Source organism: Coenobita brevimanus, chromosome 5 (assembly GCF_032717465.1).
Source record: "Coenobita brevimanus isolate Jiangsu-jjx chromosome 5, ASM3271746v2, whole genome shotgun sequence".
Taxonomy (NCBI): domain Eukaryota; kingdom Metazoa; phylum Arthropoda; class Malacostraca; order Decapoda; family Coenobitidae; genus Coenobita; species Coenobita brevimanus.
The window spans coordinates 19,195,004-19,483,361 of record NC_136958.1 but is presented as its reverse complement, the minus strand read 5'-3'; the positions used below and the strand labels follow the sequence as shown (position 1 = coordinate 19,483,361).

Here is a 288,358-nt window from a genome sequence, read left to right as displayed (position 1 = left end):
TGTGGGCGATAAGGTAAAGACATAGGTAGAAGAAATTCATACACTAGCCAGCCATGCAAAAACAGAACCCCATGCAGCACACAGTGCATTTACCTATGGTGCAAAGCACAAGTGGACCTTCGTGATGAGGACCATACCAAACATCGAGTTGCTGCTACAACCACTGGAGGATGCAATCAGGGATTCATTCCTCCCATCTCTAACCAATGGCCACATCCCCACACCAGAAGAGAGGGACCTCCTAGCACTACTACCTAGGATGGGAGGCCTTGGCATTATAAATCCAGTAGCCATGGCAAGCTATGAACACAGAAATTCACTCAGGTTCACCGAATCCTTGTCACAGAAGATCTGCGCCCAGGTTGAGACTAGTGAAATCGACCACCAAAGGCAGAAAGACATAAAGACACAGATAAGCAAGGAGCGTGAAGCAAGACAAAAAGACCAGCTGCAGCACATAATCGAGTATCTAACACCAGACCAGTGCAGAAGAGTTGATATTGGACAGGAGGCTGGGGCATCGAACTGGCTCACAACCCTGCCTCTCAAGGCAAAAGGCTTCCACTTCAACAAACAAGAATTTATTGACGCCGTAGCCTTGAGATATGGGTGGCCAATAGAGAACCTACCTCAACACTGTGCCTGTGGCACTGCCTTTGATGCAAACCATGCAATGTTATACAAGAAGGGAGGCTTTGTTTGCATCCGACACGATGAAGTACACGACCTCACTGCCAAAATACTGCAGGAAACATGCCATGATGTCACGATTGAGCCAGCTCTGCTACCCCTGGATGGCGAGCACTTCACCCACAGAACAGCAAACACATCAAATGATGCAAGAGTGGATGTCAATGCTCGAGGTTTCTGGACACGTGGGCAGAGGGCGTTCTTCGACATCAGGATATTCGATCCCATGGCAGCATGTCATCGTGAACTGTCTCTCGAAGCTGCACGCAAAAGGAATGAGCGGGAAAAAAATAGAAATTATCAAGAAAGGATCCAACATGTTGACCACGGTCGATTCACTGCCCTTGTGCTCACGACATCACGTGGGATGGGTCCAGAGGCAGTGAGATTCTACTCAAGACTGGCAGAGGTTCTTTCTGAGAAGAAACGTCAACCGCAGAGTTCTGTTATGACCTGGATGAGATGTCGACTCTCATTCTCCCTCATGAGGTCTGCACTCCTATGTCTCAGAGGCACAAGATCATCAGCCCTCAGACCTGTGTCTCTGGCGGGTATGGATTACGAAGCTACAGTGGTCGAGAGTCGCATAGACCGGCGACTCCAATAGTTTAATGTCTTTATTTACACTGTAATATCAATAAATATAAAATAAAAATAATAACAGTAATAGTAAATGGTTGGTAACCACAGCCGTTGGCGTGCTTGGGGCCAACGGATTGTAATATGAGGGTTAGTGTTAACCTTCACATTACAACTCCAAATGGTGAACTGTATTAGGAAGGTTGGTTTTGATCTTCACAATATAATTCCCTGATGGATGGAGGTGATATATTAAAAAAAAAATAAAAGTAGTAGTAGTAGTAGTAGTAGTAGTAACAATAATAAAATAAAATAATAAAGTAATAATAATACAATAATAATAATAATAATAATAATAATAATAATAATAATAACAATAATAATAATAATAATAATAATAATAATATCAATACTACTACTACTACTACTACTACTAATAATAATAATAATAAAATGACGTTTGTGTAGCGCTACGAGTCTGAGACAAAGTTTTATTTCAGTCCGATTTCACCAAAGACTTCTTCAGAGGAATGAATTCACTGTTTTATTTACTATAATTATGGCTTAATGGCCATCGCCCATTGTGAGGCGCATTAGGCCAAATAAGATGGTGGATACCAGCACTTGATCGCAGCACCAGCACTGCACATGAACATCATTCTAAGGGGCCAGACGTGGAGGTAGCATGTTATAAAAGGCTCGAAGATCGGCTAGATGCACCTCCTCCCCCCTGGCAAACAACACTGGTCGGATTACCTCACCCTGGTTGGCAGCTCGAAGCAAATTGTAAAGGTTAGAGTAGATGGTAGCTCCGAGCTGGTACAACCGGGTGTGGGCGTTGAGGGTCAGGAAGTGTCTGTAGGAGGATACGTCTAGCTGATCTTTGTGGTCCACGATGGGAGGGCGAGAAGGGGTGCCCTCCACTGCCGGAGGAGATGACTCAATGACGTCCTCCTCGGCCGAGGAGCCGGTCGGTGCTGCCTCGGCCATGGAGATGGTGTCAGAGGACTCCTGCCTCTCCTCAGTCTCTGACGGCGGATGGTGTATGTTGGCCGTGGTCGTTGCTGTGTCCGAATTCACTAGGGCCAGCCTGACTTTATGTAGGTAATTACACCTGCTGGATCCAGTGAACACTTATGCACCTGAATTGACTAGTCTGGTAGACGCCGATTGGTCTCTTTTTTTTTTTCTTTCTTTTAGCCTTGAAGCCTGGGCTCCCATGTGTTAATAAACTAAGCATTTGTTGATGTTTTTTTGTAGATATGTAAGTGAAATCCTAAACTTTTCTGGGTTCTTTTTTTCAGGGAAGAAGGAACTAAAGCCCAGGAGCCCGCAAGACTGTTTCTTCCAAGAAAAAATAAAAACAAAATAACAAAGAGCCAATTTCATGATTCATTCATTTCGAGATGCCTGAACACATTGCGATTCAAAGACTGGAGATCATAGACAGTAGGAAAAACCGACAGAGGTAAACAGTCCCATAGCTGACCTGTTGCATACAGGAAAGGCTGGGAGAAACGGTTAACCCTTGCATTAGAGAACTGTACAGAAAAGGGATAAAAGTTTGCTGATAGACGGGTGCTACACACCCACCACAGTGATGGGGGGATGCAAGCAGACACTTCAGAGGCGCAGTCATCAATGACTTAATCAAAGGAAATAGATATAGATGCAACAGTGCTGTAAAGTGACAGAGGATGAATAAAGCTAGTTAGAGGAGCCGAGTAAATGAGATGAAAAGCCTTTGATTCCACCTTGTTGAGAAGAGCTGCGTGTGGGAAGACTGTCCCCACATGAGAGTTGTAATTTCCACAGGAACCAATAACACCCTCTGCATAAAGCCAATAACTGTGCAGTGGTAAAGAAAGCACAGAGTCAGCTTAGCACACCTAATCTCTTTGATGCAGATTTTACAAGAGAGGTAATATAAGCTTTCAAAGAAAATTTTTATGAGAAAGAAACTTCGAGTGTATTCAATGATGATGCAGAATAGAAGAGGATATTGTAATAAATTACAGTACTCCAGTGGAGATTCTGACAGGTTGAAAGATGCAATAACTGAGTTTTTGATGCATTAAAAATAACTAATTACTTGTACCCCAGTCAGAGATAGCATCCAGGCCAGACATTAGGTGTGACAGCCTCACCTCTTAATATCACCCTCCTTTAGCAGCCTCATCCCTTATTATCGCTCGCCTTTAGCAAGGCGGAACGATAATGTTTTTGCCCGTGTGTGTGTGTTGTGTGTGTGTGTGTGTGTGTGTGTGTGTGTGTGTGTGTGTGTGTGTGTGTGTGTGTGTGTGTATCTGTTACCATTCTATCTCATGAACGGCTTGAGCTATCAACATGAAATCTCCAGGGTATCAAAATATGACCAAAATCTTGGGCGAGTTTGAACATAAGCATTCTGGCTCAAGGTCAAGGTCACTGAAATTGCTGCTAAATGTCAACTTGTTTTTATTACCCATATTTAGCACCATTATATCTCATGAATGGCTTGAGTTTTCAACATGAAATTTTGGACGAGTTAGAAAATGGGCACTCGGGGTAGAGGTCAAGGTCACCAAAATGGCTGTCAAAGGTGAATTAGTTTATATTGCCGCCTTTAGCATCATTATATCTCATGAACGGATTGAGTTTTATATGAAACCTTCAGGGTATCAAGACATGGTCAAAATCCTGGACGAGTTCGAAAACTGGCACTCGGGGTCAAGGTCACCAAAATGGCTACCAAAGGTCAACTAGTTTTAATATGGACTGACCTTTTGTGAAACGCTGTGACTGAATTCTGTAGAGATTTGCGAATTTTCTTCACACTTGGTTTGTACATAACTTGGAACAGCATATTCTGGGGGGCGATCAACATTTGGCTTCCAGTGCTGCGAGATAAGAATGGAAAGGAGAAGGGTGGAGTCATCAGCATCTGAGTAGATAGGGCTAGATGTACAGTTTAGGAAGTAATTGATGAATGAAAGGAAAAGAGTTGGTGATAGGGCAGTACTCGGATGAGAGAGAAGAATTCCTGCTTCCATGCCCGAGAGAATTACCTCTGTATTGCACAACGACACTCAGCCATGAAAGCAATAATCATTTCAGGGAAAACAAAAAAACTACTGCATAACCACCTTCCAGTCAGCAACTCCTATGTGCCATAGCTGCCACTTCTTGGAAGGGTTCATAAGACTAAATGGGGCAACAGGACAGGTTGAGGTGATGAGGGTGTGATCTGAGAAATCCAATGAAAAGAAAAAATTAGAGTGTAAGCAAAAACAATTAGTTGTGAGGAAAAGGTCAAGAATGTCGGAATTCTTTCCAAGGCAGTCAGGGTAATGGGTACGGTGCTGTACAAGCTGCTCTAGGTAATTAACCGTGGAACGCTAACCCCTGGTCCGACTTATACCAACATTAACGTGGGGTTGGGTTGACTGAACCCCATTTTCAAACAATAAAAAAAAGTCAGAATTAGAATTTATTCGATTCCTTGGCATACATATGACCTTTGTACTTCAGTCTCAGTGAAAAACCAATGACTTGAAACTGAATCTTAACACTACGGTGGATAACCAAAAAAAAAAAAAAAGTGTAAAAATACTAAGATTAATTAATGACTATGCTGAAGACCAATGCTATACGGAGAAGACTGCAACTGCGGGCTTGGCTGTAGGCACACAAACACCCTGGTCATGGGAGCCTCTGCAAACATACCCACAGCCTTGAGGCAGCACTAGGAAGTGTGTGGGAGAGAGACGAAAAAGTTTTTTTTTTTTTTTTTTTTTTCAATGAACGACTACTGTGCAATGGATTTTTTTTTACCTATATTTACCCCTGTAAATGAACAACAACTACTTAATATTGATCATGAAGGCTAAAGCCATTGATTACAAAAGAATTCTTATGGATTATTATATATATATATATTTTTTTGAAAAACGAAAAATCTTCCATATCCAAAATGAAGACTATAATCTTATGTTACACCATATATCCTGCACTTGAACTAATAAGTACAAGTGTACATAGGAGTGTACAGTGTATGTACTGGTGTACAGATGTACTAATCTCAAAATAATTATATTCCTGTCAATTATTTTCTCCCAAAAACTAACACCAATAAACACTAACGTGGGGTTGAGCCAACCCCAAGCATACTCGTACTTTTCAGCATACAAAATATGAGCGAGCTGCACCACACTACCTCCTTTCAAGAGCAGTTGTAGTGGCATGAAGGAACTGGGAGACTCAGCACCCTAGGCCCTTTATCTCCCCATGATCGCATTATCACCTCCGGGAGGGGAGGTCACCTCAACCCCACAATAGTGTTCTAGGGTTAGGGATAGAAAAGATTTAGGCTTGTTCACCAGGTAGTTCAGTAAAAGGAGAAGTGAGCCAATGGTGGTGGTGAACACTGAAATCGCCTAAAATGGAGATTTCAGAAGATGGAGTGACTGACAGAATCTGTTCCATCTTATAAGTATAGATAACCAAAGATCTTTTTATAGTCCATAGAATTAGGAGTAAGTAAATACAGCACATATATATGTAAGCAGAGAACAACAGGACAGCAGAAGCCAGGGAGTAGAGAATTCAGAAAAATCAAATTCAGGAGCATGGGAACAAGACATAGTATTGTATACATATAAACAACACCCATTTGGCTTTGAGTACAGAGAAAGTACTAGGATACAGAGAAGAATTTGCTATTTGTCTTCTGAGACAGCTGAGTCTAAGTGAGGAAGAAAAGGTGATGTTGAAAAGAAGAAAGGTAGTGTTCAACAGGAAGTTAGAGGAAAGTCAATGAATGCTGCAGAAATGAACATGCATGAAGTGGTCAGACAGTGGTTCCCTGCTTCTTACTCGGCCATCATCAGAAGAGTGGAGGGCAGTGGAGACTTTCATGGTCCCCCCTACCCCCCATGGGGTTCCGAGGCTGGGTGTTGAAATGTCATTTTTTTTTTTTTTTCTGAATTTAGCATAGGCAGTGTGGTGTGTAATATGCATTTAGTTTGGTGTTGACAATTACAGCCAGAGGGATAGGAGAGTATGCTGGCCTACTCTCTGTGTTACTGAAACACCGAAAAAGTTCAGCAAAGGAGGATGGTCAGAATCTGGTCCCGAAGGCTGATGAAACGGGAGCTCCAGCTTTCACTGTCATCAGCTTTCCATCCACCTTGGGAATACCGCCCTGTTTGACTGATGCTACAGTCTACACCCCTTTCTGGCACTAATGCATCTTTCCATCTACTTTCCTGACATTTATTGTTCTTATGGTTAACCAGGGAGCCAGACGCAAATATTTTACTTTTGCACTGTGGCAGCAGATAAAGGTAATCCACCTCGATATAGGTCATCTACCGAGATGAAAATGTGCAATAGTGCTAGAAAGGGGTGCGATTAAAACACACAGAAAAGCTCTGGAGGACTTGTACACTGTCACCAAAAATTTCTTGACATTCAGGCCACAGTGGATGTGAAAATGGGTGGAATATTGTTAGTCATCTTGGAATGCTTGGTAAGCTTGATTCTGATGATGCAACTCCAAGTCATTACAGATATGTTTATTTCATTTCGATGTATTAATCACGTCTGATGAAGTAAACTGTGTTGCAATATACTTCTGAAACCCAAAGAAGTATTTCTTTGATATAGTTTACCACTGATACTCCTAATATTAATATCAGTCCTTGAAAATGAAGTGTTAGAAGTGAATGAGCTACCACAGAGAGGTGAGATGCCACATGTGGCTATCAGGTCCTCATGAAGCACTCGCCATGTATGATTCACGTTTTGCTGAGCGTTGCATCCGAGTAGATGAAGTGCTTAAAGGGGTCACGCACCACACCCATGCCATTAGCTATTCCCCTTAGTTGACGTCCTAATATAATTCAATAATTGTGTTACATAACTAACATTGCCTCGGCTAATGCCAGACTATTTTGTCCAGCTGAGGGAAAGAACGTGGTGACGTAATATATTCCCGTCAAGTACAACCAACAAGTTATGCTACAGTGGAAAGATTTGAGAATTTATTCCTTGTGACACTTCAACACTTCATTGTAATAGCTATAAATTACGACTATCTAATGACAAAGACGATTCACTGTTATGATTATACAACATGCAGTGGATATGAGCCACTGAAAACTCATTCATTCACCTAGAGAATGGCTAATCAGGGCTACAACCTGCTACAGTCATTGAGATCTGTTTCCATACAGGCTTCAATAACTTTCTGGTGAGAATGTACATAACCACAAACAAAAACACCAACAAACGCATAGGTGATGTAGTTTGGTCACATACGAGCCTAAGCTGTCAGATGAGAGAGAAAAGAAAAAAAGGAACCAATAGGCATCCATACCACTAAGCTATTCAGGCACCTAGGAATCACTAGGTCCAGCAGGTACCTATATAAGGTCAGGTAAGCCTGGGTGAATTCATTCCTCTGAAGAAGTATTTGGTTGAAACTGGTCAGGAATAAAACTTTGCCTCAGACTCGTGTTTCCCAACACCATCCTCCTACAGCTGTCCTAACAGCAACAACAAAAAGAACGACAACAAAATTAATGACAGTGAAGTAAATGTGTAGTTTCTTCCTGTGGACTCAGAGAAAGGATGGACACTGCATGCCTTACCCTGCGATATCTATGCCGGATTTATATAATTACTGTCATATAATTACTGTAATAACTGTAATTAGTAGTAGTACTGCGTTACAATAATTACTGTCATTGGTAGGTAAGGGCACCCATCATCCACCCACTTTGTGTAGCAGTACTCTATTTTAGGGTAGCTCTACATTGAATGGCAAACCAAATTATATCCTATAAACCAGGAAATAATTTACAATGCTGGGTGGTAACCTTATAACCAACACCTGTTCCCTATGGAACAGGAAGTGGATTGGCGGAAGGTTAGTGCCCCTCCAAGGAAAACACCTAAAAAAAAAAAAAGAAAAAAAAAAAAGAAGCTTGGGACCAGGACTGACCAACAAGTGATGATGACTAAGGACGGAACAAAGGACGTGGTATGGACTGCGACGTGGAATGTAGGAGATGTGAATGATTAGTTGAGAGAGAGAGAGAGAGAGAGAGAGATTGTTCAGGTGCTTGTGGATGCAAAAGGGGATTTATGTGGAATAACTGAGACAAAATGGTGGGGTGAGACTGTGAGAGAATGGGAGTACGGATGGGGTATATGCGCGGGAGTAGATGAGAATGGGTGATCAAATGAAGGAGTTCGTATTGTTGTGATCAAGAGATGGAAGAAGGATATAAGAGAGTATGGATCCGATGTCTCAAGGACTGTGTGGGTAAGATTGAAAGTTTGACTACAAATGTGGGCGATTGTGTGTGTGTGTAAAGCAACAATGCAAGACCATGCAAGTAGAGTGAAAGAAGAGTTCTGGACAAACATGAATGGATGCATGGAAATGAATGAAAGGAATGAGAGAGTGTTTCTTACTGATGATATGACTGGAAAACTAGGGAATGTGAAGATGCATGAAGTATTTGGTGAGTGGCATGTGCCTGCAAAAGTGAATGAGAATGGCAGTGCTCAGGTGGACATTTGTGAGGGGAAGGGGTTGGTGATAGCCAATACCCTCTTGAGACACCACATGATCCACAGGTTTATGTGGCGAGTGATGAGAAGGGAGGGTGGTAAATTGAATGAATGGAAGGCAACGACTGATTATATGTGTGTTGATGATAGGATGAGAAGGCATGTAATGGATGCAAGAGCATACAGAGGTTGGGGTAGTGAACTTTCTGACAACCACTTGGTGGTGGTGAAAGTTAACCCGCTGACTCCTGTTGATGTATATAAAAGTCCACACATTTTGTCACTGTGACTCCTGTTGACCTATATCAATGCGCTGCAATTGGAAAGTCCATCATTAGCACATTTTTCAAATTTCGTGCGTGATTTTTGGTACATATACACGAGGCACCTTCCTCTACAAGATGCCAGGCAGGGACAATGCCTTACCCAGCATGAACTCCCTCCCCCTGCACGCCATTGTCTCGGCAATTCACCTGTTACCAGTGACCTGGCCAGTAAAGACATGTCGTGCTACGGTATGAAATTCAAGGCAAGAGATATTCCTCAATCGATGACAATGTGGAGGACAAAGTTTACGTAGCATTAGAGGAAGAAACAGTCAGAAATTATAAGGTAATGTCGCCAAAAAAGGTCAGGTATGTTGATGTGTTTGGTGAGTGAAACAATGCTTATAATGCCTATATTATTGTGTGAAAACCAATATAATCTCATACTACATATAATTTCTTAACAAATAAATAAATAAATACCGTTTATGAGTGATGTGGAATAGTTACCCTCCCATAGAACTCGTTTTCTTAGGAGCCAGCCTGATAGAAAACACAGTAAGGTAAGGGGTACTGCTACCTGTATACAGTACTTTAAACCTCTCTATGAATTTTCGATGTTTCTCACCTGAAGTGGAGGTTTGAGCCAAAATTTTTTTTCCCCAAAATTGGTCAGGACTGGGGGGGGGGGGCAGTGGTGGAAAATCGGTTGGGACGGGGCGGGTTAAGGTTCAAATAAAATGGAGGAAAGGAGGAGGAGAAGGGAAGGACAAAAGGAAGTAGTCCATACAAAGAGGGTAGAATGGTTGCAAGAGGATGGAAAAAAGGCACAATATAAGAGAGAAGTGGAGGAGCGATTGGGTAAATGTAGGTTGGAGCAGATGGGTGATGTGGAAGGTGTGTGCAAGATATTCACAGAAGAAGTTTGTACAACATGTGAGGTGGTGTGTGGGGTGAAGAGTAGACGAAAGGGAGTGCAAGGAACAACATAGTGGAATGGAGAGGTGAGACAGGTGTTGCACAAAAGAAGATAGCATATAGTGAGTGGATGAGAGACAGGGGTGTGGAGGTTGAGAGAGAAGAGAGAGTTATATGTAGAGAGGAAGGGGGAGGTGAAAAGATTAGTAAGGGAGTAAAAAGAATGTGGATGAAGAATTTGGAAGGGACTTGAGTGTAAAGTGGAAGTAATGTAAGAAAATGTTCTAGAAAGAGGTAAAGAGAAGTAGACAAGGCGATAAAGAAGTAATTCGGGGAGTGTAAGATAAAAATGGTATACTGCTAGTGGAGAAGGGAGAAAAAGTGAACAGATGGAGAGAACACTATAAGGAATTGCTGAACATAGAGAAAGAAAGTAATGTGAGTATAAGTGGCTTAGGAAAGACTGGGAGGAGGAGGAGGGAGGTGAGAAGTGAGGAAGAAATCAGTAGGATGGAAGGAGTGGAAGCAATGAAGAAAGTCAAAATGAGGAAAGCCCCAGGAATTGATGAACTGTGTGGTAAAATACTGAAGCTTGAGGGAGAGATAGTAGTAGAATGGATATGGAAGATGTTCAGATTGGTCTGCGAGGAAGGTAGAGTCCTGGCAGATTGGAAGCCAGGTATAATTATTCGCTTGTTGAAAGGAAACGGGGAAAAAGAAGTGTGTGGTCTTCATAGGGGCGTTTGTCTTTTTACTGCAATAGGAAAAGTATATGGTAGGGTACTTTTTGACCGAGCTAGGGAAATAACAGAGGAATGAGTTGGAGAAGAAGAGGGAGATTTTAGGATGGGAAGAGGTTGTGTAGATCAGATATTCACCCTTATGTCTTTAGTGGAAAGCTTTCTAGAAAAGGGATAGAAGTTGTATGCGGCCTTCATGGATTTGGAGAAAGAATATGACAGGGTGATTAGACAAGGAATGTGGAAAGTGTTAAGGATATATGGGGTAAATGGGAAGTAACTGAATGCCGCGCAGAGTATGTATGAGGGTGCTAAGGTTGCAGAGTATGTGGAAAGTGAACTGAGTGCATTTTTCTATCTGAACGTTGGATTGAAACAGGGATGCTTCATGTCCCCAAGGTTGTTCACTCTGTATATGGATGGGGTTATAAAAGAGATACAAGGTAGGGCAATGGATATTGGAGCGACCCTAATAAGAGAGGGCGGTGTTTGAAAACTCCCTGTACTATTGTTTGCAGTTGATATTGTGTTTTTAAGTGAAGAGGAAGAGGAACTGCAAGACTTGATGAATGAGTTTGGGAGTTTGAGTAAGAAACGGAATCTAAAAGCAAATGTCGAAAAGAGTAATCTTATGGTCTTTGAGAGAGGTGATGATGCTAAATGTACAGTAAAGCTCGATGATGAGGAAATGGAAAATGTGAGTGTGTTTAAATACTTGGGTAGTGTGGTTGAGTAAGGATGGAAGTTTAGAGGTTGAAGTGCTTGAAAGTGTACAACTGGGAAGAAAGTCTGCTGATTCTTTGAAAGCAGTGATGAGAACAGGGAAGTGAGCACGGAAGTAAAAAAGCCACTGCATGACAGTATTGTGATACCATGTCTACTGTTTGGAAGTGAAGCTTGGACCTTGTTGGAAGGACACAAGTCAAGAGTGAGAGCAATGGAAATGAGTTTTTTGAAAGGAGCATGTGGAGTTACACTGACAGACAGACTGGCAAATAAGAAAGTGAAGGAGCGTTGTGGTGTGGATGTGGATGTGATAGAAAGCGTTAAGAGAAATACATTGACGTGGTTTGGCCATGTGGAAAGGATGGAGAGTGAGAGACTATCGAGGAGAATGTATGCAAATGAGGTGGAGGGGAGGAGAGGGAGGGGAGGCCGAGGATGGGATGGAGAGATGGAGTGGACAGGTATATGATTCCTGTGTAAAAAATACAGGTTCTCTCTTCATTCTGACTTGCCGTAAGTGTTTGGGATAGATTAAAAGCATCTACTTGCCCGAGTGCCAGGGGGTTAACTCATCCTCTTCAGGCCCACAGTGGGGGGCGGAGGGACGTTGGTTACAAGATTGTGACAACGTGAGTTAACTTTTACCTGGTCGTGGTGTAGTGGTATGCTGCCTGGCTCTCACCTGAGAGTCCCGGGTTCGATTCCCGGCATATTGGTAATTTCTCTGATGCTGAGGTATATGAGACATGAGGGTGTGAGCTCGGGGGAGGGCAGTGAAATGGCGGGGGACAAGGTGACATGGGGGTAATTTGTTTGTGGCCACTCATTACGGGATTGAGGCGCCTGGCAATACATAAATAGATATGTAATTACTGTGTCATAAAGGAAGCTCGTATCCCGATGAAAAGCCACATTATAGCAATGGTGGTATATGTGAATTAAATATAAAACTGAGGATATAAGAAGTGTGAAAACCCGGTGTCCACTTAGTGTCATTATTATTATTATTATTATTATTAGTAGTAGTAGTAGTAGTAGTAGCAGCAGCAGCAGTAGTAGTAGTAGTAGTAGTAGTAGTTAGTAGTAGTAGTAGTAGTAGTAGTAGTAGTAGTAGTAGTAGTAGTAGTACTGTTCTTGTTATTATTATTATTCATTCTTAGATCTTTAGTAGAAAAGTTTCTAGAGAAGGGAAAGAAGTTGTATGCGGCTTTCATGGATTTGGAGAAAGCATATGACAGGGTGGATAGACAAGGATCGTGGAAAGTGTTAAGAATATATGGAGTAGATGGGAAGTTGTTGAATGCTTTGAAGAGTATTTATGATGGTGCTAAGGCTGCAGTGCGTGTGGATGGTGAACTAAGTGAATTTTTCTCTTTGAAGGTTGGGTTGAAACAGGGATGTGTCAAGTCTCCATGGTTGTTCAATCTGTAAATGGATGGGGTAATAAAAGAGGTACAAGGTAGGGTAGTGGATGTTGGAGTGGCCCTGATGAGAAAGGATAGTGTTTGGAAACTCCCTGTACTGTTGTTTGCAGATGATACTGTGTTGTTGAATGAAGACGAAGGGGAGCTGCAAGGCTTGGTGGATGAGTTTGGGAGAGTGTGTAAGAAACGGAATCTAAAGGTGAATGTAGGGAAGAGTAGTGTGATGGTCTTTGAGAGAGGTGGAATAAGTGATGTACAGCGAGGTTGGATGGTGAGGAATTGGAAAATGTGAGTACTTTTAAGTTCTTGGGTAGTGTGATGAGTAAGGATGGAGGTTTGGAGGGTGAAGTGCTTGAAAGGGTACAGCAAGGAAGAAAGGTTACTGGTTCTTTGAAAGCAGTGATAAGAAACAGGGAAGTGAGCATGGAAGTGAAAAAGTTACTACATGACAGTGTTGTGATACCAACTCTAACGTATGGGAGTGAAGCTTGGACGTTGTTGCAATACACAAGTCAAGAGTGAGAGCAGTGGAAATGAGTTATTTAAGAGGAGCCTGTGGAGTCACATGGAGAGACAGGCTGACAAATGAGGATATAAAGGAGCGTTGTGGTGTGGATGTGGATGTAATAGGAAGCGTTATGAGGAACACACTGAGGTGGTTTGGCCATGTGGAGAGGATGGAGGGTGAGAGACTGACGAAGAGAGTGTGTGTGAGTGAGGTGGAGGGGGGAAGAGGGAGGGGGAGGCCGAGGATGAGATGGAGGGATGGGGTGGAGAGGTATATGAGAGAAGGGGGTGTGAGTTGGGAGCAGGGCAGTGAAATGGCAGGGGACAGGGCGACGAGGAGGCGATTTGTTTGTGGCCACCCCAAACGGGATTGACGCATCTGGCAATAGATAGATAGATAGATTATTATTATTAGATTGAAAGTTGGAATACAAATGTGGGCGATTGTGTGCGTGTATGCACCAACGCAAGATCGTGCAAGCAGAGTGAGAGAAGAGTTCTGGACAAATGTGGAAGTGTACATAGAAAAGTTTGGAAGGAATGAGAGAGTGTTTTTGATTGGTGATATTAATGGTAAAGTAGGGAATGTGAAGGTGGATGGAATAGTTGGTGAGTGTGGTGTGCCTGCAGAGATAGATGAGAATGGCAGTGCGTTAGTGGACATTTGTGCCGGGAGGGGGTTGGTGATAGCCAATACCCTCTTCAGCCACAGAATGATCCACAGGTATACATGGCGAGTGATGAGGAGGGTGGGCGGTGAATTGAATGAAAGGAAGGCAATGATTGATTATGTGTGTGTGGATGAAAGGATGCGAAGATGTGTAATGAATGCAAGAGCTTACAGAGGTTGGGGGAAGTGGACTTTCTGACCACTACTTGGTGGTGGCCAGACTCAAGACCCAAGTATGATGGACAAATAGAAGAAGGGCAGGGCGGGAGGAAGGAGTAGTTGCAAGGAGAGTGGAAAGGTTACAAGAGGATGAGAAAAAGGCAGAATATGAGAGAGAAGTGGATGAACGATTGGGTAAATATGAATTGGAGCAGATGGAGTCGTGAAAGTTGTGTGCAAGATAATCACAGAGGAATTGTGTGCAGCGTGTGATGTGGTGTGTGCGGTGAAAAGAAGACGGAAGGGGGTGCAAGGAACAGCATGGTGAAATGAAGAGATGAGACAGGCTGTGGCACAAAAGAAGAAAGCATACAATGAATGGATGAGAAATAGGGACGTGGAAGAAGTTGAGAGGCGGAAGAGAGAGTTATATGTAGAAAGGAAGGGAGAAGTGAAAAGATTAGTAAGTGAGAGTAAGAAGAGAGTGGATGAGGAATTTGAAAGGAATTTGAGTGTAAAGTGGAGGGACTGTAAGAAAACGTTCTGGAAAGAGGTGAAGAGAGTAAGACAGCATGGCAGTGAAGTTAGTAGAGGAGTGAAAGATAATAATGGTAGATTACTAATGGAGAAGGGAGAAACGTGAGCATATGGAGAGAACACTTCCTTGTTTCTTATCACTGCTTTCAAAGAACCAGCAGCCTTTCTTCCTTGTTGCACACCTTCAAGCACATCACCCTCCAAACTTCCAACCTTACTCATCACACTTCCCAAGTACTTAAATGCACACACATTTTCCATTTCCTTATCATCCAACCTCACTATACATTCACTGACTTCATTTCTCTCGAAGACCATAACATTACTCTTCCGTGCATTCAATTTTAGATTCCGTTTCTCACATGTTTTTCCAAACTAATTCAGCAAGCCTTGCAGTTCTCCTTCGTCTTCACTTAAAAATACATTATTATCTGCAAATAACAGTACAGGGAGTTCCCAAACATTGCCCTCTCTCATTAAAGCCGCTCCAGCATCCACTGCTCGACCTTGTATCTCTTTTATAACTCCATCCATATAAGGATTAAACAACCATGGAGACATGACATATCCCTGTTTCAATCCAACTTTCAAATAAAAAAAAATCACTCAATTCCCTATCCACACGCAGTGCAACCTTAGCCCACTTATACTTACTCCTCAAGGCATTCAACAACTTCCGATTTACTCCATATATTCTTGATATTTTCCACATTCCTTGTATATTCACCTTGTCATATGCTTTCTCCCAAACCATGAAGGCTGCATACAACTTCTTTCCCTTCTCTAGAAACTTTTTCACTAAAGACCTGTGAATGGATATTTCATATATGCAACCTCTTCCCTTCCTTAAACCTCCCAGTTCTTCACCAACTAATTCCTCTGTTAAATCCCCAACTCTGTCAATAAGTATCCTACCATACACTTTTCCTATTGCACTAAGAAGACAAATGCCATTGTGATTACCACACACTTCTTTTTCCCTTTTTCCTTTTTACTGGAGAATAATTATACCTGGCATCCAATCCTCTGGGTCTCTACCTTCCTCCCAGGCCAATCTGCAAATCTTCCATATCCATTCTACTACTATCTCTTCCCCATGCTTCATCATTTCACCACACACTCCATCAGTTCCTTGGGCTTTCCTTATTTTGGCTTTCTTCATTGCTTCCACCACTTCCATTCTACTTATTTCTTCCTCACTTCTCACAGTCCTCCTTCTCCTAGCCATTCCCCAGCCACTTATCCTTGTAACACTCATTCTCTGTGTTTAACAGTTCCTGAAAGTGTTTTCTGCATTGGATCACTTTTTCTCCCTTCTCCACTAACAATCTACCATTCTTATCTTTCACTCCCCGACAAACTTCTTGATCACCTTGTCTTACTCTTCTTACCTTTTTCCAGAACGTTTTCTTACATTCCCTCCACTTTACACTAAAATTCCTTTCAAATTCCTTATCCACTCTCTTCTTTCTCTCTCTCACTAATCTTTTCACCCCTCCCTTCCTCTCAACATATAAACCTCTGTTCTGTCTCTCAGCTTTCTCCACGCCCCTACTTCCCATTCACTCACGATATCCTTTCTTCTTTTGCGCCACAGCTTGTCTCACCTCTTCATTCTACCATGCTGTTCCTTGCACCTCCTTTTGTCTTCTCTTTACCCGGCACACATGCTGCATAGATTTCTTCTATGAATATCTTGCACACATCTTCCACCTCCCCCATTTGGCCCAAATCATATTTACCCAATCGTTCCTCCACTTCTCACTAGTCTTATATTCTGTCATTTTTTCATCCTCTTGCAACCTTTCTACCCTCCTTGTATACACTATTTCTTCCTGTCCTTCCCTCCTTCTATTCCTCGATTGCATTTGAATCCTGACTTTCAGCACCACCACATTGTGGTCAGGAAGTCTACTCCTCCAACCTCTGAATGCTCTTGCTTCCATTACACACCTCATTTTGTCATCCGCACACATATAATCAATCATTACCTTCCATTCGTTCAGTTCACCACCCACCCTTCTCATTCCCTAACACAAATACCTATGGATCATTTTGTGTCTAAAGAGGGTGTCGGCTATCACCAACCCCCTTCCTGCACAAACGTCCACCAGAGCACTGCCATTCTCATCCACTTCTGGCGGCCCACCCCACTCGCCAAGTATTCCATCCACCTTTACATTCCCTACTTTCCCATTCATATCTCCTGTCAAAAACATTCATTCCTTTCAAACTTTTCCATGCATGCTTCCACATGTTCCCAGAACTCTTCTTTCACTCTACTTGCATGACTTTGTGGTGGTGCATACATACACACAATCGCCCAATTTTGTAGTCCAACTTTCAATCTTTCCAAAGCAATCCTTGAGCCAACTGATCCATACTTTCTTATATTCTCCTTCCATTTCTTGCAGACAACAATGCTTAATCCATCTTTTGTCCTCTCATTCTCACCTACTCCCATGCATATACCCCATCCACACTCCCAGTCTCTCACAATGTCGCCTCAAAATTTATTGTTATTCCACATATGTCCACTTTTGCACCCTCAAGCACGTGGTCAATCTCTCTCTTTCATCTCAACATTCGCACTCCTTAAATCTGTATCATGTTCTTTGTTCAGCCCTTAGTTGTCACCTGTTGATCAGTCCTGTTCCGATGATTCTTGTTTGTATTTTTAATTTTACGTAAAGAGGCACTAACCCACTTGTCACTTAGGGAACAGTGTTCCTTGGTTATAAGGTTACCAGCTTTGTAAATGATTTCACAGTTTACAGGAAATCATTTTGCTTCCCACTCATTGTGGAGCTACCCTAAAACAGAGTCGCCACACTGCCACACGAAGTGGGTGGATGATGGGTACCCCCACCTAATGCATAAATAATCAACGTTCAATATCCATCTCCGGATGGGATTGAACTCTGATCAAGGAGCTTGGTTAACAGACGGCCTACCGACCCTACTGCTGGATACACTGTTACTTATTATACATTACAGCAAACACTGTTTTCAGTATTTTGATAATTTGACTGTAATTGCTGAGCAGTAATGGAACAAAGCAGTGGCTGAGGGAGGGAGGGCGGGGAAGATGACAGTGATGAACACCAATATGAGGACAGGGAGAAAGTTAAAAGTCTACCACAAGAGAGCATGTTAGTCTCACACGTCCAACACCCAACTCTCCCTCCTTACTCCCACCAAACCACTAATTTGTTAGGTAGATAGATCTGAGATATGAAGCTTCGCTCACTTTCACTTCTTGCCGTATGTAATTTTACTTTAATTCATCCTACTGTTAGGGATATTATTATGAGCGCTGTTCCACCTTCAGTTCCACCATAAGTAGTTATACTGAAGTGTAAGCATATTTCAGAAGAAACACTCCAATATATAGAGTTAGGTATCTAAATATTTACCCAACGTCTTCCAAACGAAATTCTAAAATCCAAGTAACAAAGGTAAGTTAGATATTTTCTAGTTATATAAGCCCCTCTCCTGCCTTGTCATATGAGGAGCCACATATCCAGTCACTCACTCATCCACCTACCCACTCAGCCCATCCAATACAACCCACCGACCCCATCCTGACCACTCACCATGCCTAGCCGCCTGCTCGACCCACCAAACCACCGATCCCGGCCATCCACCTAGCTCATCCACGAATGCCACCCACGAAGCTCACCTAACAATGTCACCCAGTACATCCACCTACTCAACCACGCACTCTGAACCCATCCAGCAACCTAACCCACCAACCCAACCACTCACCCAGAGTATCCCGACCACGCAATCTTCTTAGACAACCTGACGCCCAACTGTGGCCATTCACCCTGGCGACCCATTCTGCCCACACATTCCGACGACCCATTTAAACTCTCGACCCATGATACCCTCCCTCGCCACCCACAAATGACATCCACCCTGGTCAACCAACAGTGCCACCCATCACATCCAACCACCCAATCCTCCCTACGTACCCACCTACCCTCCTTGGAATATACAGCCACCCTGACCACCCACCCCACCCTGGGAACCCATCTATCCCATTCACACACTCTTCCCACCGATCCATCAGCCAATTCACATCCCTAACCACCTTATCCAACTCCATTCACCTCCCAGGTGAACCAGGCTCAACCATAAAGCTCATCCCATTCAAACCCAACATACCGACCCCAACTCGACCACCCACCTATCCTGCCACTCATTTACCCAGCCCACGGCATGCATCCTCTCACCAACCCATCTACCCCTAAGCCCCACCCCAAGCTACTCCACACACATCACTCAGCCAACCCACCGCACATGTACCAACAATTCTGCCCATGTACCCTGGCGTTGCACCGAACCACCACACTCAACAATCCAATCTCATCCGCCCCATCCATCCAACCAACTGAATCCAACACACACACACACACACACACACACACACACACACACACACACACACACACACACACACACACACACACACACACACACACACACACACACACAGAGTAACTGACACAGTAAGACGCAGAGACAGCACTGTGCAAATATGAAGAAACACAAATACACAGACATTCACATGCATACACACACACACACACACACACACACGCAAAAGGCATAAAAGGGACAAAGGTAGAAAGCAGGATGATGATTTCTACCAGGAACTGGTGGAAATGGAGACGCATAATAAGCTGGAAGAACGAGTGTACAGATTAGAGAAGGCATTTTAGAGGGAAATAGATGATATTAAAAGCAGTTGCACATGCAGAAGGAAGAAAATGAAAATTTAGTAAAGGAGATTAGTAAGAAACACACAATAATGGATGAATTATCAGTTGAGGTGTGTACACTTAGAAGGAAGATTAGTGAAATGGCAAGCACAATTGTCAACCATGACAGTACTATGGAAGGGTTCAGAAATGATACAGAGACAATAAGGCAGGCAAGCACTCTGATAGATCATAGCAGTGATATTTAGGAGAAGATAACCCAGGTAAATGAAGCGATGCAAAGCTACAAAAATAATGTGGAAACCGCATATGCTGAAATGGTGAAAGTAAAGAAAGACTTAGAAACAAGAGTTGAAGAAAAGAACATTAAAAGGGAAATGAAGAAATTAATCCAAAACAATCCAAAATTAGTCAGGGATTCAGGAGACATCAGCAAATGTAAAGTAATCACTGGTGCAGAGGAGGAAGAAAAAAAAAAATTTGAGAGACAAAAAGGAGATGGCAAATGTAATTAACATACTGAAGGAAGTGTCAGAGGATGTCTGTAGTAAAGACATAGAGGAACACAAAAGGCTAGGGAAATATGTGAGAAATAAATCATGGCTTCTGAAAGTAACCTTCCAGAGTGTAAACACTGTGGAGGAAATACTTAAAAATACAAACTTATGGAAAAAGACGACTTCAAAAATGAATGGATAAGAAGATGCCTAACTCAAGAGGAACTTGGATTACTAAAAGAGAAGAGGGAGGAGGCAAAAACAAAGAATGAGGGAAGATCAGAGGAAGAGAAGAACATTTTTTTTACAAATTAATTGGATTGCACGTTCGAAAGTGGTAAGTAAACAGGAGGGAATATAAGGTAGTAGACTCAAGTCGTGACAAGTATGTAAACAAGATGATTACGTTGATGTACTCCAATGTAGATGGAATTGTAGTGCCCAGAAGTGATAATGAGTTTTATCTAGTCCATTTTACGACCAAAAGTTCGGTTTAGTGAGAGTGTGGCCAGAGTATAGCCGCTGCCATACAAACGTGATCAGAATGTAGATTAAGTTACCTAGATGCTAAGTCATTTTGTTTCCTACTGTAATTTATTAATATTAAGTCTCTTTATAATATAAAATTCGAGCCGGAAGGAATATGTGCCTATGGTCACGTAATCCAGCATAATGTACGCATGCACAAAGTGATTTAAGGCACGATGATTTTTATTGTTCTTTGATGTAAGGGTATAGAGAGAGATTGTTGTAGAGTAATTATTGTTAGTATGGAATGTAATTTTTTACGGGTAATCGATTGTAAGGGGAAAGGCATCACACTGAGTCTATCACGAGTCTGTAGTAATGAAAATTCTAAATTGTGTAAGCCATCATCCTTCCCCCTCGCTTTTTCCACCACGCTAGACTGGCGTGTTACTCACTCACCGACCGTGAAATGAGGCAGATGGTCGGTGCTGTTACCATCCTCTCCCCCTCTCCCTCCAAGGAATTTTGTAAGTAATCTGATAATATTGATGTTTGGTAGGTTAAGGCACGAAGAAGTGATACCCACGAGTAATAACAGTGACAAAAATAGAGAAATAGACTCGGGTTAGTATCAAGTGTTGTCGTCCCCCCCAGGAAGTGTTGTGTAACGATCATGCAAGGTGACGCCAATTGCTTCATTGGAAGAGTGAGTCTTGAGTCCCGTTCACCACTCCTGTATTCTGTGAGCTGGATAGTAAGTGGGTCCCAGGGGGGGAGTCAAGGTTTGGCCCAGCAAGGGAGTCAGAGTCCAGGTGTGGAAGTCAAGGTCCCAGTGAGTGAGTCAAGGTCCCAGTGTGGAAGTCAAGGTCAATAATATCAGAGGATCGGACCAGTGAACTATGAGCTCAGAGGGACGGTTATGAAGAACTACATTGGACTGAACTCTGGACAAAGGAGCTAAGTTTTGTGGAATTTGATATTAGGGCCATATATTTCTTGAATAATGTGCCAACTGATTCAGGATTATTCTGTAAGGCTAGTTGATGGAAAGATTTTTATTATTTTGTGGTCTTGTTAATACACATTTCCTCCCACTCGAACTTTATTCTTTGTAAAACCCTTGAGAACTGGTGGTATAGAGCTGACCTAGTAGCTTGTTAATGTGTAACCCAGGAGCATTCTGGGACATTGCGAAGGTCGGGCTTGGGTTTGATGAGTTGGAGACTGACCCCGTAATTCTGGCATGCTACCACTCTTAACTTGGCCACTTGGAAAGTAATAAATGCTACCGAAGAGGCCGCTAATGGGAGAGAGTCTCCATCAGTCTGAGTTCCCGACCATTGCAGTATGCAGTGGTCATCACTAGTAACTTGACTTTTGCCCCCTTTTGCCATGCAAAAGTCTGGATCGCAGAGCGTACTAGTACAAGTGGTGTTGCAGTGTTGGAATTACCTATTAATGTGAGGGTAAACTGGTAAGCAGTAACTGAGAGGTCACTTGGCTTGTCATTAAATCTAATTAATGTAATAGCTCATCCCACAATTTTCAAAGGTACCTGTACTTGACATTATATGTAGAATTATAGGGTACATGTAATTGTAGTGTGTACTATTTTGGTGTTGCAGTTGGGCATTTTTTTAATAGTTGAGCTTCACCTCCTTGGGTTGCTCATGTTTGTATAATTCATGATGGAGTCCCGTGTTGAAAAATTAATTGACCTTGAGACTGAAATGCTTGAGGAAGTAGGTGTCAAACAGGAACCATCCACAACTGATGAGTGTTTTGAGTGTGTAAGAGCTCTGGAGGAAATGTTAAGTCCACCTGGACTCACCCCGACCAAAATTGGAGGCCCATCACCGTATAACACCATAAAGTCTTGAAATTCATTTAGGCAGTCAACCCCACTGTGGTTAAATTTGCCTGTAGAAGGTATGCAGAGCTGTCAGGGAAATTCGGTAGTACTAGAGTGCAAGGATATTGATGTTCTAAGGATGAGTGAAATGCATGGTCTACATACTGGGATCCTGGTGGATCACTTTCTTATGCAGGTGGAGTCAGTGACTGCTAACTTAGAACAGCAGAAGGCGGTAGAGCCCACCGGTATGGACAAAGAGCTGCGTACATATGTCCTGGAAGAGTTAAGTTTATGTGAGGTAGGTGGTACTTATGGGGACATCAACACATTGTTGCAACAAGAGTTCAGAGGTCCCACAGGGATTGCTGATGCATTCCGTGAGCTTGCGCAAATGGAGTATGACTTTGAGAATCCACCTAAGAAGTTTGTTAGACAATTGAAGAGTAACTTTAGGGCAATTTATAGAGAACATCCCCATATTAACCCTCCCAATGTGGAACAGATGTGGAAGAAAGCTGTGCTACGTAATGTACCCCAGGAAGTTAGGGAACAATTAGAGATGTTTAAAGATCTGGGAATGGAGGAGACCTTTATATTAGAATTAGAGAGAGAAAGAGATTATAGACAGTGGCATAGAGTGGCAAAAGTTGTGGATGAACAAGGGTCTGGTGTTATGTTCCAACCCCTACTAGAATCACACCTCCAGTTGTTAGTGACAACGCTCGTCCATTGACTCAAGTACCCGTACGTCAGGTATCCTTTAAACCCAGACCTACAAATATGGCCTTGTGGGAGGTGGTCAAATGGCAGTAAACATGACAGGGCGAGTTGCCCAAGGAAACCAGAACCAGGAAGTTGTTTTGATTGCTTGAAAGCTAACTCTAGAAGGCGACATGAGGGATGCCCTGGTAGACTTAACCTGAGTAGGAAACCAGAGAGAAGCGTGCCAAGTATACCTCTCGCAACAGCTAATCCCCTCCCTTAGCAGGATTCTCGATTACATCCAGACTCCCAACCACCTAGGGAATGACTAGAGGACCCTGAGGTAATGCAGGCTGCCAGTTATGTCGTGTGTAGCATACAGGATGAAGAACAGAATAAGAGTCATCAGAACCTTTCAGATGCTGAAGTGGAGGAAGTCTGAAAAGTTCGAGGCGAAATAGACAGTCCGGTGATACACTTGATTCTGAGACAGTATCAGATTTCAGCTTTTGTAGATACAGGTAGTGTAGCAACACTGACGAAAGAAAGTACAGCAAATAGATTAAAATTAAAAATTAGCAAGTGCCGACGTCCATTGCAGTCAGTATCCAACCTTAAGTTAATTGTTGTTGGCCAGGTTCATTGGTAGTGCATATCGCCCCTGAGACAAGCATAGTGCAGCAATTTGAAGTCGTCCCAGAGTATTATTTGTCAACAGAAGTATTCAGGGGTGCAGACTTAACTGGTAGGGCGATTTTCACTTGGGACAGAGAAAGTCAGGTGATGCATTGGGGTGGTCAGCTGTACGAGGTCCAAAATAAGCTTTGCCAGACAATGAATAGAATAAGGTTCCGGTCTAACCTAGCGAGCAAGGCAGAAGGAGAGCGAGTACAAGTGAAGTGTAGGACCGTGGTACCTGCACAGACATTGATGTCAGTACCCATTGCACTAAAAGACAGATAATCTGGAGATGTCTTACATGTTAGTAAATTTCAGAAGGCCAGGGGCTAAAGCTTCATTAGCACTCAATTGCTGCATGAGAGTTAGTGAGAATGGGACATGCAATTTACCCATTACCAACGTAACCAAGGGGTCAGTGAAGTTAAACCCAGGACAAGTGTTGGGGACGTACCATGTTGTCGACGAGTCGAGTATTACTTTTATCAGCCCCAAGGAACTGGACAGAAGTCCACCTGAATTAGTGCAACCAGTAGGAAAGGCAGAAGGTGACCTTGTGGCACCAGTAGTTTGGGCTGATAATGCTTTGTTACCCCACATGGTTCAGGCACAGGATGGGAGTGAGTGACGTGCTGTGCTTAACTCAATTCTTAGAGGGCTGAAGTGGACACATTTGTCTCAATCAGAGGGACAAATTGAGAGAGATGATATTGGATAATCATGCACTGTTCATTCTTGGTCCAAAGGAAATTGGCACCCTTAAAGTACCCGAAGCCCACATTGATACTATCGACTCTGAACCAGTGCATATGCCCTTGTATCAGCATCCTGAGCAAGCAAGGAAGATAATTTCCAAAATGATCGATGAGATGATTGATAAGGATGTGATTAAGGAATTGACTGCTGCATAGTTAGCCCCCATAGTCTTAGTCAGCAAACTGGACGGCAGTAAAAGGATGTGTATTGATTATCGGGCTCTTAATAAAAAGGTCAAGATAGATATCCAACCCCTATCCCGATTAGACGAATTAGTAGAGGAAAGTGCTAGGAAAAAGTTTTACTGCACCCTTGATATGAAAGACGCCTACCTCCAAGTCCGGTTGGATGAAAGTTCGTGAGACTTGACAACTTTTTCTGATGGGGTTAATTTGTTTAGATACAGGGTGACCCAGAAAAACCTCCTAAATTTCAAAGGTAAATGAAAAAAATGGTTAAAGATAATCAAAATATTATTTGCACACATGAAACTTCATTCAATACAGTTTTTATTCATCATGTTTTAAAGATGACACCCTCCAAATGGTAGCCGTCATTGTCTATACACGCTTGGAGTCGATTTCTGAAGGCTGCCATGGCTTGATGGGTCATGTCGGGTGGAACAGAAGCTATCTCCTGCTGAATAGTAACCTTAAGGGCTTCAAGAGTTTGGGGGGATGAGTACACACTCGTGATTTATGGTAGCCCCACAGAAAAAAATCACAAGGGGTGAGGTCAGGGGAATGGGCAGGCCACCCAACATCGTCATGCAACGAGATCACCCAATCCGGAAACACTTCCATCAGCACTTCCAATGATCTTCGAGCTGTGTGTGCCGTAGCTCCATCTTGCTAAAACCACACATCGAGTTCTTCAAGCTCAAGGTTGCTATTCAGCAGGAGATAGCCGTTGTTCCACCCAACATGACCCGTCGAGCCATGGCAGCCTTCAGAAATCGCCTGCAAGTGTGTATAGACAATGATGGCCACCATTTGGAGGATGTCATCTTTAAAACATGATGAATAAAAACTGTATTGAATGAAGTTTCATCTGTGCAAAAAATATTTGGAATATCTTTAACCCCTTAACCACGGGGGATCACTTTCGTGATGCTCGGGCGCAATGGATCATACCGCAGGGAGTCACTTTTGTGATTCTGTGTTATTTTGAATTATCCCGGGCTTTCAAGTGGTGGCTTGTATCATCTATCAGTACTGCCAATGTTCAACACTAGTCAGCACTCCAAATCTCATCTGTACTCCCATCCATTGTTGACATTTTAGCCATTTTCCCCCGTTCCTGACTTCCCTCCCTACCTCCCCTCCATTACCCTGTCCTCTCACCTCCCCGGCCGCGCTGTGCTAAGCAAATCTCTCCTGGATTTTTCCACAGATTTCATCTATTGAAATAAGCCCTATGCCCTATATTTATACAAAATAATATACACCAAAAAAAAACAAGGTAAGTGATAGTGGTATACACCAGGAATTGGCTAATGATCACCTGATAACACCTCACATGCATTCATTCGCTACATTACCACGGTAATTTCCCCTATGAATTATGCCTTGTAATCTATTTCTGTAATTAAAATATATATCAGAAAGGAAGGGAGAAGCCTAAGTGACATTTACATTCACCTGGAACTACCTATTTCTTTATGTATTGCCGAGATTTTCTACCAATAATTTATTAGCATGTAAGTTAGCAGCTGTCAGCCCCATTGTCACTATCAACCCTTGCCTTCTCGGATAAGCCACGCCATTTAGTTCCTTGTCTTCCTCTGTGGTCAAAGCATGTCGCACTCGCGCCCCGCCATTTCTGCCACTTCTGCGCCCATTGCAAAGGGCCCCATGACCTCTACACCCAGAAAAACTCATGGGGGAAGCAGGAAAGGACTAAGTGACTCTGCAGTGGAACGTGAACTAGCCAAATTATCAATGGTGATGATGGATAGTGACTTTGACCCTTCGGGGGATTCGTGTGATGAGCCGGGTGAGGAAATCGTGCCAGAAACTACTAGTGCGAGTGCTTCAGTGTCCCAAGTTATCCCTAGCTCCAAGGGAAAGGAGCCGTTGGTGCAGCAAGGGAAAGAATTTGGGAAGGGAATGAAAAGGCAGCGGGTTAGCCTCGGAACAATGGCCCCATGTGACCCAGCCTCCCATGAGTCCCGAGTTGATTCACCTCCCCATTCCCCAAGCCCCACTTCACTCATTTCTTCCTCTTCTTCTGCTGAATTTTCTCCGGAGTCTTCGTCGTTGGAGTCACCACAAGCATCAACAGTGAAGGCAGGCCGTAGAGGAAGAGGTAAATCCCTGACCCGTAAAAGTAGAGTTGCTAGTAGAGTAAGGGCTGCTAGTGCTATACGGCAACCCAGGGTCAGTGCGAGTGAACTTGAACCTGATAAATCTGCCTCACAGACACCCTCCACCCTCAACCACCCTACACCGCCACGACAGGGAAACCTGGACGCCTTTGCGTGGACGGAAGGGTCAGATTTCGTCCCTGAACATCTCCAATTTGACGAGAGTTCCTCAGGAGCACAGCCTGCCTTCACTCTTGGCGAGGATGCTGAGTGTGTGCACTTCCTTTTGGTCTTCCTCGATGATGAAGGCATGCAGCACATATGTGATGAGACCAACAGGTATGAATCACAATGTGCTGCAAGTGGTACAGGTGCAGCCAAGATGCAACAGTGGTCCATGCTGAGAGTGCAGGAGATTGTATGTGTTCTTCGCCCTCATGCTTCTCATGCCACACTCAAAGAAGCATGAGTTGGAAGAATACTGGTCCATGGACCCCTTACTACCCTCACCCACCTTCAATAAGTACATGGCCAGAGATCGCTTCCAGAACATCATGGGAAACCTGCACTTTGCCGACAACGATGTACCTTCCCAAACCGACCCACTCTGGAAGATCCGGGAGATTCTAGGCAGAAAGAAGGATAAGTTTATGACATTCTTCCACCCCTTTCAGAAGGTTGTCATTGACGAATCCTTGGTTTTGTTCAGAGGATGTCTTAGGTTTGTGCAGTACATTCCAAGCAAACGCCATCGCTTTGGAATCAAGTTCTTTGTACTGTGCGACTGTAAGACGGGGTACATCCTTGACTTCGTCATTTATTCAGCCAGCACTGTCGATCTTGATAAAACACACCCCCTTGGCTTCTCAGGCTTTGTAATGAAAGTGCTCCTTGAAAGGTATTTTGGTGGGAATCATGTGCTGTATACAGACAACTATTATACAGCACCGAAACTTGCCAAATACCTTTCAGAGCACGGCATCGGCTCCTGCAGCACTGTGAAGAGTAATCGTGCCCACTTCCCTAAATTCCCAGAGGCAGGAACCTCACAGCGAGGAGACGTACACCTACGCAAGTCTGAGAAGATGCTGGCAATATGGTGGCATGACAAGAGGGTCGTGCACATGCTCACCACCGTACAGAAGGGGAAAATGACAGACAGTGGGAAGGTCGACCGTAGGACAGGCGAACCTGTGAGGAAACCTGATGCTGTCTTAGGCTACAATATCAACATGCAGCTGGTGGACAAGTCCGACATGATGATTGGAGAGATCGACTGCCTCAGGAAGAATACTAGGTGGTACAGGAAAGTTTTTCTGCATCTCATAGACATGACGATGCTGAACGCCTTCATCCTGTACAAGATGAAGGTCAAGCCACCCAAGTCCTTCTCCCTGACGTTGTTCGCCAGGACTTGTGTTCAGCAGCTGCTTGAAATTTATGGTAGGGTGACAGCAGCAACTCCAAGGCGCCATCCAGTAACACTTCCTGACAGACTTGAGCAGAAGGCATACATGGATCGGCACAGACTGGTGCAAATGCCTGCCACAGGCAAGAGGAAGGCTGCGATCCGCAGGTGCCAGGTGTGTGCACATACCACCCGACGCACACCTGAGCACAAATGCACCTCTTGGCAGTGCGCTGAGTGCCAGGTTCCCCTCTGTGTTACCTGCTTCTTTGATTACCACAGCCAGAAGCAGTTCTAAAAGTGCATGTGGGAAAGGAAAATAATGTGAAAATAATGTGTAAATTATGTGTAAATAGCAAGTGAAAGCAATGGATGTACAGTACATATGATTGAACAGTGTAATATAGTTTTATGTTACTGAAAGTGACAGTGAATAACATAGTGTAAGTAAAATAGAAGTGTAAATATTGAAAATACAATAGAAAATGTAAATAGAAATGTAAGTAATTAGTAATATAAGAATATGAGTACAAATACTTGATGTTATAACAATGAAAGTGAATCCGTGGCTCTCTACGTATTTTACTGAATGAAAAATTGAATGATTTCAGTGACAAGAAACTAATACTACTGAAGGAAACTTATGGATAAAGACTCCAGATATATATATAAGTGTTATATAGTAATAGAAATATAAGGTGTGAGGGGTTTTATGAATAATAAATGACAGAATACCAACAGCGAACTAGCGCAAGTGGGAAGGTCATACGCGCTTGTAATTTTCATTGCTTTCACAGTGGGTTTTTTTTGGAATATGGATCCCAAACTACCTGATAATCATAGAGTAGTGTTTATAGTGTTAATATCTGGCTGTGGAAATCATATTGCGGGTTGTCGGGAAGTGTAAAGTGGAGACTTCGTTACCCAACTTCAGAGGTCTCCACAAGTTCTACGGTAACGACGAAGGCTCAACAAACATCCCAGGAGAAAGCTGAAGGTATGTGCCATAGGCATATGTAATTTTAATATTCTAGGATTAATAACTGATTTTTGGCAAATATTCATTGAGAGTCTGTCGGAGCTCGAATATGCCCGCGAGACACGCAAGTCAAGCAAAAACAACCCTGCGGTTTAGGGGTTAATACACATTTCCTCCCACTCGAACTTTATTGTTTGTATAACCCTTGAGAACTAGTGTTATAAAGTTGACCTAGTAGCTTGTTAATGTGTAACCCAGGAGCATTTGGGGAAATTGCGAAGGTCGAGCTTGGGTCGGCCGAGTTGGAGACTGACCCCATCATTTTGGCATGCTACCACTCTTAACTTGGCCACTTGAAAAGTAATGAACGCAACCGAAGAGGCCGCTAATGGGAGAAAGCCTCCATCAGTCTGAGTTCACGACCATTCCAGTATGCAGTGGTCATCACTAGTAAATTGATTTTGCCCCTTTTGACCATGCAAAAATCTGGATCGCAGAGCATACTACTACAGAATGGTATCTATATTACTAGAGATGAATGATTATATCAAAGAAAAGGAACCACATATTGTCTGCCTAACTGAAACAAAATTAACACCAAGGATATCAATCGATGCACTATACTTAGAGGAATACAATATATGGAGAAGGGATAGAAACTTAAAAAAAGGAGGAGGAATTATATTATTTACAAAGAAAAATTTGTTAGTCAAGGAAGTAGAACTAGATGTACCCTCACATGTAGAACTGATTGCAGTAGAGATTACTACGTCTGAAGGTAAAGTAATTGTGGCAAATTGATACATGCCACCCAGATCAAACATTAAGGAAAAAGGCGAATATGAAGACCTGGCAGAGAAATCAATTCAAAGTTTAAGAGCATTACTACATACAATGGCGTAGAAATCTGAAAAAAATTATACTAACTGGAGATTTCAATACAAATATAAATTGGAATACACTAGATATAAAAAGCCAGGAAAGCTGTTGCGACCAAAAGCTCCTGGACCTTGTGTAGGAGTTTTTCCTAACACAATATGTAAAAGAAAGCACCAGAAAAAGAGGACTTGACATACCATCAGTACTAGATCTTATATTTACTAGGCAAGAAAATGATACTGACAATATAATGTATCACCCTCCATTCGACAAAAGTGACCACGCAGTATTAAATTTAAAAAACAACTTCAGGATTTCATATGACAGTTAATAGTAAAGGAATTTACAAAAAGAGCCTTAACTACAAAAAGGACAACTATCATGACCAAAAGAAATACGTCTTAGAAATAGATTGGGAAAAAGAGCTTAGAGGACAAGATTTAAATATTATATATAGAAAATTCTGTGAACTTTATGAAATAGGAGTCCAGAAATACATCCCACAGCACAAAGAAGCAGAAAAGAAAAAAAAGAAATGGTTTAATACAGAATGTAAAAAAATCAAAAGAAAATAGATATTTGTTGTGGAACAGATACAGAAGATACAATAGTGAAAGGGCATGTAACAACTATAAACAGGCAAGAAACGATTATACAAGAATAAGGAGGGAAGCCCAAAAACAGTTTGAGGAGGACATCGTAAATAAAAGTAGTGATGAACCGAAGCTATTTTACTGGTACATCCGAAGCAGAACCAAAATAAAAGATTAAATATAATCCATTACGGATGAGGGGATCACCTACAGACAGGAGAAGGATATTTGTGAAGTACTAAATAAGAATTTCCAATCAGTTTTTTTTAGAAGAAAATAATTTTGAGAGGGATTATATGGAACATGCATGCCCACACATACTACCAGATACACAAATATCAGGAAAAGAAATACAGGGAGAGTTAAGTAAATTAGACAAAGGAAAAGCAAATGGTCCTGATGAAATTTCATGTTGGGTGCTACATGAATGTGCAAAGGAGTTAGTAAACCATTATTTTTAATTTTCAAGGAATTCATGGGACAAGGTAAACTACCTGATATTTGGAAGAAAGCAAACATTGTTCTTTTATTCAAGAAAGGGAATAGACAAAATCCACACAACCACCGACCAGTGTTGTAAGCAAGGTATTAGAAAAGCTGATAAGAAAAGTTTGGGTAAATCATCTAGAAGAACACATATGATAACAAAAAGACAATTTGGTTTCAGAAAGGGAAAATCATGTGTTACTAATCTGTTGAGCTACTATGATACAGTAACAGAAATAATACAGAACAGAGAAGGATGGGTGGACATATTTAGATTTCTAGAAAGCATTTGACAGAGTACCGCACCAAAGACTTTTATGGAAACTGTACCATCAAGGAACAATCCAAGGGAAACTGTATTGTTGGATGTAAGATTTTCTCAAAAAAAGAGAAATGAGAACAGTACTAAGGGGAAATTACTCTTCATGGAGGGAAGGGACTAGCGGAGTTCCACAGGGCTCAGTGCTGGCACCAATTATGCTTTTAGTGTATATAAATTATATAGGCAGTAAAAATGGAAATGAAAGCTATCTAAATATGTTTGCTGATGATACACAAAGGAGAATTACCAACACAGACTCTTGTAAAGGGTTACAAGAAGAATTAAATAAACTTTATGAATGGAGCAATACATGACAAATGGAATTCAATGTGGACAAGTGTCATGTAATCAAGTTTGGTAAAAGTGGAAAAAGACCTGATTGGGATTATAAGTTAGGAAGTAAACCCCTACACACACCAGAAAAAGGGAAGGACTAGCTAGGTGTGGTTATCAATAAAAGACTATCTCCGGCTGGCCACATCAGTGAGAAGGTAGGGAACATGCATACTATCTATCTATCTATCTATAGCCCGACGCCCTAATCCCGGAAAGGGTGGCCGCAGACAAAATGCCTCCAAGTCGCTCTGTCACCCACCATTTGACTACCCTCCCCCCAACTCGCCCCCCCCCTCCCTCATATACCTCTCAACTCCATCCCTCCACCTCATCCTCGGTCTACCTCTCCCTCTCCCTCCCTCCACCTCACCTACATACACCCTCTTAGTCAGTCTCTCATTCTCCATTCTCTTCACATGTCCAAACCACCTCAGTGTATTTCTCCTAATCTTCTCAGCCACATCCACATCCACCCCACAGCGTTCCTTCACTTCTTCATTCGTCAACCTGTCCCTCCACGTCACTCCACATGCTCCTCTCAAGTAACTCATTTCGGTTAACTCATGTATACACTGCTTGCAAATATGAGAATAGCATTCACATACATAAATGAAGACATGCTAAGAATGATAATAACATCATTCATCAGACCAACCCAGGAATATGCGTCAGTAGTCTGGAGTCCTCATCTCCAAAAACACATAGATAATATTGAACAAAGTTCAAAGGGCCGCTACAAGATGGGTACCAAGCTTAAGTACTCTTAGCTACGAAGAACGACTAGAAAAAACGAAACTACCTAAACTACAGGAGCAAAGGAAAAGAGGAGACATGATTATGCTATACAAATGCATATCAGGGAAGGAGAAAACAGACATTAATCATTACATAACCTATGCGTCAGCAAGAGGACACCGCAAAAATTGCATAAAAAAGAGAGGCGATAAAGACGTAAGGAAATTTAGTTTCCCAAATAGGGCAACTGATCAGTGGCATGCACTACCGAATGAAACAGTGTGTGCCAAAACAATTCATAAATTTAAGGATTTGTACGATAAAAATGGTTTAAGACACGGGACAGTACGAGTTTGACTGATTCCTGTAAAGATATAATTAGGTAAGAACAATTAGGTAAGAGCACACACACACACAAACAGACATATGCACGCGTCAAGTAGATTAATATTTCGCTCGCGCATTCTTGTGTGTATGGGAGTATACCGTAAAGAGCAACCAGGAAAATGTAATTAGTGGTGGGGAGTTGTGTTCAGCACCTTAGTGTTGGGGAAATAGAAAACAGCGTGTGTGGTCAGTGTTACAGGTTATACTCAAGTGTATGCTTAATTGCAACCATTTTGAACTATATTTTGGAGATGCTTTTAATTTCTGCTGACATGCCATCTCTTATACCATGCAGGGATAGCCTCACACACCGATGAGTCAACAGACAGATTATATAAACTTACCAGAATTTATGCCAATATATGATTTAACATACATAATGTGACCATACCAGTAACATTAAAATCCTATGTCGTAAGGGGTGATCGGTTTGTCACACTTGAGACTGCTGGTCCCCAGGCAAGGGCTTGTTTGGTCCATGCCCAAAGTCGGACACAAAATAAAACCACTTTTAAATTAAGGATTTTGTAAAACATACAGGAAAGTTTATAAATCAACATAATTATATGCGACTGATTGCATACAACACTACTGCCTCCTAGTGTAAAGCAGGATTAGAAACTTGAGAGCATATAAAGCATGTGAATACATTATGTAGGAAAGGCTGAGACAGATGAAACAGGCAAGACTAGGTGGAGGAATGGAAAAGGAGGAAGGGAGACGAGGGGGAAGAATTTGGGGATACTGAAGGGGAGAATGAGGTGTGGAAGTGTCAAGTATTGTTCTAGTAGCAGCTTGCACGGTATAATGACTCTCGTATCTTCAGCAAACACCCTTTACGGTAGCTGTGTTATGGACATATTTCCATTAAGATTCAATATGCTCTCCAATAGGCAACAATATTGATGAACCATTAATTCGATAAATATTAAATAACTATGCTACTTTCATTATCACTTGCTGTTCACACTGTTGAATGATTATACAGTCAACCATCAAACGGTAATTTGTAAGACTCAGGACTAATCTTCCTCAAGGATAAACAAGCATAGAGGATAAATAGTAGGTGAAGTCTTTGTGAAATAATCTCTCTCTCTCTCTCTCTCTCTCTCTCTCTCTCTCTCTCTCTCTCTGTATGATTAAGTGTGTGTGTGTGTGTGTGTGTGTGTGTGTGTGTGTGTGTGTGTGTGTGTGTGCATATGCGGAACAGTCCTGGTTCTTCCTGGTGATGCTGCTCCTGGGATGTGTGGCTTGATGTGTGGTATTGTACGGAGATATCAGGTTCACTGGTGAATAGGCCCACTAAGAATATTCAGTAGCTCCTTGGTGGGAATAAGAAGGCCATCATTTGGAAAGGAAGTAGGTCCATCAGTGCCACATTCAAATCATACTGTACTAGGAACATAGCTCCACAGAGAAGAGGCAAGGCCCCTGAAGGGGTAGTACTTCCATGGGGGAATAAGTTTGTTCGTCATGAGAGATAGGTGTTGGAGGATTATGTATATCCTCCTCCCACCAGAACAGCTAAATAGATCCATCGGGAAACAGATCTCTTTCATAAGAGAGAGTACATCCATGAGGACAAGGTTAGTTCCCCGCATATGGGGAAACAGGGCAACGAATTATACAGAAGAGGCCCCCTAGTAATTAAATAATATATCCACAGGGAATGGGTAAGCCCGACTATGTGGGTAAAATAAGCTCACTGGGTATTATGGAGGCCTTGTTTAGGTTTTGTGTGGCCCAAAACGTTGGAGAAAATACAAAAGCCAAACTCTAGCCTATGTCTCTCACCCACCCAGCTTATTAAGTATAACCTGCCTATCAACTCGTGGGGATAGGGAAAAATTCCTGCATGGTATCAGAAACACCACTTCAGCAGAAATTCAAACGATCTCTGAAGCTAATTGCTCCAAAATACAGTTCATTATGGTTATAGTCAAGCACACACTGACTATAAGCTGTAGCATTCACCACACACGCTGTTTTCATTCCTCTGCATTAAGGTGCTGAACATAACTCCCCACCTCAAATCCTAAACTCGCGACTTTACGGCATACACACATATAAACACACACACACACACACACACACACACACACACACACACACACACACACACACACACACACACACAGTAGACAGTAGCACCAGTCGAGCAGGGCAGTACTCCCAAGGTGGATGGAAAGCTGATGACAGGGAGAGCTGGAGCTCCCGTTTCATCAGCCCTTGGGACTAGTTCCTGACCATCCCCCTTTGCTGAATTTTTTCAGTGTCTCACTAACACAGAGAGTAGGCCAGCATGCTCTCCAGTACAAGTTTCTCTAACTATTAACACCAAACTACATGCACAGATCACACTGCACTTCCTTTTCCAAAATACAAAACATATCATAGCTTCTCAATATGTAGCCTCGAGGCCCCAGGGGAAGAGGGGAGCATAAATGGTCCCACCATCCGCCCCTCTCCCGGTGACGACTCGAGCTGCCTGGAACCACTGTCTGATTCACTTCTTCATTTTTGCAACATTCGCGGCATTTCCTCTAACTTTTGCTCTGTTCAGCACCACCTCTCCTCCTCTAAACCTCACCTTCTTTTCCTAAAGGTGACTCAGCTGTCTGAGGCAGCTGACAGCAAACCCTTTTCTGTATCCTTCTACTATCTCTATACTCATTTCAAAGCCAAAAATGGCTGTTGTGTATATACACGCAACAATATATCTTGCTCTCGTGTTCCTGAACTTGATTCTTCTGAACTCTCTACACTCTGGCTTCGGGTTTCCTGTCATTTTCTGATTAAATTCATCTGCGCAATTTATTTATCCCCTAATTCTACTGACTATAAAAAAATTCTCCTACTATCTTATTTCTATGATGGAACACATTCTATCCATTTCTCCTTTCTTTGAAATCACCATTCTAGGAGATTTCAATGTTCACCACAACCTTTGGCTCTCCTCTCCTTTCACTGATCCACCTGGTGAACAAGCCTACATCTTTTCTATCCTAAATGACCTAGAACTACTTGTACAACACCCTACCTGTATCCCTGACCGACTTGGAGAGAGCTCCAACATACTTGACCTCTTGCTTACAACTAATCCTTCTGGTTACACTGTTAATCCTTCCTCTCTGTTGGGTTCCTCCAATCACAACCTTATTACCTTAACCTGTCCTATCACTCTGGTACGGCCTGTGGACCCTCCAAAGAAACGTTGACTGTGGCACTTTGGAGCTGCTGATTGGGAGGCCGTCAGGCAGTACTTCATTGATTTTCCATGGAATGATTATTGCTTCCCTGGCCGGGAGCCATCTGAGTGTGCCTAGCACGTTATGTGAGTTTTTCTCTTCGCCATAGAAGCATACATTCCCTTCTCATATCCTTTGTCTAATGCAAGAAAGCCTTGGTTTAACTGTGCTTGTTCTAATGCTGTCCACAACAAGGAGAGGGCCTATAAAAGGTACCAGAGCCAAAGCACCCCTGAACTACATCATTTTTATATTTCAGCACGGAATCGTGCTAAGTCTGTTCTTCGCTCTGCTAAAAAAAAAAAAAATCATCCATACTAAATGCTCTCAACTCTCCAACTCAAATTCTTCCCGCTCCTTCTGGCGCCTTGCCAAAAACCTTTCTAACAACTTTACTCCATCATCCTTCCCTCCTCTTTTCTACTCCGATGGTTCTGTAGCTAATTCTTCTACTGATAAAGCAGATCTCTTCGCTCAGACTTTCTCCTCCAATTTCACCTTAGACGATTCTTGAGCTGTTTCCACATCACTTTCCCCCTCTGACTTCCTCATGGCTGACATAAAAATTTCTTCAGCTGATGTATTTTCTGCCATCACAGGCCTCACTACTAACAAGGCATATGGTCCTGATGGAGTCCCTCCTGTTGTCCTGAAGAACTGTGCTTCTGTGCTTACACCCCTCCTATGTAAACTCTTTCGCCTTTGTCTGTCAACTTGTACCTTTCCTTCTTGCTGGAAGTTTGCTCTCATTCAGCAAGTCCCAAAGAAGGATGACCATCCCCAACCCTCTAACTATCGTCCAATTGCTTTAACATCTTGTGTCTCAAAATTTTTTGAGTCAGTTCTTAACAGAAAAATTTTAAAGCATCTTTCCTATCACAACCTTCATTCTGATCGTCAGTATGGGTTCCGTCAGGGACGCTCCACTGGTGATATTCTCACCTACCTTTCAGACGCCTGGTTATCCTCCTTTTGGGACTTTGGGGAAAGCTTTGCCATTGCATTTGACGTATCAAAAGCTTTCGATCGAGTCTGGCATAAATCTTTGATTTCCAAACTGCCCTCTTTACGGTTTCTATCCTTCTATCTTTGCCTTCATCTATAGCTTCCTTTCTTATCATTCTATAGCCGCTGTCGTAGACGGCCATTGCTCTTCTCCTACCTCTATCAACAGTGGTGTTTCTCAGGGCTCTGTCCTGTCCTATCATCAACTCTCTTGCTTTTATTCATCAATGATTTTCAAAGCTGTACATCTAACCCTATCCACACATACAATGATGACTCCACCCTTCACCTTTCCATTCAGTTCCTGCAACGTGATCTCAGCAGTTACTTCCACAAACAAGGGATGAGGGTATGGCACACCTAATGTCTGACTTGGCTTATATCTCTGACTGGGGTAAAAATAATCTTGTTTATAATGCATCAGAGACTCAGTTCTTACACCTATCAACCCGATAAAATCTTGCACAGGAGTACCCACTAATGTTTAATAATATTCAGCTTAATCCTGCATCATCCTTGAACATGCTTGGGGTTTCATTCACTCGGGACTTATTTTGGAAAGATCATATTACATCCCTTGAAAAATCTGCTTCCAAGAGATTAGGAGTGCTAAGCCGACTCCGTTCCTTCTTTACCCCTGCATAGTTGTTGACTTTATTCACGGGTTTTATCCGACCCTGTGTAGAGCACAACTCTCATGTGCGGGGAGGCTCCCCACATACAGCTCTTCTCAGTAGGGTGGAGTGACTAGTCAAAGGCTTTTTGTCTCATTAACTCTCCTCCTGTTACTGGCTTCCTTCAACCTCTGTCTATGCGCCAAACTGTTGCATCTTTGTCTCTTTTCTGTTGATACTTCAATGGTCATTACTCCTCTGCACTGTCTCCTTGCATCACTCCACCGCTATGACGAGCGCGTAGCACCCGTCTAGCACCAAACTCTAATCCCTTCTCTGTCCAGCTCTCTAATGCAAGAGTTAACCATTACTCCCAGTCCTTCATTTATGCAACAGGTCAACTCTGGACCTGTCTCCCTCTTTCTGTATTTCCTGCTAGCTCTGATCTCCAGTCTTTCAAACGAAGTGTGTCCAGGCATTTCGAAATGATCGGATCTTGAATTTGGCTCTCACTTGTATTTTGTTTTTCTCATGGAAGAAACAGTTTGCAGGCTCGTGGCCTTTGATTCCTTCTTCCTAGCATATATATATATATATATATATATATATATATATATATGGTGTTTTAAAAATAAGGTCAAAGTTTCAGTTTTATTTTTTCATGCAAGTACATCACGCCCTTGTTTCAAATCTCATATTGATCATTGAAGCCAATTTTGGAGAAAATACAAGTATTTCTAGAGGTCGCTCATAATGATGACTTTTCTCAATGTAGTGGAAAATAATGTTTGATTATTATTTTTGTTTAATTCAAAGTATAAAGTACCATGCAGAAACTAACACACTAACTAAAAGCCACTATCGCTCGCTCCCTCTTCATTTTCTTGGGAACTGCCCATGCATGCTCAAAAGCCACCTTCAGCAGGAACTGTTTCTGGTCCTACGTCATTGTGATCGACGAGATGAAGTGCCTGACTAAGGTAATGCCACACGCAGCAATGTCATTGACCAAGTTCAAGGACTTCATTTGTTTTAGGGCAAATTGTTAGTTTCCATCATCCTCCCACTCTTCTGGATGCTTGTTCAAGAACGTTGCCTCCAAGCCAGAATCCATCAGGTACTTGATCAGATTGGCCGATTTTTTGGAAATGAAGTCCTCCAAGGGCTTATTCAACCGGACCCTCTTGTCCTCAAGCCCTTTCAAGCCTTTGCTGCAACTGTACATTATCAAGTTCTTCACCATGTCCTGCTTTACTGAAACTTCCAGAAGCTCGTCAAAGAAGGCAAGGCCCACAAGCTCCTCCATCAGATACCACAAGTGATGGCTTGCTGCCTTTTCAGCAGCATCGACAACTCCCCTATCGGTGTAGCTCTCCAAAACAGAAAAAAAAAAAAAAAAAACGGAGATTATTTCGAGATACCCATTGAGGTATAATCACTTCATTCCATGCTTCAACATAAATTAAGGAGACGAAGAGTGCAATTTAGTGCATGCCTCGTGACTCTTGCGTCATTGTTGGGAACTGGCTGCCAAACATCACAATCTTAATCATATAAATCCCTTTTGTCGTCCATATTGCTTGATGCATGCTCCTGGTGGGCGGAAAGCTGACTGGCCAAGCTGACCCCCCAGAAGATGTACGCCAACTGAAGTAGTTCCTTGTAGTCTTCACGAGGATGGCTTCAGCTCACAAGGGGTGAATTCAAGAATGTCCGTATGCACTTCTTCCTTATCTGAAGGGTGATGTTGATGGCGAAGAGTTCCACAAAATCTTTATCGGTATCCACAGTCTTGTACAAGGACTGACTGATAAGGGGCCAGTGTATCTGTAATGGGTTCAATAATCCCATTTTTGGTCCAGAGGAAGATTCGTGGCAAACTTCGAACACGATTTTCAGGATGACTTCATGAACATGATTTCTGCAAACCAGCCACACAACTGATCTTCCGAGTTCTTACTCAATTAGCGTGCAAGAAACCTGATATATTCCAGTATTTGCTGCAGCAGAATCGAAACTCAGTGCAACAATTTTGACTTGAGGATTGGCCTTTTGAACCTCTTTGAGCACAACACGAGCGAGTTCTTCTCCAGTTCCATTCAGTGCTACTGGAACACCTAGAAACTTTTCAGCCTCTTTCCCAGAAACAAATACAGCAATCTGGTTTTGCAAACTCTTGCCTTGACAGATATTTAGAAGTACTTTTCATCTCAGTGAAGTGTCAGGGGGATATTCTTTGTCCGGAATGATGCAGAGATTCCAGGTGTTATCTCTTCTCTATTCTTGCATCGGGCTCTATAGACTGTAGCAGGAGAAATCACAAACTCCCAGAGATTATGACCAAAGCTTTGGGCAGCAGCAGAATATGAATCTGTTGCTTGGCACACCGAAAGATTGTCCCAGTCCCAAGCAACAGTCAAGTTTTTGTCCCAGACAGCTTTCCGATTCATGCTTGTTGCAGCATGACGACAGCAGGGAGAATTGACTGTAGCTGGACTGACAAATTCATCATCGTCTGTGGAGGTCGCTGACGTAGATCTGAATTCCTCCAAAATGACTGTCTTCTCCAACCTCCTCCTTTCCTTTAAGTCTTTCTGTTTTCGCTGCAGGGCGTCTGAATCGCGTTTCCTCTTTTCTCTCCTTGACCTTGGCCATTACAACGTCGATATCAGCCATTGAGCACGAGGCTTTGTCCTTGCGCTGACTAATGAGATATCGTCTATCTTCATTTGGAATGTTCATGCTCAGTCCCTTTGAGTGTGCCGCGTCGAATATCTCTTCCAGATCCGCTTTGAAGAGATCCCGCTTCATCTCCTCTCTGTTTCTGCCCTCAATCTTCTTCAACTTCACTTACTCCTCATACAGTTTTTTGAGCTTCTTGATTTTCCAAGCTTCCTCAAATTGTGGAAGGCTGGTTCTTTTCCAGATTTCCCTCACCTTCAAGATGGTTTCTTTTGCAGCTTTGAAAATTGCTTTTTCTCTTCCACATGATGGAACACTTTTAGTACTTGTTCCACAGAGGGTAACCGGCTCCCAGTTATATTCGGCTGTGGCTTTTCGATCAACCAGACCGATGATGCACTTCTGATTACCATGCTCTCTCTGCGAGAAGAAAATAAGAAAAGAGAATGTAATTAACGAGGGAAAATAAATTGCTACAAGTTAGTTTCAGAAGAATTATACTGAAAAACACAAAACATTTCTGTCAGAGTGCACAGAGACATGACATTAGAATAATAGTGTATTTTTCCAAGATATTTTAAAAAGTTTCACTTTGAGCAACCCCTAAATATACCCCAAATTCAGGGAGACTTGGCAAAAAGTGTTTTCCCATAAAGTGGAACTAGGGCGAGGAGAACTTTTTCAAGATTTCGAAAATTAATTTTGTATTGAGAATCTCTCTCTCTCTCTCTCTCTCTCTCTCTCTCTCTCTCTCTCTCTCTCTCTATCGTTTACAACACATCTCACCCCAATCGTATCATGACCCGAACAAAATATAATCTTGAATCCAATAACATTCTTTATTGCATTCTTCTGTCCACAACTGATTTAATTCATCGTATGTGAGACCTTTTGAACAGGAGGGGTTTGGTATAGCCTTTATTTACCTTTCCACTACCAGGAAATTCAATTCGCGGATTAAAGCCGTCAGGAGGTAAAAAAAAAAAAAAGAAAAAAAAAAAAGAAATCCCGTCCATTTTTTTCTGGTTGGAGTAGCACACAAGATTTCAAGTGTGGGCGCCTCGTGCGTCACTGACTGAAATGAAAAAGTGCCGTTGTCAAGTGGTGGAAACTGTGATAACTGAGAGAGAGAGAGAGAGAGAGAGAGAGAGAGAGACAGAGACAGAGAGAGAGAGAGAGACAGACAGACAGACAGACAGACAGACAAAAAACAGACAGAGACTGTTGCGACAAACGATGACAAGAAAGTGTGTGTATGTTTCTGTCTAATAAATATCGTTTTTGTCAGTACAGCTCCGAGATATCGTCCCCGAGCAACAGAGCTCCTCCCGCTGTTATTATGAACAAATTGTCCTCACTCGTATTAACTTCCTTCAAAGTACTCTTTATTTTTGCATTCGTGGCACCAGGCTCAACTGAAACCTGAACCCGATGAACTGCTGTCTGAAACTGCATGCCTATCTTAAATAATATTAATCGCTTTTCCAAAATGATGTTTTTGCTTTATTTTTCCTGTCATCAAACGATTTAATTTAGCTAAGGTGACTGACAGGTTTAAAACTGGTGTTAGATAAAGCCTTCATCAACCTTTTTCGCAATTACAGCTTCTCTTTGAAGTGACTGAAATATTCTAGTGGTGGCTTGATTAGCCTGAAACTACGTCATCGTGTTTCTGTTAAATGGAGAGAGGTTGTTGTCATCATTTAATTTATTCATGTGTCTACCAGAGGACTTACTGTAATTCATCGTTAGAGACCACCTTCGTAATGGGAGGTGGAGGCTATATCCAGTCCCTCAATTTCTTTTAGTTTATCCTTAGAGGAAGAAAATAATCAATGGACAGCAATAATAGGGCAGAATATGACATTGTAAGTATGTGGTTAACCCCCTTCAGGCGCCTACAATCATAGATACTATCTTTTTTGGATATAGCTACTGTTGACCTTGTTGATGCGGATGTGCCAGAAAGCTTGAGGAGAAAAACTTTAAGATGTCTGGTCATGTGGAGGGAGAGGATGGAAAGCAAGAAACTGACAAGGGGGAGTGTGTGTGAGTGAGGAGGAAGGGGGAGACGTTTGGCCACGGGAAGGGATAGGGTGGAAAGTGAGAAACTAACAAGAAGAGTGTACTTTAGTAAGGTGGAGGGAGAAGGGGAAGAGGGAGATCGAGGATGGTATACATGGATGTGTTGGAGAGGTATCTGAGAGAGGGGAATGTGAGTTGGCGAGAGCAGAAGGCAGGGTGGCATGGAGGCAGGGGCCTACCTAGAGATTTGGGGGCCCGGGGGGCTAGGTTTTTTGCGGGGCCCCCCTGCGGGAGGGGGGCCCCGCAAAGAACCTAGCCCCCCTCATTCTCAAAACTTATCTAATATCTCAGCCGGGTTTGTCGGGATGATAATTATATTTATATTTAAATATTAATAAAAAAGCTTATAAATTTTAAGGCTTTTGGGGCCCCCCTCAATTAGGGGCCCGGGGGGCAGTTTCAAACCCCCCCCCCGCCTCCCCCTCAGGTACGCCACTGCATGGAGGATATTATTTTGTGGCCATCCTTTACGGGATTCAGGTGTCTAGCGATAGATAGTCGGACAGGATGTTATTGGAGCAGAAAAAAGGATTGTATTAACACAAACTTCCTCACACTTACATCATCTCCTGTCATACCACAAAACACGCCATTAAAAACTTAGCTAATGATGACAGATGAACTATATATTACCACATTCACAGCTAACAGTAACACCACTAGTGATCAATGATTATACTGCATATAATGGTCTTGATGCCACTAAGAACAAATGATAACATCAGTAATACAACAAAGAAAAACGCCGCATATAATATCACTAAAACACGAGTAAAACACCACTGATAACGGATGATAAAATTACTTGCAACACCAGTACTAACACCATATATAACACTAAAAATCTCGCCAAGAATAGTACCAATGATTACACCACTGATAACACCACTGACAGCGCCACGAAGAACTGGTAGGCTAAAACATCATATTAGTTTGTACCCTGGTACAAATCCGATATATGTGCCTGTATACCGTCTACCATACAGCCAAAGGAAAGCAGTTGAAGAGGAAGTTGAAAAAATGCTTCATGATGAAGTCATCCAGCCTTATTCCTCACCTTGGAATGCACCACTCTTTCTGGTGCCTAAAAACGACGGTGGTATGAGATCTGCTGTGGATTTCCGGCAAGAGAACAGGGTACCTGTACCGGATCATTTTCCGATTCCGCATCTCAGAGACTTACTACAGTCCCTGGATAAGGGAAATACCGTTTTCACCTGCCTGGATCTAGCATCAGGGTATTGGCAGGTGGAACTGACCAAAGAGTATCTTCCCATCACTGCCTTTAGCATCACCATGGGCACTTTGAATTTCTCCGGATGCCTTTTGGATTGAGTAATGCTCCTTTGGCATTTCAGAGGATGATAAATCAGTTTGGTGGCACGTTAGGACAGGACATCTTGGCTTATCTGGACGACTTGATAATTGTGAGCAAGGACATGGAGACTCACTTTAATAGGCTAAAACGAATGTTAAAAACCCTAAGGCCCACGAGTCTGAAAATCAAGCTGTTGAAGTGTGATTTCCTGAAGTCCTGTGTTAGATTTCTAGGGCACTTAATCGACGATGATAGCATTAAAGCTCTTCCGGGTAAAGTTACTGCCATGATAAATTTCCTTACACCCAAGTCCAAGGATGATGTTTCTCATTTCTTGGGCTCACTGGCTTCTATAGGAGCTTTGTCCACACATATGTTGCTATCGCATTGCCGTTAATGGCGCTGCTCAAGAAGGATGCAGCGTGGAAATGGGGATCATCAGAAGAGTAAAGCTTCAACGACCTCAGGAAAGCCATTCATGTGTCAGCGTTCCCTGACTATACTCAGCCTTTTTACCTGTGCACGGACGCCTCAGGTTTGGGTCTTGGAGTGGTGTTACCGCAGAAGGATAAGCAAGGCAAAGAGCACACCATTGCTTGTGCCAGTAGGGCTTAAGACCACCAAAAAGGAATTACTAGGCGACACACTTAGAGACATTAGCAGTCATGGGGGCATTAGGGCATTTCCGGGATATCATCTTCGGTTACCGGATAATTGTTTTAACTGACCATGCACCCTTACGCAACTTGTTCAAAGGGAAGAACCTGCACGGTAAGGTCGTGCGTTGGTACAGCAAGGTGATGGAGTTTGACCCAGAAGTCAGATATTTACCGGGCCGTCAAAACGTTGTTGCTGACGTGCTGAGTAGAAACACTGCTGCTGCTATGTCTGAGGATATCCCTCTCACTGGGTATTCCCTGGACACGGTAAAAGTGGAACAACGTAAGGATGCAACGTGGTCTCAAGTCATCTATGCCTTGGAGTCTGGCGATGAGACTTGTCTACCTGAACTCCCAGTACTGATGACTCACATCCACCTTCAACAAGGTCTCTTATATGAGAAACCACCGGGAAAGTGCACTGCGTATTAGTTGGTAGTTCCTGCTACTCTACAGCAAACCGTGTTACAGTTGGTTCATGACGTACCTCAAGCGGGTAATTCCGGACGTGACAGATGCATACGTGAGGCAAGAAAGAAGTATTATTGGCCGACCATGAGGAAGGACATAGAAGCCCACGTTAGTCACTGTGTCAAGTACGTGGAAATAAGAGGAACGACTGGACCTCCAACTCCCATCTTGGAGTATCCCCTGCCAAAGAAACCTTGGGATACAGTCCCCATTGATCTATTGTCGATGCCAAGAAGTCATCAAGGCTCACTCAATGTGTAAGTGGCAGTGGACCATTTTTCACGATTCACTGTTTTAATACCCTAACAGACGAAAACTGCAGAGGAGGTGGCACACGCTTTTGTAACCTCAGTGATTTGTCCATATTCTACACCCAAGGTATTGCTCAGTGATAATGGCAGTGAGTTTCGTAACCAGGTGTTACAGGAAATCTGTCATATGTATGGGGTAAAGCAAGTCTTGGTTAAGCCTTACAGTCCCAAGAGCAATGGCCTTGTAGAGGGGACAAACAGGAAGATAGTGGAAGTCCTGAAACCAGCAATCAACTCGATGGAGGATGCCTGGCAGGACTGGTTACCACATGTAGCGGTTACCGTAAACTCCTCAGAATATTTGTCAACTGGGAAATCTTCTCATTATATCCTTTACGGAGAAGAGAAAGTGTTGCCCTACAATTTGCTAGCTGGACCTTCTACTCCGGTGTACAGTCCAGAGGATTATAACAAGGTCCAATTGGCAAGATTTCAATGCATACTTAGTGAAGTACAGAAAAGATTAAAAGCCTCAAGATCGGTGATGATGACAAAACAACACAAAGGTAGTCAAGCAGTTTTGTTAGTCTATCATTTATCTCATCAATGTCACACTCAGCTTATCTTAGAGCCTGAAATCTGTTCGATATTCCTAAATGAAAGGCTGCATGTGTTCGCTAACTTGTTGGGCATATCTTTTTATTTTTAATCACCTTCTTCCTTTCACTTCTAAAACCGAATCTGGCTGTGCAACCCACCATTCTATGGTCACTTACTATATTTACTTCTTTGATAATGTATTTATGATCGTGATATTCTAATTTGCTATAATGAAATCGATTTCTTTCTTTGTTTCTGCATTTGAACTTCCCCAGCTTCATTTTCTCCCTCTTCTTTTCTGAAGGAATGTGTTCATTATTCTCTTGTTATTTTAGCAAAATTCATCACCACATCACCTCTGTCACTCCTTTCTCTCACCCCTACTTTTCCCATGCATGCTTCTCCATTTTTCGATTTGCCAACTTTTGCATTGAAGTCTCCCATAAGTATTGTCTATCTGGTCTTTTCTTCTTCCATAAGCTGGGAAATGTCGTCAATAGAATGGTTCTACTTCTTCAACTGAGTTTTGAGAATTTGTTGCATATACTTGTATTATTTTTAGGGTGTATTTTTTGCTTTGTCTAATTACAATATGTTCTATTCTGTAAGGTACACCTCTGAACTTAACCATGTTTTCTGGAAGATTTCTGTTAATTGGAAATCTTACACCACTAATTTTAACCTTCCTCTTTAGTAAAATAAGTGGTGCTGTATTAATTTTTTTCTTCTCTGTAGATCTTACTGAGACCTACAATATCCCAACTAATGTTTCTAATTCTGTTATTAAGGTATCAAGTTTTGTAATCTTCCGTGAGCCTTCATACATTGTACTTGTAGATCTTCATGAATTACAATTTGCTTAATGCTTCGGTCTCCAATTTACCAAGATGGTGCCTACTCACTTTTGGTGGCACACTGCCTGAAAGAACAAGAGCTAGTGCGGTTGGACCTACAGTAGACGATGATCCAACATGAACACCCCTGAAATCATTAACAGCAGAACTCATGTTTGGTTGAGGGTACTGTGGCAATAATCTCACCTCCCTGTCACATTCTCTGGTGAGATGTAATTTTTGTGTCACTTTATTCAGAACATTCAATGGAACTTTATATACCTTCAGGGGGTCCCGTGGTCAGCGCTGTCTAAGACGGTACCTCGTATATCCACAAGGCCTTCTATCCGCCACCCGAGGACTGGCCAGATTGCAGTGGAATCCTGACCCTGGAAGTTAATAACTGCTGAAATTTTAAAGAAATGACTAAATATACTTATTATAAAGGGGAGGGGGGATGTGATTTCCAAACGTACCTGCGATTGAATGCCTGTCGTAACTTGTGTGTCTGGTTTTGCAGGAAACACGAGACGGAAGAAATCCTGCATCCACTTATCTTTTCCTTCTTTTAAAACCATTTTTTTTTTTTTTTTGCTTATGTTGTAACTAATATTTAGGTTAGTGGAGACAAAAGAAATGAGACGATTCTGAAGTTTCCTTGTTCCCTTTACGAAAATAGATCACTGCTACGGCTCGTCACTGTTACAGATTTACGTATCTGAACTGTGGTTTTTATTTATGGAAGTACTGTAATAATCACGCCATTCACCTCAGTAGCATGGTAGTAGAGGTCTCAGATCGCAGGTAGACTGTACATTCATCTGAAATTGTTCGAATTCAAGAAGTGACTGGAGGATTTTCTATTATATAACGCTGAGAGGGGTAGGCTATATGGTGGCCCCCTGGTGCTAAATCGTCTGGGGTCCTGCAACCTACCCTTGGGCCCTCTTACACTCCAAAATTTACAGGAATGATGGGATGTCCCCGTTTTGTAATCATGTAGAGAAATGACCAAAGAAAGGGAATAGGTCAGTAGTCAGAAATTAGTTGGAATATTTACTTGTCGCATAATTATTCTTCCTTTGGTGCCAGAGACGGATGCCTTCACTCAGTGGCACTGATATAACTTATAAACAAGTCCCTCACCTCCCTACTCTTCTCCGAAAGGAAAATAGTGCGCTGCAGGTTGGAAACAACTTCAGCCTGCATTGTATCGGACCCACGCTCTGGCAAGCCTGGGATGACGACAACAACAAAACATATACATCCATTCCACATTTCGGTCCCTTTCTTAGACAACATCATCATCCTCTCTCCATCGGTATATTATCACTAAGACACCAGGAACTAAATTCATACACCTTCTTGAGCTTTGGCTTTGTAGGTTTCGTATCACCTCTTGTTTGTTTATCATTTCTACACATTACAGCATCATATCCTCTTTTATGTTATTACTGCAAACCACGGAAACTACGATGATTATAAGATTATATTGATGGCTTGCAAGAGGAAAAGATATTGCAAAACCTCCCATTACGGTTACGAAAATGCCTTTAGGCTATGAGGTAGTGATTCCATCCATTGGTATATCTAACCCTTATCTGCTGACTTGCTGACTGCGCAGAAGGAGGAGGAGGAGGAACAGGGCTGACTGATCAAAGAGCCATTGAAACTGACAGTCGACGTAAAATATTTCACTGGAAAATCAGTGCATGTGTTTGAAGTCACCATACTTATTTTCGAGCAGGAAGTAAAGTACAGTAAAATGTAGAAGAAAAATGCGCTTTTTTTTTTTTTTACTTCTGCTTCTCACAATCTTCTTGGTAATTTGTGAGCAGGGAGTGGCTTGGTGTGTTCATCTAATGATAGTCTAATACTTTACTTCTTCATGTCTCTGCTGTATGTACTTTGCTGGCTACTTAAGCTAAGAGAGCCTTTGTCTGTTTCTCTAAATTTCACCTCACATTTTGCTCTCTTTACTTCTGATTTTCCTCTGATGGTTAATTGTTAAGCTGAGAGAGGCATGACATGTTGTCGTTCATAGATTTATTTTTTAAATGTAATGTGTCAGTAAGAACATGTTTAGAGTCAAGAGTAAATGCAGCTGAACAGTAAGTGAACATTTGTCCCTAACTGTAGTACTGGCTTGGGAGGCGTGCTCTCTCTCTCTCTCTCTCTGTAATGCTAAGCTGAATGACTTTCAAGCATATGATGCCACTAAGACAGTCTATCATTTTATGCTGTACTAGTTTTCCCATTGAATATCACTTTCATCAGACAGTGCTATATTCAGGCCCCTGAATTGACGTGTGGGTGAACAAGGACGAGGGAAGAACATTCATCTTCCTACAGGGACACTGCTGCACGGTTTCAAAACATCCGGATGACCAAATTAAACCAAAGAATTCCATGACTCATAAGCTAAATTGTACTTGTTTCCTACAAGCTAGTTGATGCACTTCAGAAAAGATTTTTGCATTTATTTGAACCAGTTTATTTGCTTGCAAGGCCTAAACAAAGAAAAATAGGGTTGATTGAGAGGGGGACCCTTGATAAGGTTACACCGAGATAACTGGGCTACTGAACTGTCTTTTTTTCTCAGACGTCCCACGACTACTTCCACCTTCCCCCGAAAGGGTGATATAGACAGAAGTATTGGGGCAGCTTAAGCCTTCAGTCAGTTTGGTTTCCATTTCGGTTGACCTCAGGGCCACGCCAACAACTACAATAAAATAAGAATGGAGGACATCGTAGTAAAAGTTGGGCATACTTAAAAGGAAACCAACATTCATACTGAATTTTGGAGTAGGGTAATAGTAATTGTTACCACATTAGTAATTTTAAAAGTCTTGTCAACACCATAGGATTTTATCGCACTCAGGAACACCAGTTTGGACTGAAGGGTTTAGAAATAATTTCAATGAACCCCTATAGTCCAGGAAAGATATTTATGTATCTCAATTTGGCAGATGCTAATCGACTTTACTGATATCGAGAATCCTTTGAGTGAATGGTTAAGTCGAATCGCTGACATGGGAACACAGAAGTATTCCATACAGGTTAACATGAGATGAGTTTGTTCAAAGGAAGAAATTCCTATCGTTGAAAGGGTTACAAAGTATTTCAGAAAACCATTGTGCTCATTTGGACGCATGAAAACTTTTAAAAAGGTAACCCCAGGGGATATTGTTCAGCTGAAGGAAATCTTAGCAGGAATGTTATGGTAAACTAGTGTGGTAGGTGGGGGCACTCACCATCCACTCACTCGATGTAGTGCTGCTCTCGGGTGTTTGCCCTTTCCTCTCCTCCATCCTTCTTTCCTTCCATCCTCTTCTGTCATTCTTTCCTTCATTCTTTCCTCGTCCTTCTGCCTACGGGTGACTTTACACTCCCTCTTCTGTCTTTCTTTCCTTCATTCTTTCCTCTTCCTTCTGCCTGTGGGTGACTCTACACTGAGTGACAAGCCAAATGGTTTCCTGTACACCAGAAAACCATTTACGACGCTGGGTGGTAACCATATAACCAAATTTTGGCGCCTGGTGGTTTAGTGGGTAATTAAGGAGCTCCAGTCGGATTGAGCTGGTGAAGGTTTATATCCAAGGGGTGGTTGGGGTTTCTTGTTCACGTAATGCCACTCAGGGATGAGTGAGGCTCGTCACTGTCATCTTAAATGGCAGGAGCAACTTGCTTAGCCCCGGGCTCCTACGCTCCTTATGGGGCAATGTAGGATTGGATGATGAATGAATGAATGAATGAATGGTAAACTAGACGATTTCTTTAAATAAGCGATGTCCTAGCAAGCAAAATTAAAATGCAATTGGAGTGCGACAGAACTGCAAGAATATTGTAGGGGACTGGTAAAAATTCCAGAAAATTGTCGTTAAGCACAAATAAATGACTGCTGACATATGTACAAAATCGTTCGTTTGGAAACACGATTTTTGCGGCCTTACCCTCAAATTCTCCTATAGCCTGCCCTGCTTCAGACCTAACCATCTCATAACCCCCCATCCCAACCCCCATCATCCTTCCACGCACACGCGCCCTGAGCACGGTAAACTAGCCGTACATGCAAGCACAATATGTGCTGACAAACACCACGTAAACACTAATCTGTACAGTACACGGCAACACCCGCAGGTCAGACATAAACCTTGCCCTGTAACCTTGACCTTCGACAAATTGTTCTCTGAATCCATACCCTCCACGTTCATCTTACCCTCAGTCTTTAAATCAAGCTTCATCAATCGCAAAAATAGCTGTTCACATTGACTTTCTAATGTGATCTTAACCTTTCGTCTCTACAAAGAGAAAAAAAAACTAGATCATTCCTCTGGTTGCCCCTCAACCTGTTCACCAAGTTTGATTACAGTCAGTTTAGGGCTGTTTAAGATTACCAGTACAGTACAACTTGGTTGCAAGCTCGGTAGCAGACTCTGATCTTTAGTTACTTGCAAACATACTGTACTGACATACAGAGTAAGGAGGTACGATGTTCAGATGTTTGTCACCATCTAAATCGGAATCATACGGATTATCATTACAATCACACGGACGTATTACACATGTTGGCTTAGTAGTTTTGTAGGGACTGTATTAAGCATTACGAAAGGCATCCAAACAATAGGGAACGAATGCTACTTTCTTTTGTATCACACACACACACACACACACACACACACACACACACACACACACACACACACACACACACACACACACACACACACACACACACACACACACACACACACGCACAGACACACACACACACAACACAGAAACACACACACACACACACACACACACACACACGCACAGACACACACACACACAACACAGAAACACACACACACACACACACACACACACACACACACACACACACCTGACATTTCTGTTTCCCCCTCCGCACAATATCGCGGGAACGTACTCACTCACATATGTTGCACCCTTCAAAGTTTTACATCCCTCCCACTCACTCACAGCCTCTCCCCACCAAACGCCTCCTCCCTTCCCCTCCCTCTCACCCCCTAACCCCTCACTGACGTGATGCCTTGGGCACCCGTTCCCCTCCCAGTGCCTCGGCAGTTTTCCATAACATAAGAACATAAGAAGAGAGGACAACTGCAATAGGCTAGTTGGCCCATGCCATGCAACTCCTACAAGAGTAACTAAACTAGTAGAATGAAATAAGGATAATAAAGGAGAAGGCTCTCCCCCGCCCATCAAACCCCCCAGCTGAAGCCGGCAAAAAAAAGTAACGAAGTAAAGAAAAACTGGAGTGGACATTTTACAGGAAAGTGCAAAACGAGAAAAGAGACTATTACAGTGTAACCTGAAAAGGATAAAAAGATTACTACTGGTTATTTGAAGATTTTTTTTCTTTTTTTATCCAGCCCTTACTTGTAATATACATTATGCTTATCTTGCCTACGCTTCAAACTTACTTGAAGGGACAGCAAAACTCTCACAAGGAAGCTTATTCCATTCGTCCACTACTCTATTTCCAAACCAATTTCTACCTATTTCCCTACTAAAACTGAATCTACCTAGTTTGAAACCATAACTCTAGTTCTCTCCTGTTCGCTTACACTTCATCCTCTTAAACGCTTTAAGTCCCCTCTTACTCTACGCCTTTGTAGTGAGTGCGAATTTAGTTATTTTTTTATTTTTTTATGTCTTCATATAAAAGGTTCCGAAATCATATATCATTTCTGTCATTCTTCTCTGACCAGCCAAGAAGCAAAAAGGCTTAAAAAAAAATTACCTGATTGGACTATTGATAGCCGGCACCCATGCTAAGTCAATCAGTCATAAGTTAGACAGAAATAAAAATTTTGAACTGAATGGTCATTTCAAGATCATTTTGTGGCCCAAAAACATCAATTTTCAAAGTCATCCAAAAATAGTAAAAGAAAGGTATGGAGGAGACAAACAGTTTGGTCAGAAGTAGGTCATGTGGGTCAAAGTCCACCCTAGTATTTCTGTACCGTGTAGCAGCTCTTTACGTATGATACTGTTGATGTTCTGTATCGATGATCCTGGGTCGTTCGGTATCGATGATTCTGGATCGATGGATTCCAGATTTCTCAATGATGCATGATCGACAATCATGGCGCAGGATTAGCGTGTTTGATCTGGGAGAGAGTGGTATACGTTGAGGTAAAAAAAAGGTGACTTTTTACCATATTCCTGCTTATGTGGTGTGTCGAACCGCGTGATGTAGTGTAGATTGACGTGCACACATATCACGAACACCACATTTCTGTCTGATTTATGACTGATTGATTTAGCATGGGTGCCGGCTATTAACATTTCATGCAGGTAAAAGATTTTTTGAAGCCTTTTTGCTTCTTGCTGGTCTACTTTAGTATTAGAACAAATGAATATATTTTTGAATAAAAATTCTATGTGTATGCAATATGTATTAGACAGAAATAGTGTTCAATCTGATGGAGTACAACAGTCAATGAATTCGCAGCCACAGGCACTTGTACATTTCATATTGTTTTTGAAGCAGTTGCATCTAGCAGTCTTGCACTTCGTTTTGCAAGGTCACAAATTCGAGGCAGGACAATGGTACAGGAGGTAGCCTGGTCCATCGAGGTTTCAGAAAACCTGACTCCTTCTTCCAAGCATCTGGGGACAATGTCGCAACAACAGCTTCCATCTCTGCCTGAAACCAGATCTTGGCCTGGTAGGTGGCGCACTGCACATAAAGCTCCAAAGCATCACGTGTTGGAGGAAGCAGTTCCAGGCCTGTCTTGGCCATGCTGAATTTTCAAACTACCTTTGTAGACTGTATACACTGTATACCTTATTACAATGTATAACCTGTATACATTGTATAACCCTAAAGCAAGTGAAGTCTGGATGACCTCTGGGACTGCAAAGAAGCAGAAGTGCATTCCCAGTCATCAAGTAGCAAAAAATGTTCCTGATGCAGCGAAGATTAAACTCTTGAGTTTCCACGCACTCACAGGTTGCGACACAATCTCTTCATTCGGTAGATATGAAAAAAAAAAAAAAAAAGACCTGCTGGAAAAATTTATTGAAAAACCCACGACAGGTAGAAGGGATTGGCAGTGATGGTGAACTTGGGCCGGTTGAACAGTTTGTTTGCAACTCTGTGGAAGTCCAGGGCTGGAAACAGTTGCGAGAATGAACATGTTTAGCAAGGCCAAGACAGGCCTGGAACTGCTTCCTCCAACACGTGATGCTTTGGAACTTTATGTGCAATGCGGCAACTACCAGACCAAGATTTGGCTTCAGGTAGAAATGGAAGCTGTTGTTGTGACATTGCCCCCAGATGCTTGGAAGAAGGAGTCAGGTGGTCTGAAACCTCAATGGACCAGGCTACCTCTTGTACCATTGTCCTGCCTCGAACTTGTGACCTGCTCTTGCAAAACGAAGTGCAAGACTGCTAGATGCAACTGCTTCAAAGCAATCTGAAATGTACAAGTGTCCGTGGCTGCGAATCCATTGACTGTTGTAATCCATCAGACTAAACACTATTTCTGTCGAATACATATTGCATACATATAATATTTTTGTTCAAAAATATATTCATTTGTTCTAATGCTAAAATAGACCAGCCAAGAAGCATAATGGCTTCAAAAAAACTTTTACCTGCATGGAATGTTAATAGCCGGCAGCCATGCTAAATCAATCAGTCGTAGGTCAGACAGAAATACTAGCGTGGACCTACTTCTGAGATCAACATTCTGACCTAAAAAGAGTACCAAACTGTTTGTCTCTTCCATATCTTTCTTTTGATATATTACATGACTATATTTGGATTACTTTGAAATTTGACCTTTTGGGGCCAAAAAATGACTTTGAAATGAACTTTAGGTTAAAATTTTTAGTGGCATCCACCCTAGAATTTCTGACTGACCTATGACTGACTGATTTAGCATGGATGCCTGCTATTAACATTCCATGCAGGTAAAAGTCACAATTTTGGTCCTTGGCTGGTCTTCTAGTACATTTTCTAACAGACTGATTTCTACTCTATAGTACTGCCACCAAATTTGCACGACACAGTTTAGGTGTGGCCTGACTAATGCTAGATAAAGTTGTATTATTACTTTAGATGTCATATTGCTCACGCTTCGCGAAATGAGCCCTAGGACCCTATTTGCTTCATTTCTCACATTCATTAACTCTTGCCTTAATTTAAGTTCTCCACTAACCCTGACTCCTAGATCTCTCTCGCATTCCAATATACTAATTTCTTCATTGTCTGAGTTATATTAAGTATCTCCGATGGTCTTGCCTGCATTCAGTACTTTACATTTTTCCAAGGTAATTCTATTTGCCAATTTTAAACCATTTGGACAATATATCGAGGTCATTTTTGAAGGGTAAGACAGTCGTCAAATAAGTTAATGATACATCTTATTTTTGTGTCATCAGCAAATTAGCTAATACTGTTAGTGATTCCTAAGTCTAGGTAATATATATACTGAATATGTATATATATAAGGTGTAAGTACTGACCCCTGTGGTATACCGTTAGCTACTAATCCCCAACCCGATTTAGCACCATTTATTAAAATCTCGTTCCTTCCCTTCGGCCAGGATTCATTGAGGTATCGGTCTATCCCGTGTGCTTGAACAATCCCTTATTCTCCCCCCCCCCTCCTTTACTTACATCTCTCTCTCTCTCTCTCTCTCTCTCTCTCTCTCTCTCTCTCTCTCTCTCTCTCTCTCTCTCTCTCGTCATACATGTAATTTCAGGCCCACATAATCTACTGCAGGACTGTTCATCTCCTTTACGGAGTGTCACAGCTAAGAAACTTTCCCACGATAGATGAGGTCCAGTTAGGAACAGGCGTGTGGGGAAAAAGAATGATGCATGTAATAATGATGGTGTATTTGATGTGTGCGACAGGAGCATGTATTTTCTTCCCCCAGAACATGATTCGTCTAGTCGATCTGCCAGCAGGTCCCTGTTTTATTTCGAGGACCGAACAGACTGAGGCAATACTGACCCTGTTTAAGAGCCCCTTGATCGACCCGGCAATTGAACCCGTGGTCCTTCGGTTGCGGGACATATATGCTTCCGGTTGCGCCACCGTCTCCTACAGTATAGGGTACATTTTTTAAATTTTTATTTTACCTAGATTACGTTATTTATATCTTGTCTTGCTACCATGAGACGTACTTCATTATCCATAGAACAAGCTTTCCAAACTGGAAGTATTAGAATAATCTTAGTCTGACCCCATTGCTATTGAAAATGTTCTAACCCGATTAAAACCATCAGCAGTAACAAAATAACATTTCGTCATGGGAGTCTGAGGGAATTGTGCTAAGCAGACTCGTACGGCTAACAGCACACAGGCTTGACTAGAGATCGATGACGTATGGAACCGAGGAGAGAAGGTGCGATGTGAAAAGGAGGGGAGAGAGGATATTGGTGATTGAGAATGAGGGGAGACTGATGGATGAGAGAGAGAGAGAGAGAGAGAGAGAGAGAGAGAGAGAGAGAGAGAGAGAGAGATGTAGAACAGGTGTTATTCAGTTTTCTAAGCCGATGAGATTAGTGTCATTACAATTAACAAGTTTGTTTTTCTCTATCTCTCTAAGCCTTCCACTCATTCACTCCATTCCCCTCTCATCCCATCTCTTCTCTCCCCCTCCTGTTTCCGTCTTTACCTCGCCATTTTTCCTGTCACTTCCCCATGCCCTCATTACTTTCTCGCTTTGTTCTCTATTGCCACGTCCTCATCTCTTCTCACTCCCTTCTTGCCCTCATTACTTTCTCGCTTTGTCTCTATTCCCACGTCCTCATCTCTTCTCACTCTCTTCTTTCTCCCGGTCTCTCTTCTATCCTCCCTCTACTATCACTCTCTCCTTTCCCCTCCCTTTCTTCCACCCATTTTCTTCATACCCATTTCCCTATACTATCATCCTTTTCCTACTTTCCCCTCTGTACCCTTCCTTCATGTTTTATTCCCTCCTCTTTCCTCTCTCCCCCCTTTCCTCTTCCGTTCACCGTTTCCTATCTCTTCCTCTCTCCTCTCCTTCCTTCCCCTCTCCTCACTCACCCCTCTCATCGCCTTTCACTGCTTCCCTATTCCTCGTCTCCTCTTCCCCTCCTTTCCCTTCTCCTGACATCCTTTCCAATCTCTCCCCTCATTCCTATTACGTGCTCAGGTCTCGTTGAAATATCCAATTATGACCACCTTATCTTCTTTGTTCATAACACTGATATGACTCTTATTGCCACTGCTCGTATAGCATTTGGATTTTTTTCTTTCAGCAATGACCCATGCCAGAACACATAACCTGGGCCCTTCAGATTCTTTCCATGGCCTTCGGTTCTCCTACAATCGTCGCGAGACTCTGAGTCCGGAATGATAATAATACCAGCGAAAACAATAGTCTCCACCTATGTAATAGGCGGGAACTAATAATAATAATAATTTCATTTAAAGTGTGAATGCTTGAGGCTAAGCAAATGAAGCCCAGAAAGATTAAAGGTAGAAGACGTACTATGGATCACAAAATTATCGGTGCACAGGGGGTGCGATGCCTACCGAAAAGGTTCGAACAACTGCTGACATTACCAACGTCTCATTGTGTATCATCAGTATCTGTCTATATAAACATTACATTAGCTCTATGTTTGCAAGAGGATATTGCTTGTTGGCGATATATAACACGTCCCGACGTCAGGGCTATCAACGTGTGGTAAGTCGGATACTAATATTTTAGTGACCTTCGTTCTGTGGTCCCAAATGTTGACCTTCGTTCTGTGGTCCCAAATGTTTCACGCATGCTGTGCACCGCTACTTTTGTGACCCAGTGTACCTGCTCCGTCTGATGAAGTCGCACTACAGCTTGACCTGAACCCATTCAGTATAAGAACTCTTTTCTTAGCTGAATGAAATCGTTTAGAGGTGGCAAAAATAAAACAAGAAGGATCATCCTGAGAGTACGATACCTGCCTCCAAGAATTCGTTGTAGCGCTGCGCATTACACTTTGCAATGTGATCTTGACTTAGAGCAGTTCTTCTCTAAATTAAACTATTTATTCTTGCCTGAGCCTCACTCACTATATAGTACCCCTGCAATGGTTCGGTGTGTGTGTGTGTGTGTGTGTGTGTGTGTGTGTGTGTGTGTGTGTGTGTGTGTGTGTGTGTGTGTGTGTGTGTGTGTGTGTGTGTAGTCATAAAAGGACGTCAACATGCCAAGAAAAGTTAATGATACATAGCAATGCAGTGTCCGCTGGTTGCAAGAAAAAGTTTAAAGAGAGCCTTTCCGAAGTGGAAAAATACAGTACTATTTTTTTTAAGTCATCTGTAAGAATAACACAAAATATTTCATCGTACGGTGGAAATTAACAGAGATGGACGTGTAATAACATCTACGAGTATACTTAGTAGAGCCTGGTTGTTATGAGATGGCTCTGGTTGTGGGAACCGTGGTGGTAGTTGGAATTTTGATGGTAGTGGTGGTGGCAGTAGTAGGAGTTGGAGTGCTAAAGTCGGTAGCAGTGATGGTGGTAACATTAGTAGCGGATGTTAAAGTACAGGTAGGAGTAGGTATGGTAGTATTTGTGGTGATGGTACTAGAAGTGGTGGAGTTGGTGGTAACAGTAATGGCACAAACAGTGGTAGTGATGGTGGTACTATTGGTGGTGGCATGATTGTGGTTGATGTAAGGGTAGAAAACATACCTATCCCGTCTGATGAAGTCGCACTACAGCTTGACCTCAACCCATTCAGTATGAGAACTCCTTTCTTACCTGAATGAAATCGTTTAGAGGTGGCAAAAATAAAACAAGAAGGATTATCCTGAGAGTACCATACCTCCCTCCAAGAATTTGTTGCAGTGCTGTGCATTATACTTTGCAAAGTGATCTTTACTTGACCAGTTCTTCTTGGGTTGCGTTTGTTCTTTAAACCTCGGTCTGTTTAGCCGAGCAGACACGTTGACCACAGGAATGCGACTACTTATTAGGGGCTGTCTTGCAGGTACATTGTATTCCATACACCATACAGTGATCAGGCTGTGGTACAAGCGCCTCGGCATGGTGGGATCAGGGTCTTCCCCACGGCGAGGTGCAGGAAAATAGAATGAGTTTGGAAATGGAATGGACGCCCAGCTGCATCTCTTCGATCAAGGTGCGCAGCTCCAACACGTGTTGGCTCCTCGACAGAGCCAGTGTTAGCAGTGAGGAGTGGTAGTGGTGGTAATAGTATTGTATTGGCTTTGGTGGCGGTGGTGATAATGGTGTTCATAACAGCTAGCTTTGCAAAATTATAAAAGAGTTCACAAACTTTATTTATTTAACAAGAATAGAATTGCTCTGGGACCTGTGGCGAGGCTTTTCTTTCAAACGGTTTGCTGTAAAATGTAACTAGCCTTAACAGAAAGATACACTACCCACTATCCACTTGTATGTCTCTGTGGGCTTCAATGAAGAATTTTTACTAAAGTTGTTGCTATATGGCACCAAAACAGGTGTTAGCTGACAGCAAATTTAAATTCGCTATGACAGATAACCTTGCATGGGCCACTTCTATGTCTCAATGGGCTTAAATGAAGAACTTTTACTAAAGTTGCTGGTAGATGGCGGCACCACAGGTGTCAGCTAAGAGCAAATTTGGATTCTCCATGTCAAATTACCTCATCTGGGACCACTTTTATGTCTCAGTAGACTTAAATTAAACACTGTTACTGAAGTTGTCGCCAGATGACGCCATCTCAGGTGTCAGCTGATGACAGTTTTGTATTCTCCATGTCAAATTACCTGATATGGTACCACTTTGATGTCTCCAAAGGCCTGCTTTTATCAAATCCGCCGGAAGCAGAAGAAGAACCCTGGCCACTCATTACCCTGCTGGCTATCGCCGCAGGTATAAATACATTTTTTTTTTAATTAAACGGAGTGGTTGTATTAATGGTCGTTATAATAATTACATCAGTGGTAGGCGTTGATATGATGTCATTAGTAGTGGTAGTGCTGGTGCAATTAGTAGTAGTAGTAGTAGTAGTAGTGTGAGAAGCAAGTTTATAGTTTCAGAGGAATTGCTTTGTGATACCTGTTGTAGTGATAATACTGACGAAAGGAGGAAATTAAACTGCATACCGAAGTTGACTTAATATCAATATACAACAACTCCGGCAAGACCTGCACCGTCTTCAAGTACAATATCACTAGAATAACAACAGTAGTGTTATTAGTAACGGTGCCAGTAGCAGGATGTGGTAGTTATTAATGAAACAGCGGTGAAAGTACAGTAATATTTGGTGAAACAGCAGAGACAGATGTCACTCTAATTAGGCCTGAAAGCAATTAGTTCAGCAGGTGATGTTATGTTGATGGTATTAGAGTAGTACCGGTGGTTATATGATAGTACAGGTAGTGTTATAGTGGTATGGTAGTGATTTGGTGTTACTGGTGAATGATGGCACTGTTATTATTATAGTGGCAGTGGTAGTGTTATAATGCTACTGGTAGTGTTATGGTGGTGTTGGTTGTGTTACAGTGATGATAACAGTGATATGATGGTACAAGTATGATGTAATTGTAGAGGTACTGGTATTGTTATAATGGTAGTGGTAGTTTTACGGCGGCAATGGTAGTGTTATAGTGGTAATAGCAGTGTTATAGTGGTATTGGTAGTGATATGTTGGTAATGATAGTTTTATAGAGGTAGTGGTAGTCTTTCAGTGGCACCGATGGTGATATGGTGGCACTGGTTGTTACAGTCGCATTGGTGTACTGATTTTTCTCTAACCTGGCCTAAAATTGCCATCTCTCCTCTTTGAATGCTGAGCTGTAGCAGTAAAGTAACACTGAATTATGGTGCTTATCAGAAATAAGTGCCATGAAAAGGATGTAGCATTGTCTTTAACTAACACTGTCCTACGTGATACAAGTTGCAATGGTTGAAAGTCTTTGCCTGTTTAGGATAAAAATAAACTGTAGTGTTATGGAGTTGTTGTTGTTACTGAGTAACCCCGGTCTGTCTGGCCGAGTAGACCCCTTAACCACAGACAAGCAACCGCCCGTCTAGGGCCATCCAGTGCAGTAAACTGATGTCCCCTTGCAGTAGACTGAGCTTCCCCATAGCAAGGCACGAGGAAGCGTGGGCTGGTTTGATTCCTGGATGGTTGCTGCATTTGCGTCTCTCCACCCAGTTAACAGGGGCTCCATAATAGGCTACAAACCACTCCGTTATTTGGTTAAATGCTTGCCACCCAGCCTTGTAAACTATTACAAGAAACCATTAAGCTAGTCATTCAGTGCAGAGCCACCTGAAATGGTGGCTCTTGACCTACGCATTCATCTGTTTGATGATTTTTTGACGCAGCACAGCGAAAAAAAAAAATAATAATACATTACATCCCTCTCATATGCCTTCTTCGTGACTAGAAGCAGATTTTAGTACTAATCCCTTGTTATAGCTGAGGTTTCCAGATGGAAGGCTGACAATTTTTATTCCAAGTGATTAAGAAATGTATGGTGGTAGTGGTAGTACCGTAGCAGTACTGGTAGCAGTATTGGCGCCTGACGAAATGTCAGGACGGGTCGATGGCTGTGAACACGTCATGGGAGCCACTCACTTCCCCACACCACACCCCCGTTCGCCTGTCTCGCATTCCACTCAGTGCCCTTCAGCCCGCCACGCCTTCCCCTACGCTCCGTCCTCGCCGTTCTAGCACTGTGTACGCCAAAGAGCCGTAATCTAGGTGACAAAAGGAGGCTTCGTAGTAACTCTTCTTAACGATTTTGTTTATCTTACAACAAAAATGTAAAACAGGATATTCAAGAGTATTAAGAAGAAAATCTCGCTTAAAGAAAAGGTGTTACGAAATCTCCCAAATCGTTTTGAATACGGCCTTGGTTTTCGTTGCTCATTTTCTTCCTCTTCCCACACCTCGTTCTGCATTTCTTATTCTCTCTGTAACTTCCCTCACTCCTCACTTCCAAACAGGTACAACCGCTTTTATATTTCGATTAATGTTTTCTCTTTTCTTATGTTCTTAACTCCTCACTCTTCACACGCCTGAAGACGCCACGGCAACATTTTTCTCACTCTGCACTTTGTACTTTCTCACACATTAGTATCTTCTCGTTTTGACCTCACTCTTCTTATCCAAACGACTCTCTCTCTCTCTCTCTCTCTCTCTCTCTCTCTCTCTCTCTCTCTCTCTCTCTCTCTCTCTCAACTTTGACAGTATCTCGATCTGTTTATGTTTTAACCCAAGCCTTGCGTTCTCTCTCTTCCATTCTCGCGCTTGTTCCCCTGCCGCAACTTAACAATATCTTGCCAACCCAACGCCTTGCCAACGCCTACCTCTCTCCTCGAATTGTTGTCTACCTTCTTACATCCTTTTCTACCTCAGTATTCCCTACCTCTGCTCTCCTAATCCATACCATTGCCTTGTCAATATCTAGCTTTCATTTCTCATCTAGGTCTCTTTGGTGAATATCTTGCTGTTACTATACTTTGCCTTTCAACATCTCGTTCTTTAGATCCTATGTCGTCTTTCCCTCCACATCTCGCTCTTTCCTTGCTAAGTATTCTCTCTCTCTCTCTCTCTCTCTCTCTCTCTCTCTCTCTCTCTCTCTCTCTCTCCACACTTTGCTCCCCCTGCTGTCTCTTCTTTTCTCTTATTCCATCTCCGGCTCTGGTCTCTCCAACACTGTCACAACTCCCTCAGCCCAAATTGGTTCCAGCTCCCACTTGCACCCCACTCAAATATTCTTCTCTCTCTCTCTCTCTCTCCTTTTCATTTTTGCCGTGTCTGTGTGTTTATATATCTATCTATCTCTTTTTACTTATCATTAAACCATCGTGAACTGCATCTTACAAGTTCTTCATCTCAGCGTTCTTCTGTCCAGGGATTTATTACAACTCAAGTCAGCTCATTGAAGAAGTAAACAATGTGAGTATATTGTGAATGATTGGGATCTGCAGTGCCATGAATTTGTCAGAAGCTGTGTGATAAACAGTTGTATATGGAAATGATGCTTACTGAGAAGATACAACTTCATATGTGCATATGTGACTTCTTTCAATATAAGCATGTATATAATTTTACAAGAATAACTGTTTAATGTGCTACAGCCAGGACGTATTTTGTATTTTATTCTTACTCCCACCAGATCAGTGTAATCACCACGGTATTACTCAAAGTAGCCTACACTGAAAGAGAAATAAGGGAGGGGGATAGGACTTTTCGGCCGATGTACTGCAGGATTTAATAAACATCCACCTTACAAGCAGGAAAATAAGAGAATTTGATATAGAAAAGAAAATGAGAAAATGACTTTTTGATTGATTAATTTATCACTGGCAGATAGGCTGTTTTTACACTCTGGTGCAAAATGGGTCAGACGCAATCCCCATTAACCACTACAGTACTATAGTCGCGGCGCACGACTCTGAGGTTGTCATTATCGTACCCTGCCAACATACCATTCAAAAGTGCGTCCGATTTCGTATCATATTATACCCGAATCATGTTATTATGCACGATTATATTTTACACGAATATTATAATACACAAACATACACGAATCACATGCGTCTCATACACGAAATCGGATGCACTGTTGAGGGGCAGGTTGTCAGGGCACGATAATAACAACCTCTGAGTCGCGCGCCGCTACCATAATACGGATTGTAATTTTTCTCTTACAGAATTTTTCTTCAGTTATGAGAGATATGTGATAGTGAAGTGGTTAAAAATGATCTTCATTATATGCTCGACTGAGACGCCCTTTGTTTTGTGCTATTACTACCATAAACGAGTTTCTCCATTCCAGAATAATTCTCAGTAGAGGATGCTATGTATAGGCTACTGTTAACACAGTTACTTTAATGAGGGGTTTTAATATTTTATATCTGCTAACTTCAGACAACTTTATTATTGCTTACGAAAAATATTCAGAAGTGTCGGGACATAGTGGCTTCATCACACACCCCAGACTGCAGAATTCTCATCTAAATGCAGTAAAATCGTTTGCAGACTGAATGATTATATAGAACATGATGTCTTTTTGTAGCCATTAGCAGATTTATGTTGCTGAACAGCTCACTTCGTTGTTGAAGAAGACGAAGAAGAGGAGAAGGATGATGTGGAGGTGGACGAGGAGGATGAGGATGAGGAGGAAGGTGGACTAGAATTTTGTTTATCTACTCCATGTCGAGTCACTAACTTTTGCGAAGTCCTAATCCTCCCCTAGACAGTATTTGTTTTATATCCAGGTCCCAACTTTTCCGGCTGAGTGAACGCGTTTACACTGGAAACAAACTGAGCCCAAAAGTCTTACCTGCCAAGAACAACGTGCATGGCACAGAAAGTACCTATCATACATTCTTGGTCTACCAAGAAGGAATTATTTTGAAAGCATGTGTTATTGAACTACAGTATATCCCCAAGTTATGGACTCCAGTTTCAACAGCCAATTTGGTAGGGGTGTGTTGAGTGTTCTTTTACTCCATAACCTATATGTTGATGCCAAAAATAGGAAGCGGTGACGGCGGAAAGAGGGCGGTGGTGGTAGTGGCGGTGTGTGTGTGTGTGTGTGTACAGGGAGGCGGAAGGAACAGAGCCGTGTCATTAAGGCTCGTGTTCTAACTGGCTTTGGAGATTTCGTAACACGTCTTCTCTGGCAATTTATTATGCACTTTAGACTTCAGTAACTTCTTGCATGCTGTTTATGCAGACTATGTTAACACTTATATAAATATCAGACAAGACAATGTTAAGGAATAACAAGCACAATAAACTGGTAAGGAGGAGGTGTTACGAAGCCTCCTATGCCATGTTCCGATGCCTCCTATGCCACTTAGAAGAGCCTGATTCCAAGCTAGTGAGGACGGACACAGACCCACAATTTTTATTTAACTATGAAATGTGACTGAAAATATGAACAGTTTGACCTTTCTATCTCGTTGCTGTTACTTTATTCACAACATAACGCAACCTTATTAATTTCGCGTTCTCACTTGCGATGTAAAGATTACAGTCATATACTATGGGTTTGTTTATACCTTCACGTACGGTTTTATATATATATATATATATATAGTAATCCCTCCAATATCTGACGTAATAGAGCCATAGGCAGGTCTGGATAGCGGTCCTGTCCGGATATTGGGCCCCAGCTTATGGACTTGTACTTATGGACCCTAACTCAGAGAAACACCTATACAACTCCCTCTGGACATGCATAGCACCTATTTAAGACCCAAATCACACCAATAAGGCACATAAATGACTGAAATAAATGCAAAAGAAGCATAAAATGAGGGTTTAGAAGTAGGTTCATACAATATTAAACATTCTGGTGACTGGCTCCTGGACTGGTACTTATGGACCCTAACCTACCCTAACTCAGAAAAACACCTTCCTACTGCACATGCATAGCTCCTAACACCCTATTCACACCAATAAAGGACATTAAAGAGTGAAATGAGGTGTTTGAGGTAAGTATAGTATGGAAAAAAGTACAGTATGAAACATTCTGCCTACTTACAGCAAGTCCATGGCCACCTCGATGAATAACCGCCTCCTCTCGGACTCTGACAGTAAGAAGGATTTCCTGAAGCACTTCCAGTACACTGTTCATGAAGTCTTGCAAAGAACTTAGTCAATCGCACACAGAAATCCGTTCTCTTCACAGTGCGCACTCTTGTCTAACTAATGCTCCATTGTAACTTACTAAGTCTTGCACTCTGCACTTTAACTTTTCCCATTCTTCTAATAATTTTCTAAAGCGAAAACAAACAAGTCTATTTACGTTAAATTTTGTTCCAAAGTAGTCTTTTCACTCACAACTGTAAATCCTCAACACAACACACTGTTTTTTTCACTGCACAACACTGTAAATTCCCGTGTGGTCTAGTGGAGAAGTTCTTGCTGTTTATTCACTGTCAGAGTCCGAGGGTATCACTGGCAGATGACCTAGGGGTGCGTCGCTGGGTTGTGGTGATGGCGTACCCACTGCAGACGACTTTGAAGACAGCCGCAAACTCACGTCGAGCGGTGACTCCACCTTGGCTGATGTGCTGGGCTGTGGCTCGGAGCATGAGGGCCTGTCTTGGGGAGGGAATGGAGTGGAGCCAGGGCTGGGCACAGCCGGGGTCACGGGCCTGAAAAAACTGTCCATGGTTGATTGACGCAATGACCGACGATTCTGACGATTGATGATGTGCTGCCTGAAAACACACACTTCCTCCACAAGTCCCAAGGGCCCCATCTCCCTGTCGCAGTCCGGGTGTTCCAGGTAGTCTAGGACGAACTCTAGATGTTCCCGGAGTGCTCTCAGCTTGGGGATGGCTGGAGTAGTGTCATGCTGAGAGGAGTCCGCATCACCGTCGCCTTCCTCGTCGGAATCTTCAAGCTCGGTACTGACACCTGCAACTGAAGACGCGATCTCGATATCAGACAATGTCTGATACCCAGGATCGCCCTCATTGTCATCCAACCACTCACGAACATCGTCCACATCAACATTGTCACCGTGCGTAAGTAGCCGTGCATGGACGTCATCCACGTCAAACCCTAGAAAATTGTACTCCACATCCGTTCCGAGAAGCAGACGAGACCAACCATTTTCCAGAGTCTTCACAGGGACTTCCTTCCATGCACTAGCCCAGTTGTACAGTGCAGACTTGATGTTGTAGCAGCGAAGGTTTTCCAAAGTCTGCTGGCCTCGTGTGTCCCGTCCCTCCCTGCGCTCGTCCTCGACCTCGAGAACAACCATCACCTTGTCCAGGAACTTCCATCAGTATAGGCGCTTTGTTGCCACGATCACTCCTTGGTCCATTGGTTGGATGAGAGTAGTCGTATTAGGTGGCAGAAACATGCACCTAATCAGGCCATTCTCAGCCACCAAGTCCTTGTCGCACGGGTGGGCAGGTGCATTGTCGAGGAGAAGGAGGGCCTTTACCTGGTCACGCGGGATTCCCAGTATCTTCGTCTGGTAATTGATGACCTCCTTGACGAAGTGGTGGTGGAACCAGTCTTTGAAGATCACAGCTGTAAACCATGCCTTCAAATAATGGTACCAGACGACAGGAAGGACATCCATCACCCCACGAAGACACCGAGGCTGCTTTGCACAGCCAACAACAACGGGCTTAAGCCGGTTCATGCCGTTAGCACTGGCACAACACAAAGCAGATATCCGTTCCTTGGAGAGCTTGCGGCCAGGTACACGCTTCTCCGTCTCCTTGGCTAGAGTGTTCGTTGGCAAAGAGCAATAGAATAGAACAGTTTCGTCTGCGTTGTAGACTTGACCGAGAGTGAGGCCCTCCCTGTCGATCAAGCCCTTCACCTTGTGCCGAAACTCGTCAACTCCATCCTCGTTAGCGTCCAAAGCTTCCCCATGAGCTTTACGGTTGGTAAGGCCATGCCGTAACTTGAACGCAAAGAGCCAACCCTCGGATGCCTTGAAGTCTAGGACGTCGTGAAGCCTGGCGAACTTCTCAGCAGCAGCCTTCAGCTCCGTTCCACGTACCAACACACCAGCAGCACGTTGCTGTCGATACCAAATCAACATGGAGCGGTCGATTTCAGCAAACTTGGGAGTAAACATCACCTTCCTCTCCACGTTGCGTTTGCTTCTCGACGAGAAGTCAGCCGTGTACTGCATGAGTTTGTCTCGGGATCTCTTAATATCGAACAAAGTAGATCGGGCCAGGTTGAACTCGCGGAGGATGCGGGAAGAAGACCACCCCGCATCTACTTTCTCCAATATCTCCCGTTTCTTCTCCAGAGTCAACACCACTCTCTTCCTTTTCTCAGGTGGCGGGGCCATCATCACACACACTAAGAGGAGGCCCGAGAGGAGCAGGAGTGCCGGCAGCAGGTAATGCACCACCACAAAAGTGAGCACGTGGGCAGCCATAACGATGAGCGTGCACTCGCGGCGAGAGGTGGGCGGAAAGTGGGGAGGATGCAGCAGCGCTCTATCGGACGTCGGAGGAATGACGCACCACAACAATGCTCTCCCGCGCCGCGCGTGGCAAGTTCAAATTACGGGCGGGAAAAATTCGTTTTTTTTTTTTTTTTTGCGGTTTTCGGACCATTTTGGGAATACTGGATCCCGGGACGATTATGTCCGGTTAGTGGGGATGTTCGGATATTGGGCGTCTGGATATTAGAGTGATTACTGAATATATATATATATATATATACTGTACGTAATCTCATCAGCCGCTTGTGTGTCCACTGCAGGACCAGCCTATCCCGACCGATGTGGGGATGATACAGCCAATGTATCTACCAAGTGGCTTAGGCTGTCTGGTAGAGATTGTATGTACAGTAGGGTGAGAAGTGCTTGTAAGTGTAATTGTAGTGTTGGAGTGGCTTTGGATGTGTGTGTAGTCTATGAACCAAGTGTAATCGACCCACACAAGCCGACTGGGTGCAAGCATACTTTATAGAATGCGACACTGCTTCAACCACAGCACCATTTATGTCCGCCAAGCAGTACGTGGCCAGAAGAACGCTCCCAAAGTTTATTACCCTGGTGGGGTGCGAACCCTAGTTCTTCAGTGTACGAAAACGCACACTTTACCACTGTACCACGGAGGCTCCATATATACTGTGGATATATATATATATATATATATATATATATATAAGCAGAGAGAGAGAGAGAGAGAGAGAGAGAGTGGCGGGGCTCAACAGGTTCAGGAACAAGTATTCCCTATCTCCCAGAGCCAAGTCCCATGCGGTATAGTGGGAGATAGGAAGCGATGCCACCTTGTCTGCCATTACCACGCTAACAGACTACAAGTGCCTCCTATTACCACAGATGTCTATTGGAAAATTTTCAAAAAAATAGCACAAAATGGTGCTTTCAAAAGCAAATTTTCAATGCTTAAATTAAAATCTCCACCATATCATTTTTCTGACTATTCTAACATAAGACCACGACTTGAGGGCATGCAAAGCAAAATGACCCTTATGCTTGACCATGTCTTCAAGTTGTTTTAATAGTTTCTAGTTCAAGTTATTTCTCGCTTCGTTCAAGATAACTGTCTATCCATAGCAGGTGAGGTCAAGGTGCTTTATAGGGTCTTCTAACGATGACTGGACATAATGTTGATAAATGAACTTGATTATGATCTGCAGATTTACACATTGTGCAGTTACTGGTGTGTATATATATATATATATATATATATATATATATATATATATATATATATATATATATAAGAAATCTCAGGAAACTTATGATCAGAGACGAGATAACAATTCCAATAACCTGTAATTCCAACGAACAAATGCCTTACAAACATGATGACAGACTTGAACTTGGTGAAGAGGGCATGAAAATCGTCGAGCTGGAAGATAATGTCAAAGAAAAATATTTTGTATCCCAGCGATGCAGCAGATTTAAAAAACAGCATCCATTTATCTTTTTTTTTTTTTTTTTTTCATCAGGACGATGTAAACTCGAACTCTGTATCACTTTATCTCTGCATATATACAAACAAACATACACACACACACACACACACACATATATATATATATATATATATATATATATATATATATATATATATATATAAAAGAGGTACAAAGTAGGGTAGTGGATGTTGGAGTGGCCCTGGTGAGAGAGGATAGTGTTTGGAAACTCCTTGTACTGATGTTTGCAGATGATACTGTGTTGTTGAGTGAAGACGAAGGGGAGCTGCAAGGCTTGGTGGATGAGTTTGGGAGAGTGTGTAAGAAACGGAATCTAAAGGTGAATGTAGGGAAGAGTAAAGTGATGATCTTTGAGAGGGGTGAAGTCAGTGAATGTACAGCGAGGTTGGATGGTAAGGAATTGGAAAATGTGAGTACGTTTAAGTACTTGGGTAGTGTGATGAGTAAGGATGGAGGTTTGGAGGGTGAAGTGTTTGAAAGGGTACAGCAGGGAAGAAAGGTTGCTGGTTCTTTGAAAGCAGTAATAAGAAACAGGGAAGTGAGCATGGAAGTGAAAAAGTTACTACATGACAGTATTGTGATACCAACTCTAACGTATGGAAGTGAAGCTTGGACGTTGTTGGAAAGACACAAGTCAAGAGTGAGAGCCGTGGAAATGAGTTATTTAAGAGGAGCCTGTGGAGTCACATGGAGAGACAGGTTGACGAATGAGGATATAAAGAAGCGTTGTGGTGTGGATGTGGATGTGATAGGAAGCGTTATGAGGAACACACTGAGGTGGTTTGGCCATGTGGAGAGAATGAAGGGTGAAAGACTGACGAAGAGAGTGTATGTGAGTGAGGTGGAGGGGGGAAGAGGGAGGGGGAGGCCAAGGATGAGATGGAGGGACGGGGTGGAGAGGTATATGAGAGAGGGGGGTGTGAGTTGGGAGCAGGGCAGTGAAATGGCGGGGGACAGGGCGACTTAGAGGCGATTTGTTTGTGGCCACCCCAAACGGGATTGAGGCGTCTGGCAATAGATAGATAGATATTTATTTACATATTTATATATCCCACAGTTACGTTCATTTAGTGTGGCCACACTTGCACGAAAGATTTTATTACTGTTCTAGATGTTACATCTGCTTAAATTTACTTCCTTGTTATATTTAATGTCTGGCTCGCAGAATTTTATTAGGGGACTTTTTCCATCATAGTTCTCTCTCATCAAATAAGTCACTCAGGTTGTGTGATCAAGTTTTTTTTTTTTTTTTTTTTTTTTTACCGTCCTGAAAACTTTGTAGACCATAGGGGATCTTGATTATACTGTTTAGTTATGTGACACTTCCTGGATTATACTGTTAATACATCTGGATGATTTCATTTATTTCAAGAGAGGCCTTTGGAACTAGGGGGTTTGATAGAGACTTCATTAACCCTTCAGTACTAGAAACCTTCCTATATTGGGTACAAATCGTCTGGTGGTAGTAAGAATGTGGCAGGAATATTTCACAGCAGAACCAGACCTAATAATGTCAATTAATACAAAACACTTTGAATTTGGCGTTTTAAACTCAGGACTCAAGAATGTACAGGATGTCCAAACTTAAAACGATATAATTTAATCATTAGCAACACAGAAGGTTAGAATCGTCCTTCGCAGTAGCCGTTTTGTTTTCATCTGACATACGTGGGCCATTCTCATATGTAAACACTATGTTGTGGTTGCGTGAAATTTGATGAGTTTATGTTACGAGTCTCCCCTGTACCTAGTAATATTGATACTCAACTCTAACCCTTGATAAGACACCACTAACCCTAGTTCTTCGTCCTGAACCATGGTCGAAAGCACAAAGCCAGCAACCCTCTCTCTCTCTCTCTCTCTCTCTACTCAGTTTAACTGAAAAGTGTTAGGTATATGTGTCAGATTAGAGTAAATGCGCTAAAGATGACATCTAGCTGAAAAGCATTAGGGATCTTTGACGGATTATAATAAATGTGCTACAGCTGGAATCTGGTTAAAAAATATAGGAACCTTTGTTAGATTAGAGGAAACGTGTAATTAATGGTATCTAGCTTAAAAGTGTCAGGAATCTTTGACAGATCAGAGCTAACGCGCTATAGATGACCTCTCCAAACCTGTAAAAAAATTAATGATCACCGGTGGGAGGAACTAAATATTTTTACAATCAGTTTCCTGCCGTAACTTAGATCCTTTTGCAGGAAGAACTAGATAAATGGCAGATCACTATCCTTCCCACGATCATCCTGTAGAAAAGAGGTATAATCTTACTGTAAAAAAGTAAGGGTTACAGTCAGAAACTGACTGTAATTTTGTTCGTGAATGCATACGTGTCATTATTGGGGAAGCGTTAATTGGTCTTTTACACTGCCTAGATGCTGGGGAGGAACACTTTCATATGGTATTACTGATATAACTTGACAATTTCACTGCCCGGTTATGCAAACATCCCTCAGCTCTCCCCTTATACCACAAATGGAGGACGGTGGAATGCGTGAGAGGGTCAACTTCAACCTGCAGTGCACTGACTTTACGCTCCACATAAACTTGGGCTACAACTACTGGCACCACAATTTGTGTTGAACTAATGGATGGCTGATAAAGAAGCAGATTGGAGTTTGCTTCATTAGTCCTTACGATAACTATACATGGATATTTATTATCTAAAATTATCTTCGTCAGTCTATCTATCTCTGCCAATATGTCTATATTCATCTATTTACTTACCTATCTACGTACATATTTATCCATCAATCCGCCTACCGACTGTTAATATCTAAAATCAAGTTACCAAGGTTGTAATCTGGAGTAATTAGTTGGGAATCTATTAATGAAACTGTCCTGTACATTGCTAGACCAGCAGTTATTGCCACCCAGCCACGCTACCACTAAGATCACTGATGTCAGAAGAGTTAGACTGATGATGTTCTGCTGGCATATATATATATATATATATATATATATATATATATATATATATATATATATACTGTATATATATAGGCACAAACACATATAATTGTGCTGCACACATTACGGTCCTGTCTAGTCCTGTGAAAATACTATTAAGGGAGAAAACAGTAACATAACCTCATAAGCTCAAACAGACAAGCACATTCAAACGCAAAACAGCCAAACAACCAAACACACAAAAACGCTCAAATAAGTACAGTAGTTACGAAAAAGTATCAGAGAAGATGCCATTGTCGTGACGGGAATAATGGATTTCCTCACTTGTCAGCAGGCAGATTTATGCAGCGGAATGATTGGAGGGATTATCTGAGCTTGTTCTGTCTGTTACTAGCCGCTATAATTTCATCTGGGGGAGACCATTCATACTGGAAAAAATCATTCAAGAGCGAATCTAAAACGTCCACTGCAAGAGATATACCCATAGTTGACTGTAAGGAACAAAAATTAAGTATAAGAAGTATCACTGAAAGCGACAATATATTGAAACGAAGGAGGTGTGCCATTCCATGTTCTATCTATCGCTTTTCCTAAAATGTTGGAAGGTGTTAATGACGTAGCTTGATTGTTGTTGTTGGTGGTGATGGTGTGGTGGAGGTGGTGACAAGGATGGTGGTGGTGTTCACATTGTTGTTGCTGCTGTTGTTGATACTTTTGTTTTTGTTACTGTCGCTGCTACTGTTGATGTTTTTTTTTTTTTTTTTATGTCGGTGCCGCTTCTGTTTATGTTTTGTACTGTTATATTGCGGCTTTTTTTTATTTCATGTTTTCTATTATCAATGCTGTTCAACATTCTACGGATCCGAGGTGCAGTACCAGTTCTTTAGCGTTGTACCAGACAATTTGTAGAATGATTGTGTCTGTGAACTATCTGTGTCTGTGTCTGTATCAGTACGTGTTTGCGTCTGTGTCCGAATGTGTGTGTAAGTGTGTGTGGTGTTTTGTGTTTGCATGTGTATACTACATGTGCCGGTACGCTTACACGTGCAGTCGTAAATCTCTGTATTTGTATGTGGTGTGGTGTAGTGCAGTATGTGTTATATGGGTATACGTGCTCGGTGTGTGTGTGTGTGTGTGTGTGTGTGTTTATGGATGCCAGCTACATCCTTCCCCCAGTGACATGACTTAAGAGCGCCCATTACCACACTTCCTCCGAGGCCCTCCCGTTGGACCCGTCACACACTCCAGTGTCCGAGCCTCTTGTGTCTTCCAAGACGATAAAGTCTAGCAATCTGCTTATCTATCTGTTTATCTGTGTACAGATCTCTCTCTGTCTCTCTGTCCATCTATCTGTCTATCTGTCTGTCTGTATCTTTCCATCTATAGCTAAATGTCATAATTACAGAAGGAATGACCGCAGATTAAATGACTTCATGTAATTCCTTCCTTTGCTATCAGGTTGCCCTCCCTTGCACTCACATCTCCCCCCCCCCTCATTTATATATCTCTCCACCCCATCTCCATCTCATCCTCGCTATACTGCTTCCTCTCCTCCAGCATCTCACTCATAAATTCCTCAAGTCATTCTCTCATTCCCAGTCCTCTCCGTTTACTCATGGTGTGGCAAAACCTAAAACAGTATATTATCGTAGTTTAGGAGATATCAAGTTACTTTACATGCCGACAGTGACTGATGAGCACTTGGGATGCGTCAAACAACATAGGTCACTGTACTGTCTACAACATGTTTGATGAGGAATTGGTTTTCTCCATATATAATATCTGTTTCTACGCCGTGTTTGATAAAGAATGATGACCTCATATGTGTATAATACCATTCTGGCTGGCATGGTCAAATATTCAGGTGATGAAAATTGAATTTAATATATAATGGCACTTGCTGTGTGTGTGTGTGTGTGTGTGTGTGTGTGTGTGTGTGTGTGTGTGTGTGTGTGTGTGTGTTTTGGGCAGCCGATACTAAACATTCAAATCGCAACAGAAATGGCACAAAAATAGCAAAAAATTCGCTGATGTTAAAAAACTTGGTCCCATCACGATTGAAAAACTATTACTATATTTAATGAGCGATCACAATTTGACCAAAAAAACGCTGCTCCCTGCGCCCAGCATAGGATCTCCGTAGAATTTTTTGGCCATAGGTAGGACTAAGATATACTATAGGCCTAGCAGTAGCCGTGTGTCTGTGTGTGTATTTCGGACTTGCGTTCGGACAACTTGGGTTCCATTCCCGAAGCTGCAAATAACACGATCAATTGGTTAGCTGCAAAAAATCCAAGTGACAACGTTACACTAGAACAGCACATAAACGGACCATCATGGGACCTTCTATGTCGCCTTGACGGCCGATAGTGACAACATTACACTAGAACAGCACATAAGCGCGAGAGCCCTCCCCAGGAGCAAGTGCGAGGGGCTCGAAGGGTCCACGAGCACTTGTCATTACTAAAGATAATCGAACAGCTTTTGAACCGTGTTACATACATTTGCCCTCAACTGAAAAAATAAAATGTATTATGATAACCTTAGCAAAATACTGAGTCCAAAAAACGAGAGATTCATAAGTTTCCAGCTTTTGACGAAACTTTCTGAAACATTTGGTGATGGTAAACTCAATCTGACCTTTCTGAATTATTGCTTACAACACTTTATGATGCGGGATGCGGTGGAATCATAACTAACATCTAGAGGCGCTCCATAACTACACTTAAAAAAAAAAAAAATGAGGGTTAGCTTAAATGTTCGCGCAACCAGTTGTATTCCGGCTGACTGCCTTTTACCAGGGTGGAAGAGTATTGAACGACCCTTTTTTCTACATATTTTTCAAGGTTCCTATATTCATTTTATATTTCTTTATGGCCCTTCATTATTCGTTCTTCCGTTGACTCCACCTTAGCCCTCTTTCGATTTCATCTTCTCTGGTATTCCATTTCCTCTAACGCCAGATGGTTTTTATTAACATAAATACAAGGTCTGTACACTCACTGATGGGAGTGATTTTCCCCTGTAGCAGGATACACACCACAGTGTGAATTACGTGTGCCAGAGTTAGGATGTTTATATGTATTAGCTCCTGTTAAATTTTCCAAAAGTAAAATTTCATTTTGATAGGATGAAATGTCGTAAATTTGCGACTTTGCACTGTTATGGAAGTTTATGAATGCCACTGAAAATCCCATCAAACTTCGCTCAGTTCAGTTAACCATCCAGCATTTGCACTCCAATTGGAACGAATTTTCGAAACATTTATCTCTGTTTCAGGAGTGGCTCTTTATGCACAGACATTAGTGTATCACTGAGTGAAGTTAGTATGAGTATAACCATTCGCCCGTCCCTGTAACTGCCGGGAGAGGAAGCTCCGCCCTCTTCGGGCGAACATGCCTTGCATCGCATCATTTTCGCATATGAACATGGCAGTTAGAAGCCACCATCTATGAGAGATTGGCATGCTTCCTAGAGCAGTGTAAGGTAGCAGTGATCTCCGAAGACCACCCCTGGTATCTTAGCGGCAGATTGCCATGTCTTCATGCAGCTCTGTGACTTCTTGTCGCTCCACTGAGTCTGAAACTGACCCCGAGAGACGGACGTCATCAAGAGCAGTGTGAAAAGCGATGACCAGTGAGCAGCAGATCACCTAGTCTCCGTGCAGTTCTGTGACTCTGTATCTCTCCATTTACCAGTATTTTCTTCCTGTTTTACAGATTAAAGAGTGTTAGACAGTTTGAGTGCGTGAGTGAGTGAATTTACTTCCTTAAGTTTCTTTGTAACATAAGCATTCATTTTGTAACTTAAACATTCATTTTGTTGTAAGTAATAATTTGCAGCTTTCCTTTGAGCTCGATTAAATGTAAAATCGCATTTCATTCTTCCAAGTTGTTCTTAATTTACTTTCCTTCCAGCTTGCACAAACTTTTCTTGATACTAATCACGACTGGTAGTTAATTCTTACGTATTAATTCGTAATAAAATCGTTGTGCAAACTAGGAGAGGGGAAAGCAAGAGCCAGGTTTAGTATTACTAAGTTCCAGGATAAATTTGTAATTGTCAGGGGGCAGGTTTTCTCTAGAGGCCAACAGTATTTATTAATTCAGCATCGTTGAGTGATTCGCTCGTGCTGAGTACTATTAAAAAAGGAAGTTTACAAAAATATCGTTCCCTAAGGATTGGTGACGTAATTCAGAGCAAAGTAAAATTTAATACTTGAAACTCATTAAGTCAAAAACTTGTAAAAAACACCCCATTTCCTTTTGACAAGAAGATCCACACTGTTGTAACAATCATAAAGTGTAAACTAGGTCATCTAGTTGAAGGACTTAATAATTTCTTGAGTGTGAAGTTGCTATAAAACCTGCATTGCACCTCCCTCCATCCTTTCCCCCCATTCCCTTTCTGTGTGTGTGTGTGTGTGTGTGTGTGTGTGTGTGTGTGCTGAGTCATCAGACTGTTGTTGTTGCTCACGGAAGTGGCTGGATGGGTGTGTCGATCGGTGGGTGAGTGGACTAGAGGAAATTAGATCGACAGTGGGAATTATTAAGTCATCCTATGAAGGTTATAAATAGTTCACCAAGGAAAAGGGAAAATCATCCGAACAGATCTGGGGAGGGGAACAGGTGTATGGAGGAAAGTGGTTAATGCAGGAACAAGTCCATTGAAGATATTAGATTGGATGAGGGTACTGACCTTAAAAGGATGTAACCGGAGATGGTGTAATTTCATAAAATACAATATGTCAGTGCATGTGATGCAAAGTATATCGGTTAGGAAGAAATGTTGCAAATGTTACTAAAGTAAATAAATTGATGACCGTATTATAAAAGCGGAGAGTGCAAAGGTTTTAACAGGAACCACCTTTTTAAACGTACCCGGTAACTTTTGATGACTATAGTGATAATTCCTGGCCTTCCTATAGCGTTGCTAGCTACACTTTACAATGGGGAATGGAAGCTAATCACAGGCATTGTGGCCAGGAAATGTGAGAAACTTCGCTTGTTTATTCGTGGGCTAATTTTGAGTAAGTAATGATACGTCAAAATGGAAAAAGTTCTCGATCCTCTTGTTCTGATGGCATGGGTGAAACGGTCTCCTTCATACTTAGGCCATAAGTCATCAGTAAGTGTAGCCCCTTCAAGGCTGAGAATTGCACTTATGTATTAATTAAAAATCGACCCCAAATACGATCTTGAAATTCATTTCACACCAGCCGGGTGTTCCATAACTGATCTTAAAAAATAATAGACTTACAACTACGCACACTCAGTTTTAGTAATATGGCGTAAGATCTGTCTCACCGTTCCTTCCATTCATCTGCGTATTGTAGTGGGGAGAGTTATGCAAAACCTGGATGTTTTCCTCCTTACGATAAATATTGCGACCTTTTACCATGAAGCTTAATTAAGTCCAACCAAAACAGGAGGAATTTCGTTTTGATCATCGTGGTTTCCTAAAGGAGATTATTACTCATGTAGAAAAGAAAGCTATGAGTAAGCGAGGACTGGAAATTAAGTCTGGTTCGGGACAACATTAATATTCTATTCCAGTTAGCACAAGATGATTTTACCCAGTTAACAGTGAGTCATAGGAGATAAAATGTTAGTATTGATACCATTTACACTTTCATGGTGGGGACAAATAAATCTATCCTATTTTTTGTAAGACAAAGTTGTTCATCTGGGAGTGAATCAAAGGGATTTCGTGTTAATTCAGGTACCAGTAACATTCCTAAGATTGCCACCGCTCTGGTAGTCTTTATATGATAACGCATGCAACTCTCCTCAGCTGACAGTGAGTATAGGGGCCTAAAAGTATTACAGTAGTACCAGTAACACTCTTACGTTCGGGACAACGCCAGACGATTTTCAAGCACAAGTGAGTTAATACTGCACCATTAACAGTGATGAGGTCGGGGTAGCTCTGCTGCTATATTCAGCTGAAGTCAGACGATTTTATTCAACAAAGAATGGGTCGTGCGAGCCTTAGCATAAAACCCCTTCAATCCGGTGACGCGTTTTTCCACTTTATTTTTGCCGTTTTCGGATGATTTTATTCAATTAAGGAAAGGTCCCTTGAAATGAAGAATCTGAATATGGCCTTCAGTGACTCTTACACTGCCTTGGTTCTATTTCATTACTAAATATATTCTTTAGGAGGCCCTTGGGTGGGAAAGGAGGTCCGGATGATGATGCTGATGATATATATATATATATATATATATATATATATATATATATATATATATATATATATATATATATATATATATATATATATTGTTACGGAACAGAGAAAGATAATGTACACTTTAAGTGAGAATACGAAGAGTCACTACTGTCCCGTAAAGTTCCAGGTTCAAAACAAAAGAGTTAGGTAAAATTACAAGTTAAAGTTTAATGCTTAAATTAACAACAAAACATTCAGGACTCATAAGGATAATGTAATGGCAAAAACAGGTTAAATATATAGTTAACTGCAATAGCCTCTATTAACACGAAATTAGCAAGAATAAATTTATCTAAGTCAGCCCTGATAAAATGAGATACCAGATAATACTCAGTGAATGCCAGATAAATAATTACAGATACAAACTATTATCAAAAATGACTGACATAAAGAACCCCACACCAATTACAAAAACTTCACTAGGCCTACAAATTAAACTTATGCTATACAGCACAAGAAAAAAATACAACAACAGTTATACTCAAATTACACACAGCTGCTAGATGGTTGGAGACTTCTTGAGCACTCACAATAATAATATCTGTACAGGGGAGGACAGAGATGTGAACAAAATGAGGAGCAGATCTAAGTGGCAATGATGCAGAGACTGAGCTCATTATATAGGGGCCAGCAGAGCCCGACACAACTTGTAATAAGGACGCGCAAATGAAGCGATGGGGACAAACGGTCGACAATCCCGCACTGAATAACAGAAAGGACGACTTACTCTACTATAACGGTAGAAGGGGGGGACTGAGGCAGAACACGCTCGTGATCAAACATGCAGCAACTGTGCGTTAAAAATCACAAAGGATGATGAAATCATAGGCTATGTAACACCTCCCCACAAAGAAAAAGAAATTTACAAAGGAAATTTCTTATTACTCTAAACAATCTGTCTAAAGTCTAGATAAGCAATCTGCAATAACATTTTCTTTCCCCTTGACATGTTGTATGTCTAATGAATACTCCTGAAGAAGTAGACTCCATCTTGTCAATCTCTGATTTTTATCTTTAAACTTACTAAGGAATTTCAGTGGGTTATGATCGGTATAAATGACTATGGGGTCAAAACCAGAACACAAATAAAATGAAAAATGCTGTAAACCCAAAATCAAGGCCAAAAGCTCTTTCTCAATAGTTGAGTAGTTCTTTTGAGGTGGAGTGAACTTCTTACTGTAATAAGATACAGGATGTTCAATACCCTGATCATCCTCTTGCAGCAAAACAGCCCCAGCTCCTGTATCACTTGCATCAACAGCCATCTTAAAAGGCTTAGCAAAATTTGGAGTAGCGAGCACTGGCTGACTTAATAGAATAGCTTTAAGTTTGTTGAAAGAGGATTCACAGTTATCGGTCCAGACAAATTCAACTCCCTTTTTCAGTAGGTCTGTAAGTGGTGATACAAGAATTGAAAAGTTAAGAACAAATCTCCTGTAATAACCTACCATTCCCAAAAATCTTTGTAGCTCTTTCCTAGTTTTAGGTCTGGGAAGATCACTTATAACCTGAACCCTAGCTCCTGGTGGTGCAACATGTCCATCACCAATTACATACCCAAGGTACTGAACTTTAGCTTGACCAAACTCACACTTTGATAAATTAGCTACAAGATTAGCATGAACCAAACGGTCAAGAAATTTACTGACATGGCATAGGTGATCTTTCCAGTTGTCACTGAAGATTAATACATCATCAATATAAACAACACACCCTGCCAAACCCTCTGTTACAACATTCATGAGCTTCTGAAATGTGGCTGGTGCATTCTTCATACCATACGGCATTACAGAACATGCAAAAGCCTTTCCTAGTGTTACAAAACATGAGATCTCCCTAGCACGTTCAGTCATAGGTACTTGCCAGTATCCCTTTAACAAATCAAACTTACTTATGTACCTAGCCTTTCCGATCTTGTCTATGCAATCTTCTACACGAGGGAGAGGGTAAGTGTCTGTTTTAGTTATCTGATTAACACGTCTGTAGTCGATGCAAAGCCTATGTGACCCACCTGGCTTAGGGACTAGAGTGACAGGAGAACTCCACTCGCTCTGACAGGGCTCAATCATCTTGTGGTCCAACAGGTAGCCAAGCTCCTTCTGGATGAGAGGAACTTTCACTGGGTTCACACGGTAAGGAGGCAATTTAATTGGCTTTGCGTCTCCAACATCGACATCATGCATCAACACAGTAGTTCTTCCTGGAGTGGCACGGAACACTTGCGGGTACTCCTGCAGTAATGCCGAAAACTCCTGCCTTTCCTTGGGAGGTAGATGAGAAAGCTTAGTCTGGAGATCATTCATGATATCAGGATTCTTCCCCAAACTATCACTCAGGCTCATGCTGCATGGGAGAACTTCACTTGTAGACTCGGGTGGAACAGCTACAGTGCAGACTGGATTATTTTCGTCCCGCCTGTGATATAACTTTAGCATGTTGATGTGACATAGTTGCTTGCTCTTTCTACGATCTGGTGTGGCGATGACATAGTTGACATCACTGAGTTTCTTCTCCACGAAATAAGGGCCACTAAACTTGGCTTGAAGAGGTTGCCCATGAACTGGTAGCAGAATCAAAACCTGATCTCCTGGCTGAAAGTGGCGTAACCTGGACTTCTTGTCATACCAAGTCTTCATCTTCTCCTGAGCAGCTCCTAAATTCTCTCTCGCCAGCTGTAAAGCAGTGGACAGCCGTTCTTTGAACTTCATCACATACTCCAGCAGGTTGACGTCATCTTCCTCCGACAGCCAGCATTCCTTGAGTAACTTAAGGGGTCCTCTTACTTCATGGCCAAACAGTAGTTCAAAAGGTGAGAAGCCCAGTGATTCATTTGGAGATTCTCTTGCGGCAAACACAACGAATGGAAGACCTTTATCCCAGTATTTCTGATGTTCCAAACAGTATTTCTTGAGCATTGATTTGAGTGTTTGATGATATCTCTCCAACGCTCCTTGGGTCTGGGGATGGTAAGCTGAAGACGTGATCTGGGTGATGCCCAACTCTTTCAGAGACTGCTTGAAAACGTTTGACATGAAATTACTTCCCCGGTCGGACTGTACCGCCTTGGGCAGACCAAACTTTGTGAAGAACCCTAGCATTTCCTTAACCACGTTCTTTGCTGAGATGTTTCTAAGTGGAATGGCTTCAGGATAACGAGTAGCCATATCAATCATGGTCAACACATAAGAAAATCCTGAAGAAGTCTTAGGAAGAGGGCCCACAATATCCACCAACACACGGGTGAATGGCGCCTCAAAAGGAGGAATGGGAACTAGAGGTGCAACCTTTTCGGTCTGATTACACTTTCCCACAACTTGACAGGTGTGACAAGACTTACAATACCAGGAAACATCCCTGAAGATACCTGGCCAGTAGAAGTGTTTCAAAATGCGTGCCACAGTCTTCCTCACTCCAAGGTGTCCTGCCAAACTGGAATCATGAGCCACTCTAATGATATCCTGCCTACAAACACGAGGGATGACAACTTGATGTACAACCTCCCATTCACAGTCGGCTGTTGCTGTTGGGGGTCTCCACTTCCTCATAAGTACTCCTGACTTTACATAATAACAAGTAGAAGCACCGGCTGACTCTTCTTCACTGTAAGCAGAGTTAGCTAGACCTTTCAACTCAGGGTCAGCAACCTGCAGCTCAACCAACTCTTGACGAGACAAATTATCAACACTACGGGGTACTGCCTCATCTGGTGAGTGGTCCAAATTAGCAAGAAAAGTGTCAGCTAGGATAACATCATCATCATCATTATCCTCTAAATCACCAGTAACTTTAGACTTAGCCCTAGTGACAGCACATGCAGGGAACACATCAGGGACATCACAATCCTGGGACGCAGCCACTGGCTCACTAGACAACTGAGGAGCTGGACACACTTGACTTCCACCAATATCATTTCCAAGTAAGAAAGTTACACCTGACATTGGGAGTGTCTCAACCAACCCAACCATAACAGAACCATTAACAAAACCAGACTCTAAATTCACTCTGCACAGAGGAACAGAGAAGTAATTATTCCCTACACCTTGTAAGATTACAGTTTCATCAGAGGAATTAAAATTAGAGCCTAGAACACTGGTCAGCATAAGGGATTGGCAAGCACCTGTATCACGATATATTTTAACTGATTTCCTGTCATTACTGTCCAGAGGACTGACAAAACCATCAGACAGGAAATTAGCACATGAACTCTTGAGAGTGTCACCCACGTTACTGCTCAAAAGAGGAGCTCCATCATGAGAATTTAAGTTACCCCTCAAAGCAGGTTCAGTTAACTCAGTTAAAGAATTCTGGGAACTCTCAAGAGTGGACACTAGACCAATTGACTGAATATTTAAAGACTCCTTTTTGTTCACATCACGCTGTCTCCTGAAACATCTCTCCGTAGTATGACCAAGCTTACTACAATAAGTACATTTACTTTTCTGAAATCTAGAGGTGAAGCTGGTATTTACTTCCTGAGAAACATCATCTTTATTCTCTTTCCTGTTACCTGTACTCTGAGTAGAGGCAACGTACTTACTCTCAGCTTTCCCTTTTTCTTTAGAATATCTCTTGTGAGTGAGAACATACTCATCAGCTAAAACTGCAGCATCAGACAAATTATCTATTCTTTTCTCATCAAGATATAGGCTTACATCTTTATAAATACACCTTTTGAAGTCCTCCAGCAAAATCATCTGCTTAAATTTACCAAAATCAGAATCCACATTCTTAGAATTTAACCACTGCTCTAACAGATCTTCTTTGATTTTTGCATACTCAACATGGGATTGCTTATCTTGCTTGTAAGTTGTCCTAAATTTTACTCTATAGGCTTCAGGAACAAGCTCATAGGCCTTAAGAATCAAGCTCTTAACTACATCATAATTATCAGATTGATCCTGAGGCAAAGATGCATAAGTTACTTGAGCTTTACCGGTGAGAACAGTTTGAAGGAGTACTGGCCAATACTCCTTAGGCCAATTAAAACCTGTAGCTACCCTCTCAAACAACTGAAAATACTTTGTTAAATCAGATTCATTAAAAGGAGGGACAAGTTTAACATTTTTAGCCACATCAAAATCATCAGAGCTAGATGATCCAGTTCCACCTTGTTTCATGCGATACTCATGGTCTGCCTGAATCCTAGCAAGTTCAACTTGTGCCTGTATCTGTGCCTCCTGAATCCGAGCCTGAGATTTCGCCTCCTTAGCATTTGCCTGAAATTCAGCTTCTTTAGCACGAGCCTCCTGCAGAGCTAGCTGTAACTTAGCTAATTCAATCTGCGTTTGCTCATTTGGAGGAGTTACATTAAACAAGCTTTTATTAATCATGCCAACAATTTGATCTTTAGAATGATGAGAGTGAACTGCAATTCCCAATTGTTGAGCAACAAGCTTAAGTTCATTCTTTGTTCTGTTTTCTATATCACACACTGTTTGCACATTTGACAAAAAATCTTTGGCTTCATCAAGTGTAGAAATAGTAGCCATCATGAATATATCACAGTCACAAAATATCAAACAATATCCTTATGATAATATCCTGAATATCCTGATATGAGGTCGCCAAATTTATGTTACGGAACAGAGAAAGATAATGTACACTTTAAGTGAGAATACGAAGAGTCACTACTGTCCCGTAAAGTTCCAGGTTCAAAACAAAAGAGTTAGGTAAAATTACAAGTTAAAGTTTAATGCTTAAATTAACAACAAAACATTCAGGACTCATAAGAATAATGTAATGGCAAAAACAGGTTAAATATATAGTTAACTGCAATAGCCTCTATTAACACGAAATTAGCAAGAATAAATTTATCTAAGTCAGCCCTGATAAAATGAGATACCAGATAATACTCAGTGAATGCCAGATAAATAATTACAGATACAAACTATTATCAAAAATGACTGACATAAAGAACCCCACACCAATTACAAAAACTTCACTAGGCCTACAAATTAAACTTATGCTATACAGTACAAGAAAAAAATACAACAACAGTTATACTCAAATTACACACAGCTGCTAGATGGTTGGAGACTTCTTGAGCACTCACAATAATAATATCTGTACAGGGGAGGACAGAGATGTGAACAAAATGAGGAGCAGATCTAAGTGGCAATGATGCAGAGACTGAGCTCATTATATAGGGGCCAGCAGAGCCCGACACAACTTGTAATAAGGACGCGCAAATGAAGCGATGGGGACAAACGGTCGACAATCCCGCACTGAATAACAGAAAGGACGACTTACTCTACTATAACGGTAGAAGGGGGGGACTGAGGCAGAACACGCTCGTGATCAAACATGCAGCAACTGTGCGTTAAAAATCACAAAGGATGATGAAATCATAGGCTATGTAACAATATAAATAACGTAATCGGTCTGAAGGGGGTTAATTTCCCCGTAAACATAAGCCTGGTTCTGGGTGCGTTGGCGTGCCAGGGTTTGTAATAACATCTGCGCCGCCTAAAGCCACGTGGGTTGATGTTAATTAGATACTAATTACATTTCTCGTGGATTTAATTAAGGAACATAATCAGTCAAGGCCAAAAATTTATATAATTACCAAACTCTCTCGGAAGGTGTTTGGTCTTTGATGTAAACTACAAATACGAATATTAATAATGCACTTCACTTCGATGACGTAGTTAATATTCTCTTACTGCAATTATCGGACGGTTATAATCACCACTGGAGGGGATTTTCGAACTGGAGGACATACATATAGCCTATACCTTGACTCCTAGGGGTCTAAGTTGATTGTAATAATCTGGTGGTAGGAAGAATGACTTAATAAAATACATCCTCTGATTGCAGAGGATAATCTCCTATATATGTTTCTTTCTCACTCATTACCCACAGCTTTATAATTCGCTTACTTTGTTTTGGGGAGCTATTCGTACTGCTGCAGCTGATGCTTTTTGAATCAAAGACGAGATACGATAATCTACGGTTCTGTATCCTCTGTAACATCTCTTCGTGATTAGCATCATTGTCTAGCGTTGATCTTTTAAAATTCAGCATTCAAACTTGAGATACCAAATTTAGACCAGGTAACCATGAGGAGGGTAAAACACCAACATAATTCTTGCACCTTACTTGGCCAAACCTTTCGTTTTTCTGCACACTTTTCAACGTAGCTCATTAACAAAATTACAAAGCTCTGTACCAGTTCCATAGCACGCATTCATGACTGGGATCAGATTCTGTTGTTAACCTCTTGTTACAGCCGAATAAAAGAGTAAGATAATGCTACGGCTCTTCATCCTTTCCGTTACACTTTGTAGCATGCGTCATAATGAAATCTCATGCTAACGCTCAGCATTTAAGATGGAGAGATAGCAAAAGTTAGGCTAGTTACCGTGAAGAGAATATGACGTTTCTGTACTTTTCACTTTAAATTGACCTATAATTGTTATACTTCCATCCAGAGTGCTGAGACCGAACAACAGAAAAGCACAATAATATTTTGCTAGTCACGAAAAGGTGTTATGGAGAAGATGTAACAGCAACGTTGTATTCTCTCTTCCACTGATACTGAAAAGAAGATGCGAAAATATGAAAATCCCCACCAAGCTAAGGTGAAAGAACTATATTACTACAAACATTCAGCCTTCTTTCACTTGCAGGACTGACCGAGAGTACTGTCTGCTGAAGAGGTGTGGCTGCTTCAGTCTGCGAACAGGCGCTCTCGTCGTCGCTGTGCTCTACCTGGTTAGTGCAATTTGTTTGGGTAGCACGAAATTTAGATTTCAAGTATGCACTAAACTCCGACTTGATCAAATACATTCTTCCTGCTTTTGCTACTACTCCTCCTCTTTCGTCTTTTTCTTCCTTTTTCCCCTCCTCCTCCTCCTCCTCCTCCTCCTTCTTCTTTTTCTTTTTTCTTCTTCCTCTTCTTTTCTTCTTCTTCCTCCTCCTCCTGCTCCTCCTCCTCCTCCTCCTCTTCTTCTTCTTCTTCTTAATACTAGTAGTAGTAGTAGTAGTAATTATAATAATAAAAAAATAATAGTAGTAGTAGTCCTCCTCCTCCCTAACTTGTGGTGTAGGCCTACATGTGGCTCACCGTGAATGTTATCTTCTGAAGTGCTCCTGAATGCCATAGTTTTCTGGCTGGTGCTCTAAATATTGCCTTTAGTTACCTGTCCTTGATCTTCAAATTCTCCTTCTCCTCTTCCTTTTTCTTCTTATCTTTGTTCATTGCACTTTTTCTTCTTTATCGTCCGCCTAGCGAGGCGATAATGTAATTGCTTGCGTCTGTGTGTGTGTGTGTGTGTGTGTGTGTGTGTGTGTGTGTGTGTGTGTGTGTGTGTGTTACCAAAATATCCCAAAAAATCAAGTGCACAAATTGTAACCAAGCATTGTGTGCAATGATTTAGACTTTGGTGAACCTGAGATAAAATGCCTCCGATAGCCAGAAGACCTAGGCAAGAACTTATTCTGCCATATCCAACATTTTATGTCTCAAGGCTATAAAAACACATTTGTTTTGCACATCTGAGGAGCAGATTGAGATATTAAGTTGAAACTTAGTTTTTACTTAGACACCACCCCTGTTAATAAGGTCTCATAATTAAACTGCAACCACTTTATATTAGCAAAGATTGCTGATCTAGTTTTTAATGAAGACGGCCGACAACTATTCGTAGGCGAATGTTTTGGCTGTCATTTCTTTCTGTTTTTGTTATATTTATTGCTGCTTCTGCTGCTACTCCTGCTGCAGCTCCTGCGTCTGCTTCTACTTCAGCCCCTTCTCCTCCTCCTCCTCCTCCTGCTTTTATACTTATTTACTTGCTACAACAGGAGCTTTATTTGAAATAAAAGTGTCTTTAATCCAGTCCTTCTATTTCATACTCACTTTTTTTCGTTTATTCTTTCTTCTGTTTTTCATATCTTTTTGTACTACATGTGGGTGACTAACCGACTCTCTTCCCTCAGCCCCGACTATGTTATATTCTCCTTTCCGGTTTTCTTACTTTCACTTCGAGGTTCCTAGACATTTTTTTCCTTGGAATTTCCCTTTCCTTCTCAGTATTTATAAAATGTGTTATGATGACATCTTTTTACTGTGTTGTAAAGTGAAATTAAGGAGGTATATAAATTGGAAAGAATTAAGTAAGACCATGAAAAGTTAAGTTTTTTAGTATTTTCAACTACCTGTTTGTGTTTCTCTGCACTTGCTTAAGCCCCTGAATCATGTAACGTATTTCTAGGCCGTTCATGCAACTGTTAACCCTCCCCATCCCGTCGACGTATGGGTACGTTGCAACGATTTGCATTTGCCAGTCCCGGCGACGTACCAGTACGTCGTGCAATTGCAAGGTCCCTAATTTGCACAATTTTCAATTTTCGAACTTGATTTTTCGTATGTATACACGGGACACCATCCTCTATTCCTGTACAAGATACCAAGCAGGGACAATGCCTTACACTGCATAACCTCCCCCCTCCCCCCCTCACGACATTGTCTTGGCAAAGGACCTGTTACCAGTGACCTGGCTAGTAAAGTTATTCAGGGCCAGAGTGATTCCCCAATCGATGACAATGTGGAGGACAATGTTTACATAGCATTAGAAGAAGAAACAGCCAGAAATAATGATCAGGTAGTGTGGCAAAAATAGGTCAGTTATGGTGATTAGTTAGTGAGTGAAACAGTGCTTATAATGCCTTTATTACTGCTTGAAAACCAATATACTGTCATGCTACATATACATTCGTACCAAGTAAATAAATAAATACCGTTTATGAGTGGATAAAATAGTTACCCTTCCATAGAACTCGTTTTCTTTGGTGCCAGCATGTTCGAAAACCCACTCAGGTAAGGAGGAACTCCTACCTGGATTGGGCACTTTAAACCTCAGGTGAGCGATTTCTCTATGAATTTTCGATGTTTCTCACCAAAAGCGAAGGTTTTAGCCAAAAAAAAAAAATTCGAAAATACCTCGGGGACTGGGGGATGTCGGAGGTGCGGAAAACCTCGGGACGTGATGGGTTAAACGATTATAAAGAGCTCAGGACAAACCTCTCCAACTGGGTGGATTAGATACAGCTTTTAGTTTTCCGTCACCACTAAATGGGCTTTTTTTATCTATAAACAGCAAGAATGAACAAAAAAAAAAAAAAGTATCGTATTGTTTGCTACCTCAGGTCTGGCTCAGTCTGCGTTAGTGAAGCGCTGACATTTCTCTGAGGCACAATTTTCATATCCATGCAATTTGCTGGTACGGGGATTAATAGAGCTACTAACATATAGCTAACCTACAAAAGAAAAAAAGGTTTAAATTGTTATTCAGAAAGAGTAGATATTGTGAATCACTTGAAACAACAAACAACTGCCTCCATAGAAACCAGTGCAAAAAGATGGTGATCCGTGATTGATTGGATATTGATATTTGGTGGGATTTCTGCTTCACGTCAGCTGGAACTCGTGTAATTTAGAAGTAAAATTGTCAACAACATTAAATTTATAGAGTTGTTCATTCCAATATCGGTATATTGCACAGCCATAGCAAGATAATCCCATGAGATGTCAATCACTGACTGAGGTCGTGTCCACACCAAATGCTTGCTGAAGCCGGCAGTTGTGGGTGGGACATCTTACTGTAATTACTGCAGTTCATAGAAATTATCGCCTGCAGCCAACGGCGTCCATTACGGCTTCTTGCATTGATTACAGTGATGCAACCCCCAGTTTCCAGTGCCAGCAAGCATTTGGTGTGGACGCGATCTAACTCTGTGCACGCCATCCCGGAGGTTGTTTAATGTGCTAAAAAAGTAGAAAGTGGGTGGCATAGGGATACAAGTGGTGGGTGCTCTGTGATCATGATAAGGTAAATGAGATATAAGTGTGGCAGCTGCAAGTGAATTCCACGAAATTTTGGATTCCATGAAGTTTTAGTGCCCATATTAACATCCACGAAGTTTTAGTACTCATAATAACTTACAGGTGTGGTACTATGGTGTGACATGAAGATGAAAAACCAAGAGTTAGAGCAATAAGTATGGGGTGACTGAGAAACGCGTGCGGGATGTGGAGAGTGGATAGAATAAAATGTAATAATGAATCGTGAAACATGTGGAGTTAGGAAGTCAGTGGAGAACAGAGTTCTACAGAGCGTGCATAGACATTATGGTGACATGGTTACGATGGGTAAAGATAAGATGATGAAATGGGTATATGTAAGCAAGTTCCATTGTGGGAGGAGGCGTTGCAGACCAAGATAAAGATGGATAATTATGGTGAATGACTGCTTGAGAAAGAGAGAAATGAAGGTTGATGAGGGTAGAGAACTGACAATGCATGTGGTTGGTTGGTTGAAAATTGTATGGAGGAGTGCATGGCAAGAGTTTGACATCCCTTTAACTTGAAAGTCATCAGACTGACTATCTCATGTGTAATAATTATGTTGTGCATAGGTGTTGACAGTTCTGGCTGTATGGTAGTCATAATTCCTGACCCTGAATGGTAAATGGTGTGTTCTTTTATCATCATACTTTTTTACTGTGTGGACCCCGATCACACACTGTCGGAGGGAAAACGAGGCGGGATGTTTATGATGATGGTGAGGAGGAGGAGGAGGAGGAGGAGGATAGCAACAAGTATCCATCAAGAAAACAGAAAAAGATAATGCATAGTAATATACAGAATAATTCTCTAAGCAAGATATGTTAAGAAGGCCACATTGAATATCACCAATGAGTAGAACTATGATTAATTATTATTTTTTATTTTTATGTTGCCCATTCCTAAGTACTGCTTCCATTCTAATGTCCGTAACCACTTGATTGCTGGGATTACTCCCAACTAAACCAAAACGTCTCTGGATGGTACCCACAGTAACGTCCCTGTCTACATCTTGTTGCATGCTTGAGCATCTGGAAGAGCGAGTCTGTCCGTCTGTCTCTCACTAACATATTTGAAAAGGGTGTGCTTCACGCCCATAGATTTCAGAGACTTTAGTGAAGCCCCAAATTAGGAACCTGAAGTTCAGCTTCAAGCTCTTATATTTTATCGACTCCAGCCCTGAAGCTCCGCATCTATCTAGCACTCTTATACTTGATTTACTTTACTACTGCTACTTTCAGATTATTGCGAGCAAGCTTAGCGAAGCGATGTTTACTGTCAGCTGAGAAATGAGTGACCCGACACGACAAGGCCCGACCGCAATGATATTCTGAGACTAATAACTTTTCTACTATGTGAAATAGAGAAGAGATTCTTTCAGCAGATAGTAAATATAATCAAATAATTTTGTTTTCAGTCATATGTTTACTCATGAGACCAAAGAAACCCATTGGAATCCCAGCTTTCCTAGGGAATGTACCGAGGGCTTCAATTAACATGCTCCACTATGAAATCGAATTAAAAATTATTTCCTGATGTAACATTGTTTTCTTGCATGAATTATAACAATGAAATATCGGGTATTATGCTTCTATTTTTATATGAACCTCTTTTCCATGTTTAGGGGGTTAAATCAGCAAGGGTAATCGCCCCATTCCTGGATTTTATCATTTGATCAATAGTCAAGCGTTTACCGATGTATTTCGTTGACACGGCAAGTCGGGAGCACAGAACTGAAGATTGCGCGTGTGATGAATGCTACGGCGACTCACTATATGTAAATCCAGAAAGCAAACATGAAAAAGTAAATATTGTAATTCTTCCGTTACTGTTCAACTAGATCACCAGTAATGTTGAAAGTTTACACCAAGATGAAATTATGATGATAGGCGTATGTACAAACACTCGCTCGCTCGTGACGCGCTCACAAAGCCCATTTTACTGGTTACAGTAAATGAACTCTCTCTCTCTCTCTCTCTCTCTCTCTCTCTCTCTCTCTTCCGCGCTTACAAAGCGCACTTTACTGGTCATATTCAACTTCTGAAAACCCTCTCAGGCTGAAGACGTATATGAAGGCTATGTCTAACTTCTTCAGGTTGCAAAGTCTCTCTTAAGGTGATTAAAAGCATTTGACAAGAGAGAATGATAATGCACATTATCGTTGCGAAGTGATCTGCATTTTTTTCTTATTGATACTGCTAAGAGATGGAATTCTTCAGTGTAGGTGAGACCAGCCGTAGTGAAAGGAAACTTAAAACGGACAACCAACACGGTTAACTTTGCCCCATTTCCCTCCCTACCTTGTCACAGGCACTTCCCCCACCCAGTCTCTCTTCGCTCTTACCACTCCATTTAACTTTTTCCTCTCCTTCCCCATGCCGACACCCACATTCCTCCTCGCTCTTTGTTCTTTACAACTTCATTATCCGTCCTTTGTCTGTTCAACTTTTCTCCCGCCGATTCTCTTATCCTCTTAACCCGTTTAATCCGATAAGGTTGTGCTTCAGTCTACAGTATTTTTTCTGCCTCCATTTGTCGTGGCCGGACTAGAAACAGGCCCAGGTAACCGCATGATAAACTAATTTCTCACCTAAAACACAGTAAAATCGTCTAAATATAGCGAGAGTTAAACGAAAATACGTCACCGATGTGTAGAGGTTAACGTTTTTGTGTTCATCATTCTTTCTACTCCTTATCAGACTTCTACTTTCCTTTTCCCCCACCTCCCTCCCTTCACCGTTTACCACCCCATATTCTTTGTTCTTAACCCCTTTGTAACGGTGACGGTTTTGAAATATACTGACAAACGTCAGACGATTTTATAGAGCATAGAGAAGGCGTCCCTGGCTGAACGGATCGGTACCCCTCTTCAAGAAATATTTCTTCTTTAATTTCGTATCCCTCTCCCTTAACCATACCATTAGCCTTTCAACTCCCCCCATTTCCTACCCCCCTACCCCCTCCCCCCTCCATCTAACCTACATTCTAGTCAGTCGTCACCCCCAACCCTCCATCTCCCTTTTCACCATATCCCCACCCCATTCCCCTGTAGGTCCTATGTCCTTCCCACGCACCCTTCTTCCCCTCCTCCTTCCACTCAATATCCTCACACCTTCCACAGCTCTCTTACCACTCTACTTTCTTCCCATTCTACTTTCTTCCCACTTCACCCCTCATACTATACCCATTTCCCACTCTTCCTTTTGTCACTCTGCATCCCTGCATCTCCCTCTCCTCCACTTTCTTTCATTCTACCCCCTCCTACCCCTCCCCTGCTTACATTTTACCGCTTTCCCACCCCACCCCTCTTGCTATACCCGTGAACACCCCATCCTGTCACTCTTCCTTTGTACTTCCTCTCTGTCCTCTCAAATTAACCACTGCACTCATGCTTCTACCCTACCCCTCTCATACCCCAACTTAGTTCATCACTCAGCCTCCTCATCCCTTGAACTTCCAGCTTTGGCCACCTCACTCTCCCTCCCACTCTACCCTCTCAAGCCATTCCTTGCTACATCATCGACAGGTGGGGTTCGATACCTGAATTTATCGTGCCAGTAAAACACTTCACTGGGCCCAGGTCTAACCCACACCCACGCACAGATTCAGCCCCACACTCTCAAGCCACTGAACCCGCAGATGTGTTTTATACACACACACACACACACACACACACACACACACACACACATATATATATATATATATATGTATATATATATATATATATATATATATATATATATATGTATATATATATATATATATGTAAATCTATCTATCTATCTATCTATCTATCTATCTCTCTCTCTCTCTCTCTCTCTCTCTCTCTCTCTCTATATATATATATATATATATATATATATAGTAAAACCTCTACAATTCGGCATAATACATGTGCAAGCCTTGCCGAGTAAGCCTATTTGCCGAGTTGTAGGGATGAACTTTAAGTTCCCCCCCAGCACAGACAAACACAAAAAAGGAAAAAATTGAAAAAAATGAAAAAAAAAAAAAGTTTTTACAATAAACAGTAAAAGCTGCCTTACCATGATTCCACGCAGTTGTTGGGTGTATTGAGGCATGGAGGAGGACTTTTGGTAGTTTTTGGAGGTGTTAGGGGGTCTCAAGATCACTTCTGGGGGCACATCCTTACTGGACTGTACTTGACACTGTACACTATGTAAAGCACAATTAACACTATAAAGGTTATACTGTAATGTATTTATGACTTGTACTATACTAGGGAACTAAAGACTAAACATCTAAACATTACTGTACAGAACGTATTCACTAAACACTTGGGTAGCACTGGGAGACGCCATGGTTAGCTTCTGCGGGTACAATCCACTCAAGAGTGCGTAACACTTAGTCACAAGCAGGGTGAGTGAGGAGAGAATGCAACAAGGCCGGCGGACGAAGGCAAACTGACCCACATGTGGCGAACAACAGTGATTACACCCCCATGCACACGTGATGCCGGGTTACTCTTGCTGAATGTCGGTGCAACTCGGCATCTTACCGAGTTGGGAGGATTTTTGCCGATTCTCTTCCTCTCACGTGTGCATTTTGGGGAATTTATGAATTTTGATTTTTTAAATTAATATTTTGGAGCCTTCTCGAGTTGTAGAAGTTTCCGACTTGGGGGATGCCTAATTGCAGAGGTTTTACTGTATATATATATATATATATATATATATATATATATATATATATATATATATATATATATATATATATATATATATATATATATATATGTGTGTGTGTGTGTGTTATTTGCAAGATGTTTCCGTAAGGAGGGGGGGCAGATATAGGTGGTGATCATCAACTTGTTGTGTCAAAGATTAAAATAAAACTTATGAGAAACGTTAATGGTAAGTGTACAGGAGGTAATAATTATGATTTTGATGAGCTGAAAAGTGATCAGAACATGAAGGAAAAGTTTCGGTGGGAATGTAGGAACAGGTTTCTAGTCCTGCAGACTTTGATGGAATCTGAAGACAATGATATTAATCAAATGTGGAGAGAGGTAAATGAGGTTTTGCATGAGAGTGCTAAGGTTACTATTAAGAAAAAGGGAAAAGCGAGAAGGAAAAAGTGGATGTCAGATGAAATATGGAATACAAATCAGAAAAAGAAAAGAGGCGAAGTTAAGAAGTGAAGAACAACATGTTGATGGTCAGGTAGTTGAAGTACTTAGAGCAAAGTACTGGAGTTTACATTCTGAAGTTAAAAGACTCGTTAGACGTGATAAGAGGAGGCTATATGATGAAAGGGCAACAGAGACAGAAATTAAATTAAGTAAAAATGACGGTTAGAGCACAAGAGCAGCGTATCAGGCCATAAAGGAGTTAACTGGGACTGAAAAGAGAAAGAAGGAAATACCTGTACAAGATAGAATTGGTAATTTGATGACTAAAGATTTGGATATATGAGGAAGGTGGAAAGAGCATTTTGAAACTGTTCTAAATAGACCAATCCCAGCTGAAGAGGACATTTTGCCAGCCGAGAGAGATTTGCAGATAGAAACAGGGGATATAACATTGGAAGAGGTAGCAAAATCTATAAAGGAGTTAAAGAATTTTAAGGCCTTAGGAGAGGATGGAATATTTCCTGAAATGATTAAGATGGAAACTGATGAGTTGATGAATGCACTTTTGAAACTTTTTAATGTGGCTTGGGATAATGGTGGAATTCCAGAAGAGAGCAAAAATGGAGTGATTATAAAAATACCAAAAAAGGGAGATTTAAGTGTGTGTGGCAATTGGAGGGGGATAACTTTGACACCTGTAGTTGCAAAAATCTTTTCCAAAATCTTGTTGAACAGAATAGAGCCAGAAACTGAAAAAAAAAATTAAGAGAAGAACAAGCGGGATATAGAAAGGGTCGAGGTTGTAATGATTTGATTTTTATTGTAAGACATCTAATGCAACAAAGTAATGAGATGACAATGCCAATTAGTATGTGTTTTGTGGATTCTGAAAAGGTGTTTGATAGTGTTTCACGTGGAGCTATGTTGAAAATTATGAGATTCTATGGTATACCAGAAAAGTTTGTAAATATTATTAGAAGCCTGCATGAAGGTACTTTTTGTTAGGTAATGGTGGGTGATTCTTTGAGTGATCCATTTTAAGTTAGGTCAGGCGTGATTCAAGGAGGAGTTCTTTCGCCATTGCTGTTTGTTTTGCTTATGGGTTATGTTATGAGAAAGGTTGTAAGGAGAACAGGTGCAGGAATTAACTCGAAAGAAAAAAAGAAGCTGATGGATTTGGACTATGCTGATGATATTGCACTGATTTGTGGAAGTATTTACGAGATGCAGAGGGTGCTTGATTGTCTGGTGGAGGAAGGAGAAAAAGTGGGATTGGTAATAAATTGTGGAAAGACTGAAATTATTAATATGAACGTGGAGAACCAAATCGATTGTGTAATTGGGAATAATGTGGTGAAGAATGTAGAAAACTTTAAATATCTGGGAACGATTGTATCATCTAATGGATCATTAAACAATGAAATTGAGGAGACGATCAGACGGGCTTGGCGGGCTGTTGGAATGTTGAAATCTGTTTGGAATAATATTATGCTTTCGGTACATACTAAAGTGAAAATTTACAAGGCCATGGTTAAGCCAATTATAATTTATGGGCATGAGTCATGGTACAGTACAATTGCAACAGATCAGAAAGTATTAGGATTTGAGAATAAAATACTGAGAAGGATTCTCGGGGTAAAGTGGCAAGACGGAGTTACAAATGAAAGAGTAAGGGATATTACGAGAGTGGAACCAGTTAATGAATATATGAGACTGTCTCGCTGGAAGTGGCTGTTGCACATATACAGAAAAGAAGGCAGTTTAATACAGGATGTGCCAGAGTGGACTGCTAGAGGAAGAAGAGGTAGAGGTAGGCCGAGGGAAACATGGTTGAGGACAATGAAGAGAGAAGCAGGAGAGGAGTGTTGATGGGACCTGAAGGAGATGGCACGAGACAAATACTGGTTAAGAGAGTTCATCGAGGCCCTATGCATCCCGTGGGGTGCCACAGGAAATGACTGAATGATATATATATATATATATATATATATATATATATATATATATATATATATATATATATATATATATATATATATATATATATATATATATTGTTACGGAGCAGAGAGAGATAATGAACACTTCAAGTGAGAATACTAAAAATCACTACTGTCCCGCAAAGTTCCAGGTTCAAAACAAAAGACCTAGGTAAAATTACAAGTTAAAGTTTAATGCTCAAACTAACAACTAAACATTCAGGACTCATAAGGATAATGTAATGGCAAAAACAGGTTAAATATATGGTTAACTGCAATAGCCTCTATTAACACGAAATTAGCAAGAGTAAATTTATCTAAGTCAGCCCTGATAAAATGAGAAAAACGGATAATGCTCAGTTAATAGAAGATATATTATTACAGATACAAAATATTATTAATAATGGCAGACATAAAAACTCCACATGAATTACAAAAACCTTACCAGGCCTACGAATTAACACCTTATGCTATACAGTACAAGAAAAAAATGTAATAACACTTATACTCAAATTACACAGTAGCTAGATTGTTGGAGACTTCCTGAGCACTCACAAAAATAATAACATCTGTACAGGGGAGGACAGAGATGTAAACAAAATAAGGAGTAGATCTAAGTGACAATTAATGCAGAGACTGAGCTCATTATATAGGGGCCGGCAGAGCTTGATACAACTTGTAAGAAGGACGCGCAAATGAAGCCATAGGGGACAAAGAGTTGACACTCCTGCTCTGAACAACAGAAAGAACGACTTACTCTACTATAAGGGAGGAGAAGGGGGGAGTGAGGTAGAACACGGAAGCTTGGTCACTATGGAAGCCACGAGGCGAATCGTGATCAAACATGCAGCATACTATACGTTAGAATTATACAAAGGATGATGAAATCATAGGCTATGTAACACCTCCCCACAAGAAAAAAAAGAAATTTACAAAGGAAATTTCTTATTACCGGTACCCTAAAACAATCTGTCTAAAGTCTAGATAAGCAATCTGCAATAACATTTTCTGTCCCCTTGACATGTTGTATGTCTAATGAATACTCCTGAAGAAGTAGACTCCATCTTGTCAATCTCTGATTTTTATCTTTAAACTTACTAAGGAATTTCAGTGGGTTATGATCGGTATAAATGACTATGGGGTTAAAACCAGAACACAAATAAAATGAAAAAGGCTGTAAACCCAAAAACAAGGCCAAAAGCTCTTTCTCAATAGTTGAGTAGCTCTTTTGAGGTAGAGTGAACTTCTTACTGTAATAAGATACAGGGTGTTCAATACCCTGATCATCCTCTTGCAGCAAAACAGCCCCAGCTCCTGTATCACTTGCATCAACAGCCATCTTAAAAGGCTTAGCAAAATTTGGAGTAGCGAGCACTGGCTGACTTAATAGGATAGCTTTAAGTTTACTGAAAGAGGATTCACAGTTACCGGTCCAGACAAATTTAACTCCCTTTTTCAGAAGGTCTGTAAGTGGCGATACAAGAATTGAAAAGTTAAGAACAAATCTCCTGTAATAACCTACCATTCCCAAAAATCTTTGTAGCTCTTTCCTACTTTTAGGTCTGGGAAGATCACTTATAACCTGAACCTTAGCTCCTGGTGGTGCAACATGTCCATCACCAATTACGTACCCAAGGTATTGAACTTTAGCTTGACCAAACTCACATTATGATAAATTAGCTACAAGATTAGCCTGAACCAAACGCTCAAGAAATTTGCTGACATGGCATAGGTGATCTTTCCAGTTGTCACTGAAGATTAATACATCATCAATATAAACAACACACCCTGCCAAACCCTCTGTTACAACATTCATGAGCTTCTGAAATGTGGCTGGTGCATTCTTCATACCATATGGCATTACAGAACATGCAAAAGTCTTTCCTAGTGTTACAAAACATGAGATCTCCCTAGCACATTCAGTCATAGGTACTTGCCAGTATCCCTTTAACAAATCAAACTTACTTATGTACCTAGCCTTTCCGATCATGTCTATGCAATCTTCCACGCGAGGGAGAGGGTAAGTGTCTATTTTGGTTATCTGATTAACACGTCTGTAGTCGATGCAAAGCCGCTGTGACCCCCGTAGCTTAGGGACTAGAGTGACAGGAGAACTCCACTCGCTCTGACAGGGCTCAATCATCTTGTGGTCCAACAGGTAGCCAAGCTCCTTCTGGATGAGAGGAACTTTCACTGGGTTCACACGGTAAGGAGGCAGTTTAATTGGCTTTGAGTCTCCAACATCGACATCATGCATCAACACAGTGGTTCTTCCTGGAGTGGCACGGAACACTTGCGGGTACTCCTGCAGTAATGCCGAAAACTCCTGCCTTTCCTCGGGAGCTAGATGAGGAAGCTTAGTCTGGAGATCATTCATGATATCAGGATTCTTCCCCAAACTATCACTCAGGCTCATACTGCATAGGAGAACTTCACTTGCAGACTCGGGTGGAACAGCTACAGTGCAGTCTGGGTTATTTTCGTCCCGCCTGTGATATAACTTTAGCATGTTGATGTGACAAAGTTGCTTGTTCTTTCTACGATCTGGTGTGGCGATGACATAGTGGACATCACTGAGTTTCTTCTCCACGAAGTAAGGACCACTAAACTTGGCTTGAAGAGGTTGTCCATGCACCGGTAGCAGAATCAAAACCTGATCTCCTGGCTGAAAGTGGCGTAACCTGGACTTCTTATCATACCAAGTCTTCATCTTCTCCTGAGCAGCTCCTGAATTCTCTCTCGCCAGCTGTAAAGCAGTGGACAGCCGTTCTTTGAACTTCATCACATACTCCAGCAGGTTGACGTCATCTTCCTCCGACAGCCAGCATTCCTTGAGTAGCTTAAGGGGTCCTCTTACTTCATGGCCAAACAGTAGTTCAAAAGGTGAGAAGCCCAGTGATTCATTTGGAGATTCTCTTGCGTCAAAGACAACGAATGGAAGACCTTTAACCCAGTCTTTCTGATGTTCCAAACAGTATTTCTTGAGCATCGATTTGAGTGTTTGATGATATCTCTCCAACGCTCCTTGGGTCTGGGGATGGTAAGCTGAAGACGTGATCTGGGTGATGCCCAACTCTTTCAGAGACTGCTTGAAAACATTTGACATGAAATTACTTCCGCAGTCTGACTGTACCTCCTTGGGGAGACCAAACTTGGTGAAGAACCCTAGCATTTCCTTAACCACGTTCTTTGCTGAGATATTTCTAAGTGGAATGGCTTCAGGATAACGAGTAGCCATATCAATCAGGGTCAACACATAAGAAAATCCTGAAGAAGTCTTAGGAGGAGGGCCCACAATATCCACCAACACACGGGTGAATGGCGCCTCAAAAGGAGGAATGGGAACTAAAGGTGCAACCTTTTCGGTCTGATTACACTTCCCCACAACTTGACAGATGTGACAAGACTTACAATACCAAGAAACATCTCTGAAGATACCTGGCCAGTAGAAGTGTTTCAAAATGCGTGCCACAGTCTTCCTCACTCCAAGGTGTCCTGCCAAACTGGAATCATGAGCCACTCTAATGATATCCTGCCTACAAACACGAGGGATGACAACTTGATGTACAACCTCCCATTCACAGTCGGCTGATGCTGTTGGGGGTCTTCACTTTCTCATAAGTACTCCTGACTTTATATAATAACAAGTAGAAGCACCAGCTGACTCTTCCTCACTGCAAGCAGAGTTAGCTAGACCTTTCAACTCAGGGTCAGCAACCTGCAACTCAACCAACTCTTGACGAGACAAATTATCAACACTATGGGGTACTGCCTCATCTGGTGAGTGGTCCAAATTAGCAAGAAAAGTGTCAGCTAGGATAACATTATCATCATCATTATCCTCTAAGTCACCAGTAAATTTAGACTTAGCCCTAGTGACAGCACATGCAGAGAACACATCAGGGATATCACAATCCTGGGTCGCAGTCACTGGTTCACTAGACAACTGAGGAGCTGGACACACTTGACTTCCACCAATTTCATTTCCAAGTAAGAAAGTTACACCTGACATTGGGAGTGTCTCAACCAACCCAACCATAACGGAACCATTAACAAAACCGGACTCTAAATTCACTCTGCACAGAGGGACAGAGAAGTAATTATTCCCTACACCTTGTAAGATTACAGTTTCATCAGAGGAATTTACATTAGAGCCTAGAACACTGGTCAGCATAAGGGATTGGCAAGCACCTGTATCACGATATATTTTAACTGATTTCCTGTTATTACTGTCCAGAGGACTGACAAAACCATCAGACAGGAAATTAGCACATGAACTCTTGAGAGTGTCACCCACGTTACTGCTCAAAAGAGGAGCTTCATCATGAGAATTTAATTTACCCCTCAAAGCAGGTTCAGTTAACTCAGTTAAAGAATTCTGGGAACTCTCAAGGGTGGACACTAGACCAATTGACTGAATATTTAAAGACTCCTTTTTGTTCACATCACGCTGTCTCCTGAAACATTTCTCCGTAGTATGACCAAGCTTACTACAATAAGTACATTTACTTTTCTGAAATCTAGAGGTGGAGCTGGTATTTACTTCCTGAGAAACATCATCTTTATTCTCTTTCCTGTTACCTGTACTCTGAGTAGAGGCAACGTACTTACTCTCAGCTTTCCTTTTTTCTTTAGAATATCTCTTGTGAGTGAGAACATATTCATCAGCAAAAACTGCAGCATCAGACAAATTATCTATTCTTCTCTCATCAAGATATAGGCTTACATCTTTATTAATACACCTTTTGAAGTCCTCCAGCAAAATCATCTGCTTAAATTTATCAAAATCAGAATTTACATTCTTAGAATTTAACCACTGCTCTAACAGATCTTCTTTGATTTTTGCATACTCAACATGGGATTGCTTATCTTGCTTATAAGTTGTCCTAAATTTTACTCTATAGGCTTCAGGAACAAGCTCATAGGCCTTAAGAATCAAGCTCTTAACTACATCATAATTATCAGATTGATCCTGAGGCAAAGATGCATAAGTTACTTGTGCTTTACCGGTGAGATCAGTTTGAAGGAGTACTGGCCAATACTTCTGGGGCCAATTAAAACCTGTAGCTACCCTCTCAAACAACTGAAAATACTTTGTTATATCAGATTCATTAAAAGGAGGGACAAGTTCAACATTTTTAGCCACATCAAAATCATCAGAGCTAGATGATCCAGTTCCACCTTGTTTCATGCGATACTCATGGTCTGCCTGAATCCTAGCAAGTTCAACTTGTGCCTGAAACTCAGCCTCCTTAGCACGAGCCTCCTGCAGGGCTAGCTGTAACTTAGCTATTTCAATCTGTGTTTGCTCATCTGGAGGAGTTACATTAAATAAGCTTTTATTAATCATGCCAGCAATTTGATCTTTAGAATGATGAGAGTGAACAGCAATTCCCAATTGTTGAGCAACAAGCTTAAGTTCATTCTTTGTTCTGTTTTCTGTATCACACACTGTTTGCACATTTGACAAAAAATCTTTGGCTTCATCAAGCGTAGTAACAGTAGACATCATGAATAAATCACAGTCACAAAATATCAAGCAACATCCTTATGATAATATGCTGAATATCCTGATAAGAGGTCGCTAAATTTATGTTACGGAACAGAGAGAGAGATAATGAACACTTCAAGTGAGAATACTAACAATCACTACTGTCCCGCAAAGTTCCAGGTTGAAAACAAAAGAGTTAGGTAAAATTACAAGTTAAAGTTTAATGCTCAAACTAACAACTAAACATTCAGGACTCATAAGGATAATGTAATGGCAAAAACTGGATAATGCTCAGTTAATACAAGATATATCATTACAGATACAAAATATTATTAATAATGGCAGACATCAAAAACTCCACATGAATTACAAAAACCTTACCAGGCCTACGAATTAACACCTTATGCTATACAGTACAAGAAAAAAATGTAATAACACTTATACTTAAATTACACAGCAGCTAGATGGTTGGAGACTTCCTGAGCACTCACAAAAATAATAACAACTGTACAGGGGAGGACAGAGATGTGAACAAAATGAGGAGTAGATCTAAGTGACAATTAATGCGGAGACTGAGCTCATTATATAGGGGCCGGCAGAGCTTTTATACAACTTGTAAGAAGGACGCGCAAATGAAGCCATAGAGAACAAATAGTTGACACTCCTGCTCTGAACAACAGAAAGAACGACTTACTCTACTATAAGGGAGAAGGGGAGAGTGAGGTAGAACACGGAAGCTTGGTCACTATGGAAGCCACGAGGCGAATCGTGATCAAACATGCAGCATACTGTACGTTAGAATTATACAAAGGATGATGAAATCATAGGCTATGTAACAATATATATATATATATATATATATATATATATATATATATATATATATATATATATATATATATATATATATATATATCAGACCTCCTTTCCCATCCAAGGGGGGGAATCTATCTATCTATCTATCTATTGCTAGACGCCTCAATCCCGTACGGGGTGGCCACAAACAAATCGCCTCCACGTCGCCTCGTCCCCCGCCATTGCACTGCCCTGCTCCCAACTCACACACCCCTCCCTCATATACCTCTCCACTACATCCGTCCATCTCATCCTCGGCCTCCCACAGGCGCCAAAATTTTGTTATAAGGTTACCACCCAGAGTAGTAAATGGTTTCCTGGTGTTTAGGAAACCATTTGGCTTGTCAGTCAGTGTAGAGTCACCCACAGTCAGAAGAGGAAAGAATGAAGGAAAGAAAGACAGAAGAGGGAGTGTAAAGTCACCCGTAGGCAGAAGGACAAGGAAAGAATGAAAGAAAGAAAGACGGAAGAGGATGGAAGGAAAGAAGGATGGAGGAGAGGAAAGGGCAGACACCCGACAGCAGCACTACATCGAGTGAGTGGATGGTGAGCACCCCCACCTACGACTAATATATATATATATATATATATATATATATATATATATATATATATATATATATATATATATATATATATATATATATATATATATATATATATATATATGCCATTTCCTGATGATTATATTCAACTTAGAGTACACTCTCCCAGCTACAGGGGTTGAATGTAGCCTTTATAATCCCCTCAGTATGCCAGGCCTTTACCAGGGTGATTAGGTTTCCCATGTTGTAGCAAGAATTCACTAAAGAGGACGCTAGCCGGATTCTAGGAAATTAAAAGTCTCTCTCTCTCTCTCTCTCTCTCTCTCTCTCTCTCTCTCTCTCTCTCTCTCTCTCTCTCTCTCTCTCTCTCTCTCTCTCTCTCTCGAGTAACCCATGACACCTATTATTCATAAATCTTATTCGTGCTGTTATCAGACATTTTTATACAGCTTGGAAGAATGAAATGTTAAGTTACAAATTGTGACCACATTGAAGACTTCTTTCTTTCTTGTCAAAGTTATAATCCCATTAAAACCAACTGTTCTATCATAGTGAGTATCCTTCATACACTTTAGTTACCAACCTCTCTGTGGTAACATCATTCTTTGGGCTGAATTCTGAGTGGTATAGGAGGTATCGTGGTAATAGTCCTTAGCGATTGACTTTGCATATTACACCTTAATATTCCCTTACACGCTTCTTATATGGTGTGTTGATTTCGATATAACTTGCATAGGTAACAAACAATAAGATACTGAGGTACAATGTGTGGATAAAATCGGTATTGAAGAGGAGTTGCGAAACCCCCACACCCATTTCCGCACACCCTTAAACACAGTTTCCCCGTAACACAGGCTCCACCCCTGACAGGGACGTGATACCTCCTAAGCCGCCCCAGTCTTCCCATCTGATACAGTTCACTACCGGACCACCAGTTTATCCCCACCCGCCAGGACAGCTGGAAACCTGGCTAGAATATCCACGTTTCGAGTCGTAATATATGAGAAATTTGGCACTCAGCACAAGTTAATTGTCTGCCTTAATAACCCGTATGTAGGTGTTAACTTTATCCCACTCAGCACAAGTTAATTGTCTGCCTTAATAATCCGTATGTAGGTGTTAACTTTATCCCACTTAGCAAAAGTTAATTGTCTGCCTTAATAATCCGTATGTAGGTGTTAACTTTATCCCACTTAGCAAAAGTTAATTGTCTGCCTTAATAATCCGTATGTAGGTGTTAACTTTATCCCTTGTCTTATCTTTTCCACGGAGTTCTGATATATATTTTTTTCCTCGATACAATTATTCGACCAGGAACATCTTCCTCTCTTCACGCGAGTCATCACTGCAGGTCCACGTCATATTCTGTTATACGAGGCATGGCAGCTCCTCTTTCACGTAATTAAATTTGGCTTATTCCAACTTCTTACTATCATATTCATTACCGAGGCATACTGTGCGGATAATAAATTGCATAAATGATATACAAGAGAATGTGAAGGTGTAATATTCAGAGCAAATAGCCAAGAAGAATTCCTACGAAGTCTCCAACACCAGTTTAATTACGGCTCTCACTTACCACATTTGTATCGCTAATTTTCTCTGGCCTAGTTTCCTTTCGTCGCAGACTAATTTCACCCTTTGGCACACTTAGGCCGACACAAAGGAGAAGACTAGCATTTCATACCTGACTTCTATCTATCTATCTATCTATTGCCAGACGCCTCAATCCCGTTTGGGGTGGCCACAAACAAATCGCCTCCAAGTCGCCCTGTCCCCCGCCATTTCACTGTCCTGCTCCCAACTCACACCCCCCTCTCTCATATACCTCTCCACCCCATCTCTCCATCTCATCCTCGGCCTCCCCCTCCCTCTTCCCCCCTCCACCTCACTCACATACACTCTCTTCGTCAGTCTTTCACCCTCCATACCTGACTTCACTGGTGCATATTAAATTTTGTTGTAGCTCCCTTCAAATGATTTTATTCTGCTTAAGAGAGAATTTTCGAATTCGAGGGATAGGGTACAATCGTCATCAATTCCTTCACTACTTCAAATTCATCCAAACTGAAAAGAAGCAGACTCAGAGTGCAACATCCGTGGCTGCTAATTGTACGTGCCAATCATTAGACCATTGCCGGTGACTTTGACCGTCCAGCGACTGCTCAAAGCAAACTACCTAATTCTTTTTGACCGTTAACACATTGGTCAAAATCGAATTTAAACTGCTTGAGCTGACTCTTTCACCTGAACCAGTTAATGACAGTTTTCATACTCGAGTCTCTTCATCACTGGCTGACGCAGCCCTTCCATGTATGGTCCTGATCAGGTCAAATTATGTCAGTCATAGACTCGAACATTCGAACATGCTTTATGACCTTAAAATTTAATGGGTTGTCCTCAGAAGAGCATTCCCTCATCCTTGCCTTACCCTGAGCCCCACTGCACAGTTTGTTTTAAGTCCAATTAAAACTAAGTTCATCTTGCTATGTGACATTGACTAGGGACCTGCCGTCTCAAAAACAAAAAACAAAAAACATTACAACCTCATGGCTGACCCTGGACTTACTGCCAAAACTGCAGTTATTTTGCTCACACAGGCTAATGGGTCAAAGTTTTATCTCATCACCTTGATCCTTGAGTTTTCCCATAATCGAATAACGTAAATTTTCCTATGCTCTCAGTTCTTATATCAAGTGGGGTTTAAATTGAATAAAAAATGCTTGAATTGACCGTCTAAGATCGGAATCTGAGCAAGTCTTGTGATGTTAACCTTTTACCTATTGTTCTCAAAAACAATAGGTCAACTCTTTGACTGATAATCACCCATTCCACCAAGTTTGGTTAAAATCTAATGTGTGTCTGTGTGGGGGGGGGGGATGAAGAGAAGACGAAAGGGAGTGCAAGGAACAGCATGATGAAATGAAGGGTGAGAGAGACTGTGGTGCAAAGAAGAAATCATTTAATGAGTGGATGAGAAATAGGCGCGTGGAGGAAATGGAGAGACAGAAGAGAGAGTTATATGTAGTGACGAAGAGAGAGGTGAAATGATTAGTAAGAGAGAATAAGAAGAGAGTGGACGAGGAGTTTTGAAGGAATTACAGTGTAAAGTGGAGGGATTATAAGAAAATGTTCTGGAAAGAGGTAAAGAGAGTTAGGGTGATAAAGAAGTAAGTCGGAGAATGAGAGATAAAAATGGTAGATTGCTAGTGGAGTAGGAAGAAAAGGTGAGCAGATGGAGAGAACATTTTCAGGAACTGTTGAACATACAGACTGAAAGTAATGCGAGTATAAGTGGCTGGGGAATGGCTGGGAGGAGGAGAGAGGTGAGAAGACAGGAAAGAATTAGTAGGATGGTAGTAGTGGAAGCACTGAAGAAAGTCAAAATGGGGAAAGTCCTAAGAAATGTTGGAGTGTATGATGACATGCTGAAGCATGGGGGAGAGACTGTAGTAGAATGAATATGGAAGATGTGCAGATTGGCCTGGGAGAAAGGTAGAGTCCCAGAGGACTGGGAGTCAGATAAAATTCTTCCCCTGTAAAGGACAAGGGGAAAAAGAAGTGTGTAGGTATCATAGGGGCATTTGTCTTCTTAAAGTAATTGGAAAAGTATATGGTTGGATACTTATTGACAGAGTTAGGGAAATAACAGAGGAATCAGTTGGAGAAGAACAGGAAGGTTTTAGGAAGGGAAAGGGTTGTGTAGATCAGATATTCTTAGGTCTGTAGTGGAAAAGTTTCTAGAGAAGGGAAAGAAGTTCTATGCGGCCTTCAAGGATTTGGAGAAAGCATATGCCAGGGTGGATAGACAAGGAATGTGGAAAATATTAAGGATATATGGAGTAAATGGGAAGTTGCTGAATGCTGCGAAGAGTTTGTATGACGGTGCTAAGGCTGCAGTGCGTGTGGATAGTGAACTGAGTGAATTTTTCTATCTGAATGTTGGACTGAAACAGGGATGTGTCATGTCCCCATGGCTGTTCAACCTGTATATGGATGGGGTTATAAATGAGATTCTTGCTAGGGCAGTAAATGTTGGAGCGACTCTAATAAGAGAGGGGAGTGTTTGGAAACTCTTTGTACTGCTGTTTGCAGATGATACTGTGTTGTTAAGTGATGACAGAGGGGAGCTGCAAGACTTGGTGAGTGAGTTTGGGAGTCTGTAAGAAATTGACTCTAAAGGTGAATGTACTGTAGGGCAGGGTAAAGTTATGATCTTTGAGAGACGTGTAGTCACTGAATGTACAGTGAGGCTGGATGAGGAGGAAATGGAAAATGTAAATGCGTTTTAGTACTTGGGTAGTGTGATGAGTACGGATGGAAGTTCAGAGAGTGAAGTGCTTGAAAGGGCACAACAGGGAAGAAAGGTTGTTGGTTCTTTGAATGCAGTGATAAGGAACAGGGCAGTGAGCATGGAAGTAAAAAAGTCACTGCATGACAGTATTGTGATACCATCTCTAACGTAAGGAAGCAAAGCTTGGACCCTGTTGGCAGGACACAAGTCAAGCGTGAGAGTAGTGGAAATGAGTTATGAGAGAGGAGCATGTGAAGTTACACTGAGAGACAGACTGACAAATGAGGAAGTGAAGGAGCGCTGTGATGTGGAGGTGGGTGTGATACAAAGTGTTAGGAGAAATACAATGAGGTGGTTTGGCCATGTGGAGAGGATGGAGAGCGAGAGGGTAACGAGGAGAATGTATGTGAGTGAGGTGGAGGAGGGGAGAGGGATGGGGAGGCTGAGGATGAGACGTAGGGATGCAGTGGAGAGCTATATGAGAGAGGGGGTGTAAGCTGGGAGCAAGACAGTGAAGTGGCATTGGACAGGGTGACATGGAGGCGATTTGTTTGTGGTCACCCCTTGCGGGATTAAGACGTCTTTGCAATATATATATATATATATATATATATATATATATATATATATATATATATATATATATATATATATATGCTCTCCATCGCGAGTGAGGGTATGATAAAATCGGCTGCAGACAGAGAGAATGAGATCATACCTCATCAGATCGAAAGCGCTTTTAATTGAATCCCTGTTATCAATCACCTTTTGCCATTTTAATGTGGTAAATTTGCATCCCACAGTTTGGGACTTTTTAAGCAGGACGATAAAGGAGGCAGACTAACCTCTCTCCTGTCACGTGTTTTAACCCACTGTATGCAGATGCTGGCCAACGTTTCGTGTCGTTTCGTTTCGTTTTTAAAGGCTCCAACATGCTTGCATGCGTCGGCCTTGGTCACCTAATGGCGGCTCTCCATGCTGCACGATCCATTGCAGCCTCCCTGTTCAGTCCCTTAACCTTGAAGTCGCACTTAATAACCTCGTCCCATGTCTTTCTCGGTCTACCCCTCGTAACCCCATCTCCCAGTATTAACACTTCTCACCTTCCTCACCCAATTATCATCCCCCATCCTCTCCACATGTCCAAACCATCTCAATCTACCCCTCCTCATCACAACACGTAGGTAAAAATCTTCCTTCTTTCAGACGACTTTATTGAACTTAGGAAAGCTGTTTTGTACAGAAGGAGTTTGTTAAGGCTGTGCCAAACCGCTCCTTTGGGGAAAAGATTTTCCAAAGCAGAATTCAAACATCCAATAATAGCAAGGATTCAGTTAGAGAAAAGACCCCAAGCTGAGTGGGTTGAACAAATCCACCTGACAACCAACCTCTTTTCTCTACCACGATCTCACTTTTCACAGATTATGTTGGCATCAAAATGACATATTCTACGCCCTTCAGCTCTTAGGATTCCATTGAGTTGAATTTCTTCATTCCAATGACTCTGATCATTGACAAAATTCTCTCGTAACAGAGATTTTTCGAATTGAAGAATTTAGGTAAAGGTCCAGTTAAACCCTCCAGTATTGAAGATCCTTCTTACGCTGAAAAATGTCTTCTCTTGTTGGATTGATGAAAATGAAAATATATCACCAGACTGAAAGGGTTACCTAAATCGTCTGGTGGGTATCCTAATAATATCCCGAGTTGTATCAGTATAAAGGTGTACTCGAAATGGTTCCTTTTATTCTCTGATTGTTAGGTTTTCTCTCCATTAAAAAAAAAAGAAAATAGTCTGCAGTTTGCTTGAATGAATTCCCCGTCAGTACCAGTCACAGGAAATGTTAACCCACTGGATTTGGATGACATCAGTTTATGTTTATTTTTCTTGCTAACAGATAATTTTTTTTTAGCATGTGAAGGATCCGAAATATTGAAGTGGTTGATTAAAGCTACTGTATATGTAACAACCTTAAGTAAAAATAAAACCTCGCACAACCTAATGAAAACTGCCCAGATAACAAGAATAAACTTTTAAAAGTCACCGAATGGAAGGGATTTATTAGAGGTCGGAAACCTTGACGTGGAGGAATCGATAATACCTGGCGGCAGGGATGGCCTGACCAGTGGGGGGGATGGGGGGTTTCCCCCCAGTGTTTGTTCCTGATCTGGTAAAAAAATCACTGAGTTGGTAAAAAATGGAGAATAGAGACCATTTTTTTTTTCTTTTTACATAAAAGGAGAGGTCTCCGAGAGGACAAAATATTTTTTTACATGTTTTTCTTTTTACATCAATATATTTAGAGGACAGAATACAAAACACTCTAGTTTCACTCCTGTCAGGAGAATAGTCTAAGACAAGATTAAGTACCATAGAAATCAAGGTCCGTGGAACTGGACCTCCTTCACCCATGGAACGATGGTAAGGTGGTGGGGGTGGGGGAGTTGGGACAAATTTGTATGCGCTCCTGCTGGTGGTCTGATCATAAATAACTCCAAATGTCATGATTGGGTCAATTAGTTTAATTAGACCATTAAATAATTTACATGGTGTCTACTTTCTTGTCAACAATAATTCAGGCTTGGGTCCAAGTTCAGGTGGCTTTAAGTACAAGTACAAGCAAGAATGGTCAGACCGAGGGGAGGAGAGTCATCCCCCAATACTTGGCACAGAGTTCACCCAGTTGTCAAATAAATAGTGAGGCTGCTTCTCCAACAAATGGAGTAGGGTATATTGTGAAATCCAATGAATAATCACAGTTAAATTATCAGGGTGCATATACAGTGTGTGTGTGTGCATGTAAAAATATATATATATATATATATATATATATATATATATATATATATATATATATATATATTATCCTCTTTCTAACTTTTATGCTGTATCTATTTTGTTAAGTCAAATATCTTCTTGTTGGTCAAATAAGGGGCGAGTTGCTCAAATATGTGACGAGTTGGTCACAACTAAGGTCACCCCTCCCAATTCACAAGCTCCTCAGGCCATTCCTGCCTGGCGGTGAAGCTGCCTGGTAATAAAAATGTCAGATTCCTCTCCATCCCACAAATGGAGCATGTTGGACTGCAGGCAAGAAGTAACTTCGGCATGCAGCCCACCAGGCTCATGTCGAGATAATCTTTGGAGCACAACAATAACAATTATGTATCAAACAGGTTAATCCCATCAACCCGAAGGCGCCATACTTACTTTACTCTTACACTTATTGGTAAGGGAATCGTGCTTAAGAATAGTACCCTAGTAAAAATGTGGCAAAAGGGTCGATGGTCCGAACAGTCTCTCCTAAACTAAAGAAAATCGTCTTGCGGTTACAAGAATGGAAAAAAAAAATAGCATCCTATTGACAGTCCTAATTTTGCCTGTCTATAGCCAGACCCCTTAATTGTAGAAGGGATGGCCACAAACGAATCTCATCCATGTCACCTGACTCTGTCATCAGGCTACCTTATCTTCATCTCACACCAAAGTCAGTCATTTACTTCTCCACACCGTCCCTTCATCCCATCCTCGGCCTATGGCCCGTAATCTTATAGGCATAAAAGATTTTCTATATCATTTTGCTTAGCGACTTATCTGGCATTGTACACACTAACATTCTCTTGTATTTCATCTGCATCGCAAGAATATTTAAATAGAAGAAAGAGAGAACCTGTATTTTTTTCACAGGAAAAATCATCAGAGAAATTACCAATATGCCAGGAATCGAACCCGGGACTCTCAGGTGAGAGCCAGGCAGCATACCACTACACCACGACCAGGTAAAAGTTAACTTACGTTGTCACAATCTTGTAACCAACGTCCCTCCGCCCCCACTGTGGGCATCAAGAGGATGAGTTAACCCCCTGGCACTCGGGCAAGTAGATGCTTTTAATCTATCCCAAACACTTACGGCAAGTCAGAATGAAGAGAGAACCTTTATTTTTTTCGCAGGAAAAATCATCAGTGAAATTACCAATATGCCGGGAATCTACTTGCCCGAGTGCCAGGGGGTTAACTCATCCTCTTGATGCCCACAGTGGGGGCGGAGGGACGTTGGTTACAAGATTGTGACAACGTGAGCTAACATTTACTTGGTCGTGGTGTAGTGGTATGCTGCCTGGCTCTCACCTGGGAGTCCCGGATTCGATTCCCGGCATATTGGTAATTTCTCTGATGATTTTTCCTGTGAAAAAAATACAGGTTCTCTCTTCATTCTGACTTGCCGTAAGTGTTTGGGATAGATTAAAAGCATCTACTTGCCCGAGTGCCAGGGGGTTAACTCATCCTCTTGATGCCCACAGTGGGGGCGGAGGGACGTTAGTTACAAGACTGTGACAACGTGAGTTAACTTTTACCTGGTCGTGGTGTAGTGGTATGCTGCCTGGCTCTCACCTGAGAGTCCCGGGTTCGATTCCCGGCATATTGGTAATTTCTCTGATGAATATTTAAATAGCTTGAATCGAAAACAGTCAAGACGATACTGAGATGCAATAAACAGTACAAATCGCCAGAGGAGTGGTGTTCCGAAATATCACAAGTCCATCAGAATACGACCCTACGTAAACGACAACATTCAGTTCCATATGACAGTATACAATGTGTAGGGGCTCAAGGCTAAGTTACTACAGAGCTGAAAATTTGGGGGAGATGAACGCCAGCGCTACAATACGTCACCGTATTATGAATCCATGGTCATATTATGAAAACAGAGAAGACAAAAGTGTAGCCAAATCATAGATTTTTTACGACAACTTCTTCAGCAAAAAGACGACAGAAAGAAAATATCCAACCTTTCTGGATTGCCGCAGACTACACTTCGTAATGTGGGATTCACCCTGCATATACATAGTAATTATAGTTGTTACAAAAATAACTGCCAAAATTAGGGTTGCCTGCACCTTCATTCAATCAGTTCTAACCCACTGGCGTCCAGTGTCCTCAATATGGGACGGAACTGGGCATTTTCAAATTTTAATAAAGAAGGGAACCCCAGGGTGGGGACCTATGAGCTTCGCGACTATGAGCCGACAGGCGGAGGGCAGTACACCTAGCACCCTTCCAGCAAAATCCCTTACACAGGAGATCTGGGAGCCAATGGGTTAATAATACGGGCGTCAGAAAGAGGGGGAATTAACATTTTTTGCACTTTCAGTATTCAGAACATGACATTCATTTTCTTCCCTAGTAGCTCCTTAATATATTCCCGTGACCCACATTACTCCGCCTCTCTCTCTCTCTCTCTCTCTCTCTCTCAGTATGTATAATAAAAGTATGTATGTATGTATAGATAGATAGATAGTGAGATAGATAGACAGTTAACAGATATATAGATGTATACAGATACATGTATACCGAACATATATATATATATATATATATATATATATATATATATATATATATATATATATATATATATATATATATATATATATATATATATATATATATATTGTTACGGAACAGAGAAAGATAATGTACACTTTAAGTGAGAATACGAAGAGTCACTACTGTCCCGTAAAGTTCCAGGTCCAAAACAAAAGTGTTAGGTAAAATTACAAGTTAAAGTTTAATGCTTAAACTAACAACAAAACATTCAGGACTCATAAGGATAATGTAATGGCAAAAAACAGGTTAAATATATGGTTAACTGCAATAGCCTCTATTAACACGAAATTAGCAAGAATAAATTTATCTAAGTCAGCCCTGATAAAATGAGATACCAGATAATACTCAGTGAATGCCAGATAAATAATTACAGATACAAACTATTATCAAAAATGACTGACAAAGAACCCCACACGAATTACAAAAACTTCACCAGGCCTACAAATTAAACTTATGCTATACAGTACAAGAAAAAATGCAATAACAGTAATACTCAAATTACACACAGCTGCTAGATGTTTGGAGATTTCTTGAGCACTCAATAATAATATCTGTACAGGGGAGGACAGAGATGTGAACAAAATGAGGAGCAGATCTAAGTGGCAATGATACAGAGATTGAGCTCATTATATAGGGGCCAGCAGAGCCTGATACAACTTGTAAGAGGACGCGCAAATGAAACGATGGGGACAAACGGTCGACAATCCCGCACTGAATAACAGAAAGGACGACTTACTCTACTATAACGGTAGAAGGGGGGGACTGAGGCAGAACACGCTCGTGATCAAACATGCAGCAACTGTGCGTTAAAATTACACAAAGGATGATGAAATCATAGGCTATGTAACACCTCCCCAAAAAGAAAAAAGAAATTTACAAAGGAAATTTCTTATTACTCTAAAACAATCTGCATATGGCACTACAGACCATGCAAAAGTCTTTCCTAATAGTACAAAACATGAGATCTCCCTAGCACGCTCAGTCATAGGTACTTGCCAGTATCCCTTTAACAAATCAAACTTACTTATGTACCTAGCCTTTCCGATCTTGTCTATGCAATCTTCCACAAGAGGGAGAGGGTAAGTGTCTGTTTTAGTTATCTGATTAACACGTCTGTAGTCAATGCAAAGCCTCTGTGACCCACCTGGCTTAGGGACTAGAGTGACAGGAGAACTCCACTCGCTCTGACAGGGCTCAATCATCTTGTGGTCCAACAGGTAGCCAAGCTCCTTCTGGATGAGAGGAACTTTCACTGGGTTCACACGGTAAGGAGGCAATTTAATTGGCTTGGCGTCTTCAACATCGACATCATGCATCAACACAGTGGTTCTTCCTGGAGTAGCACGGAACACTTGCAGGTACTCCTGCAGTAATGCCGAAAACTCCTGCCTTTCCTTGGGAGGTAGATGAGAAAGCTTAGTCTGGAGATCATTCATGATATCAGGATTCTTCCCCAAACTATCACTCAGGCTCATACTGCATGGGAGAGCTTCACTTGCAGACTCGGGTGGAACAGCTACAGTGCAGACTGGATTATTTTCGTCCCGCCTGTGATATAACTTTAGCATGTTGATGTGACATAGTTGCTTGCTCTTTCTACGATCTGGTGTGGCGATGACATAGCTGACATCACTGAGTTTCTTCTCCACGAAATAAGGGCCACTAAACTTGGCTTGAAGAGGTTGCCCATGAACTGGTAGCAGAATCAAAACCTGATCTCCTGGCTGAAAGTGGCGTAACCTGGACTTCTTGTCATACCAAGTCTTCATCTTCTCCTGAGCAGCTCCTAAATTCTCTCTCGCCAGCTGTAAAGCAGTGGACAGCCGTTCTTTGAAATTCATCACATACTCCAGCAGGTTGACGTCATCTTCCTCCGACAGCCAGCATTCCTTGAAGTAGCTTAAGGGGTCCTCTTACTTCATGGCCAAACAGTAGTTCAAAAGGTGAGAAGCCCAGTGATTCATTTGGAGATTCTCTTGCGGCAAACACAACGAATGGAAGACCTTTATCCCAGTCTTTCTGATGTTCCAAACAGTATTTCTTGAGCATCGATTTGAGTGTTTGATGATATCTCTCCAACGCTCCTTGGGTCTGGGGATGGTAAGCTGAAGACGTGATCTGGGTGATGCCCAACTCTTTCAGAGACTGCTTGAAAACGTTTGACATGAAATTACTTCCCCGGTCTGACTGTACCTCCTTGGGCAGACCAAACTTTGTGAAGAACCCTAGCATTTCCTTAACCACGTTCTTTGCTGAGATGTTTCTAAGTGGAATGGCTTCAGGATAACGAGTAGCCATATCAATCATGGTCAACACATAAGAAAATCCTGAAGAAGTCTTAGGAAGAGGGCCCACAATATCCACCAACACACGGGTGAAAGGCGCCTCAAAAGGAGGAATGGGAACTAGAGGTGCAACCTTTTCGGTCTGATTACACTTTCCCACAACTTGACAGGTGTGACAAGACTTACAATACCAGGAAACATCCCTGAAGATACCTGGCCAGTAGAAGTGTTTCAAAATGCGTGCCACAGTCTTCCTCACTCCAAGGTGTCCTGCCAAACTGGAATCATGAGCCACTCGAATGATATCCTGCCTACAAACACGAGGGATGACAACTTGATGTACAACCTCCCATTCACAGTCGGCTGATGCTGTTGGGGGTCTCCACTTCCTCATAAGTACTCCTGACTTTACATAATAACAAGTAGAAGCACCGGCTGACTCTTCTTCACTGTAAGCAGAGTTAGCTAGACCTTTCAACTCAGGGTCAGCAACCTGCAACTCAACCAACTCTTGACGAGACAAATTATCAACACTACGGGGTACTGCCTCATCTGGTGAGTGGTCCAAATTAGCAAGAAAAGTGTCAGCTAGGATAACATCATCATCATCATCATTATCCTCTAAATCACCAGTAACTTTAGACTTAGCCCTAGTGACAGCACATGCAGGGAACACATCAGGGACATCACAATCCTGGGACGCAGCCACTGGCTCACTAGACAACTGAGGAGCTGGACACACTTGACTTCCACCAATATCATTTCCAAGTAAGAAAGTTACACCCGACATTGGGAGTGTCTCAACCAACCCAACCATAACGGAACCATTAACAAAACCAGACTCTAAATTCACTCTGCACAGAGGGACAGAGAAGTAATTATTCCCTACACCTTGTAAGATTACAGTTTCATCAGAGGAATTAACATTAGAGCCTAGAACACTGGTCAGCATAAGGGATTGGCAAGCACCTGTATCACGATATATTTGAACTGATTTCCTGTCATTACTGTCCAGAGGACTGACAAAACCATCAGACAGGAAATTAGCACATGAACTCTTGAGAGTGTCATCCACGTTACTGCTCAAAAGAGGAGCTCCAGCATGAGAATTTAAGTTACCCCTCAAAGCAGGTTCAGTTAACTCAGTTAAAGAATTCTGGGAACTCTCAAGAGTGGACACTAGACCAATTGACTGAATATTTAAAGACTCCTTTTTGTTCACATCACGCTGTCTCCTGAAACATCTCTCCGTAGTATGACCAAGCTTACTACAATAAGTACATTTACTTTTCTGAAATCTAGAGGTGAAGCTGGTATTTACTTCCTGAGAAACATCATCTTTATTCTCTTTCCTGTTACCTGTACTCTGAGTAGAGGCAACGTACTTACTCTCAGCTTTCCCTTTTTCTCTAGAATATCTCTTGTGAGTGAGAACATACTCATCAGCTAAAACTGCAGCATCAGACAAATTATCTATTCTTTTCTCATCAAGATATAGGCTTACATCTTTATAAATACACCTTTTGAAGTCCTCCAGCAAGATCATCTGCTTAAATTTGTCAAAATCAGAATCCACATTCTTAGAATTTAACCACTGCTCTAACAAATCTTCTTTGATTTTTGCATACTCAACATGGGATTGCTTATCTTGCTTGTAAGTTGTCCTAAATTTTACTCTATAGGCTTCAGGAACAAACTCATAGGCCTTAAGAATCAAGCTCTTAACTACATCATAATTATCAGACTGATCCTGAGGCAAAGATGCATAAGTCACTTGAGCTTTACCGGTGAGAACAGTTTGAAGGAGTACTGGCCAATACTCCTTAGGCCAATTAAAACCTGTAGCTACCCTCTCAAACAACTGAAAATACTTTGTTAAATCAGATTCATTAAAAGGAGGGACAAGTTTAACATTTTTAGCCACATCAAAATCATCAGAGCTAGATGATCCAGTTCCACCTTGTTTCATGCGATAATCATGGTCTGCCTGAATCCTGGCAAGTTCAACTTGTGCCTGTATCTGTGCCTCCTGAATCCGAGCCTGAGATTCCGCCTCCTTAGCATTTGCCTGAAATTCAGCTTCTTTAGCACGAGCCTCCTGCAGAGCTAGCTGTAACTTAGCTAATTCAATCTGCGTTTGCTCATTTGGAGGAGTTACATTAAACAAGCTTTTATTAATCATGCCAACAATTTGATCTTTAGAATGATGAGAGTGAACTGCAATTCCCAATTGTTGAGCAACAATCTTAAGTTCATTCTTTGTTCTGTTTTCTATATCACACACTGTTTGCACATTTGACAAAAAATCTTTGGCTTCATCAAGTGTAGAAATAGTAGCCATCATGAATATATCACAGTCACAAAATATCAAACAATATCCTTATGATAATATCCTGAATATCCTGATATGAGGTCGCCAAATTTATGTTACGGAACAGAGAAAGATAATGTACACTTTAAGTGAGAATACGAAGAGTCACTACTGTCCCGTAAAGTTCCAGGTCCAAAACAAAAGTGTTAGGTAAAATTACAAGTTAAAGTTTAATGCTTAAACTAACAACAAAACATTCAGGACTCATAAGGATAATGTAATGGCAAAAAACAGGTTAAATATATGGTTAACTGCAATAGCCTCTATTAACACGAAATTAGCAAGAATAAATTTATCTAAGTCAGCCCTGATAAAATGAGATACCAGATAATACTCAGTGAATGCCAGATAAATAATTACAGATACAAACTCTTATCAAAAATGACTGACAAAGAACCCCACACGAATTACAAAAACTTCACCAGGCCTACAAATTAAACTTATGCTATACAGTACAAGAAAAAATGCAATAACAGTAATACTCAAATTACACACAGCTGCTAGATGTTTGGAGATTTCTTGAGCACTCAATAATAATATCTGTACAGGGGAGGACAGAGATGTGAACAAAATGAGGAGCAGATCTAAGTGGCAATGATGCAGAGATTGAGCTCATTATATAGGGGCCAGCAGAGCCTGATACAACTTGTAAGAGGACGCGCAAATGAAACGATGGGGACAAACGGTCGACAATCCCGCACTGAATAACAGAAAGGACGACTTACTCTACTATAACGGTAGAAGGGGGGGACTGAGGCAGAACACGCTCGTGATCAAACATGCAGCAACTGTGCGTTAAAATTACACAAAGGATGATGAAATCATAGGCTATGTAACAATATATATATATATAAATGCCACTATAAACAGACTCCATTTCGCCCGGTCCTCTTCCACCAGGCTGTCTCCTCATCGTGTCTGACACATCCTTTCACTGATATACCTCTCCACGCTACCCCTCAGTCTCACTCTCGGTCTCCCATTCCACCCACCCCCTCCACCTCTCTCACATACATTTTCTCATTCAAGATTTCTTTTTTGTCATCACATACCATACAGTACATATACTGTAAACTTAATAAGTCAATCACATCTAGAAACCGTATCCTTGTGAGCTTAATTTCTCTAATGCAGGAATGGGTGTTAATGTATAAATATTCCTACGGACAGAATACTTTAATTCACCTTTGAATAAACCTATTGTAATGAAGGGTTAAGTGACAGATGTTTCTAACCTCTCCGTCTCGAAGAGCACCCCTACAGCTAAATAGTACCTGGAAGCTGCAAGAATGAAATAACAAATTATCTTAGTGAAGGTTGATTTTTTAAAAATTCATCAGATATCTATTTTTCATGTTATGCCATACCTTCTTCAATATGACTTTGTCCTTTTTTTTCTTATTCTCTCTATCTCCACAAAATCTGATTCAATCCAGTCGAGACATTCTGAACTCGAGGATTTAGATACAGCCATCGTAAACCCCTTCATCACTGTGGACATTTTTTTCTTATAACTAGATCTGAAATTGCCAGCTCACCGTCTTGTTACCTGACTCGTAACAATAGATACCACTAGATTATGATGCTGGTCAAGAAGATGTGCTAGGGGAAAGAATTAGAGTCGTAGCTTTGTCATTTTCTTCCAGTAAGTTACGTGAAATAAGGTGAAAAAAAAATTCTGAGCCAAGTTTTAATGGAAGATCAATTGGGTGTTCTAATCTGTTAAGTGTTGCATTTCTCCCCAGGTGCTGAGTGTTCTGCTGACCATTTTCACCATCACCGTCCTCGCCTTAGGTCAGTATTGCATTCACCTGCTCCCCCACCTTATCCGATGCCCTACCATATCTTACCCTCCCCTCTTACCACTCTTTCCTTCACCCTCCCTTTCCCACTCACCCCCCACCCCCACCCGTCTTCTGGGCCGAGAACAGCTCAATGGTAGCACTCGCGCTTCACGACCGTAGTGCTGGCAGTTCGAGCTCTCACCAGGATAGCGCATTTCTGTTGAGAGTTGTAACGGTCTCTCAAAGGATCTCTTCTTATCCTGCAGAGCTATATGGTCCATTAGTCCAAACTCGGGGGATTCACCCGCTTCCATCTTCCCACTCCCTAACCTATCTTACCCTCCCCTTTTACAACTCTTCCTTCACCCTCCCCTTTCCAACAGTTTCATTCACGCTCCCCTCTCCCATCCCGTTTCCTCACTTTTCCCTCTATCACTTCCTTCCCCCACGCATCCCATTCCCATCCATTTCTCGTATACTTTCCTCCCCCTCCTATTTCCCTCTTCCTCCACTTTCACATCCCTTTTCCCATCACTCGCTCTCCCATCCCGTTTCCTCACCCTCCTCTCTCCCATCCCTCTTGCACATCTTTCCCCATTCCCATTCCTTGTCCCATCCTTCTCTCTCTCATCCCTTTCCCCATGCTCTCCTTTCCCATCGCTGTCTCCCATCCTCCCCTCTCCGATCCGTTTTCCCTATCCTCCCCTATTCCATCTCCACCTTGGCCTCACATTCATCTCTCACTCTTTTGAAATTTTCTATCAGTCTGGAACAGCATCAGAATAGCAACAAGAGATGACTAGATTTGCATACCAGAAACTCAAAGGTTTATTGTCATGTAGCAATCTTTATGCTTCAATATATGGCGACGTACTTTTGTATTATCTTTGTTGCTACTGGGCTTTTGTAAGTCTTAGAAAGGTGTTCCAGTAAATAATGGATTACGGAGGCTATACTTAAAACCGTCTGTTCAAAAAGTAACTCCTTAGTTAAGCTGACGTCTGAGAAAAGGGTAAGAATATCTAAGACACTATCTGAGTGAAATTATTTAATCCTCGAAGATCACTGTCGCAAGTTTTGTCAAAAATATCTTTGACGCCTCAGGAGGACTATAGAATTAGGTTCGTTTTTTTTTTTTCCTTGCAACGACAATGCATTCTATTCTTTTTTTCTTTTTTTTAACTTTGGATACATTTCAGAAAAGAGAGAATAGTTATAGTCATTATGTCCTTCTCTGCCACAGAGCTCTCCTGAGCATAGTAAAATTGTCTATAATTACCATGAATGTGTGAAAAGACGCTATCAGAAGGAATGGTTAAAGAGACTACCCAGCACCTCTTCTTTACCACCCTGTCTCTGTACCATTTGCATCAGTGTACAGTTGCATGCTAGTTTTTTGCAATGAAATATGATATAAGAAAGAAATAAGTATCAATGAATAGAAAAATAAGCTACAATGTGTGAGATAAATCGCCAAAGAAGAGTTGCAAAGAAGCCTTCTAAGTTGTGTCTGGGAACTCTGGACGTTTCTACTTTTTATTTTTAATCGTATCCATCAAGGATACCATTTAAATTTCATTCTGACTACCATTATCCCGCCACTTTCTTTGGAGAGAGTTGCCACAACCCTGCCATGTTGTGCACCTGACGTAAGATAGGAAAATGTTCAAGAGATTGTACATAAGAATATTAATTTAAAATAGAATTCTGAAATTACTGAAGCAATATTCAAAGAACTACACATTCCAGAAGCAAATATTTTTGTTATCAGTACTGACCTACTATTAAGGGACTTTTGGTATAACTTAGAAATTTTTACGGATTTTGATTCGTAACCTTGAGATTAAGGTCAAGGTCAGTCATTCTAAGCAGATCATGGTCACTCATGAGTCATGACCCACTACATTTCCACCGAGTTTGGTCAAAATCGGCCAAATACTTTCCGATTTAGCACATTCAGGCATGAGGCGGCCATTTGATTTTCCTCAATATCTCAAAAGGTATTTGTTGCATCTCAGTATCAGTGCACATGTGCTCTAGTATATGTCGTCGATTACATACAGGAACATTTGCAAAACAGGCGATTCAGTAGTTTTTGCTGCGCAGGAGAGCAAAAATTTAAAAAATAACACAGAGGCTGCTAGTGAGGCGTTTTTGCTAGGAAAAATATTTTTGTGCCAGAAGACGCTTGTAACCAAGATACACCACTCCTGAAAACTTCAAGTCTATATAGAACTGTCTTGGAATGGCAGCCTTCTAGATCCCCCCCCCCTTAAAAAAAAAATATCTACAATATCAGTAAGAACTCCAAAGTGTGGAGTTCTTCGGTACAAATATGCACCATTACCTAATGGAAATTGAATAATCCAAATTAAAAATGGAAAACGTTCAGAATATTCATCTATTCCCTTCCTACTAACAACACAGCAGGTAAACAACATTGCTACAATTCGAACAAAGATGTCGCCACTCTTTCCACCGAAGGCCCTGCTTCAATCTACTTAACCTATTCGATGAGGTGCGTTGTATTTTATTCTTACTACCCTGAAACGCTGGTATTCAGACTGAAAAACTTTTCTAACAAATGAGATTAGATGCAGCCTTCATAAATCCCCGCATTATTGTCACTTCCCTAGAGTAAGTATAATGCTTAATAGAACAAAGACAAATGAAAAAAAAAAAACGCCCTGAGGCTAAAGGGGAATTTTCTTAAGGGAATACCCTTTCAGCGATGAAAACAGAAAGACTCCATCTAACTCCTAATTAATGTGTCCTCAAAACTCAGTAAAGCAGTCAGGTGCTGAAACGAACAGAACTATACATACGCACTCCAAATAAAAGGACTGAGAGATGTACCCTCGGTGACACAGTAGGCTTCACGGTACCCCTTCCTTGGCGATTAATTTTGCATATAATGCCTTAGCAATTTTTGCATACTCTTATTATCATCTTCATATCGACAAAGAGTCCATCATTAACATGCAAGAGGATGTTAAGGTCAATATGAAAAATAAGTTGGGAAGAACGAAGTGCTACGAAATCTCCAATGCCAGTTGAAATGACCGTGAAGCCTCGTCTGGGATAACGTAACTCGCTCTAAGGAACCTCTCAGTGACGAGAGAACTACAGTATGCTATTCCAGCTAACTTCAGGCGATTTTGTTCAGCTGAGATTTATCACTGGCGACCGAGTGTTGATAGTGATACCATTAACCCTTTCTTGATCAGGACAACTCTAGTATTCTATTGAGAACAGAGTCACATGACTTGGTTGAGATGCGAATGAGTCGTAGGAGGCTGTAAATGTTAACACCTGAAATGACTAGAGAGCTGAAGAGGAACCAAGCGTGTTTACAGAGTGTTTATGGTCAGTCTGATAGGCAATAGCCTTGTTTAACCGGCTGCTCCAGTTATCTTATCGGAGTTACTGAACATTCCCCTGCCGGCTTAAGTCCCCATTATCTGTCTATAGACCGTATAGCCAGACGTCTTAATCCTATAGAGGGTGGCCATAGAAAAATCGTCTGCATGTCACCCTGTTCTCCATTATCAGGCTGCACTCCTTCCAGTTCATACCACCCCCATTCATATACCTCTCCATCCCATCCTTCCACTTCATCCCCGGTCTCCCTCCTACCCCATTCCTACTCCCTATTTATGTAGATAAAGTAAATGTAGGATAAGGATTCTCTACGATTTCACCAGAGTAAATGTATCTGATCTTTATTTTTCAATCGGGAATTCCCCATTTCGGACACAGTCAAGAGACAAATCAATTTCTTTGCAGTCATTTCCCATCCCATCTATTTGTCACTCTAAACTTTGTTCTTCCGCCCATGTATCTTAACTCTTGCATCCTAATCGTTATTCCTTCACCCTAATATCTTCGTATCATCGTCTATTGTTTATCTTTCACCCTGACATCCTAACCCTGGTATTTTCTTCTTTTCTCCGTCACTCTAATCTCTTCTCCCTTCCATCCACACACGACCGTTTATTTTATCTCTTTCACCCCAATTTCACACTGGCACCCTAATCGTTGCCTTTTCCCATTTCCCATCCCCTTCGAAGTCAGTAATGTTCTTGAGCCGAATGTATTTTAAGTATACACTGAAGCTTCCTGAACCATTCTTCTCTAGCAACATAATTTCCACCTTGCACCTCCGAACCCTATTGTTTTTTAGTAAAGCAAACAATACCGCCTTCATTAACCGTTTAAATAGCAAATAATGTTGCCTTCAATAACGATGTAAAGAGCAATCAGTAGAACGTTAAGATGTAACTGGAAAATAATTCACTAAAGATGATGTGCCAACAAGGCCCCAGTGTTACTGGGATTAAGGCCTGAAGTCGTGTGCTTGTCCATACTACTGTTTCGACGCATAAAGCTACCAGACACGACATACCTGACCTAGAGTTAACTTTGTAGGGGAAAATGCGCCCAGACAGTATAATTTCTGATAACAATTGTCTGTTACTGGAACGTTTACCATATAATCTGGGTAACCCTCTCACAGCCAGGACAATCCATTTTCATTTTTTTCCAGCGTATGCCAGATTATTATATTTAGAGGTGAGTGAGTCATCTATCTATCTATCTATCTATATACCTAGGCTGCTTCCCCCAAGGAAAGGGAGGTAGCCGAGACAGGACGACACACTCCCTATTTACTCATCCATTCAAACACATTCATTCGCATCTTAGCCCCAAAGGGGAGAACGGACAGTTCCTCACCGCACCACACCGCACAAGGGTCAACTGCGCAATGCAATCAGTGACATCCGCAGCAGGGCCCGACAGCAGAACTGGTTTACCCCTGCCACATCATAACAGACCCATCCCCTTACCCGCACCTGACCTGACTAGCTGATCAGACCAAATGCGGGAGAATATCCCCTCAGGGCTGCGTCATCACTTATTCATTCACAATTCTCTCCACTTATTTCTGTCACGCACAGCCACTCTTCCTTGCTCAACAGACATCCCTCTCGCATCCAGCGCTCTCTTCAAACTGTCCATCCATCCTATTCGTGGTCTTCCTCTCAGCCTTACACCTCTCACATGAGATCTAGTTATCTTTTTCACCAATCGCTCATTATCCATTCTCTCCATATGACCAAACCATCGCAACACCCTCTGCTCAACTCTACCAGCCATCTCCCGAACAACTCCAGTTCTCCTTCGCAATTCATCATTTCGCACCCGATCCATACGCGTCTATCCACACATACTCCTCAGACACCTCATCTCTATTACATTCAAACTTTTCCTCTCTGCTACACCCATATTCCATGTTTCAGCCCCATATAATGCAGTCGGTACCACAACACCCTCATACAGCCTCTCTTTACATCCATTCTAAGCGAACGACATTTAAACACTTTTTTCATTCCTCCCAGCACCTTTCCTACTTCATTTATTCTAAACTTCAATTCTGCATCTATTCTTCCATCCACAGCAACATGTGACCCTAGATGTTTAAAACAATCTACCTCCTCAAGCAACTCACCATTCAAAACTATATTCATCCCCCTACCATCTATCAACCTCGTACACTTCATCACTTTACTCTTATTCTCATTTACTTTCAATTTTCTCCTTTCACACACCCTTCCAAACTCCTCTACCAACTGTCTCAATCTCTCCTCTGAATTAGTCACCAGGGCAGTATCATCTGCAAACAGCAGCTGCTTCAGATTCCACTCTCCACCCTCAACATTCACCAGACTCAGACCTCCACCTAAAACTCTTGCATTCACCTCCCTTACAACACCATAGGAGCCTGAATTGTCAGCGTTAGCCCTGTCATGGATGGGACAACTCTGGTCATATTCTTGCTAACGCCAGGCTTTTTTTATTTAGCTGAGCGTGAGTCATATAAACCTGAGCGTTGGCTCCTTGAGTCTGATGGCGTAAATACGTTTTTAAGTTCATTTGTGAATCTTCCATACGATTATATCAATCTTCGGAAATATCTCAAGTATTTGGGAGGTTTATGAAGACTATAGGCTGTTATTTTAACCTCTCTAGTGAGAAAAGTTTCTGCCAGGGTAAAAACACCGCCTGATAAAACCAAGAATAAAGTACGAGTCAGACGTGTATCATCGGATGGAAGTAGTTAAGATCCTGCATAATTACGGTAGCAGAGCACTGGACTCGTGACAGAGGAAAGTTGAGTGGGACTGGTGAGGAATGTGTGGAACGTTTATTACCGCCAGCTGCTAGTGAGGCAGGTATTGCCCCATCCCACCAGTAACATGTTATTGTAAAGTCAATAATTTAGTTACAGTCTCGAAGCTGTCAAAACCTAGCTGTAGGGTACAGTAGAGGCCAAAAAAGTTCATCACGCTATCGAAAATGTCGAAATCCATGGAAAAGGAGTGGTAGGCAACATTTAGGTCACTATTGCGAGTTGTTCTAACTTGACCAACATAAAAGCGCCTTTCATCTGTCGTCAGTTGTAGTCAGAATGAAGGATAGATCGGACTAATGGCCAAGGAGACTCATTCTTATCGTGTAACTAAGGTTCATCGCATTTCAGGCAATCGCATATCAGTTTTCAAGTTCTGGGACTCAGTTCCATCAGGTAAACACAAACAAGCTCAAATCAAATATAAACGAGATAGGGGTAAACTCAATGTGCCTCTCCTGTTCTAACCTGTTGATAGGAAACTGGATTCCAAGAAAACCTCTAGAACGAAAATAGGAGTGCTGAGAGAGAACTGAGAAAAATTATGTTGGGTGTTACATGGCAAGAATATGTGATTCTGGTTTAAGGGATGAGGCGACAGTTGAAGATATAGCATATGGTTTGGGTAGACCACGTCCCTCGTGGAACAGCTTACACATGGATATGGTAATAGGGTGGCCAGCCAGAGATGGAGTGAGAGGAAGAGGAAGAAAGAGAACAAGACTGCGAGAGAAGGTTTACTGATCTGTTGGGATAATTGAATGCAAAAGGATTACTTCAACATGTTAGTGAAAAAGATGGGAGAGGCCTTTGCTCTGCTGTGGACCGAGCCAGGCTGTTGATGATGATGATAATTATTATGGTATAGGATAGGAACATGCCTCATTACTTCGGAGCTTCGGTAGTGTAGAAGAACAGCTGGTCGGTGATATAAGGATGTTCACAATCTAGCATAGCCTTCTCTGCCTGGACCTTATTGCAGTGGCTCCCTGTGCTTCTCCGTTGCCTGTTTACGTGTGCAAATGGCACGAATACTCTCTTTCGTTGTACTTAGTCACGCAGTTTATGTCGGCATAAAACCTTTGAAATTCGGAGGATGACTTCTCTCATTTACTTTGACCTACTCCAGACGAGTTTATTCAGTATTGGGAAACCTCCCCAAGCCTTATGAATAATAGCTACAAATTATATAAAAATGATTATCAACCTGTTTTATCCATATAGGCTAAATAGCTATGGAAGAGGTCCCAGCAAGCTCCTGGGATTGTGTTCTTTTAATTTTGGAAGAGTTTCTAATACCTCTTCGTAAGCATTATCCTGTGCATACTGCATCATTCTGTTATCTTGTAAGTTACTTATGTCTTATAAATAATGATGTTTATCCTATAACAGATTAGTGAGTACCATATCAAGAATTAAACGAGTAAGGAAGGGGTGCTAAGGAGCCTCTTCAACGGACCGGATTACCTTCTTAACCGACGAGAGACTACCTCCATTCTCCAAGTCTAAGCAAACTAACGCCATCCCACCCCTCATTTAATTTCAGACTTTGCACACTCTCCTTCACTCTCCATTGCCTAAAGTCTCCCAAACTTCGTAAGTTCCAAGAACAAACTAAAATAGTAAGAAGGCTAAACTATTTGTCTTGAAACCACCACACAACATTATTCAGCTTTTAAGAAAAACACTCGTAAGTATTGGATTTATATTGACCCTCATCACTATTCTTTTTCCTTTCTATCTTCTTGTATCTATTGTGTCCATCTCCGAATCATTTTCTCTTTTGTCCATATCTGTATCTATTTCTTTTCCTGTCACCATAATCTGAATTGATTATGTCCATTTCTTCAACTTTACTCCGTTCCTCTCAATATCTTCAAGCCGTCTATCCCTCTTCCATAATTCTCCCCATCCCCTATCTTCATTATCTCTAGCCTACACTCTCTGTTTCTTTTTTTCTGTTCATCACTTGGTGTTTTATTCTGACAGTTTCTCTGTTTTTTCCGGCTCTCTTTCTGTTCATTCTTCTATCTGTAAGCTCCCCATCCCTCTATCTTTATTCTCTTCATGCTTCTGTGTTTATTCTCTCCAAACCCCCACTTATCCATCCAGCTCTTTCACTAACACTGTGTTTCTCCATCCTTCTGTCAGTCCGTCCCTCCATCTCTCAATACCACATTATATCCCCCTCTTTTTAATTTCTCTCCATCTCTCTGTCTTCATTCTGTCCATCCAGCGTACTGCACTAACAGTTCCATCACTCACACCAGGATCATTTGTCTTCCGGACCATCACTCATAATCTCTCTCTCTCTCTCTCTCTCTCTCTCTCATATTAACCCTCCATTTCATACTGCTCATACTCACACTAATCATCACAGTCACACTCACGCTCACACCATCCCACTCCGACTGCCACACACATTCACTCTCCCTCACACTCACTTGCACTCACTCTTACTCATACGCTTACTTTTATTCTTACACCCACACTTACAGTCTCTCTCTCTCTCTCTCTCTCTCTCTCTCTCTCTCTCTCTCTCTCATATCACACCTCTTCTTCCTCCACACCTCACATTCCCTCCCCCCTTCGATATAACGCACTCTTCCTCTCCCTGCCCCTCATCTTACGACCCACGCTTCTACTTCATTCCTGTTTAATCTTTTCACACCATCACCATCACACCACCATCCTTCTTCACTTATCATCATCTCTCTCCCTCTCCCCATATCCTTAATCTCTCCTCTCCTCCATCTCTTCTCTTATCTCTCTTCACCACCGTCTTCCTCTCCCCCTACATCTCTCTCTGCCTCACCTCCTTATTACCCTCGTCACCTAACCCTATGTCCTTCCTTCCCTCCCTTCACTCATTTCTATCTTACTTCTTTCCACCAACACTCATCTTTTCTTTTTTCGTCTCATTTTCCCTTCTCTTTTCCGTCCCCATCACCTCATGTCCCCTATCCCTACTTCCCTCATCATGCACACTCGCTACCCACCTCCATCACTTTTATTCTCTCTTCACCCCGCCTCTCCTCCCCCTTCCCCTTCCCATTTCCCCCTCTCCCTCCCCTCTCCCCATCTCCCCTCTCCCTTCCCCCTCCCCATTTTCCTTCCCCTCCTCGTCCATAATCACCCTAGCTCCAGGTAAACAGGTAATTACATGCTCGACGAGCAGTGGATGTGAATGCCTTTCAATTAGAATTTTTTTTGTCATCCTTTTCCCGGTAATGTCTTGTGCAACGATATAATTAGCATCACGCGCGTTTCTTTATCTTCCTAATGACTGACTAAGTGCATGGTGGAATAACTGGCATATGAGTAAAAGTGATGGTGTTTTTATGATTGACTTTATGGACGTGAGAATTGTTGACGTGGTCTTGTTAATGAAAAGTCATTTATACGTTATGTCCTCATTGTTTTAGCGCTCACACCTGAACACAGTTATTCACCTCACGCATCTTACATTCACAACACACTCTGTTTTCACACCACAATACCTGTACACTCATTTACCGCATGTATCTCACTATCATAACACACTCTGTCCTCACACCACAACGGACTCAATCACCTGATGCACCTCACTTTCACAACACGTTCTGCCATTACACCGCGACATAAATTCACTCATCTCATGCACATTACTCTCTAACACACTCTGCTCTCACACCACTAAAGGGTCAATTTACCAATGCACCTTACTCTCACAACACACTCTGCCCTAACACCACAAGACTCAAACACCTCATGCACCTCAATCTTACAACTGCCTTCACCGTAATGCTGCCCCTCACAGCATAGAACTGTTACTGACCTTATCCACCTCTCTCTCACAACAGAAGCTACCCACACACCACAGCATGCTTGCTCACCTTATCCACCTCACTCTCACAACAGATTCCGGCCAGGTTCCACAACACACTTACCTCATCCACCGCACTCGCGTAACACAATCTTCTTTCATCATACACTATGAAGGCACATTTCACATCTCACCTTTTGCACCTCATTCGTACAACGTGCACTTCCCCCATACTGCAACACTCGCTCGCCTCCTGCACCTCACACTGCCATCTCTTCACAACAAACTTGTCCGTTTTAAGCACCTTCCTCTCACAAAACCGCTTTTAATGTCAAATTATAGGCGACCACGCTTGAAACTATGGATCGTGTTCGAGCGGGCACGCCATTTATGTCATTATTTTAGCTTTCCCACAATGCATGTACGTCCGCTGTTGCTTTAATAAGTTTTGCAATAACACAGTTTTGGTGCTCAGCGTCGCCTTCTGTTTAAGCAACATACTGGTTAATTTTGAGACAAGCCATTTACATTACTTTTTTTTTTTTTTTTCATAAGCTTTCCAACGATATGCGTAGGTCGAGAGCAGTTTAAAAAGTTTCCGAGGTAACCCAATGTTTGGTCTTCAATATTTCTGTTTTCTTTTCAGTTTCGTTGCGAGTTTTTAGAAAAGCAACTCAGATTCCTACTACTTTTCCATAAGCTTTCCAGCGATGTGCGTAGATCCGCTGTGACTTTGATAATCTACGAAATAACCTACTTTCGTTGTTGTGCTATGCAAACCAACCCTAAATGACTATAATGTTCTCGCTTGGTTCGCACGCTCCAATATTCTCAAAAAAAAAAAAAAAAAAAAAAATCGTCGGGTACGCTCTACTAAAGTGGCTAGTGTGCTACAGAACCTATAGCTGTTGTGCTGCATCTTCGTTTAAATCTTAAAACTCCTTTAAGGTGTTGTTGTTGTTTTGGTTCTCTCCTCATTAGAGGAGACCGGGCCTTGCTGTAGCCCGGTTGGTGGTGGTTGGCTTCAGTAGAGTAAGGGGGAAGACAGGGCCTCGGGAATGCCCAGCACACACAAAATTTGTCTCCTGGCTGAGTTTGTGGTGTGTGAGAATGTAATTCTTGTTATATTGTGACCCCTGGGTAATTGTAGTCACTTTAGGAGTGCTCGCTGTTATGAAAATTGGTAATCGCTACATCTAACTCCTCCTTTTGAAAAATCTACCCTAACGTGAATGATACCGTCCGGGCACAGCTTGAATACGATTAACCAGTGTGATCGGATTGAAAGGGTTGAATGCAATGGTGTAGCTGAGCTGCAAATCATGAGAACAGAATGTGATAAGTTGATTGTTAAGATGCAGAGAGCACGGGGTCCCCATACGGTTGAGCCAGGGGTCCCATCAACAAGAACAACAGTATCGACGACGGAAAAAAACATTATAATAATACCAATAACAAAGACAAACAAATACTTGGTACATTATTACCACCAACAGCAACTAAACAAAACCCTCATCATGAACAACAACAACAACTATAAAAATAACATCAGCAGTCATGGCCAGAAAAAAGCAATATCATTATTAATAACCATAAAAACAACAATAACGACGTCAACAACAAGAACACCATCACTACAACAAAACCACCACCAACAACAAGAAGAGCAGCAATAACAACAGCAAGAACAATAACTACAGCCACAGCACTCAACGACAACACAGTTGATGTTAATGCCGTAATCAAAAGTGATATTATTAAACCACGACTATTACATACCGCTGCTCTCTCTCTCTCTCTCTCTCTCTCTCTCTCTCTCTCTCTCTCTTATCAGCACCCCCACACGGTCATTTTCCTTCGCGTGGTCATATCAATTATAACTATGAGTATTATAAATTTTTTTACGAGAGGGTAATATGAGATGATTTTTACTGAGCTAAAAGTGAGGTACAGGAGTCATATATATATATATATATATATATATATATATATATATATATATATATATATATATATATATATATATATATACTGCAGGTGATGATAGCAGCCTGAGTGTTAATGTCCTGATCTGGCAACCTACAAACCCCATGGCAACTAGGGAGTCATTTAGAGAGAGAGAGAGATTTACTGCAAATGATAACAGCAGCTTGAGAGTGTTAATGTCCTGATCAGGCAACCTATCGATCCCATAGCAACTAGGGCGTCATATATATATATATATATATATATATATATATATATATATATATATATATATATATATATATATATATATATATATATATATATATATATATATATATCTATATATATATATATATATATATATATATATACTAGGAGCCTCTGTGGTACAGTGGTAGAGTGTGCGTTTCGTACAAGGGTGGACCAGGATTCGCGCCCCGTCAGGGTAATAAACTTTGGGAGTGTTCACCCGGCCACGTACTGCATTGGCGGACATCAGGGGTGCTGTGGTTGGACCAGTGTCGCTTACTTTACTGTAAAGTATGCTTGCACCCAGTCGGCTTGCGCGGGCCGATTACACTTGGTTCACAGACTACACACACATCCAAAGCCACTCCAACACTACAATTACACTTACAAGCACTTCTCACACTACATACAATCTCTACTAGACAGCCTAAGCCACTTGATAGAGATACTTTGGCTGTGGGACGACTTCAGTCGGGATAGGCCGGTCCTGCAGTGGATACTCAAACGGCTGATGATGATGATGATATATATATATATATATATGGCTTCATCCAGAGCTAGATATTACAGTTAGTAATATCATCATCAGCCATTATAAGTCCACTGCTGAACAAAGGCCTCCCCCAACCTTTTCCACGAATTCCTTGACTGAGCCAATCTTTGCCACGTTTTCCCTGCAAATTTCTCAACCTCATCTCTCCACCTCCTGTCTGGCCTTTTTCTGCTACGCTTACCATCTCTTGGTGTCCAGTCAGTCAACCTCTTGCCCCATCGATTATCCATTGTTCTTGCTACATGGCCTGCCCACTTCCATTGCTGTTCTTTTATATCTTCTATAACATCTTTGACTTTAGTCTGCTCCGGCACCCAAGTTGATCTTTTCCTGTCTCTTAAAGATATTCCCAACATTGACCTTTCCATTGCTCTCTGAGAACGAATTAATTTACTTTCCATTGATTTTGTCAGTTTCCAAGTCTCACAACCATACGTCATAGTTGGAATTATACATTCATTATACAGTATACTTTTCGTTTCATGCAAACTGGCAAGCTACTTTTCATAATGTCTCTATGTTTTCTGAAAGCTTTCCATCCAATTGTAATGCGTCTTTTTATTTCGCTATCATTATCTTTCGTTAATTTTAGTATTTGACCCAGGTAATTGTACTCCTCAACTTCTTCAAGAATTTCTCCACTTATTCTTATGACGCTCTTTGGTGTTTGAGGATTAAACATTACTTTAGTTTTACTCCGGTTCATCTTTAGCCCTACTTTGAGACTTTCTCTGTTCAGGTCATTTAACATTTCTTGCAACGCCTCTGCTTTTTCTGAGATTAGGACAATGTCATCTGCAAATCTTAAATGGTTCAGCTTTTCTCCATCTATGTTTACTCCTTTGTTTTCCCAGTCTAGCTTTCTGAAAATACTTTCTAGGCATGCTGTAAAAATTTTTGGTGAAATTGTATCTCCCTGACGCACGCCATTCTCAGTCTTAATTTTCTCTGAGTCCTTATATAATTTAACTGTAGCAGTTCCCTCTTTATATATGTTTTCGAGCAGTTTTACAATGTTCTCATTCACTCCTTGTTCTCGCAATGAATTTATAAATGCTATGTGTTCCACTGAGTCGAAAGCCTTTTCGTAATCTACAAAACCTAAGCACAGTGGTTTATTATATTCTGTAGTTTTCTCAATTAGCTGATTCATTGTGTGCAGATGATCAGTGGTCGAATAACCGCATCGGAATCCTGCCCGTTCACGAGGTTGTTCTTCCTCCAAATTTGTAGCTATTCTGTTTGTAAGGACTTTAATGAAAAGTTGTAAATGACTGATAGCAAGCTAATGGGTCGATAGTTACTAAGGTCTTTTGAGTCGCCTTTTTTATAAAGTAGAATAACAATTGCATTACACCATGTTTTGGGAATTTTCTTCTGTTTTATACATTGGGTAAATAAGTGAGCAAGCCTATTTTGTACCTCTGCTCCTGCATGCAACAGTAAATCTGCTACTATTCCATCTTCTCCCGGAGCCTTCCCTCTTTTCATATCTTTAAGAGAAATATTTACTTCGTCTGGTGTTATCTCAAGTATTTCACTTGTGTCAACAGAAAAGTTAGCTATTGGTACTACTGTCTTTGATGCATACAGTTCTTTGTAAAATTCTTCAACTCGCTTCAGCATCATATCTCTGCATTTAATGGCTTCACCGTTTTTGTCTTTTAGTGATGTAATTTGTTGCTTTCCAAGTGCCATTTTATTTCGGACCTGTTTCAGACTTTTTCCTTTTTTGATGGTTTCTTTGATTTGATCCATGTTTCTCTTTCTTTTTTCTTCTCTTTGTCTTTTGTTGATAAGCTTATTTAATTCCGCTCGTTCTATTTCATCTTTCTTTGTTTTTACTTTCATTACCTTTCTTTTTTTCATAAGCTCAAGTGTCTTCTCTGAATACTTCCCGGCTTTGGTTGTATTAGGTTTTCCTACTACCTCCGCTGATTCTTTTAGCACTTTTGTTAGTCTGTCATTCAACTCATCAATGTCACATTCAGCATAACTGAGAGCCTGAAATCTGTTCCTTATTTCCAACTGAAAAGCTGCTTTGTTTTCGCTGACTTTTATTGGGCATATTTTTTTGTCTTTAATCAACTTCTTTCTTTCACTTTTGAAATTGAATCTTGCTGTGCAACGCACCATTCTCTGGTCACTTCCAATATTTACCTTGTTGATAACTGTGACGTTAGTAATATATATATATATATATATATATATATATATATATATATATATATATATATATGACAATGTGATATCTAGCTTTGGCTGAAGCCATTGAAGTATAGGGGTCAGATATAGCCTGTTTATTCTCTCACTATAAATTACAGTACGATGTCTACTCATGTTATGTAAAATGGTCTGGGATAGTGAGGATGAAATTAAATATATATAAGGCAACATTTTGCGAGCAAATGCATAACGTTTTAAAAAAATTGTTGTTATTCTGTGCTCTTAGAGGCTGAACACAGGTTGAACATGAAGTTCGCTTTCTCTCTTATTTGTATTGCACGAGAGAGAGAGCGCTTGAATCGGACTCGTTCCGTAGTGCAACTGTGTTCAAAGGCGTATAGAGCAAGCAGTGTCTGGTGGATCCACGCCCGTCTTATAACACTTTGGTGGCTATAAAATTCATTTAAGGGACTTATTCGACAACATGAGACAGGTGTTTTGAGGTAATAGGCCTTTTCGTAGTTCCACGCACATTTTTATACTTTTTTTTTGAAGGAGGGGGGGGGATGGTACTATTATCAGTGCCAAAATTGAAAATATGAGAAACAAATCTCCTCACACCAGGCCCAGGGTATATGCATCATATATTTTAAAGCCATTCTGGCCAGAATTAAAGTTGTGAGATCGTAGCAACGAGCGTTTTTAATAGTAATAGTCAACCTAGCACCAACACCTAGCTGAAACAGAGATAAAGATCTTTTTGTAAAATGTAAATACGTTAGGCAGTGGAAGGAAATAACCCAACCTAGGTCGGCGACGATTTAGAAATTTGACCCGGCTAGTTTCAAGCAGTTATAATCTGAGAGCGAATATAGGACAATGAAAGCCATAGTACCGTCACCATTAATGCTTTCATGGTCGGGACGACTACAGTATTCTATTCCAACAACTGCAGTTGATTTTACTAGGCTATGGGTGAGCCATGGGAGATTGAACGTTATTTTTTTTTTTGTAAAATAGAAAGAGAAAAAGGCTGAGAGCCAGAAAAAAAATAAAAATCTTCCCCAGATAATTTGAGCAAATGAGAGCCAAAATAAAATGTGCTCATTTCGAAATGCCGGGGCACTTTGAACTGAAATTTCGAGGACTTGTATATGTGAATGACTGAGAGTACTGGCTACCTCCTGGATAAGAGTAATGGACAGAAAGGGAGTGTGACTACGTTGCTAGACGTTTGTTACAAACCCAGTGTAATCCGGGAGGGATTCAACCAGATAGTTCAAAAATAGTTCAGAAGAGCAGTGATCACTGAAATAGCGCCAATAGGAGGAAAGATAGGTACGGTAACACTGAGTCATTTAGAGGAAGGTTGAAAGTAGTAAGAGTTAGGTAGCCTAGTAGATAAGGCGAAAAGCTTTTGCCCCCACCCTATTTAATGGAGCTGTATGAGGTGAGTCCCCCCCTCCCCTCCACACACACACACACAAGAAGAGCATTCAACATAGGGCGTATATGACCCCTGTACAATTTCGGCTGCAAGCCCTTGACGAGATAACCAGTGCACCAGCAGCTCCCCCTTATCCTGCAAATTGGTTAAGAACATTTATAAATACGATGTTACTTTAGAGAGTCTGCTTTTGTTTAAACTCATCTGCCGCCAATGTTTACCGAGGACAGTGGTTTTATTTTCAGTAGCTTGAGTAGGTCCTCCCGCCTGCTTCTTTGTCTGGTACCCTTACCTACTTTCTAGAATCTAGACAGAGCAAACAATGATTGTCTCTCCTAATGGGCCTAAGCATAACTATATATCTATCTATTGCCGAACGCCTCAATCCCATAAGGGATGACCACAGACAAATCGCCTCCATGTCGCCCTTTCCAACGCCATTTCATTGCCCTGCTCCCAGCTCACACACCCCTCTCTCATATACCTCTCCGCTCCATCCTTCCATCTCATTCTTGTCCTTCCCGGCCCTCTCTACCCTCCACCTCACTCGCCTGCACTCTTCTCGTTTGTCTTTCGCTCTCCATCCTCTCCACATGGCCAAACCACCACAATGTATTTTACGTAACACATTCTATCACATCCACATCCACACCACGACGCTCCTTCACTTTCTCATTTGTCAGTCTGTCTCTCCATGTAACTCCACATGCTTCACTCACCTCATATCCACTGCTTTCACTCTTGGCTTGTGTCCATCCAACAAGATCCAAGCTTTATTTCCATACGTTAAGGTTGGTAACACAATACTATCATGCGGCGACCTTTTTTACTTCCATGCTCACTGCCCTGTTCCTTATCACTGCTTTCAAAGAACAAGCAGCCATTCTTCTCTGTTGTACCCATTCAAGCACTTCACCCTCAAAACTTCCATCCTTACTCATCAGACTACCCAAATACTTAAATGCACTCACATTTTCCATTTCCTCCTTATCCAGCCTCATTTCACATTTAGTGGCTTCATTTTTCTCGAAGACCGTGATTTTATTCTTCCCTACATTCACTTTTAGATTCCGTTTCTTAAACACTCTTCCATGCTCATTCCCCAGACCTTGCAGTTTCCCTTCGTTTTCACTTAACAATTCAGTATCATCTGCAAACAACAGTATACGGAGTTTCCAAACACTGCCCTCTCTCATTAGGGTCGCTCCAACATCCACTGCCCTACCTTGTACCTCTTTTATAACCCCATCCATATACAGATTGAACAAACATGGGAACATGACACATCCTTGTTTCAATCCAACCATCAAATAGAAAAATTCACTCAGTTCACTATCCACACGCACTCCAGCCTTATCCCCCCCATAAATACTCTTCACGGCATTCAGCAACTCCCAAGTTACTCCATATATTCTTAATACTTTCTGCATTCCTTGTCTTTCCACCCTGTCATATGCTTTCTCTAAATCCTTCAAGGCCGTATACAACTTCTTTCCTTTCTTTAGAAACTTTTCCACTACAGACCTAAGAATGAATATCTGATCTAAACAACCTCCTCCCTTCCTAAATCCTCCATTTTCTTCTCCAACTAATTCCTCTGTTATTTCCCTAACTCTGTCAATAAATATCCAACCATACAATTTCCTGTTACACTAAGAAGACAAATGCCACTATGATTACCACACACTGCTTTTATTTCCCATTGACCTTTCTATAGGGGACTCTGCCTTTCTCCCAGGCCAGTCTGCACATCCTCCATATCCATTCTAGTAATGTCTCTCCCCTATGTTTCAGCATTTCACCACACACTCCATGAATTCCTTGGGCTATCCCCATTTTAACTGTCTGCATTACTTCCAGTACTTCCATCCTGCTGGTTTCTACCTCACTTCTCATCTCCCTGCTTCTCCCTGCCATTCCTCAGCCACTTATATACTTGCATTATTTTCACTCGCGATGTTCAGTAATTCCTTAAATTGTTCTCTCCATCTGCATACTTTTTCTCCCTTCTCCACTAGCAATCTACCATTTTGTATCTTTCACTCCCTGACTTACTTCTTTATCACTCTGTCTAACTCTCTGTACTCTTTCCAAAACATTTTCTTACATTCAGTCCACTTTCCACTCAGATTACTTCCAAATTCCTCATCTCTTTTAACCCTTTCTTACTAATTTTTTCATCTCTCTTCCTCCCTACATATAGCTCCCACTTCCGTCAATCAACTTCCTCCTTGTCTCTGCTTCTCATCCACTCACTATATACTTACTTCTTGTGCGCCACAGCTTGTCTCACCTCGCCATTCTATCATGCTGTTCCTTGCACCACTTTCTGTCATCTCTTCACCTCGCACACCATCTCACATGCTGCATAACACGAGAATTGAATTTAGACTTCTTCATCACCAGAACTCGAATAGATGATGTAAAATGTTCATTACGTATGCTAACCTAATTTGTAATCGTATAGTCGCTGCAAGATTTCAGTTTTGTACGTATTAGGTGTTCGGAGGCCTCTTTGTCGTGAGTTAGCGAATCCTCTGTGAGTCACTGAGTTTGTGAAGTGATTTCTCAAATATAAATCCATCTAGATTCCACAATAGTCATACCTAACCTACACTATATCACTGCCTTTGACTACAATCTTCTGTTTCACCGTCCGTATCCTGTTCTGTCCTACCCTCCAACCCCCCCCCCCCTCAAAGCCCACCCACTCATGGGTTCAACTCGTGTTTAAGCTTGTATTCGAAGTGGATTTAGATAATTTCTAGCTTTTTAGGCGATTTATTATGCACGTTACACATCAGTGTCCACATGTACGTCGTCGGTGCAAAACTATGTCGATATTAAAACGGTGCAAAACAACATATAAGGGATCCTAAGGCATAATATGCCAAATAAATTACTGAGGAAGAAATGCTCTGGTTCTTATACCACCAATAATATGACCATTAACTCTTCATCAACCAAGCACAATCTTCGGATTTTGTTTTGGCTTATGATATATGATGTTCTTGTTGCATAAGGAATCTAAAATAATAATGATACGATTAACGTTTTGGCCGAGACGCACGAAGTTATCTTTTATTTCTAGCTTGTTGGAGACGATTTTAATCATGTCACAGAACCTTACTTCAGCCAAAGTGCTCAGTAGGAAGAAGGTTGTGTCAGTAATAGAGGGTCCCAATCATTCAAACCGATTATGCAATTTTCCATTATCTTCATGTTATTTACGGATGATTATATTTAGCTCACGGGTGATCTCTTTTAGTGGAAGCGGTGATGAGGTCTATATCTAATCTCTTTAATTCAAATGATTCTTCGAAAATTAACATAATAACCTGGAGTTAGTGAAAACCTGATTCAGAAAATAAGACGTCATCGTAGTGAATGAGTTGACATTCCATTCCTTAATATTTGGTCACGCTGGCAAATCATATACATCATGTGTACTGTCCTGGTTTACATACATTTCTACATTTCCTTGTATCTGTCTATCAGTATCTATCTTTATTTGTCTCTATCTGTCTCGATTGATATAGCTGATTATACCTGTATATAACAGTATACATATACCAAATGTAGGATATCCAACAGAGGAATGCATGTTTCTTCCAAAATTTTTGGATACATTGATTACAAATGTCAGTCTGATAGTTCTTGTAAAGTTATGAGATACCTGGGATTCTAAAATCCAAATCATTTTATGAACATAGACCTATGCTGTGCATAAGATTCTTTGTACTTAAGCCAATCTTCACTCATACACATATCAAGTATTCTACAACTGAACCAGAGAGATAGAATGGTAAAAATTTTAGCAAAATAAAAATGTGCCTGATGGTGAACAAAATATAAGGGAAATTTCTTTTTTTTCTTCATAATATTCGGAAAACTTGTTAAGATTATTTATGATTACACTAAAAGCTGGAGAGGGAGACCTTCATGTGGTGGCACCGACATAACCAGGTGTTCCACTGCTCAGTTATATAAACGTAACTCAATTCCCTCCCTTTTTCCCGAAAGAAAGATGGTGGACTGCATAAGAAGGTTTTTGCCTGCAATCCACAGGGTTCGGTTTCCATAATTATGTGTGTGGGGCTACAGGAACATGACTACGACCTGTGGCTAGCAGAATAGGGAGTAAGATAATAAACACTGTCACAGTGGTGGTTTCAGTTTAGGTACACATATGACTGGGCAGACCCATCTAGGCAGGGCCGGATTTACCTACTGTACTTGTGGGCCCCAGGCCAAACTCATCAGTGGGCCCCCAAATGTACAAAAATGTTTGGATGCTTCAGTAATCAATAGTTTCAGTGGGTCCCCAGATACCGGTGGGCTCTAGTCCAATGGCCTACTTGGCCTATTGGTAAATCCGGCCCTACAACCAAACTCCTTTGCTTGCTCTTAGCTGAAGAAAATCGTCTGGCGGAAACTTGATTAGTCCTTGAGGTGTCTCGTATACAACATGGAAAACAGTACCAATATTAATATTCTCAGGCTCGTATGAATTGCCTTCGGGAATAAAATAATCTGACGTAAGCTGGAATAGAATACAACGGTTGTTCATATCGTGAGAGGGTCATTGGGGTGCCATGTAATATACTGTAATAGTTGTGTATATTGATATACTTTTTCCCTTTTAAATACATATGACACAGATGTAAATGGTAAATACAGTGCAGAGAGGTTCGGCTACATGACATTAGGTACATTCTAGGAATTTATTAGAATGTAAAATTTCATCTAACTGCATACTCTTTTACCAGTTATAGCAGAACCTTCATTATGTATATGACAACAATTTCTCGACGACAAATGTGTATTGTTGAACACAGCATATATAATAATTTTAAGGTGTAGTCTCTCCTCCCTCCCTCAGATCTGCCACTATAGTTGAGCTGTTTTCGCCTGACGGAAATGAACCACTAACACACGTTGAAAATTAAGTCGTGGTTGCAAGAAATGCGACAGGTCTTATTTACGAGTTAGGAATACGTCTTCTTGGTTACTTATCAAACTAATCCTCTTATCTGGCTATACATGGCTATCAACAGAGCTCAAAGAGGATAGCTAAATCAAACATATTGAAAGATGGCAGGAATCTCTGTCTGGAGAACAAACACACTATATTGTACCATTGAATTTTCACGAAAGCTAATGTACAGCATGTCAGTTTTAATTGTATACTGAAGCCATTCATAAAGTCCCAAAATTGTTTAATTAGAAACAGCACAATTCTGCTTAATCAGAATCATAGTTATATCATTCCACCATAATCCATAAGCTTTCATTTAATTAAAATCCCACTAATTTTCACTCCATCAAAATCCACAGATTTGCATTTCATCAGAATCGTTGTTTTTCCTTTTCTGTAAAATATGTACATTTTCGTTATACCAGAATAAACATTTTCGTTTAATTAATATCCGTAATTTCTCGTCAAAACCTTCCATGAAATTTCTGGGATATATCTCTGATATATAATTAAGAGCGCTCCAGCATCCGGCTGAATGATTTTTCCTCATAAATTACTTTTTTTTTTTTGGGGGGGATATGAAAATATTAAGGTGATGAAACAGGTAAAATGTTATATTGCTTTTCTCTGAAGAGAATGTTGGCGACAGCGGTGGAATGTTCATCTATTACAGTGGTTCTTAACCTTTTTTGAGTCACGGACCCCTTTGAGAATCTGGTGAAAGCTATGAACCCTTTCCCTACAAAAATGCACATAAGCACATACACACAGCAATTTGCATGCAATGAATATACTTTATTTTAATGAAAACTACCTCACGCAGTGTATGACATGCACAAAGTATAAAAGTCTTTACAAAGAATTTTTTTCTTACTCTTTTTCATGCAAAAAAAAAAAAAAAAAAAATGGCCACTAGATTTACAAATGAAATACATCCAACTTAAGGAAATTAAACAAAACTAAACTTTAATTCTGCTCAAAAGTTCATTTCAAGAGAGGGTTGTTGTTGTTGTTTGCCTTGAACAAGAAGATGAAATTGTGGAGTGGTCTTTGACAAGGAAACACTTATGTCATCGCTGACATCCAGTTGATTTCGACTTTTCGTTTTGATAGAAACACGCGCTGAAAACCCTGACTCACAAAGGTATGTAGTAGGAAACTGAATCAGAGCACTCATAGCTCGCGTTGCCAGACGAGGGTAGGCCTGTGTCAAGGGACACCAGAACTTAAGACTCTTCTTTTTTTCTTTTTTTTCTTTTCAGATAATGATGCCAAACGGCATCACTCAATATCGCTAAATTGTCCTCAATTATTCTGACCCCCTGAAGCCCATCCATGGACCCCAGGTTAAGAATCCCTGATCTATTAGTATGACAAATTACGAGTATGTTCTGTTCTTTATAGCTTTACTTTAAATTTACATTCCTCCATAGTGAATGCTGAGGTGTAACAAAATACTAACATCAGAATATGTGTGTCACGAAAAATTTGTTATACAAACGACGTTTATTATCTTATTTTGCCCTTTAGGAACGAGGAAAATGAGCCAAGGAACGATACTTCCTGCCAAAAGAAAACCAACGAACTTTAGTCTTGCCTGTAATAAAGGCAGTCATAAATATTTGAAAAATATTTGTTGATGAGGCTTTGCTATATAGTACTGAAAAGCTAGTATACTATATTGAGAAACCATCAACTTCGGTGACTTTTTTTTTTTTAAGCTTTATGATACATTTAACCAAATCTGTTTCCACTACCAGATCAAAACTAATGCAGTTTCGGTAATGAGTATCGATATATTGCACACTAACTTTCGAAACGCAGTGATGTGATCTTCGGAGCCAAATGAATTTTTCGGAATATTGTGTATGAGTGTGATAATTATTACAGTAAACTGTTGAACATTTTCAGGAACTGTATGATGGAACATACATACGTCCTCTACTTTGAACATAAGTAGAAGCCATCTGATATTTTCTCCAACATTTGTTACCAACATCTTCCTCACAGCTGCTAGTGTCATTTGTGTTTTATCAAAATATACAAGTGCTTCTGAGACAGCACTCCTACGAGTATCACCACTTGTAACGACAGACATCTAAGGAGACTCAATCCTACTTTCTCATCATGCAACCTCCAAAATTTAAGTTGTGGAAGTAACCCAGTTCCGTCAGATATTAACAAACCAAATATAGGACATTCATGTCTTTTGTCATTACCACGGACACCATTATCATGCACCACTACTAACGGAAGTACCACTACCACAGTCACCACTATCATAATTTCACTACCACAACTACCACTACCTCATCCACCACAATCACAAATATCACTGCCACAAGTACCACTACCTTATCCACCACTGTCACAAGTATCATTACCACAACTACCAAATCCACAGCCACTACTGTCACAAGTAACACTCCCACAGCTACTACTTCCCTACCATAGCCACCAGAACCAGAACTACCACAACCAAAACTACCTACTGCAACAACAACTACCACTACGGTGATTCCCATCTATGACAGTTACCACTACGACAAGTACCTCTACAATTCTTTTCAGGCTGGAGTGGGTACTGGCCAATACTCGGAGCTGGACTGGGTACACTGGTCCTCAACTTACTTTTGCTACTGGGGATACTAAAGGTAGGTACTAACTGTGTTGGGTAAGTGTTGGCAAGAATAAACATTTCTCCATACGAGCAAAATACGAATGAAGGAGGGGTAGCAACAGAGACAACAGTGATGCAGACGGTGAGTATTGATGTGATGCTGCCAGTGGGCATTGGTGCTGGGATGCTGAGAATGGGTATTGGTGCTTTGATGATGACAGTGGGTATTGGTGGTGTGATACTGACAGTGGGTATTGGTGATGTGTACTGACAGTGAGCATTGGCGCTGTGATACTGACAGTGGGTATTGGTGGTGAGATATTGACAGTGGTTATTGGTACTGTGACACTGACAGTTGTTTTTGGTGCTATGATACTGACATGTGGTACTGAAGTTGGGACACTGAAAGTAGGTCTTGTTGTTGTGACACTGATAGTGAGGAAATGGTGTTGTGACTTTGACAGTGTGCAAATGGTGCTGGGAGAATGACAGTGGGGTCATTGTGCTGAGAAAGCGACAGCCAGAAATAACCCTTCTCTATGCTAGTGGAGGAAAGGGTGTCTGTAGTGAATGCATTGATTATACTGGCGTGGGGATAGTGTTAAGTGGGAAAAAGAGATCGGAATGATGATGATGATGATGACAATGATGATGGTGGTGATGATGATATTAAACAGTGAATCAGAACTCTTTTCCGAAATATTTCAGCTACGACGACGCTTTTCTTGTTACATCTTCATAAGGATTGTACTGAATTTACCAAGAAAGAGTACTCGATTGTTCCACAAGGTAAACTGACATTACAGCTTGGAATAAAAAAAAAAAAAAAAACTATTATTACAACCATATTTATGGATATCACACACACACACACACACACACACACACACACACACACACACACACATATATATATATATATATATATATATATATATATATATATATATATATATATATATATATATATATATAATAGGGTGTTCAGAAAAATCGAACCTTCAGGAACTTGAAGGGCAAAGTGCTTATTCAGTTCCACTAATGGAGGGAACTACACCATATTTTGTCATTTTTCTTTGGCCTTCTCAGACCCATGCCTCATGGCACCAGTGTATTTTGGTTTCTTGGTGATTGAGGTGAGTCATGCTTTCTCCCACAACTCCATGTTGTTTCTTTTCAGATGGCTAGTACAAGGTCCAAAACCATTGTATTCCTACCCTGTGTTGCTCGAAAAGACAGTTGGTTGAATTTGAGTCAGTTGCCAACGATTGGAAACGTCCTACAATGACTTTTCTACTTCCTGAAGGTGGGAAAGAAAGACCTGCCAACATTGTTGTCACTGGTTGTTGAAGAAGCAACGGCAGTATGGGTCAAAGAATCCATTCCCATGGCTGAAAAGCGGCGCGCTGTGCAAAAGCTGAGAAAAGGAGTACGAAAAATACAGTAACGTGGTACGGAATACAGCTTGAGGTGGGAAGACTCAAAAACAAAAAGAAGCCCGCTACAGGGATGTCCATTTGAAAGGTCTATTTGACTTGGCCAAAGGTGACGTATTGGCAGTGCTGAAGATGCAGGAGGACAAGGAGTTCCTGATCGACCAGTGTACCAGTAGGAAAATGTACATTGGCACTGAAGACAAAATGCACAAGACCAGAATGAAGCCCAAGGACAAAAGAAAGAAGGAAGAAGACAAGAGACGTCTGAAGTCCGAGGAGGAAATAAAGAAAATGCAGGAGAAGGGAGGAATACGAGAGATAGAAACGTCCACATCAAGTAATTCTGAGGATGAAGGTGGCAATGAAGAAGTTCCAGGGCTGTCTACTTCATCCACTCCAAAAGTTCCATGTTTGGGTCCAAGGCGAAGGTGGGTTGTTGATGACCCTGTATTTCTTGGCGCACGTGATTGGACAGGGATTTCAACGTGAGCTGCAGTGCAAATGGTAACTCCCGCCTTGACTGCAGCAGGGATTGATGCGGGGGATCTCACGTTGTCTGTCTGATCTCTGCACTCTGTTCGGAAGGAATCAAGGGCTGAGATCGCTGAAAAGATCCAAATGGAATTCCAGCCACAAACACCTTTGATTCTCCATTTTGATGGGAAGCTCTTGCCCATCAGAGATGGTAGCGGCCACAGTGATCATCTGCTGATTGTTGTTACAAAGATTGGTACAGAGAAGATCCTGGCGATCCCTAAGATCCCTGCTGGAATGGGCGAAGCAATGGGAGTGGCAGTACTAAGGACTCTAGATGAATGACTTGAAGTGAAGGCCTGGATTGCATGGCTCTGTTGTGATATATATAACACTGGAGTTCAAGAGGTCTCCAAGTCCCGCTGTTGTTCTTGGCATGCAGGCACCATATATGTGAACTCATAGTGGCAGTGATCTTTGACGTCTTTTTCTCTTCTTCTAGTCTTGAAATTCCTCTCTTCGGTCGATTCAAAGAGTTCTGGAACAAAACTGACACAGATTCTTTCGATCCCTACGATGATGTCCTAGATGAAACATCTCAGTTGTGGATTGCCAACAGAGCCGAGGACATTGAACACTTCATACTCAGCCACATGGATCGTGCGCAACCCCGTGATGACTACCTTGAGCTCTTCCAGCTGTCTTTGGCTTTCATCAGCATAAAGCCAGCACGGATGACGTTTTACCTTCCAGATGCCTATCACAGAGTACGTTGGATGGCCAAAGGTCTTTACTGCCTCAAGATCTTCCTTTTTTAGAAATCAACTGAAGGATGCAGCCTCCTTCCCCTTCACATGGCACAAAAGGCGGCCATCAAACGCATCTATGTCATCCTTATCACCATCTATGTGATGCACTGGTTTGAAGCCCCAAATGCTGTCGACGCTCCAATCAATGACCTTAATCTCCCGAAGAAGATTGAAGAATTCAAAGAGGTGGATCCCCTTGTGGCAAAGACGGTACTGGACAAAGTCAAAAGCCACCTCTGGTACCTCAATGAGGACGTGGCTCCACTAGCCATGTATTCTGACAAAGTCTCTGCTGAGGAAAAGCACGAAATGCTGAAAAATGTGACTACAGCACTGCAGAGGAAGAAGGGTCTATGCCGTTTGAACATGACGATTGGTAAGGCATCAGATCTCTGAATCTCTAAGTTTGTCACCCAGAAGTCGAAAAACCTCTTCCAGTGTCTGAGGCTGGATAATCCGATAAGCATCAATGACCTCTGCCTCATTCCTGATTTAATGGCCCACCTCAAAGTGGTCAATGACGCTGCTGAGCGGGCAGTCAAACTGGCAAGGGTCTACAACAGTGGTCTGACGAAGACTGATGAAAAACGACAGCTGATCTTCCATGTTGTGCAGGACCACAGAGCCCTCTACGACTAGACCAAAAAAATCCCATATATAATAAACTGATTTTGCTTGTTGTATAGCTTAAGAATATTGTTTCTTTTTGTACCACACTGTTTATTTTTACCTTTCTTCACCATACCCTTCACGTACTCAGATCATTTAGATTTACAGATCGCAGGGGTATTGAGGTACGACTTTGCATTGATAAAAAAACATAAATTTTTGCTTGAATGCCTTGTTTGTAAAGTGGAATCGATTGCATACTTTAGCCACCTAATTATCCCCAAAAAAATTTCCCCTATAAATCCTGAACACCCTAAAATATATATATATATATATATATATATATATATATATATATATATATATATATATACTAACAGTAAAAGTCACTTTCTCTCTTTCTTTTCCATGATTAGGGGTGAAAGTGTATGCCTTTTATAAGGTCCGATTATTTTGGGTCTGTGTGATGCCCATAAATATTTAAACTAGATAAATATCTAATAGATACTTCACATTTATAATAATACATGTAGTCAGTTCAGTCACAAAAATAGTTAAATCCTAATACTCTAATTTAGTGTTTAATGTAACATTTTATAATCCGGCAAAAATAGCTGCATCATTTTCTTCAACTACTGACCAGACTGTAGTAAACAATGACCTCAGTCTATTATCATACTGACAGATTTACTATATAGCCATTAGTAAGATTTCTAAAATTCTTATTCATCCTCAAACGTCAGACAGTATGTTTCCTTCTCATGCTATTTTATTGTATGTTTCATGTTGTAATCACATAACAATAGTTCACATAACACCTTCCACGCCGCAGTCGGCAGAGAAGTTTTCGTCAAGGTTTTGTTTTGCTTGTGGCTGTAAATTTCTACGAACGTTTGGAGCTTACTAAAAGTCTTGTACCGAAATGAGAATAGTTTCGTGATTTGATTTGGTAAATTATAATGAAATTGTGAAATCCTCTGACACTCCATCTAGCTTCGGAGTGAATCTTGTAACTGGCTGACGAAGACGTACGAATATTTGATCAATTGCGCTGGTATAAGCTCCGGCATAACAGGTGTTTAATTCTGTTTTATTCATGCTACTCCATAGGATTTCATCAGGTTAAGGAAAAAACTCTTTTATTAAGGAGAACCAAGGTGTTTAAAGGAAGGCTAACAGCAACAGGCCTTCTGGTTCTTTTGAGGCTGTATATTATAAGGTAGATTATACTATTCAACAAGCCACCCAAAGGCAAGGATAACAAGGCAGTAGAGGAGTTTTGCAGGCTCTTATCTGATACCCCTCCTTCCCTCGTAAGAAAAAATCATAGGCGGACTTTTTCCCTCTTCTGTTGGTGCGTATCCGTCTCAGATCATAAATCACATCACAGATCCACAGTCACACCGTGTTTTATTTGGGCGATTGAATCCATATTCTCGGACGTGTTGGCCATGACTTAGCAAAAAGCAGATTCCGTTATCTGCTTCGGTCTTCCTCATGAGAAGGGTTGGGTTGGATCTTGAACGATCATTCTCCTAGTTCTTCCATATATATATATATATATATATATATATATATATATATATATATATATATATATATATATATATATATATATATATATATTTTATTTATTGGCGTCACATGAAGAAGGTTCTTAACAAGCACTCAGATGTAAATTAAATAGAACTGAAATAGATTAATGGTAGTCGGATAAAATTATGGAGACCCTGAAACATATTCATGCTACTGGGGCAACACTCCCATGCGGGAAAACTATTCAATAAATGCTGAATTTTCGGAACTGTACCCGACTAACGGACACTGGAATCAGTTTGCATATTACTTAGCATAGTAACTGTAGACACTTTCTTTTCAGCATTAAGCATCCGTCAGAAACGTTTTTTAACGCGCCTCGTAAATAAGGTGTGCTGGGGAGGGGGGAGTTCTCCAACTCCTGTATCCTCCTTTTATTGTATCTACGTTAAACCATCCTAAACTGACCTATTTGAAGAGTTGTCATTGAAAACATATAAATTAAAGCTATGCATAGCCGTTTCCCTCAGGTAGTATACTTCATTGAGGTTTGGGACCACTTCTTCTTTACAGGGAAAAAAAAAAAAAAAACTACTTTTACGTTGATTCAGGGATTTTGTATAGGTGTACCGAAGTGCGTTTTCGAGTATGAAGAAGTTCTGTCAGCAAAAAAGGGGAAATGAGTTTCATATAATGGATAAACAGACGGACTACCACGCTCTATTATGATGGCGTCATAATTTTATAAGTGACAAAAGCAGCAAGTTAGGGTAAAATTAGACTAGCTCAGGGCAAACATAGTTAGGCTATGATAAGTTTGGTTAGATTAGGTTAGATTCAAATAGGTTAGGTTAGGTAAGGTTTGGAGAGATTGGGTTAGATAAGTTTATGCTGGGATAAATTAGGTTGTCAGGTTACTAGGATTTGGGTTTCGTTAGGGTAAAATAGTTTAGACATGAGTATGCCTGAGGAATGAGGTTGTTACAGTAGTTTGCGTTTTGTTTAGATAAAGTAACACTAATGATGGTAGATCAGTGCCGAAACGGTGTTCTAAGATGACGTCCGTCTGTCATATGACGTCTGTCAAAACCTGAAAACGCACCCAGGAAAAGAATAAAAATCACATTAAAGAAATTGCTAAGAAAGAAAGAAAAAATGCATAATAAAGTGATCATATGTATCCATAGAAGGTTATCCCACCGGCATTCCACATAGGCATTCGTAGGCTATATGGGTATTATCTCATATCTGCTATAAAGTTAACTGCAACATCAATAAACGGAGGAAAGTCGGGATGTAAATTCAAACCAGATCATGATCAGCTCCGTGATCTGTGAGTACAAACAGAAAACCCTTTTATTTCATGTGGAGGCAAAGAAATGACAGTTACTTCCTCAGACTGAAAGAGTTACTGTAAGCACAAATTCTGCATGTCAGTCAATCATACCAGAGTCGTATACATGGCCTAGAAAAAATGTTTTTTACATAGGAGACTGCTGGACGATACTGAGCGCTGTTGCTGTTTGCTTTGTTTTTAGCAAGTCAGATATTTCTGACTATCCAGCTCTTTTAAATTCCATATAAAGTTCCATCCATGTACAGTGTTAGTAAAAATAGAAGGAACACAAATAAATAAGGCGGTAGTGGAATTTTTTCAATTATTGTTCTAGAATGTGCAGAGGAGATTTTTTGGGGTGTGTCCTCGGGTTTACTTGGATGTGAACTTGGTGGACTGCAGGCTGAAGCAGCCCTATCATGCGTTAGCCACCCTTTTTCCGGGGATAGCAAAGAGACTGGGGTACTTTTTATAACCGGGCAGCAACGCCTCCAGGCTTCATCAGTGCAAGCACCTGTGGACGTCACTAGCCTGTACCGACGGAAAATGGAAGAATATGCCAGCACTACGCCTCGCGGCTGGTGTGATTCCCCCTTTTGGGGGGAGGGGGGGGCTCTAATTATTATTTTATTTTAAGTTTGCAAATACAGAACACTTCGCAACGAAGATAGAGTGAATAAAAACGGGATAAATATGACTTCAAGATATTCATCATTATCTAGCACTGGTATGGAGACCTGCTTTTCGGAAGAAATGAATAAGCTCTTTCATGTATTCGTCCTTTAGTCCTGCATTCACGAAAAACTTTTCGATGGATTCCCTGTTCTGCTTCAGATACGAGTATGCTTTTGTAGGAAGAACACCAGCCATGAGAAGATTTTGCCATCTCCCTTTTCTCTCCTTTCTGCAAAACAAATGTGGTTTAAGAGGGAAAACTATAATTATGACAAGCTTTTGCTTTCCTTGTGTGTGTTCATCCTGCAGAAATAAATCATACTTACAACAGAGAGCTTGATTGTACTTGGGTACGCTTGGGTTTGATGATGAAGATGTATCAGGACTATGACGTGGGTATGATGGTACAGGTGGCGCTAGGTCGTGTAGGAGATCTGTGGATGGCGATGATGACATCATGATGATATTTTAGGACAGCTATGTTGATGTGATGCAATGGGTGCCGATGCGTGGTGACGATGATGATACTGATTGATAAGAGAGCTGCTTGGGTGTGATGTTGTGGATGCTGGTGGGTGTGGTGTGTGGTGTGTGATGATGATGATGATGATTCAGAGAGGCTACTTGAGTGTGATGTTATGGATGCTGGTGGGTGTAGTGTGTGATGGGTGATGTTGATGATGATTCAGGAGCGCTACGTGGGTGTGATGCTGTGGGTGTTAATGGATCTGATGGGTCTGTAGGTGTGGTGGGTAATGATAATGTTGACAATGTTTCAGGAGAGCTACGTGGGTGTGATGTTGTGGGTGTTGGCGGCTCTGGTTGGTGTGGTGGGTAACGGCATTCACCTGACCCACGACCTGCTCACGCCCCACGACCGTCCCTTTTACGTGCCCGTCGTCCGTCTGCTGTTAGGAGCATTACACATCGCAGCCATAGTCGTCGTCCGCTCATACGCATACACGGTTGGTAATTGACCACTTGTGAGTTTTGGGCTACAAGGAAGTTTAAAATATCGACATTGGTAATGATCGTAGTGTAAATCGCGTTTTCAATAGAAAAATGTCGTGTGAACATGGCTTTGACATAACATCAAGTACTTTCTGAATAATATTTTGGTTCAACTTACTGCATCGAAAACCGTCCATCCTTTCACAGATTCGGGGTATCGCATAATAATTTCCTTTATTAATATTTACATCAAAGCATAACATTGTCAAGTGAGTAAGCATTTACAGTTTGTCAAAGCTGACCTTTGATCTGCTCAGGATATGAAGTGCTCTCAGAGCTCTTTCCAAGAATCACTTTAGATGGCGCCTGCCCAACGATTCTCCTGCTGCTTGTGTTTTAAGCAGTTCATTGGAAAACTCATTGTGAAAAAGAGGAAAGTCGGTATACTCGCATGGGTTGTTTCTCTTGCGTGTTAGCGAGTAGGTTTAGTTTAAAAACTAGGAGAAAAACAGAGACAGTAAATTTGGAAAGCAGTGAACCACAGGACGTGTTAAGTGACAAGTTAAAACGATGGAAGAGTTATTGGAATGGTAAGTATCAAGGCAGCGTATGTAGAGGAAGTGGAAGCAAATGTGTCTGCCAAGATAGATAAGTCTGAAACAAGGCTAGCTCAGGCCGAGATCAGACTACATTAAAGTCATAGTTTTCAGCCAGTCAAAGGAGGATGCAAGCCCAAGGTAAGTAACACTGATAGAAGTGTATCTATCAATTTATCAGGAATCGGTTTCAGATTGTAGGAGATGAAATGAAAGATGAGTCTAGCTTCATACTTGACAGGGATTCGTTGATTGGGCATCGGAAGAAAGAGTTCTGTGCTCAAAGTTCAACGAGGAAGAGTTTTTGCTTTTCTGGGTTTATGATACCAAGATCTAGGACGTGCCTGAGAGAGATGGTGACTTAGCAATACCATTCAGGATTGTCTTTGCTACTGTGATGGAAAATAATAATGTAACTTTCAGAAGAGATACTTAGGAAGTATAGGGATCTTATTAGGAGGTTCGAGGAAATCCCTAGGAAGTTAGTTATCTGTGGTCTGTTATCAAGATTTGAAGTTCGTTCTGTGATCCTCAAAGAATGATAAGAGTCAAAAGTACGTTTGAAGGTCTGTGTAGAAAGTAAGTTGTGTGTGTTTGTTGATGCTTGGGACATTTTTTTTTTTTTTTTCATACCAGGAATACCAATACACCAGTCCTGTATGAGACAGCCCTAGCATGTATTCAATATGGACGGTGGGTGTTAGCGCCGAAGTGGTGACATGTAGAGGTGTATGGTATGTAGGAGGACTGCTGGGCCTTGATAGCAGGCTGTGAAGCCTATGCCCAGAGTCGGTCACATAAAAAAAAAAAAAAAAGGAGCCTATATGGTAGAAGTGGCCATCACCTCAATAGGCCAGGAAAAGCTATGTTTAGCAGGGTTCTATATGACAATGTTAGGAATGCCTTGGCTAGTAACAGAGAAATGGAAATAATGACATTAAATTTCGTAGCTGTTAACAACCCAATCCATGTGGCCAATGATGATAGGGTAGTGAAGTGAGACCAGATCACCAGGCGATTCAGAGTTCTGACCTCACTTCAGGTGCAAGTGAACAATCAAGGATTTCTGAGGAGGGTAGGGGTGTCTTTTCGGAGGCTTGTAGGATAGTTTCAGTCTTGAGTGGGAATTTAAACAAATAAACTGGGCTAATTTCAGTGTGTCTCAAAACCCTACTAGATCCAGCAGTACTATGAATATTACGTATAAGAATATGAGAAATAATATTTCAAAGAGAGAAATATCAATTAGGCCTAGGCTATTTATGCAACAACATAAATTCCCAACATAATTATGAATTATGACTGCAGAATCATGGATAACCCTCATGATCAGCACCTTACTGAAGAAGAATCGCCACAAAACTATACCATATTTGAAATACTGTGACTGCATAAAACTTGTGGGGGAGTTCTAATATAGTAAAAACCACACAGATTCAATGCAGATCTATGTACTGAATATTTAAATGTACGATTCTTTGTACGTCGTAAATTTCAACGTGAGTAATAAACCCATTATTTTTCGTATACTACAAAAGAAGTCAAAGTTTGATGAAAAAGATGAACTACTTCACAAATGAAAAAAAAAAAAAAAATCAAGGACGGAGGTATTTTGGAGGACTTCAGTGATACTGCTACGTCGCTGCCCCACAGTGCCACAGTAGCTCCAAACAGCATTAGTTCAGTATAGGAAGGACGTTGCCAAGTGAGCTGTGCTTCCTATGGTCAGCCTTTTGGGTTACAGCACACAAGATCAGCTGAGGTGAAAATAAACACTGGCTTCCAAAGTTTGTCTTTATTTTCCAAATAATTACACTTACTGCTTTCCAACATCACTGCACTATTTTCACAAGCAGTGGAGCTGTACAAACTATAACTGCAATGACACTTCACCGTCTGCCAAAAACACTTCACTATTTTCACAAGTACCAATAATATACAAACTGCACTGCAATGACACTGAACAACACTCAAACTACACTGAAAACTGACTGATTCCTCTAGTCTCTTCTCTATCTTTATATAAGCTTGCATTGTTCTAGAATGATCTACATTCTAGGAGAAGCAACAGTTGCTAACTCGGAGGTATCCAAAACATGCCAGAGTTTTCTTACATTCCTTAACACTGTAAATTATTTAGCAATGACAATCAATCAATCAATCAATCATTTCCTGTGGCACCCTCGGGGATGCATAGGGCCTCGATGAACTCACACCACCACATCCTATCTTGTGCTAGCTCCTCAAGATCTCCCCAACACTCATCTCCAGCTTCCCGTCTCATTGTCCTCACCCGCGTCTCTTTAGGCCTTCCTCTACCTCTCCTACCAAGTGCCACCCACCCTGGTGTACCTCGTACTATTCCCTGTCTCCTATACACATGTCCTAGCCACTTCCATCGTGAGAATCTAACATATTCATCGATCGGCTGCACTCCCGTTATTTCTCTAATTCTACTATTTGGTATCCTTTCCCACCACTTAACTCCTAATATTCTTCTAAGTGCTTTATTTTCAAACACAAAGAATTTTTTTTCCATAGTCACTGTGCTGTACCAAGACTCGTGTCCATAAATTAAGATACTCCTAACCATTACCTTATAAAGTTTGATTTTTGTATGCACAGAAAAATTGCTATTATTCCAAATATTTTTAAGCATTCCCATTGCCTGATTAGCCTTCTTTAACCTTTCCTCGAATTCAAAGTTCAAAGAACCATCCTTGGCTAAATAAGTACCTAAATATTTAAACCTATCAACTTGCTTTACAACCATACCTCCAATTACACATTCCTGCGCATTTTCCATATTCATATTGATTATTTCAGTTTTTCCACAATTAATAACCAAACCCACCTTGCGACCTTCACTCACCAAACAGTCCAACACTCTCTGCATCTCTTCTGGCCCATCACAAATCAAAACTATATCATCTGCATAATCTAAATCCAAAAGTTTCCTGTTCTCTCCCCAAAATATACCTGCACCGGTTTCTGTTCCAACGCGTTTCATAATGTAATCAATGACCAATATAAATAGTAAAGGCGATAGAACACCACCTTGAGTTACTCCGGACTTGACTTCAAACGAATCACTCAGACAACCATCAACCATCACTTTACAAAATGTGTCCTCATGCATGTTCATAATGACCCTCACAAACTCCTCTGTTATTCCATAATGTCTCATGATCTTCCCCATAGTCTCTCTCGAAACACTATCAAAAGCCTTTTCAAAATCAACAAAACAAAGACTTAACGGTACTCTCATTTCATTAACTTGCTGCATCAAATGCCTAACTATAAAGATCTGACCATTGCAACCACGTCCCTTTCTAAAACCAGCCTGTTCATCCCTCAGAATACCCTCAACCACCGGCTCCAACCTATTTAACAACACTCTACTGAAAACTTTCAAAACTATCGGTGACAAAGAGATTCCCCTCCAATTGCCACATTCACTCAGGTCTCCCTTCTTCGGAACTTTAACAATTACACCATTCTTCCAAACTGATAGTAGTAACCCCGTCACCCATATCTTATTGAATAGCTTGGTCAAGATCATTATTAATCTATCCCCCTCCACTTTAAACATTTCCGGAAATAAACCATCCTCCCCTGGTGCCTTATTATTCTTTAACTGTTTTACTGCTTTCTCCACTTCTGCAAGCCTCAACTCTCCTGTTTCTATATTTAAATCTTCCTGAGCAGACGGTATATCCTCTTCTGGTGGTATTGGTCTATTAAGAACTGTCTCAAAATTCTCTTTCCATCTATTTTTAATATCTCCATCTTTGGTCAATAAATTTCCTTCCCTGTCTCTAACTGGTATTTCCTTGCGTTTACCTGCATTACCACTCAGTTCTCTAATCGATTCATATGCTATTCTTTGACTCTGTCCATCATTTTTGTTTATTAAGATTTCAGTCTCTGCAACCTTTTCATCCACACATCTTCTTTTATCTCTCCTAGCTAACCTTCTTACTTCTGAATTCAAACTCCAGTACGCAGCTCTTGCTAATTCAATCTCTCGTTCATCAACGCATTGCATCTCACTCCTCAATTTAGCCTCACCTCTCTTTTTTATCATATCCCACGTTTCCTCTGATATCCATTTCTTTCTCCTGAATCTATGTCTCCTTCCAATCGTACATTCAGCAGTCTCATGCAAAACTTTGTTCACATCCTCCCACATCTCATCTACACTTCTCTCCCCCTCTTCCAACGTTTCCTCTTGCATTAAATTACATAATTTAACACGCAATCACTTAAATAAAATATTATTGAGAAAAAGAGCATAAAAATTACTGTACAACTTACAAAACAGCATGCTAACTGGCAATTCTGACTCGTACTGAAACTGCGGCAAACATCGAGAATTCTCCAGAACAATCTAGATAGCAATCCAGCTTCACAACACTACCCTCTCCCTAATCCTTTTGTTGTCTCGACAAAACTACACACTATATACAAACATAAACCCTAATCCTAATGAAACATCTAACTATAGGCAAAATAATCCTTCAACTTATCAAGTCTTCTCCTATGCTGCTTCTGACAAGGTCCTTTCTCCTCCACACAGTCCACTCCTCCTGGAATGTCTTTGTCCGCTTCCTGATGCACTTCTCTTGTGAAACTGTCACCATCCTCTTGTACTTCAGTTCGTTGGTCCTCCTCAAAATCCGCGGCTGTGGAAGAGCACGATTCCCTGGAGACATCCCAGCTGTAATGCAATGGCCCATCACATGCGATTCACATGTACCACATTTGGGCGAGATTTCCTGTCCAGAATGTTACATCTGATAGGCAGTCCAGCACAGTGTACGGCCCATCCCATGGGCTTTGCATCTTCGGTGAATGTCCCTTCTTTCGATGAGGATTGTATAACCAAACTTGGTCACCATTCTTGAAGCTCACCTCACTTGCCTTGGCACCGTACTTACACTTCATTACCTCTCCTGAAATCTTAAGGACTCCTCGCACTTAGTGATGTACTTAGCCAGCCATTCCTGAAGATGCTTCGCATAGCTGGAGGTGTCTGAAGGAGGCTCTTCACCAGATGGTCTTCCCATTAACAAGTCAATGGGTAAACATAACTTGTGGCTCAGCATCAGTTTTGCAGGGGTGTAGCCAGTAGACTCATGGGATACAGACCGATATGCCATTAGCAACACAGGTAATTTCTGTTCTCACTCCATTTGTCCATCTACGCAGTACTTGACTAGTTCTGGTCCCAGGGTCCAGTTGAATTTCTCCACCATCCCATCTGACTGTGGCCTTTGTGGGGTCATCCTGGTCTTCTTGATCCCCAGTAACTTGCACCACTCATGGAATACAGCAGACTCAAAGTTTATACCCTGGTCTGAATGTAGCTCGCCTGGCATCCCAAAACGACAGAAAAACTGGTCAAGCAACACCTGAGCAATAGTTGCAGCCTCTTGATCGGGGATAGCATGGGCTTCTGGCCACTTTGTGAAGTAGTCCATGGCAACACATATATACCAGTTTCCTCTTTCAGTTAGTGGCAAAGGTCCAGCAATGTCCACTGCAACTCTTTCCATCAGTGCACCCACTTGGCACAGCTGAAGAAGGGCTCAACCACGTTTCTTGGACCCCTTTTTGGCACAGCATACATCACAGACCTGACATCACTTTTCAGCATCCTGCCGCATGCCAGTCCAATAGAACCTCTGTTGCAGCTGGCTTAGAGTTTTCTTTGCTCCCAGTACCCACTAGTGATCTGGTTATGAGACTCATCCAAGCTCCCAGACCTCATTTTCTTGGAACCACCAGTTGGCAGTACTTGCCGAGGCCATCGGGTGTCTCTCACTGATGCTACAGAAGCCCTTTATTCAAATGAAGAAGGTCCCACTGACTCCAGTAGCGCTTGGTCGCAGGGCTGAATCTAGAAACCTCTTCCCAAGATGGTCGCATTGTACTCCGCTGCAGCCACTCTAGCACTGGTTGTAAATCTGCATCCTTAATCTGCATCTTCTTCATGTCTTCTACATTACACATCTGGCCCTGTCACTACAGTATGGCAGCATTTCTTGCTAAGATTCCCATTCCTATACACTGCTTGCTGTCTGTCCTTCCATCTTCTGCGGCCTTCTTTTTGCAGTCCTTCTCACTTGGACGCTCGTAGCTGAAGTGTCCTACCTCACAACATGTCCAAAATCTGTTCATATCAGTCATGGGTTTCCTTGCACTGTTCCATTCTTGTTCCTTTTTCCATTTGTAAGGATCCACCTTCTTGCGTTCGAGCTTCCTGCAGAACCAGCAACCTCCTCCAGTCTTCTCCTGTTCTTTCTTCCACATGCAGAGTTGCCAACTGAAAGTCACAAAATAGCGCTAGACTATTACCTAAAATGCACTAAAAAGTGCCAAATTTCCATGGAAAGCACCAAAAGAAGCACCAGAAATTATTTGTGAATATGGTAAATTCATTCTGGTCTACACACAATTAAATGCATTTTCTCACCCACCAGTATAGCACCTGTAGGTCTGCTAATTCTCACTCTGTTATCTCTCTGGGGTCTCCCTCGATGTACATCGCCATTCCCTCCTCCGATTGATGCAAGGTCAGTGGTTCAGATGAAGTCTGGTATGTATCCGAAGATCAACACCCTCAGGTAGTTTGTAATCATACCAACATTTTCCGTGCCTTCTTAGCCCATACTTGATAGTCAAAACAGCGTTTAAACTCTTGATACTTAGCTGGCTATGGAGTTTTGACTTAACAATGCCCATTTGGCCGAAAACTTGTTCCACATCAGCATTGGAATGAGGTAAAGAAAGTATTGTTAGGGCCTGATTCAACAGTTCTTGGAAAGAATTTTCTTCAGTCGCATCCCTGTATGAAGTTATTTCTGCCGAAATGCAAGTGGTAGAGGGATATCTTTGTGAAGAGAATAGTTCCTCAGCCTTCTTATGCTTGATTGTATTTCTATGCCTTTCTAAGTCACTCAACTTGGCTGTCACCGAACACTTTCAGTATCTGCAGAAACATTTTATGTCGTCTCCATCTTCTCTCATTGCCAGTTTTAAAATCTGGAGTCAGTTAGCCACTGAGCTCTGAAGTGTTGAGTGTATTTTTTGCTCATCATAAAAAGGCAACCAAAAATAATGTCCAAACAGAAACAACTCAGTTCTGTAGGTGACTCACCACAGATGAGGATTAAGGCTCTACTGGACATAGTGGACAGCCGTCCATCATGGACACGTCCACTCTCCAGACCAGACGGCGCTGGCGGCCAGGATGGAATGGAACGATTCCTCATTTAGCAAAAACAGTTTTTAAATTTCTATCAGAAGGCTTATTTTCAAAAATTACTGATACTTTTACATATTCCTTGCTAACCCAACTATTATAAATCGTACTGTTGCTAAAAGCACTAAATCCGGAGCTAAATTAGATAATCTAGCTATCTATCTATATACCAAGGCTGCTTCCCCAAGGAAAGAGAGGTAGCCGAGACAGGACGACACACTCCCAATTTACTCATCCACTCAAACACATTCATTCACATCTTAGCCCCAAAGGGGAGAAGGGGCAGATCCTCACCGCACCACACCACACGATGGTCAACTGTGCAGTGCAATCAGTGACATCCACAGCAGCACTAAACAGTGCCATGGTACTATATAAAAAAACATGACGCTATACATATCCAGAATGTGCCAAATCTTGCACAAAAAGCACTAAATTGGCAACACTATCCATTTGTTGCAATCCACTTTCCGATGTCCTGGCTCTCACAGTACCAGCACCTTCCTTCAAATTTTTCTACTTCACGTACCTGCCCCTTCTTGCCAAGAATCCCGCACTATGACCTGCTTGAGAAGTAGACGTACTAGATCTGACGTATGACTCAAATTCTAGAGCCCTGGCTAGTGCTTCTTGCATGCATCTGGGTTGTACCTACTTCATTTGCACTTTCAGTTCTGCACTATCAAAATCATCGATGAACTGGTCCCCCAGAAGAATAGCCAACAGGTTAGGTGCTGCTACAGGGTATGCCTTGTGTGCCATACTCTCCAGGTCATGAGCAAGCTGCTGTAGGACTTTTTCTTGCGCCTGTTAATGGCTCCGGAATATTGCTCTGTAAACCTCAGTCTGGTACATGGTTCCATGTCTGTGCTCTAGCACTTCAATCCGGGACTGACAACTGTTTCTCTGCATCACTGACATCTGGCCCAGAATTTCCAATGCAGCACCCTTCAGGCTAGTATCAAGCTGAACTACCCTCTACCTATCATCCCAACTATTCTGATCAGCAAGTACAGTAACTCAAACTGCACACAGTAAGCTTCCCAAAATACTATCTATCTATCTATTGCCAGACGCCTCAATCCCGTTTGTGGTGGCCACAAACAAATCGCCTCCAAGTCGCCCTGTCCCCCGCCATTTTTTTTTTTTTTTTTAAATAACAGAACGGAGGAAGGAAAAACAAATGGGGAAAAAAAATAATCCATACACCAGATTACTGGTGTCCTCTGTTCATAAAATATCTGTAACAGTTAGACTTGAACAGTTGTAGGTTGAAATTTGGAGGAAAACAACTCTGGGGAAGTGAGTTCCAGAGAGATGCAGTTCGGGGAATGAAAGAATTCTGATAGGCAGAAGTTCTGCAATATGGTTGAGTGACATTCCAGTCATGAGCGCTACCAGATGCCCGTGTAGCACGAGGGAAGGCATGGAGAGGTGGCACCATGGACGCAACTTCGTCTGAGCATTTGCCAAAAAAATATCTGTTAAATAATGCAAGGGAGGCAACATTCCTTCTTACTTGCAGGGGAGGTAGTTTATATGTAATGGCAGGGTTGTTAATGATTCTAACAGCTTTATTTTGAATTTTGTCTAGTTGTCTTAATGCAACCTCTCCACAACCATCCCACAAGGGTGAGCAATATTCAAGCTGAGAGCGCACATGACTCTTATAAATTATAGCCAACTGCTCATCGGCGAAGAAGTTACGGACTCTGTACAATAATCCAAGTTTCTTTGAGGCGGTTTTAGCAAGTGATCTGACATGAGAGGTCCAGCTGAGGGCACTGTTAAGTGAGACACCAAGAATTTCAATACTTTTGGAGATGGGAATATTAGTAGCACTGATGGTAATGTACGAATCTGGCAATATCTGTCTAATAGTAAACTGTATATATTTAGTTTTACTAGCATTAAAAGAGACAAGGTTGTTTTGTCCCCATTCACTGATTGTAGATAGATCTTGATTTATGGAGATGGCTGTACTGAGTTGAGAGGTAGAGATATTAGACTTTGTAATTGGATGTCTGAGTGTGAATGAACTATGTAGTGTTGAGTCATCTGCATATGAGTGAATGGGATTGTGAGTGACAGATAAGAGATCATTAATGTGAACCAGAAATAGGGTTGGCGCCAGAACTGATCCCTGCGGCACGCCGGCGTTAATTGAGTGGAAATTTGAATATACATCATCTACTTTTACTCTTATTTTCCTGTCACTAAGATAAGAAGAAATCAAAGGAACAAAAGACGTTAGTCCATAGCAAGGGAGTTTGGACAGCAGGGAACGGTGCCATACTCTGTCGAAAGCTTTAGAGATATCAAGAGCTACTGCATGAGTTTCTCCAAAAAGATCAATTGACTGATGGATCGTATGAGTTAAGAGATTGAGTATGTCAATGGTGGATCTTTCGCCGTGAAAACCGTATTGTCTATCACTAATTAAGTTGTTGGATTCAAGATGTTTAACAATATGCTTATTCGAGAAATTACCAATATGCCGGGAATCGAACCCGGGACTCTCAGGTGAGAGCCAGGCAGCATACCACTACACCACAACCAGGTAAAAGTTAACTCACGTTGTCACAATCTTGTAACCAACGTCCCTCCGCCCCCACTGTGGGCATCAAGAGGATGAGTTAACCCCCTGGCACTCGGGCATATTGGTAATTGGTAATTTCTCTGATGATTTTTCCTGTGAAAAAAATAAAGGTTCTCTCTTCATTCTGACTTGCCGTAAGTGTTTGGGATAGATTAAAAGCATCTACTTGCCCGAGTGCCAGGGGGTTAACTCATCCTCTTGATGCCCACAGTGGGGGCGGAGGGACGTTGGTTACAAGATTGTGACAACGTGAGTTAACTTTTACCTGGTCGTGGTGTAGTGGTATGCTGCCTGGCTCTCACCTGAGAGTCCCGGGTTCGATTCCCGGCATATTGGTAATTTCTCTGATGATTTTTCCTGTGAAAAAATACAGGTTCTCTCTTCAATATGCTTATTAATTAAAGTTTCAAATACCTTACCAAGAGAAGATATGACAGCTATTGGTCTAATTGGAGGGGTCAGACGAACTTCCTTTCTTCGGAACTGGGTGGATATTGGCTTCTTTCCATGAATTTGGGAATAAAGAAGTACGTATGCATAGTCTGAATAATTTAGCTAGGACAGAGGCAAGTTCATGGGATCACTTTTTCAAAACAATTGGCGGAATTCCATCTGGGCCTGGAGCTTTGTTGGTAGGTAAATTGTCTAGGATGGATATTACGAATCTTGTCTGTATTTTAAGTGGGGCAATTTCGGGAGAATCAAGTTCCAGTACTGAGACATTCTGGCTGGTATCATCTATGGTAGAGTTTCTTGCAAAGGTACTAGCAAAGATATCTGCTTTCCCATATGGGTCATTTGTAATATTGCCATCTGAAGATTTCACTGCCCTGCTCCCAACTCACACCCCCCTCTCTCATATACCTCTCCACCCCATCCCTCCATCTCATCCTCGGCCTCCCCCTCCCTCTTCCCCCCTCCACCTCACTCACATACACTCTCTTCGTCAGTCTTTCACCCTCCATCCTCTCCACATGGCCAAACCAACTCAGTGTGTTTCTCATAACGCTTCCTATCACATCCACATCAACACCACAACGCTCCTTTATATCCTCATTCGTCAGCCTGTCTCTCCATGTGACTCCACAGGCTCCTCATAAATAACTCATTTCCACTGCTCTCACTCTTGACTTGTGTTCTTCCAGCAATGTCCAAGCTTCACTTCCGTACGTTAGAGTTGGTATCACAATACTGTCATGTAGTAACTTTTTCACTTCCATGCTCACTTCCCTGTTTCTTATCACTGCTTTCAAAGAACCAGCAACCTTTCTTCCCTGCTGTACCCTTTCAAGCACTTCACCCTCCAAACCTCCATCCTTACTCATCACACTACCCAAGTACTTAACGAACTCACATTTTCCAATTCCTCACCATTCAACCTCGCTGTACATTCACTAACTTCACCTCTCTCAAAGACCATCACTTTACTCTTCCCTACATTCACCTTTAGATTCCGTTTCTTACACACTCTCTCAAACTCATCCACCAAGCCTTGCAGCTCCCCTTCGTCTTCACTCAACAACACAGTATCATCTGCAAACAACAGTACAGGGAGTTTCCAAACACTATCCTCTCTCACCAGGGCCACTCCAACATCCACTACCCTTCCTTGTACCTCTTTTATTACCCCATCCATGTACAGATTGAACAACCATGGAGACATGACACATCCCTGTTTCAAACCAACTTTCAAAGAGAAAAATTCACTTAGTTCACCATCCACACGCACTGCAGCCTTCGCACCATCGTACATACTCTTCACAGCATTCAACAACTTCCCCTCTACTCCATATATTCTTAACGCTTTCCACAATCCTTGTCTATCCACCCTGTCATATGCTTTCTCCAAATCCATGAAAGCCGCATACAACTTCTTTCCCTTCTCTAGAAACTTTTCCACTAAAGATCTAAGAATGAATATCTGATCTACACAACCTCTCCCCTTCCTAAAGCCTCCCTGTTCTTCTCCAACTAATTTCTCTGTTCTTTCTCTAACTCTGTCTATAAGTATCCTACCACACACTTTTCCTATTATACTAAGAAGACAAATGCCCCTATGATTACCACACACTTCTTTTTCCCCTTTTCCTTTGTACAAGGGAATAATTATACCTGACTTCCAATCCTCCGGGACTCTACCTTCCTCCCAGGCCAATCTGCACATCTTCCACACCCATTCTACTACTATCTCTCTCCCATGCTTCAGCATTTCACCACACACTCCATCAATTCCTGGGGCTTTCCCTTATTTAACTTTCTTCATTGCTTCCACAACTTCTATCCTACTGATTTCTTCCTGTCTTCTCACCTCCCTCCTTCTCCCAGCCATTCCCCAGCCACTTATACTCGCATTACTTCCATCCTCTATGTTCAACAATTCCCAAAATACTCTGCCATGAAATTACTGAGATTTCGTTTTAATTCGACTCCCATTACAGTCATGCATTTCGCCAGTCTGGGGCCTAAAAACTGGGGCATCGTAATTAAAGTCCAGGACTTCAAAATTCTGCACTCTGATTATTCAGCCCTGTAATGCTACCTTTAGATGGTTGGGATCCATTAAGATTCACCATACACTGTCCATTCTTTTCATATGCTCCCTGTACTTTAACCTGAGGCTCAGCAGTGCATTATTTCTCTACAACCTCCATTTTCTCACTAATTATCTTTACATGGTCGACTACATGCTTCAACTGGTTATCTACATGCTGTCTCCACTCGACTACAATTCCCTTAATAACTGTCTTCAACTGGTTGTCTACATGCTGTTTGCACTCCGTCACATTATCGCATATCTCATACTACTGCTGTCGTAGCTCAGCATATATTTCCTCCTTCATTTGTTCCTGTTCTTCCTTTATTTCTCCCATGAAAGCATCTAGCTGTCCTTGCATCCTCAGTTGTGATTCCCTCTGTTGCTCTTGTAATGCCTCTTGAAGCTGTTCCCCGTGCTTGAAACTGTTGTTCGATTTCTTCATAATGTGCCTGTAATTATCCTTTGAGTTCATTCTGTCCTTCATTCTGTGCCTGTAGTCCTTCATGTTGTGCTTGCAGTTGTATACTTTGTGCTTGTAATTGTTCTTTGAGTTCTTTCCATCCTTTATTCTGTGCTTGTAATTGTTCTTTCTGTCCTTCATTCTCTGCCTGTAAATGTTCTTTGAGTACTTTCTGTCCTTCATTCTGTACTTGTAGTACCCTCATGATTGCCATTAGGGACTCCTGCTCTTCCTACCCAGCTCAGGGCCTTGTCTGCACACCCACGTGCTCCATGTCGAAGATTTGACTCACTGCAGCACCTTATCCACACTCCTTACACCATTGTTATGTCCCCACCCCACACTGCCACACTCAGTCACAGGAACCAAACAGCAGTAGTTTATTTTAGGAAGGACGTTGCCCAGTGAGTTGTTCTTCCTAAGGTCAGCCTTTCGGTGTACAACACACAATATCAGCTGAGACGAAAGTAAACATTGCCTTCTAAAGTTCACTGTCTTTATTTTCCAAATAATTATTACACTTAATGCTTTCCAACTTCACTTCACTATTTTCACAAGCATTGGAGCTATACAAACTTTACTAACTGCTATAACACTTCACTGTTTGCCAGCAACAATTCACTATTTTCACAAGTACCGAAAATACACAAACTGCACTGCAGTGACACTGAACAACACTCAAATTGCACTGAAAACTGACTGACTCCTCTAGTCTCTTCTCTATCCTTATAATTATGAGCATGCATAATTCTAGAATGATCTACATTCTAGGAGAAGCAACAGTTGCCAACTCAGAGATATCCAGACCATGCCAGAGTTTTCTTACATTACATAACACTGTAAATTATTTAGCATACAAACTTAAATTAAATTACATAATTTAACAAGCTATCACATAAATAAAACATTACTGAGAAAAAGAGCATAACAAATTAAATCATAACTTAGAAAATAACCACGCTCACAAACAACAGGGTAACTGGCAACTCTGACTCGTACCGAAGCTACGGTAAACATCGGGAATTCTCCAGAACAACCTAACTAGCAATCCAGCTTCTCAACAATATAAAGACTGACTGGAAAAATTCTTGTGCAGACAAAAGGAGAACAGGTTGCTAGAACTTGTAGATGATACATATTTAAAGGAGGCAGCGAATGCACTGAAGCGTGGTAATAATAGTCAAACATGTCCTAGCAACATAGAACAATAAAAAAAAAAAAATGTGTGTGATGTTGATGAAAATTTTAGTAACAGAGATCATAATATAATCATATATGAAGTTAATGTCAAGTGTAAGACTAGTATAAATAGATTTTTAGTTCCTAGCTTTAACTCGAAAGATAGGTAACCTGGGGTGTTTTTTACCCCTGGAAATAATTTTTTCGCTTGCCGTACCGACACCACGTCTTACTCAGGCCTGGGCCTCTCCGTAGCTTCATTGTTAATCGAGACATAACTGAGGGGGATGGGCTCAAGTTGCGCCCTCCATAGGTTCCCTAGATGTGAGGCCCCAAAGGAGGTTTTGGGTTAGAAACTACCCCAGGTCACCTACAAAGTGACTTTTTACACTTTTGACATACTTTGATTTGTGATTTTTTTTTTTTTTTTTTGTGAACACAAAGTGAAAGTGACGATTGATTAGATTGATTATTGCTTCAGAGATGTTTAGACCCCTGCACAGTGAACCACTAGTGGATGTAGGTAACGTTCTGGCCGCAGTAACCCATCAGGTAACCTGGGGTGTAAGGAACCCCACAAAGGAAAAAAAATAATGTGGAAAAATAGTTCATGCACATTTCTTATTGTATAATAATACAGGAATAAACTTTTACCATTATACTATTTTTTACTCCCAAAAACTTTATAATTGAGTTATGAAAATATTTTATGAGTATATCATCATCATCATCATCAACAGCCGTCTGAGTATCCACTGCAGGACCGGCCTATCCCGACTGATGTCGGGATGATACAGCCAAAGTATCTCTACGAAGTGGCTTAGGCTGTCTGGTAGAGACTGTATGTAGGGTGAGAAGTGCTTGTTAGTGTACTTGTAGTGTTGTAGTGGCTTTGGATGTGTGTGTAGTCTGTGAACCAAGTGTACTAGGCCCATGCAAGCCGACTGGGTGTAGGCATACTTTATAGTAAGCGACACTGGTTCAACCGCAGCACACCTTGTGTCTGCCAAAGTAGTAAGTGGCTAGGTGAACACTCCCAAAGTTTATTATCCTGGCAGGGCGCGAACCCTGGCTCACCTGAGTACGAAAACGCACACTCTGCCACTAAACCACAGAGGCTCCTGCTCGTATATCTATCTATCTATTGCCAGACGCCTCAATCCTGATCGGGGTGGCCACAAACAAATCGCCTCCACGTCTCCCGATCCGCCGCCATTTCACTGCCCTGCTCCCAACTCACACCCCCCTCTCCTATATACCTCTCCACCCGATCCCTCCATCTCATCCTCGGCCTCCCCCTTCCTCTCCCCCCTCCACCTCACTCATATACACTCTCTTCGTCAGTCTTTCACCTTCCATCCTCTCCACATGGCCAAACCAACTCAGTGTGTTCCTCCTAATGCTTCCTATCACATCCACCTCCACACCACAACCCTCCTTTATATCCTCATTTGTCAGCCTGTCTCTACATGTGACTCCACAGGCTCCTCTTAAATAACTCATTTCCACTGCTCTCACTCTTGCCTTTGTCCTTCCAACAACGTCCATGCTTCACTTCCATACGTTAGAGTTGGTATCACAGTACTGTCATGTAGTAACTTTTTCACTTCCATGCTCACTTCCCTGTTTCTTATCACTTTTTTCAAGGAACCAGCAACCTTTCTTCCCTGCTGTACCCTTTCAAGCACTTCACCCTCCAACCCTCCATCCTTATTCATCACACTACCCAAGTACTTAAACGTACTCACATATTCCAATTCCTCACCATCCACCCACACTGTACATTCACTGACTTCACCTCTCTCAAAGACCATCACTTTACTCTTCCCTACATTCACCTTTAGATTCCGTTTCTTACTCACTCTCCCAAACTCATCCACCAAGCCTTGCAGCTCCCCTTTGTCTTCACTCAACAACACAGAATCATCTGCAAATAACAATACAGGGAGTTTCCAAACACTGCCCTCTCTCACCAGGGCCACTCCAACATCCACTACCCTACCTTATACCTCTTTTATTACCCTATCTATGTACAGATTGAACAACCAAGGAGACATTACACATCCCTGTTTCAACCCAACCTTCAGAGAGAAAAATTCACTCAGTTCACCATCCACACACACTGCAGCCTTAACACCATCATACATACTCTTCACACCATTCAACAACTTCCCATGTACTCCATATATTTTTAATACTTTCCACAATCCTTGTCTATCGACCCTGTCATATGCTTACTCCAAATCCATGAAAGCCGCATACAATTTCTTTCCCTTCTCTAGAAACTTCTCCACTAAAGATCTAAGAATGAATATCTGATTTACACAACCTCTTCCCTTCACAAAGCCTCCCTGTTCTTCTCCAAGTAATCCCTCGGTTCTTTCTCTAACTCTGTCAATAAGTATCCTACCATACACTTTTCCTATTATACTAAGAAGAGAAATGCCCCTATGATTACCACACACTTCTTTTTCATCTTTTCCTTTGTACATGGGAATAATTATACCTGACTTCCAATCCTTCAGGACTCTACCTTCCTCCGAAGCCAATCTGCATATCTTCCACATCCATTCTACTACTATCTTTCCCCCATGCTTCAGCGTTTCACCACACACTCGATCAATTCCTGGGGCTTTCCCCAATTTAACTTCATTGCTTCCACAACTTCTATCCTACTGATTTCTTCCTGTCTTCTCACCTCCCTCCTTCTCCCAGGCATTCCCCAGCCACTTATATTCGCATTACTTCCATCCACTATGTTCAACATTTCCTTAAAGTGTTCTCTCCATCTGCTCACTTTTTCTCCTTCTCCACTAGTAATCTACCATTTTTATCTTTCACTCCCCTGCTAACTTCACATCCACCCTGTCTTACTCTCTTCACCTCTTTCAAGAACATTTTTTTACAGTCCCTCCACTTTACACTCAAATTCCTTCCAAATTCCTCATCCACTCTCTTCTTACTCTCTCTTACTAATCTTTTCACTTCTCTCTTCCTATCTACATATAACTCTCTCTTCCACCTCTCAACTTCTTCCATGCCCCTATTTCTCATTCATTCATTGTATGCATTCTTCTTTTGTGCCGCAGCCTGTCTCACCTCGTCACTCCACCACGCTGTTCCTTTCACACCCCTCTGTCTTCTCTTCATCCCACACACCACATCACATGCTGCACATATTTCTTCCGTGAAAATCCTGCACACACACCTTCCATGTCCCCCATCTGCTCCAATTCATATTTGCCCCATCGTTCCTCCACTTTTCTCTTATATTCTGCCTTTTTCTCATCCTCTTGTAACCTTTCCACTCTCCTTGCAAATACTTCTTCTTCCCGTCCTTCTCTTCTTCTATTTTTCCATCTTATTTGGATCTTGATTCTGGCCACCACCAAGTAGGGGTCAGAAAGTCCACTCCCCCAACCTCTATAAGCTCTTGCATCCATTACACATCTTTGCATCCTTTCATCCACACACACATAATCAATCATTGCCTTCCTTTCATTCAGTTCACCACCCACTCTTCTCATCACTCGCCATGTATACCTGTGGATCATTTTGTGCCTGAAGAGGGTATTGGCTATCACCAACCCCCTCCCAGCATAAATGTCCACTAACGCACTGCCATTCTCATCTATCTCAGCAGGCACACCCCACTCACCAACTATTCCATCCACCTTCACATTCCCTACTTTACCATTCATATCACCGATCAAAAACACTCATTCCTTCCAAATTTTTCCATGCACACTTCCACATTTGTCCAGAACTCTTCTCTCACTCTGCTTGCATGATCTTGCATTGGTGCATACACGCACACAATCTCCCACATTTGTATCCCAACTTTCAATCTTATATATATATATATATATATATATATATATATATATATATATATATATATATATATATATATATATATATATATATATATATATATATATATATAGTAATCCCCGTACTATCCGGACGCCCACTTTCCAGACATCCCCACTTACTGGACATTATCGTCCCGGGATCCAATATTCTCAAAAAGGTCCGAAAACCGCAAAAAAATCGAAAAAATCCGACTTTTTCCCTCCCGAAATTTGAACTTTTCGCGCGCTGTGCGGGACAGCTTTGTTTTGGTGCATCATTCCTCCAACGTCTGCTAGAGCGCCCCTGCATCCTCCCCACTTACCGCTCGTCTCTTGTCGTGAGTGCACGCTCGTCGTCATGGCTGCCCACTTGCTCGCTTTTGTGGTGGTGCCTTACCTGCTGCAGGCTCTCCTGCTGCTCTCATGCCTCTTCTTCGTGTGTGTGATGATGGCCCCGCCGCCTGAGAAGAGGAAGAGAGTGGTTTTGACTCTGGAGAAGAGGGAGATATTTGACAAAGTGGATGCAGGATGGTCTTCGTCATACATCCTTCATGAGTTCAACCTGGCCCGATATAATTTGTTTGATATCAAGAGATCCCAAGACAAACTCATGCAGCACACAGCTGGCTTCTCGTCGAAAATCAAACACAACGTGGAGAGGAAGATGATGTTTACTCCTAAGTATGCTGAAGTCAACCGTTCCATGTTGATTTGGTATCGACAGCAACGTGCTGCTGGTGTGATGGTGCGTGGCACGGAGCTGAAGGCTGCTACTGAGAAGTTTGCAAGGCTTCATGACTCCCTAGACTTCAAGGCATTTGAGGGTTGGCTCTTCGCATTCAAGTTATGACATGGCCTTACCAACTGTAAGTCTCATGGCGAAGCTTTGGATGCTAACGAGGATGGAGTAGAGGAGTCTCGGCACAAGGTGAAGGGCTTGATCGACAGGGAGGGCCTCACTCTCGGTCAAGTCTACAATGTTGACAAAATTGATTTATTCTATTGCTCTTTGCCTACGAACACTCTAGCCGAGGAGATGGAGAAGCATGTAGCTGGCCGCAAGCTCTCCAAGCAAAGGATATCTGCTTTGTGTTTTGCTAATGCTAACGGCATGCACCGGCTTAAGCCCGTTATTGTTGGTCGTGCAAAGGAGCCTCGGTGTCATCGTGGGGTGATGGATGTCCTTCCTGTCGTTTGGTACCATTCCTTGAAGGCATTGTTCACAGCCCACATCTTGAAAGACTGGTCAGCCATTTACAACTGGGCCAGTGCATGGAAGGAAGTCCCTGTCAAGACTCTAGAAAACGGTTGGTCTCGTCTGCTTCTCGGAACGGATGTGGAGCACAATTTCCTAGGTTTCGACGTAGATGACTTCCATGCATGTCTACGTGCGCATGGGGACGATTTTGATGTGGACGAAGTGCGTGAGTGGTTGAATGATGATGAGGGCGATCCTTGGTATCAGACCCTTTCTGATATCGAGATCGCATCTTCAGTTGCAGGTGTCAGTACCCAGCTTGAAGATTCCGACGAGGACGGCGATGATGATGCGGACTCCTCTCAGCATGACACTCTTCCAGTCATCCCCAAGCTGAGCACACTCCGGGAACACCTAGAGTTCGTTCTGGACTACCTGGAACACCTGGACTGCAACAGGGATATGGGGCCTTGGGACTTGTGGAGGAAGTGTGTGCTTTCAGGCAGCGCATCATTAATCATCAGAATCGTCGATCCTTGCGTCAATCAACGATTGACAGCTTTTTCAGGACCGTGACCCCCGCTGTGCCCAGCCTTGGCTCCACTCCGTTGCCTCCCCAAGACAGGCCCTCATGCTCCGAGCCACAGCCCAGCACATCAGCCACGGTGGAGTCACCGCTCGACGTGAGTTTGCGCCTATCTTCAGAGTCATCTGCAGTGGGTACGCCATCACCACGACCCAGCGACGCACCCCTAGGTCACCTCCATGTGCTACTCTCAGACTCTGACAGTGATTAAACGGCAAGAACTTCTCCACAAGACCACACAGGAATTTAGTGTTGTGCAGTGGAAGAAAAACAATGCATATTGTTAAGAAATTAGAATTCTGAGTGAAAAGATACTGATTTAATAGACTTTCAATGTAGCTAAAATTAACTAGAGTGTGTTATGTTTAGAAAATGGATTTATGAGTGCAAAGACTTTAAGTACAGAGTGCAATACTTTTTTCATAAAGTTACAATGGAGCATAAGTAAGACAAGAGTGCTCAGTGTTAAGAGAATGGACTTCTGAGTGCGAATGACTAAGTTCAGTGCAAGACTTCATGAACAGTATACTGCAAGTGCTTCAGGAAATCCTTCTTACTGTCAGAGTCTGAGAGGAGGCGGTTATTCATCGAGATGGCCAGGGACTTGCTGTAAGTACCCAGAATGTTTCATATTGTACTCTACTGTATTTCCCATACTGTACTTACCTCTAATACCTCATTTCACTCTTTTATGTCCCTTATTGGTGTGAATAGGGTATTAGGTGCTATGCATGTTGTTACATAGCCTATGATTTCATCATCCTTTGTGTAATTTTAACGCACAGTATGCTGCATGTTTGATCACGAGCGTGTTCTGCCTCAGTCCCCCCCTTCTACCGTTATAGTAGAGTAAGTCGACATTTCTGTTATTCAGTGCGGGATTGTCATCTTTTTGTCCCCATGGCTTCATTTGCGCGTCCTTATTACAAGTTGTATCAGGCTCTGCTGGCCCCTATATAATGAGCTCAGTCTCTGCATCGTTGCCACTTAGATCTGCTCCTCATTTTGTTCACATCTCTGTCCTCCCCTGTACAGATATTATTATTGTGAGTGCTCAAGAAGTCTCCAACCATCTAGCAGCTGTGTGTAATTTGAGTATAACTGTTGTTGCATTTTTTCTTGTACAGTATAGCATAAGTTTAATTTGTAGGCCTAGTGAAGTTTTTGTAATTCGTGTGGGGTTCTTTACGTCAGTCATTTTTGATAATAGTTTGTATCTGTAATTATTTATCTGGCATTCACTGAGTATTATCTGGTATCTCATTTTATCAGGGCTGACTTAGATAAATTTACTCTTGCTAATTTCGTGTTAATAGAGGCTATTGCAGTTAACCATATATTTAACCTGTTTATTTGCCATTACATTATCCTTATGAGTTCTGAATGTTTTGTTGTTAGTTTGAGCATTAAACTTTAACTTGTAATTTTACCTAACTCTTTTGTTTTGAACCTGGAACTTTACGGGACAGTAGTGACTCTTCGTATTCTCACTTAAAGTGTACATTATCTTTCTCTGTTTCGTAACAATATATATATATATATATATATATATATATATATATATATATATATATATATATATATATATATATATATATATATATCATCAGCATCATCATCCTCCTAAGACTTCTTCAGGATTTTCTTATGTGTTGACCATGATTGATATGGCTACTCGTTATCCTGAAGCCATTCCACTTAGAAACATCTCAGCAAAGAACGTGGTTAAGGAAATGCTAGGGTTCTTCACAAAGTTTGGTCTGCCCAAGGAGGTACAGTCAGACCGAGGAAGTAACTTCATGTCAAATGTTTTCAAGCAGTCTCTGAAAGAGTTGGGCATCACCCATATCACGTCTTCAGCTTACCATCCCCAGACCCAAGGAGCGTTGGAGAGATATCATCAAACACTCAAATCGATGCTCAAGAAATACTGTTTGGAACATCAGAAAGACTGGGATAAAGGTCTTCCATTCGTTGTGTTTGCTGCAAGAGAATCTCCAAATGAATCACTGGGCTTCTCACCTTTTGAACTACTGTTTGGCCATGAAGTAAGAGGACCCCTTAAGTTACTCAAGGAATGCTGGCTGTCGGAGGAAGATGACGTCAACCTGCTGGAGTATGTGATGAAGTTCAAAGAACGGCTGTCCACTGCTTTACAGCTGGCGAGAGAGAATTTAGGAGCTGCTCAGGAGAAGATGAAGACTTGGTATGATAAGAAGTCCAGGTTACGCCACTTTCAGCCAGGAGATCAGGTTTTGATTCTGCTACCAGTTCATGGGCAACCTCTTCAAGCCAAGTTTAGTGGTCCTTATTTCGTGGAGAAGAAACTCAGTGATGTCAACTATGTCATCGCCACACCAGATCGTAGAAAGAGCAAGCAACTATGTCACATCAACATGCTAAAGTTATATCACAGGCGGGACGAAAATAATCCAGTCTGCACTGTAGCTGTTCCACCCGAGTCTGCAAGTGAAGCTCTCCCATGCAGTATGAGCCTGAGTGATAGTTTGGGGAAGAATCCTGATATCATGAATGATCTCCAGACTAAGCTTTCTCATCTACCACCCAAGGAAAGGCAGGAGTTTTCGGCATTACTGCAGGAGTACCCGCAAGTGTTCCGTGCCACTCCAGGAAGAACCACTGTGTTGATGCATGATGTCGATGTTGGAGACGCAAAGCCAATTAAATTGCCTCCTTACCGTGTGAACCCAGTGAAAGTTCCTCTCATCCAGAAGGAGCTTGGCTACCTGTTGGACCACAAGATGATTGAGCCCTGTCAGAGCGAGTGGAGTTCTCCTGTCACTCTAGTCCCTAAGCCAGGTGGGTCACAGAGGCTTTGCATCGACTACAGACGTGTTAATCAGATAACCAAAACAGACACTTACCCTCTCCCTCGTGTGGAAGATTGCATAGACAAGATCGGAAAGGCTAGGTACATAAGTAAGTTTGATTTGTTAAAGGGATACTGGCAAGTACCTATGACTGAACGTGCTAGGGAGATCTCATGTTTTGTAACACTAGGAAAGGCTTTTGCATGTTCGGTAATGCCATATGGTATGAAAAATGCACCAGCCACATTTCAGAAGCTCATGAATGTTGTAACAGAGGGTTTGGCAGGGTGTGTTGTTTATATTGATGATGTATTAATCTTCAGTGACAACTGGAAAGATCACCTATGCCATGTCAGTAAATTTCTTGACCGTTTTAGTTCATGCTAATCTTGTAGCTAATTTATCAAAGTGTGAGTTTGGTCAAGCTAAAGTTCAGTACCTTGGGTATGTAATTGGTGATGGACATGTTGCACCACCAGGAGCTAAGGTTCAGGTTATAAGTGATCTTCCCAGACCTAAAAGTAGGAAAGAGCTACAAAGATTTTTGGGAATGGTAGGTTATTACAGGAGATTTGTTCTTAACTTTTCTATTCTTGTATCACCACTTACAGACCTACTGAAAAAGGGAGTTAAATTTGTCTGGACCGATAACTGTGAATCCTCTTTCAACAAACTTAAAGCTATTTTATTAAGTCAGCCAGTGCTCGCTACTCCAAATTTTGCTAAGCCTTTTAAGATGGCTGTTGATGCAAGTGATACAGGAGCTGGGGCTGTTTTGCTGCAAGAGGATGATCAGGGTATTGAACATCCTGTATCTTATTACAGTAAGAAGTTCACTCCACCTCAAAAGAACTACTCAGCTATTGAGAAAGAGCTTTTGGCCTTGATTTTGGGTTTACAGCATTTTTCATTTTATTTGTGTTCTGGTTTTGACCCCATAGTCATTTATACCGATCACAACCCACTGAAATTCCTTAGTAAGTTTAAAGATAAAAATCAGAGATTGACAAGATGGAGTCTACTTCTTCAGGAGTATTCATTAGACATACAACATGTCAAGGGGAAAGAGAATGTTATTGCAGATTGCTTATCTAGACTTTAGACAGATTGTTTTAGAGTAATAAGAAATTTCCTTTGTAAATTTCTTTTTTCTTTGTGGGGAGGTGTTACATAGCCTATGATTTCATCATCCTTTGTGTAATTTTAACGCACAGTATGCTGCATGTTTGATCACGAGCGTGTTCTGCCTCAGTCCCCCCCTTCTACCGTTATAGTAGAGTAAGTCGTCCTTTCTGTTATTCAGTGTGGGATTGTCGACCGTTTGTCCCCATCGCTTCATTTGCGCGTCATTATTACAAGTTGTATCAAGCTCTGCTAGCCCCTATATAATGAGCTCAATCTCTGCATCATTGCCACTTAGATCTGCTCCTCATTTTGTTCACATCTCTGTCCTCCCCTGTACAATTATTATTATTGTGAGTGCTCAAGAAATCTCCAAACATCTAGCAGCTGTGTGTAATTTGAGTATAACTGTTGTTGTATTTTTTCTTGTACTGTGTAGCACAAGGTTAATTCTTAGGCCTAGTGAGGTTTTGATTAATGTTGGGTTGTGTCAGTTATTTTTGATAATAGTTTGTATCTGTAATTATTTATCTGGCATTCACTGAGTATTATCTGGTATCTCATTTTATCAGGGCTGACTTAGATAAATTTACTCTTGCTAATTTCGTGTTAATAGAGGCTATTGCAGTTAACCATATATTTAACCTGTTTTTTGCCATTACATTATCCTTATGAGTCCTGAATGTTTTGTTGTTAATTTAAGCATTAAACTTTAACTTGTAATTTTACCTAACTCTTTTGTTTTGAACCTGGAACTTTACGGGACAGTGGTGATTTTTAGCATTCTCACTTAAAGTGTACGTTATCTTTCTCTGTTCCGTAACAACATATATATATATCTATATATATATATATATATATATATATATATATATATATATATATATATATATATATATATGCTGTAAGCACTAATCTGAAAAACTAAGCGAACACAAATGCAAATGACATGACGTCAACAGCACACTTGGGGATAAATGGGTACTTTCTCTCAGCTTAAGCAAAAATATGTCTATCGGTACTTGACTGAATTTATATTTAAATGATTCATATGAAGTCTAACATCAGCATTTATCATTCTTAAAACTCTGACAATGCAATATTAGATAATTTGTTGGGAATACAGAATGATACTGTGGCTAGAAATGATAGAGTGAAACTTAAAAGCAAGACTTGCAGCAATAATATAGGGGGTAAATTAATTTAATGTTCGCCCAGTGAAACAATGGAACCGGCCACAAGCAAAAGTGGTTAGTGCAAAACTAATGATGCATTTTCATTTGGGCGGGACAAATATTTTGAGACTAAAGATTATACTTAACTTAGTGTTGTTTACTTCAATGTTTAAAAGTATGCTAATCATAGTGAGACGTTAGTATAATAATGAGAGCATTTGGCGACTGTGTCTGCTCTTTCTTATTCAGATTTGTAGAACTGAGATTACTTAGTGCATAGTTACTTCACTTCCGCCTTTCCTTTAAAAATTCCCATGCTTGTCCTTTCTAGAGTTTTTTTTTTTTTTTTTTTTTCCCGGTCGGTATTATTGAATAGTGTCGTGGGTGTTGGAGAACCTTCATCTTCTCTATAATTTTCTCTTACACGTTCATTAGATCTTAGTAAAATTGGCTTTTTTTTTTTTTTTTTTTCAACAGATAACCTCGTTATGGGTCACCAGTCCTGTTAACTGTACTTCCTCTGTAAGCCGATTTTCGCATGATATTTAACTATTGAAAGTGCAAGTTATGTATTCTTGCGAGACTTATCGCACTAGTGCCGCTAGTTTGAACTTCCCTGTCGCCCAATTACTTAATTGCCATTTATATATATGTGTCTATATATATTGATAGACACATTACGCGCGTGTGTAATAATTTTTTAACTCTCCTGATCGGGAATCGAACCCCAACCTTTTATTTAGAAATCAGACACTGAAGCCACTACACCACGACATATTTGAAGTGATAAAATTCTGATTTTTGATGAAACAGGTAAATCCATTATGGGGGGGATATATTTCAATCACAATATATTAGGATTATTTCTCAGCCCCATGCACCTCGGCAAGTGACAGAGCAGTTTTAATCTATCCCAGACACAACACGAACGTCCTTATATGTTGGAGAGACACATTACACAGTCAGGAGCCTAAAAAACATTTGTACACAAGCGTGTAATGTGTCTCTCCAACAAATGAGGACGCTTGTGTTATGTCTTGGAGAGATTAAAACTACTCTCACTTGCCGGGGTGCGTGGGGCTGAGAAATAATCTTAATGTGTTGTGACTGAAATATAGCCTCCCATGGTGGAATTACATGGTTCGTCAAAAAAATTCAGATTTATGAGATTTTATTACGTCGTGGCGCAGTGGCATCAGTGCCTGACTTCTATCTAGAGATCTTGGGTTCGATTCCCGGTCAACAACGTAATATATATGTATATATTTACATTTTTCACAACTGGGTTACCAGGTACGTCCTCAGTTTAGGCACTAAGTCGTAGCTGCATTAAATTCGATGATCTGTTTTTATGGGATAGGAATGAATCTCCTTGGTTAGTCCAGTAGTCAGCTCGACCCTCCAGTCTCACTTTATCTGGCTATCAACTAAACTTAAGGGTCAATATTCTTGTCATAGTTTCATATATTGTTACATTCGTTTCTAATATCGCATAAGAATGGCTGTGCTATAATATGCCTAGTTTATTTTGGCCGAAAATTGCTATCTCTATGTCGAATGAAGAGATGTAACAAACTATAAACAGTAGATTAATGTACTGAACACGAATTTGTGCCACGGGAAGGATATAGAGCCAGTCGTTCAGTAATACTGAACGACACCATTTATAACGTTTTCAAGAAAGAAAACAGTGTAAACACACACATGTAACAGTTGGTTGTCTCAGGACCATAAGATAAGTAATCAATTAATGAAATGGCAGAGCAGGATGTTTTAAATTATTTTCAGAAACTCGACCCAAGTATGCTACCTGACCCAGAACAGATATCTCATTGCATACTGCATGAGTATTATAGATAGTATTTCCTATAACTAAACTATTCATTGACTAAATAGCTGAATGTAAAGTACAGTCACCATAAAAGAAGTGATCCCTCGCTAGCCAAACCCTCCTCGTTTCGTCTAATAACACTGTAATCTTCACAACTTCAGCTGATTCGAGTTGGCCTTTGAGATAACCCCAACTCGAATTCAGTTTCACTTCCTGATGAACTAATGTAACATTGGCGTGTTCAGAAATGCTCTACATAATATTGCTTTGTATATTTAATAATCACACCATAGTCCAAGCGGCAATTCCTTTGACCTCAGATGATAATCTAATGTTGAACACTTTCATTTTGTAGCATCTATCATTCACATTAAAATATGATGAGTGGAGGCACAAAAACAATTACGGTGTCTTATCTGCCAATGATTTTCAACTATTCTCCATACTCAAACATTCCGTTGAAGTGATTATTATAACTTTCACCCCGTAACTTAACCTGTGATGTTAAGTTTAAAAATTGATTATCACATAACCGACTTGATGTGTTTATGTCGGTACACGTCCTCCAATGACCAGTAATTATTCTTGTACTAAAGCCCACATAATAAACATATTACAGCAAAAAAAAAAAAAAAAAAAAAAAAAATATTCACGTGATGCTGCTTATTTTTGAAGGCGGCATGCCTACATGGTCTGTAATTTTGAGGTAGGCTACAACACCATGATGAAATAGGAACATTTCTTTGATATAAATAAGACTGCATTGTTTTGATAAGGTTTGTAAAACAACTGTGATCTCGATGACCTCGTCAGAAGAAAAATTTTCTTTGATGCCTAACCTACATCCGATTTATGACGTATTTCTGGATAAAATACATTACCGTGGGGATGATACTATTATAACTAAAACAGCAGTTTTCTGCTAAAATAAAGATGAAAGTTATACTGCTATTAGACTAAGAGTTTCACATCACTTCTGTAGAAATACTGCATTACGTGCCTCGTGACTTTTTCGCCGAATATGAATTTCTGCATTATCGTTCGTTTATTGATTTTTTCCTCCGTTTATGGTTAGGTATTTTCTTTCTCCAGAAAAATAATGTGGCATTGAAATGTGGAACTGCACCAGTGTTACTTTTTGTGCAATAAGTCTTAGATAATGCATTCCCCTAATATCTTACACGATATTTTAGCATTTCACTGTTGGCGCCATAATGATCATGAAGTACAAGAAAAATTTTTACAGTACCTAGGTTATGTATCACTGTCCGAGTTGCATTCTGAAGCAAATATTCCCTTTATAATCTCAGTTCCGGAATTTAACAGATTACGCCTATTCTTCATGATATACTGTAATTTTAATGTCCGATAACTGTAGAGATAATATCACTGAATTCGGAGGTTGCAATCTTCGTCGTGTACTGTGATCCCAAAGCTTGACGCTCAAGAGCTGAGTTTGTATGCCAAGCTTAGATTCCATACCAGTAATTTCTCCTCTGTGGCCTATCACATACTTGTGAGTGAGGGGATGTCAGTGCCAGAGTAAACGCTAGCTTGTCCACACCTCAACAGCATATTCGTGGGTGAAGGGGAGGTGTCACTGCAGGGGCGAACGAAAGCCGGACCATATTTCTACAACATTATGTGTGGGTTGAGGAGGTGTGTCAGTGCCAATGTGAACGCTAGATTCGCCACATCTCTACCACATATGCATGGGTTGAGATGTGTCAGTGCCAATGCGTACGCTAGCCTAGCCACGTCTCTACCACAGATGCGTTGTGTTGAGGTGTGTCAGTGCCAGAGTGATCGCTAGCCTGGCCGCGTCTCACCACATGTTCATGGGTTGAGGGGATGGATCAGAGTTAAAGTGAACACTTGCCCGGCCACATCTCTAGTGCATATGCGTGGATTGAAGGGATGTCTCACAGGCAGAGCGACAGCTAACCTGATTACGTCTCAACCACATATGCATGGGTGAAGGGACGTGTCAATGTTAAATCACATGCTAATCTGGCTGTATCTCTGCCACATATGCATGGATGAGGGAAAGTGATAGTGTGCGATTACTCCTTTTCTTGATCACATCTCTGTCACATACAAGTTCATGGGTTACCGTAGTAGTACACATACGAATTTCAGAAGGCTTAAGCTCAAAAGGACGGAGGGCATATTCGTGTGCTGGTTCAGTTTGCCTAATATCCTACTTACGGTGGCAGTAGGCCCAGTAGGTTTCCCATAAGCGTGTTTACGTACGCACGCACACATACATGCACAGATACATGCGCACTCATGCACACACACACTAGCGTGCACGCACGCACGCCGACACCCACGAAAGCACACACACACACACACACACACACACACACACACACACACACACACACACACACACACACGCACACCAGGCACGGATTCCGGGTAGGGAGAGGCGTGGGAGTGTATGTCCCCGAATTTTCCCAGACCAAAGATTATTTATAAAAAATGAACTGTGACAGCAAAATAAAAGAATTAAGTATCTTACATAAATGCTTTCATGGAATCATTTCGATGTAAAGAGGGAAGTGGTGATAAATTGTGGAGGGTTTGACAATGAGTTACCAAGAATTCATATTTGTTAACCCAGAGAGAATCACGCCATCGTTTTCCAAAGTGCTGCATCCAGCTCTGACTAACCCCTTCCACATCCATTCACCCCCCTCCGACTCCAGTACATAGTCCTCCCCCCCCCCCACACACAATATCCATGCGTATGTTTCTTTGCGGCAATATGATGCCCTTCATTGCTGCTCAGTTTTCGTTGTTTTCTGCACATAAAATTCCAGCCTCTGATTGATGGAGATTGGACCCATTTGTTCCTTGCACGTGTCAAGACGCTACACCGTCAGGTACGATGGTGTCTAATTATTTTGTTTGCTCATTACTGGTACGATTTTACTTGGTTGATTTATTATTGGGTGATCGATAATAGTACTGAAAAAAAAAATGCTACCCTGAGGTAACTCAAAACTTATATAGGATTGCCTGTTGGTAGTCAAATAAGTATTATCACGTAATCATGATGAAGGGGACACTGTTATTTTATGGAAAGTTTATACCAAACGTATGATGCTGGATGTCTGTTAGGGCAACCACTGTCTTAAAATATGGTGGTTTGGGGTACTGAGCCTATGACTTGTTCTCTGTATAGTTAATATTGTATTAAAAACCACAAGCACTGATACTTCAGATCGTCATTAAAGTAAGTGTTGCCCATAATTTCTTAAGTGGTGCCCAAAACTTCTTATCTACTAATGGAATAGTAGCATAAGTGCTAACAACTTACTATATATCGAAAAATAATTGCACGATTTTTTTTCCTTTTTTATTATTCCGACAAAATGTCGTTGGAAGTTGCCTTGTTAGACTTTTCTATTACATTGTGCTACCATTCATTATGATGAGAAAGTTTTCTGACTTTGGTGCATGTAATGAGAAGTTATGGGCACCACTTAATGTGGCTAGAAAACACTCACAGGGCGCATACCTCTGCCAATGCCGGATCCGGATCCAGGTGGGCCCTCCCAATTTAATTAATTCTTTTTGGGCCATGGCCTACCCTTCCACAAAAGTTCAATGAAATCCACTGAGAACTTCTATTGTGCAGGATACATTGGATCCGGGTCAGGATCCGCCCCAAAATTTCACTTCAGCCCCCCCCCCTCCAAAGGGGGAATCACACCAGCTGCTAGCAGATACATACCTAGCGCGGCTCGGGATATGGCCTTGACCTTGACCTACTTTCACTAATTTCGAACACGTCGGAGATTTTCATCCCTTCTACACACCCGTAAATTTTTTTGATAGTGTCTACCGTTGTTGCGAAGTTATATTGGTAACAGACACACAGACTTTTACCTACTTTCACCAACTTCGAACTCGAAGGAGATTTGCATCTCCACTACACACCTGTATAATTTTGTGATAACATCTTGAGTGGCTGCGAAGTTATTGTGCTAACAGACACACAGATCTTGTCCTACTTTCACGATCTCTAACTCGTGATCGATTTTTTTCTCTACAACATACCTGTAAAATTTTGTGATGATATCTTGAGCGGTTGCTAAATTATCGTGCTAACAGACACGCAGACATACACACACAGGCAAACTGAATATAATACCAGCTTTGCTGTCGCGCCGGGTAATAAATTCTTTCTTGGCCTATGGCCCAACTTACCACAAACTTTTATTGAAATTCATTGAGACCTTCTGGAGATATCGTGTGGACAAACAAACAAAAAAACAGACAAACGTGGGTGCAGACATAACCACGTCTAACTTCGTTGGCGGAGGTAATGACGACCAGAAGTGTCAATGTTTGTGGTTTTTGATAAATAATAACTACAGAAAACAGGTTTTGGACTCAATAAATGAAGATCATCACATATTAAGACAGTGGTTGCTCAACCCGACAACCATCATGATACTTTTGGCATAAACGTTCCATAAAATAACAGTGTCCCCTTCATCATGATTATGTGATAATATTTATCTGACAACCAACAAGCAATCCTATATAAGTTACGACTGACCTCAAGAAGGCAGGGGTTTTCAGAACAATTATCGAACACCCCAATAATAAATCAACCAAGTAAAATCGTACCAGTAATGAGTAAACAAAATAATTAGACGCCATCGTACCTAACGGTGCGACGTCTTAACACATGTGCAAAGAACAAATGGGTCCAATCTCCATCAATCAGAGGCTGGAATTTTAGGTGCAGAAAACAACAAAAACTGAGCAGCAGTGAAGAGCATCATATTACCGAATAGAAACATACGCGCGGATATTATGTGTGTGTGGGGGAGTTGGGGGAGGACTACGTAATGGAGTCGGAGGGGGGTGCGTGGATGTAGAAGGGGTTGGTCAGAGCTGGATGCAGCACTCTGGAAAAGATGGCGTGATTCTGGATTTACAAATATGAACTCTTGACAATTCATTGTCCAACCCTCCACAGTTTGTCACCAGTTCCCTCTTTTCATCGAAATGATTCCATGAAAATATTTACGTAAGATTCTTAATACTTATATTTTTCTGTCATAGTTCATTTACTACAAAAATTTTCATTAATATGCCTAAAGAATGGGGGCACCCCCCCCTGCCTCTCCCTACCCGGAATCCGTGCCTGGTTTGTGTGTGTGTGTGTGTGTGTGTGTGTGTGTGTGTGTGTGCGCGCGCGTTCGTGGGTGCACGCATTCGTGCGTGCGCATATGTGTGTGTGCATGTGTCTGCATGTATGTAAGCGACTATGTGTGTAAGTATGTGTGCATGTGTGAGTGCGTGCGTAAACGCACACTCATGGGCAACCTACAGGTCCTATTGCCACTAAAAATAGGACCTTAGACAAGCTGAACCAGAACACAAATATGCCCCATTTTCTTTTGAGCATAAGCCTTCTGAAATTCGTATGTGTACACTACTTTAACCCGTGAACTTGTAAGTGACAGAAATTTGATCAGGAAAAAGAGTAATCACGCACAATCACTTTCCCTCAATATTGCATATGAAGCAGAGATATGGCCAGATTACCATGTGATGTAGCAATGACACGTCCCTTCATCCGTGCATATGTGCTAGAGACGTGGCCAGGCTAGCTGTTGCTCTGGCTATCAGACATCCCTCAACCCACGCATATGTGGTAGAGACATGGCCAGGCTAGCGTTCGTTTTGATACGGACACACGCTCTCAACTCACAGATAATTATGTGGTAGAGACGTGGCCAGGGTAGCTTTCGCCCTGGCAGTGATCATCCCCTTCACCCACGCGTATGTTGTACAGATGTGGATAAGCTAGCGTTTACTCTGGCACTGACAAATCCCGTCATTCACAGATATGTGGTAGGCTACGGAGGACAAATTATTGATATGGATACTAAGTTTGGCATACAAACTCAGCTCTTGAGCGTCAAGCTTTGGGATCCCAGTCCACGACGGCGATTGCAACTTCCTAATTCAGTGATATTATCTCTACAGTTATCGGACATTAATATTACAGTATATCGTGGAGAACAAGCATAGTCTATGAAAATCGGAGATTAAGATGATAAAGGTAGTATTTCCATTAGAATGCAACTCGGACAGTGGTACATAACATAGGTACTGTAAGAAATTTTCTTGTACTTCATGATCATTAAGGCGCCAACAGTGAAATGCTAAAATATCGTGTAAGATATTAGGGGAATGCATTATTTAAGACTTATAGCACAAAAACGGTACACTGGTGCAGTTCCACATTTCAATGCCACATTATTTTTCTGGAGAAAGAAAATACCTAACCATAAACGGAGGAAAAAATCAATAAACGAACGATAATGCAGACATTCATATTCGATGAAAATTTCACGAGGCACGTAATGCAGTATTTCTACAGAAGTGATGTGAAACTCTTAGTCTAATAGCAGTATAACTTTCATCTTTATTTTAGCAGAAAACTGCTGTTTTAGTTATAACAGCATCATCCCCACGGTAATGTATTTTATCCAGTAATACGTCATAAATCGGATGTAGATTAGGCATCAAAGAAAATTTTTCTTTTGACGAGGTCATCGAGATCACAGTTGTTTTACAAACCTCATCAAAACAAATGCAGTCTTATTTATATAAAAGAAAAATTTCCTATTTCATCATGGTGTTGTAGCCTACCTCGAAATTACAGATCATATAGGCATGCCGCCTTTAAAAATAAGCAGCCTCATGTGAATGACTTTTTTTTTTTTTAGCCTTAATATGTTTATAATGTGGGCGTTAGTACAAGATTAATTATTGGTCATTCGGGGACGTGTGCAGACATAAACACTCCAAGTCGGTTATGTGACACTAAATTTTTTAACGTAACGTGGGTTAGGCTACGGGGTGAAAGTTAAAATCACTTCAACGGAATGTTTTGAACTGTGTGGGGAATAGTTGGAAATCACTGGTAGATACGACATTATAATTGTTTTTGTCCATCCACTCATCATGTTTTAATGCGAATGATAGACGCTACATAATAAAAGTGTTCAACATTAGATTATCTACTGAGGTAAAAGGATTTGCCACTTGCACTATGGTGTGATAATTTAATATACAAAGCAATATTATGAAGAGCATATCCACACACGCCATTGTTACATTAGTTTATCAGGAAGTGAAACTGAATTCGAGTTGGGATTCACTCAGGCATAGTAGGATATCGCGAAGCCCAACTCGAATCACCTGAAGTTGTACAGGTTACAGTGTTACCCGACGAAACGCGGAGGGTTTGGCTAGCGAGGGATCACTTCTTTTATGAATGACTCTACCTAATCAATGGAAGCTTGGCATATTTTAAAAAAAAAAAAAAAAAACGTATGAGACGCAGTACAAATTACCAACCAATTTGCCTCACATCAGTACTATGCGAAATAAAAAAAAAAAATGTTATAGAAAAAAAATATTTCTTTAATAAGCAAAATATTATATCAGATTATTAGAATGGGTTTCGTTATAATATAATATCATGCCTTAGAAATCCGCTAGAATTTTTTTGGCAAACGTATACGATAACTGGGACGCCAAAATACCGCCGGATATCCGTCTACCTAAATTTCCATATAGCGTTTGATAAGGTGCCCCATCTAAGAGTACTAGAAAAACTAGAAACCCACGGTCTTTAATAAAGTATGCTCTTGGACTGGTAATTGGTTAACGAATTTCAGGCAGCGTGTAGCGTTAAATGGCGAATCATCAGACTGGCTAAAATCAAAAAGCGGAGTTAGTGGTCAGGTATAGAACCAATTCTTTTTCATATTTATGAGTGATCTTGAAAATTTACTCGTTTCTAAGGTAGCAAAATGTGCAGATGACACGATGATTGGAGGTCATTGTGAGAGCAGAACAGTGAATCTATGCAAAACAATCTGGATAAGTTAATAAATTGCAGTAAAAAAATAGCAGATAAATTTCATGTAGATAAACGTTAGCACCCTTTGAAAAAAAAAATAATAAATATGAATATCGCACGTACTGAAAAAAAAGTAAAGGATACGAGGTATTTATGGTTATTATCAATAACCTCCTTTTAAAAAATCTAAACAGTGTATGGCAGCCAGCAACAAAGCAAACAAATGTTCGGCTTCATCGCTGGGAACTTTGATCACAGAACGCTCGATGTTATTACTAAGCTTTATACGTCATTAGTTATACCAGTGCTCCGCAACCGTTTCTGCTTCACAGCACATTATTGAATTTTTTGACTTCTTGTGGTGCACGTAATAGAGTTGACAAGCTATGGGTCAGAACTGCATAGTTTTTCGTTTTTTCCCTTGGGTTAACAAATAATGAAATCCACAATTGCTAGGTGTACAGTACCATGCAATACGCGAAATGCAATATTGCATTTTTTAGTTAAAGAAATTTGCAAAATCATTGAATAAATATTGTTCTGAGTGCATGGGCTATTATGCTTTTGCTTACTTCGCAGGTGGTAATTTCTCAATATAATGTTTTCTGTTTTCTCAGAAGATGAACTCAGTTTTGCGGACACAGGTTATTAAATGAAAACATTTAAGAAAGTTTGTATTTCCAGAACCAATTCAAATAAAAATGTTCCTCGAAACTTTCTGTAATTATAATAAGTAAAAACGTTTTAACCACAAAATAAAAATGTGATACTCTCACTGAAATTAATGAGAAATTTGTGCACATTCTGAGGAACACTGGTTCTTAATCTCTTATTCTGTTACATAAGAGTAGCACATGAACTTCCTCATCTGGTGATTTCAGATATATATATATATATATATATATATATATATATATATATATATATATATATATATATATATATATATATATATATATATATATATATATATATATATATGCTGTAAGCACTAATCTGAAAAACTAAGCGAACACAAATGCAAATGACATGACGTCAACAGCACACTTGGGGATAAATGGGTACTTTCTCTTAGCTTAAGCAAAAATATGTCTATCGGTACTTGACTGAATTTATATTTAAATGATTCATATGAAGTCTAACATCAGCATTTATCATTCTTAAAACTCTGACAATGCAATATTAGATAATTTGTTGGGAATACAGAATGATACTGTGGCTACAAATGATAGAGTGAAACTTAAAAGCAAGACTTGCTGCAATAATATAGGGGGTAAATTAATTTAATGTTCGCCCAGTGAAACAATGGAACCGGCCACAAGCAAAAGTGGTTAGTGCAAAACTAATGATGCATTTTCTTTGGGCGGGACAAATATTTTGAGACTAAAGATTATAGTTAACTTAGTGTTGTTTACTTCAATGTTTAAAAGTATGGTAATCATAGTGAGACTTTAGTATAATAATGAGAGCATTTGGCGACTGTGTCTGCTCTTTCTTATTCAGATTTGTAGAACTGAGATTACTTAGTGCATAGTTACTTCACTTCCGCCTTTCCTTTAAAATTTCCCATGCTTGTCCTTTCTAGAGAGTTTTTTTTTTTTTTTTTTTTTTCCCGGTCGGTATTATTGAATAGTGTCGTGGGTGTTGGAGAACCTTCATCTTCTCTATAATTTTCTCTTACACGTTCATTAGATCTTAGTAAAATTGTTTTTTTTTTTTTTTTTCAACAGATAACCTCGTTATGGGTCACCAGTCCTGTTAACTGTACTTCCTCTGTAAGCCGATTTTCGCATGATATTTAACTATTGAAAGTGCAAGTTATGTATTCTTGAGAGACTTATCAGTGCCGCTAGTTTGAACTTCCCTGTCGCCCAATTACTTAATTGCCATTTATATATATGTGTGTATATATATTGATAGACACACATTACGCGCGTGTGTAATAATGTTTTTAACTCTCCTGATCGGGAATCGAACCCCAACCTTTTATTTAGAAATCAGACACTGAAGCCACTACACCACGACATATTTAAAGTGATAAAATTCTGATTTTTGATGAAACAGGTAAATCCATTATGGGGGGGGATATATTTCAATCACAATATATTAGGATTATTTCTCAGCCCCATGCACCTCGGCAAGTGACAGCAGTTTTAATCTATCCCAGACACAACACGAACGTCCTTATATGTTGGAGAGACACATTACACAGTCAGGAGCCTAAAAAACATTTGTACACAAGCGTGTAATGTGTCTCTCCAACAAATGAGGACGCTTGTGTTATGTCTTGGAGAGATTAAAACTACTCTCACTTGCCGGGGTGCGTGGGGCTGAGAAATAATCTTAATGTGTTGTGACTGAAATATAGCCTCCCATGGTGGAATTACATGGTTCGTCAAAAAAATTCAGATATATGAGATTTTATTACGTCGTGGCGCAGTGGCATCAGTGCCTGACTTCTATCTAGAGATCTTGGGTTCGATTCCCGGTCAGCAACGTAATATATATATATATATATATTTACATTTTTCACAACTGGGTTACCAGGTACGTCCTCAGTTTAGACACTAAGTCGTAGCTGCATTAAATTCGATGATCTGTTTTTATGGGATAGGAATGAATCTCCTTCGTTAGTCCACTAGTCAGCTCGACCCTCCAGTCTCACTTTATCTGGCTATCAACTAAACTTAAGGGTCAATATTCTTGTCATAGTTTCATATATTGTTACATTCGTTTCTAATATCGCATAAGAATGGCTGTACTATAATTTGCCTAGTTTATTTTGGCCGAAAATTGCTATCTCTATGTCGAATGAAGAGATGTAACAAACTATAAACAGTAGATTAATGTACTGATCACGAATTTGTGCCACGGGAAGGATATAGAGCCAGTCGTTCAGTAATACTGAACGACACCATTTATATTGTTTTCAAGAAAGAAAACAGTGTAAACACACACATGTAACAGTTGGTTGTCTCAGGACCATAAGATAAGTAATCAATTAATGAAATGGCAGAGCAGGATGTTTTAAATTATTTTCAGAAACTCGACCCAAGTATGCTACCTGACCCAGAACAGATATCTCATTGCATACTGCATGAGTATTATAGATAGTATTTCCTATAACTAAACTATTCATTGACTAAATAGCTGAATGTAAAGTACAGTCACCATAAAAGAAGTGATCCCTCGCTAGCCAAACCCTCCTCGTTTCGTCTAATAACACTGTAATCTTCACAACTTCAGCTGATTCGAGTTGGCCTTTGAGATAACCCCAGCTCGAATTCAGTTTCACTTCCTGATGAACTAATGTAACATTGGCGTGTTCAGAAATGCTCTACATAATATTGCTTTGTATATTTAATAATCACACCATAGTCCAAGCGGCAATTCCTTTGACCTCAGATGATAATCTAATGTTGAACACTTTCATTTTGTAACATCTATCATTCACATTAAAATATGATGAGTGGAGGCACAAAAACAATTACGGTGTCGTATCTGCCAATGATTTTCAACTATTCTCCACACTCAAACATTCCGTTGAAGTGATTATTATAACTTTCACCCCGTAACTTAACCTGTGATGTTAAGTTTAAAAATTGATTATCACATAACCGACTTGATGTGTTTATGTCGGTACAGGTCCTCCAATGACCAATAATTATTCTTGTACAAAAGCCCACCTAATAAACATATTACAGCAAAAAAAAAAAAAAAAAGACATTCACGTGAGGCTGCTTATTTTTGAAGGCGGCATGCCTACATGGTCTGTAATTTTGAGGTAGGCTACAACACCATGATGAAATAGGAACATTTCTTTGATATTAATAAGACTGCATTGTTTTGATAAGGTTTGTAAAACAACTGTGATCTCGATGACCTCGTCAGAAGAAAAATTTTCTTTGATGCCTAACCTACATCCGATTTATGACGTATTTCTGGATAAAATACATTACCGTGGGGATGATACTATTATAACTAAAACAGCAGTTTTCTGCCAAAATAAAGATGAAAGTTATACTGCTATTAGACTAAGAGTTTCACATCACTTCTGTAGAAATACTGCATTACGTGCCTCGTGACTTTTTCGCCGAATATGAATTTCTGCATTATCGTTCGTTTATTGATTTTTCCTCCGTTTATGGTTAGGTATTTTCTTTCTCCAAAAAAATAATGTGGCATTGAAATGTGGAACTGCACCAGTGTTACTTTTTGTGCAATACGTCTTAGATAATGCATTCCCCTAATATCTTACACGATATTTTAGCATTTCACTGTTGGCGCCATAATGATCATGAAGTACAAGAAAAATTTTTACAGTACCTAGGTTATGTATCACTGTCCGAGTTGCATTCTGAAGCAAATATTCCCTTTATAATCTCAGTTCCGGAATTTAACAGATTACGCCTATTCTTCATGATATACTGTAATTTTAATGTCCGATAACTGTAGAGATAATATCACTGAATTCGGAGGTTGCAATCTTCGTCGTGTACTGTGATCCCAAAGCTTGACGCTCAAGAGCTGAGTTTGTATGCCAAGCTTAGATTCCATACCAGTAATTTCTCCTCTGTGGCCTATCACATACTTGTGAGTGAGGGGATGTCAGTGCCAGAGTAAACGCTAGCTTGTCCACATCTCAACAGCATATTCGTGGGTGAAGGGGAGGTGTCACTGCAGGGTCGAACGAAAGCCGGACCATATTTCTGCAACATTATGTGTGGGTTGAGGAGGTGTGTCAGTGCCAATGTGAACGCTAGATTCGCCACATCTCTACCACATATACATGGGTTGAGATGTGTCAGTGCCAATGCGTACGCTAGCCTAGCCACGTCTCTACCACAGATGCGTTGTGTTGAGGTGTGTCAGTGCCAGAGTGATCGCTAGCCTGGCCGCGTCTCACCACATGTTCATGGGTTGAGAGGATGGATCAGAGTTAAAGTGAACACTTGCCCGGCCACATCTCTAGTGCATATGCGTGGATTGAAGGGATGTCTCACAGGCAGAGCGACAGCTAACCTGATTACGTCTCAACCACATATGCATGGGTGAAGGGACGTGTCAATGTTAAATCACATGCTAATCTGGCTGTATCTCTGCCACATATGCATGGATGAGGGAAAGTGATAGTGTGCGATTACTCCTTTTCTTGATCACATCTCTGTCACATACAAGTTCATGGGTTACCGTAGTAGTACACATACGAATTTCAGAAGGCTTAAGCTCAAAAGGACGGAGGGCATATTCGTGTGCTGGTTCAGTTTGCCTAATATCCTACTTACGGTGGCAGTAGGCCCAGTAGGTTTCCCGTGAGCGTGTTTACGTACGCACGCACACATACATGCACAGATACATGCGCACTCATGCACACACACACTAGCGTGCACGCACGCACGCCGACACCCACGAAAGCACACACACACACACACACACACACACACACACACACACACACGCACACGCACGCGCGCGCGCGCGCGCGCGCACCAGGCACGGATTCCGGGTAGGGAGAGGCGTGGGAGTGTATGTCCCCGAATTTTCCCAGACCAATGATTATTTATAAAAAATGAACTGTGACAGCAAAATAAAAGAATTAAGTATCTTACATAAATGCTTTCATGGAATCATTTCGATGTAAAGAGGGAAGTGGTGATAAATTGTGGAGGGTTTGACAATGAGTTACCAAGAATTCATATTTGTTAACCCAGAGAGAATCACGCCATCGTTTTCCAAAGTGCTGCATCCAGCTCTGACTAACCCCTTCCACATCCATTCACCCCCCTCCGACTCCAGTACATAGTCCCCCCCCCCACACAATATCCATGCGTATGTTTCTTTGCGGCAATATGATGCCCTTCATTGCTGCTCAGTTTTCGTTGTTTTCTGCACATAAAATTCCAGCCTCTGATTGATGGAGATTGGACCCATTTGTTCCTTGCACGTGTCAAGACGCTACACCGTCAGGTACGATGGTGTCTAATTATTTTGTTTGCTCATTACTGGTACGATTTTACTTGGTTGATTTATTATTGGGTGATCGATAATAGTACTGAAAAAAAAAATGCTACCCTGAGGTAACTCAAAACTTATATAGGATTGCCTGTTGGTAGTCAAATAAGTATTATCACGTAATCATGATGAAGGGGACACTGTTATTTTATGGAAAGTTTATACCAAACGTATGATGCTGGATGTCTGTTAGGGCAACCACTGTCTTAAAATATGGTGGTTTGGGGGTACTGAGCCTATGACTTGTTCTCTGTATAGTTAATATTGTATTAAAAACCACAAGCACTGATACTTCAGATCGTCATTAAAGTAAGTGTTGCCCATAATTTCTTAAGTGGTGCCCAAAACTTCTTATCTACTAATGGAATAGTAGCATAAGTGCTAACAACTTACTATATATCGAAAAATAATTGCACGATTTTTTTTCCTTTTTTATTATTCCGACAAAATGTCGTTGGAAGTTGCCTTGTTAGACTTTTCTATTACATTGTGCTACCATTCATTATGATGAGAAAGTTTTCTGACTTTGGTGCATGTAATGAGAAGTTATGGGCACCACTTAATGTGGCTAGAAAACACTCACAGGGCGCATACCTCTGCCAATGCCGGATCCGGATCCAGGTGGGCCCTCCCAATTTAATTAATTCTTTTTTGGGCCATGGCCTACCCTTCCACAAAAGTTCAATGAAATCCATTGAGAACTTCTATTGTGCAGGATACATTGGATCCGGGTCAGGATCCGCCCCAAAATTTCACTTCAGCCCCCCCCCTCCAAAGGGGGAATCACACCAGCTGCTAGCAGATACATACCTAGCGCGGCTCGGGATATGGCCTTGACCTTGACCTACTTTCACTAATTTCGAACACGTCGGAGATTTTCATCCCTTCTACACACCCGTAAATTTTTTTGATAGTGTCTACCGTTGTTGCGAAGTTATATTGGTAACAGACACACAGACTTTTACCTACTTTCACCAACTTCGAACTCGAAGGAGATTTGCATCTCCACTACACACCTGTATAATTTTGTGATGACATCTTGAGTGGCTGCGAAGTTATTGTGCTAACAGACACACAGATCTTATCCTACTTTCACGATCTCTAACTCGTGATCGATTTTTTTCTCTACAACATACCTGTAAAATTTTGTGATGATATCTTGAGCGGTTGCTAAATTATCGTGCTAACAGACACGCAGACATACACACACAGGCAAACTGAATATAATACCAGCTTTGCTGTCGCGCCGGGTAATAAATTCTTTCTTGGCCTATGGCCCAACTTACCACAAACTTTTATTGAAATTCATTGAGACCTTCTGGAGATATCGTGTGGACAAACAAACAAAAAAACAGACAAACGTGGGTGCAGACATAACCACGTCTAACTTCGTTGGCGGAGGTAATGACGACCAGAAGTGTCAATGTTTGTGGTTTTTGATAAATAATAACTACAGAAAACAGGTTTTGGACTCAATAAATGAAGATCATCACATATTAAGACAGTGGTTGCTCAACCCGACAACCATCATGATACTTTTGGCATAAACGTTCCATAAAATAACAGTGTCCCCTTCATCATGATTATGTGATAATATTTATCTGACAACCAACAAGCAATCCTATATAAGTTACGACTGACCTCAAGAAGGCAGGGGTTTTCAGAACAATTATCGAACACCCCAATAATAAATCAACCTTGTAAAATCGTACCAGTAATGAGTAAACAAAATAATTAGACGCCATCGTACCTAACGGTGCGACGTCTTAACACATGTGCAAAGAACAAATGGGTCCAATCTCCATCAATCAGAGGCTGGAATTTTAGGTGCAGAAAACAACAAAAACTGAGCAGCAGTGAAGAGCATCATATTACCGAATAGAAACATACGCGCGGATATTATGTGTGTGTGGGGGGGTTGGGGGAGGACTACGTAATGGAGTCGGAGGGGGGTGCGTGGATGTAGAAGGGGTTGGTCAGAGCTGGATGCAGCACTCTGGAAAAGATGGCGTGATTCTGGATTTACAAATATGAACTCTTGACAATTCATTGTCCAACCCTCCACAGTTTGTCACCAGTTCCCTCTTTTCATCGAAATGATTCCATGAAAATATTTACGTAAGATTCTTAATACTTATATTTTTCTGTCATAGTTCATTTACTACAAAAATTTTCATTAATATGCCTAAAGAATGGGGGCACCCCCCCCTGCCTCTCCCTACCCGGAATCCGTGCCTGGTGTGTGTGTGTGTGTGTGTGTGTGTGTGTGTGTGTGTGTGTGTGTGTGCGCGCGCGTTCGTGGGTGCACGCATTCGTGCGTGCGCATATGTGTGTGTGCATGTGTCTGCATGTATGTAAGCGACTATGTGTGTAAGTATGTGTGCATGTGTGAGTGCGTGCGTAAACGCACACTCATGGGCAACCTACAGGTCCTATTGCCACTAAAAATAGGACCTTAGACAAGCTGAACCAGAACACAAATATGCCCCATTTTCTTTTGAGCATAAGCCTTCTGAAATTCGTATGTGTACACTACTTTAACCCGTGAACTTGTAAGTGACAGAAATTTGATCAGGAAAAAGAGTAATCACGCACAATCACTTTCCCTCAATATTGCATATGAAGCAGAGATATGGCCAGATTACCATGTGATGTAGCAATGACACGTCCCTTCATCCGTGCATATGTGCTAGAGACGTGGCCAGGCTAGCTGTTGCTCTGGCTATCAGACATCCCTCAACCCACGCATATGTGGTAGAGACATGGCCAGGCTAGCGTTCGTTTTGATACGGACACACGCTCTCAACTCACAGATAATTATGTGGTAGAGACGTGGCCAGGGTAGCTTTCGCCCTGGCAGTGATCATCCCCTTCACCCACGCGTATGTTGTACAGATGTGGATAAGCTAGCGTTTACTCTGGCACTGACAAATCCCGTCATTCACAGATATGTGGTAGGCTACGGAGGACAAATTATTGATATGGATACTAAGTTTGGCATACAAACTCAGCTCTTGAGCGTCAAGCTTTGGGATCCCAGTCCACGACGGCGATTGCAACTTCCTAATTCAGTGATATTATCTCTACAGTTATCGGACATTAATATTACAGTATATCGTGGAGAACAAGCATAGTCTATGAAAATCGGAGATTAAGATGATAAAGGTAGTATTTCCATTAGAATGCAACTCGGACAGTGGTACATAACATAGGTACTGTAAGAAATTTTCTTGTACTTCATGATCATTAAGGCGCCAACAGTGAAATGCTAAAATATCGTGTAAGATATTAGGGGAATGCATTATTTAAGACTTATAGCACAAAAACGGTACACTGGTGCAGTTCCACATTTCAATGCCACATTATTTTTCTGGAGAAAGAAAATACCTAACCATAAACGGAGGAAAAAATCAATAAACGAACGATAATGCAGACATTCATATTCGATGAAAATTTCACGAGGCACGTAATGCAGTATTTCTACAGAAGTGATGTGAAACTCTTAGTCTAATAGCAGTATAACTTTCATCTTTATTTTAGCAGAAAACTGCTGTTTTAGTTATAACAGCATCATCCCCACGGTAATGTATTTTATCCAGTAATACGTCATAAATCGGATGTAGATTAGGCATCAAAGAAAATTTTTCTTTTGACGAGGTCATCGAGATCACAGTTGTTTTACAAACCTCATCAAAACAAATGCAGTCTTATTTATATAAAAGAAAAATTTCCTATTTCATCATGGTGTTGTAGCCTACCTCGAAATTACAGATCATATAGGCATGCCGCCCTTAAAAATAAGCAGCCTCATGCGAATGACTTTTTTTTTTTTTTTTTTAGCCTTAATATGTTTATAATGTGGGCGTTAGTACAAGATTAATTATTGGTCATTCGGGGACGTGTGCAGACATAAACACTCCAAGTCGGTTATGTGACACTAAATTTTTTAACGTAACGTGGGTTAGGCTACGGGGTGAAAGTTAAAATCACTTCAACGGAATGTTTTGAACTGTGTGGGGAATAGTTGGAAATCACTGGTAGATACGACATTATAATTGTTTTTGTCCATCCACTCATCATGTTTTAATGCGAATGATAGACGCTACATAATAAAAGTGTTCAACATTAGATTATCTACTGAGGTAAAAGGATTTGCCACTTGCACTATGGTGTGATAATTTAATATACAAAGCAATATTATGAAGAGCATATCCACACACGCCATTGTTACATTAGTTTATCAGGAAGTGAAACTGAATTCGAGTTGGGATTCACTCAGGCATAGTAGGATATCGCGAAGCCCAACTCGAATCACCTGAAGTTGTACAGGTTACAGTGTTACCCGACGAAACGCGGAGGGTTTGGCTAGCGAGGGATCACTTCTTTTATGAATGACTCTACCTAATCAATGGAAGCTTGGCATATTTTAAAAAAAAAAAAAAAAAACGTATGAGACGCAGTACAAATTACCAACCAATTTGCCTCACATCAGTACTCTGCGAAATAAAATCAATAAATCTAATATAAAAAAAATATTTCTTTAATAAGCATAATATTATATCAGATTATTAGAATGGGTTTCTTTATAATATAATATCATGCCTTAGAAATCCGCTAGAATTTTTTGGCAAACGTATACGATAACTGGGACGCCAAAATACCGCCGGATATCCGTCTACCTAAATTTCCATATAGCGTTTGATAAGGTGCCCCATCTAAGAGTACTAGAAAAACTAGAAACCCACGGTCTTTAATAAAGTATGCTCTTGGACTGGTAATTGGTTAACGAATTTCAGGCAGCGTGTAGCGTTAAATGGCGAATCATCAGACTGGCTAAAATCAAAAAGCGGAGTTAGTGGTCAGGTATAGAACCAATTCTTTTTCATATTTATGAGTGATCTTGAAAATTTACTCGTTTCTAAGGTAGCAAAATGTGCAGATGACACGATGATTGGAGGTCATTGTGAGAGCAGAACAGTGAATCTATGCAAAACAATCTGGATAAGTTAATAAATTGCAGTAAAAAAATAGCAGATAAATTTCATGTAGATAAACGTTAGCACCCTTTGAAAAAAAAAAAATAATAAATATGAATATCGCACGGACTGAAAAAAAAGTAAAGGATACGAGGTATTTATGGTTATTATCAATAACCTCCTTTTAAAAAATCTAAACAGTGTATGGCAGCCAGCAACAAAGCAAACAAATGTTCGGCTTCATCGCTGGGAACTTTGATCACAGAACGCTCGATGTTATTACTAAGCTTTATACGTCATTAGTTATACCAGTGCTCCGCAACCGTTTCTGCTTCACAGCACATTATTGAATTTTTTGACTTCTTGTGGTGCACGTAATAGAGTTGACAAGCTATGGGTCAGAACTGCATAGTTTTTCGTTTTTTCCCTTGGGTTAACAAATAATGAAATCCACAATTGCTAGGTGTACAGTACCATGCAATACGCGAAATGCAATATTGCATTTTTTAGTTAAAGAAATTTGCAAAATCATTGAATAAATATTGTTCTGAGTGCATGGGCTATTATGCTTTTGCTTACTTCGCAGGTGGTAATTTCTCAATATAATGTTTTCTGTTTTCTCAGAAGATGAACTCAGTTTTGCGGACACAGGTTATTAAATGAAAACATTTAAGAAAGTTTGTATTTCCAGAACCAATTCAAATAAAAATGTTCCTCGAAACTTTCTGTAATTATAATAAGTAAAAACGTTTTAACCACAAAATAAAAATGTGATACTCTCACTGAAATTAATGAGAAATTTGTGCACATTCTGAGGAACACTGGTTCTTAATCTCTTATTCTGTTACATAAGAGTAGCACATGAACTTCCTCATCTGGTGATTTCAGATATATATATATATATATATATATATATATATATATATATATATATATATATATATATATATATATATATATATGCTGTAAGCACTAATCTGAAAAACTAAGCGAACACAAATGCAAATGACATGACGTCAACAGCACACTTGGGGATAAATGGGTACTTTCTCTTAGCTTAAGCAAAAATATGTCTATCGGTACTTGACTGAATTTATATTTAAATGATTCATATGAAGTCTAACATCAGCATTTATCATTCTTAAAACTCTGACAATGCAATATTAGATAATTTGTTGGGAATACAGAATGATACTGTGGCTACAAATGATAGAGTGAAACTTAAAAGCAAGACTTGCTGCAATAATATAGGGGGTAAATTAATTTAATGTTCGCCCAGTGAAACAATGGAACCGGCCACAAGCAAAAGTGGTTAGTGCAAAACTAATGATGCATTTTCTTTGGGCGGGACAAATATTTTGAGACTAAAGATTATAGTTAACTTAGTGTTGTTTACTTCAATGTTTAAAAGTATGGTAATCATAGTGAGACTTTAGTATAATAATGAGAGCATTTGGCGACTGTGTCTGCTCTTTCTTATTCAGATTTGTAGAACTGAGATTACTTAGTGCATAGTTACTTCACTTCCGCCTTTCCTTTAAAATTTCCCATGCTTGTCCTTTCTAGAGAGTTTTTTTTTTTTTTTTTTTTCCCGGTCGGTATTATTGAATAGTGTCGTGGGTGTTGGAGAACCTTCATCTTATCTATAATTTTATCTTACACGTTAATTATATATTAGTAAAATTGTTTTTTTTTTTTTCAACAGATAACCTCGTTATGGGTCACCAGTCCTGTTAACTGTACTTCCTCTGTAAGCCGATTTTCGCATGATATTTAACTATTGAAAGTGCAAGTTATGTATTCTTGAGAGACTTATCAGTGCCGCTAGTTTGAACTTCCCTGTCGCCCAATTACTTAATTGCCATTTATATATATGTGTGTATATATATTGATAGACACACATTACGCGCGTGTGTAATAATGTTTTTAACTCTCCTGATCGGGAATCGAACCCCAACCTTTTATTTAGAAATCAGACACTGAAGCCACTACACCACGACATATTTAAAGTGATAAAATTCTGATTTTTGATGAAACAGGTAAATCCATTATGGGGGGGGATATATTTCAATCACAATATATTAGGATTATTTCTCAGCCCCATGCACCTCGGCAAGTGACAGCAGTTTTAATCTATCCCAGACACAACACGAACGTCCTTATATGTTGGAGAGACACATTACACAGTCAGGAGCCTAAAAAACATTTGTACACAAGCGTGTAATGTGTCTCTCCAACAAATGAGGACGCTTGTGTTATGTCTTGGAGAGATTAAAACTACTCTCACTTGCCGGGGTGCGTGGGGCTGAGAAATAATCTTAATGTGTTGTGACTGAAATATAGCCTCCCATGGTGGAATTACATGGTTCGTCAAAAAAATTCAGATATATGAGATTTTATTACGTCGTGGCGCAGTGGCATCAGTGCCTGACTTCTATCTAGAGATCTTGGGTTCGATTCCCGGTCAGCAACGTAATATATATATATATATATTTACATTTTTCACAACTGGGTTACCAGGTACGTCCTCAGTTTAGACACTAAGTCGTAGCTGCATTAAATTCGATGATCTGTTTTTATGGGATAGGAATGAATCTCCTTCGTTAGTCCACTAGTCAGCTCGACCCTCCAGTCTCACTTTATCTGGCTATCAACTAAACTTAAGGGTCAATATTCTTGTCATAGTTTCATATATTGTTACATTCGTTTCTAATATCGCATAAGAATGGCTGTACTATAATTTGCCTAGTTTATTTTGGCCGAAAATTGCTATCTCTATGTCGAATGAAGAGATGTAACAAACTATAAACAGTAGATTAATGTACTGATCACGAATTTGTGCCACGGGAAGGATATAGAGCCAGTCGTTCAGTAATACTGAACGACACCATTTATATTGTTTTCAAGAAAGAAAACAGTGTAAACACACACATGTAACAGTTGGTTGTCTCAGGACCATAAGATAAGTAATCAATTAATGAAATGGCAGAGCAGGATGTTTTAAATTATTTTCAGAAACTCGACCCAAGTATGCTACCTGACCCAGAACAGATATCTCATTGCATACTGCATGAGTATTATAGATAGTATTTCCTATAACTAAACTATTCATTGACTAAATAGCTGAATGTAAAGTACAGTCACCATAAAAGAAGTGATCCCTCGCTAGCCAAACCCTCCTCGTTTCGTCTAATAACACTGTAATCTTCACAACTTCAGCTGATTCGAGTTGGCCTTTGAGATAACCCCAGCTCGAATTCAGTTTCACTTCCTGATGAACTAATGTAACATTGGCGTGTTCAGAAATGCTCTACATAATATTGCTTTGTATATTTAATAATCACACCATAGTCCAAGCGGCAATTCCTTTGACCTCAGATGATAATCTAATGTTGAACACTTTCATTTTGTAACATCTATCATTCACATTAAAATATGATGAGTGGAGGCACAAAAACAATTACGGTGTCGTATCTGCCAATGATTTTCAACTATTCTCCACACTCAAACATTCCGTTGAAGTGATTATTATAACTTTCACCCCGTAACTTAACCTGTGATGTTAAGTTTAAAAATTGATTATCACATAACCGACTTGATGTGTTTATGTCGGTACAGGTCCTCCAATGACCAATAATTATTCTTGTACAAAAGCCCACCTAATAAACATATTACAGCAAAAAAAAAAAAAAAAAAAAAAAAAAAAGACATTCACGTGAGGCTGCTTATTTTTGAAGGCGGCATGCCTACATGGTCTGTAATTTTGAGGTAGGCTACAACACCATGATGAAATAGGAACATTTCTTTGATATTAATAAGACTGCATTGTTTTGATAAGGTTTGTAAAACAACTGTGATCTCGATGACCTCGTCAGAAGAAAAATTTTCTTTGATGCCTAACCTACATCCGATTTATGACGTATTTCTGGATAAAATACATTACCGTGGGGATGATACTATTATAACTAAAACAGCAGTTTTCTGCCAAAATAAAGATGAAAGTTATACTGCTATTAGACTAAGAGTTTCACATCACTTCTGTAGAAATACTGCATTACGTGCCTCGTGACTTTTTCGCCGAATATGAATTTCTGCATTATCGTTCGTTTATTGATTTTTTCCTCCGTTTATGGTTAGGTATTTTCTTTCTCCAAAAAAATAATGTGGCATTGAAATGTGGAACTGCACCAGTGTTACTTTTTGTGCAATACGTCTTAGATAATGCATTCCCCTAATATCTTACACGATATTTTAGCATTTCACTGTTGGCGCCATAATGATCATGAAGTACAAGAAAAATTTTTACAGTACCTAGGTTATGTATCACTGTCCGAGTTGCATTCTGAAGCAAATATTCCCTTTATAATCTCAGTTCCGGAATTTAACAGATTACGCCTATTCTTCATGATATACTGTAATTTTAATGTCCGATAACTGTAGAGATAATATCACTGAATTCGGAGGTTGCAATCTTCGTCGTGTACTGTGATCCCAAAGCTTGACGCTCAAGAGCTGAGTTTGTATGCCAAGCTTAGATTCCATACCAGTAATTTCTCCTCTGTGGCCTATCACATACTTGTGAGTGAGGGGATGTGTCAGTGCCAGAGTAAACGCTAGCTTGTCCACATCTCAACAGCATATTCGTGGGTGAAGGGGAGGTGTCACTGCAGGGGCGAACGAAAGCCGGACCATATTTCTACAACATTATGTGTGGGTTGAGGAGGTGTGTCAGTGCCAATGTGAAAGCTAGATTCGCCACATCTCTACCACATATGCATGGGTTGAGATGTGTCAGTGCCAATGCGTACGCTAGCCTAGCCACGTCTCTACCACAGATGCGTTGTGTTGAGGTGTGTCAGTGCCAGAGTGATCGCTAGCCTGGCCGCGTCTCACCACATGTTCATGGGTTGAGAGGATGGATCAGAGTTAAAGTGAACACTTGCCCGGCCACATCTCTAGTGCATATGCGTGGATTGAAGGGATGTCTCACAGGCAGAGCGACAGCTAACCTGATTACGTCTCAACCACATATGCATGGGTGAAGGGACGTGTCAATGTTAAATCACATGCTAATCTGGCTGTATCTCTGCCACATATGCATGGATGAGGGAAAGTGATAGTGTGCGATTACTCCTTTTCTTGATCACATCTCTGTCACATACAAGTTCATGGGTTACCGTAGTAGTACACATACGAATTTCAGAAGGCTTAAGCTCAAAAGGACGGAGGGCATATTCGTGTGCTGGTTCAGTTTGCCTAATATCCTACTTACGGTGGCAGTAGGCCCAGTAGGTTTCCCGTGAGCGTGTTTACGTACGCACGCACACATACATGCACAGATACATGCGCACTCATGCACACACACACTAGCGTGCACGCACGCACGCCGACACCCACGAAAGCACACACACACAGACACACACACACACACACACACACACACACACACACACGCACGCACGCGCGCGCGCGCGCGCGCGCGCACCAGGCACGGATTCCGGGTAGGGAGAGGCGTGGGAGTGTATGTCCCCGAATTTTCCCAGACCAATGATTATTTATAAAAAATGAACTGTGACAGCAAAATAAAAGAATTAAGTATCTTACATAAATGCTTTCATGGAATCATTTCGATGTAAAGAGGGAAGTGGTGATAAATTGTGGAGGGTTTGACAATGAGTTACCAAGAATTCATATTTGTTAACCCAGAGAGAATCACGCCATCGTTTTCCAAAGTGCTGCATCCAGCTCTGACTAACCCCTTCCACATCCATTCACCCCCCTCCGACTCCAGTACATAGTCCCCCCCCCCACACAATATCCATGCGTATGTTTCTTTGCGGCAATATGATGCCCTTCATTGCTGCTCAGTTTTCGTTGTTTTCTGCACATAAAATTCCAGCCTCTGATTGATGGAGATTGGACCCATTTGTTCCTTGCACGTGTCAAGACGCTACACCGTCAGGTACGATGGTGTCTAATTATTTTGTTTGCTCATTACTGGTACGATTTTACTTGGTTGATTTATTATTGGGTGATCGATAATAGTACTGAAAAAAAAATGCTACCCTGAGGTAACTCAAAACTTATATAGGATTGCCTGTTGGTAGTCAAATAAGTATTATCACGTAATCATGATGAAGGGGACACTGTTATTTTATGGAAAGTTTATACCAAACGTATGATGCTGGATGTCTGTTAGGGCAACCACTGTCTTAAAATATGGTGGTTTGGGGGTACTGAGCCTATGACTTGTTCTCTGTATAGTTAATATTGTATTAAAAACCACAAGCACTGATACTTCAGATCGTCATTAAAGTAAGTGTTGCCCATAATTTCTTAAGTGGTGCCCAAAACTTCTTATCTACTAATGGAATAGTAGCATAAGTGCTAACAACTTACTATATATCGAAAAATAATTGCACGATTTTTTCCTTTTTTATTATTCCGACAAAATGTCGTTGGAAGTTGCCTTGTTAGACTTTTCTATTACATTGTGCTACCATTCATTATGATGAGAAAGTTTTCTGACTTTGGTGCATGTAATGAGAAGTTATGGGCACCACTTAATGTGGCTAGAAAACACTCACAGGGCGCATACCTCTGCCAATGCCGGATCCGGATCCAGGTGGGCCCTCCCAATTTAATTAATTCTTTTTTGGGCCATGGCCTACCCTTCCACAAAAGTTCAATGAAATCCACTGAGAACTTCTATTGTGCAGGATACATTGGATCCGGGTCAGGATCCGCCCCAAAATTTCACTTCAGCCCCCCCCCCTCCAAAGGGGGAATCACACCAGCTGCTAGCAGATACATACCTAGCGCGGCTCGGGATATGGCCTTGACCTTGACCTACTTTCACTAATTTCGAACACGTCGGAGATTTTCATCCCTTCTACACACCCGTAAATTTTTTTGATAGTGTCTACCGTTGTTGCGAAGTTATATTGGTAACAGACACACAGACTTTTACCTACTTTCACCAACTTCGAACTCGAAGGAGATTTGCATCTCCACTACACACCTGTATAATTTTGTGATAACATCTTGAGTGGCTGCGAAGTTATTGTGCTAACAGACACACAGATCTTGTCCTACTTTCACGATCTCTAACTCGTGATCGATTTTTTTCTCTACAACATACCTGTAAAATTTTGTGATGATATCTTGAGCGGTTGCTAAATTATCGTGCTAACAGACACGCAGACATACACACACAGGCAAACTGAATATAATACCAGCTTTGCTGTCGCGCCGGGTAATAAATTCTTTCTTGGCCTATGGCCCAACTTACCACAAACTTTTATTGAAATTCATTGAGACCTTCTGGAGATATCGTGTGGACAAACAAACAAAAAAACAGACAAACGTGGGTGCAGACATAACCACGTCTAACTTCGTTGGCGGAGGTAATGACGACCAGAAGTGTCAATGTTTGTGGTTTTTGATAAATAATAACTACAGAAAACAGGTTTTGGACTCAATAAATGAAGATCATCACATATTAAGACAGTGGTTGCTCAACCCGACAACCATCATGATACTTTTGGCATAAACGTTCCATAAAATAACAGTGTCCCCTTCATCATGATTATGTGATAATATTTATCTGACAACCAACAAGCAATCCTATATAAGTTACGACTGACCTCAAGAAGGCAGGGGTTTTCAGAACAATTATCGAACACCCCAATAATAAATCAACCTTGTAAAATCGTACCAGTAATGAGTAAACAAAATAATTAGACGCCATCGTACCTAACGGTGCGACGTCTTAACACATGTGCAAAGAACAAATGGGTCCAATCTCCATCAATCAGAGGCTGGAATTTTAGGTGCAGAAAACAACAAAAACTGAGCAGCAGTGAAGAGCATCATATTACCGAATAGAAACATACGCGCGGATATTATGTGTGTGTGGGGGGGTTGGGGGAGGACTACGTAATGGAGTCGGAGGGGGGGTGCGTGGATGTAGAAGGGGTTGGTCAGAGCTGGATGCAGCACTCTGGAAAAGATGGCGTGATTCTTTCTGGATTTACAAATATGAACTCTTGACAACTCATTGTCCAACCCTCCACAGTTTGTCACCAGTTCCCTCTTTTCATCGAAATGATTCCATGAAAATATTTACGTAAGATTCTTAATACTTATATTTTTCTGTCATAGTTCATTTACTACAAAAATTTTCATTAATATGCCTAAAGAATGGGGGCACCCCCCCCTGCCTCTCCCTACCCGGAATCCGTGCCTGGTTTGTGTGTGTGTGTGTGTGTGTGTGTGTGTGTGTGTGTGTGTGCGCGCGCGCGTTCGTGGGTGCACGCATTCGTGCGTGCGCATATGTGTGTGTGCATGTGTCTGCATGTATGTAAGCGACTATGTGTGTAAGTATGTGTGCATGTGTGAGTGCGTGCGTAAACGCACACTCATGGGCAACCTACAGGTCCTATTGCCACTAAAAATAGGACCTTAAACAAGCTGAACCAGAACACAAATATGCCCCATTTTCTTTTGAGCATAAGCCTTCTGAAATTCGTATGTGTACACTACTTTAACCCGTGAACTTGTAAGTGACAGAAATTTGGTCAGGAAAAAGAGTAATCACGCACAATCACTTTCCCTCAATATTGCATATGAAGCAGAGATATGGCCAGATTACCATGTGATGTAGCAATGACACGTCCCTTCATCCGTGCATATGTGCTAGAGACGTGGCCAGGCTAGCTGTTGCTCTGGCTATCAGACATCCCTCAACCCACGCATATGTGGTAGAGACATGGCCAGGCTAGCGTTCGTTTTGATACGGACACACGTCCTCAACTCACAGATAATTATGTGGTAGAGACGTGGCCAGGGTAGCTTTCGCCCTGGCAGTGATCATCCCCTTCACCCACGCGTATGTTGTACAGATGTGGATAAGCTAGCGTTTACTCTGGCACTGACAAATCCCGTCATTCACAGATATGTGGTAGGCTACGGAGGACAAATTATTGATATGGATACTAAGTTTGGCATACAAACTCAGCTCTTGAGCGTCAAGCTTTGGGATCCCAGTCCACGACGGCGATTGCAACTTCCTAATTCAGTGATATTATCTCTACAGTTATCGGACATTAATATTACAGTATATCGTGGAGAACAAGCATCATCTATGAAAATCGGAGATTAAGATGATAAAGGTAGTATTTCCATTAGAATGCAACTCGGACAGTGGTACATAACATAGGTACTGTAAGAAATTTTCTTGTACTTCATGATCATTAAGGCGCCAACAGTGAAATGCTAAAATATCGTGTAAGATATTAGGGGAATGCATTATTTAAGACTTATAGCACAAAAACGGTACACTGATGCAGTTCCACATTTCAATGCCACATTATTTTTCTGGAGAAAGAAAATACCTAACCATAAACGGAGGAAAAAATCAATAAACGAACGATAATGCAGACATTCATATTCGATGAAAATTTCACGAGGCACGTAATGCAGTATTTCTACAGAAGTGATGTGAAACTCTTAGTCTAATAGCAGTATAACTTTCATCTTTATTTTAGCAGAAAACTGCTGTTTTAGTTATAACAGCATCATCCCCACGGTAATGTATTTTATCCAGTAATACGTCATAAATCGGATGTAGATTAGGCATCAAAGAAAATTTTTCTTTTGACGAGGTCATCGAGATCACAGTTGTTTTACAAACCTCATCAAAACAAATGCAGTCTTATTTATATAAAAGAAAAATTTCCTATTTCATCATGGTGTTGTAGCCTACCTCGAAATTACAGATCATATAGGCATGCCGCCCTTAAAAATAAGCAGCCTCATGCGAATGACTTTTTTTTTTTTTTTTAGCCTTAATATGTTTATAATGTGGGCGTTAGTACAAGATTAATTATTGGTCATTCGGGGACGTGTGCAGACATAAACACTCCAAGTCGGTTATGTGACACTAAATTTTTTAACGTAACGTGGGTTAGGCTACGGGGTGAAAGTTAAAATCACTTCAACGGAATGTTTTGAACTGTGTGGGGAATAGTTGGAAATCACTGGTAGATACGACATTATAATTGTTTTTGTCCATCCACTCATCATGTTTTAATGCGAATGATAGACGCTACATAATAAAAGTGTTCAACATTAGATTATCTACTGAGGTAAAAGGATTTGCCACTTGCACTATGGTGTGATAATTTAATATACAAAGCAATATTATGAAGAGCATATCCACACACGCCATTGTTACATTAGTTTATCAGGAAGTGAAACTGAATTCGAGTTGGGATTCACTCAGGCATAGTAGGATATCGCGAAGCCCAACTCGAATCACCTGAAGTTGTACAGGTTACAGTGTTACCCGACGAAACGCGGAGGGATTGGCTAGCGAGGGATCACTTCTTTTATGAATGACTCTACCTAATCAATGGAAGCTTGGCATATTTAAAAAAAAAAAAAAAAAAAAACGTATGAGACGCAGTACAAATTACCAACCAATTTGCCTCACATCAGTACTATGCGAAATAAAATAAAAAAATGTTATAGAAAAAAAATATTTCTTTAATAAGCAAAATATTATATCAGATTATTAGAATGGGTTTCGTTATAATATAATATCATGCCTTAGAAATCCGCTAGAATTTTTTTGGCAAACGTATACGATAACTGGGACGCCAAAATACCGCCGGATATCCGTCTACCTAAATTTCCATATAGCGTTTGATAAGGTGCCCCATCTAAGAGTACTAGAAAAACTAGAAACCCACGGTCTTTAATAAAGTATGCTCTTGGACTGGTAATTGGTTAAGGAATTTCAGGCAGCGTGTAGCGTTAAAAAGCGAATCATCAGACTGGCTAAAATCAAAAAGCGGAGTTAGTGGTCAGGTATAGAACCAATTCTTTTTCATATTTATGAGTGATCTTGAAAATTTACTCGTTTCTAAGGTAGCAAAATGTGCAGATGACACGATGATTGGAGGTCATTGTGAGAGCAGAACAGTGAATCTATGCAAAACAATCTGGATAAGTTAATAAATTGCAGTAAAAAAATAGCAGATAAATTTCATGTAGATAAACGTTAGCACCCTTTGAAAAAAAAAATAATAAATATGAATATCGCACGTACTGAAAAAAAAGTAAAGGATACGAGGTATTTATGGTTATTATCAATAACCTCCTTTTAAAAAATCTAAACAGTGTATGGCAGCCAGCAACAAAGCAAACAAAATGTTCGGCTTCATCGCTGGGAACTTTGATCACAGAACGCTCGATGTTATTACTAAGCTTTATACGTCATTAGTTATACCAGTGCTCCGCAACCGTTTCTGCTTCACGGCACATTATTGAATTTTTTTGACTTCTTGTGGTGCACGTAATAGAGTTGACAAGCTATGGGTCAGAACTGCATAGTTTTTCGTTTTTTCCCTTGGGTTAACAAATAATGAAATCCACAATTGCTAGGTGTACAGTACCATGCAATACGCGAAATGCAATATTGCATTTTTTAGTTAAAGAAATTTGCAAAATCATTGAATAAATATTGTTCTGAGTGCATGGGCTATTATGCTTTTGCTTACTTCGCAGGTGGTAATTTCTCAATATAATGTTTTCTGTTTTCTCAAGAAGATGAACTCAGTTTTGCGGACACAGGTTATTAAATGAAAACATTTAAGAAAGTTTGTATTTCCAGAACCAATTCAAATAAAAATGTTCCTCGAAACTTTCTGTAATTATAATAAGTAAAAACGTTTTAACCACAAAATAAAAATGTGATACTTTCACTGAAATTAATGAGAAATTTGTGCACATTCTGAGAAACACTGGTTCTTAATCTCTTATTCTGTTACTTAAGAGTCGCACATGAACTTCCTCATCTGGTGATTTCAGATATATATATATATATATATATATATATATATATATATATATATATATATATATATATATATATATATATATATATATATATATATATGCTGTAAGCACTAATCTGAAAAACTAAGCGAACACAAATGCAAATGACATGACGTCAACAGCACACTTGGGGATAAATGGGTACTTTCTCTCAGCTTAAGCAAAAATATGTCTATCGGTACTTGACTGAATTTATATTTAAATGATTCATATGAAGTCTAACATCAGCATTTATCATTCTTAAAACTCTGACAATGCAATATTAGATAATTTGTTGGGAATACAGAATGATACTGTGGCTAGAAATGATAGAGTGAAACTTAAAAGCAAGACTTGCAGCAATAATATAGGGGGTAAATTAATTTAATGTTCGCCCAGTGAAACAATGGAACCGGCCACAAGCAAAAGTGGTTAGTGCAAAACTAATGATGCATTTTCATTTGGGCGGGACAAATATTTTGAGACTAAAGATTATAGTTAACTTAGTGTTGTTTACTTCAATGTTTAAAAGTATGCTAATCATAGTGAGACGTTAGTATAATAATGAGAGCATTTGGCGACTGTGTCTGGTCTTTCTTATTCAGATTTGTAGAACTGAGATTACTTAGTGCATAGTTACTTCACTTCCGCCTTTCCTTTAAAAATTCCCATGCTTGTCCTTTCTAGAGAGTTTTTTTTTTTTTTTTCCCGGTCGGTATTATTGAATAGTGTCGTGGGTGTTGGAGAACCTTCATCTTCTCTATAATTTTCTCTTACACGTTCATTAGATCTTAGTAAAATTGGCTTTTTTTTTTTTTTTTTCAACAGATAACCTCGTTATGGGTCACCAGTCCTGTTAACTGTACTTCCTCTGTAAGCCGATTTTCGCATGATATTTAACTATTGAAAGTGCAAGTTATGTATTCTTGCGAGACTTATCAGTGCCGCTAGTTTGAACTTCCCTGTCGCCCAATTACTTAATTGCCATTTATATATATGTGTGTATATATATATATTGATAGACACACATTGCGCGCGTGTGTAATAATGTTTTTAACTCTCCTGATCGGGAATCGAACCCCAACCTTTTATTTAGAAATCAGACACTGAGGCCACTACACCACGACATATTTAAAGCTATAAAATTTTGATTTTTGATGAAACAGGTAAATCCATTATGGGGGGGATATATTTCAATCACAATATATTAGGATTATTTCTCAGCCCCATGCACCTCGGCAAGTGACAGAGCAGTTTTAATCTATCCCAGACACAACACGAACGTCCTTATATGTTGGAGAGACACATTACACAGTCAGGAGCCTAAAAAACATTTGTACACAAGCGTGTAATGTGTCTCTCCAACAAATGAGGACGCTTGTGTTATGTATTGGAGAGATTAAAACTACTCTCACTTGCCGGGGTGCGTGGGGCTGAGAAATAATCTTAATGTGTTGTGACTGAAATATAGCCTCCCATGGTGGAATTACATGGTTCGTCAAAAAATTCAGATATATGAGATTTTATTACGTCGTGGCGCAGAGGCATCAGTGCCTGACTTCTATTTAGAGATCTTGGGTTCGATTCCCGGTCAGCAACGTAATATATATATATATTTACATTTTTCACAACTGGGTTACCGGGTACGTCCTCAGTTTAGGCACTAAGTCGTAGCTGCATTAAATTCGATGATCTGTTTTTATGGGATAGGAATGAATCTCCTTGGTTAGTCCACTAGTCAGCTCGACCCTCCAGTCTCACTTTATCTGGCTATCAACTAAACTTAAGGGTCAATATTCTTGTCATAGTTTCATATATTGTTACATTCGTTTCTACAGTAATATCGCATAAGAATGGCTGTACTATAATTTGCCTAGTTTATTTTGGCCGAAAATTGCTATCTCTATGTCGAATGAAGAGATGTAACAAACTATAAACAGTAGATTAATGTACTGATCACGAATTTGTGCCACGGGAAGGATATAGAGCCATAGAATTGTCTTATGCCATTGAACTGCAACAAACATGAACACTGGGATATGGCGATAGTATCAAAGAAACACCATGGGAAGGATGTCAGGCCGTGGTAATTCCATATTAAGCAGTTAGTTTCAGGACAGGCTTGGCGGAAGGAAATCCTGTAGAAGTGCTAGGGAATGGATGTAGAGTCGCTGTATTGTCTTTTTCTGGCAATGAGTTGTAAAAAGATATTTACATTAAAAAGCGATGCTTGTAATGAAGTGCTGTAGAAAGGAGGCAGTGTCGAAAAATTGTATTATTCTGCTACTGAGCTGTAACTGGAATATGATGGCAGTCACGAAATGCAGGTAAGGATGTAGAGCCATATTACTATCTCTTTCACTGTGCTGCAACATGAGAAAAGGACTAGGATATGATATTGTTCTCGAGGAATAAGGATGGACAGGATGCAGATCCACACTATTGCATTATTCTGCCACTGCTTACAATGTATTCATCATTAGCTGTTATGAATTTCATATTCACCCAAGTAATTAATGTATGATATTATACTGATGGGCCAACTAAGTCAATAAGGAGTTTTGAGAAACCTTGTCGAGTGGGCATAATCAGCGGAGTAGAAAAAATATATGTTAAAAAAAAGAGCTAGGCTAAAAATATAATGAGGTGAAGGAGGTAAACAAAAGGGGAGGAGAGAACAGGTGAGGATGGGAAGAGGAGAGAACAGGAGGGAGAAGGAAGGGGAGGGGAAAGGGTACTGAAAGCAAGAGGAGAGAAAGGAGGGGAGAGAAGAAGAAAGGAGAGATTAGAGGGAGGGGAAGAACTGAGTCAGAGAAGAAATGTGGAACAATGAAGAGAGGGAAGGAAAGAGAAGAGAGGAAGAAAAGAGGGGAAGAGAGATAAGAAGGCTATGAGAGGGACGAGAGGAGGAGGGGGAGGAGGAGGAGGAGAGAGAGAGAGAGAGAGAGAGAGAGAGAGAGAGAGAGAGAGAAAGGAGGGTGAGAGGTAGAGACTAGGGTAAAGGGAGGAGAGAAGAGGAGGGTGAGAGGTAGAGACTAGGGTAAAGAGAGGAGAGAAGAAGAGGAGGATGAGAGAGAGATGAGGAAGGGGCCGAGTGGAGGTGATAATGTGAACAAGTATAAAAATATTAGATGAAGGAGCTTCAGGGCCCTTCGGTTAATGCCGTTGGTGTGGTGTGCTCTGGTGTGATTTGGCAGGGTAATTTTGTGTGGTGTGGTGTGATATGGTGTGGATGGGCTCTTATGTGTGGTCTGGTGTGGTGTGGTGTAGTGTGATGTGGATGGGTTATTTTGTGTGGTGTGATGTGTTGCGGTGTGTCATGTGGATGGGCTATTATGTGTGGTGTGTTGCGGTGTAGTGTGATGTCGATGGGTAATTTTGTGTGGTATGGTGTGGTGTGGTGTGATGTGATGTGGGAGGGTAATATTGTGTGCTGTGGTGCGTGAGTGCTGTGGTGTGATGGAGTGTGGCATTCCTAAAGTGAAAAGTCTGCGTCCGAAAACTGAGTGACATGTGGACAGGGCTCCTCCTAGAGAAGCTTTCGCATCTAAATGAAACAAAAAATAGTGTGTAAGAGGAAAAAAATAAACATATGTGAATCTCAGAAAAGTTTGCATTATGAGTAATGAGATTTATGAAATAAGCTAAAGTCAGCCTTCGTTAAAACACGACTTTTATGTTGCTTTTGATATCTTTCTTACACTCATCCTTTGCGATTTATTCTGCACATTACACCTCAATATCCTCTTTATATTTTGTTGATGCACAGTACAGTATGTAGATGTAAGCTCTACAAAGAGCACACATGAGAATGCTTAGGTGGAGACTAATACAGTATGCAAACCAATCGTTAAAGAAGAGGTGGTACAATGTCTCCTAAGCCACTGCATTATAATAAAACCTTAAATCAGGCGTGTGTAAACTACCAAATTATAAAACGAAAAACAATCATATAACTGGTACTATAAATTTGGGGAGGCTGGCACACAGGCTTCATAGATAGCAATGGAACTTTTTTAGGCAGTTTTATCTAATTTATTGTGCCAACCTTATTATTATGACGACATTTCTCTTTATTTCTACCTCCAGATGATTTCATTTAGCTTAGGAGACCTGTTTCGAACTGAACGAGTTAAGTACTGTATATCCTTTATTTCTTGAAGACCGCAGACCTTTCCAAAGCTGAATAAAAGCGTCTGGGCTAGTAGTATTTAGTGTCGCCTAAAAATGGCCCAGATTTTAGTGCTTTTGAAACATATTTACGTTGTCCAGTGACAAAAAAATTGATGTAGTTCTTTACCCTTTTCATAGCACTTCTTCGTGATTAGCACCATACTTTCGTGGTGCTAATCACGAAATGAAGACGGAGAGAAATTTTAGATTGATAATGTATAGCAAAGATGGTATAGCATAGTGTATGTATGTAACTATCTATCTGTAGATATTTTATCTGACCAAGCAGGGTAAGTTTCATGGCTGCATCCTCTTGTATTTCAACCCAGGCGATTAAATTTATCCGATAGTAAGTCACAGGAGCCAGAAAGTGTTAATACTTTATCACTAGGCTAATCACATAACCGCGTCTTCTCTGATATTTAAAGTTAACGCCGAACGATGTTACTTAGTTGAGAGTGAGTTATTGGAGCCTGAGAGTGAATTTGTGAAACATATCTATTTTATTGGTTATCGAGAGTGAAAGGATAAGGTAGAAATTCGGACTGCATGACAATCGTGTGTGTGAATGTGACTGATAAGGTGTATCCACATACTCCCCCATATTACATCTCACAACCGCCGAATATGCAGTCCACATTCCTACAGCAGTTTTGATGCGAAGACCATTTGTATGTTTTTGACTCTGGGTATAGCCTTTACAGACCGTTCCCTGAGGCCCAACATTTCTGTCACGTACCACACACTTTTTCATATCACCAATGAGGTAAGGAAACCTAATATTTTCCTCATTACAGGTTATGCTCACCAATTTTTTTTATTTTTCTAGATATGTAGCGAGTTCTAGGAAGATGAAATACTACTGATCTAAATTCCTGTTTTCCTTTTTTTCAGATGCCTACCTAGATCCAAGGACATAACTAGGACTTCTCAGGGATGAAGCGGGGGATATAAGTTGGGAGACAAAGTATGTACAGTACTGTACTGAAATTGAAAAAAAAAGAAAAAAGAATTTATATAATGAGAGTCCATGTATCTTATGATAAGATGTCAGATGTATCTTATGAATAAACATCTTTTCCATAATTATACGGGTGCAGCTTTTCAACCTGAACAACTCTTGGCACTGAGATACATGCAGTTCCGTATCTTTTACATTAATTGTTTAACCGTCTAAACTTGGCGCGCCCATATTTGGCCCAGTCCTCCCAAAGGGAGGATATCTAAAACAACAACAACCGTCTAAACTAAAGTCGACTACAGCGCCTGGTTATACAAATGTAACTCAATCCTCCCCTACTTCCCTGTAAGGAAGATGGTGGACTGCAGGAAGAAGTCAGCTTCACCAAGCAGTCCATTAGGTACATATTCATTTGAGCCTCATGTAGCAGCTATTACTACTACGATGAAGTATTTCTCAGTTTTACAAGTCTGCTGTTCAATTATCTTATTCAGCTTAGGAGGGACTTAAAAGTTCTGTATTTCTGGTAGGAAAGAATGAGGTGTTAAGGAGCATTCTTTTCACCCTGTATACTATTTGTCTTAATTTCAATTGTACTTATATGTTAGCTTCATCTTCCTCAAGATTCATCATCTAGATATTTCAAGTTAGGTCTGGGTTCCTCACATAATTTTCGCTAATTGTATGGGAGGATGTGAAATGTGTGAGATCGGGTACAGACGCATGTAGAATATGCAAAGAAGGAACTGCATTGCTTATCAGTGATGAGTGACAGAGGAGAATGAAGGAGTACAAATGTGTCAGCTTGATATGTATATATGTCAAGTTCCAGGTATGTCAAATTCCAGGTCAGAAATGAAAGTGGCAGCGATTGTAGCCCCTGTGCCACTTAACGATAGGGACGAGTCCGAGAATGATAGGATCTGGGATAAGCTGTATGAAGTGAGAGGATGGATGCACAGGCGTTGCAGAATGTTTGTCGTGGGTGATTTGAGTGGGCAGGTTGACTCTGGTCAGGTGGATAAAGCAATAAATTGCTATGGAGTACCAGGGGAGAATGTTAATGGAAGGTGACAAGGGAATGTGTCAAGAAGAGTTTGTGTATTTATAACTCATAAGTATAAAGATATACATAAATGTACTTAGTGTAGTGGAGACAGTGCCTGTAGGAACCTTGTTTATAACATATCTGTAGGTATGCAAGATTAAGTTGAGCTGAGTGAGAAAGAGAGAGATGAAGTCAGGGTAAAAGAATGAAAGTGGAGAAACTGAAAAAAAGCAGCAGATAAACACGTGGCTAAAGCAGTGGAGGAGTTGGAGGAGTTAGAAACAATGAACTGGGAGCAAATGGATCTATGCAACTTGAGGAATGCATAATAGAGAATGTTTAGTTAGGGATGTTAAAGCAGAGAGTGGTGTCGTGATATCAGTAAATAGGGAGAAAGGTACTGTGTGATTAGATGAATATCTTGAAAGTGTAGAGGAGGAGAATAGGAAAAAGTGGCTAGAGTGGATTCCAGAAACAGGCTCAAATGAACTAAGAAGAGAGTACATTAACGTGCTGCGTGCCAGCTATTTTTAGCTCTACGGGTCGCCTCTGTGCCGGTCATTTTTTGACCTTTTTATTTTGGCTATAATGATGGATTATAATGTAAAAATAATTAATTTCACCATTAAAATACTCACCGAAGCTCGGAAATGGGTTTTATTGAGTCCTGCATACTCGTATACAGGTATTCCCGCTGTCTCACGCTCACCATGTAGATGAGAGAAAGCCGTTTTCTGTTTAAGTTAGACTGAGGGAATTATGCTGGGAAGGTATAGCAATGTTCACTACACTTTTCTGATTACTTATTGTTATGAGTCCATAATTACAAATCATAATAGATAGATAGATAAATAGATAGATAGACAGCTCCATGCAGGCATGGGAAAGGGAAATGATCTTGCAAGTTAACTGGGGAAATGTTGACTACACATAGGAAGTAGCAAAGTCAGGGGATGATGTAGGTAGTGTGTCAGCGAGATAGCAGGGGAACAAAGCCTAGTGACATACACACATACTCACACACAGGTTTCTGGAACTTTCCAACCACAGTGTAACACACGTGACACGACCCCTATTTCACCAGAATTTAGGAAGGAGAGCTCAGAAGGAGGCTAGCATTAGAACCGACAGGTAGTGGAGAGAGTGAACAAGAAAGAGGGGCCCAACTAGACTTACTTATTATATTGTCTCTGTAAGACATACCCTGCACAACTTAAATTTCTCTGAAGATAATAAATTAAGATCAACTCACTGTATTCATCTTTAATTCCTACCACAAGAAATCAAGAGTGACAACTAAACAACAAAACTTCTCTACAAGTTACTACAAAGTCTTTTATGACATTATTTGGTGGCAAGCGAAACTACGGACATCGTCTCCGAATCAAAAGCGAATTTCTACAAAAGCAGGCGAGACTCTACAAGATTAGCTTCAGTTCTACAGTGAATTCCTACAAAATACAGCCTACAGTGCAAATAGCCTACAAGTCTACAAAACAACTCTATAATCTTCACGTAACTTCAAGCAGCAGCAAGAAGAATAAAAAACAAAGCAAGTAAAGAAGAGGAAAGACCAAAGCAACAAGCACACAAACCCCCACCACTCTCTCCCGCCTACCTCCATCGCTGACGCAGAGGTCAAGACACGCAGCAAAACACCAGAGCCACATTTATAACGCGACATACTCACCTTTCATCACCCAGGTTACGCATCGCTACTCAGTATTCACCACAGCTACCAGTGTGGGAAGCTGACGTCACCATGTGCTGAGATGACATCACAACTCGAGTTTGCCACACCAGGCACTTCTCACCCACTACTCATTACTTATTATTCACATAGCTCCTACTTAAACTCATTTATTTCCACAGTATTGAGTTGGAAATTCGACGTTTTATGCTGAGGTTTGCCTGTGACAGCTGTTAACCACCACAAGCACCAGGCCATGGAATTTCCTGAGTAATATCGTCCATCAACACAGCACTAGAATTATCAAGAGATCTTCAATCAACCCTGCATTTTTCTTCCGAGATCGACATTTGCATCGACACGCCTCTACGATCTGTATCAAGTGGGTGAAATTATACTTACTCATTTCTTCTCAGTGCTAAAATTAGGTATATTCAACTTCTTTACTTATTTCCATATATACACTTATACACTCACTATCTGTCATTACAACTGATTTACTCATCTATTTAGTTAGGACATAAATAAACAAAAGGCGTATTTCATAACACCATATCTTAGTGACAGGGATATTTTCGCCACCACCCACGTTAATACCAGATGAAACACAATTAGCCCCAACAAAAGATTCACAATTAGGAGAGCACCAAGGCAACACACCCTTGTACAAACCTCACTACAAATTAAAGAACAAGAAACAAATACGTCAGTTCCAGATGATGAGTGGGAAACCCCCTCTGACGGAGCAAGTGAGGACTTTGTCGCTGACTTGCACACGTATGCCAATACACTTAACAGGGTTCACCGTTCCGGCCGAATATATTCCACCATTTCCTCACACAACGATAAACAAGTCCAAGTTAAATTAACAGAGCAAACAGTGAAAATGAATCACGAAACAAATACCGCGGATCTAACAACCCCACCTCATGTGTACGTTTACCATGAAGATAAAACTGCCCCAAAATTCTCTGGCACAGAAAAAGATCGCATTGATGTAATTTCATTAGTTGGTCAGTGCGAACAAATGTTCATCAAGCGCCACATACTCGATGAACAAGAGAAAATTGCCATTTTTTCATCTTGCATAAGCCAGGAAAGATGTCCAGCAAGCAATTTACTGAGATCAGACAAGCTCCTCAAGGCTAGGACATATGATGAATTTAAAACTGAATTTTTGAAGAAATTTTCTGGAGGAATGAACTTCTTGCCAGGTATAATTCCAGAATTACATAAGAGTGTAGATCTTGTAAGGGAGCACACTACAAACTATGTGCTCAGTGAAATAACTGCTGATGTCTCCACAATCAAAAGAACATTGTTAGTTTTTTTGGAAAACTCAAATTGGATAACAGATGATGGAAAGATGTCCCCCGACCTCGTCATGGATATCATTGGTTATGTAGCTGCCCTGTGTAAATTACCTGATAGGACCCTTAAGATCGCCAAGACGATCGCGTACACCCCAGGCATGTGCTTACTAGACTTAATGAACGAGGTAGAGATGCAGTGCAGTAAAGCAGGTATGGTCGACACACCCGCACATTCTAGTAGAATGAGAATACCTGAGACAGTATCAGCTGTGAAAACATCTACACCGACCCCAAACAGAGAACAAAATCGCTCGCGACCCGAAAGCAGGCAGAGCAAACAATCAAACGTGATGAGGGTTCGATCACAAACACCAGGCTACAGGCAGTTTCATAAGTTTTCGCGCAGCCCGAGCAGGTCTCGCGCCATAAACAACACTACTTATGGGGAGTCACCTCGTAGGTCACAGTCAAGGGATAGGTCCATTCTATGTCATTATTGTGCAAAACCAGGACACACAAGGTATGAAAGCTTTATCAAAGCAAAAGAGGATAGACAAAAGACACAAGGATTTGGTCCTTACTGTAGGCATCATAGATACCAAGGGCACTGGACCAGTGACTGCAAAACAGTAGAAAAAATTGTGTTTATGTTCAAATCGGGGGAAGACCAAGTCATGACAAAAAACGAACAAATGTAAAGAAAAACTAGTCTAAAATTCACATAGGAGGCATGTTGGGAAATGAGTGTATCTTGATACCTGCTGTATGTGAGGATCAAAACGTTTCCTTATTTTTAGATACAGGCTCTCCAGTGAACTTAATAACACATGAAGAAATAAATAGAATCCTTAAAAATAAGAAGAAAGTAACTTTTCTGGATGAAGCTGATTTAGGTTTATATACGGTAGATGGAAAACAAATTACAATGAAAGGTATGATAAGGTTAAATACCACTTTCACAGAGACTACAAGACCATTCTCTGCATTTTTCTATATCGTTGAAAACTTAGCAATTAAAGCTCATATGTTACTGGGCTTAAGATCCATGAGAGCAGAGAACATAACTATACTCCCACAAATGAATGGAATAGACTTTGACAATGAATTCATAGAGGAAATACCATCAGAGCCCTCACCGATTAGTAAAAGAGAACCAAAAAGATTTGGTAATATTAAAGGCTTAAACAAACATACACAAACAGATGAGTGTATAGATCCACTCCCATCACCAGTCCCATCCTCCAGAATTAGTGACCCAGATAACAGTACTGATTTATCAGTTTTTCCAGCCCATCTCACCAAAGATTTAGTTATACCACCTAATTCCTACATGAAAGTTACCATAAAGAGCAAATTACGGAATAGTACTGTTCTTGTCTTAGAAGAATTATGTAAAGTAAAGGGATTGTCAGTAGAAAACGCATTATGTCAGATGAACAACGAAGGGCAAACTCAGATATTCATAATTAATCACATGAATAGGGAAGTTCAGTTGAAAAAGGGGACTTGCATAGTTAATATTGAAAAATGTCCGGCCCCTGTGAAGGAAGTAGTTATAGCTGGAGTGACAAGTGAGATAAAATCTACGGATAGAGAAAGCATAGAAGAGAATTTAATTCACTCGGGTGAATTTGATGAAGAAAATGATTTGTTAACCCTGCTGGAAACACACAGGGACACTGTAGCATTACCCGGAGAACAATTAGGGTGTACTAACCTGATTAATCACATGATTAATGTGCACCCAGAAACACCACCAATTTTCGTACCAGCTTACCGCATCCCACACTCCCACCGTACACTTGCAAATCAGTATGTCGATGAAATGTTAAAACTTGGAATTATTGAGCCTTCAGTCTCCCCGTGGAATGCCCCATTATTCTTCGTGCCCAGACGAAATGGAGAAATGCGTGCGGTAGTAGATTACCGTAAACTAAACAATCACACAATCCCAGACCGATTTCCCATGCCATTTAGCTGCTAAGCGACGTTCTACAGAATATTGGACCTGAGAATAACATATTCTCAACCATCGATCTCCTAAACGGCTATTATCAGATACCGGTTGCAGAGGAGTCACGTAAATACACTGCCTTTTCCACAGACAGAGGCCATTACCAATATACAAGAATGCCAATGGGACTGAGGACAGCCCCAGGCACATTCCAGCGTCTTATGAATTACGTATTGTCCGGAATTTTTGGACAAGGAATATTTGTTTATCTTGACGATATTATAATCGCAACGAAGAATATTAAGGATCATCTCAGGAAATTAGACTTACTCTTACAAAAGCTTAGTGATGCTGGTTTAAAAATTAAGCCTTCTAAATGCAAATTTTGCTTTAAGGAAATAAATTTCTTAGGCCACAGATTAAGTTCTAATGGTATTCACACCACTGATGACAAAATACAGGCAGTGAGAGATTTTCCTGAACCCACTACGACTGACGAAGTTAGACAATTTTTAGGTCTGGCTGGGTACTATAGGTCATTCGTACCACAATTCTCTCATATAGCCTTTCCTCTATTCCAACTACTCAAAAAAGATGCTATATTCCAATGGGAAGAAGAATAAAAAAGGGCATTTACCAATCTACAAATTAAACAAACAAATGCACTTTGTTTAGCATATCCAGATTACACAAAATCATTTCTTATTTGTACAGACTATTTATCTATCTATCTATATACCTAGGCTGCTTCCCCCAAGGAAAGGGAGGTAGCCGAGACAGGACGACACACTCCCCATTTACTCATCCATTCAAACACATTCATTCACATCTTTGTCCCAAAGGGGAGAACGGACAGATCCTCACCGCACCACACCACACAAGGGTCAACTGCGGAATGCAATCAGTGACATCCGCAGCAGGGCCCGACAGCAGAACTGGTTTACCCCTGCCACATCATAACAGACCCATCCCCTTACTCGCACCTGACCTGACTAGTTGATCAGACCAAATGCGGGAGAATATCCCCTCAGGGCTGCGTCATCACTTATTCACAATTTCTCTCCATTTATTTCTGTCACGCACAGCCACTCTTCCTTGCTCAACAGACATCCCTCTGGCATCGGTTAAAGGATTAGGGGCTGTACTGATGCAGGAAGATAAAAGAGGAAAGAATCAACCAATTGCATTTGCCAGCAGACAAACAAGAGGGTGCGGAGAAAAATTATTGCACTACAGACTTAGAGGCACTTGCAGTGGTTTTTGCATTACAAAAGAGATTTGGTATACAGTATGGTTACGAAATCCACTTATTCACCGACCATAAACCACTAGTGGGTATGTTGAAAGAAAAACTCCTTTCTGGGAGGAGAGCAAGATGGAAATGTACAGTTGAAAACTACAATGTACAAATTCATTATATACAAGGTAAAATGAACATAGTAGCCGACGCATTATCTAGGAACCCGAACACAATTCAGGTCGCGGCATTAGATCTCAAAGGAAATATCCCAAACCACGATGATATCGCAAAGGCACAAAGACTTGACCCAATATGGTCTAAAGTTATATACAGGTTAGAAAGTGGAGATGACATACAATTACCTAAACTGCATGTACCACTCGAACAATTCACAATGGTCAATAATACATTATACAAGATTAACTCTAAACAACCAAATCGCCAAAGAAATACTAACGAGTTGGTAGTACCTAATGACATGATACCCCAAGTATTACGAACGATACACGATAGCCCACATGCAGGACATCCTGGAAAGGATAAGACATTCAAACAAGCCCAGCTGTTATATTACTGGCCTTCATTACGAAAAGATATAAACAATCATATAGACAGATGCGAATCATGTGCAAAACACAAAGGATACCCAATCACACCTGCACCGATGGGTAATTACCCTGTACCACATCAACCATGGGACGTTGTCGCTGTTGATTTACTCAAGATGCTATTATCATACAATAATAACCTATACCTATTCGTAGCAACGGATCATTTTTCCCGTTATGTCATTTTAGCTCCAATTAAAAATAAGACAGCAGAGACAGTAGCAAAGGCAATAACAGATAATGTAATATGTCGCTTTACTACCCCAAAGGTACTAATAAGTGATAATGGAGGAGAATTTAATTCTGAGATCTTACAAGAAATATGTAAACAATACAACATCAAAAGGTTAACGCTTTAGCCTATCACCCAGCATCGAATGGGTTGGTAGAGAGACAAAACAAAAAAGTATTAGATGTGCTACGACACATTCTCAGTGAAAATTATGCAAGCTGGGATGATTGGATTCCCAGAGTAGAAGCCTCAATTAATGGATGTATAAATAAATCCATAAGTGACACACCACATTTCATTATATATGGGACAGATAAAAAACTACCATATGAGCTCCTAGAAGGTGACAGTCTGCCCATATACAATTACGATGATTACTCTAAACTCCGTTTACGTGAATTCCAGGACATACACAAAAGAGTCAAAAAACAATTAACGATGTCCAAGGAAGAAATGACGGAGGCATTTAACAAGAAGGCAAGAGATTCACCTATCAGCTTAGGAGACATTGTTTATGGTATCATTCATACGAGAGACAATAAATTATCCCCAAAATTTGAGGGCCCATACAGAGTAATTAACATAAAAGCAAAGTTTTAATTAAGTCACTGTCAATTGGCGAAGAGAAACAAGTCCACATTGACCATTTAAAACGAGTTTCAAGGGAATTATCCAATAATTATTCAGCATCGGATACAACCGAACAGGGGAACGTACCTCAAGAAACCAAGCAAGAAAACAACAATGATTACAAAAAGAAATTAAGGTCATATACCAAACAATCAAACATAGGTGCAACTGTTTCAATAAAATCTACAGTACATCATTTACGAGAATTAAAAATCGATTTAAACTCCAATAAATGAAATAACAAACAACCGTAACGCACATCATCACTATCATCGACCACAGCATGACCATATTAGGAAATTAATAGATTTTTTTTCGGTAGGTTACGATGAAGGAATTTATGCTATGGATTCTCCTCTACATAGCAAGAGGATATGCGCACTTACACCCCCAACACATAGTACGACAAGGATGCCTCATAGCTCCAACGGCCACGACTTCAATCGTTAAGGACGTCATGAGTACTGAAATAAGTCTGGATTAGTTGTATGAATTACCTTCTTATCTAGAAAATCTTGCGAAGCCTATGCGAACTCTGGACTTCATGATAGGAAGCTATGTTTCACAACCACATAACACAAAGGAAGTGAATGAAATAGTGAAGTTAGCGAAATGGAAACTAGAACAGGCAAAGTCAACTATGCTCATCATGATCCAAGATCTCCCATCTTATGGAACGGAGGTATTGAGCGACAGTAACAACATCACACGTACTCGCCAAAAGCGCGGTTTGTTCGACCTGGGTGGCGCAGTTCTTGGGAACATCTTTGATTGGCTACAGAGGATGACCTTAAAGAAATAAACAACAAATTTAATAAAATAGCTCAGATACTAACATACCAAGATAAATTCATCACAGGACAGAACTCAGCAATGAAGACAATTGTGAAAAATCTGAAAAAGGCAGAAAACATAGCTCTCGAGAGTGTAGATAAAATAAATGAAATGGAAGGAAACATTACACTTTTCCAACACTTCTCCATCATCACAGAACATATTGACACGATTCTACTACTATTAGACAACACTAGAGATCGTTTCAGGGCACTTATGCAAGGAATTTCAAATGCTGGTGATGGCAAGATCACAATTAGTCAAGGCATACATGAACATAAATTGAAGCCTTTGTTCCGCAGTAGGGAATTCATGCAATATTATCCATATTTAGAAGCAACACTAACACCAACATCAGTAGTAGTTCATGTACCATTCATAACTGAAGACCTATTCACAGTAAACCAAATACACCCCTTCCCCTATAAAAATAACACTTTGGTCATCATCAACATCAACACAGACACCGAACTCATCATGGTCTCCAACAGACGGAACACTGTCACTTTCGCAAGTGAATCAACGATTGAACGAAAGTGCCGCACATCCTTACATGCTGTTCATCTTTGTCCTGCGTACATTTTCACGTTTCAGCCTACTGATACAGTCCCTTGTGAAATGGCTATCATCAGAAATGACAATATTCATAATCATTGCAACTTCACTTTTGCTCCAGATAAACTTGTACATCATCAACGCATCGGACACTCACAGTTTTTTTATTTCACTCATAACACATCAGTTTACATAGTCTGTCCAGATATACCACCATCTCATACTTCAGCCTCAGGATTATACATAGCACCAGACTACTGTGTGGTATTTACACCAGCCATGTCTACTTTATCCACCATCAATCACTACGCCATCCTCAATCATACACACAAACATTTCCACCCACTGCCTGATATGGACTTAAACATGAGCACAAGTATTAAGCTGACTTCACCTAAGTTTGAAACTATGCAGCTGATCAATGAAACAATAAAGCCCTGGGAAGATTTGAGTTTGAGTATGTTCAACCCATATTATGTGTATAGCCCAGCACCTACTGTCTTTATAATCTTCTGCACTGTATTTGCAGTACTGCTGTTCGCAATGCACAGAATGCATGCAAGAATTGCAAATTTGGAGTCAGTATTTAGTGGGGGGAGAGGCAACATCCAGGTTAACCCCCCTGAATGAAGTGTACATATTTTATAAATAGTATTATATATATATATATATATATATATATATATATATATACGAAAAAAAAATGCAAAGAAGAATGACCCATGTATGGCATACCAGTACCATTATCTTTAAATGAAATATTAATAACTCTTACCATAATCTTAATTTTAAACTATTTTTTTTCTTGCATGTATGCATTTCACTACAATAACCCAAGTACATACTGTATTACAGTTAAATAGTTTACCTTTAGTGCATTTATTCAAATATGTATACAACTTGTTTAAAATGTAACATTACTGAATCATTGCAATTTACTATGAATGTTATATGTATACAATATTATAATCAATATTATGTACTAATAGATTAGCATATGTCAATGATGATTGCTGTCGGAGGACCTTCAGCGGCTTGGTCGAGCAATGTTATGAGTCCATATTATAATTACAAATCATAACAGATAGGTAGATAAATAGATAGATAGACAGCTCCATGCAAGCCTGGGAAAGGGAAATGATCTCGCAAGTTAACTGAGGAAATGTTGACGACACATAGGAAGTAGCAAAGTCAGGGGATGATGTAGGTAGTGTGTCAGCGAGATAGCAGGGGAACAAAGCCTAGTGACATACACACATACTCACACACAGGTTTCTGGAACTTTCCAACCACAGTGTAACACACGTGACACGACCCCTGTTTCACCAGAATTTAGGAAGGAGAGCTCAGAAGGAGGCTAGCATTAGAACCGACAGGTAGTGGAGAGAGTGAACAAGAAAGAGGGGCCCAACTAGACTTACTTATTATATTGTCTCCGTAAGACATACCTTGCTCAACTTAGATTTCTCTGAAGATAATAAATTAAGATCAACTCACTGTATCCATCTTTAATTCCTACTACAAGAAATCGAGAGTGACAACTAAACAACAAAACTTCTCTACAAGTTACTACAAGTCTTTTATGACATTATTACTTTAACATCTGTCACAATTTGCATGTCTCTCTCACTGCAAATGTATTGTCTTACACTTGCTGGAAGAAAGGTACAACCTGACTTCAATTTGAACAGTCCTGGCACTTACAAGAAGGTAATTACAACTTGACTTCACTACATACTGTCCTTACACTTACAAGCAAATATTTACAACTTGATTTCAGTAAGTATAGTACTTACACTTGAAAATATTCCTTCACTATGTACAGCACTGGGTGAGGCACACAGGCAGAGTGAGGCAGAGCGAGCGTGAGAGGGGGAGCAAGTGGGTGTATATGGCCTTGACCACCTGGTTCATGGTACAGGAACAGTTGCCATACATGCATGCCAGTTTTTACTTACGAATCTTGTAAAATGCGGTCACAGTTATTTTTTTAATTTTAAGCCGTTTTAAACGGCACAGGCATGCGGCGGGTTAAAAGTAAGAGGCATGCAAAGACGTAGGTAAATCTTGATCCAGGAAGAGAAAATAACTGCATATTCCTCTGTACATACGAGTAGGATATTAATCTGGAAAGAGGTGCGAAAATTTTGAAGTGAAGGGGGAAAGAAGTGTGAAAATTTCAGGGCTGAAAGTGGAAGTTAAGTTAGGAGCAGAGAGAAAAAATATATATTTCGAAAGGTTGATGCATGGGCATGGTGAGAACAAAGCAGCCGTTCACATGATTGGCTTTGATGTTGTACAAAGAAGGAATATAGTAGCATGTAAGATAACACTGACAGAAGTGAAGAACGTGTGAGATGACCAATGAATGGGAAAGGAGAGGGGGTTAATGAGGTATGCAAAGATGACAAAGTATAATGGAGACAGGGATGAAATCTTTATTTGAGATATGAAACAAGGCTTGGATGAGTGAAATTATACCAGCAGAATGGATAAAGCCTATGACTGTACCCCTGTACAATATCAATAGCCAGCAAAATTTATGTAAAATCTTTTGTGGCACCTCCGTCAGCTTGAACAAATCCATCGATCGTAGGTAAGCATCGACCCCTATGTGGTTGTTTCATTCCTTTCTTACATCATTGATGGTGTGTCTGTGCCTTAGTGTGACGTGTGCCATGAGGTGTTTCATTATGTGTGTTATGCTGTGTTGACCCATTGTACAAGAGGGGGACATGTCATTTATGGTTCCAACCAATCCACATCTCTAAACTTGTATCCTGAGGGGGGTTATGTGATGTCTTGCTCTAGGACTAGCTAGATGAGCTCAACAATCTCTGCTTGAGGGTGCCTCCAATGTGTGGATTTATTTCAGTGGGGCGAGGGGGGTCTTGTGATATAGTGTTCTGATTGAGATGTTGTAATGACCTGCACGTGGTGTATAAGTAGGTGTTTACATTGCTAGTGTTCGAATGTCTGGAGATGGTATAATGCTGCAGAGGGTTTGATGTTTGTTCTGTGACTGTTTTATGTGCCTGTGTATGTTGTGTGTCTCTGCCAGGTAATAACAAAGGTATTGTACAGCATATTGGTACATGCTGCTGCACAGAAATATGTGCCTCTAATATCTAGGTAGTTTTTGATAGGGAAGACTTCAGTTTCAGAGTGTGTGTAAGATGTGGGAGTGGTTTTTGTGCAGTGAGTGGTGATACGTTGGGTGTTGTTCTGTATGTTTTACAAGGTGCTGTAGTGTGTATTAAATAGGATGGGAGCCGAAGCCGGGGAGGCATAGGACATCACTGATCTACCCGCCTCTTGATGTCTTGTACATGATGCTTGAAGGTGATTCCGGTGTCATACGTCACTCCAAGGGTCTTCGTAGAGGAGGTCTGTGGCACATGTACATTATCAAGTGTGATATGAGAGGACTGCCTGTGTTCATATTTACTGCTGGAAGTGAATGTGGTGGTGGTTTTGCCTGAGGCGATCGTCAGCTTCCCGTCCTCGACCAAAGATTCAGTGTTTTCAGGCTGTCATGATGCAGTGTGCAGGATGTGACTGCAGTGTGGTGTGTGGTTTTTATGGCGGGATTATTTGCCTATGAGGCAACGTTTTTGGCATTTTGGGATGTGGAAATATTTTGCATGTATAGGTTGAAGAGTGTGAGTGGGAGAACGAAGTATTGTTGAACTCTGTTATGGAAATTTCGTGTCCGTGATGACCTGCACTGGAATGTAACAAGTGCTTGTCTACAGACAAATAACTGGCAAGCCAACATTTGATGTTATCCTCCATTTCTGTATTGATTTAGGAACCCTAAGACGCAGGATGGTATCATTTTTGACAACGTGTCCTTTAGTCAAGCGCTATACTCAGGCTGTGTGTGTGTGTGTGTGTGTGTGTGTGTGTGTGTGTGTGTGTGTGTGTGTGTGTGTGTGTGTGTGTGTGTGTGTGTGGCTTTAACTCCTTCCAGACTATTTAAATGATTTGAGTAAAACTTCCCCTGTGTTTGTCGGGTTCCTGGAAACGTCTTCCACTCTATTCAGTTTTCCACCCATGATTGTCAGGGGATCAGCCTCCCTAGCCAAATGAAATAAAAATTATCAGAAATAACAAAAGGAAGGCAGATATGGCTTTGATATCGTAGTATATTCGATTTTTGGACAAAGAATTTTTATCCATAATGCGATGTTTGGTGACCGTGAACCTCTCAGTGATTTTTAGGGGCTCAGCCTCCCTCCTCAAAATATAAATTATCAAAAGTAAGGGTTGCGCAAACGGATTTCAATGAAGTTTCTCAGGTGAGTTCCTCGGATTCCTGGAATGTTCTCCCTCTGTGTACATTTTTCCGTTTATGAGGTTTATGGGCGTCAGCCCCCCAAGCCAAATTAAAAATTCTCAGAAAAAATAAAAGGACGGCAGGTATAGATTTGAAACTGTAGTATGTGATGTACAATGAAATCTTACCCGTACTGCTGCGTTTATGAAGCGTGGTCCAGCTAATGAATCTTCGTGGATTTCAACAGAACTCCTCGGATCAGTTCATTTGGTTACTCGATTATGTTCACCGGTACATAATATTATTCACCGTTATAATTAGGGGGTCAGACCCCCTTCAAAACAGGTAAAGGATAAAAATTAAGGAAAGATGGCATATATGGCTTTAATATCTTATTACAAGTTGCACAATGGACTCTCACCCATATTGCGATATTGTAACAGCGTATCTCATCCCCCTGCCTAAATGATTCATTGGAGGTCAGAAGCTTCCGAATATGAACAATCAGAAATGGATAAAATGACTGAATGAAACATTTCAGGTGAGTTCGTTTGGTTACTGGGAAGGTTTTCCGCTATATAAAAATGTTTCAACCCTGACGTTTTAGGGGATCAGCCCTCCCCTTACCTAAATTTTAATGTCTCAGAAATAGTGAAAGGAGGACAGATATGGCTTTGATATCATGGTGTTCATAAAAAAAAAAAAAAAAAAAAAGTATCACACACCTGGGGTACGATGGATGTGAAAATGAACTAGTTTTGAAGGACACATATGAATCTGTTAACTTAATGTGTTAAATGAACAAAACACTCAGAATGTGACCTGCCGTGCGATTTCGAGTTCTAATGATTACCAATATAATATGTCCACTTATAACCACAGGGTGATCCATATATCACGATGTTACTTCCATGTTTCAGAATACGCACAAGAAAATATGTGATGCTTTTTATTTTTTTATGTACAATAGATTTTCATCCATATTCCGACATTCTGAGAGCGTGAACCCCCACTGACTCTTGGAGGGATCAGTCCCTCCCAAAAATACAAACGATCAGAAACAGGGGAAAGTGAACACATGGATATCAATGAAATCATCGTACATGTTGGAGGATTAGGTATGAAGAAGAAACTGCACATCGATAATTAGGCAGCATGGCTTCTACCACCCCCTCACTTGATTGTTGGGGGTCAGTCCCTTACCAAAGCAACAAATTAATAAATAATAGATGTGGGAGAAATATCTGAATAGAACTTCTCAGGGGAATTTGTCTGGTTACTCCAAAGGTCTTCCACTATATAAAATTTTCCGACCATTATTTTTAAGGGGGGGGGGGGTGAACCCACTCACCAAATAATAAATTCTCAGAAATACTGAAAGGAGAACAAATATGTCTTTGTTATCTTAGTACATGTTGTACAATCCGTAATGTGATATGAGATAAATAAAAATTATTAAACAAAGAAATAAATGAATGCCATTTCCCAAATGAGTTCGGTCGGTTATTGAGGTCTTCCACTACATGAAGTTTTCCAGGCATGAATTTTAGGGTGGTTATCCCCCTGCCCAACTAAAAAAATATTAGAAATAATAAAGGGGAGACAGATACCGCTTTGATATCGTAGTATATTTTGCACAATTGACTCATCTGCAATGCGATTTTGGGGGAATGTGAGCCACTATCATTCTCAGGGGGTCAGTCCCCTCCCCCCAAAAATGATCGGGAATGGGAGACATACTTGACTGAAGCTTTCCATGTGAGTTCATTTGGTTACTGGGAAAGCTTTCCACTATATACAATTTTCAAACAATGACTTTTAGGCGGATCAGTCCCATTCACCTAACGAGAATTTCTCAGAGATTGTGAAAGAAGGGCAGATAAGGCTTTGATATCTTTGTACATATACAATGGACACTCATCCATAATGCTATATTTGGACAGCATGAACCCCAGTAACTCATGGAGGTCTTGGAGGGGTCACCCCCACCCAGAAATAAAATTGATCAAAAATATGGGAAAGTGAGCGTATGGATTTCAGAGAAATAAGCAAATACATCGTAAGATATGGTATGTGCTTTCCATGTTTATTTTAAATGCACAGGAAGACGATGCACACCGGTATTTATTTATTATTTATTTGTTTATTTGAATATCGGTAATTAGTTTGCATTAAGGGATGGAAGTATCTGCTGGCGTGAGAAGTAAGAGTTGAAGGAAAGGAGTATGGAAAAACTATGATAATGAGAGTGGGGTATTTATCAGAATCTCTGGTGACTGATCAATAGGGTGGGCTTATGAATGGCCGAGGATTCGTGGATCAAATATATGCAATTAGTCGGTGAAGAAGCCTATGAGAATGATTGTAAGTTAGTTATGGCATTTATGAATCAGGAAAAGGGGTACAGGAAGGCAGAGGAGGATTGTGAAAGCTTTTGTGTCTGTATGGTGTAAATGGTAAACTCCCGAATGTCGCCAAGAGCTTTTTTGAAGATTACGAAGCGTGGGCAAGGATAGGTGGACATCTAAACAATTGGCTAAATATCACCGTTAGCGTGAGACAAGGTTGTGTGATGTCCCCATGGTTGTTCATTATATACACTGATGGCGGTTTAAGAAAGGTAAAAACATATAGTTATGAAGAAAGAGATGGAGCTCGTAATGAATGGTGAAGGATGTAGTATCTGAAATCTGATGTATGCATATGATGTAGTTATGTTTGTAAAACTGCGGACAAGAGCTTGGTACTGTAAATTAGTCCCGTTTTGTAGACGTTTGTGAGTGCCGTACCTAGAAGTTAAATATAGATATGAGTAAAGCGATGGTCACTGAGAAAGGTGATGCCTAGATATTATTGTGATGGAGAGAGACTTGACTTGGTGAGACACTTTAAGTACCTGGGTGCAGTAATAGAAAAAGAAAGGCAAATGTGTAAAGAAAGTGGAAAAGTGAGCAGCAGAGGGAAGGAAGGTGGCTGGTGCTATGAACTGTTTAGAAGTAGAGGCGTGAGTGTGGCGACTGCGATAAGGAATTTTGGTGCTACTGTAACATACGGGTGTGATAGTATGGTGTTGGTTGGAAACGAGAGTCAAGAGTAATAGCAGTGGAGATGGAATTGTTAAGGAACGTGTGTAGAGTGATGAGTGCATAGGACAAGCAATAATGTGAGTCATGAAATATGTAAGGAAGTCTGTAGACACCAGAGATGAAGAGAGTGTGCTTTGAGGCTGTGGGCATGAGGAGAGAATGGGTCTTAATGGGGTGATGAAAAGGATGTATCTGAACAAATCTGAAGGTGGAAGGAGATGTAGATGGTTCAGAAGAAGGTAGATAATTACTGTAAATGAGAGTGTAAGAAAGACAGGTATAGAAGCAAACGAGAGAAGGGTACTGATAAGTGATCAAGCCAGGTGGATGAATTTTGTATGGAGAAGTGTATGGTTAAGGTTCTGCATCCTCTTTTTACTTGACACTTATCAGATTGACTCTGTCAGATCAGTGATTGTGAAGTTAGGCGTGTAATTATTTTGCCGGTCAGGAGTCAGGTTTCCAGAGGCTTGAATGGTGAGTGAATGGGAGAGTGGCTCATTCAACTGGGCAAACTATGGTTAGGATCTCATCCTACCAGTTTTTTCCCTGGCTCTCCGGACCCTACTTCACTACACCTTGGGCTCGGAAAGGAGGTCTGATGATGATGATAATGACAGTGCCCTTGAACTTATATAATTTAAGGACTTTTATACTGAAAATAAATCCCCGAATATTATTTTGCCGGAGATAAATGCAAGTGACAAATATGAATGTCGAGTTATTCTTTTTGTCTCAAGACGAAGTTTCAAAACATTTTCATAAACTTTGTGAATAATGGCGCCGTTTTACATTTGATAGAGTATTCATAGTTTTCACTTTCAAAAAATTCCTACGACTTTTACATGGACTATAGAACTCGTTTCCACTGCGATATGCAAGCAAATTTTTACAAATATAAAACTTACTATTTAAATGAAAGAACCTCAGCAACAACACCTGCAATAAGTCAGACGGTTTCATCTGATTTTTCTTGCGACATATAATATCAAGCTAACTAAACGTTATAATACTGGTCAGCAAATATTATAGCCTGTTAGCCCCCTGTCTTAAAGCAACCGAAACTACTGTTACGAGTCCTTTTTTTGACCTTATTACTGTCCACTTCGTCATCTATGGGCCTGTAGGAAATGTTCCTGCCAACCGGAGAAAAAAGCAGTCAGGACAGCAATGATGTAAGCAGTGTTACATCAGTGGCCAATTAGGGCCAACGATCAGTGGTGGATCCAGGGAATCCGGACCTACCCCACCCTCTTTTTATGAGCGTGGGCGAAGCCCTCGCGAGTCTCTCATCAAGTATTGGCATTTTCTTATACGAGTATACCAGTTGCCCAACCATACCCCGACCAACGCTACCCTACTCGATCGCAACGCTTTTGAGAAATTTAGATCTCAGAAACCACAGGGCCGATCACAGTGTTGTTTGCACTATATGATAGCCCCATTCTTTACGATTTGTTTTTGAGTGGTTTCACCACACCCTGGTGGTGCACGTGGCATGTGACACGCGCCATGTGCAGCATGTCGAAAATCTTCAAAAGAGGGAAACAGGTCAGACAGTTTTTCGCAAAGGCTTGAAGCGTGGTAGATAGATAGCCACCAATAAAGCACCATTGTCGGCGATGTACGAGCGAGGCCATTAAATTAAAAAACATTGAAATGTCGCCTTACACCCCAAGGATGCCAAGAGTATATTGATGGCTATCTATCTAGCAAGTTTCATGCCTTTACGACAAAGTGTCTGGCCTGTGGCCCTCTTTTGGAGATTTTCGACATGCTGCACTTGGCGCGTGTGGCGTGCCACGTGCACCGCTGGGGTATGATGACACCTGTCAAAAACAAATCTTTTTAAAGAATTGGGCTATCATATGGTGCAAACCAAGCATTGATCGACCCTGTGGTTGCTGTGATATAAGCTTCTCGAAAGCGTTACGGTCGGGGATGGTTGGGCCACTCATATGTGATAAAATGCTACTACTTCACGAGAGCCTCGCGAGGACATTGCCCTCGCTTGTAATGAATATACTCTAGGCATTAAAAGGGTGTAAGGCGACGTTTGAAAGCTTTCGAATTTAAGTGGCCTCTTTCGTACCTCGCCGACAAAGGGGTTCATCTGAGGCATTCTCCTTCATCAAAAATTTTAAGCTACAGAAAAACTGAATGCGAAAAAGTTCATGCACGAAAGCTCTTGACTGATCAATCTCGACCTTGTGACAGAGTTTTGTGGTTTATGATTATAAAAGAAAATACAATAATGCATAATTTTATTATTTTAACCCTCAGATGAAGAGTTATTGCTGTCATTGAGTAAAAATAAGTGAACACAAGCTTTAGACCACATTTGACAGTGCAAGAAATGAATGATTTCACGAACGAAGTGACACGGACACAAATGGGGGACTTCATTGCCCAGCAACTTAAAAGAATGATGAGGGACTGAAGGGGAAGGTCAAGTTCATCGTACACTTAACATACTTTACGTTCAGACGAGTTTGGCCTCAAAACAACAACAGCAGCAAGAACAAGAAGGTCCCATATCCAACCATTTCTCAGTGTCACTTCAGCCTCTCTGCTGAGGGGCCATAATTAAAAAAACGAAGCAGCTCCTAGTCATTTCCCTCTCTAGACCTTATTACGTCCATCCCATGGTCTATTCCTTCGTGAATTTGGTGTTACTCCATGCCCTACTGTGCCATACGCAGACAATTTTGGGAACATAGGCTCTATCTAAAGAAAGAAAAAGCAGAAATCACTCACTGCCAATTACCTAGAGAGAGAGAGAAAAAAAAAAGCAGAAATCACTCATTGCCAGTTACCTAGAGAGAGAGAGAGAGAGAGAGAGAGAGAGAGAGAGAGAGAGAGAGACTAAAATGGTAAAGGAACAGAGGTGTATGCTTCTCCTTACCTTAGCTGTGCACATCCCTCCTAACACATCCCATTCTTAAAACATCAGCATTCCCTTCATCCCTTCTCCTGCACTGTTCGATATTCCACATAGCATACACCCAGATGTTTTCCTGTATACCGTGGAAGCCATTAACACCGGAATAAGAAAAGTATCTCCAAACTTCCATCATCACATCACCATAATGCATACAGTTAGCTTTTTTACCAACAGGTCCTCCACAACTTTTGAATGACCTCCCTTTCCCCTCCAAGTCCCTCTTATTTCCCCAATGAGGTGGTGTGCACCTGGGGGCGGGTAAGGGGGGAGGTGGGGGTAAGTGATTGGTGTGAGGGGGTGAGGATAAAAGGGTTTGAAAGGGATAGGGGAAGTAGGTTAAGGTGTGAGGAAGAAAGAGTATGAGTGGAGGATGGGGTAAGAGGAAAAGAGGGAGTAACGGACTAGAGGAGGGGTTTTGAATGGAAGTTAAGAAGGTGGAAAAGGGGCTGGGGAGAGGTCTATGGGTGGGATGAGGGGTAATTATTGGTAACCTGTGTACACCTATGGCTCTCGAGCTGGGTATCGGGTGGGGTCTATGGGGTTGATGGAGGAGTGTTGGGTCTGTCGGGGTGTGGGTGTTTGTAAGAGAACCTGTGCCTGTTGGAGTGTCTGCGGGGGTGTTTGAGGGGCTATCTGTATAGATGTCTGTGGGGGTGTCTGAGGGTCTGTCTGTAGAGATGTCTGTGGGGGTGTCTGTAATGATGCTTTTAGGGGTGTCTATAGGGGTAGGGTCCTGGGGACATCTTATTGTCTGTGGGGTTGTCTATGCGGGGGTTAGTGTGCTTGTAGCGTGTTTGCGGGGGTTGCTGGTGTCTATGAGGGAGGCTTTGTTGGAGAAGGGATGTCTGTGAGGAGGTCTGCAGTGGAGTCTTTGGAGGGTAGTTGTGTTCGTGGGGTTGTAACTGCAAGGGTCGGTCTGTGTGTGATGGTGTCTGTGTGGAGTAGTAGAGGTTTTGGTGTCTCTAGGATGGGGGTCACTGTGTACAATATGTGGTGGTGTCTGTGCGAGGGGGGTGCGGTGCTTATGATAGGGTGGCAGCGGTGTTTTTGCTCACATTAATCTTGCAGTTTCTTACCGTAGGCACTGAAGGTGAAGGAGGAGACTGAAGGTGGGGGAGGAGGAGGATAAAAACAAGAGGGTATGATGGAGGGGAAGCAGAGGGAGAGGACAGTGATGGGGGATAGAGGAGAGAGGGGACTAGGGGAAGTAAACAAGGTGAGGTCATAGTCCAAGTGATTCAACAAATTTGTTTGCATTCCAAGCACAGCAAGTGAGTTTTATGTAAACTATTGTAATTAAAGCGATATTATAATCCAACAATATAATGTTAAAGTGAAATATCAAAATAACTCACAAGGAAGAGGTGCTACTAATTCTCCAATGGCACCTAGAACAGTCCAGGTTATTCACTGCCATATGGATGATTCATATTTACTCCAGTTACCTTTACCTCAGTTGAGTGTTGGTCCGTTGGTAATGCACTCGGGCTGGAACCTACTGTGGCTTAAAGGTTACCAGGAGAGCATGTTCGCCTCCTACACTAAAATGTTGAGGACTGCATAGCCTAGCCTTAATTCCTTATGTCCCAAAGGGTACACTGTGGAACTGGCTATTACTGTAACCATTTTCTTCAGCTCTCTCTCTTATTCTATAGTTCCCACTTACAGTATCCTCTTCAACCTCTCTCTTTTTCTGTATTTCTCCGTTATCTTTGTGATTATTATTGGTGGGGTGGGATATGCTAGAGGAGTAGGCTATTTTTTCCTTTACATGAAAAGAACCAATGGCACAATTTTTTCCTTGAGATGGGATTGAACAAAAAATACAGCAAATTCATTCATGTCCCCTTCATATCGAGATGTCTGAAACCAGAGCATTTGAGGCTGGCAGTCATGGATATTGAGAGATCAGAAAACGTTGTTCCAAAGCCGATCAGTTGCAAACAAAAAAGAAAGAGTACCAATTAACTCTCCCATTATTAAACTTGTTAGAAAAAGCCTTGATAAAAACCTTTACTCCCATGCCAGGGGGAGGCGGTGGCTCGATCGGTAGTGAGGTGGGCTGCAGTCCTACTGGACCTAGGTTCATATCCCCGCTGGGACAGGGAACAGTTTAAAGATTTGAACTTTATGAAAATCAAACTTTACTGATCTACCAGAAGCCCGCCGATATGTCGTAAAAATACTCCTGCTAATACCAATACACCAGTCCAATATGAGACAGCCCTAGCATGTATTCAATATGGACGGTGGGTATTAGCGGCGAAGTAGTGACATGTAGAGATGAATGGTATGTAGGAGGACTACTGGGTCTTGGGAGCAGGCTGTGAAGCCCATGCACAGAGTCAGACACATAAAAAAAAAAAAAAAAGTAGCTGGAGCTCAAGGCTCATATGAGAACTTGAACGTGGTGAATTGCAGGCTGATGTTACTCCCTTCTGTAATCCACCAACCTGCTTTCTAGGAATAGGGATGAAGTTGAGGAACGTTTCTATAAATGTGTACTGGAGCAGTGGACATTTGTATAAACTGGCAGCCGAGACAACCGTTTATATTGGTGTCCCTATGAGTGTGAAACAGCTCTAACATTTACCTGTAAAATATTACGGGATTCTTTACTAAGCCTTTATCTTTCCTGTGTACCATCGGGAAGCCTGACTAATTGACAAGGTTTTTCATAATATTGTTGTTGTCACTGCCACCTCATCGTATGTTTTTTTTTTTTTTTTTTCATGGAAGAAGGAATCGAAGACTACTAGCCCACACATTTGTTCCCTACAAGGGAAAAAAAAATAACAGAGTGCCAATATTCAAGATCCGTTCGTTTCGAAATGCCTGGTCAGATTGTATTTAAAAGACTACAGGTCACAGACAACAGGAAATACAAAGAGAAGAAGACTTCCAGAGTTGATCTCTTGCATATATGAAGGACTAGGAGAATGATTAGCTATGCAACACAAAGTTGGACAGAAGAGATGAGAGTACGTTGCCAGACGGATGCTGCACTCCCACCATAGTGGTGAAGGAATGCAACCGGAAAGTTCAGAGGAACAGTGATCATTGAAGTATCAATAGAAGAAAGATATACACAGCTTTGAAGAGACAAACGTTGAAAGGAGCCAGTAAGACAAGGAGATTTAGAGACAAAAAGCTCCTGAATCAACTTTTTTGAGAAGAGCTGTGTATGGAGAGCTTCCCCACTCACGTGAGTTGTATTCGATGCAGGGGAAGGAGTAGTAGTAGTTGTTCCCTAGGCAGTCTGGCCGAACAGCCCCGAGTCACTATGGAAGGCCACGGCCGAGACCAGGCTTTCCCACATAGCTCTCAAGGAGTGTATGCTGTGTTGTTGGCATAGGTGATTGTGTGCAATGCAGTCTTCCATCATGTGCTTAATAGATTGAGGTGCTGTGTTAAATCCTGGACAGGCATCAGCGACGGAGTCATCCAGCCCCTTCTGATAACTTAAAAGGGCTGGATGATGCCCACATCTCAGCCTGACCAGGTGGACCCTGTCCTCACAAGGGAGATAGGATTCAGAGGGGTGGATATTAGGAGGCCGTGCATGCAGCTGTGTGTTGTCTTTAAGTGACTGAATGGAGTGGCGAGTGATTTGAGTATGGATATGCTTCTGGAAGCTGGTCTGAGGCAGGCGAGGGAGGAGAGATGACAATATTTGTGTATGATATTGCGTGCTGGGTGTTGTTTTGATGTTCCTTGGTGTGTGTGTGGATGAGCTGCTATGTAGTGTAGTGGATATTGTGGGTTTGTGAAGGCTGTAACGACAATCTGGGTGCTTTTCGTGTCTAGATGATCCTTGACTTTGAGGACTTCGGTTTCTTGATGTAGGTTGTCTGTAGGTATAGTAGCTGTGCAGCCTGTGATTATTTTTATGGCCTTGTTCTGCATGGTCTGTAATGTGTTGTAGTGTGTTTTAGTGAGTTTAGGGAAGGGCTTGCATAATTCATCACTGAACGTATGTATTGTTTGTATACGGTGGTGGTTGTTTATTGTGTCCAAATGTTGTATGGGCAAGTGCCCATTTAATGTTTGTGATGTGTTGTTTAAATGACATTGATTTATTGTATGTTGCACCAAGGATTTTGCGTATGTGTTGTGTGTGTGTGGTAGGGGAGTGTTGTTTATAGTGAGATGTGGAATGTGACTGTGTTCTGCTGTCCAGTTTGTGAGAAGGGTCACTGTAGACTTGGCTGGGGCTATTTTGAGTCTGTTTGTGGTGAACCGTTCGTGTGTGTGTTGAGGAAAGGTTGGAGGATGTGTGCAGCTGTGTTTGCATTTTGGTGTGTACATGTAAGTGTTATGTCGTCTGCATAGGAAGCTATGTGTATCTGTGGTGTGTGGGTTGTTGGTATGTCGTGCATGTTAAAGAGTGTAGGGGACAAAACAGATCCTTGGGGGACGCCATTTGTGAAGTTTCTAATGTTCGAAGACTGACCGGCAAACGTTACATGTGCACATCTGCCTGCTAAGTAGTTTGCCGGCCATCTTTTTGCTACTGTGCATGTTTGTGTTGAATATTTTGTTTGTAAGGTTGTGACAGGGGATGGCATCAAAAGTTTTCCTAATGTCTACTGTGACTAGGAGTGTTCTGTGTGGTGGCCTAGCTGAATTCATGTCATCAAAAACTCTCTGTGTAAGGTCTGTATGAAGAGTGTTTGTGGAGTGTAGTGGCCTAAAACCATGTTGTGGTAAGGCTAGGGGGATGTGAGGTGTAACTAGTTGTAGTACCAGTCGTTCAGTGACTTAGTAGGGGTGCAGAGGAGTGTGATGGAACGGCGTGAGGAAGGTAACGTGGGGTCTTTGTTGGGCTTGGGGATAATGATGATAATGCCATGCTTCCAGGTGTTGGGTATCATGTGGTGTAAGTAGCTGTAGTGTGATAAGTTGGTAAGTGCTTGTATGCTTTGTGGTCCAAGGTGTTTTAAGGTGTATAATGGTTACGTTGTCTGGTCTACAGGCTGATGAGTGCATTAGGTTCCTAATGATGTTCGTCTGGTCGTAAGTGAAAGGTGCGAAATCTGGGTCTCTGGGGAACTGTCTCTTACGTCGGATGATATGTCGGTTGTCGCAGTGAGGGTTTAGAGGGCTGACATGTGAAAAGTGATTGATGACAGTGTTTGTTCGTTGTTTGTTTGAAGGTATTGTGTCTGTTGTTGTAACGGCAGCGTGTAATTGTGCACTGTTGCTGTTGGAGAGTTTGATGCTGTTTAGTGTTTCGTAGAGTTTAGCGGTGTTTGTTCTGTGGTCAAGTGTTTGGAGATAATTATTCCAGGTTAGTGTTTGCTGTTCTAGACAAGGGAAGAAAGTTGCATGCGGCTTTCATGGATTTGGAGAAAGCTTATGACAGGGTGGATAGACAAGGATTGTGGAAAGTATTAAGAATATATGGAGTAGATGGGAAGTTGTTGAATGCTGTGAAGAGTATGTATGATGATGCTAAGGCTGCAGTGCGTGTGGATGGTGAACTGAGTGAATTTTTCTCTTTGAAGGTTGGGTTGAAACAGGGATGTGTCATGTCTCCATAGTTGTTCAATCTGTACATGGATGGGGCAATAAATGAGGTACAAGGTAGGGCAGTGGATGTTGGAATGGCCCTGGTGAGAGAAGGTAGTGTTAGGAAACTCACTGAACTGTTGTTTGCAGATGACAGTGTGTTGTTCAGTGAAGACTAAGGGGAGCTGCAAGGCTTGTGGATGAGACTGGGAGAATGTATAAGAAACGGAATCTGAAGGTGAATGTAGGGAAGTGTAAAGTGATGATCTTTGAGAGAGGTGAAGTCAGTGAATGTACAGTGAGGTTGGATGGTGAGGAAATGGAAAATGTGAGTGCGTTTAAGTACCTGGGGAGTATGATAAGTAAGGATGGAAGTTTGGAGGGTAAAGTGCTTGAAAGGGTACAAGAAGGAAGAAAGGTTGCTGGTTCCTTGAAAGCAGTGATAAGAAACAGGGAGTGAGCATGGAAGTGAAAAAGATACTACATGACAGTATTGTGATATCAACTCTAACGTATGGAAGTGAAGCTTGGACGTTGTTGGAAGAACACAAGCCAAGAGTGAGAGCAGTGGATGAGTTATTTAAGAGAAGCCTGTGGAGTCACATGGAGAGACAGGCTGACAAATGAGGATATAAAGGAGCGTTGTGGTGTGGATCTGGATGTGATAGGAAGCGTTAGGAGAAACACACTGAGGTGGTTTGGCCATGTGGCGAGGATGGAGGGTGAGAGACTGACGGGGAGAGTGTATGTGAGTGAGGTGGAGGGTGGGAGAGGAAGGGGGAGGCCGAGGATGAGATGGAGGGATGGAGTGGAGAGGTATTTGAGAGAGAAGGGTGTGACTTGGGAGCAGGGCAGTGAATGGCGGGGGACAGGGCGACGTGGAGGAGTTTTGTTTGTGGCCACCCCGTACGGGATTAAGGCGTCTGGCAATATATAGATAGATAGTTCTTCTATTTGTTGTACGGTGACTTGCGTACTGGGTGTTGGAGATTGTCGTAGTGTGTCCTGGTGATTGATGAGGCCTTGAATATCTGGTTTGAAGTTAGGGTTGTGTCTCTTTCTGTTACCTCTAGGGATGTGTCTCTTGTCTGCGTTTTGTATAATTGTATTGAAAGTGTGCACAACGGTGTTGATGTTTGTGATGGATGTGCTGTTTAATGTTTCAAAGTGTTGTTCTGTTTCAGTTGTGAAGGCCTCCCAGTTGAATTTCTTATAATTAGTGTATGTGTGTCTGTGGCCAGCTGGGGTGATTCTTTTTTGATAGTGATGATGATTGGGAGGTGGTCTGAGGCAAGGGTTTAGACCACACTCTCCAGGATGTTGTGGGGGCGAGGTTTGGGGAGCGAAAGGTGATGTCTGGGGAAGATGAGAGGAAGAGGGCTTGGTGTGGGATATGGGTCTGTTGATGGAGATTATTCAGTATGAAAAGATTATCTGTTTGGGATTGTAGTACCAGCCCTCTGTCTGTGAGAGGATTGTTGAAATGCTAGGCCGACACCTTGGCGTTGAAATCACCACCCAGGATGATGTTGGCTATGTTAGTGATGTGGTGTATTTGTGGAGATTAATTGTGTGGTACTGTGGGGGACGACTGGGGGGCAATGTATGTGTTGGCAATTGTTATATGTTATTTATTACCAGTGCGTATTTTAATTGATTGTATTTCTGTTGTGGTGTCATGTGGGGGAAGAAGTGACTTTGTGTGTGGACTGGTATCTAAAAAGTTGACTGACTTGTGTACCAGGGTGATGAGTCCACCGCCACCACCATTGACCTGGTCTTGTTTAATGGTAGTGAAATTATGAAATGTAGGTGTTTTTTTATGTTCTGTGTGGTTTTGTTTCTTGTAAGATGGCAATGTGTATGTTTTGTTGTTTGATGAATTGTGTGAGTTCTTGTTTTTTGGTGTTTATGCCATCTATGTTTAATTGAAGAATGTTTTATGTTGTGTGTGCCATGTGTGTTGGCTGCTGCAGCACAGGGGGGAGGTGGTGGTGTAGGTGGAGGGGAAGGGGTAGGAGAAGGTTTTGATGGAAGTAAGGGTTCAGGTGGATTAGGTTAGGGTGGAATGGGAGGGGTTGGGGGATTGGATGGTGTGGGAAGGATAGGTGGGTTAGGCTGAGAAAGGTGTGGAGGAAGTAGGAGTAGGGTTGGTGGGGGGTTAGTGGGTGGGGGGAAGGAGCATAAGGAGCAGGTCCAGGTGTTTGTCTAATGTTTTTGGATGCAAGTGTTGTGCAGGTGTAATGGGTCCAGTTCTTGCACGAATTGCACTGAACTGAGCCCTTTGTCTGTTGACTCAAAGTGATAGGTTTTGAGCATGTTGGACATATGTATTTGTTGGTGAGTCTTGGATTGCTCTCATTGTCCCCGGCTAGAAGTCTTGGTGTAAAAAAACGGTGTTGTTCTGTGTGTTACGTTGAGAGATGTACTAGCCCGGGTGCCTGGACCACTCCCAGGTTCTCGGGCCCCGTGAGGGACCGGGGAGGGGAGGGGAGTTGCCGTGATTTGGCCCCATGCTGTCCTCCTCTCTTCTGCTTCGACAGCCTTTGAGGTGTAGATCCACAGCGAAGACGCCACCGGTGCAGGTCATCGATGCAGGGTTGAATAAAAACCCCTGCATGAAGTCAGTAATTGTCATGGGGTAATGAAGGCACGTATTCAGCTTAGCACACCTAATTTGTTGGAAGGAAATTTTACAAGAGAGGTAACCTGATCTTTCCAAGATAATTCCCAAGAGAATGAAATTCAAGTATGTTCAAATAAAATGCAGGATTAAGTTGGTTATTGTTTAAAATTGAAGGATACTCCTCCAGAATATTAAGATGGTTCAAAAGATGTAAGAACTAAGCATCTGATGCATTAAATGCAGCATTACTTTTACTCTAATCAGAAAAATAAGCCAAATCAGAAGTTAGGTGTAAAGTAGCCTCAACCCGTGTTTGTTGAAGTAACTGCAGAAATGGACACTGAAAGAGGCGAATGGAAAGGTGAAAGGCAGGGTCATCAGTTTGTGAAAAGATAGGGTTTGATGTACATCTTAGAGGGTCATTGATGAATAGAAAGAAGAGAGCCAGCGATAGGACAGAAGCCTGAAGAACACCAGTAACGACAGATCTTGGAGTTGAACGATGGCCATCTACATCAGTAGCTGTGGATCAATCAGGAAGAAAACTAGAGATGAAGGCACAGATAAAGAGATGGAAACAGGAAGAGGGCAGTTTGAAAGTTACAGATATATTTCAGACACGATCGGATGTCTTTGAGATATCAAGTGCAATGGCAATGCTTTCGCCAGAGGCTCAAAAGAAGAACGACCAGAAGACTGAAAGGAAAGTGAGATCACCAGCAAAGCGTTCCTGGCAGAACTCAAACTGGCAGTTGGAAAGAAAGTTGTGATATCAAAGGTGATTATTTATTTATTTATTTATTTAATATTTGTTAAGAACAGATTTTTAAAAACTAGAAAGCAGTGATGAGAAATAGGGAGGTGAGTATGGAAGTTAAGAAGTCACTGCATGATAGTATTGTGATCCCCACCCTGATGTATGGAAGCGAGGCATGGACTTTGCTAGAGAGTAACAAGTCAAGAGTGAGAGCAGTGGAAATGAGTTATTTGAAAGGAGCATGTGGAGTGACATGGAGGGACAGGTTGACGAATGAAGAAGTGAAGGAACGTTGTAGGGTGGATGTGGATGTGGTTGAGAAAATTTGGAGAAATACACTGAGGTGGTTTGGACATGTGGAGAGAATGGAGAACGAAAGACTGACTCAGAGGGTGTATGTACGTGAAGTGGAGGGAGGGAGAGGGAGGGGAAGACCGTGGATGAGGTGGAGGGATGGAGTTGAGAGGTATAGAGGGAACGGGGAGTAAGCTAGGGGGAGGACGGTCAAATGGTGGGTAATAGAGCGACTTGGAGGCGTTTTGTCTGTGGCCACTCTTTGCGGGATTAGGGCATTGTGATACAGATAAATAGGTCGATAGATTAATGTAGGTAAGGGAAGTCGGCAAATTAGATCCGTAACTTCGGGATAAGGATTGGCTCTGAGGGTCGGGTCAGTCGTGCCTGTGCTGGAAGCGGAGCCTGGTCATAGCCGCTGGACTGGGCCTCAATAGGAGGCATCCAGGGGGCGGCGAGGTGGCGGGAGGGGGCCCCGGGTGCGGGTGTGTCATCATGGTGGCGTCACTGGTGGTGGTGGTGGTGTCCTTGGTGTGGTGGTGAGGTGTGGGGAGGTCCGGTGGTTGGTGGTGGGTTCCTGCCGGCGGCGGCGGCGGCTGCAGCGGTTCTCGGGCCGTGCTCGCGCTCCGGCGCGGGTGCTCAGCCCCCCCGCCGTCGTCATTGTCGTCTGTGCCTCCCGCCTCTCTGAAGCCGGGCAGCCGGCTCCCCCGCCCCCGCCGAGCACCGCCGCCGTTGCCGCCGTGTGGCCGTCGCTGCGGAGGCCCCTGCTTTCCCTCCCTTCCCCGGCCGAGTCGCTCCCATTATGGCGGGTGCCTCTGCCCCTCATGATGACTCGAGCTCGGACCGGTGTGTCCGCGACCCTTCCGTGGAAAGCACAAGGCAGCTTGAGATTCTAAGAGTGTCGTTCCCGCCCCGAGCAAAAACGGGGCCTCCCTGCCCCCTCTGGAGGACCGAGGGTCAAGCCGCCCAGGGCCCAAAACCCTAGCATGAGCCGCCAGTGGTCTGTAAGGAGTTAGGGTAGGAGCCCTGCGTGGTGTGTGGGATGCTCTGTTCATGATGATACGGCTCCCCCACGGGCCGACTCACTTCGGCTGGCACTCAGCGACCGGCTCAGAACTGGCACGGACAACTGGGCTTTAATTAGTGGGCTGGGAATGGTCACTCTTCTTTGGGATAGGCTGAATGAGAGCAAACTTCCAACATGAAGGAAAGGTACATGTCGACAGACAAAGACGAAAGAGTTTACCTAGGTTGGGTGCCAGCACAGAAGCACAATTATTTCGGAGAACAAGAGGGACCCAATGAAGCCCATATGCCTTGCGAGTGTTGAGGCCAGTAATGGCAGAAAGTATATCAACTGAAGAAGTTTTCATGAATGTCATGAGGAAATCATAGAGAGGAAGTGGTAGAGGAACAACACTGGATTCGTCCAAGGTGCAATTAGGAGAGAAAATCTGAGCAAAGAGTTCCTTTTTCAGTTAGAGAAACAGCTAAAGAGTTATCACAGCAGGAATGATTACTGAAAGGGGATGAAATAAAGTTGTCGAAATCGTTTTTAGAGAGGTACCAGAAGGAGCGAGAAGTATTTGAATCAGAGAGTTCAGATCATTTGGTACGAATGAAAATATTCTTAGCAGAGTGGAGAGCAGACATAGCACAGTTCCAGAAAGCGACATAATAAAGATGAGATTCAGGGGTGGGCTGGTACTGGTACCTTTTGAAGGCCTTCTTGTGGTCAGCAGTAGAACAAGTGTGATTAAACCAAAATTTTTTTTTTTTTTTGTCAAAGAATAAGAGAGAATGTCATCCATAATGCGCGAGGCAGACTTAGATGACTCTCGGCCACAGAAGCAATAATCAGTAGAGGGAAAATTAAAGAATAACTTTTTTTTTTTTTATGCGAGGAAGAACGGACCAAAGGCCGCGGGCTTGCAGTAATTGTTCCTTCCAAGAGAAAAACAAAATACAAGAGAGAGCCAAATTCAAGATCCGATCATTTCGAGATGCCTGGACACACTGCGTTTGAAAGACTGGAAGATCATAGGAAGCAGGAAATACAGACAGAGGGAGACAGTTCTAGAGTTGACCTGCTGCATAAATGAACGACTGGGAATAATGGTTAACTCTTGCAATAGAGAGTTGGACAGAAAAGGGATGAGAGTTTGCTGCTAGACGGATGATACGCGCCCATCGTAAAGGTGGAGGAATGCATGCAGACAGTTCAGAGGAGCAGTGACCACTGAAGTAGCAATAGAAAAGAGATAAAGATGCAACAGTGCGGCGAAGAGACAGGGGTTGAAGGGAGTCAGTAAGAGGAGGAGAGTTAATGAGACGAAAAGCCTTTGACTCCACCCTATTGAGAAGAGCTGTATGTGGGGAGCCTCCCCACACATGAGAGTTGTACTCCACACAGGGGCGGATAAAACACCTGTTTAGAGTCAACAGTTATGCAGGAGTAAAGAAGGAACGGAGTCGGAGAAGGAACTGAGGGCCTCCCAATCAGCAGCTCCAAAGTTTCACAGCCGCCGCTTATTGGAAGAGTACCTAGGCCTTACTGAAGTGATAGGACAGGTTAAGGTGGTAAGGTTGTAATCAGAGAAGCCTAGGCAGAAGAAAAGATTAACAAAATAAGCAGAAGGATTAGCTGTAAATAGGAGGTCATTCATGTTGGTGGTCTCTCCAATGTGATCAGGGATACGGATAGGGTGCTGTACAAGCTACTCTAGCTCATTAAGTGTAGAAAAGATTTAGGCTTGCTCACCAGAAGGATCAGTGAATAGAGAGCCAAAGTTGGTGATACCAGGACACTGAGAGAACCTGGAATGAAGATTTCAGAGTGAAGAGAATTGATTGGCTGCGTTCCATCTTGGGAATAAGCTAGTCAAAGAATTTTGCATCGTCAGCAGAGTTACGAGATAAGTTCACAACACAAATATATTTAGTCAGAGAATGACAGGATAACCTATGCCAAAGCACAGAGAATTCAGAAGATTCATGTTCAGGAACACGAGAGCATGATATGCTGATGCCTACATATATTCAGCAGCCACCCTTGACTCTGAAGTGAGTATGGAGAAAGTTGGAGGATACAGAGAAAGGTCTGCTATCAGTTGCCTCAGATGGCTGTGTAACAGTAAGGAAGAGAAAGTGAGGTTTAGAGGAAGAAAGGTGGTGTTCAAGACAGAGAAAATTTACAGGAGGCCATGTATGTTGCAGAATGAATAAAGAGTGAGCCAGACAATGATTCCACTCATTTCACTTGGTCATCATTGGGAGAGGGGCGGATGCTAGCGGCTTTTATGGTCCCCTGTCCCCATGGGGACTCCAAGGCTGGGTGTTGGGGTGCAGTTTTTGTAGATCTTAGAATAGAAAGTGTGGTGTAATGTTCACGTATTATAGTTTGGTGTTGACAACTGTAGGATGCTGTACAGGAGAGCAGGAGAATATGCTAGACTATTCTTTGTGTTACTGAAACACTGAAAAAGTTCGGCAGTGAAGGTATGGCCAGAGGCTAGTCCCTAGGGCTGATGAAAAGAGAGTTTCAGCTTTCCATGTCACCGACTTTTCATCCATCTTGGGAGTATTGCCCTGTTCGACTGGAGCTACAGTCTACTACATGGTATAATCTGTTTGAGGTACTGGCTGGATCCTGTGTGTGATGTACCTGAAGATTCCAACATTGGCAAGATATCGAAAAGACTGGGCCCTTGTGTTACATCTGCTGTCTCCCTATACCCTATGTTTTATTCTTGTTGTACTCATTCTCTTCTTTTTCACGTCAGTTCATCTCACCATTACCTCTCACGTCTCTTTTTCTTCCTCTTCTATTTTTTTCCTTTCTGTCTCTCTCTTCAAGTCTTACTTTTTCTCTACTCCACATCATTCGTGCTCTTCCTCTCATCCTTCCTGATATATTTTGTCTCAGCATCAGTCATCATATCTCACTATCCTGCTTTCTTTATTCTTTACTTCAATTTCTTTCAATCCGCATATTCTGTTTATTGCTCAGTTTTCTTTTCTTCCTCTTCTCTCGCATTTCGTTTAATACTTCATCTTCGCTCCACTCATCATTTTCTCTCTCTCTCTCCTTTTTTTTTTTTTTTTTTTTCCATATCCTGCGTCCTCCTTAAGTTGTATTTACCCATTCCGCCACCATTTTTCACTTTCATCTCCAATTCCACAGTATTCATTTTATCTCATTTTTTTGCTGTTTCTTATTTTTCTTTACATATTGCGTTCATCTCTCAATCCATAATACATATCCACTTCTCCATTTCTCTCCCTGATCTTCAATCCTTTTCTCTGTTTCTTCCTCATTTAGTCTCTCTTCCTCATCCTCATTCCCTATCTTACTCCATCTATTACGCCTTTTCCTTCCTTCTTTTCCTTTATCCTTTTCGTCCTTCCTCAGCCCTTTTTCTCTTTTTTTCACTCCCATTCTTTATCCCAGTTCCCTATTTCTTTCTTCTTCTCACTCCTTTTTTTTCCTCTTCCACACATGCGCTCTCTCTCTCTCTCTCTCTCTCTCTCTCTCTCTCTCTCTCTGTTCTTTTCTTCTTTCGCACTATTTTTTTTTTTCCTACTCATCATTTTTTTTCTCCCTTAATTTTCTCCCTTACTATTCCCTGCTCATTTTTTTTTTCTGTCCCACTTCCTCAGCATTTCAATACTACATTGCAGACTGCCTCACATGCCCCTCTCTCCTTCTGTCATAACCATGTCCCTCGCCTTCACTCTCCCCACCTTTGCCATCGTAGTGCCTGCCTTCCTTCTTTATCTCTTTTCCTTCCTTCTACTTCTACTTCCTACTTTAAGTTTATCCATTCCCTCAATTTTCCCTTCCTCTTCCTCAATCCTTTTCCAGTACACTTACCCTACGTTTCTTTTTCTTCTCATTCACATTTACCTCTTATTTTCGTTTCCCATTTCCTACATTTTTCCCGGTATCCAACCTCGCTCTGAAACCCTACTTGAAATATAGGACTGATCAGACCTGTACATGCTTCTATATCCTTTTTTTTTTTTTTCATCAAGTAGTATAATTGGGAATCTGTAGGTCAACTGGTTACAGCCAAGACGCATTAACCTAAGCCTTCTACTTCTTCTTCTTCAACCTATTAGTAGTAGTAGTAGTAGTAGTAGTATTTTTTATTATTATTATTATTATTATTATTATTATTATTATTATTATTACTGTTATTATTATTATTATTATTATTATTATTATTATTATTATTATTATTATTATTACCGGTATTATTATTATCATTATTATTATCATTATTGTTGTCATTATTACTCCCCGTCTTTTCTTCTTCTTTTTCTTCACTTTTCTTGCATTTACCTACCCTCCTACTTTACTTCCATGTGTCAGTGGCAAAGTGAACTCTTACTCTCGTCCATCTTTACCGGCCTTTCCTTCGGCTGTTTTTATTTTCTTTTAGCTTCGCATTTTACTCGAAGAGGATATTCAAGTTTTGATGCAGTGCCTTCCATCTCTCTTCCCTTTCATCTTCTCTTGGTTTCCGGCAGGAATATTTCGAGTCTGTTGTGTGTGTGTGTGTGTGTGTGTGTGTGTGTGTGTGTGTGTGTGTGTGTGTGTGTGTGTGTTGGCCCTTTCGTCTTCCCCAGGTTTGGTTTTCCTTCCTTTCTCCCAAGGTCACCGTCATTTCTTCAGCTGATCCCTCCTGCAAGTGACACCCAAAGGCTTCTTATCGCCTCTCGCGTCTCGGTAACTTGACTTTTACTCAAAATTATAAACAAACGTGACGAAAAAGGGCAGAGTTTGGAGATGGGATGCTGTGGTCTCTCTCTCTCTCTCTCTCTCTCTCTCTCTCTCTCTCTCTCTCTCTATGTATGTATGTATATATATACTGTATATGCTGATATCCACAAGGAAAAGGAAACACGATATATCCCGAGCGCTTGCGTGTATACACGAAAGCGCTAGGGATATATCGTGTTTCCTTTGCCTTGTGGATATCAGCATATCTTTGAATCACGTGTTATTAAGTGATTTAATTGCATATATTCCAGTCAAATTACAGCATATTGAGGCCGAACCCGGACACAAGTGCAACAAAAATGATTCCACTTGTATCATGTCCGGATAGGTCCCTAGTATTCCAGACTAAAAGTATACTAAAATCTGTGTAGTGGAACATGGTCTAATTTGCATATTTATGCTAATTAGGTAATGCTCACATGGCAGATCCTATTTTTGCTTATAACTTCCCTGTAAATTGCTCAAAATGGACACATGAGGGGTCTACACCTATGTTTTTAGGGTCAGGGAATATGATGGAAACATTTAAAATATGATTGGTTATTTCCTTATATGGAAATTATGCTAATTAGCCTGCATTATTCACTGTTATTTACTGTAATCACTTATGGATGATCCTATATCTGCCTGTAAATTGTTCAGCAAGGAGGAATAATGATTCTAAACCATACTTACAGGGTTACTAACCATGATAGAAGTATATTTAAAAATATACTGATCATTTCCTTATATGGAATTATGCTAATTAGCCTTTTTGTTTCAATGTTACACGTCTGTTTCAAGAATGTGAGAATGGCTACTTTCATCATTCAAGTCATAAATTTTGTATGCCAATTGTTTAAATCAATTTTACTCCTTTCTCTAAAAATCTGCTGATTTAAATGTTACCTATATCAATATAAAAAGATTTTATTTATTAATAAATTTTTATATTAATATTAGAGGGTTCATTTGAAGTACACATTCCAAGCATCTACCCTAACTGTTGCATTTAATTATGATGTGGAGGAATGTGGGGGACTACACATTTCGCCATAAAGACAAAGCCATCGCGTTGGTATCAGGACCTAGTATCAAGGTCTATGGACAAGAAGTTCAGGTCGACCCTCAGCTAGTGTTCCAGAGACTGACGGTATTTGCTGACAAACATGAGGATCCCAAGTCTCTGTTTGAGTTTGAACTGCGTAGTCATCCTGCATCTCTGTTTGAATCGTCATCCCTTCCCAGGAAGGCCAACAAGCCTCTCTTGCAGATGCAGCCTGGGAAAATCAGACTGATTTCACGTCTACGGACAGCAGAACAGCCTATGTATTGGATGGTGGGGCACTACTACACCGTGTTCCATGGCAACCTGGTCTTACATCCCATGAGCTATGCCAGCTCTATGTCGATTACATCAACGAGGTACCAACATATAACCATAGTCTTTGACGGATATGACAGTGGACCAACCATCAAAGATGCTACACATAGGAGGCGAACAGCTGGAAAAACTAGCACAACTGTATATTTGACAAGTCAGATGATCAACAAGGTGAAAAAGGATGAGTTCCTGGCAAATGCTACCAACAAGCAGAGGTCCATCAGTCTCCTTGGCAAATGTTTGTCTAGTGCTGGACACAAAGTTGTTCATGCGAAAGATGATGCCAGCGTACCGATAGTTCTGGCTGCTGTTGAATCAGCTCAGTCATATGACACTGTTGTGGTAGGAGAGGACACAGATCTCTTAATTCTTCTCTGTTTCCATGCAGATGTTGAGTCACAGGATTTGTTCCTTGTGCCTGAAGAGAAAAGGTAATCAAAGAAGCACCGTGTTTGGGACATAAGGAAAACTAAATTGGTCTTGGAAGCTGATCTAATTAGCATGCTCCTGTTTGTACATGCCGTCCTGGGTTGTGACCGTACATCCCAACCATTTGGAGCTGGGCATGGAAAAGCCCTGAAAAAGGTCAATCAGAAGCCATCTTTTGCAAAGATTGCTGAAACACTAACACTGTCTGGCCTTTCTCATCAAGAGATCATAAACTTGGGAAAGGAAGCTCTTTTGGAGATATACAATGGTGCAGAGGGAGAAGGACTCAACAGTCTGAGATATCGACGCTTCTGCGAGAAGGTTGCTAGAAGTTCAAAACACATTGAGCCACAGACCTTGCCACCAACTGCGGCTGCAGCCAAGTTCCACAGCTTACGTGTGTATTACCAAATCCAAGAATGGAAGGGAAATGCTGATCTGGACCCGGAGGAATATGGTTGGAAACTGAGTGATGAATGCTTTCTGTAATGACTGATATAGAGCCTGCCCCCAAAGGACTACTGGAGATAATCCACTGCAACTGCAAAACTGGCTGTAATACCAGGAGGTGCACATGTCGTCTTCATGGACTTGATTGCAACTCGGCATGTGGACAGTGCAAAGGTGTCGGCTGCATGAACACACCCAAACCTGATCCAGGTGAACATGATGAGTAAACTTCTCTGGGAAGTTTGCAGTGAGACATTTAACTTACTCTTCCATGTGAATATTGGACTGCTCCGTGTAATTGGCATGTAGAGTTGTGGTAAATTTACCAAGAGATTTATGTAACAAGGTTGCTCTTTTGTTGAGTTAATTACTTAAATGTGTCATTTCACAAGCAATTTATATGTTTAATTACAATCTAACTTGCATAAAAATCAATAGTCTTGTTACAGAGTATGCATTTAAAATCACAAACGGTCTCATTATGTTTGGAAGCTTTGTTGAATGTGATGATCTGTTGAGCACATCATGATTAAATGCAACAGTTGGAGTAGATGCTTGGAATGTGTACTTCAAATGCACCATCTAATTTTAATATAAAAATTTATTAATATCAAATAAAATCTTTTTATATTTATGTAGGTAACTTTTAAATCAGCAGATCTTTAGAGAAAGAAGTAAAATTGTTTTAAACAATTGGCATACAAAATTTATGACTTGAATGATGAAAGTAGCCATTCTCACATTCTTGAAACAGACGTGTAACATTGAAACAAAAAGGCTAATTAGCATAATTCCATATAAGGAAATGATCAGTATATTTTTAAATATACTTCTATCATGGTTAGTAACCCTGTAAGTATGGTTTAGAATCATTATTCCTCCTTGTTATACAATTTCTATCTATCTATCTATCTATCTATAGCCCGACGCCCTAATCCCGCAAAGGGTGGCCGCAGACTAAACGCCTCCAAGTCGCTCTGTCACCCACCATTTGACTACCCTCCCCCCAACTCACCCCCCCTCCCTCATATACCTCTCAACTCCATCCCCCCACCTCATCCTCGCTCTACCCCTCCCTCTCCCTCCCTCCACCTCACCCACATACAACCTCTTTGTCAGTCTTTCATTCTCCATTCTCTCCACGTGTCCAAACCACCTCAATGTATTTCTCCTAATCATCTCAACCACATCCACCCCACAACGTTCCTTCACTTCTTCATTCGTCAACCTGTCCCTCCATGTCACTCCACATGTTCCTCTCAATTAACTCATTTCCACTGCTCTCACTCTTGACTTGTTCCCCTCTTGCAAGGTCCACGCCTCGTTTCCATACGTCAGGGTAGGGATCACAATAATATCATGCAGTGACTTCTTAACTTCCATACTCACCTCTCTATTGCTCATCACTGCTTTCAGTGAACCAACAACCTTCCTTCCCTGCTGTACTCTTTCACGCACTTCATCCCCCAGAGTTCCATCGTTACTCATCACACTACCCAAGTACTTGAATGCACTCACATACTCCATATCCTTATCATCCAACCTCACTGTACATTATGTGACTTCATTCATCTCAAACACCATAACTTTACTGATGTTTACATTAACTTTCAGCTTCCTCCTCCTACACACTGTCCCAAATTCATTCACCAAACCTTGAAACTCCCATTCATCTTCACTCAACAATACTGTATCATCAGCAAACAGCAACACCGGAATCTTCCAAATCTCACCCTCATTCATTAGAGCCACACCCACATCCACTGCCCTACCTTGCACCTCCTTTACAACCCCATCCATGTATATATTAAACAGCCATGGAGACATCACACAACCCGGTTTCAGTCCCACATTGAGATCAAAGAACTCAGCTCACCATCCACTTGCACCGTATCTGTAGCTGCTTCGTACATACTCCTCACAGCACTCAACAATTTCCCCTCCACTCCATATATTCTTAATACCTTCCACATACCTTGCCTATCTATTCTGTCATAAGCTTTCTCCAAGTCCATGAAGGCAGCATACACTTTCTTTCCCTTCTCTAGATACTTCTCCACTAAACATCTTAGAACAAATACCTGATCTACACACCCTTTTCCCTTCCTAAATCCCCCTTGTGCTTCTCCAACTAGCTCCTCTGTCATATGCCTAACCCTATCAATGAGTATTCTACCATATATTTTACCAGTCACACAAAGAAGGCAAATACCCCTATGGTTATCACATACTTCTCTCTCCCCTTTTCCTTTGTATAAAGGAACAATTTTACCTGATTTCCAGCTGGAACCCTTCCCTCTTCCCAAGTCAATCTACACAACTTCCATATCCACTCCACAACAATCTCACCCCCATACCTCAGCATTTCACCACACACTCCATCAATTCCTTGGGCTTTTCCCAACTTGATCTTCTTCATTGCTTCCACTACTTCCGCCCTACTGAGCTCTTCCTCCCTCCTCTGATCTCTTCTTCTCCCAGCCATTCCCCAACCACTTATACTTGCACTGCTCTCACTCACTACATTCAACAAATCCTCAAAGAGCTCCTTCCATCTCCTCAATTTCTCTCTCTTCTCCACCAGCAATCTATTATTCCCATCTTTCACTCCCCTACTATTTCCCCTTTCACACTGCCTTACTTTCTTTACCTCTTTCCAAAACAATTTCGTACTCTCCCCGCATTTCACACTCAGATTCCTCCCAAACTCTTCATCCACTTCCTTCTTACTCTTCTTCACCAGTCTCTTCACCTCCCTTCTCCTGCTCACATATACTTCTCTCTTCTCTCTCTCATCTTCTCCCCTACCTCTACTTGCTAACCATTCACTATATGCCTTCTTCATTTGTTCCACAGCTTTTTTCACCTCATCATTCCACCATGCACACCCTTGCATCTCCTTCTCACTCCACAAACCACCTCACATGCTGCGCCTATCTTTTCCGTGAATATCTTACATACATCTTCCATCCCTTCCATTTGCTCTAGCTCATACCTTCCCAATCTTTCTTACACTATGCTCTTATACTCTGCCATTTTCTCACTAACTTGCAAATTCTTCACTCTTCTCACAGTAGCTGTTTCATCCTGTCTTCCCCTTCGTCTCCTCAACCATTTTCTTTGCAGCTTTACCTTGGCCTACAATTTACCTTGGACTACAAAAATGTAAATAATTTACATATATGTTTGTTACATTTTCAATAATAACATACAAAAAGATAAATCACACAGTCTAGCTGATTTTTTTAGGTTTTCTTGATATACTCGATAACAATTGGGCGTATCAAAATTTCCCGATGCTATCAAGAATGCTCAAGAAATTCTTCACCTAGGCATATAATTTCCATCTCCATGTCCTGGGAAAAATTTTGTAAAATGGTGATGTGAAGTTATTAGAAGCTAGTTTTCTCCTAAATGAGGTTTATTCATGCTTCATTCCTGTACATTTATTAATTTATTTTATATGTGTGTCTTATTTCTGCCTATCTTATAAGCATCAGTGAAGATGATGGGCTACTATTTATAACAATATAAGCCTTTTTCCGGGGGTCAAATTTGGCTACAGAATATTTCCACGCGATGGAGGCAGCCTAAGCGGGGTGTTGATTTGTGCCTGACAGCGAATCTTATTGGAAACTAATGGTGCACGAAAGGGTTAAACAATGGCAGCCTCCATTTTTGCATTTGTGGTGGTGCTCTACCTTCTGCAGGCCTTAATTTTTCTCTGTGGTGTTCTCGTGTGTGTGATAATGGCCCCACCACCACCTGTAAGAGGAGGGTTTTGACCCTTGAGAAGAAGTGTGAGATATTGGGCAAGGTTGACGCAGGCTGGCCAATTTTTCACATTCTGCATGTATTTGACTTGCCCTGCTCTACCTTGTCTGATATAAAGAAATCACGGGACAAGCTGACTCAGTACGAACAGGACTACGTCGATACCACTAGGAGAGGTGACCAGAAGGTGACGTCCCAGCCCTGCTACACCATCATCAACCAATCGACTTTGGTTTGGTTCCACCAGGTACGGGGTCCCAGCATGCTTGTATGTGGGACCGAGTTGAAGGCTGCAATCAAGAAGTTTGCGCATCTGCTCAATGTGCCCAACTTCAAGTCATCCGTGGGCTGGCTCTTCTGTTTCAAACATTAACACGGAGTTATTGGCTGTAAGGCACATATCGAGGGTTTGGACACAGCAGTGGAGGATGTTGAGCCGTTTCCCCAGAAAGTGCAGCACCTGATTGAGAAGGAGGGCCTTGCTCTAAGGTGTACAGTGCTGATAAAACTGGCCAGTTCTTCCACTCCTTGCCCACCAACAATCTGGCAGAAAAAATGGAGAAGACTGCCTGGTCAGAATTTATCCAAACAATGTGTCTTGGTGTTGTGCTGTGCCAATGCTAACGAGATGCACCACTTCAAACCCGTTATTGTTGGATGTGCAATTCAGTCTTGTTGTTTCAATGGGTTAATGGATAGCCTGCCTGTTGTATGGTACCATTCTGTAAAGACCTGGTTTATCACAAAGATCTTCAGAGACTGGTTCCACCGAATGTAAAGGAGGTTATCCATTATCAGACAGAGGAACTTGACATCCATCGCGGCCAGGTGAAGGCTGTCCTGATCCTTGACAATGCCCTAGCATATTCATCAGAGAAGGTTTTGGTTGCTGATGACGGCCATATTAGATGCATGTTTCTACCACCTACTGTAATATGACTGCTCTCATTCAACCAATGGATCAGGGTGTTATTGTGGCAGTCAAGAGACTGTACTGTCGGAGGTTCCTCGACGAGATGATGATGATGGTGCTAGAGGACGAGGAAGGGGTCGACATGTTGGAAGCAGACCTTGGAGAATCTGTGGCATTACAACATCAAGTCTGCGGTTTTCAACAGGGGCCAGCACTTGGAAGGATGTCTCCATCAAAACCTTGGAATGTGGTGGTTTCATCTCCAGGGATGCGAGGCTGTGCACGACTTTGAATGTTATGATGTGGACGATTTCCACCTTCGGCTACGAAACAAAGGCAAGGATGTGGACATCGACAACGTGAAGGATTGGCTGGACAACGATGGTGGTGATCCAGGTTATCAATCAGAAGTTGTTTGATGAGGAGATCCCAGCTGCTGTCCCTGTGGGGCCAAGAGAGCAAAGCTATGAGGTCGAGGATGAGGACCTTGACTCTGGCTGGCCCTCTATTCCATCATTCCCTTGTCTTGGTGCGCTGCAGCGTGGCATTAAGCAGGTGCTCGAAAATGTCGAGCACCCTCATTGTGACATGGAGTTGGTGCCGCTCTAGCTGGCCATGAATCTGCAGGCAGCCAGGGACGCTGTCATCCTCTGACAAAATGGTCGCTCCTATTGTCAGAAGATCAATCCCTTTTTCAAGCCCACCACCCCCATGAGTGCCAGCCCCTTCTTCCCACCACGACCACCACCACCTGATTGACCCGTCTTCACTATTGGACCCAGAACTGAGCACATCGACAGCCGTTGAGTCACTTGTTAGATGTGAGCTTGAGGCTGTCTTTAGAGAGTCCTTCGGTGGGGAGGACTCCATCACCTCACCGCACGTTCCTGCTCATTGGCCGTCTTCAGCAGGTGGAGGAGGAGGAGGAGGAGGAGATTTGACCTTTGCTAGGTGGCTGTGTTAGCCACTAGCCCACATAGGATACCTGTTCACTTGGTGCAGCCTGTCGGGTTAAGACGCCTGTCTGCTGTTAACTGGCTGGTAAGTGTACTGTGTTTCTTAAAATTTGTTTTATTGTTGCCCATCCCTGCCCCGGTGGGGCTGAGGGACAGGTATTGTTTTCTCTTGGTTTTTCTGTCTGTCAGTCTGTTTGTTTGTTTGTCTGTCTGACTCTCTGTTAACAACTTTATGTGAAAATTATTGATGTGATTTTGGTTAAAATTGCAGGAGTGGTGGGCTATGACTTTTTGATCACCTGATTAATTTTTGGACCAAACTGGGCTGAGGCCCAGGCTGTAGGCCCCAAAAATAAAAAAAAATGGGGATGGATATTTTTTTTTCACCATAACTCCTTTCAAATTCGTCATATCGACATGAAACCAAAACCTAAAGGTGCATCTTTCAAATTTCTATCATATAATATGCCTCATTACATCAGGGGTGACTCCCCCCAGTTAGCAGTAGGGGGGTCAATGTCAGGTGGATTGGGCCTAGAATTTCAAATGGGCATAACATCGTAAATTTTTACCTTATTTACTCCAAATTTGATATGTGACATCTTTGACAATATGACCTGTTGTATTTATACGTCAGTACTAAAATGACTACCAGGAACGGGTTTGCTGTGCCTTGGTACCGCTTCTTTTTTAAGCATTGATTTCTTGTGTTTAGGGTTATATTGCTTATTCTAATGTGTATTTTGATGTCTAAGATGAGACAGAAGACCACACAAGACTTCCAAATTTAGGAGGGATGCTGTGCATGTCGTTTTTTTTTTTTTTTTTGCTTGTTTATGCATTGTTTTCTTAATGTTTAGGATTATATTGCATAATGCAATGTGTGTTTTGATATCTAAAAAAAGCTGAAAGACCTCAGAACACTACCATATTTTGGAGGGGTAATGTGCATATTGGTAGGGTTTTGCATATTGTTATTTTATTTTATTTACTTTGTTATGCATTAATTGTTCTTTTAGTGTTTAGGATTATATTGCATAATGTAATGTGAATTTTGAAGACCTCAGAACACTGCCAAAATTAGGATGGCTATTGTACTTACCATATAGGTTGGGTATGGGTATTGGTAGGAAATGGGTACAGCAGAGGATATTGTTCCGTATATAGATATTACCCATATCCGGTCATGCCTTTGGATCAGTTATGACCGATAATCTAAGGATTATATATATATAAATATATATGAATGTGTGTGTGTGTGTGTGTGTGTGTGTGTGTGTGTGTGTGTGTGTGTGTGTGTGTGTGTGTGTGTGGTAAAAGAATGAAAACTGATAGTATTGGAGCGGGTGTGGCACTGGGAGTAGGAAAGTAATTTATGATGCGGAATAGACACTGAAAACGCTGAGTGAACCGTCCCATCAACTTACTAGAAATCTACCAGCGATGTGGATGATAAACTTTTTATATGGACCACCCTGTACAGTATATAATACGTCACGAACTCGAAGGAGGTATGCCTTGGTCACTGCTCACTACGAGAAAAATCATTGGTGGTTGATATGTCAAGCCCTGACAATGTTACTCAGCACGATATAGCCTTCAGTACCCTTTTCACCGCATAGGAACTGAATAAATATCGTCTGGTTGCAGCAAGAATAAACAAAAAGAATACGTCGTTGTAGTGAAGGATTTAAGCCGTTAACCACCAGGCGGCTCGCAAATAATGATGAATAAGTGGTCTGTAGCCAGGTTTCTCAGATGGTAAGGGGGACGGGCAAGTTTCATCCAAGGAACACTTGGGAATGGGGGGGGGGACGACTACTGCATTGTGCTTATGCAATAAGTAATCCGAAATATCAAATGGGGAGCAAAAGGGTGGCTAATTTGTGGGACCCGGGCTCCGGGAGCTCCTTCCCTTCCTTCCATAGCTTTGCAGCTACCCAGAACAAATTCAGAAAACACCATTGAAGTTACTGTTGTTATTGCTTAACCACAGTCTGTCTGGTTGAGCAGACCCTCCGGCATTAGGTAAGCAATTGCTTCTATGGGGCCGTCCTAATTGTACAATACAGAACATACACCACCAGGTGCAAGGAAATATGAAGTTTGGCGAAGGACGACAAAGCTGCTCTATCCAGTTTATCCAGCACCAGCAAGTGTGGGTTTCACGTAAGTGTCCTTCATGGACGTAAAGAAACTAAGCCATTATCACATCAACTGTAATTTGACCCGGAACGAGAGGGGAACTAGATGCAAATTGGACCACAGTGGGGAGAGAGGAGGTAGGTAAGAAAGAGGAAAGAGAGTCCTGAGAAGGAGGGGGGAGGAGGGGAAGTTAAGATGAGGTAGAAGAGGGCTAATAAATCATCATAGCCACCATCATCCTCATCATTTCACAAACGTGCTCATTCAACTCGTGATCATCATCATCATCAGCTTCATCACCTTCATTATCATCTTAATTTTTTCTCACTTGTACATGAGATGGAAGGGACCCGGAGAAAGAAAATGTAAAGAACAAAATAATGAGAGCTATCAAACGAATTCTCGGTGGCAAGGGGTCACACATCCATTCATTAATCACTCAAGACTTAAATGTTATCGACTCCATCCCACAGCTCAAAGGATCTACTCTAATACTGCCATTCAATGAGAAATGAAACAGAGGATGAGGAAAAATAGAATACACACACACACACACACACACACACACACACACACACACACACACACACACACACACACACACACACACACACACACACACACACACACACACACACACACAGGTAATATTAAGGAAGGGTATAATAATAGTCCGTCTATATATATCCTGTCATGATCCCTAACACCCTTCAGTCGGTTCCTGTCACATAATTTAAAGGTCATCACATTTCCTTCAGTCACGATTTATTATTGTGGGAGTGGCACGGCTCCTTCAAATGAAAACAGGCCGAGTGTGCAGAAGAAAAGAATAGGGACTTAAAGAGGTAGTAAGTGTTGACGAAAGGACATATATCTGAACACACAAAAATTATAATTAACGAGAAACGGATGAAATGGCTGCAAGTAGGGGAGGAAAGTAGAAAGAAGGATAGACAGGGATGAAGGAGGCTAAGTGTAATGATGATCGAAGACAACGAGGGGTGATTAACGAAGAGGTAGGGAAGGTTGGAAATGGGACAAGGAAAGAGAGGAGGGGTAGGGTGGAAATAATGAGAGATGATAGAAGATGATAGGGAAGGAAACAAAGAAGGATGACAGGAGATAACTGAAAATTTATAACGGATACAAAGATGTAAAGAAGGCGCGATATGGAAGGAAGAAAGAGAGGAAAAACGTGATGGAATGGAAGATGGGTGATCACAATTGAGAGAGAGAGAGAGAGAGAGAGAGAGAGAGACAGACAGACAGACAGACAGACAGACAGACAGAGACAGAGAATGATTGGTGATGGCGAGACATAGAAGAGATAGTACTTGGCCAATAGAAATGGGAGAATTAATGAGATGAAAAGAAATGAAGAGTATAAAATGACAGAGATATGAAGGATGAAATCAGGTGACAAGAGGAGAAAAAAAAAATAGATGAAACAGGGGGAAGGAGAGAATCAATAAGGATGATGAGATACAATGGGCAGTGATACAGTAAAAATGTTATAAAGGTATAAAAGGGTATAAAAAAAATACAAATGAAAGGAAACATCAGATCTGTTCATCCTTTCAAGGAAACTAGGTTATATACGCGTATATCACTTAACTATTCCCTTGGCTAAAAACAAGTAAAGGAAAGCACGAATGGAACTATGCAAGGAATGAAAGGAAGACAAAATGTTGGATAACAACAACATGATAGGTAAACAGGGTAGAATATAGAGGGAACCATAGGAAGATGGAGACAAGCAAATGAATCGTGTGATTAATGAGGAACTAGAATTGACAGGATATAGGAAGCTAGAGGGATAGGAGAACCAGAGGGAGAAGGTACAAAGAGTAGGTAATATTAAAAGAAGGAAGAACAGAGAAGACATGGGAACGTAGCAGATATTGGGAAAAGAAGGTACAAAAAGAAGACTGATTATAAAAGAAAGAATGAAAAATGAGGGGGAGGGATGGAAAAAATAAGAAGAAAAGAGGAAAAATGAAGATAGGTAAAAACAGAGGAAGGAGAAACATAACATAAAGTGAGAGATGGGCGAGAATCGATAAAGAAAATAGCGTATAAATAGGGGTGATAGTAGAGGAGAAAACAATAGAAGTAGTGGCACAGAAGCTGCAAATGGAAGAGGCGATACGCTACAGTCAGAGTAAGTCTCAACTATTAATTCGAACATGTACCAGCGATTTGTTTAGCTAAAATGGAACTCTCAAGTAAGAAAAAATCTAATGAAGACTACATCTAACCATTCGATTTTGAAAAGCCTCTCCTGAACTAGTTTCGACCAGCAACAGTAAAATTGAACTAAAAAATTGTCAGAAAAAAAAAAAAAAAAAAAAAAAAAAAAAAAAAAAAGCATATAGACATTTAAAAATCCTCGCCCACCAAACGCTTTATGGGTCGAGGATTTGACTATGCCATGTGTCCTTGACCTTCGACAAGTGTCTCGCAAAATGTAATCAATTATTTTTTCCTAATACTTAGCTCTCTCGCCAGGTTGGTTTGAATCAGATTACTAAATGTATGAATTGACTTTACCGAGTGGACCTAATCTTTTGCCATTCTCTTTGATCTTGACCATTGAATGATTGTTTTCAAAGTCGAATTTCTTTTACCCTTGTCTTAACTCGACCCAGTTCACAATTTAGTCCACATCTGATATAAATGCTTAAGTACGGTTACACTTAACTATGACCTTGATCCATTATCATCCTGTTTAAAAAAAAATACTAGAAAAGCTCTTTGACCGATCCTCACCTCATCTACTCCCTACCTGCCTTACTCATTCCCTACCTGACTGCCTTACTCATTCTCTACCTGACTACCTGACTGCCTTACTCATTCTCTACTTGACTGCCTTACTAGCCATACCTCCTGATCCGCACTGCAAATACCCACAGCTATGTGCCGTGTTTCAGTGTTTTGCGTGTGTGATTTTAATAGTGTCATAGTCCTGAGTTTGGTTGGGTGATCTGGCTGATTGTCTGGTCGCTAAGTGTAGTTTGTGACGTGTAAGTACGGTTTGTTCAACGTCTGTGAGTGTTGTTGGAAGACGAGTGTTCAATTCCAGTGTTAGCTTTGTTTGACAGATGATATTGAATATGAGACTCAATTTACTTGTGTGCTGTCTATGACTGAGTGTTGATTGGTTTAAACGGCGATCTGCACAGTTTTGAGGTAAAATATATATATATATATATATATATATATATATATATATATATATATATATATATATATATATATATATATATATATATATATACATATAAATAGTTTTATTTTTACCTTGACGCCCATATCTATTTGTCCCTGACATGCAGTTCCTTCCACCATCTCGCCCCAGGGGACCAGACGAGTTACCCTCAGAATACCATATGAATTTGTGCTTCCTATAGTAATTTTTGGCCTCAGAACTAATTTAGTATTTATGGATTAAGATGGGGTTCTTTACAATACTATTGTCTGTTTGATTGACCTGTGCACCTGAGGTGTATGGGGCAAGTAGGGTGTGTTTGTTTCGCGGCTGCTGATGGGCCGCCGTTGATGTCATTGAAGTAAAAGCATTCATGTATTGTAGTGCAACATGTGGGCGTAGGTGTACACCGTGAGTGGATATTATAGTGCAACTTGTGGACGTAGGTGTACACCGTGGGTGGATGTAGTGCAGCATGCAGACGTGGGTGTATGCCTTGGGTGGATAATTTGCCTCAAACATCACTGATCGTTTTATAAAACTTTATAATCAAGTGTAATTTTGTTTGATAACAGTAAACTTTTAAAGCTAATATTGACCTCTTCACGTTCGGAAATTATTCCCTATTTAATGTGGCTGCTTGTATTAAAGGCAATTTCAAAATATATATATAGATGTGTTAAAATGAGAAGAGGTGTAGATTTAAATCATCTGCGGCCAATCAGCGGCCGCGATTCAAACACACCCTACTCGCTCCATACATCTCAACTGCGCAGGTCAATCAAACAGGGTATAGTGATCCATTATTTTATCATTGTAAGTGATAAATTAGTAAATATAGTGGTTGTGTTTGCGTTTTTTTGGATTTTCGACACCAGGCAAGTATTGCTGTTACTGCCCAACATTTTTTTTTTCTACTGACACTAATTTTTACAGGCAAATATCTCGTCCATTTCTTTACAGGTAAAATATCATTGCATTTTCATATATTGTGACTTTTCAGGTGATAATAAACTTGTGTAATGTATGACAATTTTGTGACTTAATTGTTGTTATATCTCAGGTTGTAGTAAAATTTTATTTCATTCTACGTAACGGTTAGCATCCCATCCTCTGTAACAGATTACTGATAAATACTCTGCAGGTACATTACTAACCAGTAAGGTAGCCGTTCCAATACAGTTTTAAACAGCAACAACGCATTCGCCAGCAAAACCTTCACCCATAACTATTGCATAAATTGTAATTGTTTTGTTGGCAGATTTTGTAAAAGTTCCAGTATATCTTCCAGATACTAATCATCAATATGATTCTTTTTTTCTTATAAGTTTTTACAGGTTGAATTTCAGAATGCCACAGAACGTTATTTGTGTTGCCTACTGTGGTAGTTGCACTGGATGCTTATACGGACCGCTCCTTTGTTTGCAGGATGTTCAAACTATGTCAAAGCCTGGGAGACAAGCTGACCGAGGCTAAAACAAAAGTAACAGCCTGATTCGTAAAGTAGATGTGCAAGAGGAGTTCATCGCGCGTAACGGTGGACACACTGTGGAAGAAAGTGCCACTGCTCAGCCAACCGTTGTCCAGGTTGACCATCCTCCACCTGCTGTAGTTACTTCTCCCCCCACCATACAGAATGAATTCTAGCCAGTGCAGAATGGTGCAAGGCTTGCGAGAAAAAGGAGCATCATTCCAGTAACCACGCACAATAAATTTCAGATTCTCACAGAAGCAGAGGAAGTGCCCCATGAGGCACGGGTTGTGGAGGACTCCATCATCCATGGTCAGTTAGTGGAATTCTGTGGTAGGGCACCCTCTAAACGAAAGTGTTTTTGTATTCCAGGTGCAGGAGTAGACGATGTAACAAAGGCTTTGGATGTCGCTTTTGAAAATGCGGAACATGACAGCATTGCTATCATTCATACAGGTACCAATGATATCGTGCAAACCTGATCAGAGGAGCTGATGGAGAAATACAGAAAGACGACCCAACACTATAAGGAGACAATTAACACTATTTTAATTCCAGGTATACTCACAAGGATTGATGCAGGGAATGCATTCTTGAGTAAAGCATTTAGTATAAAGAACAGAGTCAAGTCACTTTGCTTACAGGAAGGAGTTGAGTTCGTCAGCACATGGACCCAGTTTTATGAGCAGCGAACACTATTTGCGAATGATGGACTACACTATTTACCGTTGGCTCTGCTCGTCTTAGTCATTTACTTAGTGTTGCAGTAGGTTTTTTCTGGAGAAAAAACAAGCAACACGGGAGGCGAACATATACATCATGCGATCCAGTACATCAGTACATAATGGAGATGCCCATCATCATACAGATAAACGCTTTAAAGCTCTTCTGGTAACCGTGTGTAATTTGCATAATAAATTTTCCAGTTTAGAGGCCCTTGCCTATACTCAAGATTATGATGCAGACAGAGACTCAGTTGTCTGAGGCAACTAACAGCAAACCGTTTTCTGTTTCCTCCTACTATTTCTATAATCATTTCAAAGCCAAAGATGGCGGTTGTGTATAATTATTTACGCAACGACTTATCTTCCTCTTGTGTTCATGAACGTGATTCATCTGAATTCTCTACCCTCTGGCTTCGGCTTTCCTGTCATTCTCTGACTAAATATATCTGCGCTGTTTACTTATCCCCTAATTCTACTGACTATGAAAAATTCTTTGACTATAGTACTTCTACAATGGAACACATTCTATCCATTTCTCCTTTCTCTGAAATCTCCATTCTAGGACATTTCAGTGTTCACTACTACCTTTGTCTTTCCTCTCCTCACTGATCCTCCTGGTGAGCAAGCCTACATCTTTTCTATCCTTAATGACCTAGAGCAGCTTGTACAGCACCCTACCCGTATCCCTGACCGCCTTGGTGAGAGCTACAACATACTTGACCTTTGCCTTACAACTAATCCTTCTGCTTATACTGTTAATCTTTCCTCTGCGTTGGGCTCCTCTGATCACAACCTTATTACCTTGACCTGTCCCATCACTCCGATATGGCCTGTGGACCTCCAAAGAAACGTCGTCTGTGGCACTTTGGAGCTGCGGATTGGGAGGCCCTTAGGCAGTACTTCTTTGTCTTTCTCTGGAATGATTATTGCTTCCATGGCCGAGAACCATCTGAGTGTTCTTTGCACATTACAGAGGTTATTCTCTCGGGCATGGAAGCATAGATTCCCTTCTCATATCCTTTGACTAATGCAAGAAAGCCTTGGTTTAATAATGCTTGTCCTAATGCAGTTCGCAACTAGGAGAGGGCCTATAAAAGGTACCAGAGCCAACCCACCTCTGAATCACATCTTGTTTATGTTTTTGCCTGGAACTGTGCTAAGTCTGTTCTTCGCTCTGCTAAAAATAATATCATCCAAATTAAATGATCTCAACACTCCAACTCGATTTCTTTCCGCTCCTTCTGGCACCTTGCCAAAAACCTTTCTAACATTACCTCATCATCCTTCCCTCCTCTTTTTTACTCTGATGGCTCTGTACCTATTTCTTCTACTGATAAAGCAGATCTCTTCACTCAGACTTTCTCCTCCAATTCCATCTTAGACGACTAGGGTGCTGTTCTTCTATCACTTGCCCACTCTGACTTCCTCATGGCCGATATTAAAATCTCTTCAGCTGATGTATTTTCTGCCATCACAGGCCTTAATACTAACAAGGTATATGGGTCTGATGGAGTCCCTCCTGTTGTCCTCAAGAACTGTGCTTCTGTGCTTACACCCTGCCTAGGTAAACTCTTTCGCCTTTGTCTTTCAACTTCTACCTCTCCTTCTTGCTGGAAGTTTGCTCTCATTCAGCCAGTACCAAAAAAGGGTGACCATTCCCAACCCTCTAACTATTGTCCAATTGCTTTAACATCCTGTGTTTCAAAAGTTTTTGAATCAATTCTTAACAGAAAAATTTTAAAGCATTTTTCCTATCACAACCTTCTTTCTGATTGTCAGTACAGGTTCTATCAGGGACGCTCCACTGGCGATCTTCTCACCTACCTTTCAGACGCCTGGTCATCCTCCTTTCGGGACTTTGGCGAAAGCTTTGCGACTGCACTTGACATCTCAACGGCTTTCGATCGAGTCTGGCATAAATCATTAATTTCCAAACTACCCTCTTACGGTTTCTATCCTTCTATCTGTGCCTTTATCTATAGATTCCTTTCTGGTCATTCTATAGCCGCTGTTGTAGACGGCCATCGTTATTCTCCTGGCTCTATCAACAATGGTGTTCCTCAGGGCTCTGTCCTATCGCCAACTCTTTTCCATTTATTCATCAATGACCTTATAAGCTGTGCATCTAACCCTATCCACTCGAATGCTGATGATTCCACCCTTCTTTCCATTCGGTTCCCGCAACATCCATCTCAGCAGTTACTTCAACAAGCAAGGCATGAAGCTATGGCAAACCTGATCTCTGACCTGGCTCGTATCTCTGACTGGGGTAAAAAAAATAATCTTGTTGTTTTTAATGCATCAAAAACTCAGTTTTTACACCTACCAACCCGATACAATCTTCCACAGGTGCATCCACTAATGTATAATAATATCCAGCTGAATCCTGCATCATCCTTGAACATGCTTCGGGTTTCATTCACTTGAGACTTATCTTCGAAAGATCATATTGCATCTATTGTAAAATCTACTTCCAAGAGATTAGGTGTGCTAAGCCGACTTTGTACCTTCTTTACCCCTGCACAGTTGTTGACTTTATACACTGGTTTTATTCGTCCCTGTGTAGAGTACAACTCTCATGTGTGGGGAAGTTCCCCACATCCAGCTCTTCTCAATAGGGTGGAGTCAAAGGCTTTTCGTCTCATCAACTCTCCTCCTCTTACTGGTTCCCTTCAACCTCTGTCTCTTCGCTACACTGTTACATCTTTATCTCTTTTCTATCGCTACTTCAATGGTCACTGCTCCTCTGAACTGTCTGCTTGCATCCTTCCACCTCTACGACGGGTTCGTAGCACCCTTTTAGCAACAAAGTCTCATCCCTTTTCTGTCCAACTCTCTAATGCAAGAGTTAACCGATTCTCCCAGTCCTTCATTTATGCAACCGGTCATCTCATGAACTGTCTCCCTCTGCCTATATTTCCTGCTTCGTATGATCTCCAGTCTTTCAAACAAAGCACGTCCAGGCATCTCGAAATGAACGGATCTTAAATTTGGCTCTCTTTTGTATTGTTTTTGTTTTGTTTTTTTTCTTGGAAGGAACGGTTTGCAGGCTCCTGGCCTTTGGTTCCTTCTTCCTTGCAATAAAGATAATAAAATACTGAGCAAAGAGATTTTCTAGGAGAGTTTATTTACCAGGATATCACATTTTCAGTAGTGAAAGGAAGAACAGGGCAGGGGTCAGTGTGTTGTTATATATTAAATCAGGATTTCATTGTCATAATTACCAAGCCATGTATTGAAAACATTGACACTATTTATATGCAGCTTAAAAACAAATCTTGTAATAAAGCCATGCTTGGGCTAATTTACCATCCTCCCGATCAGCCACTCAACACTGACAATGAAATCTACAGTCAAATTGTATGCAAAGCACCATAATAACTGGTGATTTTAATTAGCCAGTTTCGAAATGCAGAGACACCCTAACCTTGCACACAGGTTTAGATTTATGTACAAACTTGCAGGAAAGTTCAATGTATCAATTTGTAAATTATCCAACACGTGGAGTTAGATCTTGTTTAAGCCACATCAGAAAATTTAGTGAGAAACGTTATCGTAGGAGAATTTAGTACAAATGATCATCGCACAGTTACATTTAACATTAAATTCTGTGAAGACAATTTCAGGGCCAGCTGTGAGAAAGTGCCTGACTACAAGACGGCAAGTTTTAATGAGTTAAGGGCAATTGTAGGTGCAGGTGACTGGCATCCCATTGTTGAAACATTAGATATCAATGACATGGGAATTTTTTACTGAAACTCTCATCAGTGCAGTCATTTTATATATTCCAATGCGAAACACAAGGCCTGCCAAAAATTCTAAACCCAAATAGTGGAACTCCGATATTAAACACTGTCTGGTAGCAAAAAAAATTGCATACAAAAATTATAATACCACGAATGAAAATGATAAAAACGAATATGATGCCCTTTGACATAAAGCCAAAAAATTTATTAAATGCAGTTATAAAAACCTTAAGCCACATATTGCCAGTATTAGTAAATCAAATCCCAAAGTATTTTTCAGTTACGTAAGAAATAAAAATGTAATAACTCCAAAAATCGGTCCCTTAATCACCGATAACAGAGAGCGCAATGATGATGAAACGAAGATGGAGGAAATTTTTAATACTTTCTTCGGATCAGTATTTACTGTGCAGTAGAAAATATACATACAAAACCTGCAATTTCTATAGAAGAGGGCAACATAATCAATATTACAGTTAGTGATCGTGATGTACTATTTGCAATTAGCAACTTAAAACACCAGGACCAGATAAAATATCCATGAGTATTAAAGGGGCTACAGAATGAAATTTCAAAGCCTTTATCTGAACTTTTAACTTTTTAACTCATCACTAAAGAACAGCAAGGTGCCACACGAATGGAAGCTTGCATACATAACGCCGATATTCAAAATGGCAACAGAGCACAACCAAAAAACTACCACCCAATTAGTTAAACATCAATGATTTGGAAATTCCTTGAAAGTATTATCAGCGACAAATTTGTTAAATAATTAGAAACAAATAATGTTATCACAGATTCACAACATGCTTTTCGGAATAATCGCTCTTGCCTCAGGAATCTGTTGGACTTTTTCAATGACATATTGAACGTGTACGATGAGACGAAACTGTTGACGCTGTCTACCTGGATTCTCAAAAGGCTTTTAACAAAGTTCCACACAAAAGACTCGTTCAGAAGCTAAAGGCACATGGGTTTAGTGGCAATGTGCCCAGGTGGGTTGAATACTGGCTCACTGGACGAAAGCAAAGAGTAGCAATAAATGTAAATTAGTCAGACTAGATAAATGTTACAAGTGGAATGTCAGAGAGTTCAGTGTTGGGTCCTATTCACTTGTTAATATACATAAATAATATTTTTGAAGGATTATGTTATTAGATTTCAAAATTTGCTGATGACATTAAAACAGGTAGCCTAACAGAGCAGACACAGCACTGCAGAGGCAGGCAGTTCAGAGAGATGTTGATCAACTGTTTAACTAGGCCCAGACATGGCAAATGGATTTCAATTTTAACAAATGTAAAGTTCTAAACATTGGCAGTAAAAATGTAAGATCTAGTTATAGGATGCATAATGTTCAACTTGATAGGGTAAACCATGAAAAAGACTTAGGAGTTATAATAGCAGATGCTTTGAAACCAGGCAAACAGTGTACAGAAGCTGCAAAGAAAGCCAATAAATTGATTAGATACATTGGTAGAACATTTCAATATAAAGCCGATAATATCGCCCTCACACTGTATAATTCCTCAGTATGCCCGCACTTGGAATATTGCATTCAAATTTTGTCACAGTAATATACTGTAAAAAGGATATGGGGTAACTTGAGACGGCGAACAGTGACAAATGTGATGCCTAGATTGAGAAATAAACCATACCAGGAACGTTTAGAAGCCCTGAATCTCTTTACCCTAACTAAACGCAAGTTATGAAGAGATTTCATTCAAGTAATCAAAATATTCAAAGGACAAGATATTATAACCACCAATAAATATTTCACAGTAGATCACTCAAACTACACTAGAGGTAATGGCCATAAAATTATGGGTAAATGATTTCAATCACATGAAGCAAAGCATTTTATTCTTTAACAGAGTTGTAAATTTAGGGAACAAATTGCCAAAAATGTAATAAACTGTGATACAGAATTAACCTTTAAAAATCACTTGGATAAGCATCAGTTCTCTGATCCCCAGGTATGTTCACTGCTGTATAACCCATTTTTGTGGGATAATAGCTACAAAATTATGGGGAAGCATTTTCAATTCCATGAAGCAAAATACTTCTTCAACAGAGTCGTAATTATCTGGAACAGACTTACTTTTACCAGTTATACAAAAGTTCATTCCCCTCCTGTCTACAAGACACCCCGTAAACCTAACATACCCATACATAGCGTCACGTCACGTCATTATATTATAGCAATTTGTTAAATGCAAATAAATTAGTATAAGCACAGACTAGGCTCTGCACAGCTAGCCCTGAGTTAACTGCCACTACTCTTTCTTTCGACCTGTGATGGTCTGTGGATCACGGAGGGTCCATGTTAGTTAAGTGACCACTATAGAGATTTTTTTTTAAAGTACCAGGGGTCACTTATGTAGCTTACGTACTTGTCCTGCATGGGAATGTTCATTGTCTCAGTGGAGTGAACGGAACTGGGGCCTGGTTGACCAATGCCTACCTCAAGAGCACCAGGCAAGGCTGCCGCACCACCCCTGAACATCCACACTCTGCAGTTTTCCCATTGTGTCTACAGGAGCCCCTTTAATTCAACGTACCCATATGTAGTGTCATGCCTTAGTTATTTATTTATTTGGTTGCTCATATTACTTTATTACATTCTCTTTCAGGTAGTAGTAGTAGTTGTTCCCTAGGCAGTCTGGCCGAACAGCCCCGAGTCCCTTAGGAAGGCCATGGCCGAAACTGGGCTTTCCCACAGAGCTCTCAAAGAGTGTATGTTGTGTTGTTGGCGTGGATGATTGTGTGCAATGCAGTCTTCCATAATGTGCTTAATAGTATGGGGTGCTGTGTTGCATCCTGGACAGGCATCAGTGACGGAGTCACCTAGCCTCTTCTGGTAGCTTAAGAGGGCTGGATGGTGCCCACATCTCAGCCTGGCCAGGTGGACCCTGTCCTCACGAGGAAGATAGGATTCAGAAGGGTGGATGTCAGGAGGCCGTGCATGCAGCTGTGTGTTGTCTTTAAGTGACTGAATGGAGCGGCGAGTGATCTGAGTGTGGATATGCTTCTGGAAGCTGGTCTGAGGTGGGCAAGAGGGGAGAGATGACAGTATTTGTGTATGGTATCGTGTGCTGGGTGTTGTTTTAATGTTCCTTGGTGTGGGTGGATGTGCTGCCATGTAATACAGTGGATGTTCTGGGTTTGTGAAGGCTGCAGCAAGAAACTGGGTGCCTCTCATGTCTACGTGATCCTTGACTTTGAGGACTTTGGTTTCTTGATGTAGGTGGTCTGTGGGTGTAGTAGCTGTGCATCCTGTGATTATTTTTAGGGTCTTGTTCTGTATGGTCTGTTGAGTGTTGTAGTGTGTTTTGGTGAGGTTAGAAGCCCAGGCAGAGCTTGCATAATACATCACTGAACGTATGTATTGTTTGTATACTGTGATTGTGGTTTCTTTGTTGTGTCCGAATGTTGTATGGACAAGTGACCTCAAAGCATTGAGTCTCGTTGTTATTTCATTTTTAATGTTTGTGATGTGTTGCTTAAATGACATTGATGTATTGTACTGTATGTTACACCAAGGATTTTCGGTATGTGTGTGTATGGTAGGGGAGTGTTGTTTATGGTGAGGTGTGAAATGTGACTATGTTCTTCTGTACAGTTTGTGAGAAGAGTCACTGTAGATTTGGCTGGGGCTATTTTGAGCCTATTTTTGGTGAACCATTCGTGTAATGTGTTGAGGTAAGGTTGAATGATGTGTGCAGCTGTGTTTGCATTTTGGTGCGTACATGTAAGTGTTATATCATCTGCATAGGAAGCTATGTGTATCTGTGGTGTGTGGGGTGTGGGTACGTCGTGCATGTATAGGTTAAAGAGTGTAGGGGACAAAATAGATCCTTAGGGGACGCCGTTTGTGAAGTTTCTGATGTTAGAAGACTGACCGGCAAATGTTACGTGTGCACATCTTCATGCTAAGTAGCTTGCCAGCCATCTTTTTGTGTTATTGTGGGTGTATGTGTTGAGTATTTTGTGTGAGGTTGTGGCGGGGGATGGCATCAAAAGCTTTGCTAATGTCTATTGTGACTAGGAGTGTTCTGTGTGGTGGCCTAACTCTTTCAGGTTATTCAAACTGGTAGCTTGTAGATAAAGTATTATAGAATGTAACTTTTCCCTTTCAGTCTTTCCTATGAAATGTCCATGTCAGTTTTTCCATGCTGCATGGTGGTCCTTCTCACTTTTTCCTGCTAGTATTAACTTGAGGGATTGGAGGCGGGGGGAGCATTCTCGTCTTTCCATCCTGAGTCTTCAGCATGCAGAATATTAGATCTTGTAGTCATTCTCTACTCTGTAACAAGCAGCGTTGAAGGACTGTAAGGTCTGTTGCCGTTTGCATTCCTTTGTATTCCTTTGCATTCCGTGAAGTCTCATTCAAATCACATTAAAACTGTTTAAGTTATTTTGTTCACACAGACACACACTAGCCAAAATTTGACCTTGCACTGTGATCTTGACCCCTAACTGATTGTTCTGCTGCCTGACACTTAACCCTTCCATTAATATTTGTTAAAATAAAATAAAATCTATTGGGTTGACCTTGCCTAGTGACTTGGCGTTTGTTCTTTTCCTGCGACATTAAACATTGAAATTCAAATACATTTTTTTTTTTTTTTTTTTTTTTTTTGCTTTCCCATCAACCTCTGCACAAAGTTCGCTCTGAATCGGATAAAAACATTTAAAGATTGGCTTTGGCTGTAACCTTGCCCTTTGACCTCTATTCTCAAAAACAATTGGTTTGGTTATTGGCTGGCCAGCAACCCTTGGAACAAGTATACTAAAAGTTGGGTTTAAAGAAATAAATAATCGAGATATATACTAGGAATCACACACATACTGGTCAATCTTTGATCTTTACTCAGTGACCTAAACCTTTGACTGAGTGTCCTCAAAATCGAATATTCTCTTTCTTTTCTTACTCTAAACACTTCCTCCAACTTTGGTTGAAATTGGATACAAGCAGTTTATTTTTAATTTCCAAGGCCAATGTTGAACATAGCCCTGTAATCTTGGACTTTATCCTATTCCTCACAAATAACGATAGGTTTCCACATGGGCTCCCCTTCAACCTTTCCACCGATATGAATAAAAACGATTGGAACTGTTTGAAATATTTTGTTAACACACACACACACACACACACACACACACACACACACACACACACACACACACACACACACACACACACACTGCTCCAAACAACTCCCCTCTCTCGCCCTGCGAGCATGAGTGTAAAGATTGAGAGGGAAGCAGAAGACAAAAAATAAGTGTGAATAAGATGGAGCAATAAGAGATGTGATAACTGAGGAACAAAGAACAGGGAACAGAAAAAGGGAGAGAAACGGACAGAAAGAAGATTTTTAAAAAGTGAGTGGTATGAACAAGACAGAAGGATGATTGATTAACTGAATACAAATAAAAACTCGCGGCGCAACTGCCAAGGTCATATGCCGCCAGACAACAAGGTAAAGGGTGCCGAGAATAAAATGTGCATGTTCAAAATAAAGTTAATACACATTATTAGATGTAAAACACGGAAAAATAACAGAATAGTTTATAAATTACCAGTTGTATATAAAAGTGGAAGGAGGTCCGCCTCCTGAAGAAAACTAAAAACATCAGGAAAATCGCTAGAAGCTCCACCAAGCATCGAGGACAGACAGTAGGCACCATCTGCCCCTTTATGCCAATGGAGGAATCTCTGTCGTAGGTCCCCTAGACAAGGACACTTGACCAGCAAGTGACGGGCAGTAAGGGGAACAAGGCAATCATCACAGTACGGTTGAGTCCCACGACTCATCATGAACCCATGCATAAGCCAAGAGTACCCAGTGCATAGCCTGCTAAGAGTCACCTCCAATCCCCAAGGCATGGAAGGGAGAACCCTCGGCACAGACACTCTTCTGAAATATTTCTCTTAGCTTGTTATGAGCAACACCATCCCACTGTTTCCTCAACACATAAGAATCGCGTATCACATGTAAGGTGTTACATCAGAAGCAGGAACCGGGTAGTCGGTAGGTGGTCGTCGAGAAGACGCAGCTTTAACTAAATTATCTGCCCTCTTATTGCCCACCACACCAACATGTGTGGGATCTCACAAGAAATTAACACAACGGCCACAACGACCAAGAAGAAAAAGCCATTCTAAAACTGATAAAACCAGTGGATGGGATGCATTAAAAGACTCCAGTGTAGACGGGGCACTATGGGAGTCACTAAAAACCACAAAAGCAGATTGAGGGAGAGTGAAAATGATTTGGAGAGCAAATAAAATTGCAGTCAGTTCCCTGTATACACTGAAGCAACACCAGGAAGGGAGGACAACATCAAAGCTTACTCCAGTATCAGTCTTAGATCTCTCAGTATAGACAGGGACAGAAGCTTTATGATTGGAGGTATGTTCTGAAAAGAGAGACAGGGACACCTGAGAGGGAAATGAGCCCTTTTTTCCAACAATGGACCTACAGAATGTTACGCGAGGGAGTAGCCAGAAATCCACCCTCAGGATCCAATGTGGACAGACTGCCAGGCTTGGAACAGAGAGGGCTAACATAACAAACCGGACCCTGTAACCAAAGGGCTTCAGGAAATAAGGACGGCAGTCATAAACAGATATTTGGGAATCCTGGGAGACAATAGCACAGGAAACAGAGTCTGCAAGATGGTGAAGATGATACCAACATCTCATCATCAATGATTGGCGATGCAAAGCCAAAGGGAATGCATCAGCATCCACCAAAAAACTCGAAATTTGGGATGACTTGAATGACCCAGTTGCCAGTCATACACCAGCATGATGCACAGAATCTAATATCCGGATATGGGCATCGGTTGAAGAGAAGTAGACCTCACACCAATATTCGTGTCTAGAAAGGATAAGAGGTCCATGCAAGAGGAGGAGGATCTGACGATCAGCACCCCAAGAAGTATGTCCCCAAATCCTCAGAAGACTCAAAACTTTAATACAAGTTGCCTTCACAGAATGAATATGAGGAACCCAGGTTAGTCGTCTACCAAACAGAAGACCCAAAAATCGAGTTTCTTCCACAAAAGAGATCCTCCGACCATAAAGATACCAGTCAGGATCTGGGTGAACCCCTCGAAAATGACAAAAATGCATAGCCACTGTCTATTGTAAAGAAAAACGGAACCCACGGGACTCAGTCCACTCAGAAATTCTATTAAGAGCCAGCTACAACTTCCTATTTACCAGAGACATCCTAGATGCAGTGAAAGAGATTAAGAGCTCATCTACAAAATGAGCCTCGCACACCATCAGGAAAAACTCTGAGTACACTGTTGATGGCCACAGCAAAGAGAGTAACACTAAGGATACTCCCCTGTGGTATCCCACCTTCAAGTGTGCGCTCCTTCCACTCGGACCCTTAAAGAACGGGTTAGATAAAAACTGCTGATTAAATACAGGCAAGTGCCCACAACGACCAAACTCATGAAGAGAAAGTAAAATGCCATGATGCTAGGCAGTGTAGTATGCCTTCTCCAAATTAAAGGAGACAGTGACCTAGTGTTGGTTAGTGAAGAAAGCCTCACAGACAGAAGATTACAAGGACCATAGGGCATAAGTGGTAGATCACATTTTACGATAATCAAACTGGACTGGTGATAAGTAATTGCCCCTCTCCAAATACCACATGAGCTAGCCATTTACTATCTTCTCCATCTCTTTGCTATAAGAAGAGGTCAGAGATGGGACGATAATTTATTGCCCGCAGATGATCCTTTCCGGGCTTAGGTATGGGTATAATCACAGCAACACCCCAAGAAGATGAAAACTCACCAGTACCCCAATTTCTATTATATAGTGCCAGTTGAAAGGAGAGGGATTCATCTGACATATGGTGTATGGAATATCATCACAGCAGGGGACGAATCATGACACTAACAAACCCACCCAAAGCTCAGAAACAGAAAAAGAGACATTGTAAGACTCTCTCCCAGGAAATGTGAAGCTGAGGCTACAGGATTCCAAGCGCCAATGTTGGAGTGCTGAAGGCAATTCATTGGCCTTTTTTGGACAGACCAGCAAAATACTTAACAAATGCTTCAGCAACAGCAAAGGGATCAGTCACGGTCCCATCTGCATCAGATGACGGAAGGATAAAAAGGAGAGAAATAAGAAAGAGCATAAAAAAGGTATACAACGAAAAAAGAGGGGGAAGTAGCTGATGAGAATGAAGAAAAAACGTAAGCATGTAAAAAGGGATGGAAGAAAAGAAGTAAGGAATATGCATGTACAGTGAAAGATATGAGATGCTGCCAGGAAAGAGAAGGAGAAAATGTATGCCAACGAAGGCTGACGATAGAAGAAGACTGATATAGATAGATTAACAAATAGATTGGTAGATGGATAGAAATGCAGATTGATAGGTAAAGACAGAGACAGAGAGATAGAAAGATAGGCAGAGATGGATATAGATATAAAATGTGGATAGCTAGATTGTCAGCCAAATAGATAGACAGTCATATAGGCAAACAGAAGGATGAGTTGACTGGCAGGTTGACTGGCCAGAAAGGGGATTAACATTGATCTCCTTAAAACTGAGGGTGGTGGAGAAATTGGGAGTTGGGAAGCCCTATAATTATTGCCTATAAAGTTTGGAACTTCATCTCCATATACTGTATTGTCATGATCCTCTCCTCATCCTTGCGAGTTCCTTTCCATGTCCAGTCGTAGTTCACGTCACAGGTCACTTCATACTGACCATTTGATTCATCTTCATCCAAGGATGTTACAAAAGTCGAGCGATAATTTAACGGAGTTAGTAGGTACGCAAGACTAACTGGATCATGCCTTTAGGATTTCCATCCAAGGGGTACGTAGGGTTTACGGCTCACATAATCTCTCCAGAGGAAAGTGAAGATTATTACTCTTACCATTAAGTGCTCCAGCTAAGTAGCCAATGCCAGGGCAGCTATCCTCCTGAAGGGGTAGAAAATCATTAAGCTAATTAGCAAGTTTCTACACTAAGGTATGGAACAGGTTCAAGTAAATGGGATGTGTTCGAGTCGAGTAGCACTGATTATACTGAACTGCACAATGGCCAGTGCTACTTTAGTACCTTATTTAAAATGTATTTGCTCAAGTCTCACTCATCCCTAATTGCGTTCTCTGTTTTGACCTCAGTGCTGAAGGGGGATACCTTCAAGTGGTGGACCCTATATAACCGGACGTAAACCTACCTGGTTATACTGTACAAATGTCCTTCAGCTCCCTGTCCCTTGAGTGGAGGATGTTGGACCGCAGAGGAAAGGTGACTTGGTCTTGCAGTCCACCGGTCCACATTCATTTAAGCCTAGAACAACAGCAATAGCAACATTACCCTCCAAGTACACCAGCAACACCTTGATATATCAGAACAAACTCATCATACCACCAATTCCACATACACCAAAACCACAAGCTGTCTTACGTTTAAGCCTCATCAATACACCGACAAAGACAAATGACTCCAGGCATAGATGTTGTGCGAGAGGATTACAGTATATATCAAACCACTGAAACAAATGTCCGTTTTCTGTTGTTAAACGCAAGAGTGGCAGTGGTACTCGTCTGTGGATATGTTACTGCATTTTTTTTTAAATTTACAAAGTAATGATAAAATTACGTTTTAGTGATATTATATTACCATTCAATCTGTTTACATATTTCCCTAATAAAGTACAAAAAATACGATGAAAATTTTGAACCGTCTCTCACCACATGATGATAAAACACGAAAAAATAACATGGTAAAACGCTCATTTCTCTCTAATTTCTCTAAACACACCCTGACAACACACTAAATACTCTGGTGTGTTTACTAAGCCTCCACCTTCACCTGGCTGGCAGCACCTGGGAGTCGCCTGCCAATTAAATCAAGGTGGGACTGTGCTCCTGGGCGTCACTTCTGCACCGGCACTAATGTAATTAACCCAGACCGCAATATGTTGTCATTATAAAATTAGTGGAGAAAATCAAGGTGCTAGAGTTGGACGTCTTCATGCGGTGGCACTGATATATATTATACAAACGCCTCTCAACTTCCTACCTGTCCCACAATAGGAGGATATTCCGGGTGCAGTTATAGATGAACCTTGGGCATCAATAACTCACTTAATAGTGGATCACCATGCGCACTCCTTACACTCAAAGGATTACTCTCTCTCTCTCTCTCTCTCTCTCTCTCTCTCTCTCTCTTGTCTATTCTGAGAACGGTATCATAAAAGATTATTCAGGATTTCAAGATATCGCTGTTTTCTTGTTAAAATTGGTTAGGAAAATAAGCGCTAGCTATTTCATCCATAAGAAAGCGCTTAAGAAGTTAATGTGACTTACGAGACGGAAGAGCTTTGTTGATTTAATGTCATGTTTTATCCAGACTGTTTTGGATTTCTGTCACTTGATTATTATCATATATTGTAATGAATGAGCTAATGACAACTATCTATTTATTTTTTCTGCATATATATATATATATATATATATATATATATATATATATATATATATATATATATATATATATATATATATATATATATATATATATATATATATATATATATATATATATATATATATATATATATATATATATATATATATATATATATATATGTGTGTGTATGTATGTATCCGTGGGAAGTAATGTAAATCTGCTATTGCTGCTGCTGCTTCATTTGATTATGATGATGATGATGAATGTGGTGGTGATGAAGAGTTGTTCATGACGACGACGACAGCGGAAATGACGTTGTCGATGGCTATGTCGACGATAAAGTTGGTAATTGGGACACACAATCCCTGCCCTTGCTTTGACTAGCACAGCACATGGAATATGTCGTGTTCCTGGTTTTAAAACTATGGTCGTCCATGATGGCTTTACCGTGACCTCGGGGGCCGTCCCCTTCCCCGTGAAGGGCGACCTTCGGTAGTTCCATTCTTCTTAAGACGTGGTTGGGGTGGACATCTATCAATACTAATAATTTCATTTTCTTTGGTTATAAAAATTAGGCTGTGCATAACGACTTTCTCTGAGACCAAAAGAGGCCGACCCCCAACAGCCTGTGAAGATGGCTTTCGGGGGTCCCACCATGCTTTTATTCTAGAGCAAGTGAAGCTCTTCGAATGTGCAAATAGTCATCTTCCTAGGTAAAGAACTGAATGTGCCTTAACAGTTTTGGGGTGGGACACCTGAGGAACGTCCCCCAGTGGGTCCAATCCTTCATGACAACTGCCACGAGGAAATGTTTAAAATTTTATAGAAATTTCCATTCCTAAAGCCCCTCCCATAAGGTCTGAACTCCAATCTTCAAGAAAGTACAGTTCCTCCGCAAGTGAGTGGTGGAGGAAGGGAGGGCATGACACAGAGACAAGCACTCTACTTGGTCACACCTGTCGCTGCGATAAACAAGTAAATAAACTCTCTCTCTCTCTCTCTCTCTCTCTCTCTCTCTCTCTGTATATATATATATATATATATATATATATATATATATATATATATATATATATATATATATATATATATATATATATATATATATATATATATATATATATATATATATATATATATATATATATATATTATATATATATATATATATATATATATATATATATATATATATATATATATATATATATATATATATATATATCAGGTATGGGCATGATTATGATTATAAATAAAAAAAATCATAATCCAGGGCTCTGATTATGTAATCATAATTAAATCATTATCATATTTTTCTTGACAATAATCAGTGATTAAAATATAATTATTGTGATCATTTCTTTGTATTTTCCATGGAGCAGTTTTCTTTCAAGTGAATTAGCCAGTTACGTACATGTTCCAGGTCCAAGTATGTTTTTAAAGCTTAGCAGTGCCCCACCTCACATGTTTGTACTTGTTTATCTCCCATGATATATCAGTTAAATACACACAGATCCTATACATGTTCCAACATGCTTGAAATATATGGCACCACCCAACACGTTTGTACATGAACATGCTGCTGACTATATAAGGCAGACATCTGGTAGAGACTCATCACTCCACTCCAGTCTTCAACAAGTATATCTCCATAAGATCATGGGGCCACCAGTACTGGACCATTTTCATGGCAGCTCCAACGCAGATCCTACTACTCAAGTGAAACTGAAATGCAAACACTGTGACAAGTTTGTTAGTGGTAGCATTCGACGGACTTTAAATTTCCATACTCACATGAAGGTAAGATAATTTATGATTGTATCATTATGTACAGTACTAACAACTTTCTATAGGAAATGAGTTAAGCTGCTTGTTAATACTGTACTATTCTTCAGTGATGGATCTACATTCATACCTGGGATTCAACCATATGACTTTGTGATCAGTAGGACTCATGCTAATCACACGGTCCTGAATTCACTCCCAGGAGGGATTGCTTCATATTAGATTACTTGTTTTTGCATCCCCAGCCAATGACGTCTGTAAACTGCCTCTGGATCCCTAATGGTAAGGGGTGAATGTGTATAACATTGTGTTCACCATCTTCCCTGCAGTCATGTGGTTATATCGCTCAGATTCATATGGATATGCTGGAATACTGTCATTATGTATTACCTCTTACTCCCACATTTCTGCATGCATTGTAGGTGTACTAAATTTATGATGCTTAATGTTTAAAGAAATGACATTAAATAAAATTCATATAAAGGATATAAGCTGCACGACATTACAGTTGAGAGTGCTAGTTGGGAGAACACAATAATTGAGGCGCTGAGTTCATTACCGGGCTAAGCACCAAAATGGCCACCAAGCACCTACATGCACCAACAAGTAGTTAAACCATCCGTGTAAACATTGGAAGTAAAAGTGCTAAGAAACAGCTAAAAAGGGGTCAAAATCCTGGTTAAGTAGACATGTGTGTTGTGCCGTCGCACCACGCAGCAAAAAAACCCGTCTGGTTCCGCACTAGTGCTCAAGGAAGGCGACTGGGTCTAGAATTCTGCCAGCTGTATGGTCACTTTTCCTATGAGTTCAGCCTGTCCTATGTTGTTTATGTTGACTCCCCGTGGTGTTGAAGCAAATGTGAGAGTATTACCGCTATATCCCAGCCCCTTTCCTAAACCCCCTCGAAGCTGGCCAATCAGATAGTCGGGTTGCATTGCAGCTAGCCAATAAGCTGATGCCTGACACTACTCCCACCAGCAGCTGTGGAGAGGAGAGAAGTGACAGTATTGTCCTCTTGACCGCATTGCGTGCCATTGTGAATTAATATACATAATTTTTTTTTATTCAGGTTACTTTTTTTCTTTTTTTTATCATTCAGGTTACTGGGGTTTTCTAATAATATCCTCATACATTCAATGCTGTCCTACTTTTTTATTATTATGAGCAATATAATAATTTATTATGTTTTTCTTGATGTTTGTGATGTGGTTCGTGTTTATTGGTGGTTAAAAACTCTGAGAAAAACATGCACAAAGGTTCCGACCTTTAATCTTTTTTTTTTTTATGCGAGGAAGAAGGAACCAAAGGCCATGAGCCCGCAGTAACAGTTCCCTCCAAGAGAAAAACAAAATACAATATAGAGCCAAATTCAAGATCCAATCATTTTGAGATGCCTGGACACACTGCGTTTGAAAGACTGGAGATCATAGGCAGCAGGAAATACAGACAGAGGGAGACAGTTCCAGAGCTGACCTGTTGCATAAATGAAAGACTGGGAGTAATAGTTAACTCTTGCATTAGAGAGTTGGACAGAAAAGGGATGAGAGTTTGCTGCCAGACGGGTGCTATGCGCCCGTCGTAGAGATGGAGGAATGCAAGCAGACAGTTCGGAGGAGCAGTGACCATTAAACGAGCGATAGAAAAGAGATAAAGATGCAATAGTGCGGCGAAGAGACAGAGGTTGAAGGGAGTCAGTAAGAGGAGGAGAGTTAATGAGACGAAAAGCCTTTGACTCCACCCTATTGAGAAGAGCTGTATGTGGGGAGCCTCCCCACACATGAGAGTCGTACTCCACACAGGGGCGGATAAAACCCCTGTATAGAGTCAACAATTGTGCAGGGGTAAAGAAAGAGCGGAGTCGGCTTAGCACATCCAATCTCTTGGAAGCAGATTTTACAAGAGATGTAATATGATCTTTCCAAGATAAGTCCCGAGTAAATGAAACCCCAAGCATGTTCAAGGATGATGCAGGATTAAGCTGAATATTATTAAACATTAGTGGGTATACCTGTGGAAGATTTTGTCGGGTTGATAGGTGTAAGAACTGAGTTTTTGATGCATTAAAAACAACCATATTATTTTTACCCCAGTCAGAGATATGAGCCAAGTCAGACATTAGGTGTGCCATAGCCTCATCCCTTGTTTGTTGAAGTAACTGTTGAGATGGGCGTTGCGGGAACCGAATGGAAAGGTGAAGGGTGGAGTCATCAGCGTACGAGTGGACATGGTTAGATGTACAGCTTAGAAGATCATTGATGAATAAAAGGAAGAGAGTTGGTGATAGGACAGAGCCCTGAGGAACACCACTGTTGATAGAGCCAGGAGAAGAACGATGGCCGTCTACAACAGCTGCTATAGAACGACCAGAAAGGAAGCTAGCAATGAAGGCACAGATAGAAGGATAGAAACTGTAAGAGGGCAGTTTGGAAATTAAAGATTTATGCCAGACTCGATCGAAAGCCTTTGAGATGTCAAGTGCAATGGCAAAGCTTTCGCCAAAGTCCCGAAAGGAGGATGACCAGGAGTCTGAAAGGTAGGTGAGAAGATCGCCAGTGGAGCGTCCCTGACGGAACCCGTACTGACGATCGGAAAGAAGGTTGTGATAGGAAAGATACCTTAAAATTTTTCTATTGAGAATTGACTCGAAAACTCTTGAAATACAGGTCGTTAAAGCAATTAGACGATAGTTGGAGGGTTTGGAGTGGTCACCCTTCTTTGGGACTGGCTGAATGAGAGCAAACTTCCAGCAAGAAGGAAAGGTACAAGTTGACAGACAAAGGCGAAAGAGTTTGCCTAGGCAGGGTGTAAGCACGGAAGCACAGTTCTTGAGAACAACAGGAGGGACCCCATCAGGCCCATATGCCTTGTTAGTACTGAGGCCAGTGATAGTAGAAAATACATCAACTGAAGAAATTTTAATGTCAGCCATGAGGAAGTCAGGGGGGGGAAGTGATGGAGGAACAGCACCGGAATCGTCTAAGGTGGCATTGGAGGAGAAAGTCTGTGCGAAGAGATCTGCTTTATCAGTAGAAGAAATAGCTGCAGAACCATCAGAGTAGAAAAGAGGAGGGAAGGATGATGAGGTAAAGTTGTTAGAAAGATTTTTGGCAAGGTGCCAGAAGGAGCAGGAAGAATTCGAGTTGGAGAGTTGAGAGCATTTAGTATGGATGAAATTATTTTTAGTAGAGCGAAGAACAGACTTAGCACGATTCCGGGCAGAAACGTAAAGATGATGTGATTCAGAGGTGGGTTGGCTCCGGTACCTTTTGTAGGCCCTCTCCTTGTTGCGGACAGCATTAGAACAAGCGTGATTAAACCAAGGCTTTCTTGCGTTAGTCAAAGGATATGAGAAAGGAATGTATGCTTCCATGCCTGAGAGAATAACCTCCGTAATGCGCAAGGCACACTCAGATGGCTCCCGGCCATGGAAGCAATAATCATTCCAGGGAAAATCAAAGAAGTACTGCCTGAGGGCCTCCCAGTCCGCGGCTCCAAAATGCCACAGACGACGTTTCCCTGGAGGGTCCACAGGCCGTACTGGAGTGATAGGACAGGTTAAGGTAATAAGGTTGTGATCGGAGGAGCCCAACGGAGAGAAAAGATTACCAGAGTAAGCAGAAGGATTAGTTGTGAGGAAGAGGTCAAGTATGTTGGAGCTCTCTCCAAGGCGGTCAGGGATACGGGTAGGGTGCTGTACAAGCTGCTCTAGGTCATTAAGGATAGAAAAGATGTAGGCTTGTTCACCAGGTGGATCCGTGAAAGGAGAGGAGAGCCAAAGGTGGTGGTGAACATTGAAATCTCCTAGAATGGAGATTTCAGAGAGAGGAGAAATGGATAGAATGTGTTCCATCGTAGAAGTAAGATAGTCGAAGAATTTTTGATAGTCAGTAGAATTAGGGGATAAGTAAACAGCACAGATATATTTAGTCAGAGAATGACAGGAAAGCCGAAGCCAGAGTGTAGAGAATTCAGAAGAATCGAGTTCAGGAACACGAGAGCAAGATAAGTCGTTGCGTATATATACACAACAGCCACCTTTGGCTTTGAAATGAGTATAGAGAAAGTAGGAGGATACAGAAAAGGGTTTGCTGTCAGTTGCCTCAGACAGCTGAGTCTCCGTTAGAAAAAGAAGGTGAGGTTTAGAGGAGGAGAGGTGGTGCTCAACAGAGCGAAAGTTAGAGGAAAGGCCGCGAATGTCGCAGAAATGAAGAAGAAGAGAGTCAGACAGTGGTTCCAGGCATCTCGAGTCATCACCGGGAGAGGGGCGGATGGTGGGGGCATTTATGGTCCCTCCCCCCCGGGGACTCCGAGGCTTGGTAAAGAGACGCCATTTGTTAAATTTTGAATAGGAAGTGTAGTGTGTACTGTGCATGTAGTTTGGTGTAGATAGTTAGAGATATTTGTACTGGAGAGCATGCTGGCCTACTCTCTGTGTAACTGAGACACTGAAAAAGTTCAGCTATTATTGTGAAAATAATAATTCTTATGTCAAAGAACTTTGATTTTATTCCACATTATGACACTCCTGGAACATTATGCTAATATACTATTGACCTCTTATGATGTATTTCTGTAGTTATTAGTAGGATAAAAATATTTTCGTAGCTGATCAGTCCAGCAGCGGGGGGCAAAATTGTACTTCTTCACACGATATCATCATGATTAATGACAGATACCGCAAAATACAGGTTATTGCAATCAAGCTTGATCAGTTAGACTGTCCAGTAAAGCTAACCAAATATGAACTTTGTCCAGGAAAGCTAACCAAATATGAACTTAATCTCATCAAGGAAATAATAGACATCTTGACACCGTTTGAAGTAGTAACTCTAGAGTGTTAGGGAGAGAATGTTGTAACGTCAAGCAAAGTAATTCCATGTATTCGTGAACTGAAAGCTGAGCTCGAACAACTATCACAGAAATACAAGACAAAGATGATTACTACTTTCAAAAGCTCAGTCGAGAGAAGGCTGAAGAACTATGAAGACAAGGAGATGTTTCAGCTGGCTTCACTCCTAGATCCACGCTTTAAGGTGGACTGGTGCTCACCAGAAGAAGTCAAGGTCATGAAATCTCTACTGAGGTCTAAAGTAGATGAAATTACGCCTAATGATGAGAAGGGTTCCCTTCAGGAAAATAAGGACGCCCCACCAAAGAAGTGCAAGCTGTTTAGATTTATGATACCATCAGCATCAACGATCTCTTTCCTATCTACATCAACTTCAACTCCATCACAAGTAGAATCCTACCTGAGTCAGCCAACAATAGATGATGATAGTGGTCCCCTTCTCTTCTGGCAACAGAACCAGTCAACTTTACTTGAACTAACGATACTGGCTCTCCAATATCTGTGTATCCCAGCACAATCAGCTCCAGGTGTGAGACTTTTCTCTATTGCTGGGAAAGTCTATCGTCCTGAGCAATGCAGAATGACAGATGTTCACTTTGAGGGTTAATGTTTATCAGGTGCAACCAACATGTAATTGGGAAGTAATGTAGCGTACATCAAATCTAGCCAACAAGAAATCAAGTGTATAATCATACTTTTCAGTTCTATATTTATCTTGCATTGTACAATTCTTTGTTTTCATTTTTGCTGTGCCCAGCAAATTAATACACTTACGGAAGACTTGAGGGACTAAGATTTGAAATGAATTTATAGAAGTAATGTATTATAGCAAACAACCAATAAAACCCCTTAAAATGTAAGTTTTTAATACCATCAGTTATTGATTTAAACGGTTATTACTGTACTCAAATATGGAACAGTGCGCCTAATAGATGTAATATCCTAACTATTTAGGCATTGCCCATAATCATTGCTAATCATTATTTTTCTATAAATAAGCACAGTGAAATGTGATTATAATCATAATCTAATCATAATCACGCACAAATAGAAAAAATCTAATCATAATCAAAAATACAAAAACTAATCATAATCAAATCATAATCAGAAAAACGAAAAACAAGTAATCATAAATTAATCACAATCAAAAAATATTCCAGACGATAATCAAAATAAAATCATAATCAGTTTTTATTATCATGCCCATGTCTGATATATATATATACACACACACACACACACACACAAACACACACACACACACACATGTATATATATATATATATATATATATATATATATATATATATGTATATAAATGGAGCCCAGTGTCCCGAGTATTGGACAGAACTGGAATTTTTCAAGTCCTTGTAAAGTAGGGAACCCCCGGGTAGGGACGTGTGAGCTTCACGACTATGAGCCGATAGGCGGAGGGCAGTACACTTAGTACCCTCCCAGTGCGATGCCTCGCCCAGCACCCCTAGGATCCAATGGGAGATATATAGATAGATAGATAGATAGAGATAGATAAATATAGGCATGTGTGTATGTATGTCTGTACTTATCTTCTATTTAGTCTATCGATCAATACACACACACACACACACACACACACACACACACACACACACAAATATAAATAGAGTGAGAGAGAGCCTCAGTGGTACAGTGGTAAAGTGTGCGCTATCGTACACTGAAGAACAAGGGTTCGCACCTCGCCATGGTAGTAAATTTTGGGAGTGTTCACCCGGCCACGTACTGCATTGGCAGACACAAGGGGTGCTGTGGTTGAACCAATGTCGCATCTATAAAGTATGCTTGCACCTAGTCTGCTTGTGCGGGCCGATTACACTTGGTTCACAGACTACCCACACATCCAAAGTCACTCCAACACTACAATTACACTTACAAGCACTTCTCACCCTACATACAATCTCTACCAGACAGCCTAAGCCACTTGGTAGAGAAACATTGGCTGTATCGTCCCCACTTTGGTCGGGATAGGCCGGTCCTGAAGTGGATACTCAAACGGCTGATGAGATGATATATATATATATATATATATATATATATATATATATATATATATATATATATATATATATATGCAGAGACTTCACTTCACCGTGAAGATATCTATGCAAACTAACCACAGGAGAAATGAAAGGAGCGACAATGAGTACTTTCGTATATTACATCTTCAGAGTGAGACAGAAACGTGAAGGGTAGAGGTCTTTTATGCACACCCGCAGCAGGTAGTGGCACACAGAACAATGGATGACCTGAATTTTTACCTGCAGCCTAACTTATGGTCACCCGCAGCAGGGAATGGAACACAGAAAAGGATGATCTGAATCTAAAAATGCACGTGACAAAGGAGGAGGGAGTAGGAGGGGAGGAAAGGGAAGTGGGAGGGAGGGGAAAAGGGGAGGGGAGGAGGGGAAGGGGGAAGGGGAGAGGGGGGAGGGAGGAGGGAATAAATACTGCTGCTTTACTTAAGACCTAGAGGATTAATGCTTGGTGTGTCCCACACAGGTGTGACTACACCACCAGGAGATGACAGGGAACAATCACATGTTAGTCTGGGGGATACGGCTTTAAAATT

At 41.1% G+C, this 288,358-nt stretch overlaps 1 protein-coding gene across 1 annotated transcript; it reads left to right on the top strand.

Moving 5' to 3' along the window:
- Positions 1 to 62,500: 62,500 nt before the first annotated feature.
- LOC145398038 (uncharacterized) lies at positions 62,501 to 214,086 on the top strand. The gene is made up of 6 exons (XM_080271001.1): positions 62,501 to 62,570; positions 85,853 to 85,937; positions 119,114 to 119,162; positions 143,080 to 143,162; positions 150,783 to 150,968; positions 214,027 to 214,086. Coding segments are annotated over exons 1-6 (417 nt in total). The 5' UTR covers positions 62,501 to 62,568; the 3' UTR covers positions 214,039 to 214,086.
- Positions 214,087 to 288,358: the final 74,272 nt, after the last annotated feature.

Excerpts from the sequence above, each read along its gene's own strand:
- LOC145398038 (XM_080271001.1), top strand. Across the intron at positions 85,938-119,113 it reads TCGTCGCTGTGCTCTACCTG|GTGCTGAGTGTTCTGCTGAC; the intron begins GTTAGTGCAATT and ends ATTTCTCCCCAG. Across the intron at positions 119,163-143,079 it reads CATCACCGTCCTCGCCTTAG|GCTGGAGTGGGTACTGGCCA; the intron begins GTCAGTATTGCA and ends AATTCTTTTCAG.